The 288,358-nt window shown below is 35.1% G+C and overlaps 1 protein-coding gene across 3 annotated transcripts; it reads right to left on the reverse strand.

Moving 5' to 3' along the window:
- Window positions 1-86,290: 86,290 nt before the first annotated feature.
- On the reverse strand, window positions 86,291-219,295 carry PWD (chloroplastidic phosphoglucan, water dikinase (ATGWD3)). Of its 3 annotated transcripts, none has more exons than XM_089832033.1 (19): window positions 218,725-219,295; window positions 213,625-214,234; window positions 196,402-196,488; window positions 196,078-196,209; window positions 176,583-176,708; window positions 176,307-176,485; window positions 175,405-175,489; window positions 137,716-137,883; window positions 137,550-137,602; window positions 111,684-111,892; window positions 111,322-111,440; window positions 111,156-111,226; window positions 110,583-110,700; window positions 110,327-110,413; window positions 110,090-110,176; window positions 88,306-88,382; window positions 88,122-88,185; window positions 87,608-87,725; window positions 86,291-87,469 (listed from the first exon to the last, which is right to left on the reverse strand). In XM_089832033.1, exons 1-19 carry the CDS (start codon window positions 218,931-218,933, stop codon window positions 86,568-86,570), a joined length of 3,501 nt encoding a protein of 1,166 aa, XP_089688159.1. In that variant the 5' UTR covers window positions 218,934-219,295; the 3' UTR covers window positions 86,291-86,567. The 3 variants fall into 3 exon arrangements, with proteins under 3 accessions (XP_089688159.1, XP_089688158.1, XP_089688160.1); XM_089832032.1 differs by having other exon boundaries at window positions 88,044-88,185; XM_089832034.1 differs by lacking the exon at window positions 218,725-219,295 and adding an exon at window positions 218,490-218,590 and having other exon boundaries at window positions 88,044-88,185.
- Between the last annotated feature and the right edge of the window lie 69,063 nt (window positions 219,296-288,358).

Below are 288,358 nucleotides of genomic sequence, written 5' to 3' on the forward strand. Positions count from 1 at the left end.
TTTTCTCTGAGTGTTGATATGATATTGTGTGTCATAGGTTTACTATGATCAGACCCTAGCAAAGGGTAGAGCTACATTACAAGAGTTATTCCATGATGTTACCATCTTGGACAAGAAAATTTTGTGGGACTAGGTGATCACAGATTATGGAGATCAATATCCAGTGGAGTGCATAGTGTGCTCCCTCATTGTACAAGCATTGATCATAGATAGAAGCTAGAAAGGCATCCTATGCAGATTTGGTAGTCTAATAATGGATCTAATTATAATACCAAGGTGGATGACATGGGTTCTTTCCATACTAGATGACATGCACCATGAGTTACATGAGATTTCATACTAAGAGGTTAGGATATGGGCGTGCGGAGCCATATTAGCAAAAGTGTCAGCATGGGAAATGTGACCTGCTCAGAGTTTATAGCCTAGCCACACAGTGAAAATGTGACCTACTAGCGATGGGCATTTGATGAGTTAGCTAAGTTTGAGTGGAGGCCCAATGTGGGTTGTGAAGGATGGAAGGAGGTGCATTATGAGCTTGGGTATATGTTTTGGATATGGACTCTAGTAGGGAGGCATGTAGCAATAGTAGAGCAGTTTTTTATCAGCCATGTCAAGAGATAGTTTGGGCACATATAGAGGGTCCTTAATAGAGACCACAACTTATGTGCAATTTCAAGAGGAGGAGGACATGGATTGGCTTCCTATGTTGGATTATATTGCATACCTATAGGAGACACAAGGATTGTAGAGGTGGGTCTGGGATTATCTCCCAGCACAGATAGGTACAGGGGTTTCTCCCAATTGTGCCTGGGAGATGAGACAAACATTCCCTAGATTCATGATTCCTAATGCACTACCAAGGGATGATAGTCAAGGAGGGCATGATGGAAGAGATAGGGTAGATGGAGGGAGGGGTGGTAGAGGGAGAGAGGGGCTAGCATCTTTGGTGGTCTAACTAGTAGTCAGACAAGATCATGGAGAAGGGATCAAAGGGAAGAGGTAGAGACAATGGAGGAGGAGAGGATTTTTCAGATAGCCTTGAGTTGCAACATGTATGGACTACCATCACCATGCGTGACTAGTAGCTTATAGATGAGAGTTATCATGGTGAGGAGCTAATGTGTGTGTGTGTGTGTGTGTGTGTGTGTGTGTGTGTGTGTGTGTGTGTGTGTGTGTGTGTGTGTGTGTGTGAGAGAGAGAGAGAGAGAGAAGAGAGAGAGCATCATGGGGCTAGAGAAGCCTACTATTATGCAACATATAGATTTTTTGTACCTCTAGGACATCGATTGCTAGGCTACTCTAGGAGAGTAGGGAGATTAGAGGGAGCAATACAACCACCAAATGGGAAACATGCACCACCTACATAGCCACATCCCACATAAGAGGGGGAGTTAGTCCTAGGTTCTAGGGGTAGCATAGGCTAGATGTCCTTGTGACATTTTTTGATGTACCATTTTGAGAGACATTTGTCCATATTTTGATCTCACATTGTACTTGTACTAATTTATCATAATATAAATGAGATAATGGATTTGATTATAGCATTATGTGCCTTTCTCTTTCGTGCTCATTTGATGGATGTTTATATATATTTCAACATTTTAATTTATGTTTCCATATGATGTTGATATGTATTCTTATGTTTATGGTTGATCATCTTATCTTCATACGCTTATGGATGTATGGATATATCTCTCTCATATGTTTAGCTCTCATGTTATGATATAGACTCATGATTTGAAAATATAGCACTTGGATAGATTAGATACGATGATGAGATTGATCAATTCTAATGAAAGAAATTAAAGAAGCATTAAGTTAATAAGACTAACAATGAGAAGAATATATGATTGAGAGGAAGAAAAAGGAGGAAAACACAGTTAGCTAAGGCATCCATAAAATATACAGAGAGAGCTCTCTCATCATGCAAAATGAAGAAGGTAAACTAGAATGAGCCCTAAATTAGAAGCTAGTATGAAAAAGGTACAATTGCAAGAGTTGCATAAATAGGCCCTAGTTTTTATCATTGAGTCTTATTAGGGACATCAAAAGATCATACAATCATCACTAGTATAACTATGAGGATATGAATATCATCTATATTAGATTGGAATGTGGGAATCCAACCTATGCATCAAAGACATATGGGTCAAGATGACTAGTGTAGTTAGATTCCCTAAGTTTAATATAGCAATATTACACCTATATCAAGACATAAGTGCTAGGATAATCCTTGAGTGTGGTCTTATAGAAAATAGACAAGGATGATACATTGTAGATCCTAAATGTCAAGTAGAACTAGAATGAATTCTCATGACACTTAAGATCAAAAAAGTATACCCATAGGCAAAAATTAAGAGAAAACATGCCCTATGCCTCCAATCCTCTTGTCCATGACATCCTTGAGATACTATTAGAGAGGGAATGTTCAACAAAAAAATTTCCATAGACAACACACAATGAGAAATAAAGCCAACAAATCTCAGTTAAATTTAGTGTTTAAGTGTGTGTGTGGAAGTCACATGATTGTCTCTTTAGGACTCAAGTCTACAAGAAAGAAATGTCACAACATCCTAATCTATAGCTAAATTATCTGATAAGTGTTAAAAAACATGGGAAGTGTTGGAAAACATTGTTTAGTGTGCTACCAAAGAAACACCAATGCACAAGGATACCCTAATAAGAGAAGAAGTTTGTGCCCCTAGACCTAGATGAGAGTCAGTTCCAAGCTAGGCAAGGAAAATAAATGAGAGATGAGTGTTGTATGAGTGCAAACAAAGACTGATAGACATGGGTGCAAAGGTCTCAAGTAGTGCTTGTTTCCAGGTTTTCACCACTTAGTGGGATTAACTAGCTCTTAAGTAAGATCACATCATTTTGTTCCAGTATCTAGCAAGGTGTAGGGTATAATGGAGTAGCATGGTGTAGGGAAGGGGGAAGTAGTAAGATGGTGGATAATCTAAAATTCCTTATACCTCCTTTTCATAGCTTCCTTAGACTTATACTATGTATTCATCTTTGTAATGTGCTTCCTCACATCCTCATGGATATTATTTAAATGTTTAGTAAAATATTCTTCTTTAACACTACTTATTTCTCCTTTATCCAACTGTCTCAATTCATAAGCGATTTTGGGATTGCTCCCATATACAATCTTGAATGGTGATTTACTAGTACTCTTATTGACATGATTATTATATGTGAATTATGCCTATGGTAAAATAAAATCCCAACCTTTTGGCTTGTCTCTAACCAATCATCTTAGAAAATTACCCAAACTCTAGTTCATAATTTCTATTTGTCCATATGTCTATGGTGTTGGAATTACAATAGGAAAAGTAAATTAATGAGGGGGAGGGGGTGAATTAGTAGTTTAAAATTTGACCAATAAAAACATTCAGCACACATCCATCTCATACATTCACTAAGTAAACTAAAATACCATGTAAAGCATGTACACCTAAATCATGTAAATATATAAGCATTCACACAGATATGACACCAGATATGATTACCCAAAAACCCTCCAATGAGAAGGTAAAAGTAGGGTGCGGATGACACCCAAAAATATTCACTATTGCAGTAATAAAGTGTATCCAATCAAGGTTACAATTTTTTGATCATGAGACATGATCTACCCTATGAAAGGTCTATGTTGTTAAAGGCTTACAAATACTATTAGGTCTCACTCTTTTAAAGGATTTCAAAACCCTATTAGAAGTGTGCCTTGCTAAAGGACTTTAACTCATAATTAAGTAGGCACCTTGTTAGAGGATTTCAATATAACCTATTAGGACTACTTTGTTAAGAGATTTAACTGATTCACCTACTAGAATGACTCAATAATGATTCCATAGTTAGCACTTGGTTGCTTGATGACAGATCACCTCTAAACTGATGTATTCTTGATCCTTCTTGATCAGATGTCTCTTTCTTGTATGTTATTCCCTTTCCTCTATTCTCCTTTAACTGATTCTACAATGTAGTCTTAGAACATAACTCCTTAGCCACCATGAATGCTCTATTTGGACATGCAAAATTATCTCTTCACTCCTTCATATAACTTAGAAAGTTTAGGGTTTTTCCTCCTTAAGAAGACGTAGGTGACTTAGGGTTAGGTATGAATCAAAAGTTGTAATTCATCTATTTTGCCACTTAAACCTTCCCTTTACCTAATTGTCTACATGCAATTCATAGGGATTCCAACTTAAGATTCATCCTTATCTCCAAAATAATGTAAATCAATCTTTAAGTCAGCTCAAAAATGGTTTACATAGTTTTTTGTGCCATTATAAACAACTATGACAAAAACCATCTCACTCAACATCTAAATTTTCTAATGGTTGGCATATACTAATTTCTATTATATGACTTGGCATCTGTATCACACATCATGCATTGCTTACTCAGCTCTTGTGTCACTCAACATACACTATCTACTTGGCACTTAAGTGACTCAGCACATGAGTGGCTTGGCACTCACTACGAAATCAACATGCTCTATCATATAGATGTTGTGCTCAGCATGTACTACTTGTTTGACATGAACTAAGTAAATCTCTTAAGTGTGTAGACACTCACTAGTCAAAACCAATCTGAGATCAACAATCTCCCCCTTTGACATGAGTGTCAAAAACACTTGGTCATGCTTTTAATATCCTTATCCTAACAAGCATAACATATCTCTTATTCCTCTTATGTACAAAACTTCAAAATTTTTTAATAAGTGATATACCTTAAAATTTGATAACTCCCCCTAAGTTGATAGGCCTTATTCTATATCCAAAAAAAAATTACTCCTGCTAAGTAAATATATCTCAACTCATACTCTTTGACTTCATGTTGTTTGTGCTTGCTCCCCCTTAGCTTATTCTATCTTTTTCTTTTTCCCTTTTCTTACTCTATCTCCTCTTTATCTCCCCAAAATTCTATATCTCCCCCTTTTTCTTACTCTCCCTCTTTACACTAATGTCAATGGGCTATACATTAATAGTGTGTTTGTCTGAAAAAGATTTATGGACCCCTAGTATAATTTTGAGAGTTTCATCCCAATTTTAACATGCTACATCCAAAGACTTGATTTGGATGGCCATCTTAGCAACAAGGTGGACTAGGCCATCTAATGTTGAAACATTGGGGTCTTTCTCCATAAATGTTTCAGCATAGCCTAATTCCTTGTGAAAAATCTCCATGTGTGGGGTCAATTTTATTTGGATGCTAATTATTTTGGCCCTTATATTATCCTCATCTACAGATAATGCTACTAATTGACTCTAGTTTTGTAGCAAAGTTCTAAAGTGCTTCTCACTTTGATCTGGTGTCATAGGCATCTGTGCATTTATTACATTAATTTGACTTTCCGAACTCAAAATGTGACTTATTTTCTCTTGTGTGAAGAGTGTTGTTTTGCACAATTTAGTGTATAGTGAGAAAATGTTCTCAAGTACCTTCTTCACACTTTCTACTTTAGTTGCCAATCCAACTTGTGTGAGTGCTATATCACCTGATATCTTCTCATTCACTTTGCTTTGAAATTTCTTTTTTAACCATTCTAATAATTTTGCATTTTTGTCAAGGTTTGCATCACTAACCTTTTCCACTATAGTTGTCATTTTTTCAATGAGTGGCTTTGTCTCATCCGGAGTAGGAAGATTGAATGCATCTAACAAGATTTCTTTAATGTCCAGCAATGCTTGCTTTTGCCTATGCTCCCTTTTGAGCAGTTCCTAATGCTTCTTTCTTGCTAGCGCTTCTTTTAATATGTCCATCTACTCAATTTTCATTGTGTCATAATCTTACTTTGGTAACACAATCTCTTCATCAAGGCTTACATCTCCATATTGTATCACTTCTTCATCCTTAGATGCACTTGGACTCAGCACTGAGATCTACAATGGTGTTGCATCTATGCTCAGCTTCTGAAGAGTATAATTGGAAGGAGTGCTAGATGCTAGTAAGGTTACAAAGATTTGAATGGCTTCTTTCTCCTTCAGCTTTGGTGTCAATTCAATCTCTTCAGGCTTTTCCTTCTCTTCCACAATGCCTTGTGATGCACCTTGGACTTGTGCTAGAGGTGCAAATAAGTCTATCTAGCCTATTTCATTGTGTATTTCAATAGTGGCCTAAGTTTTCACTGTGTCCTTTATCAACCTTTTTAGATGTAGCTTTAGGTACTTTATCCAAAGGTTGTACATTAGTGACTTGAGGGGTGATGGTAGGTGGTTCTTGTATATTCACCTCCTCTCTTGTAGTTTCAGTCACTATTTTCTGTAGTTCATCTATACTCACGAATATAAGATTATCACATGATTTTGCCTATAGTGTAGACTGATCAAGTATCTTTTTGAGATCTTCCTCTATAAGGGGATAGATGTTCTAAGAAATTTGATTAGAAACATCCTTAACTATTACTATTTTATTATTCTTACTTGGTGTTTGTTGAGGGCTAACATTAGGAAATTGTGTATCCAGTACACTTTTTTCTTCTTGCTGCTTTGCCTCGGCTGTTGTCTTGTTATCGATGTTCATTTTTGTCCCTCCCTCAACAATATCTTCATTTTTATCATCTTCCTCATCATCTTTTACCTCAATGGGTTCCTATTCACTTGCCTTTACTATTGCTAGTCCATATGTAACTTTCCACATCTATGTAGACTTCTTTACAACATCTTCAATATTATTTTGCAATATTCTAAATGCTCTTTATTTAGGTACAAAAATAACTATATATTTGTTCATAGCCTTTAGAAATTTGTGCCTTACTGAGTTTAGGCATGACTTGTGTAAGTGAAGTCTCCCTTATTTTTCTTTCCAAGTTCAAACAATAGTGCCATTTCTCCTCAACTCTCTCATATAAACTCTTAGGAATTGAGTTGAAAATTTCTAGTGGGGTTTTCTTAAAATTTTCCATCATAGCATATATGGCCTCCTCCACTTGATTCTTTTCTACTTTACCAAGATTATCAAAATCTACATGAGTAAATCTTGACAAACTTGCACTATTCTTAACATTTTCACAAAGATTATCTAGGTCTGAGGATGGGTTGTGACTCACCACTTTGAATTGGCCATTGTCATCTATTTATGTTCTTTCCTCATCCAATTCAACTTTTTCAATGTATTTCCTTCTTGGTATTTTCTATACTTCTCCTCCTTCCTCTATAAGTTTGGTCTTCTCTTTTGCCTTTAGTGTAGTGACACGTGCACTAGCCCTTGTAGTAGGTGCAGTTGGTTTGGGTTGGCTTGGTTTTGTAATCTTCTTAGCCCTTATCACTAGTTGTGCTTTGGCCTTCCTCTTAGTTTGATCAGTAGGTGTAGGTGCCTCCTCAACTTCTTTTTCCTTAGCACCTTTAGCAACTTTTATTTCCTCCTCTGGTTGATCTTCACCTTGACCTTGTGTAAGTGCAAGTGGTGCTTGTGTCTGAATGTCTTCTTCCTCTTCATCCTCTTCCTCTTCATCCTCATCCTACTCTGCACCTTCACCAAAATTGGCTTTCAACTTCTTCACCAACTTTTCCTTCTTCTTTTTAATAGAGGTAGTTTTCAATTCCATTGTAATCTTGGATTTTTCCATTTCATAATTGCCAAATGCTTTTGCATCTTTGTCAATATATTTTACAAGTAAAGATATAATAGTTACAAAGGCTTCATCTACATTTATTTCATATCCTAAGGGTTTCAGCCATCTTACCCTTGGAGTTGTTGCTTAAATAAATGTGTAGTCAGCATCCACTAGGAAATAAGCATCATTGTTATGTTTCTCCATTAGTGACACTGGATTTCTTAGTCTTTACTTTATAGATTGCTTAAAGTCTTCAAAATAGATGGTCATAACTGATTCAAAATTCTCACCTAATTGTTGAATGAACTCACCAATCTATACTACCACTGACTTGTTTGTTTTCCATGCAATTGTGCGAAATGTGGGAAATGTGTTTTGAACATAAAAGAATATACATATTAGAATAGAAGAAAATTTTCATTGAGCACTCTTAGTATTTCTAATTGCTCCTAGATTCTCAACCAATTGTAGTAATTGTAGCTCTACAAGATCATATGTGTGATCTTTCTTAACAATCTTATAACCAACATCCACTGCAACACAGGGTACATTGTTTAATCTACTGGATTGGTAAAACTTGTGTGAAATAACCCCTACTACAAATTCTATCAATGGATCAATATTGGTGTCAATATTCATTCCTCTTTTATTCAACATGGCTCCTGTATTCTTTTCAATGACCTCTTTTGAATCACTCCTTAGAGTCTTAGGCGGATCTAGGGTTGGATACCCTGTTACCCTATGGATTATTCTTTTGGTTATCGTGATAGGCCCATTGTCTAACCATAATGAACTATTATGTATCCTACTCAATACTATCTTAATTCATTTAGTCTTGAACACATTCAAGAAATCTATGGTTTGTGTTAACCCTTTCTTCTCTACTATTTTTTATTCTTCCCTCAATACACTATTCTCAAATAATATTTCATATGCTTTCCTAATATCCATATCATCAATACTACCAATTTTGCAGTTGCAACATTTCCTAACATCTTGAACCATTAAAATTTTTGGTAGTATCATGGATAATGTACCAGAAGGGTCTTGCATGTAAGAAATGCCTAGAATGGATTTGAAAATTAGTTGCTTAACCTCATTACTAACTAGTTGAACATTCAAAACCTCCTTTACCTCTACATTCTTTGAACTAGATGTCATTGTGCAAAAGTAGGGTTTACAAAAATATAAATAGCATGACTCGACACTTGATAAATACCTTGCAAGATCTAACAAAATGGTGTTGAATCATTGCTTAAATCTTCTACAATCAGTTATGATGGATTTCTTGATCACCTCTTGCTCTCCTTGCTCTTTCTTGATTTTGAAATGATGAAAAATGAGTTAAAATCAATCAAATACCCTTTTGAAATCCTACAATAAATGTTGAGTGCTTACACAGTTGTAAGCTTGGCATTAACCAATTTCAAGCTCACTTGACATCCATTAACATTTCACTCACTCGGCATCCATTATGATCTTGAGATCAACTAGCAAGTCTATTAGCTTGCCATCCTCTAGCATTTTAATCATCAATCATAGGAAACTTTTCATGCTAGGTAGTAACATGAAAAACTTAAAGATTTTTCTTTGATTCCCAATAACATCTCGTATATTTGTTCATGCTTATGTAATCTGTTTGTACTAAATCCTTTTGAAACTAATGTATGATATAACTTTTAAATACCAGTCCCACATACCTCTTGATTGCTTAGTTTGGTGAGGTGTGATCACCTGACTCATTGGGTGAAGCGATCCCTTCTCCATTTGATGTGCTAAAATCATCCTTTTTCTTCCATGTCTTTCTCATTTCACTTCTAACATTTTCAACAACTTTATTTCTTTTTCCTTTATCAAGCTCACAACTTGGTGCCTTTGCCCTTGTTTGACAATATCGATTGATGTGGCTAGTCTTCAAATAGCTAAAACATCTGGTTTGACTCAACTACCTCTTGTAGTCACTTCTGAAGTGTGTTCTAATATAATTCTCAGGAAGATGTCCATACTCATGACAATAATGATAGTCATACCTTATATTATAATCCCAGTTATAAGATTTTCCATTGTTCCTTAGCTTTGTTTGCCTATTTGATGACCACATGGATTTGGTTCTACACTCAAAAGCTCTATGTTCGTACTTGTAATAGTTGTAGCAATATCCTTCAAATCTTTGAGTGTTCATGATCTTATTTCTGCATTCATGTGCCTAATGACCTTGTTTGTTGCACTTATGGAAGCAAAACCATGCTCTTATGCTTGACATTCTGATTTACAATCTTGCTCCTACACACATTAGTAGTATGTCCTTTATTACCATAATTATGACAAGTAGGTTTGGAGTTCTTATATTTGTTGCTCCTTTCTTCAACACTTTTGGATGATTCTATGTCTTCAGCACTTGTGTATCCCAATCCAGATGTATCATTATTGGATCTAGGGGATCTCAATAATTGCTCAAAGTATTTGATGGCTTCACTTGGTTTGTTGAAACTTTTAACAAATTGCTTTTCCCTTTTAGGTCACTTTGTAATTGTTCATTCTACAACTTAAATGTTGTTATCTCAATGTCCTTGACATTCAATTCATAGTCGACATTCATCATTTGACTCAAAGTATCCAATTGCATGTTGGAAATCTTGGTTAACTCTATTGACTTTTCTTCCAGTCTATTAGCCAAAATTATTTTGTCTTCTTTAGTCATGACTTTTTCTTCCATAGCTTTCTTCTTCTATTCAGTTACCACACATAGTAGTATGGCTTGTGATTCTTACTCTAACTTGAGATTTTTTATTTCTTCTACTTGGGATATGTTCTTTTCCATTAGATTTGTAATTGCTACATCAAATTCATTTGAGTCTCCATTTGAAAATATCTTAGTAGTGTCCATCTCTCTATTGTGTGTCATTCTCCTCAATAGCAATTTCCTTCCTTCTCTTTAAATATTTCTTTAGGTATTCTCTAGCTTGATTTAGTTGATGTAGAATTAGATGTATTTCAATCTCTTGGTTCTCAAAAATCTTTCCCAACTTGTAAACTTCCTCTGTAGGTTCTTTCCTCAAAGCTACAAAGCTTCTCTTTTAGAGAACAAAGCTTTGATACCAATTGTTGGAATTACAATAGGAAAGGTAAAATTTTGAGAGGGCGGTAGTGAATCAATAGTTTAAACTTCGACTAATAAAAACTTTCACCACACATCCATATCATACATTCACTAAGTAAACTAAAATACCATGTAAAGAATTTACATCTAAATAATGTAAACATATAAGCATTCAGACACATATGACACCAGATACGATTACCCAGAAACCCTCCAATGAGAAGGTAAAACTAGGGTGAGGATGACACCCACAAATCTTCACTACTATAGTAATAAGGTGTATCTAATGAAGGTTACAATGTTTTGATCATGAGACATGATCTACCTTATGAAAGTTTCCCTGTTAAAGGCTTACAAAGACTATTAGGTCTCACCTTGTTAAAGGACTTTAACTCACAATTAAGTAAGCACCTTGTTAGAGGATTTCAATATAGCCTATTAGGACTACTCCATTAAGAGATTTAACTGATTCACCTACTAGAATGACTCAACAATGACCCTATGGTTAGCACTTGGTTTCTTGATGACAAATCACCTCTAAACTAATTTATTCTCTATCCTTCTTGATCAAATGTCTCTTTGTTGTATGTTATTCCCTTTCCTCTATTCTCCTTTAACTAATTCTACAATGTAGTCTCAGATCATAACTCCTTAGCCATAATGAATGTTCTATTTGTGCATGAAAAATTCTCTCTTCTCTCCTTCATACACCTTAGAAAGTTTAAGGTTTTTCCTCCTTAAGAAGACATAGGTGACTTAGGGTTAGGTATAAATAAATGATTGTGATTCATCCATTTTTCCACTTAAACCTTCCCTTTACCTGATTGGCTACATGCAATTCATAGGGATTCCAACTTAAGATTCATCCTTATCTCCACAATATTGTAAATCAATCTTTAATTGAGCTCAAGAATGGTTTACATAGTTGTTTGTGCCATTACAAACAACTATGACAAAACTATCTCACTCAGCATCTATATCACTCGGCATGCACTACTTGCTCAGCTCCTATGTCACTCGGCATACACTATTTGCTCAACACTTAGTGACTCAGCACATGAGTAGCTCAACACTCACTATGTACTAAGCATGCTCTATCATATACATGTTGTGCTTGGAATTTACTACTTGTTCGACATGAACTAAGTAAATCACTTAAGTGTGTAGACACTCACTGGTCAAAACCAATTTGAGATCAACATATGGATGATGGGATGAACTAAACTTCAAATTTATCTTCAATTTCTTCCACAATGTACACCAAAAATGCCCAAAAAACTTGGTATCTCAACTGGAACCTATACTCTTTGGCAAACCATGTAGTTTCACCACTTCTCTTAAAAATAACTATACCACATGAACAACATCACTAGTCTTTTTGTAGGAAATGAAATGTGCCATCTTAATTTGAAAATTTGTCAACCATCACAAATATCAAATCATGTCCTCATTATGTCCTTGGTAAACCACGAACAAAATCCATGCTGATATCTTCTCATGGATTCTCAAGTATAGGTAATGGATGATATAACCTCATGTTTTCTCTTCACTCCTTTTGCCATCTGGCATACTCTACAACACTACACAAAATTCTTTACATGTTGTTGTAAGTGTGGCCAATAATAATTCTTAGCAACCAAAGAAATGGTTTTATCTCTACCAAAGTATCCAACCAATCCTCCACTATGCTTCTTCTTAATGATATTCTCCCTCATAGAACTTCTCGAAATGCACAAATAACTTCCCTTGAACAACGTACTATCTTGGATTATGAAATCTAACCAATTTATCCTATCAAGTGTAATAGGTTCTATACAAGCTTTCTAAGCTTCACCAAAATTGAGATCCTCCTAATACAAATTCTCAAGTTCCTTGAAACCAACCACCTCAATCTACAGTTATGTTGGCAAAACTTTTCTTCTACTAAGATCATCTATAACTCTATTAGACTTCCCACTCCTATGTTTCAAAAAAAAGGTATAACTCTGCAAAAACTCAACTCACTTCAAATGTCTTTGATTCATTTTTTCTTGACTATTCAAATATTGTAAAGCTTGATGATCAGTACACAAGAAAAAATCCTTAGGAAGAAGATAGTGTATTCACTTCTTCAATTCGTGAACTATAGCATAAAATTATTGATCATAAATAGAATAGTTTCTTTTGGCATCATCCAATTTATCACTGGAATAAGCCACAGATCTACCTTATTTTCTTAAAATAGCTCCTATTGCAATAACAATAGCATCATAGTCTACTTGAAACACCTTATTAAAATTTGGAAAAGGTAAAATAGGATTCTATATAACTTTATGTTTCAATAGATAAAAATTCCTATCTGCTCCTACATTCCTCTTAATTTATTTCCCATCTCCTCTCATTATTTTAGTCAAAGGTCCAAAAATACTACTAAAACCTCTGATAAACTTTCTATAAAAACTATCCAATCCATGAAAGATATTACCTTTTTCTCACTCCTTAGAGTAGGCCATTTGAGGATAGCCTTCACTTTCTTAGGATCTATTTTCAGACCTTTAGTTGATACTACAAATCTCAAGTACACCAACTCCTTCACAAAACTACACTTCTTCAAATTTATTATCAACTTTCCCTCCCTCAACTTGTCAAAAACCTTATGAATGTGCATCAAATGCTCCTCTAATGTATTAGTAAAGATCAAAATATCATCTAGATAAACAATGACAAACATACCTAGAAACTCCTTCATTGCCTCATTCATGAGCCTTGTGAAAGTTCTCATGCATTGATTGGAAAAAAAGGCATGACTAACCACTTTTACAATCATTCTCTTGTCTTGAAGGTATTCTTCCACTCATCTCCTTCTCTAATGAGAATCTAATGGTACTGACCCTTTAGATCTATCTTTGTGAAACACATAGCTTCGCTCAAACATTCCATAGTATCATATATTCATAGAAACAAAATTATTTACTTGATCATGATATTGCTGATAGCTCAAGAATTTTTACACATCCTCCATGTTTAATCCTCTTTGGTACTAATACTATTGGCACAACACATGGACTCAGACTCTCTTGAATCAACCCCTTCTACAACAACTCATGAACTTGTCTATTCAACCCTTCACTTTATGTTGGTGTCATTTTTTGTGCTTCCTTGTTTGGAAAACTAGCTCCTGGGATTAAATCCATAGATAGTGAGTGATCTTTCTCACTAAGAGTAATCCACTAGGTACATTATCTGACACAATATCTAGAAACTCTTCCAATAAATCTAGAACCTCTAAAGGTGCCTCTTCTACTTCTTCTTTTCGATCTTTTGGAATTACAAAAAAATACATATGTTCATGCCTCATATCCTTGAAAAAATTATTTCCATCAACAAAACATATTCTAGATGCACTACATTCATTTTCTTCTTTCTCCTTCAATGAATTTAGCTTATGTTTCACTCCATCCTTTTTTAGAGTGTAGGTATTTGCATGCTCATCATGTACAACATGCCTATCAAGTTGCTACAACCTAAAAAACAATATATGACATATATCCATAGGTATTATATCAAAACACACCTCATTCTAGTAGCTTCCAATCTTGAAGTTCACTAGGCATTGCTCATCAACCATGACCTTATGGTCATCCTGCACCCAAACAATTTGGTATGGATGCATGTGTTTTTGCCACTTCATCTTAATCTTCATGACCAAAATTTTCTAACACCACATTTTCAATAATTCTATCATAAGTGATCACATCATAGCTCTTATCTTCACATTTTCACCTTGTGTGAAACAAACTCCTCCTTTGATTAGGTTCATTGTCACCACTCGGTAAGACTCTTCACTTAACTAAAAATTATCCTCTTTCAGCATCATTAGAATATGATAATTTGGCATCTTCATCAACATGTGCTACTCTGGCTTGGCCTTGAGTTCTTTTATCAATCATTCCTTAGCACTGCAAACAATCAAATGCTTTAGGCCGTTCTACTCTACAATGAAAGCATTTTCTATGGAAACCTCCTCTTCTAGATCCTTTCCCTCTTCATTGTCCTCTCTAATCTCTATTATTTTTATCATGGAAATTATTGGAGTTGTTTCCCCTCTTGTTATGACTTCCACTATTGGCCTCATCCTTATTCTTTTGATTATCATTTCGGCCTCCATAAGACCATCCACCAGATCTTCCATTGCAACCTCTATCACTATTTTTGTTATTAAACATTTTGTTCAAATTTTCCTCAACTCTTAGGGAAAACTAGTAGACATCCTCAATGATAGTCATTCAAACCAAACTCAACTCCTTCTAAATACTTGGCCTCAACCTATTAAGGTAATATAAAACCTTCTCCATATTAGCTTTTGCATGGCTAGTTCTAATGAGAACTCGATAGAACTCTTTGGTATACTCTTGAATAGATATTCTCACTTACTTCAACACTTGCATCTTCTTTAGTAGGTCAAGCTCATAATCCATGGGAATGAATTGGTGTTTCAATTTAGCTATCACTCAATCCCATCTTGTGATTTTTTTCGTTCCTCTTCTATTTTTCTCCAATTGAATCTCCTGACACTGGATCTTTACATGACACTTCAGTTTGGCCTTCGCAAATTTGACCCTACTTGGATCTTAAATATCTTCATAGTTAAAGTATTCCTCCAATTCATTGATCCAATTGATCAATTCCTCTAAGTTAATATTTTCCAAAAATGTGGGAACCTCAAACTTAGGTCTTTTTCCAATATTGGAAATGGCCTAAAAAATCATGTCTTCTTCTAGGTTCAAAACTACCTCTTCTTCAATATTTTCTTCTTCTTCTTCTCCTTCATCCTTATTATTTATTCCTCTATGCATTTTATCTTCCAATGCTTGTATCTATCTCTCAAAGGCTCTAAAACCCTCATGCATAATGCCTATGGATCTTCCACCACACTCTCTTTATGGAGGCATTTTTCCATTTCCTCTGAAACCCTAGTGCAAACTACCTCACAATCAAAAATATGTCCACATGCTAACCCAAAACCATGGCCCTCATGCAAACTGTAGCCCTATCAGTGATTTTTTTATATACTTGAGAACTCCCTCTTTGATACCACTTGATGAAGGGTGATCCCCTTAATACCACAACAAAAAAAGAAACAAAGAACAACACAAATTGAGAAAACAAAATATGGGTTTCTTACAATCACCACAAATATGGAATTACAATATGCAAACAAGATAGAGCTACAATAATCACCCAAAATTGTCCTAGACAACCTACAAGCCTTCCTTATATATGCACTTTTAACCACCCAAGAAGGTTCTAGACACTAATCCCTAACCCTTGAGGCTAACCAACCTCATATTATATCACTTCATTACACTTTATTACGTATGATTGACTCAAGACAATTTACAAATTACATTGTTGGGTGGGTCCATTTCTATATACCATAACTAGCGAATCATTGACCTAATGGAATATTATAAACCCATTCTAAAATCATTGGATAGCAATTTATAGTAGTTGATTGTGCAAGTGTCCATTAGCCAAGGTTTTTCATTTTTTTAGAGCCATTTAGGCCTTTGTTGTTGGAATTGAATTATGGATAGCCAAATTCATATCAAAAATCTATAATAACAACACCAATACATATTTGTAATAATTTGGTATAGCTCTAATACCATGTAAGAATTTTCCTTAGGGAAAAATCACCCAAGATCAAGTAACTCAAGCACAAGCACAACAGTAGACCAACAAGGTATGATCAGAATAACAATATCTAAAATTGATTTATTGTCATTCCATGTTTAGTCATATCATGTACATAGACACTAGGAGTGCCTTTATATAAAGGCCTCTGGAATGGTTCTAAAATGCCTAGGAGTCAACACACTGATAAGTCTTACAACCAGGCACATGTCCACCAAGTGTGGATTATCCTCCATTAAGCACAAGAGTAAGTGTGATGATGAGATGATAAGCCTACAAAGATGTACCACATAAAATTATGTTGTAGAAACCATGTGCTAAAATAACAGTGCGAATAATTGTGCTAAGTACTAAGTTTTCTGGATTTGATTGTGTGTGTTTATTTCATCAACATTTCGGATCACACTACATGATCCATCATCAAGATAAGAAAGTGCAGGATTGTGTGTGTTTATCTCTTACTATCCTGCACTTTCTTATCCTGATGATGGATCATGTAGTGTGATCCGAAACGTTGATGAAATAAACACACACAATCGAATCCAGAAAACTTAGTACTTTACAAATGGATTGTGGAAATCTGTTACTGTTAAATAATTGTGTTGTCTACATAAAAACTTAGTTAATTATGCAAACTCCAGTGTTGTAGACACCATGTGTTGAATTAGAGTTTCTGGTGTTGTCAACATGACAATTGATAAGAGTACGCAAACTCCTAAGTGTCAACCTAATAAATAATAAAATAATTCATTGACCTAAGTAAACTTAAGTAAAGTGTAAATAATGAATACTTATTTACACCAACACTATCATATGACAATAAAACTCATCCAACAAGCTAATATTTCAAAGATGAACCTCCATAGATGATATTAGAATAATCTGAGCACATAATACCAACTTACTAAAACTAGAAAGCTCCCACAAATAGAAACTCTATACAAGAATTGAAAACACAAAAACTAGAAAATTGGAAATAGAAATATTTTTAAGTGATGCAAGATTTCCCTTACACCTAGAATACTCCTGCATCAAAATCACAATTTGAAATTGAGTAGCTAAATTAAAGAGTAAAACTAGTATTTCAATATAGTTTACCCCTTTAATATAGATGTCATAATTTCAAATAGTTCGACCAAATTTCAAATTGTTCAACCAAATCCCATGCATATTTCAATAAAATATGCAATATATATTATTAATTATTTCTATATTGTATCAAGTGGGTCAGCTCATTATTGGATGACATGTAATATTCTCTCGTGATCATCAATATTAAGCCTCCACCTATGTATTCCAAAACCCTTTTGACTGGATGAAGAGATAGATTGGTGACAATTACATGGCTACTATAGTGATAAACCTTTTTGTTAGGTTGATAATCAATGAAATGAATCTCATTTTCAATTACTCTTTTTTGCTTCAAATATGTTCCCTATACTACAACAGTGCCTGTATATACATTTAAAAAAATCATAGACTAATTACTTGTTGAATATATGTACACATATTATCCATGTACATCAATCATATAAGTCAGTAAATTTGAATTCATAAGAAATATAGATGTATGTTCAAGTATACTAACCTATGGGAAACATAATTCCATAACTTATTTCAGTCTTTGTTAGCTTCTCTCTTTCCATGGTGCAACACAATAAACAATAGCAAACACCTTCTACATTCTTGAATTTTTCCATGACTGCAAAAACCTTGCCTACACAAAGTATATGTATAAATTTCATGTACATGAGTATTTATGTACACATGAATATACATGATCACTAATTTAAATTATAAATTAAGAAAATTTATGACACAAAAATTTATATGTACATACCAACTCTAATAAATCCTGAAATATGGTCATAATTAGTAGAAATCAATGGAATATCATCAAATTTTTCATCCTCAAGTACATTCATATTAACAACATTTGGTGGCACCAAAATTCCATTCACCTACATATCCACATTCTTGATTAATGCAATCACCATAGTTTTGATCAATGCAATCAAGACAAAAACATGAGTGATCTCTAGTGTACAATGACCACATATTACTATCCATACTCATAACTAAATAAAAGGATTGTGTCTTAACCACTCTCTTGCATTCATGCATTGATCTTCCATTGACACCTAAATGTAATGTCCACATGTATAAAAAAATGAGTTTAACACACATAATATATATGGATATTCAAAATAATTTATTCACCTACCATATTACACACAAATTTGATTCAATTTTATTTCAAATCGATTTAACATGTGCTACATCTATACATAATACCTCCCTAAATACTCTGAATGGTGTGAGTGATTATCTTGTGATGACATGATATATGTATTTGTCACTGTAAAGTGCATTTTGCACCTCTCAACTACATCATGGGTATTATTAATGTGATATCCTTAAGAGTCCATTTGATACTTTCTTAAAGCGCATTTGAAATAGACCCATGCAATATCATGCTCACCCTTTCCATGTCCACTCTAAAAAAAGACTCCAAATGTGTAGAATATTTTGGTATCAATGATACCTACATAATGCATAAAATGATCTAGCTAGTTTAAATTGTGATGCATATCCATTTGACCATACAAAATATTTTTCTATTCATATGTTTTTGTTTTCCAAATATTCAAAAAAAGTGTCTTAAAAAAATGTTCCACAAAATGTGTCATGTTCTTTATCATCACTAATATAAAAGTGATACTCTTTTTTAGTGACTTGTGTTCCATATCTACTATCAACAACATCCAAACCAAATTTTGCATGGTGATAAGACACCTAGACCATAATAGTGACCTTCTTTATAGAGTAGTATTCCACTTGTTTTTAAGAAATAAAAGAGTAATTATCTACATAGTCAACAACTAATAAAATTATTCCAAGTGGGAAAGTTTCTCTTAGAGTAGGAAACTGTTTTGCTTGTCACTTAGAAAAAAATGTATGACATATATATGGTTTAATCAATTTACAAAAATTTGACATAAACTCTCCAACATGTATCTCATCCTCTACATATTCCAACCTTACTAATTATTTCCCAACTTTTGTTTCAAAATATATGTACTTATATCTCTTACATTTGACCTTCCTCATCATATTAGTATGTTCATCTCTCGAAGGAAATTTAGTTAGATTACCACATATTTCACAAGTTCCTCTTATACAATCTATTTCACCTATTGCACAATCATTTAATTTTTCAAATAAGATTTGATGTTATGAATTATCTTGGTTGTTTAAGAAAATAATTTTGAGAACCACCAATTTCTTCTATCATATTTAAAAACCTTGCATAGTAAAGATCAAATTCAAACATGATATCAATAACAACAAGTTGCAAAATGTTTATTTATCTTCACAATATAGGGCTTCAATCTTTCAAACATTGTTTGTCCAACCTTTATGTGAGGATTAAATTATAAAATAAGAGATACAATTCATGTTGTGTGACATCCAACCAATGTTTTATGTGTTGCAAACATTCCATAGGCAGAGTCTTTTTCTTGATGATATCTCTTATATTTGGTGAAGGATGGGTATTATAAATCCAAAATTGAACAACCAACTTCTTAATTGTTTCCCCAATCCTATCAGATCAAGGAGCTCTATGCATTAGCACCTAATCACCTTCTAATGTACTACCATCCAAATTATTTCTCCTTTTCAAATAATGTGATACCATCTTTGGACTATACCTTATATGAGATGAAAGTTAAGAGATCTATCTTTTTAGAGATATTTCTTTATTTAAAATAGATTTTAGTATCACTCTTTGTCAAATGGATCTATCTATAGATCTAGTTGTTTTCCCAATGGAATGCAATCCTTCCTTAAAACTTTCAGCAATATCTATTTGTTGGTTATAAGCCCTCCTCTTTTTCATACTTGTATTTATACCCAACAATTTTAGTGGCTCTTTTAATTCATCTCTAAGAAGTGGAATTGATAATAATTGAGATTTCTCTAGTATACCAACATTCTCAAATTGTGCAATTATTTCCTTAGAATTTTTATTCAATGTCCTCTTCATAGTATGTGTAGGTTTACTAGCATAATACCTCAATTTTTTAACATCCATTTCAATTAAATAATATATATTTCTATGATTATTTTTTCTTTTCAATCTTTCAGCTAGATTATGATTCTCATTTGTTGCTTGCCCTTGGGTTGCAATAATTTTTTTTAAAGTATTAAGATATAGTTCTAAGGGGACATATAGACATGTAACTTTAAATTATATAATTTTATAGACCCCAACATGTAAATATTATAAATTTAACTTTTAATGAACTAAAATTTCAATGCACATACTTCTTTGACCCTGTTATGAACCTTCTTCAATATTTATTGCTTTAACTTCAATTTCCTCCTATCCAATATTTCGATCATCGACTATTGCACACACAATAACAAATAAAATCAAGCACTTGTAAGGAAAAAGGTCTCTAAAATATGTTTCAAGGTTAAAAAAAAGCCTAAATCTAGAGAGATTACTTACAAGAGATGTGTGTACTTGTTTGATCTTGGTGTGACCCTTCTCCTACCTTGGGAATTTTTCCTTCTTGAGTACATTCTAAACATGTTCATGTATAAGTATTTTAGTCATTGAACCATTTTGAATCTTAACTCTATTTACTAAATTGAACCCTAAACCTAATACTTTTAACCAAATTAGACCCTCACATAAATTAAATCGATCCCTAACCATAACTCTAAAGTAGGTCAAACTTAACATAAAATTAAATTTATATTTAATGTTAAAACCTATCAACTAACCCTAATTGATTCCCCAATTCCTAATGTTAAGACCTATTCTTAATGCTAAGTGTAATACAAACCCCTAGAACATAAAAACAACTTTGAAATTTTGCTCTATACTAAATTGAACCCTTCTAGAGACAATAAACCAAACTAAAGGTCCTTATGCATATATAAACGTATTTAAACCATAACTCTTACTTTATATTTGTCCAACTTGACATATATAAAGTTAATCCAAACATAGAAATAAAATTATACCTCCAAAATGGTAAACATTATTGCTAACCCATATTGATGCCCTTATCTTAAATATTTATACTCAATCATAAAATATTAATGCTAAATTATGATGCTTATTTACACCCATAAACCTAACCTTAATTTCTAATTCTCATTGTAATTGTGAACCATCATCAGGTAATTATAAATACAAGACCCTAACTCCAAATGTTGATACTATTAATAGTAACCCTAATTGCTAAACCATAATCCTAATAATAAACCACATATTAGTATAAATCATAAGCCCTAGAGCCAAGATAGATTAAGTTAAATGATAATACTAATTTTAAGCCCTAATTGTAAATGGTACACACATTCTAAATTATAAATCCTAATCCTAACCTTAATTTCTTTATGTGACCATAAATGATAAACCCTAATCCTAAATATAAAACTCTAAATAGATTGTACCATAAAAAATATATGTACTACAAAAAAGATTGAACATGTGTACCTTGCATCCTTATATAGTATCCTACTAAAAAAAAATTAACAATTTTCTTCTTCTTGTTCCTCCTTTCTATTTTGTGTGGACTTACTTTCTCTTTTATTTTTATGTCCCATCACAAATTCTTTTGCAAAATTTGGAAAAGGGCATGCTGGAAATATTTCCTCCCAATTGAAGTGTCAATTATCTACTTAATTGTGATTGTAAAATGAAATAATTCATTATTTATTTATATATGAACCAAAAAATTGAGAAAAAAATTGAAATGGGCTGATGTATGTTTTGATCAAAAGTTCATAAGTACTTTCAATCAAAATTATCTAGGTACTTTCAATCAAAAGTACTTGCATAACTTTTTACCCATGGTTAATTGGGTTGTCTAGGTTTGATCAAAACTAGCTAAAAGAGGTTTAGATTGAAACTAGAAATATAGTTTCAATAGAAAGTAGGTTTCTATTTAATGTGTCAAAATAGAGATGTTTTGCATAGGCCATAAAATTTTAGGTATTTTCATGGCTTCCAGGCTCAATTACTATATTCAAATGGAACACTGAAGACAAGCCATTTTGCATGACACAAGTACTCATAATGAAATTTTTAATGACTATAAATTTGATATATTTTAAATTTTGTAGGTATACATTTTTTGATGTGAATTGAATAGAGATCCATTATCCAAAATAAACCTCTATATTGGACGCTTATGGAAAAATAGTAACTAAGAGAATAAAAAATCTAAAAAATAACCAAATGCTTTGTATTTGAGTTCTCTTTTAAAATAATTTGTCTCTCATGAGATTAAATGGAATACTTAACTCATTGCATCTACGTGTTTCTCACAAAGGTGAAGCATTGAGATTTCTCGAGAGGTCATTGATCCTGGTACTACTCTAGCTCAAGTGCACTTAACCACAAAGATTTGTACAAGGTTATGCCCACATTTTCTTTCAACCTCATTTAAAAAACTTTTAGCAATTTTTTTGCCTAATGAAAAATTCATTATAAATCCCATTAATCTCATCAATACATAAGTATGCAGGAGATATTTTCCACCACACATGAAATTGTGATCATTCTATCCATATTCAACTGTGTAGTTTTTAAGTCAAATTATGGGGTTAAGAATGCTTAAGTTGTAGTTTTACTAGGATGGATAACTTCCCAAGAAGTATTAGTTATTCTTCCTTCTAGACTTTGTAAGTGCTGAAGGATTAAAATTGACCATTTCAAAGTTTTTCCTAATACTTGGCTCATTTTTGCTCCATTACTTGTTTTCTTTGACAACCAAAAAGTTTTTACAATTAATTCCATTGTTTTCACACAAATGCCCCAGTATTTGGACTTTTACACAAATTCCTCAATATATATGAATTATAATTACCAATAAATTTGCACAATTGTTCTAATTTCTAACTTTTTAAAATTAAAATTGGTGCTTATTAGTTCATCAACTATTTTCTAGTAAGATTTTAATTTTTGAAATGCAGTGCATGGGTATCAAAACACACTCAATTATTGGTGCTCTTCTCTTAATCACATCACAAAGTGACACAATTCATTTTATTAGAGTGGACTAACTCACCAATTTTCTATGGTCTATCTTTGCAAACTATAAACTTTGAAAATATTCTAGAACTCATATTTTATAGCTCTCCCACAATCTTTCTCTATGCCAAAATTGAGATTTTCTTGAGTTTTCCATGACTATTCTTTAGTAGAAAAAACTTCCATATGCTTCAAGGTTGTACCAAAGAATATGATCACACACGCGCGCGCGCGCGCACACACACACACACACACACACATTTAGAAAGAGACTATTTTCTATATTAGATATTGATTATAAAAACTCTTAAACAATTAATAATTCAGTGGAACTAACAAGTAGTAAAAATAAAAAAGTTATTAATAAATCACATAGGCAACAAAAAATAACAAACCAAACAATGGACACAAGAAGACAAATATGTCATATCCCACCAAGATTTTCATGTTATTTTTGGTTGCATATCTATACATCCATAGCTGAACAAATGTTAATTTAAAATATGATTAGATTGCATATCAACAAAGAATTTTTACATTCAATTAAAATAATACAAGATATCCTCCATTATTTAATAAATTTTAAATAAAGAAGAGTTTGATGAGAATCTGTTTCCTAAATTTTTAACAAAAGTTCAGTCTATTGATATAAATGGATATAATTGAAGAGAGAGAAAGAGAGCCAACATACAAATTAACTAACTTGAGAAAAGATAATTTCTAAGAATCTTGAATGAACCTAATATAATTGTCAACATAAAATTGTGTATATTAGGACAATGTTGTATTATCTACCTCATTATAGTCATTTATATTTCTCCATATTTCTAGTCACTTAGTTTTGTATATTTCTATTTCAATTCTTAGTTAACAATTGAAGAGAACACATTATAGTTGATATTGAAATATCCACACCTCTTCGTGTGTATTTTTTTCTCATCTTTGGGGATATCTCATAGATTCAATCATTTGATTAGCGAGGCCTCTTATTTTATGTCGTTAGTGCTTCTCAATTGGTCCCCTCAAAATAAATTATTTTCTCTTGCATCATAATGGTACCTTAACTTGGTGAAAGGATGCTACAAATGATTGTCTAACTATTTAGACTTCTAATTATTCTTCTAACTACTTTTCATAATTTTTTGATGATTCCCCTCAAGATAATGCTCCTATTAAAGATTTTACCATCTTAAACCTAGAGTACTCTACTCCGTTTCCTATTATCGATGTGACCCCCTTTGGATATGTGGAACCTTGTCATTTTATCTTACTATTGATAGTTTCTCAAAGTAGGTTTCACCAATTTCTCCCCCTAGTTGTGAAGATTCTAGTTATAAGATTGCCTTGACAAGGGTTTGACAGTGTAGAAAATTTATCTTTTAGTCTTTTATTCCCCTCCTCATGTCATGAATTAGATGTCTTCCCACCCTTGAAGTGTGTTACTATATATTTGGATAGTGTGTTGTTAATGGCCTATTCTTGTTAATTTTTTATAAAGAAAAGGCATCTCAGGTTTGAAGAAATCTTGTATCAACCAAAAATATTTTATTTTTAGTTTTTCTAGTTTGTTATTTTATTTTAATCTATTGATTGATCCTTGTTATATTCAAGTTAGCATTTATGATTTGTAGATAGTGATCTAGACCTATTCTTGCTTTTTGTTTTTGTTTTCATAGCTCATTTGGTTACATGTTTCTCTAGTTGTAATTCATTCTGTCTTGGTAGCATGTTCTTGCAATTTTTCATGAACATGTGATGGAAATCTATGATAATAGATCTTTGGTGGCACTTTTAGATATATTATTGGATCATGTGAGGACCTAAATCTCAAACCACAAGCTTTCATGTAGTTTGTATCTATTTTTTCATATGATTTGGGAGTAGACCTATTTGTTGTAATATGTTTCTTGTTCTTGGAGATGTTATAGATCTTGAGGTTGACCTACATGTCATGATTCCTATATATTGTAATGCAATGTATCTCTTTAAGAATTGGTTCTTTAATATTAAGATATGAGTCATTAGAATTAGATCTAAGGTGTTTGATCAAAAATTATTAGCAAGTAGGCATGTGTGAGCAAAGCGTGTAAAAAGGCATATTGTTGAACATCGGTATTGTTGAAAATAATTGTTCAATTGTATGTTGTCTTTGATATTACATAAAATGTCAAGTCTTTACCAAGGAGTCAATATCTATCAAGGTCACTAGAGAAATGAAGATAGTTTCTAGTGTATGCCAAGCATTGTAGAGATAACCAAGTTCAGAGTTAGTATCTATCGAGCTCATTCAAGCATTGAAGGAAATCCAATGTTAATTGATCTCACTCAGTTAACAAAGGAAAGTTCACATGGAACCAATGTTAACCGATATCACTCTGTTAAAAAAGGAAAGTTGGCATGGAACCAGTGTTAAACAAGCTCACTTGGTTAACAAAGGAAAGTTGACATGAAACTAGTGTTAACCGAGCTCACTCAATCACCAGAGGGAAGCTGGCAAAGTTTAATGTTAACTGAGTTCACTTGGTTAACAAAGGAAAGTCTTTTTTGAGTTAGTGTTGACCGATTTGCATTGTCTAATGAAGGATTCTCCTCTTACAGCATATTGAGTCTGTTGGATTATCCTGTTAGTTCTAGCTAACTTAAGGGTTGATTATTGATTGTTTGAAAGTGTATTCAAGTTGACTTGACAAGTTAATTAATGTAAGTATAAGGTCAAGTTGAGGATTTAAAGTGTGATTGTATGGAAGAGAATAATATGAATAAAGGAAGTGAATTAGAAGGATAGAAAAGTATGTGAATTAACTAAGCTACAAAGAACATTTTGATCAAGGGGGATCAAGTAATCAAGCCAGAATAGAGATATGAAATTAGAAAGATAGTTACATCATCAATCAAGTCAAGTCGTTATTACTCTCTAGTAATTGTAGCAATAAATCAAATCTCCTAGAAAATTTAGCTTAACAGTTATTTTCCAAATCCTCTACCAAGGTAGCATTTCTAGATTGAAGTGTTTGAAGACCTCTAACAAGGCCACTCCTCATAGGGTGATCTAAATCCTTTAACAAGATCACACCTAATAGTGTGTTTTGTAACCTTTAATAGGGTTGGCTCTTAATAGGGCTAACTTTAGAAGAGTGAAAAATAGTAACTAGTTGCAACTGGTGGCTTTCCCAAGTTGGGTTTTCACATTAAATCTTGGTTTCTCATGTATTCATGTTATTTTCTTTATGTTTTTGCAATTGATTTTATTAAGGTTAATCACACTTAATAACCTAAGATCTACATGTTTAGTGTTAACCAAGTAACAATGCATATATTTTGTATTAACTAAGTTACTGTGTTAATTGAATGATTATGTATTAACCGAGTTATAGTAGTTTTAGCAAAGTTTTTGTTTTGTATTATTGACATTTTAAGGGACTTGGATTTGTTTTTGTGGTAATTGATTCACCCCTTCCCTCTCAGATACTTCTCTTATATTTCTAAAAATTGGTATCAGATTATGTGGTGCTTGCAGATAAGGTTTCAAGGACCTAAACTAAAGGTCAAGATGTTTTACAAAAGGGAAATTCCTAAGTTGAATAGAGATAACTTCAAAGCATGGCAGGAACTCATGAGACTACAATTGGAAACCATTGGAGACTCAAGCTAAAAACACCTAGATAGAAATTATGTGGCACCTAATGGAACTTTGAGTGTAGAACAAATTACAGAAAAGAAGAATCACAACATAAAGATGATTATCATTTCCTATACTCTCAAATATGTTGAATTTGATGAATTTAAAGATTATTTGACTACTCATGAGATGTGGATCAAGTTGGAAAATATCTATGTAGGAGATAAAAATATGAGGAGAGCTAAGGCAAAAAGTTTAAGAGGTCAATTTGATCAAATAAATATGAGAGAAGATTTTAAAAAATTACAAAATATAATGAAAGAATCAAAGAAAGTGTAAGTGCAATCAGAACCTCGGGAGGAAAGATAGATGATGTGACAGTGGTAAGCATGGTACTCAAAACTCTTCTTCACTTTTATGCAATTAGAGTTTCAACTATTCAAGAAATGAGACATGATCCCAAAAATGATATAACTTTGGATGCACTAGTGGGAAGGTTGATCGCATTTGAGTTAAATAACTTTGATAACTATGTTCCTAACTCTAGTAGCATTGATTCTACATTTCAAGCTAAGCTATCACTCAAAAAGAAAGGTGGAAAATCTAAAAGCTACAAATAGTTTGAAAGTGAAGGTGAAGAAGATTCTGATGATGATCTTAAAACCATTGAAGCACTACTTGCAAGAATATTTCCTAAAGGCAAAGGAAATTACAAAGGTAAAATATCTCTAATATGTTTTTCTTGTGAAGGAGTTGGTCACAGTGATGCAAGGTGTCCAAAAAAAGAAGGCAAAGAAGAAAAGAAGTATAGAAAGTACAAAGGCAAGAAATATTTCAAAAGCTACAAAGAGAAAAAGGATAAAGGTAAGAAATCATGTTACATGGCTAAAGACTCTAGCAGTAGTGATGATGATGAAATGGTTTACATTGCTATTAAAATTGAATTAGATGATGAAAATGATAAGATGGCCCTCATTTCTCATATTAGAAAGAATGGCACATGGATCATAGATAGTGGTTGTTCTCACCACATGATTGGTGATAAATCAGAGTTTGAGAACTTGGTACACTATTATGGAGGAAGTGTAAAATTTGACAATGATGAACCTTGTTATGTAAAAGGAAAAGATGCATTTCATTGACCAATGAACTCAGATGTGATAATTATTAGCTTGAAGGACTTAAACATAATCAACCTAGTGTGGTGCAATTGAACAACATTGGATTCAAGGTAGAATTCATGAATGGAAAGGCTAAGTTAATGGATGGGAAAGGAAATCTAGTTGGGAATGGAAATCAAACAAAAGGGAATCTATTATTTCTAGATCTAACTGAAAGTTCATGTTTCCTAGCTCAAGTAGAAGAAAATTGGTTATTGCATAAAAGGTTGTGTCATGTGAATTTTGATAACCTGGTCAACATAAGAAAGAACAGAAGAGTGAGAGGCATTCCAAGCCTCAAAAAACCTAACATGGGCATGTACAAGAATATTCAAATTGATAATATGGGAAAAACAAGCTTCAAAAGAAAGAATTATCATTATGAAGATTTTCTAGAGCTAGTTCATACAAACCTTTGTGGATCTATTGGCATAGAAAGCTACTTTGGAGATAAGTACTTTATTTTATTTATTGATTGGGAAGGAAGTATTGATGATAGGAAAAGCACTAGTGGTGAAGCATTGTTTCTTGGAAAGAGGCTAGTATCTTGGACAAGCAAGAAGCAAAATTGCATCTCTCAGTCTACAATAGAAGCAGAATACATTGCAGCAATAGTCAATTATTCAAACATTATTTAGTTCAAACAACTGTTGTCAAGAATGAAGGAAGAAATCGAGGATTCAATAGTTTTTTTCTGTGATAACACCAGTGCAATTAACATTTCCAAGAATCTTGTGATGCATACCAAGACTAAACACATTGTAATTTAATATAATTTTCTAAGAGAATTAGTGCAAGACAAAGAGGTGAGATTGGAATATGTGAATAGAAAGGAACAAATTTAAGACATATTCACCAAGCCATTTCCTAAGGATGTATTCTTGTATCTAAGAGGTGAGCTAGGGGTCAGGGTTGATGTAGTATTGTCAAAGTAGATTGTATATGAATTGGTACATTGATTACATAAAACATCCATTCAATGTTGTCTTTGGCATAAGATGTCAAAGAGGGAGAGTTTATGATTTCATATCAAATAAATTTTGTGAATGATTGAAATCTTAAAGAGGGAGAGTTGTCGAGAGAAGGAGAAATTATTGGAATTCTTTAGAACAACTAAGAGGGGGGTGAATCAATTATCCAAGGTCTAGATGTATAAATAAAAACTTTCACAACTTAGTGAATCCATATCCATAAAAACTTAATATGCATGCATCCATTAGATAATATAATTCATAAACTTTGTAGGTTACTATCCTAGGTCAAAAAATCTTTGCAGAAATGTAAACATGAAACATAACAGATTCAATAACACATTTGACACATAGATTTTATGTGGAAACCCAGTTTGAGAAAAATCACAAGTAACATGCTACTAATTTTCACTCTTTTGAAGTGATGCCCTTGAAAGGCCAACCATGTTAAAGGTTACAATACACAGTGTTAAATGTGACCTAGTTAGAGGATTTCAAACACCCTATTAGGAGTGAACTTTGTTAGATGACTTTAGATCATTCACTTGGAATGTCACCTGGTTAAAGGATTTACAAATGACTATTAGGTCAACCTTGATCCAAAGGATTTACCCTAAACTAATACAATGATTATATAGTAACAGTAAGGCTTGATTTGATAGCAATTTAAAACTCACTTTCAAATTACAAATCTTTGTTTTATTCTTCCATTCTACTTGACTTTCACACACTTTAGCTCTCATAGCTTGTTCACCCTTCAAGCATTCATATTCTTAAGCCTTCTTTCTTTACTTGCCAATAGCAATCTCTTTTATTTGGCCATTGAATGAAGCAATAGCCTAGACTCCTTGTCTTCCTTAGGTTCTCACACATGAAAACTTTTTCTTCTGACCAACTCTCTCTATAAATAGAGATTTAAGATCTTTTGTCATTTAACCTCAATCATCTATTTTAGCATTAGGTAGGATTAGGTAGGATATAATGAATCTATCCACTTTTCCATTTGGTTCCTCTAGAAACTTCTCCTCAATCCTCTTTGAATTCTCCTCAAAATGGTTTACCTTGAATTTTATGCCACCAGCTCATAATATTTATCTTCCACACACTTCACATAATTCAAGGAAAAAAATAGTCATCTAAGATTCGTCAAATCTATGATTTAACATGAATATTGGCTCTTGACATCAATATGTTGTTACTCGACTTCCATATTGTTCTTCCACTTGTCATCCACTAGATAACTTGGCAAACACTAAAGTTTACTAGTGCTTGACATCAACTAAACTTTACTCGGCTTATACTAAGTTCACTTGGCATACACTAAAACTTCACTTTTCTCGACTCCAACTGATTTTTTTCTTGGCTTGCACTAACTTTTCTTAGTACCTACTGTCCACTCGGTCAAGCTTGGCAAACTCAATTCTTCTTACTTGTTCTTCTATACTTAATTAGTATATCCATTCTTTGTGGACTTAAGTAGATAATCAATACACTATGTCATCACTATCTTAACTAATCTATGCACTACTTTTACATTTCATAACTCAACCTTTCCTCTAGGTTTTCTTGTTATCTTATTTGATTAAAACCTCCTCATCAATTAAATAAATGATAATACTCAAATCAACTAGCTAGTTGTCTTACGAACAAGTAGCAGGTTTGACATCAATGATAAAATAATGATTGAAAAATTATAATCTCATACTTATATCAATCTAGTTTCAACAATCTCCCTCTTTGGAATTGATGGAAAACTATACCAACAACAATGCCAAAAAGAAAATAATTCCTTGTATTGAAATCTCTCCCTCTATCATCAGCTTTCATGTTTTGTATAGGCTACAAAATTATGTTCTAATAAATAGACAATCAACTCATCCTTATGACTCCCTCTTGATCACTCCCTCTTTCTAGGTAAATGTATTCCTTTTTGTCATTTCTCCCTCTGTAGTAAACTTTAGGTACATTATCACCCTCTGAGTAGATATTCCATGTTTCTCTTTTATTGGTACACTATCTCCCTCTTTGACAACAATGCCAAAGACTTGTCATATCAACATGCAGATATTAACAATTTCAATTTCTTCCTCGGTTACCTTACTTGTAACTGATCTTCAGTTCAATTCCTTCATTACTTTAGGTAGCTCCTAAAGTAAGTTCCACTGCATCAATATGTTAGATACAACATTTAGCTCCAGTTGATGCAGGAACAACTTAGCCTTTTAATCATCTTTGGATAGCGATATCACCCCTAGTTTACCTCTTAAATACTCATGAGCATCATTAGGTAATGCTTTTGTGAAGATGTCAGCTATCTTCTCTTTTGTACTCACATATTCCATCTGTACCTCTTTGTCTTGAACTAACTCTCTCAAGAAATGATACTTGATTGCAATGTGCTTAGTCTTTGTGTGCATCACAAGGTTTTTTGATATATTTATAGCACTTCAATTATCACAATAAAGTATCATAGGTGTAGTGATTTATTCTTTCATACTTTTTGAGTAGCTATTTGATCCATACAATGTGTGTACAATTTATTGTAGCAACAAAATATTGATCAGCCTCAGGAATAGATTGAGATATGCAATTTTGTTTCTTGTTGGTCCAGGTAACCAGCATCTTTCCTAAGAAAAATGCTCATCTACTAGTGCTCTTTCTATCATCAATGTTTCCAATCCAATCAACATCAGTGTAGGCTCTCAACTCAAACTTTTCATTTTTCTTGTAGTATAGATCATAATCTTCTGTTCCTTTTAGATACCGCATTATTCTCTTAATAGCCATCAAATGATTCTCCTCAGGATTAGCAAAGAATATTGCAACTATCCCAATAGATAATGCAATTTTTAGGTCTATTGTGTACTACATATTACAAATTGTCAATCACAAACTTGTATAATGTTTGATTCACATCAATTGAATCATCATTCTTTGACAACTTGTTTCTTGTCATCATAAGTGTGCTAACTAGTTTTGAATCTTTTAGTCCAAAAGTTTTTAATCTCCTTCAAATATTTATACCACATTTCATCTGAGATACTTGCAAACCAACAAACAACTTGATCTCTTCAAACATAGAAACCTCAAATTCTTTATTCATTTCATTAGCAAATGCTTTACATAGTCCATCTTGACCTCCAAATATGATATTATCATCAAAACATTTAGCTATTAAAATACCTTTACCTCCTTTTTTCTTCAAGTATAGATTATTTTTATCATCAGTCCTCTCAAATCCAATTTTCACAAGAAATTGTGAAGCCTTTCATACCATGCTCTTAGTGCTTTCTTTCAACCATATAAATCTTTGTGTAGTCTATATACCATGTTCTTATTGTTAACATCAAAAAATCCTTCTGGTTGTTCAATATAGACCTCTTCTTCTAATATGTCATTCAAAAATGCAGATTTCACATCCATTTGATAAAATTTAAAACCTTTGTATGCAGAGTAGGCAAGAAGAGTTCTTACTACTTCCAATCTTGCAATAGGGGAAAATTTTTCTCCATACTCTATCCCTTCTTCTTGTGCATACCCTTTGCAAACTAATCTTGCCTTCTTCCTTGTGACTTCACCATTCTCATCTAACTTGTTTCTATAAACCCACTTGGTTCCAATCACATTCTTATATTTTGGTCTAGGAACTAGAGTCTATGCCTTGTTCTTCTCAATCTATTCAATCTCTTTTTTTTTATGGATTTACTCTAGTCCACATTGTCCAAGGCATTTTTTACTAACTTAGTTTCATGCATGCTTAGCAAGCATGTATCATTTCTTAGCTTGTTCCTTGTCATGGGTCTAGCATTTCTATCTCCAATAATTTGTTTAGTAGTGTGATGTTTCTTGACATACTTTGACAATCTTGGTTCTACTCTATTCTCCTCATTAGGTCTGTCAAATTCTGAATCACTATGTACTTTTATATTAGGTAATTCAACATCTCTTTCATGTACACTAATCTCAGAATCAAAATGTGTCTCAGCTTTAGTCTACAACTTGACACTTGATTGCAACTCAGTTTCTGAATGCAGTTTGACATTCATTATATGTAACTCAAAAGTCATTAAAACTTTTTGTTGATTTGCAACTTGAATTATAGCATCTTCATCAATAGGCATACCTTCATAAAAGTATACAAAAGATTTTTATCCCTCTAGTTCCTTCATAGGTTCAACCTCGTGTACCTCTGTATATTCATCAACATTCACATTTTCACTTTCCACAACTTTTTTAGTTTTAGTATTTAAACACTTATAAGCTTTACTTCTCATGGAATAACCAAGGAATATACCTTCTTCACTTTTAGCATCTAATTTTTCATTCCTAAAATCTTTAAGAATATAACACTTGCTTCTAAATTTCTTAAAATATTTTACATTGGGTGAGTATCCATACCATAATTCAAAAGGTGTTGAATGAGTACCTTTCTTGACTTGTACATGGTTCAAGGTATAGACAGACATGTTCCTCCTTTCCACAATTCAATTTTGTGGAGGGGTCCTAGGTGCAAATGTTTGTGTTTTGATTCCTCTGTCATTACAGAACATCTCAAACTCATTTGATGTAAATTCTCCTCCCCTATTAGATCTCAAACATTTTAGGCTTTTACCTATTATCTTCTCAACTCTTGCTAAGTACCACTTAAACATTTGGAAAGCATCAAATTTCTATCTTAGAATCATAACTATCATCATCCTAGAATAATCATCAACAAATAGCATAATGTAGTTGTCACCTTTGTAGCTTTTCACATTAATTGGTCCACACAAGTTAGTATGAAAAATCTCCAAGATTCCTTTAGATGTGTCAGTCTTACTCTTCAAGGTAAATTTTGTCATCTTTCCTAACTGCCATTTTTTGTAAATTATATTGTCAAGTTTCTTCAACTTAGGTAGACCTCTGACTCTTCTCATGTTACTGATACTAACCAAGTTATCAAAATTAACATGACATAACCTCTTGTTCCATAACCACACATCATTGAATTATACAACAAGACAAGTAGCATCATCCATATCAAGATAAAATAAATTACCTCTAGTTGGCCAACTTTCCCAATTAGTTTCACATTAGTGTCATATATCTTAGCTATCTTGTTCTCAAACTCAACCTTGTAACCTGAACTATTCAATTGTGACACAATCAAAAAATTATAGTTAAGTCCTTCAACATAATAATCATTTTCACATAAAATATTTTCTATGGGTTTGATAGAACCTTTTCCTTTTATTAGATAGGGTGCATCATTACCAAACCTAACACTATTTACATCATAATAATTTAAGGTAATGAACTTACTTTTATCTCTAGTCATGTGATGTAGATGCTCACTATCAATAATCCATCTATCATTCTTGTTCACTCAAGACACCAGTATAGTCGCCTCATCCTCATTAGATTCATCCTTCATTGCAACATACACCACTTCAACATCATGATCATCATATCCATCTTTGGTTTCCTCTTCTACAATGTGGCAAGACTCCTTGCCTTTATCTTTGTAATCTTCTATTATTCTAGCCACACCAAATAATAGAAAAGAATAATTTTTTTGTCTTTGTCTCTTCTACTTTTGTATTTGTCAGCACTTCTATTGTCCTCCTTCTCTAGACATCTAGCAACAATATGACCAACCTCATTGCAATTAAAACACCTAATAGGTAACTTACCTTTAAATTTTCCTTTTCCTCTATGAAATCTCCTTGCTAGTAGTGCTTCAAGTTGTTCTACACCCTCCTCATCTATGTCACTATCACTAGAAACATATTTGACCTTTTTCTTCGTCTCTTTAGGTTCCTTCAATGACAACTTAGCTTTGAAAGAATATTCAACACTATCAGGTTTGAAATTATCAAAATTAGAGAGCTCAAAGGCAGTAATCCTACCTACCAAACCTTCCAGAGTCATATTAGAATCTAGTATGCATCTCAGTTCTCGTATGGTAGAAACTCTAATAGCATAGATGGGCAGCAATGTCTTAGGACTTTACTCAATGTAGTATCATCATCTATCTTACCATTAGCTCTTCTTATAGCATTAACAACATCTTTTATTCTAGAGCAATATTGAGCAACATTCTCACCTTCCTCCACTCTCATATCATCAAACTTACCTCTAAGACTTTTAGATTTGGCTCTCAAAAAATTTATGTCTCCTCCATAAATGGTGTGAAGAGCATCCCATCTCTTCTTTGCATTATCACAACCCTTGATATCATTGAACTTAGAATGACATAGGGCAAAGGAAATATCTAACATTCCTTGGTTGTGTTCTTTCTTCTTTTTCAGATCTTTAGTAGACTTACAGCTCCAATAGGATTGACATGCTTAGTGATAATGGTATATTGTGCATGATCTCCAAGATCTCGTAGGTGTAGCTTTATCAAACTTTTCCATGCAAATAATTTTTCCCTGATAAGCTTGGGTACCTCTCTTTTCGACATCTTGATATTTTTGTTTCTAGTACCTTCCAACTAGTCCTCTTAAGTAGATGGCTCTGATACCAATTGTTAGAATTATTTAGAATAAGTGAGAGAGGGGTGAATTAGTTATCCAAGGTCTAGATGTAAAAATAAAACTTTTCACATCTTAGTTAACCCATATCCATAAAAAGTTAATATGCATGCGTCCATTAGATCATATAATGCACAAACTTTTTAGGTTATTATCCTAGGTCAAAATATCTTTGTAGAAATGTAAACATGAAACATAATAGATTCAATAACATATTTGATACATGGATTTTACATGGAAACCCAATTTGGGAAAAACCACCAGTAACTTGTTGTTGGAAATATAGATTGAGTAACTAAGAAGGGGGGTGAATCAGTTACCACAAAAATAAATCCACAAATCCTTAGATGTCTTATAAACTTAGTTACTATTGTCACTCAGTCGCTAGAAAGAAAAATGTTGTAACTTAGTAGATGTATGTTAACTTATTATTGATCTTTAAGCATTCACAAAGATTTAACATGCATGCATAAGAGAAATAACATCAACACAAGAGACACTAGATTTAACATGGAAATCCAATATGGGAAAAACCACCAAGTAACTAGCTACCAATTTTCACTCTTCTATAGTGAGCCTTATTAAGAGTCAACCCTATTAAAGGTTACAAAACACACTATGAGGTGTGACCTTGTTAAAAGATTTAATCACCCTGCTAGGAGTGGCCTTGCTAGAGGACTTAAGAACAATTCAATAGAACTGTCCACCTTGTTAGAGGGTTTACAAAAATGGTTGTTAAACCAAATCTGTTAAGAGATTTAAAAATCACTGCTACAATTATGAGAAAGTAACAATGAAGTGATCTGGGAAACTAAATAGTGTTGGACAGTTTCTTTGAGATAGGATGATCAAGGGCACGAGAAAAAGCAAGGGTCTTGAGGGCATGAGCAGAGGTACAGGTTTTGAGGGCAAGGGCAAGGGCCATGAGAAGCATCTCCATAGGAATGAGGGGAATTCTCATGGTGGTCTCGTTTATTATCAAAAGCCTCTGGGTTTGGATTAGTTTAAACATAGTTACGGGAACAAACTGAGTGATTTGGAGCAGCATCAAAAAACTAGTTCTAATCCCGCTCTCCATGAATCTTCTTCCATTTTTTCATCCATTCCTTTTGTTCAACCGGCTCAGGAATATGATTTCAGACAAATTTTCTCTAATACACCAATCGTATAGCCAATTGATTCCATGTCAAACCCTTTTCTACTTTAGAGATGCCCTTTTAGAGATATTAATTCAAAAAGGGTTTCAAGCACTACTCATAAATCAATCTTCAAAGGGAAAGCAATTGTCTAACCTGTAAAACCTTTTTTCCTTAACCTCGGTTTCATGATCATCGGTCACAATTGACATCTAAATACCCATATTTTGAAAAGGGTGAATCATCACATCATCGTCAGCCCTCAAAATTTTAGCGGCCTAATTATTCAGATTCAGATTTATTACTACCTGCCAAGGCGAATGTACGACACAAATCTACCTTTTCTTAGAGGAGTCAAAATAGAAAGATGTTCAAAAAACAACCAGTTTTGATATATGTCAAGGTGCTCCTCTTGATCTCCCTGTTCAAATGCAACCTGTTCAGACCCAAAATGGTCTGGTTCGACTACAGTGAGACTCCACAACTAATAGAGCCAACTTCATACCAAAAAAAACTTGGAGAAAAAAAGATCATGGTAAGGTAGTTCAAGGCTCTCAGCATATGTCACATGGTCCAAAATTATAGATTAATAGTCAAGATAAATCCCAATTTAATGCAGATCAAAATTTGGATCAGGAGCCTCTAAATTCTTCACAACAACAGTTGCATGTTACTTTTCCAAATCAAATGTTAGAAAATTTGGTCTCTACTCTTCAGTAGAAAGCTCTCATAGGTAAGTTTTTCTTTGCTTCATTATCTTTTTTAGATATCAAGAAATGGGCTTTCAACTTCTGGTCTAGACTATTAGATATTTTTTATCATGATCCCGAATCCAAATTTTTTATTGCCATCTTTAATTCGAAAGAAGAAAGAGATGTTGCAAACAAGAAAAAGGGATGGTTTTGTCAAGGTGTGGGATTATTTACCATGTTGTGGATACCCAATTTTAATCCTAAAGATATTAATATCCAATTTTTTCCATATTGGATTTCTTTTCCTTCGTTGCCTTTGGAGTATCATGATCTTGAGATATTGGAAATCATAGCTAACAAGTTGGGTATTTTTCTGAAGCATGACTTTATTCCATATGAATGCCCTCATCTGGAAGTTAGGGTGTGTTTATTAAGTAATATGCATAAATCATTTCCTTAATCTATAGCTCTCATATCAAAATGGGGAAAATGGATACAATCAATTAAGGTGCAGGATTCCTTTGTGATTTTGAAATTCCAAGATAATCTTGGTCATTTCAGCTCTATGTGCCAAACTAGTCAACAAAATGTATTACAAGTTTGTCCCGATCACTGTTCAAATCCTAATGTCTGTTCTCAAAAAATTACAATGATGAGCACTAATACTTCTGAGGTCAATAATATGATGCAAGAGGATCAAGATTTTTCTACAGAGAGCTGTGTATATGAAGAGATTTTGACATTCTGCTCAACTTATGTCAGACTCATTCATGGTCTTTCTCCAACAATTTTTTTGGTTATTTGCTTTCTGCAAGATTGTGTGTTGCAATAGTAAACTTCTTATGTTGGATTATGCCCCTCTGTCTCTAATGGATTCCTTGATAATTGTGAGCTCAATTTTTTCTCCTCTGTTAGAACTTCAACATTGTGTTTCTTCAAAGCCATTAAGTTTGATCACTTTTCAGAATAGAAGTTTTCCATCTTCAATATCAAGGCAGCCCATATGGTTCCTTTCTATTTATCTGCCTCCTATCATTTTGACTTTTATTTGTGATCAAGTTTTATCTAAGATTACTACCTCTATCATTTTTTATATTGCAAAAGAGGAAGGTTTGTAGGATGAGGATTACAAGTCACCTGTGATTGACAGTTTGCTTCGAGAATTTTAGTTTTGGAATAAATTGATTCCTTGTTAAGAACTTGATAAGCAAATAGCTCTTAACCAATTTGACAATCAAATAGTTAGTAACAACTTTCCCCAAGATTCTGGTGTTGGAATTGTTAACTCAGTGGTAGGAGATTCCATGAGATTAGAGACAAATATATATCAATTAGTGCAAAAGTCTACGGTTTTCTCTCATCTAGAATCTTAGTCTCAAGATTCTTAGATGCAAGATAGCTTTAAAATTCAGCCTTTATCTATCTTGTAAACACCGTCTACAATAGCTCCTCTTGCAAAAACACCAAAGGCTAGAGGTAGACGGAAGGGCTCCAAAATTAAGTCAAAAATTGTTGCAGGTATTCAAACTACATTGGAAGATAGTTTCACTATTATCAGAAGATTGACAAGGAGAACTAGGTGTTTTCCTTGTCATCAATGAAAATTATCTCATGGACCATCAGAGGTTTAAATGCCTCTGACAAGAGACAAAGAACCAGACAAGTCATTGATTCTTTGTGGGCAGATATTATTTTATTACAGGAAACCAAATTGACCCAAAATAAGTTTGATAAAATCATTGCATCTTGGAAAAAATGGAAAGCATATCATATGCAAGGTTTGGGTGCTTCTGGAGGTTTAGTAGTTTTTTGGAATCCTCTCACAGTTAACTCTCAGCTCCTTCGCTAAGAAAGTAATTGGTAGCTGATCCGTATAACTGCATTTGATATTTCTTTTATCCTGATTAATGTATATGGACCTGCTTCAACCTTGTATAAAGCTTGTTTATGGGAGGCTATCACACATTCTCTTCAACTGCAAGATCGGCAACAAGTAGTTATTGGAGGTGATTTCAATGCTCTATTAGATCAATCAAAAAAAATTGGTGGAATTATCCCCCCATCTAAAATTCTACAAGATTTTAATGCTTTCATGGATAATAACAATCTGATGGATGTTCACCCAAATAATGGAGTATTTACCTGGTCTAATAAGAGATCTAGATTTGCAAATATTGCTGCTTGTCTAGACAAATTTCTTCTATCTAAAGATTGGAAGTTGAGTTGTTCAGATATTTCTTCTAAAATTCTTACCTTGCCAGGATCTGATCATTTTCCTATTTCGTTAAATCTCAATTGCAATAGCAATTGTATTGATCAATGCTTTCACTCTGCTTTCAAATTTGAAAGCATGTGGCTAAGACATCCAAGTTTTTTACACAATATTCAACAATGGTGGAATGGAGTTCCATTAGAAGGTCAAAAAATGCATCAGTTTGCAATAAAATTGAAATATATCAAGTCTCAAATTTGAATTTGGAACCAAAAAGTTTTCAAATATGTGTTTCATCAAAAGGTCATAGTCAAAGATCAGCTTGAAGAAGTATATAAGTAGATCATCCAAGAGGGCATGAATGAAGAAACATATGCTTCTCAAAAAAATCTGCAGGAACAATGGGAGGAATTGTGTTCTAGAGAAGAGATGTACTGGAGACAAAAATCTCGAGAATTATGGCTTCAAGATGGGGATAGAAATACTAAGTATTTTCACAACTCAGCCAAGCAAAAAAGAACTAATAGTATAATTTTTCATATCAAAGATGCCTCTGGTACCCTTCTAACTAATGAAAATCTTATCAGAAATGAAGGCGTCAAATTTTTCAAGAATCTTCTTGCTCCTGATGTTTTCCCTTCCCCTACTGCATCACAGGTTGATGAACTCCTTGATTCCATTCCAAAATTGGTTATAGAACAAGATAATGATATTATGTTGGCTCCCTTTACTATTCAAGAAATACGTAAAGTTGTCTTTCTTTTTTGCCTGACAAAGCTCTTGGGCCAGATGGTTTTTCTGCTTTGTTTTATCAAAGTTGTTGGAATATAATTGGTTGGGATTTATGGGAGGTTGTGGAAGAATCTAGAAGGTCTAAATCCATGCTAAAATATTTTAACACTAAAAATATTTCTATCATTCCAAAAGTGAGGGATCCCCAAACTTTTGCAAATTTTAGACCAATATCTTTACGCAATTTATCCCATAAGATTATTACCAAAGCCATATATCTTAGGATTCAACATTTTATTCCATGTATTATTTTCCCAGAGCAAGGTGGATTTGTCCTGGGCAAGGAAACCATGGAAGGGGCTCTTGTGGCTCATGAAGTTCTCCATTCTATTAATTCAAACAAGACTTCAAATTTTGTCATCAAACTGGACATGATGAAAGCATATGATAGAGTTTGTTGGAAATTCTTACTACAAGTACTTGACAAAATGGGTTTTTCAAAAAGTTGGTGCAAATGGATTAAGGCTTTTATTTTGGGGGCTTGGTTTTCATTGATCATTAATGGGAAGCTTGAGGGTTTTTTTCCTTCTACACAAGGGATTCGACAAGGGGATCCTTTATCTCCAGAATTGTTTATCATTATGGCTGAAGCTTTTAGTAGGGCCATCTCACATCAACACTTGCTTAATAAATAGAAAGGAGCTCTCATTTCAGGTACAAACATATCCATCACACATTCTCTTTTTTTAGATGATACTCTTTTGTTTCATTTTTCAAATGTATAGGAAGCTCACCAAATTCTATATACACTTGATCTTTATTCAGTAGTGTCTAGTCAAATTGTCAATGCTCAAAAATCCAAGATCTACTTTTTCAACACTGTCAAATTGGTTTCTGATAAAGTTAAACAGGTCTTGGGTTTTTCAAAAGATTTCTTACCCTTAGTCTATTTGGGTATTCCTTTTTTTATGGGCTCAAATAAATCTTTGTATTGGTCTTATGTTATTCAGCGTATTCAGAGTCGAATTGCATCTTGGAAAGTGAGATGGTTGTCACTGGCGGGAAGAATTTTTTTGATTAAATTAGTGTTAGCTGCTATACCTAACTATTTTATTGTTGTCCTTAAGATCCCACTAAAGTACTAGTTACAATTCAAAAATTGATCAAAGGTTTCCTCTAGTCGGGTAACATGGATGATTCTTGAAAGATTCGTCTTATTTCTTTGCAAGATATGTCACACACTCCTAATGTTGGAGGGGTAGGAATCCATGACCTTTCATTCAGAAATGAGGTATTTGGTGAGAAATTGATTTGGCACATGTATTCTAAGTTTCAATCCATGTGGTGCAAGATTATGCAGCAAAAATACCTGGATAACAATGATCCTGCTAGAGTCTTAACGATTTCTAACCCCACAAAAGGTTCTGTTGTTTGGGACTTCATGATAGCTTCATGCAAAATCATAGTTGATTATATTTCCTGGCAATTCAATAATGGACTAAGTATTAATTTTTGGAATGATTCCTAGAATGGTCAAATTCCCCTTTCTAAAAGTGGGATTTCTTTGAACATTATTCAAGTTGCCGAAACCCATTAGGGGATCCAATTGAATCAATATGTCGAATTTATTTCTGAATTTTCAAAGAAAATTATTTGGAAAGACCCAAATTTGTTGCCCCTTTCATTTTAGGAAATTAATCAATTTCAATCTATTCTAAGCTCCAGAACAGTCTGCTTCTCTGACGTCCAAGATTGGATTTTTTGGGCTCCAGCTAAGGATGGTAACTATTCAGTGAAAGAGGGGTACAAAATTTTAGTATAGAATGATTTTAATAAACCTACGTCCAAATCTTTTTCTTTTTCTTGGAATCTGGTTATTCTTCCTAAAGCAAGTTGTTTCTCATGGCTGGCGTTAAAACACAGGATTTTAACTAGTGGCAGATTACATAGATTACAAATTGTGAAGCCATTTAAATGTGTTTTCTGTGTGGAATAGGATGAGACTATGGATCATTTGTTTGTTACATGTTCATTTTCTTATCAATGCTGGTGTTTTATTTTGAGCAAGTTGAAGTATTGTACTCCCTTGCCAAACAATCTCTAGAATCTTTTTCAAGCCTGGTCACTTCTTTATCAAAAAGCATTGTTTGCAAATCTTTGGAAATGTATTCCAGCCCTGGTAGTTTGGGCTATTTGGTGGGAAAGAAATAAGTGCATTTTCAGAAAGGAATCCCTTCCATTAGAAATTGTTTTGAAGGGTATTGAAAGATCTATTTCAGAAGTGACTAATTCCAGCTTGAAAATGATTAAGTTTAATCCGATTGTGACTCATTGGGACTCCCAAGTTGTTCAAGAATGGAAACTATTATTTATTCCTAATGGGTGGAAAATAAGTCCATCACTAACTCATATTTTACTCAGGAAGAACACTTGGAGACCCCCATCATTTGGTTTTTGGAAGCTGAATTTTGATGGTGCATCTAGAGGAAATCCAGGTTCTTTGGGTTTTGGGGTATGTATTAGAAATTCTTTTGGAGAGTTAGAAGCAATCATAGTATCTCCTTTGCCTATTGGCACAAATAACATTTTTGAGGCTCATGCATTGTTGGCTAGACTTTTATTAGCTAAACAAGGCTGTTTTAATAGGCTACATATAGAAGGGGATTCATCAGTTATTATTGATGCTTTTTTTCATAGGCGTATCATTTCTTGGAAACTTAAATATGTTCTTAATCAAATTTGGAGACTCCTTGATGAATGTTTGGTTGCTTTCTTTTCACATATTTATCGAGAAGGGAATAAAGTTGCAAACTATTTATCAAATTTGGGTTGTGATGGGGTTAATGTTTCTACTTTTCACTTTTTGCCTTTTATTGAGCAACATAAGTTTTTAAAAACTCTTATTCATGATGACATGGAAGCAACTAATAGTTGTCATGTTTGAGGTGAGTGAATTAAGCTAAGATGTTGAGTAAATATGCTTCAAGTGTCGAGCTATTCAGGTTTCAATTGTCGAGTTTCTCAGTGTTATCTTTCAAGTGCTGAGCTAGTGTTTAGTAGGTAAATTTCAAGTGTTGAGTTGAAATAATTGTTAAGATGCCGCGTAAAATTATCTCGATGCTGAGTTTTTTAGGTTGACTTCTTCAGGCAATAGGTGTCAAGCTGAGCTAGCCGTAAGTGTTGGGCTGTTTAGGTTTCAACTGTCGAGTTTCCTAGTGTTATCCTTCAGGTCCTGAGCTAGTGTTTAGTAGGCTAAGTTCTTCAGGCAACAGATGTCGATTTGAGCCATCAAGCAATAGGTGCTGAGTTGACCCTGTTGTAAGTGCCAAGCTATTCAGGTTTCATCTGACGAGTCTTTATGTGTCATCCTTCAGGTGTCGAGCTAGTGTTTAGTAGGTCGAGTTTTGGTGTCGAATTTTTCAGAATGCAGTTTGCAAGTTTTTTTGGAAATAGGTGCCAAGTTTTTCAAAACTGATGAGTGAATAGGAATTTTTTAGGTGTTGAGTTAGCATAAAGGTAATTGATGTCGAGTTACTCTATTTTCTACTGAGTGCTGAATAAGTGAGTCTTAGATGCTGAGTTATTAGTTAGATGGGTCAAGTGTCGAGTTATCCTATATTTACAGTTGGTGTCGTATGAAAGTGTATTTAATGTTGCATTCTTTTCTTCAGAGCATTTATAATGTCTCAATTTCTAAAGTACAATTAGCATGATCCAAATTTTTTTATTTCTTGACGTTACCCAAATTTGATGTCATGTTGTTGGATTCCCTCATGCGAACAAATTTGAGCCATTAAGGAGTTATGTTGTTAGTCCCTCTTCCAGGCTGGGTAAGGACAAAATTGGTGAGAATCTACATGGAAAATGACATGTTGTGTTATGATTATTTATTTAAATTCCTTGCACATTTTTGCAAACATCTTGCAAATTCTTAATTAGGAAAAATGAGTCCGAGGAGCTGTGATTGTGTCCCAAGATGAATTATGGGTGGGATATAGATTTGGCTTGTGAAATGTGTCATCAACAACATTGTCTTGTCATGCCAAAAAAAATTCGTATTTGGTTGATGCCGGTGTCAAATGAAGCTGTGTTACCTAGGCACATTATGAATGAGGTGATAAACCAAATGTTTATAATACATTCTCACTCAGTCAGAATAGCTATTCGGCACATCATTGGTGAAGAGCTTCTCTGTCCTTTGGCACTTATTTTTCTTTATCCCTCTCAGGTCATTTCTATTTTCCTATCCAATGCTATGGATCTTTTGCAATCTTCATATATGCTTCAAGTTTTAGCTCGCAAGGTAATTCTGCCACATTTCCTCGTGGACAATAAATTGGATACGGCTATGATGAAGTATGATCTATGGAATGGTATGGCTTTAGTAGGGGGTCTGTTCTCACATTTTCAACTTTTGCAAAAACATGAATATTATGCTATCTTTGAGGTGATGAAGAAAGCCATAGATACTTGCAGTATCATTTATCTAAAACATGCTTTGCCTCCTAATCCATGCTTAATGGGTGTGAATATGGTGGATAGAATTATGTTAGTAGGCCTGGCCATGATTGAATTGCAAAAGAATCCTAATATTTCAAATTTTGTATAGTCGAATACACCAATAGTAAATCTGCAACCAATTGAACAGAGTTTTTGGGATTCAATTGAGGCGGTCAACTTTGACCTAGATTGGCTTGTAGACAGTTCAGCAGTGTAACTTGGCTACAAAATTCCTCTCGTTGATTTTGGTTTTGGATCCTCTATTTGTGCTCGTATTTTTTTCTGAGCAGAATTGAAAGGTTGTGTTCCTTGTTTTTTTGCAGCTCCATGTCTAGGTACTTTATGCCAAAAAATTTGTAGCTGTATTTTGCAAAAGTTTAGAGTGGGTTATCGTCAGATTTTGGCATTTTGATGGGTGATAACCTTATGTAATTATTTGCTCAAAATATACAAATTTATGTAATCATTAGGGATGATGCTAGGTTTTCTTCACTGATTCTTTCCCAATTGACCTTTTTGAATCAGATTAATAAATATTATAGTGGCTTGCCACTTTTGCCTAAAAAAAAAAAAAAAAATGAAGTGACTTGAATGAGATGCAACTAAACTTTTTTGTTACAGATATTTGTTCTGCTTCACTAGATCCTCTCTGATCGAATACACCTTTTCTGCTCCTCAAGGATATTTGATCCTTCTTCAAAATTCACTCACATTTTCCTCTTCACACAATTAACTCACTTGCATGCTTGCTCATTCATTCATCCATTCATTTGAATTCACAACTTGACCTTTTATTTATACCATAGAAATTATCTAGTTGGCTCATTTACAAGTTACAATTACCAATAATAATTATATTAGTCAGCTACATTCATTACATGAAACAATTAAACTTTATTTCCCAAAATAATGAAATCCTTCATTGGTCGACCCTGCTCAGTAAACACTGCTCCAAAAATGATTTCCAGTGTTAACCAACTGAAGCTCGGTAAACACTATGAACTTTGCAAAATCCTTTGGAGAGCGAGTTAACTCGATAAACACTAACTTTCCTTCGCTAACCTTGTGAGCTCAGTAGAAACTGACTTCTACCACAAAAACCTTCAACGCCTAAGTGAGCTCGGTAGAAACTGACTTCTATCACAAAAACCTTTGATGCCCAAGTGAGCTCAGTAGAAACTGTTTCTGTAGAGTAACATTCAAGAACACTCTATACACTCTATAATTCACTTTTCTGACCATCTAAGCTCAGTAGACTCTATCTAATAATTGATATGACATTTGTGTAACATCAAAGACAACACACAATTGAACAATTGTATCCAACAATCTCCCTCTTTGGCATTGATGGAAACACAACATGTCATAGCAGAATGAAATTTGAAAACAAGTCTTTTTCTGACAGAATATTTCTCCCTCTTAGATTTTATGCCACAAACTTCTCAAATACAACAATCTCCCTCTATGAAGGAATTACATAGCTTCTTTTCAAATAGATAACTCTTCACAAACAAATTTAAATTTCAAAAAGATATGACAGTATACTCTCCCTCTTTGACAACACATGCCAAAGACAACACAAACCAAATGAGTAGTAATGTACCTTAAGTACTAATTCATATGCAATGTTCCCTTGATTATGCTACATCAACTGATAGATCTTCAACTTGATACCTATTGATGCATCACTAAAACTTCATTTTAGTGAGCCTCAGATAGGGGAATGACCTCTAACTTACCTCATAGATACAAGAATGCATTCTTAGGTAATGGCTTGGTGAATATGTCAGTAGTTTGTTCTTTTGTATGGAAATATTCCAATCTAATCTCCTTACTCTACACCAATTCTCTGACAAAGTGATACTTTATTGCAATGTGCTTGGTTTTTTAATGCATCATTGGATTTTTAGATATGTTAATTGCACTTGTATTGTCACAAAAAATAACAATAGGTTCTTTGATTTCCACCTTCATGCCTTCCAATAACTATTTGAACCATAAAATATTGGAATAGTTTACTGTTGCTGCAACATACTCTACTTCTGTTGTAGATTGGGATGTGCAATTTTTCTTTTTACTTGTCCAAGAAACCAACCTCTTTCCAAGAAATAATGCTCCTCCACTTGTACTCTTTTTGTCATCAATGTTTCCTACCCAATTAGGATCAATAAACACTTTCAAGTCTAGATTACCTCCAAATTTATATCACAATCCATAATCTTCAATGCCTTTCAAGTATCTCATGATCCTTTTGATTGCCATCATGTGATTTTCTCTTGGTTTTGCTGAAAATCTTTCAACAATACCAAGTACAAGAGCAATGTTTGACCTTGTATGAACTACATATAGCAACTTTCCCATCATTGATCTATGTAATGTCTGATCTACCTCCTTTGATTCATCATCCTTGATAATCTTTAGTCCAATGCACATAGGAGTTCCAACTGGTTTACAATCTTCCATACCAAACTTTTGCAGTATCTCCTTGATGTATTTAGATTGAGTGATGTAGATACCATTCTTACTCTACTAAATTTGAAGACCAACAAAGAATTTAATCTCACCAAACATTGACATCTCAAATTCCTTGTTCATTTGCTCTAAAAATTCTTTGCATAGATCATCATTTCCTATAAAAAAAAGTGTCATCCACAAATATTTCTACCAAAACAATCTTGTTATTTGGTCCTTCTTTGATATACAACGAACTGTTATCATTAGTTCTCTAAAAATCAATCTAAATAAGATAGTTATGTAATCTTTCATACCATGCTCTAGTGGCTTGTTTTAGACCATAAAATGCTTTGTGTAATTTGTAAACCATGTCTTTCTTGTCTGGATCAACAAAACCTTGAGGCTACTCAATGTAGACTTCTTCATCAAGAATACCATTGAGAAATGCAGATTTGACATCCATCTGATAAAATTTAAATCCTTTGTATACAGCATATGCAAGTAAGGTCCTGACACCTTCCAATCTTGCAATAAGAGCAAAAGTCTCTCCATAATCTATTCCTTCTTCTTGAGAGTATCCTTTACATACCAGTCTAGCTTTGTTCCTTGATACCTTACCATCTTCATTCAACTTATTTCTGAATACCCACTTAGTTTCAATCACATTTTTATCTTTAGGCCTAAGTACAAGAGTCCATGTTTTTTTCTTCTCTATTTTTTCTATCTCTTCATTCATAGCCTCAATCCAAATTTTATTTTCTAATGCATCTTTGACATTTCTAGGTTCAAAATCAGCAAGTAAACAAGTACCTTTTAGCTTACTTCTTGTCATAGTACCTTCATATTTGTGTCCAATAATCTGATCTAGTGCATGATGACTCCTGACATACTTTCCTAATACAGGTTCCTTTTCCTTTGAACAAATTGTATTGTCATCCACTTGCATTTTTGCATTGTCATCCTCTTGCATTTCAACTTCAGGTTCTGTTTGCTATGTCTACTACTCGGGTCCTTCAGACTTGGTAGGCATTGGCTTAGTAGCATCTGAATGTGACTCGGGTTCCTATAGCTTGGTTTGAACTTCTTGCAATTCGGTTACTTAAGACTCAGGAGTAGAAGATTCCTGATTGACAGGTGTATCTAGCACTGTATGAGGTTCAATGAAAAAAAATCTCATGTAATCTTCTAGTTCCTTTTTTCTTTCTTCTTCGATCCTTTCTACAAACTCATCAACCTACACATGTACACTTTCTATGACTTTGTGAGTAGACAAATTCAAACATCTATATGCTTTACTCTTGCAAGAATATCCCAAAAATATTCCTTCATCACCCTTCACATCAAATTGACCTTTTCTAGATTCTTTCAAAATATAACATTTACTTCCAAATACTATTAGATAACTTAAATTGGGTTTACAGCCATACCATAACTCATAGGGGGTTTTGAATGAGTCCTTCTTTAGCTATACTCAATTCAAGGTATGAACTACAGTGTTGATAGCTTCCTTCTAGTATTTGATAGCAATGTTCTTTTCAATCATTAGAGTTCTTGCACATTCCATGATAGATCTATTCCTCCTTTCAGCTATTTCATTTTGCTCGTAAGTTCCAAGTGTTGATACATGTCTTTTGATTCCCCTTTTAATGCAAAAGTTATTGAACTCATGGGAGATGAATTCACCACCTCTATCTAACCTCAAGCATTTTAGTCTTTTCATTATTTCCTTCTCTACTCTGGCCAAATACCATTTGAACTTCTCAAATGCTTCTCATTTCTCTCTTAGATACATGACAATCATCATTCTAGAGTAATCATCAACAAAAAAAATGAAGAACTTTTTTCCAATATAGCTTTCAATTCCAATAGGTCCACACAAATTAGTATGCACAATTTCCAAAATTCTTCAGATTGATAGTTCTTACTTTTAAAGCTAGTCTTTCCCATCTTACCAATCTAACAATTCTTGCATAGACCAACATCAGGTTTCTTTATACTAGGAATGCCTCTTACTTTCCTGAATTTTCTTATTTTCACTAGATTATCAAAGTTCACATGACATAACCTTCTGTGCCATAACCAACTTTCTTCAACTTGAGCAATAAAGCATGAACATTCACCAAGTTCAAGATAGAACAAGTTACCTTTTGTTTGTATGCCTAATCCAATCAGCTTTCCTTTGTCATCCACCAGTCTTTCTTTTCCATGCATGAATTCAACTTTGAATCCAATATTAAGTAGTTGTGCCACACTCAACAGATTGTGTTTTAGTCCTTCAACCCAATAGGCATTATCAAACACAAGCTCCTTGGTTAGTGAGATTCTTCCTCTTCCTTTTATGTAACAAGGTTCATTATTACCAAATCTCACACTACCACCATCATAGTCTTCAAAATGTTCAAACTTTGTTTTGTCACCAATCATATGATGAGAGCAACCACTATCTATGATCCATGTATCATTTTTGCTCACATGAGAAATAAGTGCCATTTTATCTTCCTCATCATTATCAGATTCATCTTTCACAGCAATGTAAACAATTTTATCTTCACCATCATTAGAATCATTAGAATCCTTAGCCATGAAACATGTTTTCTTACCTTTTTCCTTGAATGATTTGAAACCTTTCTTGCTATTGCATTTGTGACCTTTCTTCTCATCCTTATTTTTCTTGTTTGGACACCTAGTAGCAATATGTCCAATTTCCTCACATGAAAAATAGATTAGAGGAACCTTACCTTTGTATTTTCCTTTGCCTCCAGAATATTTCCTTGCTAGCAGAGCTTCAACCACCTCAAGATTATTGTCAGAAGTTTGTTTTGATTCTTCTTCACTTTCTAACTAAGATTCTTTTATCTTCTTACCCTTTTCTTTGAGTGAAAGCTTGGCTTCAAATGCTGATTCAATGTTCTTGGAAGCTAGAACATAGTTGTCTAATTATCTAGCTCAAATGCAGTCAATCTTCCTACTATTGCTTCTAAATTTATCTTATGATTTGCCTCACATATTCTTTCTTGAATTGTAGAAACTCTAATTGCATAAATGAGAAGTAATTTTGTAAGAACTTTACTTACACTTTTTTCTCCTCAATGTCTCCTCCAAAAGCCTTGATTTCACTGATGACTACTTTAACTCTTTCAATATATTTGGCAATGTTTTCATCCTCTCTCATCCTCATTTGATCAAATTGTCCTCTTAGACTTTCTACTTTGGCTCTTCTCACATTATCATCACCTCCATAGATATCTTTCAGCTTGTTCCACATTTCAAAGGTAGTTTGCAGTCCTTGACATCATCAAATTCTTCATAGCTTAGGGTAGATGCAATGTCTATCATCATGGTGTTATGATTCTTCTTTTCAGAAATGTCATTGATAGATAGTGTACCAGAAGGAGTCACATATTCTTCATCAAGCTATTTCAATCCTGTATCTCCAATGGAATCCAAATGGAGTCTCATGAGACCTTGCCATGCTAAAAAGGTATCCCTGTTAAGCCTTGGAATTTCCCTCTTGTAAGACATCTTGATATTTAGCTTAGATCCTTGAAATCCTTCCTGCAAGCACCAAAATCTCAGATACCAATTGTTGGAAATATAGATGGAGTAACAAAGAGGTGGGGAGGTGGGGGGTGGGGGGGTGAATCAGTTACCACAAAAAAAAATCCACATATCCTTAGATGTCTTATAAACTTAGTTATTGTTTTCACTAGGTAGCCATACAAAAAAATGCTATAACTTGGTAGATGTATGTTAACTTATTAATGATCTTTAAGCATTCACAAAGATTTAACATGCATGCATAAATGAAATAACATTAACATAAGAGACACCAAATTTAATGTGGAAACCCAATACGAGAAAAACCACCAAGTAATTAGGTACCAATTTTCACTCTTCTGAAGTGAGCCCTGTTAGGAGCCAACCTTGTTAAAGGTTACAAAAAACATTGTGAGGTGTGACATTGTTAAAGGATTTAATCACCCTACTAGGAGTGGCCTTGCTAGAGGACTTAAGAATAATTCAATAGAACTGTTCACCTTGTTAGAGGTTTTACAAAAATGGTTGTTAAACCAACTCTATTAAGAGATTTAGAAATCACTGCTACAATCATGAGAAAGTAACAATGAAGTGACCTAAATGAGATGCAACTAAAATTTGTTGTTACATATCTTTGTTTTGCTTCACTAGATCCTCTCTGATCAAATAAACATGTGCTTCTCCTCAAGGATATATGATCCTTCTTCAAAATTCACTCACATTTTCCTCTTCAAACAATTAACTCACTTGCATGCTCGCTCATTCATTCATCCATTCATTTGAATTCACAACTTGACCTTTTATTTATACCATAGAAATTATCTAGTTGGCTCATTTACAAGTTACAATTACCAATAATCATTACATTAGTCAGCTACATTCATTACATGAAACAATTCAACTTTATTTCCCAAAACAATGAAATCCTTCACTGGCCGACCCTGCTCAGTAAACACTGCTCCAGAAATGATTTCCAATGTTAACTAACTAAAGCTCAATAAACACTACAAACTCTACAAAATCCTTTGGAGACCAAGTTAACTCGATAAACACTAACTTTCCTTCACTAATCTTGTGAGCTTGGTAGAAATTGACTTCTACCACAAAAACCTTTGATGCCTAAGTGAGCTCGGTAGAAACTGACTTCTGCTACAAAAACCTTTGATGCTCGAGTGAGCTCGGTAGAAACTATTTCCATAGAGTAACATTTAGGAATGCTTGATAGACTTTGTAATTCAATTTTCTAACCATCTGAGCTTAGTAGACTCTATCTGATAACTAATATGACATGTGTGTAACATCAAAGACAACACACAATTAAAGAATTGTATCCAACACTTGCTACTATTTTTCACTATTCTAAAGTGATGCCATGTGAAAGGTCAACCCTATTAAAGGTTACAATACACATTGTTTAATATGACCTAGTTAGAGGATTTGAATCACCTTATTAGGAGTGAGCCTTGTTAGAGGGCTTTAGATCATTCATTTGGAATGTCACTTAGTTAAATTATTTACAAATGACTATTAGGTCAGCCTTGATCCAAAGGATTTACCCTAGATTGATACAATGATTAGATAGTAATGGTAAGGCTTGATCTGATAACAATTTACAACTCACTTTTAGATTGCAGATCTTTGTTTTAGTCTCCATTCTACTTGGATTTCACACACTTGAGATTTGATAGCTTGTTCACCCTTCAAGAATTCATTTTCTTAAGCCTTCTTTCTTTTCTTTCCAATAGAAGTGTCTTCTATTTGGCCATTGAATGAAGCAAAACCCTAGACTCCTTGTCTTCCTCAAGGTCTCACACATGACAACCTTTTCTTCTGGCCAACTCTCTCTATAAATAGAGATTTAAGATCTTTTGTCATTCAACCTTAATCCTCCATTTTAGAGTTAGGTAGGATTAGGTAGGATACAATGAATCTACCCACTTTTTCATTTGGTTTCTCTAGAAACTTCTCCCTCAATCCTCTTTGAATTCACCTCAAAATGGTTTGCCTTGATTTCTATGCCACCAACTCATAATAGTTATCTTCCACACACTTCACACAATTCAAGAAAACAAATTAGTCAACTTAGATTCATCAAATCTATGATTTAACATGAATACTGGTACTCAACATCAATATGTTGTTACTCAGATTCCATATTGTTCCTCCACTCATCATCCACTAGATAACTCAACAAACACTAAATTTTACTGGTGCTCAGAATCAACTAAACTTTACTTGGTTTACACTAAATTCACTTGGCATACATTGAAACTTCACTTTTCCCAGCTCCAACTAATTTTCTTCTCAACTTGCACTAACTTTTCTTAGCACCTATTGTCCACTCATTTAAGCTTGGCAGACTCAATTCTTCTTACTTGTTCTTCTAGACTTAATCAATGCATCTGTCCTTTGTAGCCTTAAGTAGATAATGAATACACTATGTCATCACTATCTTAACTGGTCTTTGTACTCCTTTTACATATCATAGCTCAACCTTTCCTCTAGGTGTTCTTATTATCTTATTTGATCAAAACCTTCTCATCAATTAAACAAATAATAGTGCTCAAATAAACTAAGCACTTATCTTATGAACAGATAGCATGTTTGACATTAGCAACAAAATAATGATTGAAACATTATAATCTCATACTTATATTAATCTAGTTTCAACAAAAATTGTAGTTAGAGTAATTAGAGAATCATTCTAGAGGTAGAGATTGATGTCAGAGGGAGCTCACACTAATAGAGGGAGTTCTCATGGATGTAACTTAGAATCAAACTATAGAAATTATGATCCTTACTTTTATATTTCACTAAAAATTTCTTGTATTATGACATGTTGTGTTGTCATCAATGCCAAAGAGAGAGATTGTTGAAAATAATTGTATGTTGTCTTTGATGTTACACAAAATGTCAAGTCTTAGTGGCTCATTTCTCATTAGTGGCTCAATCTTGGGATTTACTAGTCTTTATTTTTTTCTAATAGGCTTGACGTTATCCACTAGATCTATAGTATGTTGAAACATACTAGGGTCAAAACCCTTTAAATCATCATATGTCCAAGAAAATATATCATTAGATTCTTGACATAGATGGACCAAACTTTCTTGCTCAGTTTTAGAACATACCTTCCCCATGTTTAACATCCTTCCATCAGCAACTATAACTGGCATATGATCTTTTTTTGTAGAAAGATTCATGCCTCTATCCCTTTCTTGGTCATTAGGATTGAAGACACTTTCTAAGGTAATGAGACCCTTAGGTACCTTATTAGAGCTAAGGGTGATGATTTGATCACCATATTGGTCATGCAATCTCAATTGATTTTTATCTGAGAACTTTGCTTCATTCTAAAAGAAACTCACAATTTGTGCATTAGATTCAAAGACCTCCCAATTGATATTATTATTAGGGACAGTGGGTCTAACCACCACTTTAATCTTCTACTTCTTCTCATTTTTGAGGCTCCTTGGGACATTATAAAACGCACCCACTACTGCAAGTCTATCAGCATATCTATTTCCTCTTCTAGGGATGCTCTAAATATTAAATGCATTAAAACCTTCAAGAAAATCCCATACTCTACGTTTGTAAGACTTGAGAAAAATATTCTTAGTAACATTTTAATTCCTCACCTGATTGACCACCAACTCACTATCTCCATATACATTTAATGCTTGAATTTTTCTTTTTTGAGCAAGTAAGAGACCTTGAATCAATGCCTCATACTCAGCCACATTATTGGTACAACTGAATTGAAGCCTAAATGATAAGTAGTATCCTTCTAGTGTAGGAGAAACCAACATCACACTAGCCCCTGATTCATTTTTATTTCTTTATCCATCAAAATAAATACTCCATATCCCACTTGTTTCTTCTTTGGTTTTCATTAAGTTGGGGACAAGAGAATCTTTTTCTGATATACAATAAGTGCCAAGGCCTGTCTCCAAGGTTTCTAATATAGGATCGAATTGATATGCATTATCCCACTCATCCAAGAGGAAATTAGGTATTTCAGCTAAAGAAGTGGTAGATTCATTTTTTGTGTCATTTTCATCTATTTCTAGGATGGTGTAATTCATGAGTGTAGGACTCAATATGGAGGGCTAATGGTTCTGCTCTAATTGAAGCTTTAGCTCCATATCTAGTTCTAAAAAACATATATGACCAATCAAAAGATATATAACAGCCTATTTGGACAATGAAATCTCTTGAAATAAGAATGGCAAAGTGTGGCTTAACCTCAGCAATTGATATATCATGAACTATAGTACAACATGTCCATGCATGTAAGGCTATTTCAACATTTCTAAGGACTCCCATATCTTGATAGTACTATCATCTAACTATAGTACATCCTTAATAATAGCTTCATATTTCACTTCTAAAATATCAACAACACATTTGGGCATTACTGAACTACTAGCCCCTAAATCAATCATGTAGTTGTGGACTAGCTTATCTCCTATAATTAGAGAAACATAAAATGGAAGAGGTCTAACCTTTTTATTTTTTTCTACCTCCTTTGATGGTTGTACCAAACTCACAACATTCTCCATGCTAGGTGGCTAATCTCTAAGTTCAATGTGTTCCACCACCTATTGCAGTAGCCTCTTTTGTGATGGTATAGTAGCAACAACATCCCACATAGAAATGTTCACATTGGTCTTCCTCATTTGATCTACCACATTAAATGATGCATTAGAGGTTCTGGTAGAAGCCATATAAGTAGAAGCTTAAGGTGGAACATCCTCAGGGTTATTCACATCTCCTTTGCTTTCATTTGGCCTTTGCTACTGAGGAGTATCAATAGGCTAACTAGCATTTTGTTGCTAGGCAATTGCTTGTACATGTAGCACTACACTTGATGTTGAAGCCTAAGTAGGAGGAGGAGGAGTAACCTCTTCTATAGCTCTTCTCTTACTCCTAGCATTGTAAGTACAGCAATCCTAGTTTGCATTACAATGCTCTTCCACCAAGCAATTCATAAAAGAACAATCATCTTGCTACAAAGTATTAGTAGGTTGAACAGCACTGTGTTGTTGGGCAACAGCTCACTCTGGTATAGTTAAAGCCAACTAAGATTCTGTCTTCTAACATATGCAATATCCATAGGAATAGTTACAAGAGGGGTAGAAATCTTGATCTTGGGCAAGGTTTTTTTGAGGGACTAAAGCCCTATTTTGGTTGGTATTTGAAGACTAGGGTGGTCAATAGGTCTATTCTAATTGTGAGGGTGGCCGATAGGTCTATTTTGATTGTAGGGGACATGACTCTGGTTTGGGGTTCTACCATGAATGGGACCTTGACTCTAGACTTGGAGAGGCTTATTATTTTGAGCTTGCTACCTCTTCATAGTCACCAACTCATTTCCCATCTTTTGTACTACTGCACTATTTTTCTCCATCTTCTTTTCTTGATCTAGCATCCTCCTATCTACATTTTTCATTAGTGTCTGCATCATGGCCTCAATCATATCAACTCCATTAAATGATGTAGAGGGTATTGGGACCATAACTAGAGGTTGACTTACAAAGGAAACATGAATAGGGTCTACAATAGGCTAATGATTGGGCATGTCAGAGAAGACTGGCACTAGGGGCCTTGGAGCTAACTCCCCTCCTTGTATCAAAATATTTTCTATTCTTATGGAAACCTCATAAGCATTTTGTAGAGTGTCCCCTCCCATAAATTGCAAAGTGATAGCAATATCACTATTGAAGGCTTTGAGATAATACAAGAATACATTACCAGGAGAGGGCTTCACTATAGTAGATATTATGTCCCATGTCTTCTAAAATCTATAATTGAAATTATTCATACATTCACGGGGGGGGGGGGGGGCTCTTTATAGTTGTGAAATGTTCTAAAAGTGATAGGTGATCACTCTTGTCCTTATAATACTTGCATAGGGCTTCCCCTAACACATCCCAATCAATAATAGAGTTATGAGGCAAACCTCTATACCATTCTAGTGCTTTCCCTTTCAAGGATGAGGCTAGAAGCCTGACTGCTACATCATCCTCAGTGATGCTATGAATATTGCAGATGTTAGACACCTCCAAAATATGCTCAATAGGGGAGATGGAGGTTCAACCAATAAACCCAGGTATACTTTTAAGAGCTAATACTGGTATGTCATGCCTTTGGGCTAATAGGAGGGGGCTCCCACCATTAAAGGTGGCAAAAGCATGAGCTCTAGCCATGTAAGCAAGTGATCTATTGATATGAGCATATGGTATTCTAGGTTGAGACCTAACAATAGGGGGTGGAGATAGATCTTGCAGGGGTATGTGTTACTACTACACTCCTAACTAGTGATAGAGATACCCTAGCCTTTCTTCTTGGATTAGAAAAAGAAAACTCTTAGTATTGGAAATTACCTCTGGAAGAAGCCCTTGTGTGTGTCTTGGGTATGAATCACAGCAACTTTGGTCTAGAAACCAGAGTGTGCTTAAAGCTTAGAGTTGCCAAGTACTTTTGAACAATAAGCCTTTTGAAGGCTTTATACTAAAGGCAGTACTATCTCCTCAGCATGAACATCAAATATTTCTTCGATTCCAGTGAACTTTAAATGTTTTAATATATTGTCCCACCGGGCATGCCAAAAATTGCTGTTGCAAAAGCTTGCACCCTTGTCCAAAGTTTTTACCTAAGGATAGCCTTGTGAAATATGGAAACAACCTCTAAGCTATGGGACTTGAACTATGAGGTTGAGTCTTTAGAGAAGGATGACTTCCTTTACTATAAGGATGCACTTAAACTATTCTTAAAGAGAAAAGGGAGAATGAATAAATGAAAGTAACTACCAAATGTATTCTAAAGAGGTGATGCACCAAAATAGGGTGTTTAGACCAATCTCTACCCATACATGCACACTACCATTATTATGACAGTCCAAAGATATATGGATTCAAACTTGCTTTAATCTATTAACTACATATATATCAGACAACCACATGAGTGACATAAGGAAAAAATACTTCACTTCTTATCATTCACAGGCCAATAGAGATATAATAATGTAGATCATAGATATCCACAATACATCAAAGAAAGGTAGATAAAGCTTGCATAGTACATCGATGGCTAAAGGAGATAAGACAGAATGTCATATAATACATAAGCAAAGAGGGAATTTACAATAGCATGTCTAGGCAATACAAGAGAAATAGAGAAGATTTGTTGCTAAGAAAGAGTACAAAATCTACTTTTATAGTGTAAGCATAACTCAGATAGATTCCACCCTAAGATAGAATTCAACCACTACAATCAACTTTACAGAGAATAATTACTACAAAATTGGAAAAGATCTGATCATAGTGCAAATCCAAACATGAGAAGATCTCTTATCTACCAAACAATCTCTAAGAGGACAAGAGCAATGATCATTAACCATCTAACTGAGTAGATGGATTAATCGGCAATGATGGAGTGTTTAGTTACATTTATTAGGCTTAGGGAACAATGAAAGTGGTTACAAGAGATCTGAGATCAAATCTATCATCAAAGAGTTGTTTCCCCTGTTATCAACCTACCAAATCAGGTGGAAAGGAAAGGTCAACCATATTCAACTGTCGCTTTGTACCTTTCCTGCTACTTGATTGGTTGGGAGTTCCTCTTCATCCAGCTTGGTGGGTAAAATTTTTTATAGGTTTTGTTCAACACTAGACTCATGACCCTATGAGCATCAATTGTGGTCAAAACCATTTATATCACCTTTTATTCATAACCCTGACTTCTACGATCTTATGATTGCCAATACCTTATAGCATCTAGCCCATCCTCCATTCTCTTTATGATCCTTTGATAGCAACAAGATCATATGATCTCATGATAGAAAGGCAACCCTTAACACCCTTGGTATAAGGTCATGGTACCATTATCTTTTCCTTGTGATGTCACAACACGGTCAATTTGACCTTTACAATATTATGATCGTAGTCCATCATGATATCGACAGTCGTGGTAATAGCCCTTGCAATCCTATGATCATGGTTTGGCTATCCTTTGTCATGACCTTGGGAGGTGTCCTCACTTGTGCCTACAACCTTATGGCTTACGATCATATGATCAACATAGCATCGATAACCTAGGAAGTCAACTCCATGATCCTACAATCATTGACCCTTGTGGCATCAAAACATATCCTCATGGCACTTGCAACACTACTATCGCTTACTGCCATAACATCGAGAAAGACTTTTCTTTGGCTTACAATCTCTTGACCATCTATGATTTCACAAAAACTTGACCACTTGATCAATAATAGCCTCATAACATCTTATCACTGCTTGATTCGCCTAAAGATTTTTTGATACATGAGCTATCATTAGATCGGGACCATACTATCTTGTCATGGCTCTGGATTTTAAAATATAGAATTGAGTCTTGTGACCATTGGGTGTGTTCAAATATTTTAAATTAATCCTTGGTAGGAAGTAAATTTTGGTCAATAGTAACCTTTAACAAATTTGGCTTCTAATAGGGCTCACTTCAAAAGAGTGAAAAACAGTAATTAGTTGCAATTGGTGGTTTTTCCAAATTGGGTTTCCACATTAAATCTTGGTGTCTCATGTGTTCATGTTGTTTGGTTTACATTTCTATAGCTAATTTAATTAAGGTTAATCACACTTAATATCTTAAGATCTACATTTTCAGTGTTAACCAAGTAATAGTGCATATATTCAGTATTAACTGAGTTACTATGTTAATCGAGTGATTCTGTGTTAACCAAGTTACAACAGTTTCAATAAAGTTTGGGTTTTGTATTATTGACATCTTAAGGGACTTGGATTATTTTTTGTGGTAACTAATTCACCCCTACCCTCTCAGTTACTCCTCTTATATTTCCAAAAAGTACATCTTGTTTTCTATGAATAAATGTTGATCTCACTTGGTTCTCTCTAAATACTTGTTTTTTTTGTTTTGTTCAATTTTTTTTGTACAATTGGACTGATTTCTTTGAGGTGTCTAGTGGTGTTAGAGAAATATTGTGTTCCTTGTGAATTTTTGTTGTGAATCCAAGGTTGTAAAGCCCTATTTGAGTTTGGTTGTAGGGTGGAAGAATTGAGCTCTTACCTACAATTGCAAAGGGTCACAAGGATGGTTTAGGGAATGAAAGATGTGGATCTAATAGTGATGGATATGTTAAGACAAATATAAAATAGACGTGAAGTAATATAAAATAAATAAAGAAGAGGAAGACCTATTGAAGATGTGAATGATGAATAAAATTAGAAATAAATCACAAGAGATGTTAAATATGTACTTGAACAAGGGGATGGAAGATTCTTGAGAGATTTCACTAAAGCTAATGCTAGACCATATTTATATTTACTAGAGTATGATAGAAAGATAGAGCTAGTTAAATTGTTTGATTATATTAATGATATGGAAAATTATTTTTAATATGAAGGTACAAATGTAGATAGTAAAGATAAAATTAGCCATGGAAGAAACTTCGTAGTTAAGTGCGCTCAAGTTGGAGTAGTACTGGGATGGGTGACCTCCTGGGAAGTTTCAGTGCCTCACTTTTGTGAGAATCAGCTAGATCCAATGAGTTATAAGTGTTCTATTTATTCTCATGAGAGATGGATTCATGTATGAATCTCTACTCATGAAACATGGGTCAATGTGTTTGACTCAAAAACTACACAGGTTAAATCTTGATAGCAATCTCAAATTTGACTTGCTGTGGAAATATCTCCTACTTATCATTTGATGAACTTAAGGGGATTCATAACTAATGGTTCATAAGGTACAACACTTTGTGAAAGTTTTGAAAATGGAGTTGCAAGAAGAGTGGGTTTAACCATGGAGGAAACTCTGCAGTTAAACGTGCTCGAGCTAGAGTAGTACTGGGATGGGTGAACTCCTAGGAAGTCTCGGTGTTTCACCTCTGTGAGCATCATCTAGATCCAATGAGTGATAAATGTTCCATTTATTCTCATGATAAATGAATTAATGTATGAATCATTACTCGTGAAACATGGGTCAATGAGTTTGACTCAAAAACTACACAGTTAAATCTTGATAGAAATATCACAATTTGATTTGTTGTGGAAATATCTCCTACTTATGAGCTTAAGGGCATTTCTAATGAGTGGTTCATAAGTCAAAAAAAATTGTGAAGGTTTTTCAAATGGTATTTCAAGCATAGTTGGTTAGCCATAGAGGGAACTCCATAGTTAAGTGTGCTTGTGTTGGAGTAGTACTAGGATGGGTAGCCTCCCAAGAAGTCTCGGTGCTTCACCTTTGTGAACATCACCTAGATCCAAAAAGTTCTAATTTTTCCATTTACTCTCATGAGATATGGATTCATGTATGAATCACTACTCATGAAACATGGGTCAATGATTTTGACTCAAAATACACAGTTAAATCTTGATAGCAATATCACAAACTAAAAATTGCTAGCACTAAGTTGAAAAGACATGCATCATTATTGTGGTAACATTCAAAAATTGATAGATAAAGAGGAGGAAAGGAAACTATCAAATCATGGAATAAAATGGTAAAAAAATTAAAGGTCAAATTCTTTCCTAGTGATTATCAAGCCAATTTGTTGAGGAAAATGTAGAATTTAAAGAAAAAAGAATCTATTGTGAAGGAGTATAGAAAATAATTTTAGAGATTGGATATCAGGTCCAAACATATGAATAATAAGTTTGAAATAATTATAATATACCTTAAATTTTGTAGGACATCTATTAAGGAAGAGACTGGATTGGTTAAGATGGAAAGAATTAAGGAAGCTTATCAATTTACCCTAAAGGTTGTGGATAAATTTGACAAGAAACAACAGCATAAAAAAGAGGAAGAGGTGGAAGATTTCAAAGACGTAGAACATTCATTGGAGGAGGAGGATCTTATTCAGATCCAAATAATGGAAAATAAAAATAAAAAGAAAACACTCCATATTGAGAAAGAGGTTACCCTAGAGGTAATAATAACTATAGAAGCAAGGATAGAAGTTTTTTTAAAGGAACTTGTTTCAAATATTGAGGTCATAGGATTGGACTAAGTTACATCAACTAGACAACATGGTGAGTTAAGAACCCAAGCATTGAGTTAGTAGGATGTGTTTTTATTGATTGGAAAAATAAGATGTAATAAATGGTTGCATGTGCAACCACTAGTAGACTAGCATATTGGTCACAAAAAAAGAGTGAAGTTGATGCAGAGAGCACAACATAAGTGTGTTATATGGGCCTTTCACAAAAATTTGAGATATATGTATGGATTCACATTTATAATTTTTTCCAACCATTAAAATGAATGCAAGAATGTTGCATCTTTTAAGAACAATTTCTCAACTAGGGCAGAATTTAAAACCCTTAATCAATCATTAATAACTTATATAAATGAAAGAATTAATCTAATCCTTTTTGTGAGACTTAATAAAAATTATTTATCAACATTTTCTCCAAGTTATAGCCAAATCCAAGGAAGGAAATAAAAGTTATTGCAATTTCCTCAAAGTTGTTCATATAATGACAGAATATGACTAGTCTTCACCAAAGCAACCATAACTTCTTCAAAATGTAATAAAAATAAGCCAAAACAAAAGAAAATGAAAGCTAACTCATATAAATTTATGGAAATATAAGTTTTAGGTCTGTATATTTTTCAATGAGTTCACACCAACCAAAATATCAGAGAAATTGCAGGAAAAATAACCAAAAAACTAAAATATACAACATCAAAATAAGTTTTCTTCCATTCCAAACCCTTCCTCCAACTTCTCCAACTTAAAATTTAGTGTTTTGGAGAAAAAATATATATAATTTTTAAGCACATCAAACTCTCCAACCAACCTACAACAATCCATTAACATATTTAACCCAACTTTTAAAAAGTTGTCACCAAGTTGTAAAAGTTGTCATTACAAATTTGGCAACTTTTGAACAACTTTTACAATTATTATACAAGTGACTTAAAACTTTCCCTAAACCCTTAAAATATGATAAATATAAATTTAAGACTCTAATTAAACTATTTCCACTCGATTTTTATACATTTGAGTGGTTTTACCATACTTGACATTTTCCAGGACCTTGTAGGTCACTATGATTTTAATGGCTTTTATAGCCTTACATAATAATTTGAATGAACTCCAATAGGTCCTTACATAAAATTGAAACCATATTAAAGATAATCTGAAATATGAATTTTTCCATGAGACAAAAAATGAATAGATTCTCTTGCACCATAGTCCCCAACTCTGAAATTTTTCCAAGTCCTCTTGGAAATAGGGTTTCAAAGATCTCTTCATCTTCACTTTGGGTCTTTCAGTTCTTTTGCTTGATAATATGAACCTGTTAAGAACAAATTTATATCCTCTCTAATCTAATTTCTTCATCACCTACATTGAAATGAGTATAACAAAAAAATCATGGGAAAAAAATTAATTGATTAATATCAAAATCAATCCCAAAATTTGCATCTTTCTTCTCAAATCTTCTTGGAAAATTTTCCCTTCTAGCACCATTCTCATCATAGATCTGATCACTCTATGCAATTTTTTCATTATTGTCCTTTATATCTGAAAATACTTCAACATAATCATTTTCAAAAATGTCCATATTTATGGAGTCTTCAATTGGTTCAACTTCCATATTAGATTCAATCAACTCTTCCGCTTTTGTTTCTTCTATACTTGTTTCTCTTTGCTCTTCCTAAGTTTATTCGCTTTTCCCACATCTTTTTCAACTTCTTGAACCTCTAAAAAATTAAATTCTTCATCTCCCTTACCATTTGCAATTCACTGCTCTAGGATTTTAAGAAGTGCCTCCAACTTCTTTGTATGCTCCTTTACTTCTTTTTCCAATCTTTTAATCTCCTCTTGTCTTTTCTTTTTTTCTTCCTTCTTCTTCTTTTGTGAATCTTTACCCTAAAATTTATGATACATCAATTTCATAAACAAATCTATTTTCAAGAAAGTCTCTTTCACCTTATTCCTCTTGTCTTTGATACCTCTCCTTAGGCCTTTCTCCTCTTTTCTCTCTTGGCCTAGTCTCTTGGTATCCAAGTCCTCTCTCTTCAACCTATAAAAAAAAACACACACACAACCACAAAATACCTTTTGCCTAAACCTTTTGGGCTCTAATACCACTTGATGCAGAGAGCACAACAGAAGTATGCTATATGGTCCTTCCACAAAACATTGAAATTAAATGTATGGATTCACATCTATAATCTTTTCCAACCATTGAAATGAATGCAATAATGTTGCATCTTTTAAGAACAATTTCTCAACTAGGGCAGAATTTAAAACCCTTAATCAATCATTAATAACTTATATAAATGAAAGAATGAATCCAATCCTTTTTATGAGACTTAATCAAATTAGTTACCAATATTTTGTCCAAGTTATAGCCAAATCCAAGGAAGGAAATAAAATTTATTGCAATTTCCTCAAATTTGTTCATATTATGACAGAATCTTACCAACCTTCACCAAAACAACCATAACTTCTTCAAAATGTAATGAAAATAAGCCAAACCAAAATAAAATCAAAGATAACTCATATAGATTTATGAAAATATAAGTTTTAGGTCTATATCTTTCACATTGAGCTTTCACCAACCAAAATATCAAAGAAATTGCAGGAAAAAATAACCAAAAAACTAAAATATACAATATCAAAATAAGTTTTCTTCTATTCCAAACCGTTCCTCCAACTTCTCCAACTTAAAATTTTGTGTTTTGGAGACAAAATATATATAATTTGTAAGAACATTAAACTCTCCAACCAACCTACAACTAACCATTAACACATTTAACCCAACTTTTAAAAAGTTGTCACCAAGTTGTAAAAGTTGTCATTACAATTTTGGCAACTTTTGAACAACTTTTACAATTATTATCCAAATGAATTAAAACTTTCCCTAAACCCTTAAAATATGATAAATATGAATTTAAGACTAAAATTAATCTATTTCCACTCTATTTTTATACATTTGAGTGGTTTTACTATACTTGACATTTTCTAGGACCGTGTAGGTCACTATGATTTTAATGGCTTTTATAGCCTTACAAAATAATTTAAATGAACTCAAATAGGTCCTTACATAACATTGAAACTATATTAAAGATAATTTGAAATATGAATTTATCCATGATACAAATGAATAGGTTCTCTTGCACTAGAATTAAGGCATGGAAGCATAATGGTCATAGCTCAATCACCATTTATGTGATGATACAAAAGAAGGTTAGAATGTGAAAAGGCAAGAAATAGAGAAAAGTGGTAGAATGTGGTTGAAGTACACAAGGTTCTAGGTCTAGTTATAGACTTGAAGATGAACAAGTTGGCCTATATAAATAGGCATCTAAAAATAGATAGTCATGGGTGTCTTGTGACGATGCTCACTATGCAATTAAAATTTAAAATTATAGTTTGAGTGCTATAAATTTTAGATTTTCCAGCTGTAATCAAAGGAAGTGATTTAAATATCACTTGTAACTCATATTAGTGAAGTTTTTTGGCAAGGGAAAAAGAAGATTTTTATCTAAAGAAAGAGGCAAGACTATCATTTTTGTTGCAACTATGTGAACTTGAGATTTACATAAATAAACATGGAAATTTTTGAATAATGTGTAACAATACACAAGTGTGAAGCATAAGATAAGGAAAACGATAGTGAATAGAGGAATCTTGTCAAGCCACAATAATAGTGGAATATCAGAGCATCTTCAGGAAGCCATAGTAGAGGATCTACCAAGCAAGGTGTGTCAAATATTTAGATCTAATATTTTAGTTTTGTTTCTAACTATACCGTCTTTTGTAAGCCTTTAACATGGTAGACTTGTAATAAGTCTTTGAAATACTTTAACAATGTATCTCTCAAAAAGAGATCTAAATCCTTTAACAAGGTAACCTTAATAGTTTATTGTAATCCTAACAAGTTACTAGCATTCCTAATAGGATGTGTTCTCAGAAGGAACCAATGTAAGCCTTTAACAAGCAACCTTTTTTTCTTGGAAGGAAAGGCTAGTGAATATATTACTCCCATGTGAAATTCACCCTCACACATAGGGTTTCCACATAAAAAAATATTTGTTTCATTAATGTGTTATTTTGTGTGGTATATTGTGTGGTTTTATTGCATAGCATTTATCATTCCCATAATAGTTAAAGAAGTTGTAACTAAGTGTGTAATAAAGCTTGCTATATAAACTGGTAGATTTGGTAAAAGTCAGTGTGTTGATCCCCTCCTTCTCTTAATAATTGGTATTAGAGCATAGACCCTGATAACTACAAGCCTAACAACTTGGGGAAAGATCCAATAGCATCACTTTAGAGATAGTTGGAAGAAGCATTAGACGCTATCAAAGATGCAAAGGAAAAACTGAGAGAATCCCTAGCTACATGAAAGAAGCTAATGAGAAAGTTGGAAGATAGTCAACTCCTAATAGAGAAAATCAAAGAACAAATTTGTCTTGAAGATTTAGAAGAAGCAATATCAAAACTCATGGTTGAGAATGATAAGCTAAAGAAAAATATCAAGGTCCTAAAGAAGGATTGAGAACATTCTACAATAAGATTAGGTGAAGCTATGGATGAGAAAGGGAGTGCCATCCTAGAAAGAGATCAAGCTTATCAAGAACTAAGAGTAGCTTAGGAAGTAAGGCAGAAAGCTCAAGATCTTTTGAAATAAAAGGAAGATGAGATAGCTCTCATGGAGGAAAAGCATAGGTACATACTACAAGAAAATAGCATACTACTTGAGCATGATCATGATAAGACAGAAATTTTGAATTCTTTGATAAAGGAAACTAGACAAATGGAAGACCAATCTTGTTATTTGATGGAATAACTCAAGATAGTAAAGGAAGAGTCTAAAATTTTTGAAAAACCAAGTGAAAACACCCAGAACGTGGAAGAGGTGTCAAACACTCAAGAAGAGAGAACAAGCTCAATTAGTCAAGGATTCCAAGGAAACTACATATCTAAAAGAGGAGATTCTTCAAAGACAAAAGACTTATAGACCACAAAGAGAAAAGGGACAAAAAAGAGAGGTATGTCATCAAAAAAACCAACTTTCCTTTACTTTGGTAAAATAGGACACAAGATAAATGAGTGTTGGCATAGGTGATTCACAACTGATAGACATGATACATATAGAGAACTTTGTTATAGTTGTTATCGGTATTGACATAACACACATGAATGTAGAGATCTTGCAAATGAACCTAGAGAATAGAAATATTATTATTACTATGACATGTATGGTCACAATGAAAAAGACACATCAATCCTCTCCTAGGAGCAAGATACAAGTCTACTTCACCTATGGAAATGGTGGAAATATTGAATCATAGTGAAAGTGGTGGATAGGATAGTAGAACCATGAAAGACAATAGGATAGTAGGATAGTAGAACCATTTGTCTCCAAAATGTTATTGTTGGATGAACTATCATATGAAATGTATTGCACAAAGGTAGAGGTATGTAAGAGGTAAGGTTATTGTTTGGACCTCAACCTTACTTTTTCTTTTAGATCTATGAATAGAAATATTGCCAAGAAAAATAACTGTTTGCAATCTTGAGATCTAATAGAGCTCTTATTTGTGAAACCCTAACTACCAAAAGAGCTATTCTTTATGAAAACTTGAGAAAGAAGCTACAAGATTCTTTCAAACCCTAGGATTTACTCAAAGAAATAGATTGAAAGATAGAACCAAAGCTACAACTCACAATGGCACAATACAATGGTTTTTTCAAAGTCAAACTAGTCAATGGATGGGATCTTGAGTTGTCTATCTATGAGTCAATCTTGTTGAGTGCCAACAAGAAGGACATAAAGGGATCCCTACCCTAACTTCCAAGAAGTGTATTACTAATAAAATATGCTCATGACTATCTCAACATTAAGATACTGGAGTTGGGAGATACATAAATCATAGAAACATAGGAGAAGATCTGTACAAAAGAAAAAAGGGATGAAGATCTCAAAGACTCAAAGAGATAGAATAGACTACCCTAGATTGTGCAATGCATATCCCAAATTTATTTGGAGACAAATGGGTGAGATTCATTCTTAGCTAGGTGCATGACAAATACATGTAGTTGGACAAGCCATACAAGATTAAAAAATTATGTGATCGAGAGGGTAACAAGGTTCAATGGAACTAAGCACTCAAAAGCACATAACATTGGAACTAGAAAAATTGACTTGATATCATTGTGATGGAAGGATATACACCCTAAAGTATTTTCTAGACCAAAAAGTGTAGTTTGCAGCAAGGGTAATTGCACACAAACTTTACTAGTAAAAAGTTTGCATATTGGACCAATATATGGTGCATACTAGATAATAGAGAGGAAAACAAAGCTAGATCTTAGTGTCCAATTACATGGGTAGGTGGTGGAGATTCTTAAGAAGAATAAGATAGATAGTAGTGTACACATATTCAAATTTGGCACAAAACTAGTAAGTATTTTTTCCTATTTCAAGGGAGAGTTACCTAGTTACAAGAATTTCCATTGGAGGTTGAGGAACAGTGCCATAGCTCAAATAATGAGCATGCACATCAAGTCAGATGGTAAAATCCTAGAGAAGCTTGAAAAACACTTCAAGAAATTCCAAGTTGATATGCAAAGAAGGAGAAGAATAGTTGTCAATCTAATAAATGACTATACAAGGAACATTTGCTTCTTATCTAGCACAAATAATTGCATAGTATAGGAAGTCAAACCAAGAACTCACTAGTTGATTGAATTTACATATGAGGTTGAAGAAGGCCCTACTAGAAAATTCATCACATAATTTCTAGAGAAACCTAATGATAAAGATCAAGAAAGGTTTGGAATGATCAAGGAGAAGAAGAAAAGATAAAGGAGCAAGAAATAGAAGCCTCCAAAGAAAAGAAGAAGAAAGGCACAAGATAGGTTGTGCAACAAGCTGATGAAGAGACAACCCAAGGAAGTGTAGAAAGATGACAATCTAATACATGAGATAGCTCTTCACCTAAACCTGAGTCAAAGGAGGAAGAAGAGGCAGCGAGAAAGAAAAAATTCATTGAATCCAAGTCTCCAGTAGTTAAGACATACAAAAGAAAGTCCATGATGAAAGGAAAGAAGAAACCTCCTACCCCGCTAGAGGAAGAACAAGAAGAGGAATTGGAGACAGAAAGCCCCAAGTCCAGAAAGGAATGTAAGAAAATTACACTTCAAAAAATTATTGATGATATTGAAAATAATGAAAATTATAATACAATTAGAGATAGATTTTCAAATTTTATCAAGCCAAATAACAATAAGATTGTACAGGTTGTACTAGTATGTCTGAGAGCATTCAATAAAATGCATGTAATGTTGTAGTCACAAGTTCTAAAGGAACTTTATGAGATAGTTAAGTGAAAATGGCCTAAATCCATAGTGGAATAGAAGGATATGTTGCATGAAACTCTTACGAACTTAAGACCTTGTCTGAGTAGAAAAATATCATGGATCTTGTATATTCATGCAGGAAAAACACCAAACCCACCAAAAAATGTAGCACCAATAACTGCAAGGTTAAAGAAAGATGTGTTTGAAAATGCAAGGAAATTTTGGTCTCAATTGTATGAATAGGAGAAATAAATAATTGATAAATGAAAATTCCAAGGAGAGGAGGCAAAAGGAAAAGAAAAAAAGAAAGAAGCAACCTAGGACAACTAGTCCCAGAAGTGCAAAGAAAAAGACAATAGAACAATCTACTGCACAAGTCAAACAAAAGACACAAATTGGTCAAGACTTGAAAAAGAAACCCAAGGAGAATGGATAAACTTAATATGCATCAAAAAAAACATCTGCTAAAATAGAGAAACAAAAGGATGAGAATTAGATAGGTGTAGAAAAGTCTAGAGTTATTAATGTGACCAAGGGAAGAGAAGAAGTGAAACAAGGAACAATCGATCACAAGAAATAAATCACAAAAGGAAAAAAGGGAGAAGAAAAAAAGGAGAAAGATATAGGTAATGAGATGTATGACACTTAATTACATGCAATGCAGGTTCACAATGAAGCAGAAGTATGGGTAGAGGACATAGAAGCAATGGAAAGACAAAAACCCTATAATCAACTCAACCACAGGATCTCATTGTTGTTGTGACTATGTGAACCAAAGATTTACATAAATAGATGGGGATATTTGTGAATATTTTTTAATAGAATATAGGTGTGAAGTGCATGAGAAAGAGAGAGGTGGTGAGTAGAGGAAGTTCATCAGGCCACAATAGTAGTGGAAGATCATAACATCTTCAAGAATCCATAGCAAAGGATCTACTAGGCAAGGTGTGCTAGATATTTAAATCTAATGCATTAGTTTTCTTTCTAAAAATTTCATCTATTGTAAGCCTTTAACAAGGAATACTTATTAAGCCTTTGAAATCCTCTAACAATGTATCTCTCAAAAAAAGATCTAAATCCTTTAACAATGTAGCTTTAACAGGTTGTAATCCTAACAGGTTACTAGCATTCATAATAGGATGTGTTCTTAGAAGGAAGATATGTAAACCTTTAACAGGGCACCCTATTTTCTAGAAAGGAAAGGCTATTGGATATATTTCTCTCACTATGGTTTTCACCCTCACACTGGGTGTTTCCACATGAAAATGTCTATGTCATTAATGTATGCTTTTGTGTGGGATATTGTGTCATTTTATTCCATAACATTTATGGTTTCATTAATAGTTAAATAATTTGTAACTAAGTGTGTAATAAACCTTTCTACATGAATTGATATATTTTGTAAAAATAATCAAACTAATTCACCCCCCCTCTCAGTACCGGTTGGATCCAACAATTGGTATCAAAGCACAAACCCTGGTAGCTACAAGTCTAATGACTTGGGAGAAGATACAATAGTATCACTCAGGAGATAGTCAAAAGAAACATTACACTATTCAAGACCTAAAGGAAAAATTGAGAGAATCCCTACTTAAGAGAAAGAAGTTGATGAGAAATCTACGAGAAAACCAAGATCTAATAGAGGAACTTGACAAAGTTGAGTAAGAAGAAGAAATATCAAAACTCATGGCCAAGAATGATAAGATAAGGAAAAAGATCAAAGAAGGAACAAGAACATTCTGGAGTAAGATTAGGTGAAGCTATGGATGAGAAATGGAGTGTTGTCTTAGCAAGAGATAAAACCTATTAAGAACTAAAAGTATTTAGGAAGCAAGGCCGTGAACCGAACTAAGGATTTGGTGAAAGAAAAGGAAGATGAGATAGCGCTCATGGAGGAAGAGAACAAGTATGTAGTGCAATAAAATAGCATACTACTTAAGCATGATCATGAAAAGATAGAACAACAGAATGCTCTGATAGAGGAAGCTAGACAAATGAAAGACAAAGTTCATTAGCCAATGGATGAACTCAAGACATTAAAGGAAGAGTGTGATAAACTTGAAAATTCAATTGAAAACACCCAGAAGGTGGAAGATTTGTCAAACACACAAGGAGAGACAACAAGCTCAACCAGTCTAGGATTCAAAGGAATTTTTGCATCTAAAAGAGGAGAGTCTTCAAATACAAAAGAATCATAGACCACAAAAAACAAAAGAACATAAAAAAGAGGTATGTCATCAAACAAACCTACTTTTCTTTATTGTGGTAAAATAGGGCACAAGATAAATGAGTGCTTGCATAGGCAAGCCACAACTAGTAGACATGATACATATAGAGAACTATGTTATTTTTGTTACCAATTTGGATATAGCACATATGAATGCAGAGATATTGCAAATGAATGTAGAGAACAGAAATATTGCTACTACTATAACACATATGGTCACAATAAATAAAAAATTGGATCGAATACTAGATCACATCAATCCTCTCCTAGGAGCAGGAGGTAAGTCTACTTCTATGGGAATGATGGCCACATTACATCACAGTGAAAGTGATGGATATGACAATGGAACCATGCAAGACCATGGAACAACATAAGGAAAACATGCTATAGATGTCACAAGAAAGTTCATGTAGCCTTGAACTATTGGGTAAAGCAAAAACCCAAACCCAAACAGTACCTTAATTATTTGAGAACATCTATTATGGAAGAGATTAGATTGGTTAAGATGGAAAGAATTGAGGAAGCTTATTAGTTTACCCTAAAGTTTGAGGATAAATTGAACAAGAAAGAGGAACATTAAAAAAGAGGAAGAGGTGGAATATTTCAAAGAGGTAGAGAATTCATTGGAGGAGGAGGATCTTATTCATATCCAAATAAAGGAAAAAAAGAATAGAAAGAAGACAATTCATACTGAGAAAGAGGTTACCCTAGAGGTAATAATAACTATAGAAGGGAGGATAGAAATTTTTTTTTAAAAACTTGTTTTAAATATGGAGGTCATAGAAAATTTGAGTGCATACAAGGAATTCAAGCAATAAGACTCGTATCAAAAATAGGAATATATTTGTGGATAAAGAGACACCTGAATCTATGAATTAACTAGAAGATGGAGAAGCCCTACTTTCAATGACAAGAGAACTATGCAGTGAAGATCCTAATCAAGAATTGGTATTGAGGAAAATTATGTTCAAGACTAGATGTAAAGTTGCAGGAAAGTGTTGCAGAGTCCTCATTGATACTTGGAAGTTCAAATAAACTAGCATTAGAGGAATTGGTTACCAAGTCAAATTACTAGGAATAAAGCATCTAAAGCCATATCATAGTACTTGGATAAAATATGATCATAAGGTACTTTTAAGTGAACAATGTGCAGTGAATGCGGAAATTTGGTCTTATCATGATGAAGTTATTTGTGATATTATATTGATGGATTTTTGTCATATCATGTTGGGGAGATCTTGGTAGTATAATATATAATCAATACATAATGGTAGATTAAATAGATACACCATAGAAGAAAATGGGATTAAGAAATTATTGTTTCCTCTGGTAGAACATCCTAAAGATTAGAATTGCACCACAGTAAGGATTTGCTTGGTTGAAGGAAGGAAATTCCTAGATGGTATGAAGAAAGGAAGTGTGTGTTATGCTTTGATTCTTCAGAAACCTGATTTGAAAATACTAGATTAACATCCTAAGGAAATAGCCAAGTTACTGTAAAAATTGAATACATCATTTTAGATTATGTACCGAGTTACCAATTGTTAGAAGTATCAAACATTGTATGGATCTAGTTGTGGGGGAAAGTTTACCAAACAAAGCAACACACCAAATGACACTTGCAAAGAATGAATAATTGTACTAGAAAGTGTGAGAGTTGTTGAGGAAAGGATTTGTTAAAGAAAGTTTGAGTCCAAGTGTAGTACCTACAATATTGGCATCTAAGAAGAATGGAAAATAGAGAATGTGTACTAGTTCCAAAACTATCAACAAGATCATAGTAAGGTATAGATTTCATTTGTCTAAGACAAATGAAAATGGATTGTTTGAGTGTAGAAAATTATTTTACCAAGATTGATTTTAAAGAGTTGTAATCATCAAATCAAAATTGAAGAGGGTGATGAATGGAAGACTACATTTAAGAATTATAAAGGTTTGTATGGATAGTTGGTAGTGTGCCATTTGGTTTAATTAATACGTCGAGTACTTTCATGAGGCTAAAAAATGAGGTATTGAAGGAATTTTTGGATAAATCTATGATTCCATATATGAAAAATATTTTGATTTTCAATAAGAATAAAAATGAACATTTGTTGCATCTATGGAAAGTACTGCAGAGATCAAAGAAAGAGAATATGTTGATCAATATCAAATGGTTATTTCATTAAGGAAGAGATAGTTTATCTTGGATTTGTGATTTAAGTCAAACATTTAAAGATGGATACTTAAAAGGTTAATACAATTTTGGAATGCCCTACACTGGAGAGTGTTGGGAAAGTTAAATAATTTCATTGATTCGCTAGTTTTACTAGAATTTTATAAGGAATTTCAATTTAGCTTGTAATCCTATGACAGAGACTATGAAGGGTGATCAGAAGGACTTCAAAAGGACACGTGGAGAAAATTGGGATTTTAAACTATTGAAGCAGAAATTTTATGTTCAACTAGTATTAACTTTATTTAATTTCAGTAAGGTATATCAAGTGGGGTTTAATGCAAGTAGGAATGCATTTCGAGTTGTGTTAATTCAAGAAGGTAGACCTTGTTGTAAACTTACAATTGGAACAATTGTTGTTTTATCATTGATGTCAAATGTATTGATAAGACATATTGCTACCTAGTCTAAATGTCATATCTATTTGATTGATGAAGAGGATTTGAGAAATTTCTCATAAGAAATTGCTCATAAAAATAGTACCTGAAGGAAAGGTTGAGTTAAGGAAAGGAAGTCACAATGGAGATTTGATTAAATAGACTTCGATAATAATAATTGATTTTTTATATCAATAAAGTAAAGCTAAGTTGAGCAATATAGTAAAAGGTTTACAAATGTTGAGTGATGCTAGTGTCAACCGAGCCACAGTAAGTGTCAAGCAAATCAAGTGTCGATTGAGCATCAATAACGACCGAGCAAGATAGTTGATGTTGAGCCAGAAGTTTTATAGTGACCCAATGATTAAGTGATGACCAAGTGTCAAAACTTAGTGATTGTTGAGTAACAATGTCGAGAAAGAATTTGAGGAAATCATGAATTATAACCGACTTAGTTGATTTCTCGAGAGATGCAAACTGTGTTGAATATAAGATTGATGGTTTGGATCATTAAATTCAAGGTGAGGATTAGGTATGATACCTATGATCTAATTCAATGTATAAGAAGATTTTAGAAAAGAAGGAAGATGAATAGATATAATGAATCTAATGAACCTGATCATAAATCCTAAGATCTACGGTGATCATGAAAGATAGAAAGAAAGAATTACATATTTAAAGAGGTATAGAGACCAACTTAAGAGAGGCACATAGAGAAAGGTGGATCAGAGACACACAAGGGTGAGCACAAGTGTGTAAGAGTGAAAGTGAAGAACAAGGAGATTACTTCCGCAGATGTTGCTAATATTGATAAGTGAATCTAAGCAGATGGCTTAAGTTTTGTTGAAAGGAGAAGGTTGATTTCTTGAAGAGTTGCCAAGTGAATCAAGAACAGAGATAACAATGGGGAGCTTATTAGTGAATCAACACATGAAATGAATCAAAACTCTACTATTTTCTTTCTAATAATTGTAAACAGTTTGTATTGAAATCCTTCTAACAAAGGCTGACCTAATAGTCATTTGAAGGATTTAACAATCTATGTAAATCCTTTAACAAGGTGACATTCTAAATGGAATGATCAAAGTCCTCTGACAAGGCCACTCCTAACAAGGTGATTAAATCCTCTAACTAGGTCACACTTAACATTGTGTATTGTAAACCTTTAATAGGGTTGGCTCCTAACAAACCTCACTTCAAAAGAAAAAAAGTGGCGACATGTTGTTGGTGGTTTTTCCCAAATTGGGTTTCCACGTAAAAATTCTAGTGTCAAATTTTTGTTGAATGCGTTATATGTTTTACATTTGATAAATTTTATATTCAACAAACTATGTTATGTTTGGGACAGTGATTTTATCAATTTAGTACAGACTGAGCAAGAATAGGATAAACAAAACATTGAATGTTTTATGTTTAATTGTTCAAATGGTACTTATGGACCTTGAGTAACTGATTCACACCCCCCGCCCCCACACCTCTCAATTATTGTAAACATTTCCAACAATTTGTATCAAAGTTGAGTGCTTATAGAGAAAAGTTTGAAGGTACTTAAAGCTAAAGATCATGATTCACAAAAGAGAGGTACCAAAGCTAAACAAGGAGAGATTTCCTACATGGAAAACCTTGATGAGGTTACATTTATCCAGTATTAGTGATGTTGCTATCAACTTTGTGGATAATGAGTATGTGAAGGTAACAAGTACTCCTTTGACAACTGAACAACTGAAGCAAAAGAAAGAACACAATCGAGCAATGTTGAACATTGTCTTAGCCCTAAGCTATGTTGAGTTTCATGATTTAAAAGAATGTGATGGTGCAAAGAAGATGTGGGACAAATTGAAAACCATATATGGAGGTGATGACAATGTCTTGAGAGCCAAATCTGAGAGCCTAAGAGGTAAATTTGCTGACATGAGAATGATGGAAGGTGAGAATATAGTGCAATATTGTACAAGAGTCAAAGAAGTTGTTAATGCTATCTGTGGTGCAAATGGAGAAATAAAAATTAAAATAGTAATAATCAAGGTATTGAGGACTCTACCTCCTATACATGCCATTAGATTGTCTGCAATTCAAGAATTGAGATGCACACCAGGTAACACTTTGATCTTGGAAGATTTAATTGTTAAACTAATTTCTTTTGAGATGTCTAACTTTGATAACTACACACCTGATACTATTGAATCTGACTTTAAGTCACAACTGGTTCTTAGCAAAAGGAAAGTAAAACTTGTGAAGAGTGACAATGACAGTTATGATGATGAACTTGATGAACTTAAAGACCTTATTGCAAAACAATTTTGAAGAGGAAGAGGTAAATATAAAGATAAACTACCTATTATGTGTTTCTCATGCAACAAAGTTGGCCATATTACTACTAGGTGTCCTAACAAAGAGGATGAGGATGAAAGGAAAGAAAGCAAGTACAAAGGAAGAAGAGATGACAAAAAAATACAAGAGAAACAAAGATAACAAAGGTAAGAATTTTTTTTATATTGTTGAAGAAGAAAATGACAATGAATCTTAAAGTAATGACGATGAAGTTGCCTATATTGCTATGAAAGAAGATTTAATGAAGATGAGAAAACTACATTAATCTCATATGTAAACAAAAGTGACAGATAGATGAGTAGAGGCAAGAAGTTGGATCTCAATTTCACGAATGTTTGTGGATTGAGATCATGCTCTTTTAGAAATGGGTACCATTTTAAGCTCGAGCGCTCGATCTAAAATTTTAAAAATAGACATTTGAAAATCGGGTACCTATTTTTAATTTTCAAAAAATGGGTACTCGTTTTTGAAAACATAAAAAAATTGTATTTTTAAGAAATGGGTACCCATTTCTAAAAATTTAAAATTTCATTTTTTGAGGGGATTTTGTATGTCGATTTGACTTTTTCAAAACAGGTACCCATTTTTTGAATTTAAATAACGGGTAGTCATTTCTTATAACATTAGATAGGATTTTTTTCTCCTAACTCAGATTTTGGTTTGGGATAGCTCTCAAGATTTAGCTAAGGCATTGAACTAACAAATTTACACCTTGCTGTAATTTTTAGAGGGTCTTTCCGATCAAATTTTTTTATGAAACAAAAACCCATTAGAGCTCTCACTGCCCTGATTTCAAAAATATTAATTTTATAGTACTATGATTTTATTTACTATTTTTGCATTATTTTTTAATGAAAAGTGGTACCTACATGTAAAATAGTGAAGTTCACTAAAACTTTAATAACTTTTTTATTTTATAATTTTTCTTAAATTAATTTATATGTCATCAATCTACATACAATTCTTTTAAGGTTAAAAAATAAATAAAAATTTGAAAACTGTGAAATTTTGATCAAATTATGGTGTAATTAATAATTTAAAAATTAAGGGAAAATATTGTCATCAATCTTATGTGTATTAGATAACTCCCTTTAAAAGGATTTATAAAAATTCATTTATTTGTGTCAAATTATGGTGTCCATACACGAGTGTGGTATGGTCCTGAGACAGGTATTTTGAAAAAGTGGTTTTTAAAGATCCATACCAAAAACAAAATCTATCATATGGGTATACAAATAAATTACATATTCAAAAACTAGATTCCAAACACAATTTTTTTTATTTCTAAAGTTTTTTTATATTCAATCTCTAAATGCCTCAAATTTTGACATCAATTGACAAGAAATTTCAAAATTAGGAAAAACACTTCCACTTTTTGTCCAAAAGTGAGACCCAACTTCTTGCACTTACCCAGATAATTGATAGTGGATGCTTCAATCATATGACTAGTGATAAAGATAAATTTGAGAATATTGGTCCATACAAAGGTGGATGTGTTATAATGATATCCCATGTGTTGTAAAAGGTAAAGGCACTATTCAACTGTTTGACAAGATAAATGTGAAAATGTTTAGTAGGTTGAAGGACTTAACTATAATTTGTTAGGTGTTTCACAGTTGGACAAATTAGGTTACAGAGTTGAATTCCATAATAGGAAGGCTAAGATATATGATGTTGACAGTAAGTAGATTGGAAGTGGTGATTAGACAAGAGGTAACTTGTTCTATCTAGATTTATCTAATGAGACATATTTGTTTGCACAACAAGAAGATGTTTGGTTATAGCACAAGAGGTTATGTCATGTAAGTTTTAACAATTTGGTGAATATCACTAAAATGAAGAAAGTAAGAGGGTTGCCTAAACTAAAGAAGCTTGATAATGTTATGTGTAAATAATGTCAATTAGAAAAAATGACCAAATTTAGTTTTAAGAGCAAAACATTAACTTCATTATATTTTGGAATTGGTTCATACTGACCTATGTAGACCTATTGATGTTTAAAGCTATTGTAAAGATAAGTATTTCATTCAATTTGTTGATGAGTACTCTAGGATGATGATTGTGATGTTCTTTATAGCTAAATCTGATGATATTCAGTTATTTAAGTGGTATTTAACCAGAGTTGAAAAAGAAATAGGGAAGAATCTGAAGTGATTGAGATCGGATAGAGGTGGTGAATTCATTTCAAATGTGTTCAATACATTCTACAATGATAGAGGAATTAAAAGACATATGTTAGCACCAAGGACCCCTACTTGAAATGGGATAGTTGAAAGAAGAAATAAATTAATAATGGATTGTGCAAGAACATTGATGATAGAGACAAGTGTATCAAAGGAGTATTGGAGAGAAGTTATTATTGTTGTCTATACCTTGAATAGAGTACAAGTCAAGAAAGGTACAAATGCTACACCTTTTGAATTATAGTATGGATATACTCTGAATGTGAAATATTTCAAAACCTTTGGAAGTAAATCCCATTTACTTAAAGATAATAGGAATGGAAAACTTGATGCAAAGAGTAATGAAAGTATATTCCTAGAAAATTCCACCAAGAGTAAAGCTTACAAGTGTTTGAACTCTTACACTAACAAAGTTGTGGAAAGTGCAAATGTGAAAATTATTGAGTTTACAAAAAAAAGTGACATTACATGCAATGAGGAACCTAAAGATTGTAGTACATTCATCTATATGGATCATGGTTCTCCCAGGACTCCAAATGAACAAGAAAATGAAGCTGCAGTTTCCCAATAGACAAGAAATGATGTAGTGTAACAACAAATTGTCGAGTAGCAGATAGTGGATGTCGAGCAACGGACTAAAGATGTCAAGTCACAGACAAGCAATGTCGATCATTAGATAGAGAATGTCAAGCATGCAGAAACTGGACCATAATCTGAATAACAAAGAGCATATGAGCTTGAGACTATTTTCCAAGATGAACCTATAGAAGAATAGAGAAGGAAACCACCTGTACTAGAAAAGTTTGTAAGAAGACATCACAAACTTGAACAAATCATTGGTAATGTTGAATCAAGTGTTATGACAAGGAAAAGATTCAAAGATGGTACATACTTACTTTGTGAATTTGTGCCCAAATCAATAAAAGATGCTTTAGACAATAAAGATTAGATTCAGGCAATGAACTAGAAAATTGAACAAATTGAGAAGAACAATACTTGGACGCTAGTGCCAAGACCTAAAGATTAAAAAAAAATTGGAACAAACTGGGTTCTTATAAACAAATTCAATGAAAATGGTGAAGTAACAAGAAACAAAGCAAGACTAGTATGCAAAGGATAGGCTCAAGAAGGAGTTGATTATGGAGAAACTTTTTCTCCTATGGAAAGACTTGAAGGAGTTAGAATCCTACTTGCATAATCAGCCTACAAGAATTTCAAGGTATATCAAATGGATGTCAAATCTGCATTTTTTAATGATATACTTGAGGAAGAAGTGCACAATGAACAACTTGAAGGATTTGTCGATCCAGACAAGAAGAATATGGTTTGTAAACTAAACAAAGCCCTTTATGGATTGAAACAAGCCCCAAGAGCATGGTATGAAAGACTACATAATTATTTGGTGAAGATTGATTTTGAAAGGACAAATGATAACAATAATATATATTTGAAGAATGGTAAGAACAATGAAGCACTGCTTTTTGAAATATTTGGATGACATTATGTAATGTCCCCATTAGTTGCTAGCATCAAAATTTTAGGGATAAGCCTAATATTGGATCCTCGTAGGCTAATGAGGATGGTTAGAGGGTCTTCTGAGGATTGATTCATCTCCAATATTTAGTGACTTATGGATTTGGCCTTCATTCGATGTCATTTGGACTTCATTTTCCATACTTACTATGTATAGTAAGTTAGGGGTAATAGAGATGGGCTCTTTCTATTTTTAGAGAGTGTATTTGGTCACATGAGGAATTATGAGGAGAGATTCCTATTTCAAACGGCACAGCAATCAGACCAGTATTTCAAGAGATGTTAAAGTTCAAGTGAATTAAGTGATTAATTAAAACTTTTAAATGTTATTAAGTTATAAAATTATGTAAGTGACTAAAAGATGAAATAGTCTTTTATCCCATATTGCTAAGTTGTTCGAGCCTCTCCTTATTTTGAAGTTATAAAAGAAAGCATTTGCATTGGGATTGTTACCATGAGATATTATGTTATTCAAAATCCCAAAAAGGTTGCTTTATTGTGACTTGGCTTTTCCTTGAGGATGAAATTCCTTGAGAAAAGAGTGAGACTGGATGCAAACCCAACCACTCACACTTCATTCTAGATTAAGTGATCAGATAGATACATTCTACATTCGAAGTAAGATGTGGAGTTACTAAACAAGAAGAAGAAAGTTGGTTATTGAAGAGAGCAGTTGTGATAATAAAGTATAGGTCATAGCAATAGTAGACATGAGTTTGGCAGATAGGAGCATGATCAACTTATAGATGAAACAAGTTAAACTTGGTGTGAACGTAGTTATTCATTCTCACGGGTTATTCTATCACAATCGGGTCTTCCCTAGCAATATTCATAGTAGAGGTTGATATGGAGACTGGGAATAGTAGTGGCATCATACTCACGTCCCATAATAGTTGCACAATACGAAACTCCCTTAGAGAAGAGGTGATAGGTAGTAGGAAGTAACAAGAAAGTCTTATATGAACTGGTGGTAGCAGTAGGAAAGTCCAAAGGGATAGCAAGGGTCCTTCACAAAAACTTTCAGGCCAACACCTCCCCAACTATCGGTAGCATTCAGTGAGTGAGCAGTCTGAACATAATCACGTCATATAGTAGACACATATGTATTTGCAATCTCCTAACGTGTAGTTGTTCCTTGGCTAGTATATATGTAATGTTTGATAGTATTCCTTTGTTTGTGTTGCAATCATTGTATTCATTTGCAATAGTAAAAGTGAACTTTCAAAATGATAGAAATCCATTATTGAGCAGCCATTATATGTTGTGAAACACTAGTTAAATATGTACTGTAGTATTGCCTTTAACTTACAGCAGTCGGTGCCTACCAACTATTTGTTAAATTTTTTTATTAATGGATCCAATGTTGTAATGAAGTATAAGGAGAACATTGCAGTGGTATGACCCAGTAGTAACTTTGCTTACTGTCTTCATTTGTATGACAACTGTTTGACAAAATTACTGCTAGTTGAAGTTCAATCTAGCTGATCAAACTAGCAAGATTTATTACACAATATATTTGAGGAAGAGAAGCATTGTGCAAATCATTTGCTGATGAAATGAAGAAGGAATTTGAAATGTCTATGTCTGGTGAAATCAAATTCTTTGTTGGATTACAATTATGTCAAATAAAATTTGTCATTTTCATTACTCAATCCAAATACATTAAGGAGATACTAAAGACTTTTGGAATAGAAGATTCAAGACTAGTGAGCACACCTATGTCTACAAGACATAAGCCATCTAAGAATGATGAATCTGTTGATGTAAACCAGACATTATACATATCCATGATTGGAAAATTGCAATATGTTGTTCATAGTAGACCTGATATTGCATTATTAGTTGGGATAGTTGCTAGATTTTCAGAAAATCCTAAGGAGAACCACATGATGGTAGCAAAAAGGATAATGAGATATCTGAAAGGTATAAAAGACTCTGGATTGTATTACAAGAAAAGTGATAGATTTGAACTAGAGGTATTCACTGACTCTGATTGATAAGGAAATATTGATGACAAAAAAAAGCACTAGTGGAGGTGCATTCTTTCTAGGAAAGATATTTGTGTCATGGACAAGCAAGAAACAAAATTGTATTTCCCAATCAATAGCTGAGGCCAAGTATATGGTAGCTGCAGTGAACTATTCAAACATTATGTGGATAAACCAATTACTAAAATATGTGAAAGAAGAAATTGCAAATGTAGTAGTTAATATGATAACACAAGTGCTATTAACATTTCAAAGAATCCAATTATGCACACTAAGACAAAGCACATTGCTATCAAATATTACTACTTGAGGGAACTAGTTCAAGACAAAAAAGTGAAGTTAGAATATGTGCACACCAAAGAACAAATTGTTGACATATTTACTAAAGCATTACCTAAAGATGTTCATGAATGTCTTAGAGGTGAATTAGGAGTGATTCCCCTAAACAAAGAAACTTAAGGACAAACAGTGTATTGCATCAAATGTGCTAACCAAAATATCTTACACATTGATGCAAAAATAGTTCTAATTTGGGAAATGCCTAAGGTAGAAAGTCAAGTACATCATAACAAATCAATCATAGACAGATGACAAAAATCAATTAGACCTGCAAATATCTACATAATTTAGATGTATGGAGTCTTTGAAGCTAATAAAGCTATGTGTCTTTGACATTGTTGTCAAAGAGGGAGAGATATACACAGAGGAAGAGATATACAAAAGAGAGAGAGAGATATGTAGAGAACAAGAGAGGGAGATATACAAATGAGGGAGATCCATTACCTCAGAGGGAGAAAATCAGTAAAGAGAATCAGAATAAAACTAAGGATATTGATCACTCATGATAGTGAAATCTTTTGGATTGTATGGTAATACATTAAGGGTTAGATATTGAGATGTTGTCATCAATGCCAAAGAGGGAGATTGTTGGAAGCTCACAATTAAAACAATTGTTATTTTGTCATTGATGTCAAATCTACTGATAAGACATATTGCTACCTAATCTAAATGTCATATCTATTTGATTGATGAAGAGGATTTGAGAAATTGCTCATAACAATAGCACCTAGAGGAAAGGTTGAGTTATGGAAAAGAAGTTACAATGGACATTTGATTAGTTAGAATTTGATAAGACAAAGTGATTGTTTATATCAAGAAAGTAAAGCTAAGTTGAACAATAGAGTAAAAACTTAAGGAATGTCAAGTGATGCTAGTGTCAACTGAGCCATGGTAAGTGCCAAGCAAATCTAGTGTTGACCAAGCATTAGTATCGACTGAGCAAGATAGTTGATGTCAAGCCAGAAGTTTTAAGTGATGACCAAATGTCAGAACTTAGTGATTGCCGAGTAACAATGTTGAGAATGAATTTGAGGAAATTGTGAGATCTAGCTAACTCAGTTGCTTTCTTGGGAGATGTAAACCGTAATGGACAAACAAAAGTTGCAAACATGAGTTTAAGGAATTCGCTAAGAAGTTTGGTTGGAGATATGCTTGAACTTAAGGTTTGGTTTTAGCACAAGTAGAGTTTGCATATAACAGTTCAATAAATAGAAGTATCAAGAACACACCTTTTGAAGCAATTACCATCAATCCTAAGGGATCTTAAGCATAAGGGTAAAATGAGTGTTGAAATAGAGGAATTTGTAAATTGCATGAGGAAGTCAAGCATCATTTGGAAAGTGTGAATCAGAAATATAAGGAGAAGATTGATAGGACTAGAAGACAAGGAATTCTCATCAGGAGAAGACATTACAATACATTTGAAGAAAGGAAGAGTTTCGATTGGGACTTTAACAAATTGAAGATAAGAAAGTTTGGACCTTGTAAGATCTTAAAGAGATTTGATTTTGGGAATGCTTATGAAGTGGAGTTACTAGAGGACATGGATATTCACCTATATTCAACATTGTAGATTTGCATTAGTATCATGAAATTGAAGGAAGTTCAAATGATGATTCAAATATGAAGCAGTAGTATCTTAAGGAGTTGGACATGATAGAGGAGATATTGAACAACAGAGATGGAAGGAGTACATGAAGTAAAGAGTATAAGGAATATCTGATCAAGTGGAAATATAGACCAGTCAAAGATTATTTTATTAATGGCATCTTTGTATTCCTTAATGAAGGAGCCTTTATTGTCTTCGCAATTACTCATTCAACCAATCAATTGGTATTTCGTGGTATCAGAGCTCATAGGTTAGTTTTTGTAATTTCATCTTTGAAATTAAATTCTCTTACTTTTTAACAATTTTTTATGATAAATGGTGTAGAATCCTCAAGAAGTTTACAATTTTTTCCTAATTGTTTAATCTGTAGTTTCAAAAATAGACATTTTATAAATTGCAAATCTCTAAAAATTTCAAAGGTTTTTCTATTGAGCTTGAGGTTTTTGGCATTAGAATTATGTTTATTTTTTGAGGTTTAATTTTCCATGTTTGCTCATGGATAGAGGGTTTACTGGTTTTTTCCCAAAAAAATCATGGATGTAATGTTTGGAGATTTATTACCACAATAGAACATGGACTAGAGTTGCTGATTTTTTTCCATAAACTTATGGATGACAGTTCATATATTTTTTGTCCATAAAAATACGGGTTTTTCCAATTTTTTTGTTGAAAATAAATCATGTAGGCTTATACATCTTTTCTAGGTTTGGCTCGAATTTTTTCACAAAAATTATGACATTTGGTTTAAAACAAAAATTACTCAAATTTCCCTAAAAAAAAAGACGTCGTTTTCCTTATCGTAGCACTGCAGATTTCTTTTTTTCTCCCAAAATGAAGGTTTCGTACGATTTCTTCACAAAATTGTGAGTTTTTCTCGTCAACAATATATTTGTTTTGACCATTTGTTTTTTTAAATCGTGGTGTCTTGCAATGTGATTTGAATTGTAGTTAGTGGTTCAAGGGCCAATGTTTTTCTTGCAAATGTATTGGGTGTATACTAGTGTTCGTGGGGGTTGTCACTTTTGACCTTTTTTGGCAAAATCATTGATTTTCAAAGTTAGTAGTTTTTTTGAAGCGAAGTCTTGGCATCTCTGGATAAAGGGAGGAATAGTTTTGTTACCCAACATTATGATAGAAGGATTGTGATAAACCCGGTCATATCCAAAAGTTCTAGAATACGGCAGGGGATCTCAGTAGAAGGCTCATGTCTGAGTGTTCAGAAAGTTAACTTTTATGTATTCATGGCCAAATGACCTACACATTCTATCAAGCTTTCTGTGGGGTAATTAGTTAACAATTCAACCATTAAACGAGGGTATTAGAATAATATTGTATTTTCTACCTCATAATAGTCATTTAAGTCACTTAATGTATCTCCATGTGTATCTAGACACTCAATGAATCTAGCCACTTAGTTCGGTATATTTCTATTTCAGTGCTCTGCTATCAGCTAACGTTTGTTTTTTTCTAAACATCACCTTTGTATTCCCTTATTTAAGGAGCCTTCGTCTCCTTTGTAATTACTCATTCAATCCATCAGTTATCGTTTAAAAATTCAAGTAATAGCTTAAATTCAAAGTTGAATAGGAAAATATACATTAGCTTCACACAAGATGATCCACCAAGCCTTGAGTATCAGTGCCAGCTTGTTTCAGATTCTGTTAAAAATTTAAAAACCAAAGACGTGTAAAGTAGCACGGCTCTAAATTGAAGTTTACAAAGAAAATATGAAGTGGCTTCATAAAAGATGACTCCTTAAGTTTCTTGGAGATTCTGCTAACAATAATTTTGAGCAACAGTTCGAAGATAATACAAGCTTTTAGATTGCCTCTTTAAAATACTCAGATTCCTCCCTTGAAGCACCTTACAATGAATCTGGTAAGATACTCAGTATGAAGGTGCTCGTAACACACAGGAAAATAGTAAATGCTACAGAGATTTCAACAGGATTACAGTTTCTTGGAGAAACATAAGCAAAGAGATTGATATAAGAAATCAATTTCACAAGGTATACCTTTGAGTAAAATGAACGAAAAATGGCATTCTGGTTTTGCAGAAGGGGTATATCAAATGGGTCTCTTGTCATTTAGTACAAACACATACTTTTCTTCATTTGAAGCATCCATTCTTTCTGACAACAATTCTACAAGAATATATATCCCAAATACCAAATATAAATTCCAGGCTTCAATCTGAAGTGTTATTTCTCTTCCACACAAAAATTGAAGATTTATAATAAGGTAAAGAAGCTTTTTCCCATTATTATAGAATATCTTTGAATAGTACAGAATAAAACCCTTTAAAGAGGTTTCATGGACTTTATCCCTACCATATTCATTATTGAATCACACATGAAACTTTCTTCTCTACCATTCTCTCATGTTGCGAACATCTCTGCATCGTCAAACTCAACAAAATATATAGTGCAAATATTGGCATGGAAATAATGCAATATCCTGTTCCAATTATTGTCAAAACAAGAAACCATATAAGGGCATGCAATTCCTCAGGGTTGGGGCCGTGTCTGAACAATATAGATATCATTACCTACTAAGCATCCTTCTACATCCTGAGGACAACCAAATTTCTGCTCTAGAAAGAATCCTGTTGTGGCCAACCGCTGTCCAAATTGATGGCGAAAAATTGGGTCCACTGAAAGAGGCTTTTTAGTGTAGTCTACAGTTAATCCCATAACTTTGCCATCAGCTGGACCACCAGCTATTACTACAAGTTCCTCACTGAAATTTGCAAAGGCTAATGTTTTTACCTTTCCATCAAATTTATTGCCAGCTAAACGCCAAGGTGTTCCTCTAGTACCAGATGCAAGTGTTTCACCTAATCCTGCAGCAATTTCTGCTTGCACTACTTTATCATCTCGATCAATAGGACTGACTGAGTGCAATACAAAGGAAAGTTGAGGAGAGAGCATTTCCTGGACCAAGACAGCCATAGATGCTTGTCTTTGTGGGACACCAGCAATTCTTCGACTAAGAACAGCCCTCCGGGTGTACAATGATGCCCAGACACGTGCAACTGCATTTGCAAACACCTCTGGGTTCGAAGCCCTTACATTTGGTATAGAATCATAAAGACCAGCTCCAGACATACCAGCCAAATCCTCAACATTAGCACTTGATCTAACAATAAGCCTTGCATTCAATGAGAAACATTTAGCAATGTTTTCTATGATAGACTTAGGTGGCTTTTGAGCTGCAACTAAAGTTTGCAATTCAGAGCATAAGTGATCCAACTCGCCCCCTTCTACTTTTGCATTCTCAACCTTTTCAAGTATCAATTGAAACTTTTCCAAAGATTTACTAGCTTCGAGGGAAGACTCCATGGCCCCAAAAGGTATAACTCTCCCTTCCGGCACACAGAATGATGCAGGAATGCCCTGGTCACTATATACTGCCAGGGAAAAGAGAATATTTCCAGATGTGTCAGAAACTGTCAAAAATTAGGTTGAAATTATTGAAAAAATATATAGGTACTAATCATATTGAAATATACTATAACAGAAGAAAGAGTTGCAACGGTCTATTATACCTTTCCTGCTGAGGTCGGCTAATGCTGCTAGCTTCCCACAAGAAGCAGCCTTTGCACCAGCTCTGTCAGTATCAGCTTTAGAGAGATCTAGCATGACGCCTCCAGGACTTGCAACTGCCTGTATCAAAATTTATACATACTGTTAGACACGAAGATTTTCAAATGCACAATTTAATAACAGGACTCTTTAGTACCTCAAAAAAAAGCATGAATCTGCAGCCTTGCTTATATGCATAGAAATATTAAGAATTTGGAAGGTACAGAAAATGAATAAGAGAAATAACATATGGAGGCAGAAATAACAGGAAGATTATCAACAGGTAAATGGAAAAATATGGAGGGTTTTTGAACAATGATTAAATAAAACCATGTCCGACAATTTATGTTGGAAATTCATTGAAATAAGTTTGACAGTTGACAACTTAAATCCACAAACCTGATTTTTAAAAAATGTATATGTTTTTGGTGATTTCAAAGAATGAAGTTCGGTGAATTTGTCACCCACTGATACTACCTCTTTCTGCCTGTCGGCAGAAGATGATGCCAATACATTCACAGCCTCGGCTGAGGCCTCCAACCTGAGACATTATACAAAGGACAACTCATCAGATTGTCTTGACTTAAAAAGCCATGCCAAAGCAAACATGCACATTGATCATCTGGTATTACAAACTACAGGAAAAGCTTTCAGGGATTACTTGACTGGTTTCCTGGTAAGTTTGCGAAGCTCAACAATTTTTTCTTCATCTTCACATGTCACAAAGACCACATTTTCCTGCACATTACATCCAAAAGGAGTCAACTTTAGAACTCATGAAGCATTAAATAAATAGAATAAAGTTGAGCCTTTCTTGAAATGGAGACTATGCAAACGATCATCTACCTAGCTTGCATAGAATAGTGATTCAGATAATCTGGAACCTAATTATGTTTCAAATTCAAACAAGAGAAGCAGATGAATACAAATGCCACAACTGAATTTGTATGACCAAAAGCTGTAGACTCTTTTCTGTTACAACAACTACAGTTCAAATACAAATATATAAATTAGTTTTAGAGGATTACTTTTGCATCAGGAAGATGGTTGTTTTTCTGTAAAGTCATCATTAATTTCCGACTTGATTAATGTACAAAAGTGATGGTAAAGTTTGGTCAGATTTAGATTTAGAAAATTTTAATTATAGTTTATGTTTCCTAAATGCATAAAGTAATGCTTTCTACTTGAGATGGTATGATATATCTCTGTTGTAACTTGTAATAGCACTAATTGATTTCTGTGTGTTTCAAGTTATTTTTTCAATGAATATGTATATGATATAAAGACACATGTCTCCCATAGAGACATGTCCCTTGTTAATATCTTAACTCGCATTAGTTAAGATATTTGCTTTAACATATATAAGAAATGATATTTGCTCAATATATTATCATGAAGAGTTACATTCAAAGGGGAGATGTCTCTCAAACAATCTGAGAGTGTGTTTGTTTACTTCACAAATAAAGGTTACCTTTGTAATGACAGATGGAGCACAAATGATGTACTCAAATCGTTTGGAAAATGTTTATGTGGAGGCATTTCTGATTTGATGCATATGGAAGGTCTATTGCTTCGTGAATATAGTCTGGAACAACATTTTTCCTTTGAACATCGATTTTCAATGACAGGACTTCCATTGGAGCAACTTGCATCAAGGATGTTGATGTGCAGTTACTGCATAATAACTAGATAAGTATTTTATTAAGCATTACATTTATTTGCCCACTGTAGTCTCTCTCTTATAGTTATGAACAATAAGAGCTATTTGCCTTGATCTTTGCCTTTGTCTTCAAGGATGTTTTCGTAGGAAAAGAAGAATGGTACAATAGGCATGCTACTGATGGAGACCAATAATTTTGTGCCTCCATTTATGAGATTATGTTGTGGGTTCAGATCTTTTGCTGGTGAAAATACAGTGGCAGAAGCCATGAAATGAAATTCAAATAGCAACCATGAAAAGCCAACATATCATTTGGCTAGCTGAGGAAATGGATTAATACAAAGCATAAGAGCAAGTGTGCACAAGCGGAAATATATTGTCATGAAGGTAGCAAGTTTTCATAACCATGTGCTTAATTATTTTTGAATCTGCAGATTACGGTCACACTGGGCAGATTCAGTCATGTATATGACCTATGAGTTATTTCTGGATTATATCAGGAAGTGTATGAATTTTAATTATCATTTCTGAACTGCCCAAGTAAAGAAGGGTTTTCCATTCAATGGCATTATGGACACCAATTGGAGCAATTCATTTAATGTTCTGCACTTGGTTATACATTGAGTTTCCATTTCTGAGCAGTAAATATGGTATGTCACACTGTATTGGACATAATTCAGATTGAAAGGGGTTATTTCTTGGCATAACTCTCTGTCTGGAAGGCTTTAAAAAGGAGGAGCAGTTATATCCATATGATATGAAGGGTAATGATTTGGAGTAGAACCTGATGATACCTCCGGTTGCGATCAAAGCCTGTAATGGGAGCTTTTGAAGGGGAGGCCTTTGAATGCAATCTTATCTAACAGCAAGATGGTATTAAGGAAGAAGGAAATACAATTACACAAGAAGGCAGAGTTTAAAGATAGCAAATTCAAAACCTGTACAGACAGCAACTATAACATAGCGATGAAATGTATTGCGTAATATTGATACTCTGAAGATATGCAATAAACTCTTGTTGGAGTTTAGCAAATACAAGAGAAATAATACAGAGGAAACGTCAGAAAACTGGGAGAACATTATGGCCGGAAGTTTTCGAGTGTAGTTTGAAGAGAGGATGATAACGATCTGGAAGGAGTTTACAAGGGAAGACGGCATTTTAGGGCAAGCACGTGTGTTTTCGAGCAAAGGATTCATGTCAGTTTTTAGACAGAGATTGGCAAAGGGATCTGCAAATCATATTTCGGCGTTTGAAATGATGGTTTCAATAATACAAAAACTAATCGTGTTCTGTATTGCAGGTTGAAGTGTCGACTTGGATATTCTTTGAGCCACCGAAATGCAGAGATATGGACGGATTTGCGGGTGTCAAAATATTGATGCATATGCGAGAAAAGGCAGGAGTTATGTACAAAGCTCGGCGGCCACAAAGGATATAAGCATCTGCCAATGAAGATATATAAGGCAAGAATGATTAAACTAGCGGTTGTATTTGGTTTTGATTAAAATTATATAAACATTAGTTACTTTTTTATGAAGGGTTGCACTGCATGGACAAAGCAACCGACACCCTTAGGTTGTTTATCAATATATGATGAGAAAATCAAACAAGACACTCATTTATATATTTTTAAAAATTATCTGCATTCCTGAAACACATATATTATCAAAACTTCTTTTGTGGAAAATATTGAAATTGATGTGAGCTCTTGGATAGCGAAATTATTGGGCGAATATTTCAATATTGTGTGATATGAAATTGTGTTGAGTGGAGCATCTACATTTGGGTGTCTTCAGCATGAATTTTTTCTGCAATAAAATCAGTGAGATTTTTATTTGTTCTTTGAGTTAAATATTATATAGTTTGTCCTTTATGATCATTTTTTATTTTTTGTATATTTACAATTTATTATCAGGATAAGTAGATCAAATTATTCGCTGCTATTTAGATTGGATAAATACAAATATCGTGAAATATTATTGTTTTCTTTATTTGTATCTATTTTGTCTATATAAGGGTTAAAACATCATAGACTGGTTTAAATACGCATAAAAGCAAAAACAATTTGATGCATCGTGATTATTGAATTGTTTATAGATACAATATACGTAATATCACAAAGTTGTATGTGAAAACATATAGTTTTGACTCTATTGCCCTTTTAAATTTCAGCACTGATCATTAACTCGCTCATACTTCTCAATCTTTTTGCTGGCAATATTCTAATCTTTTTCTTTTAAGGGTTTGATATTTATTTCTTTTAGTAATTTGTTTTTAATCTTATTTCAGCATTCCCAAACTTAAAGTAATCATAATTCAAAGCTTAATACTCATAGTTATCAATCCAGCAATTTCCTTAAAATCTTGCCATATCAGGAAATTGCCTTTGCATTGAATTTATTTGCTATAAACGTCTTGGATTCAAGTTTGTTGTCTAGGATCAGGTGTACAAGCCTTGGTTTTGCAGAACCAAAAGCGCAGAGGATCTAGATCGAATTGATCGATCCTGTCAAGTTGGCCTTAACCGGTTGGGTATCCTAGCGTCAAGCAGGGAAGGCTCGTAAGATTCCAATCTGCGGTTTTGGGACCCAACACTACCAAAATATTGTGCATGACTCAATCTTATGATAGTAGCTCCAAAGTGGTTTTGGATATAGGATTTATTACTCATTAAGCATTTTAGAATTTTAAATTATTTAAAGTTGTATTTTCAAAATATGTTTTTTTTAAATAGATTTAATTTTTATACAGAATTTTTTTTTTAGCATTTTCTATTTCTAAGTACCCATCTCCAACATTTTATGAAAATGGCATACTACTCCATGTCCATGTCTCTCATAACACCACCAATGTCTCATGGTAGCTATAAGATAAATATCAGACTGTGACACGCCTCATATAGCTTAATTGACATCTTGTAATAGCAGTGTGGTTAATGTTTTGTGAAAAGAATGATAATTGGCAACCTAGATTTTTAAAAATGCAAAAAGATTCTATATAATATCTACTAAACCAAAGATAGACATTCGTTGACATTTAACCTTGCAATAAATGACTAATATAAAGTTCCAACAAACCCGTTTCTATTGTCTACTCTCAACTAACAATAAAAAATAAAATCATTAGGCAATTCAAAACAATTTGGTATAGATCCTGGTCCATCTCCAACAAAGCAGTCAATCATTGACAAGAAATCTCAATAATAGGGCTATACCAACCCTTAGATCAAGACTCAATACTAGAGCTTTGCTGATCTCAGTAACAGAGTTCCACTTTTGCACAATAATGCATAAAACATTTTCAAAGAAGAAAATGTATCACAATTGGGTGCTTTCTTGTGTCAGGGATATTACAAAACCCAAGCCCCGTCAAAACAGAATATAAGAGATCTAGTCCCTATTTGGCACAGGTAATGGTAGCAGCACTCAACCATACAATATCTTAGTTGATCTCAAACAAAAAGTTCCATTTCAATCAGAAACACACAAACAAACATGGGTCTAATCTTAAAGCAGCAAATGTACAAAAACTAGACAAACTTCAATTCACATATCAAAACAAAAAATATAAAATAACTACAACATAAAATTGTATAGTACTTAGTTATAAACAAGATTATTCTAAGATTTAGGGACAAGGTCAACAAGGATGGAGATCTGATGTTTTAGGTTGGGTAGAGAATTCGTACAAATGGTAGGAGAGAGCATAGATGACAACATCAACAAGATGTACAAGAACCACCTACAAGATTTAGAAAACAATGTGTAGAAGAGCACGGAATTTCAAGCACTCTTCACTCAATATACAACAGTTCTAAGTTTGATCGAGGATTGCAATCTACATAAATATGTTAATACATCACAGAATTCAAAATATATGATAGTTTTATCAAGGATTGCAATTTTTATAAATACATTAAAATCAAAACATCATAGCATAATAGGCAAGAGCCTACAACACAACGGTAAATTGTGAGCCTCTAATCTGAGAGGTCTTGGGTTCGAGTCTACTCAAGCTTAATAAAAAATAATGATAATTAATCACAACATATAATAATCAATCTTGGCTTTGGCCTTTTACAGATAAAAAAAGAAAATACATCATAGCACAATGCCCAAGTTGATTATTTCATGAATTTGGAATTCCCCGTGAATGCCTTGTTAATCTGCTCAGCTAAAAGACCCTATCCCTAGCTTGCCAAAGGGTACAAAAAGACCCACCCTTCCAAACCTTCACCCACATGTGGGCCTAGACCCCATCTAGTATGCAAGTACTAACTAGAATTCAAAATTGATGAAATGGTCTATTTGCTCGACTATAGCTGAATCATATTTTTTGATGGACTGACAACCAATACCATGAATAACATTTGAATCTCTTAGGAAAATTCTTGAATGAATTTGTGAAATTATATGTACTTCTGAGTATATTTCTGGAGTTCTGCATTGAATTGATGAATTGAATTATAGATTGTTGCTTGATTGGTTAATTAATTTATTTCCTGCTGTTCTGAATTTATTTTCTAAATTGCAGCTCTAAACTGGGGATCTGAATTACTTTTTCTTAAAGCGGTGATTCTTTAATTTCTTCTCTAATTTATATAATCTCGAGTATTCTTCCTTCTTGACCTCCTCCAACATAAACCTGTTTCTCTTTTTATATCTCTTCATAGGAGGGGTAACACCTCTTCCTTGCTCTCTTTGCAAGGAACCACGCTGAATCATAAAGGAGCACTGCCTTTTTACATACTATAGTCACCACTGATTAATCTCATCAGCCCTTTTTCTGGGAATTTTAATTCTGTTAATTCTGGTCAGTCTCTTTATTTAATTGCTTTCCTTTTTACCCTGATTTGGCTTTATCATTCAATCTATTTTACAGCCTAAGTTTATTATCTAAACTTGTCTGCGATCTGCCTTTATAGATGCTGCAATCTGACTTTGTCTGGCAGGGCATGACACAACATAAACCTACAAAATAAATCAATATTTAAGACCACAGAATTGCATTCACTCGCAACTCAACTACTAAACAAATTAACTGTGTTCCTATGTTTTCTTAGTAAACATCCCAAAATGTGGATTGGTTTGGGTCCAACCCAAATTCACCCAAGACCCTGTCCAATCCCATTGGCTCCTTATAATGTCCCCAAATATTTATAAGGTGACAATTTAATTAATTAATTAATTTGTCTGAAATTCATCTTAATTCTCAAGGATGACTTTAATTAATTAATTTCTTTATCAAATAAAATGAAAAATAATAAAATAAGATCAGTCAATATTATTAATTAAAAAAAAAATCTCCAATTATTATGGTTGGCCAAATAATCTAGATGCTTCCTAGAGCTCTTTGTAGACGGATACTTGGACAAAGCAGCAAATCATTGAAAGTTTTGGAGTTCCATTATCTCTTTTGCTAGGTGCGTGCACGCTGGAGTGCTCAGTTTATTAAAGTAATATTGTGATAGCTTGTATATCGGCTATGTAAGTGACTTTCCTTTTCAGTCAGTCAACTTTTAGTTTTCAGTTACTTTCTGCTCTTTAAATAATTTACTTAGTTTAGTGACTTTCCATGCTATCTTTAGTTCTCGATTGTTTCCCTTACAGAAAGATCTTGTAATTGCCTATCTAAGAAGTATTCCTCTCCTTTGTTTAATATTGAATATCAATCGATGATCATTTCATGGTATCACAGCATAGGTTGTTTTTGGCGACTTCTTCAATAAAACTTGTGGTTTAGTTAGTTATAAGTTTTGAGGGAAGTTTTAGCAGTTTTCCAGACAAAATTTAAAAAACAAAAATTTAGGGATTTTTTGGCAAGTTTATCATAGAATAAAACTCATGCTTATTCCTAAACATTTTGTGAGGAAATTTCTAAAAGGTCTTTTTGCTTGATTTTTCAATTTTTGGTGATTTCTTTAAACAAAAATTGTAGTTTCTACAGATTTTTATACCATTTTTTCCCCAGCAAAAAGAAATTATTTAGATCTGGAAGGGTTCTCTATTCTTGTGACCAAAGGTTACTGGTTTTTCTGAACTCCTAGGATTTTTTCCTGATTTCTCCCAAAAATCATGATTTTACTAATGTAAAAGAGTCTTGCTCAATTTTTTTTCCAAAAATCATGGCATTCTTTGTCGTGGGTTTTCTGTGTTTGGATAATTTTTATTTATTTTTAATTGTCAGCTTTTATCAGTTTTCCTCAAAACAACGGGTTTTTGTTTTAAAAAATCACAAAATCACACCTTTCCCTGTTTGATAAAATGTTTTGATGATTTTCTATAAAAATGCAGTTTCTTGCAAATTATTGCATCGCACCTAAGGTTTCTAGCTAGGTTAACAGGTCCTATTGTTTAGGCTTGATTCCTGGTTCTAGAATGGTTCTGGTTCTGATTCTCATTCTTCTTGGATTCTTCCTCCGTTATTTGTGGTGCCTTCTGTGAAGAACCCACAACAAACTTGGGTATCAAGAAAGTACCTAAGGGCGGTACTGGGTATCCAGAGAGTACCTAAGGGCAGTATCCAAGAAAATATACCACAATATGTGCATGCATATAGAATAAAATATGCATTGTTTTTCAAATTCTCATCAAATCTCAAGATGAATATACCAAGCAAATTGTTATATTAAGCCTTAACATATTTAGAAGCAAAATATGAGGTACCCAAGACCTTGTATGATGCTATTGATGAAGAAAATATGATATTAAGTGTCAAATTTGAATTTTCATTGTGTACATACGTTTTGAGATTTATGTATTTTCATTTTGCAAGTAATGAATATGATATATGAGGTATTTTAACATTGATGTTTGAACATATATATGTACATATAAATTTCTAACATATCAATATGTATGTATATGTATATGTATATATATATATATATATATATATATATATACACACACTAAGTCACAAGGTTTGAGTTCGAGTTCGAGTTCAACGACTATGAAATTCAGATGAAGTTCAACAAGGTCAAAAAATTCGCTTTTTAGATTTTTTTTAGTATTTTAAATAATTTAAGTATGTCCAATAAATTATCAAGATAGTTTAACATTACAACATAGATTTGAAATCTTTATAAAAGAATATCACATTTTGAAAATAAATACAAATAAAAGTGGTTTATAATTTTAAAAACATTAAACTTATCGAACAAAATATAGTAATTTAACTTTATCATTTTATAACATAAATGCGAAATATATTGATATTTTATTTTTATTTTAAAAAATAAAATTTAGGGGCGGGGGTCCTAGCTTGGTTGGCTAAATCTTCCTTGTTGCAGGGGGTTGGTCACGGGTTCTAATCTCCCCCATCCTTGTGGTACCGATGGGTGTGTCACGCCAGCGCTACCGGTCACGTTAAAAAGTTTACCCGACGCACTGCAATTTATAGGGGGGCCGTGCTGCACCCGATTCCTGCAGGTCTAATAAATTTTTTTTTTTTTTTTTTTTTAAAAAAATTTAAAAATAATAATAATAATTTGATTTACTACATTTAAGATTACACATAAACAATAAATAACTATAATAAAATATCAATATTTTAATAAAATATTAATGTACTTGAAAAATAATAATTTTTCTTTCATATTACTAAAAAAAGTTTAAAAATTATAAGACACATTAAAAATAAAAACAAAACAAAATTATAAATTATAAATTAAACATTAAACAAAAATTTAAATGCCTGTTGAACACGAGAGTAGCAATAAGCAACAGCAATTTATCGTTATCAAAACAGAGCTCGACAGTCTCAAAAAAGCTAGCTATTGGTGAAGGATAGCATGGGCTCTATTCTCCAATTCCTCCAAGACCATGGCTCTCCTTTCATGGCCAACGTCTACCCCTATTTTAGCTACGACGACAAGAGATCCATCAATTTATTACGCGGTCTTTAAGCCCGTGAATCTTGTGCCAGACAACGATCTATGCTTTTCTACCCCAATGAGAAGCCTATTTACCATGTGGAGTTCTCGCTTAATTAGTCTCATGCATCTAAAGTGTTGTCACCACGAGACTGGATCATTTGCTGTGAATACTTTTCTATCGATGGACTACCCTAGCTACACTTTTTTTTAGAAACTATGGAACGATTAAAATGAAAAGCTAGTCAATGGTTCCATACGAATTAGAGGACGAATTTAAACGAATTTTTTAGATTATGCTGAAATTTGGGAAATTTTGAACTTCATGCATGAAGTTCGCCGAATCCTGTGACTGTGTGTGTGTGTGTTCGCCGATCCTGTGACTTAGTGTGTGTGTGTGTGTGTGTGTAAAAACCCAAAGAAAATAAAATTGTCGAACCCATGTACTTGATCCAGAACCAAAATCGGTCACTTGAGTTTTTGGGGAAGATCATAATAGATTAATGTCAGCAAAGAGTTGGCATGTTCATCTTAGAGTGTCACATATGTTTGTGCTCTTCAATATCAATACAAGGAAGATGCTCGCACATGGTGGTACCTCAATGTGCAAAATAATTTGTTCCTCTAACCTCTTGCAATGAAGATTCTATCACAAGCTCTTTTTTTCCACATTCGTAAACTTGAGTTTTTACCATTCTTTTAAAAAAATTGTTTTCAAGTCATGTTGATATTCACACCAATATCAAAAGGTTTCAAGTTCTTCAACTAAATGGAACTGAAAAACATACTCCTTTATCTAGTCAATGAAGCGTAACCAATTGGCTTCAAAAAAAGTAGAAGGCATGGTAGTTATTTATATCCATTTCAACTTTCATCTCCAATCACATAAGAAAATGACTACCACAAAAGGGCAATGGAGAATTGAGATAGCCCTTGAATGCGCCAACTTGGACACATCTGTTAAAAAGCTTGCTCGAGTCAATGTAGATGATGACAAGGCTTTTACACATAATGTGCCTAGAGTCGCAGACTAACGATAAATGGCACCAACCAGCATTAAGAGTAGTGTTCGCGTCCCACCAGTGTGCTAGTGCAAATCAGCCCCCTCATGGAGACATCATTGCCCAATTGTGGGTGGGTTCCAACCCTGGGCAAATGCTCAGTGGAAATCCGCACCACAACAACATTTAGGCCGGAACATCCTGGCCCACCACGGTCCACAAGGCTTTACCTAGAGAAATCAACTCTAATACCAACCAAGGAAACCACCACACCAAAAGCACAAACTAATGATGAATGACACCCACCAACATTAAGATTGGGGTTAGAGTGACAATGTAGGCCAGATCCCTAATGGACAGATGGCTGCCCAATCATGGGTGGGTCCCAAACCTAGGTACATGCCCAACGGGAACCTACACCACTGCAACATTTAGAATGGGACATCACAACCCACCACACTCCACAAGGCTCAACCTAAAGACCTTGGCTCCAATACTAAGCAAGGAAACCACTATGCTAAAAGCTCAAACTACTGGTGAAAGTGGCATTAAGAGTGGGGTTCTCATCCCACCAAAGTGCCACCGCAAGCTAGCCCTAGGTACACACACAACAGGAATCCGCACCACCCCAACATTTAGGTTGGGACATCACCCCATTCGCTTGTGATTCAAATGATATTTACTTTTGGAATCTTGTATCAATATTGATATAACAAAGAGAGGGAGAGCATCATTAGATTCTTTACCTCCCAACCATTAACCAGTGTCCTCTACCCAAGAAGTAGCCCTAATCTACTTGAGAGGTGCAGACATGGGGCTAGGTTTGATTGCCATCTAAGCCTAGCATTTGGATCCTACATAATCCATAGTCAGCCACACAATCTAGGTTCCTTCTTACTATCATGACCCTTCTAACTAGACCTATATTTCTAGTTTGTGCAAACTGAAAATCACATGCATCTTGTACACCACCACCTTGGCCAAGGTATATAAATATGCTAGCACTAACTCAAGTAGTTAGATGTTACAACCTCTACTCAACATGAATAACAATCAAGTCCAATTGACTCTTTCTTGTCCTCAATGACCAACATCAGGCTAATTCATTGTCTACTAACATTTCCAACCTTCTAACCTTCAAGGGATGGTAGCACCTAGCAAGCAACTACTAAGTAGTTATCTTTCCTTAACAGTCTTCTAACCTTCAAAGGATGGTGGACCCTAGCAAGAAACTATTAAGTAGTTATCTTAACATTCCTAATAACACACTAGTTTTATTGCATACAGTTTGCCATGCCTATGTAAAACCAAACTGACGTGTCACCCAATCTGCTTTGTACCACTCGACCATATAGTCTTAGCAATCGGCTATGCAGGTGGGGTTCATTGCCTATACAGCCTGAGTTGGCCTAGTGGTGGAGAATTTGTACCCTTGAAAGAGAGGTCACAAGTTCAAATCCCACTGGGGGGTAGGGTATATACGCCTCGTTTGTAGCGCCAAGCGCCTCTCGAAAAAGAGTACGAAGTAGTCCCATATCACTGTCACCATATGTAAACCCAAAAACTATGGCATAGTGTCATGGACTATAAAAACCACCTTTCCTTTGCAAAAGGTAGTTCTTGTTGATCCTTTGCCCATGGCCCAACTATCAAATATGGCCTCCAAGTGATGTTGTCCCTCAAACCGTCCAAGGTCTCTCTCCAAAAGTCTATATCATCCACATGATGATACTATGGAGGCTCTTCCCAGTTGTATACCACAAGCTCCTTTGCCTATCTAGCTCTCCTACCAACCAAGAAGAGCATTGTAATGTGCTCCCATTTCCATACTTGAAGAAGTGTCAGGAAGTCAATACTGCAACCCTATCCCTTCGGACCATGGTATGTAATCTGGTGAAGATCTCGGTACAACTCAACAAGGATCAGGGTACCCCATGCAGCTGGTAGCCTGGATCAATAATCCAACATATCACTAGAATCAACTACAGAGTCACTCCTTAACACGCAATAAAACTAGTGTATTAGTAGGAATGTAAAAACAAGTTAAACATTCCTAATAACACAATAGTTTTATTGCATATAGTGTATACATACACATAAACATACATACATACACATATGCTTAGGTAATCATGAGGTTGTTTCTTACAATATAAGTGGAATTAACTAGTTACTCAAATTATTAATTCAATTCTCATTTACACAAAGATGAATGATTTTATTGATATTAATTAGATTGATTTGATTAAAAAGATAAATTGGAGAAGGGTCTTCTATCCCCACCATGGACAACTAGTGAATAGTGAGCATAACGTGACCCTACTACTCTAGGTGACTAGACGACCAAGGGTCGATTATCTCTAGGTTCCAAGCTTAGATGGCAACTTCAACCTTTCCTTGTGTTTGCATCCCCCCTCTCCTGATAATACCAACTCTACAATTGAAATAGTGACTACCTCTAATCATTGACATTAAATGTCCAATTCTCTCTTCTGTCTTTGAGGATAACCTATCCTTTGGCACCCACTTGACACACGAGATAGTTACACATAATCTTCTTACCCTTCTAATTAAACATTTATTGCTCACATAATCCATCAATATTCTTCAATATACGATTATATGAAAGGTTTATTGATAAATTATCGCAAATATAAAAATCCACACAAAAATCAAGATTTTGAGCATATGGTTGATATAGAATGCCAAAAAATTATAAAGCTCCCAAATACGACTTGAGTTGACCTTGGGTTCAGCCACACAGTTTACCTTGGGTTTAGCCCCACAGTTTGTGGGTCTTTTTGGGTTAGACCCTATCCAAACCTAGTGGACCCCATCAAAACCCCAACCCAAGATGAATTGGACCAGGACCTGAGGGTCCCAAGTGTAAGTCTTAGTACCTTAGCTATTAAGACCTACAAATGATCAGCTAGAGTAATGCCAATAGGGGTTTCATCCTACCCACAATGTGTCTTTTAGGTATTTTGTCCCATTAGACACTTGTGTTGCTTAGAAAATTTTGTTTCCAAATTCATGATGCTTCTCCTTGACCAAACAGTCCTTTATGCACACACACACACATGCCCATCACACAAAACCTAAGTCAGTCTCAAGGAAGAAACTGAAAAAATATTTAAGATAGCCCAACACATTACACAGGTTGGCCAAGGGCAAAATTGTTTAATACTTTCATTTATTAATAATTTTTATTCAATTATTTAATTAAAATTGCTCCCAAATAGGTTGGCCAACCCAGCCTTAATTGAGGACATCACATGCTATTGGATTAATTAGAATCTTTTCTCAATAATAGCAGACCCTATTTTTTAGTCTGAAGTTTTAATGAGGTGTATTTAGGATAGGGCAAAAAATTATCCCACCAACTTAAGCTCCTTTCTACCACTTGTCGATCATCTAAAGTTATTAAGTTCCCACCATTTTTATTATTATTTGTGTTTATCAAATATTCACTTGGTTGAATTGTATATGCAAAATATTAAAACTCATGAGAGCAGCAGATTCCATAAACTTTGGAGCTTAAAATTTTTAAGCTTAAATTGCACTATAAAATTTATGGGACTGCTCACTTTGAATAATCCTAAAAAGTCTCAGCAACACCCACTGAAACATTTTACGAAATCCCCATCCATGGGATCCCACCTTTAATTATTTGAGATCTATGTAAGAGCAGGACCATGTGCTTCTTCATGTTTTTGCAACTTTTGGATTTGATAAATTGAATTCATCTTCCTCATAGCATAACTCTGCACATGATAACACATGGACTCAAAAGTACTTTGTGAGTTCATATGTTATCGTCGTGCGAACTAATCAATGCATCAAATCGTAATTTATTCATTTGACATTTTCACCTACACAATATGAATAATAAATTATTTGATAAAAGAGTTCATTCAGTATTCAAGGCATAGTGTCTATTCATGAAAACTGAGATAAGAGAAGCTCAAAATAAGATTAATATATGTTCAAGCTAAAGCATTTTAGTGAAAGAAGCAATAAAAGAATTGACTACGTGCCAGATTTATTTAAAGTACACTTGCCAAAGCACCAAATCATAGTTTCTAAATGACTTCTTTTATAGAGCTTTACAGCTGTAAAATCAAGAGTATCCTTCAATTCATTTTGTAACCTGCAAAAGCAGAGTTTTCATTGTAAAAGCATTCAAGCACTTGAAATAGGGCATCGATTCATGGTAAACAAAGGGTTATTTTAACACACTTGAAACCACAGTAACGAGAAACGCCATGATATCGCTGGTTTGGCGATTCGATTCTTGTTGCTTGATTTATTTTTTAACCAGAGAACCAAACCAGCGATTGCCATGAATCACATGAATCACCAATTCAGCGATTCACGCAAAAAAAAGCCCAAATCACCTTCCTAAATCACAAAAAATTGGCCACACGGGTAGACAAAAAGTCAAGTTAAATTTTAATAAAAACACATCTTTTCTTAATGTTTTTTTTGCACTTCCTCTTTGTTTTAAAAGGACCTTCTATTTGTTTAGCGTGAGTAGAAGAGAGGAAAAGTGAGAAAGAAGAAGAGAAAAAAAAGCCCATAGGTTTGCAACCAGCAAGAAGGAAGAGCACCAAAGAGATCAAAAACTCCATTTGGGGAGGCCACAAGATTGCATTGGCAGCATTAAGGAGTCAATAGCAACACTCTTCAACTAATTTGCAAGAGGTAAGTGTTGAGTTTTTTTGCATTATAGTGTATTATTCATGTTTTGTTTAAAAAAATTAGTTTTCATTTCCAAATCTTGAATGTTTTTCAGTTTCACTAAATTGCAAAGTAGGCTTTGCTGTTTTGTTTATTAGTTTGAAACTTTGAGGTTTTACTTGAATTTTCTTATTGCAGCAGCCTTAACTTTCATTTTCCACAATTGGTAAAATAGAGGAATATTGGAAATATACCATAGATTATCCTAGAAGAACAAAATTTCAAACGAGATGTATGTTTTGTAAAAATGTAAATTATGGCAGCATATATAAATTCAAATACCACATTTTTGCCATACTTCGACATCATATTACAATTTGCACTCAACAAACTGCTGAGGCAAAACGCACTTGTTTAGTGGCATTAGAAAAAAATGAACAAAAGAAATTAAATATGAAAAGGCAACTTGAAGGGTTAAGGGCTATTGACTCCCATGCTCCCATAGCCACATCGGCATATGCATCTGTAGGTTGTGTTGGAGAGGGTTCTTCTAGGCCTCCTTTTCGTCCTAGTGCTAGTGCTCGTACTACTGTTGATGCTAGTGCTAGTCATTCTTATACTAAGGTTGAGTCCAACCTATTGCAACCTAGAGTGCAAAAGAATAGATTGGATAGTTACTTTGTGCCCCACACTACTCTAGCTCACAATCCATGCTTGAGGGCATGGGTTTGAACAAAGAGATTCATGGTACTACCAGAAAAGAAATTTGCAAATTTTGGTAACTTTGCAACATTCCATTTATTGCAGCCACGTAATTGTTTCTATTTTATTTGCTTTCTTTAAGGTTAAAGTAGAATTTTAATTATATCTACTTGTTTAATTATTCATTGATTAATCATAGATTCACTTTAAATATAGATTTGTCATCTAAATTTCTAATCATAATCTATTTGTAACAGAGCTCCTCATTGGCAAAACATGATAGATGAGGTGGTTATTTGTGGTCCAGGGTTTAAAGCCCCATTGAGGCTGAGTTGAGTAGATACCTCTTAGATGAAATGGTAGAGGATATGAAGGTTGAGCTTGAGTACCACCGAAAGAAGTGGAACGAAAAGGGTTGCACCATCATGACTGATGGTTGGACGGATAGGAGGAATAGAACACTCAATTTTCTTGTTTTCTGTGAAGGTGATTCATCATTCTACTTTCCTACATGCATTGTGAATTGTGAATCGTGATTGAATAATTTAAATTTTGATTTGTTGATTGCTAATTTGTTGATGATCCATGATAATTCATTATTTTGTAGGATATACCATGTTCCTCAAATCCATTGATGCTTCCGCTCATATAAAAAACACCACATGCTTTTGTGAGGTTATTGAGGAGGTCATAGCAGAGATGGAGAAAAAAATGTGGTACAGGTGGTGATGGATAATGCAACAACATTATGTTGTTGCAAGTAAACTTTTAACTTTTCAAGTTTTAAAAATAAATTTATTTGAACTTTAAACTTTTTCTAATTCTAAGTTTCCTAACATGTTTAAATTTCTAACTTATTTAAAATTATTGTAGTTTAAAATTTGATGGAGAGGCACCCTACCATATTATGGTCTCCTTGTGCGGCACATTACCTTGACCTCATGTTGGAGGAATTTGGCAAGCTTGAGTGGGTCAAATCATGCATAGAAAACGCCAAAAATATATGCAAGTTCATCTACAATCATGCATTCGTTCTTAGCACAATGAGGGACTACACAGGAGCCAAGGAGTTAGCTCGTCCAAGCATCACGAAGTTTGCCTCGAATTTCATCACACTACAGTCCTTATTGACATCAAGGGCAGAATTGAGGAACATGTTTGTTGGGCAAGAGTGGACTACATCTTCCTATGCTATGACCATTGCAGAGGTAGATGTGGTGAATTTCATCTTTGATGAGGATGGTTTTTGGAAACCTGCTAAAGAAATCCTCGAGGTAAATTTCTTACAACTTAATATTTTATATTTATTATTAATTGTTTAACGATTTAGTTTTACTTTTACTTTTATATTTAAGTTTTGACTCAAATGTTTTTTTACATTATATGCAGGTCACTGAGCCCCTCATATCTCTCCTACGAATTGCTGATGGGGAGAAGCCCTCTATGGGCTACATATATGAGGGCATGGAGAGTGCCAAGGAGGCCATTAGAGCCCAGTATGCAAGAGTGTAGGAGAAGTATGCCCCTATTTGGGAGATCACTGATAGGAGATGGCAGAGTCAACTTCACTAACCCATTTATGCAGTAGCTTATTATTTGAATCCAACATTTTGTTTCCATCCTGACTTCAAGGCGAATGAGGAGGTTCTCACTGGCCTAGATATAGTGATCCAGAGGTTGGGTAGTGATGACGATTGAGCTAGACGAATTCAATAATAAAGAAAGGCCAATTTTCTCTAACAGGTTGGCCATAAATGCTTGGAGAACAATACAGCGAGGTAAAAATAATATAATCTTGAATATTACGCTTATGGCTTATAAGTTGTGCATTTTAATTTTTTATTTTGTAATTCTAAAGTTGTAAATGAGACTAGTTGTTTTTGCTTTCCCTTATTTCAGATAGATGGTGGGTAAATGTTTGGGCCCACAACCCCAAAACTTCATAAAATTGTCATTTGTATTCTGAGTCAGCCAAGCAACGCTTCTGGATGTGAGCGCAGTTGGTCCATGTTCTAGCATATCCACTCGAAGAGGAGAAATAGGTTGTTTATGCAGAGGTTGAAAGATCTTGTCTTTGTTCATTACAACCTTTGTCTTAGGATCAGACAAATTTTGAACGTTGACTCCTCTCTAATCATTCTGGAGGAGATTGATCCAAAATCAGAGTGGCTGACTAAGGTTGTGGATCTAGTCTTTGCTGAAGCAAACCATGAGTGAGTGAACCAAGTAGATAGAGAGGTTGAGGCTGTAACATGGCAAAGGAGGCGGCTAGAGCACGTTCAGGCACACACACACGCAAAGACATAGGCCCTAGTGATGTTGTTAGTGAGCCCATCTTACATGCGGGAGCTATGGCTTAGCAGACCTCCAGGACCTACCTTAGATGCCTTTGTAGAAGGCAAACAAGATACTTAGAGGTTGTGGCCGAGCTTGAGGATGATGATGAGGCTTGAGCTAGAGCCTTGTTTTTCCATTTTGTTTACAGATACTAATAAACATAAGTTTCATGGATCTTCATCTTACATACATTTATGATTTGATATCTTATGGATCTTCATCTCACATACATTCTATTATTTGACTCATTATGATTCTATGATTTCTATTTACTTCAGCTACAATTTACATTTTACGAGTAAACAAGTTATGTGATGGATTTATCATTTATGTTCCATGTTTATGAATGTTAGCTTCTATTTAATGATGTTATAGTGTGTTTAAGTGATATTCAATAAAGGGTGCATGAAATAAGCTTTAAATTGTTAAAATCTCTAAATTTCAAGGGTTTTTCAAATTTGTCGATTCGCGATTTGATTCGGCCTTGCCAAGTCCGATCCCATTCCGATTCTTGTTACTTTGCTTGAAACACATTTTATTGTCCCTCTCATCTACTTTGTTGCTATCAAAATCTCTAGCACTTGTTACCAATTCTAATGCCCTTTTTTGGGACATATTGAGGGATGGTTGAACAAGGTATTGATAAATCCCAAGATTTATAGAGATAGCAGCAAACTGTTACAAGATTCAAAAATAGGCAAATTAACGGATTTTCAGATGATTGATTGATTAACAGAGGAACAAATGTGTTCCTTATAAAGAATTTCAAGGACGTTATTTCTTTTTAGAAACAACGTAGATTGAAGACGAAATTAGAAACAAAATTGAAGACAGAATAGGAAACATTCCTATCTAGACTAAAAGACGAACTACAAACAAGTAGTTGACCATTATAAAAAGTATTTAACTAAGGAGATAATATCTTAATAAAGATATTAAAAATATTATCTTAATACCCTCCTTTAATGGTCAATGTACAGATGTCAGATTATTTTGTGATAACTGAGACCTTCCCTAGATCTACAGAATGTCGAAACCAAGAAGCTTTACTAGAAGAGTGTTATGACTCAAAAAAAATTGCAATTACAAAACTTTGTTTTTGTAGAAAAAATGATAAAACCCAAAAATCTCACGCAACCTTGTGTATTACAGACAACATGAAATGATTTTTATGGAGAAAATCAACAAACCCAAAAAAAAAAAACAGATTCAGAAGGCGAAAAATGCATCTTCGCCTTGATCAAGAAGCTCGACAACTTGTGTTGTTAGCTGGGAAGCATTTTGCCTTGCTTGGGCAGCCAAACATTTCCGGTACTCGCACTGCATATGGTCAAACTTGTGACAGTAATTACACTATACATTTTGCTTCATAGAGCCATCCAAAGATTGAGCAGAAGGTTGATGCTAGAAACGCTAAGAAGACTAATGGTTGTCGATGTTCTGTTGAAAGGATTTTGCAGCAAATGCCTGCTCTGAGGAGGCTGTAGAAGCATTGCTGCCAAACTATTGTTTCCAATGATCCTGCTGCAGAAGTTTGGTGCATAATTCTGAAAACTTTAGATCAACATTAGTTGACATAATGTTGAATGTTTCTATGAAGTGCTCATAGGACGATGATAGACTTTTCAGAGTGATGACTACCATATCCTCTTCCTCCATTTTCTGACCAATAGCTTTGAGCTGATCGCAGATGTCCTTAATCTTTGTCAAATACTCTTGCAAGGACATACATTCATCCATCATAATGGAGAACAGTTGATTCTTCAAAAAGAATGCCCGACTCTTGTCAAATGTTTCATGTAGCTCCTTCAGATATTTCCAGATTTATGCAGCTGACTTGCTGGAAGGAATCTGCAGTAGCTAATCATCGCTAACAAAGAGTTTGAAAAGCATAACAACCTCTCGATTGCGATCATCAAACTTGTCCTGTTCTGCTTGGTCGGAGGTCGCACGAGTCTTTGTGCCTAGAACAAGCTCATCTAGGCGATGATACTCGAAGATGGTTAATGTGCGCTACTTCCAATGGTTATAATTGCAACCATTGAATCATAGATTGCCCTCCAACATCAAATTAGTCAAAGATACCATTTCGAAGAATTCAAGTACAAACTTTGAGACTAAAATTCAATAGGCACGGATTTCAAGGCAAAAATACGAAAGACCCAAAAGAATCAGAGTGACCTAGAAGAGAGCTCAAATAACCCAGAAGGAATATGCTATCATTTTTTGGATCTGTTGGCTCAAAAATCGAGGCACGAACATCAAGGCACCTAGAAAAATCAGACGACAAACCAGTTGAGCTCTCGAAAAACCCACCAAGAATCTGCAAACAAAAAAAATTAGGACCCAAAAATTAGGGTTTCGGGCAAAAAATCAAGTGGCGGCCATTAGAGGTTGAATAAGCAAAGAAAATGGTTGATTTTGGTTTCAGAGTCGAACCAGAGATCTTGCAACTACAAAGATATCAAGATTGGGTGAAGGGCGCAACATTTTTGGTTGGAAAGAGAATAGAAAAACGTGGCATTTAGGGCTTTCAAAACTCCATGAAAAATGAACATCGGATCGCAAAAATGCGAGTTGAATACTAGATTGAATGTCGTAATTTGCAAGAAAAAAATGAGCCCCTAGCTTTGCGGACATGATTTGCTGACCAAACAAAAACTCCAGGCCAAATATCAGACGCAAGCAAAATAATATCAGATGCGAGTTGCAAATTAAGCCGTGAAAATGCAAGATTAGGATCACAATTTTTTCAAAGGGAAGGCACAGTTTTTACCAATCGCAAGCAAGTAAAAACGACCAAGGATATAAACAACTTTTGTTTTGTATGGACGCGATTTGTAGATCCATAAACCCTAGCCGAAACTCAGAGGTGCACAGATAAATTTCTCAAAAAAGGAGAAACCCTGGACGGGCTATAGAGAAATCCTTAGAAATAATTTCAAAAAATTAGCAGATAATTTCAAAAGAAATTATAAATTTTTCGAAAAAAAATTGAAGTATTGGTTTTGATACCATGTTACATGATTCAAGAATTGGCAGATTAACGGATTTCCGGATGAATGATTGATTAACAGAGGAACAAATGTGTTCCTTATAAAGAATTACAAGGGCATTGTTTCTAAAAGGAACAACGTAGATTGAAGACGAAATTAGAAACAAAACTGAAGACAGGATAGAAAACATTCCTATCTAGATTGAAGACAAAAGAGACAGGATAGGAAACATTCCTATCTAGACTGAAAGACAGACTACAGACAAGTAGTTGACCATTATAGAAAGTATTTAACTAAGGAGATAATATCTTAATAAATATATTAAAAATATTATCTTAATACAAGGAAATAGGAGATCACCAAGTAATATGGCAAAGATACAATAACAATATATAAAAGCATACAATATCACTCTCTTCCAACATATCCTTATCAAGTAAAATGAAGCAGTTTTCCCTTCTATATCAATTTCTGGTAACACTCTTATTTCTCCCTTCTGCTCCTGTTTTCTACTCTCCTTTAGCTGCCACTCTAAGAAGTCTGATTGAATTGAGCAGATAAGTACTTCTTATTATTTAGTCCATACTAGGTTGGGGCCCATAGTGAGGAAATATTCTGAACACAAACACAGGAGATTATTGCCTCCTTGTCGAACGTTTCTATCCAATAGAATTGATAACATTAAGCATGGAGAGATCTTTATAGCTTTCCTTGTGTCCAAAATTTAGCACTTCTACATTTCCCAGTGAACTTGATGATTCAGCCATAGTGATGCAACTAGTGGAGTACTTAAAAGTTTCATGGAAGAGACATCTCTTGAAAAGACTATATCAATGAAATACAGCTATAACAAAAATTTATTTATCCCTGCGAGCTAAAATGTTTTAATATGTTCTCTAAAGCAGTTATTTGTAGAAATAAGAAAAGTATCATCTAATTGAGAGGAAGGCCAGAGAAAATTAAATTCCAATCTAAAACAAAGAATCTTTTGCATATGGTAATATACAGGGGAAATGTCATAACAGTTTCAAGGAAAATTTTCAAATGTTAACATATAAGCTGTTTATACTAGTCCAGCAATGCTCATCTTTTGAGTCATTGTGCAAAATTTATTGTTAATCTAATCCGAGCCTAAACTTTCAAATATATTTTAGTTTTTTGTAATCAATTATTTCTTGCATCAAGAGTTCCTTACTTGCCGTGCCCTCACACCTAGATGTGATAAATGAGGCATTTCATGCAAAAGTACTACTCCTACGATGTTTTCTCCAGCTGCCTTTACCTGCATGGCAACCATTAGACATTAGAAAAGTCACTAGCATAAACTTCAGCTATTGAAGCAAACAAGCAGCATCTAAGTATCCTCAGAAAGTTGAATTTTAGATTATTCAAAAATAAACATGCAAATGATTGCGATAAATCTGAAGATCACCTCCTCATCACCATCAGCTTTCTTGACAAGCAGAATAACTGGGCCTGCCAATGCTCCAGGCAAAGAACCTGGAACAATTCTCTCTACCTGGCATACATAAAGAGTCAATTAGCAATCAACCATAGTGAAATATGCTAGACTTAGCTCATTTTGCAAAGCAGCATTCTACGTAATATATAGAAAATTGTACGAAACCATTTCACAATAAATACTACCAAAAGGGGCCAAAAATTGGTATAATTTTGAGCTGCAGTACCTCTACTAGAGTGCCAATAGCCTTTCCAGGAACTAATGTGTCCCAACCATGACTGCCTGATAAAGATCGCACTGCCTTCAATAGTAAAGAGCAAAGCTTGGAAACCTGAAAAACAACACTATTCATACAGTACAGAAACAGAGACAGTGAGAACAAAAGCAATTCTAACAGACACAAGTTGCATAGATGCATAAAGAAACTAAGCATGTTGAGAAGATCAGCAACTTGAGAAACAAAGATAAATCCAGTCCAGTATTGTACAGGAAGAAAAAATTTGAATTCGTTCAACCTGAAGAATGTTAAATTAGTTGGAAAGCAGATAGCCTCACAAAGGCACTTCAATATTAATGCTGCTCAATGGATAAATGTATGAGATAGCACAAATAAGAATTTCATCAGAGAAGTTCCACAAGAAAACTAAGCGGAACTACTGTGTTGGAAAGGCTAATAGTTCACATCCAATTAGAAGGCTTCATTTTGTCTTCAAAGTTAATAAACTTAACTTGATAATGCACAACACATGAACAATTAAGGAAACAAACTAATAAAAGAAGAATAAGGAAATATTTTCACCTTGCGCGAATTTCAGCTTCTGTGTATGTTCTCACAGTGTTATCTGGGATTCCGAATCCATTTCCTAGTTTCTGCAGAACCCATGAGAGAATGTACGCTATTCTGTTATTTTATCAAAGTTATTAGCGTTATAGTGAAGAGAAGTCAAATAAAAGCTGTGCGAGACCTGGACTCTTTCCGGGAAAAGTTGTAGAAGAGAATCTGAATAGGCTTCTGCAAGTCTTCGTGCTCTATCCAGTGTAGCCTTGAGTCTCAATGCCCAGATAGTGATACCATCCTCCTTTCCTGAGAAAGAATAGGAGTTTTACTAGCAGGATTTAACTCATTTTACATTCAAGCAATTTTACATTCATCTAGCAATTTTACATTCATCTACATGTAAAAGGAAGAATGGGGTGCATGAGAAAATTACCATTTCATATCTGCAATTAACTCATAAACCTACCAATTTTGATTGGAAGTGTAATCTACAGACACATCCAATATTGTTTTTAATTTTTACAGGTACACCAACATCTTGTCTCTCACCTTCTGTTTCAGTAATTCCCATCTTTTGCCAGGTTTGCAACTCATTTTCAATTGCTATACACTCCTTTTGCTGCCAACCAGAAAGCCCAAGTTGACGAATCCCAGTCACAAGTGCTCCTACAGGATGATCCCAGCTAGATGCATTTCTAAATCTCCCTTCTCGAGCCAGCCAAGATGGTCCTCCTCCACTTTCTAAAGCATTCACAAACCTACTCCAGCACACAATGCAGCATAAATGAAAATACTTGTTTACAAAATTTGAAGAAAGAAGAAATATTCTTTTCTAGATCACTTGAGAAACCAAATTAGAGATCCCAAACATATTTATTTTCTTAATTAATTCTAACATGGATCTTACATTGACTCATTGCAGCCATTTAGAAATTAATTTTCTTTTCTGGAACCGAATAAGAAAGGCTGGGAAAGCTAGCACAAAAAACAGTTTTCTGATGACTCCTGGGATTTATACAGAGGTTACAGTGAACATTCACGCAATCAACTAATCTTATTTTGCTAAAATAAACCAAATATAGAATCATATAGATCCTATAATTTATTATTATTTATTTATATTAGAAAGTTGGTGGATTTATAAGGGCCCCTACCTGAGCATATTTAAGGAGTACCATAAAGATAATGGCATTCAAGCTGAAAAGGAAGAACTTAGAAAAGAAAACGCCATAACACCAATAACAGCCATAACAAAATATCTCACATATGACTAAGCCCTATGCTTACCAACCAGCAAAAACCATGATACTAGCATTGCATCAACTAGGAACTCCAATCTTACTAGACACACAGAAACACATCAAATGACTTCCTCCGCCTTTCATTTTCTTCTTTGGTGTTCTTTAGTTCATTCATCAGTTCACAAACTTGTTCATCTAACTGCTTGGCTTCTTCATTTAGGACGTTTAGCTGTTCAGTTTTGTTATGACAGTGCTCTTGTAGGACACTATTTGCTTGTGTGATGTACCGGTGTTCTACTTCAATTAGGGCTATATCATCTTTTTTTCTTTTAGCAAGTCCTCAGCTCGTTGTTTTGCTTCCTGAGCCAATCTGAGTTCCTCATAGGTTTGATCTCTTGCTAGGATGGCATTTCCTTTCTCATCCTGTGCTTCACTCAATCTAACAGCTGAATGTTCTTGTTTCCTTTTCATTGCCTTTTTTTTTTACTCTTTTAATGCGCCGGGTAAACTTTTTAACGTGAACGGTAGCGCTGGCGCAACACACCCACCGGTACCACGGGGACGGGGGAGACTAGAACCCGTGACCAACCCCCTGCAACAGGGAAGATTTAGCCAACCGAGCTAGGGCCCCCGCCCATTTCCTTTTCATTGCCTTGACTCTTTTGGTTAGCTTTTCATTTTCAGTCATGAGATTTGATATTGCTTCTATTCAGATTCTTTAGAACCACTTTGCTCTTCAATTTTTTCTATCAGCTCTTGGCTTTCTCCCAACTTCTTCATCAGCTTCTTTCTTTTGGCTAAAGATTCTCTCAACTTGTCTTTTAGATCTTCAATAGTGTCAAGAGCTTCATCATGTTGTTTCTTATACTTCATCGCTGCCATCTGATCTTCCCTCAAGCTATCAGGCTTGTAGTTGATAGGGTCTGGGCTCTGATACCAATTGTTGGTCCCAATCCATACCAAGAGGGGGGGGGTGAATCGGTACGTTCTATTCTACATATTCTACCAGTCAATATAGCTAGTTTAAACACGCACCTTGTTACTAGCTCTTTTACAGTCAAGAAAATGACAAAAGCAATGCAGTAAAAGAATACAAGATTACACAAGGATGCATACATCAATGAAACGAATATTTTTACGTGGAAACACCCATTGTGAGGGTGAAAACCACGGTGGTAGTAATATACCCACTAGCCTTTCCTTACAAGTAAAAGGGTGCCCTGTTAAAGGCTTACAATTGTATCTTCTGAGAACTCATCCTATTAGGAATGAACATAATCTGTTAGGATTACAACAGCCTACTAAGGCTACCTTATTAAAGGATTTTGATATCTTTCTAAGAGATACCTGGTTAAAGGATTTCAAAGACTTATTACAAGTCTGCCCTATCAAAGGCTTACAATAGTTGCAATCGTAAGGAAGAAAACTAAAGATTAGATCTAGAGATGTGGCACAACTTGCCTTGTAGATCCTTTGAGATGCTCCACAAAGATGCTCTGATCTTCTTCCTCTGTTCTGGCTTAATCCAATGAACTCTCTCTGTTCACTATCACCTTTCACTCCTTGAGCACCGATCTATTGTTAGTATATTCAATATTGTTCCTATATTCAGGTATGCTTTCCACAAAACTCTTGTCAATCATAGCTACAACAACAACTTCAAAATGAAGTCTTAGTGAACTTATATCCCTCATCCATTCCATGGGTAGAAAACCCTAAAATCATTGCATTCAAAATTTGAAATACATAGCGAGCATAGTCACAAAATCCCTATGACTACCTAAGCATAGGTGCCTATTCATATAGGCTTGTCTATCCATTTGTAAGTCTACTTGTAGACCTAAGTCATTACGTACTTCTATCTTATCCACAACTTGTCTCTACATGCATGTCATGTCACTTTTAGACCCTATTCTGGTTTCCTCAAATCAATGGTGACTAGGCTGCAACCATCGAACTTCCATGTCTATCTACCTGTCATAGGTTTGTCATCTTCTTTTCCTTTGTTGAGACCAGTATGCTAGTCTACCGGTGGTTGCACTTGGAACACTTCAATCCTCTTGTTAACTAGTTGCCAATCAATGACAACACGTCAACACTTACTCAATGCTTGAGTTCTCTACTCACCATTTTGCCTGATCAATCATGTCAGTGTAGTTTACTCCAGCATTAACTCCTTATTGTAGTCAAGATTACTCCCCTCCAAGTGATACTTGAAATTTGGGCCAGTCCTACTAAGGATTAGAGAGCACAATCTTCCATAACAACTCCAACTTTGACCAAGAAAACCTCGAGTCATCTCCCTGTGCAGCAGAGCACTCACAGTGTTGCCACATGCACTTGTCTATAACTCTAGACACTCTCAACGCCACATCAAGAGTCGACGACAGATCCTCTTGCAGTTATACATTACAGTTTCTCATAAAAGCCACACGATTATCATAGTACTCCCAATGTTTAGTAAGACTCAATAAATTTTGAAAATAATGATAGACGATCACCACACAACCTTTGCCAGCAAGCACGGGAAACTCAACAGCACAAAGTACAAGAAGAGATCACCCAACTCCCCCTCCAAAGAAGAAATACATTGTAACCAAAATAGACTCTATCATATACACAATCTTTATCTTTCAAAAATGGGGCTTGAGAGTTACAAATTACTTCCAATAACCAAACAACGCTTCAGCACCAAGTAATATTATGAGGTGATGGTTATAGAGTGTCATTACCCCTTTAAGACCTCGCAATGAAGTGAAGAATATAGGTGACGTAAAATGCTGGCACATGAAACTCAAAGGCAAAAATACAAGAAGAGATCATCTGACTCCCCCTCTAAAGAAGAAATACATTGTAACCAAAATAGAGACTCCGATATTTACACAATCTTTTTGTCTTCTGAAAATGAGGCTTGAGAGTTACAAATTACTTCTAATAACCAAGCAATGCTTCAGCACCAAGTAATATTATAAGGTGATGGTTGCAGAGTGTCGTTATTGCAATGAAGTAAAGAATATAGGTGACGAAAATGTTGGCAACAACAATACAAGTTAGAATGAGGGTCAAGCAGATCAAGTACTAGGTCTTCTTGTTGGCATTTGATTTGATGAAAGACATTTAGAATCTTGTGAATCCTCCACAGACAAAGAGAATGCCAATCTCTTGAATCAAATCACAGCAATAGATACCCAGTGTTGTCTCCAAATCAATCCCATTCTTCCTCAGTGTAGACTTTTCAATTTACTCCTCTGTAATGTAGAATGTGTCAAAGGTTGTGAAGATCATTGCCAATTCTCTTCTCTTTTCTTCGGCCTTCAACTGCCCTAGTTTTCCTCTGTTTGATCTATACGATAACTAGATTGAATTGCACCCGATTCTCAAAGCTACAATTTTTTATTCTAGTGAAGTTAGCTAAAATATTAGAACAAAAGAAAATGGGTGCAAATTGAGCAAGCCTTCCAAAGCACAAAATGACTCCATTCATTCATAGATGATATTATTCTACCCAAATGATGATATCCAAACACAAAACAATATACATCATGATAAACAACACATATGAATATAAGCAAACTAAATATGAGAGAAACTCCCTTATTTGTTGTTATCGTTATCCAACCTACTCTAATATTGTGTTAATGTTTTGCCAAGAAATAAAGACAAACAACAATAAAGAAAATAAAGAAAACTAAGACATAGAAAGGGAACAATTATCATGGGAAAACCCTCCAACTTGAGGGGAAAACCCAACCACACCAAAAATATATGTATCTTTTATTAAATAATAGAGGTCTGAGTACAATACTTCCGAATGAATATACAAGTCATAACATAAAGCAATGATATATCTTGAATTGAGCGATGCTTCATATCATGATCGAAAGTCTCTTCATTTTCCAAATGTGTGCCTCTTCATATTTCCAAATACATGTCTCTTCATATCTCCAAATGCGAGTATATGAAAGAGCACCATGCAAGTAATTAGGATATCTCCTACAACTACAAACATCAACAAAACAAATGAACTAATACTGATAGTTGTTTCTAATCGACATCAATAATGGTAATAATAATTACCATTACATGATGTCACTGTCATGCATCAATATAATGTCTGTATTTTTTAGTTGCATCAAAGTTAAACTAAGTTGTCGATTTAAGTTTGGGAACAGGTACAGCTTCGTTAGTTTGGAAATTAAAAAATCCCCATTTGAGTTTGTGAGTACACACACACACACACACGAACTGTACCATTAAATTTAAATTATATCCAATTGCAGTTTACTAATGGTACTGTTATACGTTAGTTTGGAAATTAAAAAATCCCCATTTGAGTTTGTGAGTACACACACACACACACACGAACTGTACCATTAAATTTAAATTATATCCAATTGCAGTTTACTAATGGTACTGTTATACCATTTTGGCCGATTGCATCTTATATTATTTTCAAGTAGAATTGTTGTAGTTATCTTTCCTTGCTTATGGACTCATTAGCTTCTCATACCAAGTGTTTGGGTTGCAAGTTTCCTCGAAGGAGCCAATATATACTGGAAATATAACAACAATTCTACTTAAAAATAAACTGTTATTCTATGTAATTCAAATTAAATGGTACAACTCATACAAATATGTGTGTGTGAGTTGTACCATTATAAAATAATAATTAAATATAGTTTTTTATATTTTTAACATGCTTTTTGGCTTCATAGGTGGTGGGTCCTCGCAGGATCCTTAATGATCCTCCCAAGTCCCTGCGAGTCTGTGGTGGTCGGGCAGGGTCTTCCCACAGACTGTGGGTCCTCGTGGGTCTGCAGACCCTTCTCGGAACCAACATGAATCTACACTTGAGAAAGACCCCGACCCAGCTAGCAGCATCTGAATCCAATAACCTAGGAGTTAATGGATTAGCTTATAATTGGGTCCTTGTAGGCTAATACTGGTGATTAGAGGACCTTGTTGTGTAGTTGTTAAGCTCACCAATGGCCAATTGTGAGTTTTGGCTCCGTTTTGAGCAACTTTCTACATATAGTTAGTCAATAGATGATTCCAATGACCTTAGTGATTTACAGGAGATATATGATGCTTTCAGATGTTATTTCAAACTTTTGGTTTGAGCTCCAAGATTATTGGGGGTAGCGTCTATTTTTAGTAAGTCACCTAGTCAAGATCATTCATCATCTTTTATCATCAAGATCACTCCTATGCTATCAGATTTTCAATTCCAATGTCTTTAGGCCATTTTCGCAAGTTGGGTGCACTATTGGTTATAATTTTATTATATTTACTAAGGTTGTTATTCTAATTGAAATTGTTTAATGGGCACTTTAGTATTATAGCTCGTTAGAATTGGTATGAAAATTTTTAAATCATGGGCATATGAAATAGGAGCCTTGTGTGTCAAGATACCATTATATTGGTGCAAAGATTAATTTTGGAGCAATGGGAGAGTTTAATTAATAAAGTGACTTTATTAATTGTCAACTTTAAATTATAACATAAAGTTGCTTTATGAGAAATGAAATTAAAGTAAATTAAAGGAGATGAAGACAAATGGAAATTGAATATTATAAAAGGGGTTTTAGAATTCATTTCATTTGAACTGATGCATTTAATATTATTTGGCGATTTGGTGAAGGGTGGAATGGAGTGTTTCAGATTTATTTTTTTAATTTGAAAGAAATGAGAATTCTTATCAGCATTTGCACTTTGAATTGGTGTTCAGTTGGCCAGTGAGTTGTGTTGGAGGTGGTTTAATTCAGAACCATCATTTGAGCTTATATGGTGAACAATTTGAGAGGAAGTTCTTGTTTTTGCTTCAGCATTTAATAGAAAAGTCAGGAGGATGATTTGGATGCAGATCGCAGCCCTTAGAGGTCTGCATGTGGAATTATAGACAATCGCTAACCATCTAAAGGCTGCGGGCAAAGTTTAGATGGCATTGCAAATAGTTTAGAGATTTTACTTAGCAAATTCAAGGTGAAGCATTTTGATGCCAGGTTCAGAAGTAGCTGCAATTAAGTTTCAGAATTTAATAAATAATTTCCTATATTGTATATGATTTCTCTCAATAATAAAAGCATCTGGTTCAATGCTTCAGAAATTAGTTTCATAATTTCTTTTTTAAGAAAAGTTATTATCTTGCATGGCAAAATTTTTAAAACATTAAAGAAAATGCTTATTTATTCCAAAAATCAGTGATATCAGAGGGGTTTTCTACCATCCTGCGGGTTTGGAAATGTTAAGTTCCCACATTTGATATATGGGTGATCAGCTCTCTAGCTTTTTTTCAGTTATCGATAAATACAGGAAAATTAATAAACAAGTGATCCAATTGAATAGCGTGGCTAATCTCAAAAAACAAACAAATGTCAAGATGGAAAGAGTGAAAAAGCTTATAGACAAAATCAGGAAGTAAAAAATGCTTTGCTTTCAAATCCATCAACCATAGATAGTGTGGCAAGGTATATGGTTTCCATTTTTTTAAAGTCTCCCTCGCAGAGTACACAAGAAGAGAATTAGGAGAAGTATACAAGTGAAGCTTCAGCAGCCAGAAACCACAAGGTAGTGGAGCCTTTGCTCAGTGGTGCAGCTACTAGTCCTTCTTATACACATGATGTTGGAAGCTCTTCTTGGGAAAATGTGGTTATGATAGACTTGCTTGAGGACAGTTGCATCGAATCCCAACATTTACAAGAGACAAGAGCTAGTTACCAAGAAAATGCTGCTAATGACATTATAGCCAGCATTGATGACACCCTTACCAGTTGGTAGTAATGAAAATGTTAGTCATATAGGGTCTGATTTTTATAACAACAGTACTATTTTTGAGCTTGTTGATGGTGTTGATGATAGGGTGAGTGTGAAGAATGTTGTTGGTATCACTATGAGTTTTGACTCACATGATGAGAGTGTTAGTTTTGAGAATTGCATGGAAAATATGAGCTCTAATAGCTCTGATTTTTATGAAAGCAGTCATAATGGTGAGCCTATGCAGAAGATAACAGCTTTTCCATGTGTAGGAGATGGTTGCATGGAGTTCCCCATTGTTGACACTCAAAATTTGGTTGTCAGAAGTAAGTTATATGATGTAGAAACATGCCATATTGATTCTGATTTTCATGAAAGAAGTGAGTCTTGCTTACAGCAGCGTAAGACAGTAAAGATTCTACAGGGGAATGATATTGGCATTAGTGATGTAGACACCAAAGTAACAAGAATCGGAATCAGGTCAGAATCGGCAAGGCCGAATCGAATCGTGAATCGGCCATGAATCCGAATCGAATCACCCACAAACCGGAAAATTTAAAAAACTCTTGAAATTTAGTGAGCAACTTATTTCATAAACCCTTTATCACTGATTCGATTCACTGATTCACAAAAAATCGTTTGGCTTGAATCGAATTGCCGAATCGCATGAATTGTCGTGATTCTTGGAACTATGGTAGACACTACTGAAGTTATCTATGAGAATAACTCATGTTGTAGTGAGTCTAATTTGTCATATCAGACTTTAGAAAATGATTCAGAGGACTCATTGGTTGATGATATGTCCTAGGATCGTGACTTGCAGGGACTTACAGTTGCATTGGTAGTGGGAGCATGTCAAGAGATTGATGTAGTAATAGTTTCTAATGGTTCAGATGAGTCATTTGTTGAGGTGATTAGTAGCAGTACCTCGGTTGTTGATGTGTGCATAGATGATAGCACACATGATGCTACTTGTCATGTGATGAGCGATGTCAATACAGTTTCATTTCACAATGCATAATATGGATCAGAGAGCTTACATGGGAGCCAGCGTATTTAGAGACATCAGGTGATTGAGAAGTTGAAGGTGAGAGATAGTCAGATTGCTACAACCCTAGAGCATTATTACATTGTCTGGCAGATGTTAGCCATATTTGGTTGGGGTGTTCCTATGTCAGATGAGCACAATAGTAGCAACTTTTCCCAGACACATGAAAGAGTGGTTGTGTGAACCACGAGACATAATTACTTATAGTTATTAGCTAACAAGGACTACCTTCTCGAGTGGGATTGTACTTGTTATGATGAATTGTGGATCTCACTCATGAGCTTGAGCCAAGTTCTATAATATTAGAGAACACCCAATTGGCTCTTCAAGAGTTGTGGTTATAGTTAGAGGAGGTTATCATGGACCTAAGCCGAATACAGACTTCACCAGTTGCAGATTTAAATTTTTAATTCAGCTTTCTACTGTAGCAGTTGGTTATGAATTGATACCCATGGGTTGTGATGATGGTTTTAGTGAGGAGGTGGCTACATCCGTCGTGGATTTAGGTGCAATGGACTTAGTTGGGATGAGTACTTTGATTGGGAGTTACAGAAAGCCTTTCACTCATCAGGTCCTCCAATAGTTAGCATGATGTCAGATGGTATGGAACAGGTTATTGGGAGACTTTGTGTGGCAGTAGTGGAATCTTCAGAGTTGTCTGACAATAGACTGTGCCACTCTGTCATTTTTAAAAGACATAGGCAGAGTAACATCTAGTTTGGAGATAAGCTCACGTGTTGATTTGTTTCCTTCTTTCGGAAGCAAATCAGTTACTTCACCTTATGTAGCTGATGGCGACTGATGGTTGTATCACAGCATCAGAGTGATCAGTTGAGGGTTGAAAGAGAATGGGTTGATTCTGCCTCATTTTGTTTCTACTGCATAGATTCATTTATTGAGTACTTGCTTAAGAGTCTAGAGTTGTGGGAGGGACCATTTGAAGTCACTGAGGATACCCTCGTCCAAGGTTCTTGTGGAATCCACGACTTAGTGGGAGCAATGCTAGAAACTTTGACTACAATGCTTCCTCACAGAGATTTCGCAGTTGGGTTTGCAGAGAGGGTCACTAGAGACTCTACCCAACCAGCTGCTCAAGGTCAGTGATTGGAGCCACCTTCTAACCCACAAATTGTTAGTGATGAGCCACTGACAAAGATCACAGCATTTTACCGCAACTATATAGTGAGGAGTTCTCATGATTTCTCTCTCAATCCACATGTTATGCATCAATGTGGATGGGCTTCAGGATCATACCATCCTTTATGGGATGGGTTTACGTCGTCTTTAGGGGATGGAGTTTGTTGTTGCAAGTTAGCGGGAGCCTACTTGTAGACTCAGTACATCCATGACGGTTTTGTAGAGGATGGGTATCTTGGTTATAATACAGACACCCTTGGGAGTTCCTTTCCCTATAGTATAGTTGGATTTCACATTTATGGGAGATTGGTAGAGTGTACAAGGAGATTTGGTTTATCAAATGTTGTAAGATATCCTTTCTTTCTAGTGATGGATGGATGCAAGCCTCGTCAATACTGGGATCCAGATGGAGACAAGATTAGCACTACAGGTTGGATGGGTCTCAGCAGATTGCTTCACTTTACGCAGCATGATGATGTTGGGATCGTGTTGGTGCAGCTGATATCGTGGGTTAGTTACCTTGGTTGGCATGGATTCAAGATTTGGGATCCCAACATACTTTATCAAACACTCTCCAATGTGCTGTAGGATCCTTTATGTGCATTGGGATTCCATCTTGGAATTGCTGGGGAGTTTTGTAGTATGTACATGGTGTGGATTATTTGCAGTTTCATTTATGATTCTCATGCACAGAATTTGGTTTGATGCACATTTTTGGAACATGAGTTTGGACAGATGGATTGCTGTCACTTCTGCGCAATGCTGGTTATTCTGCTGCTTCAGCATTCGTGTTTCAGCATGGGACATTTCCCAGTTTTCTTTTGGATTTCTAGTTTAGTGGAAATTGTTTGGAGACGAGCAATTTCAAGGAGGGTGGATTGTAATGTCCCCATTTTTTTAGTTGTGTCAATGTTAATGGGTTAGCCTATCATTCAGCCCTTGTAGGCTGATACTAGTGATTAGAGGACCTTGTTGTGGAGTTATTCGGCATGTTGGAATCGGGATGAAAAGTTTTAAGTCATGGGCACGTGAAACAAGAACCTTGTGTGCCAATATATCATTATATCAATGAAAAGGTTGATTTTGGAGCAATGGGGAAGTTTAATTAATAAAGTGAATTTATTATTTGTCAACTAAAAAGTTATAACATAAAGTTGCTGTAAGAGAAACGAAATTAAAGTAAATTTAATGAGATGAAGATAAATGGAAATTGAATATTATAAAACGGGTTTCTGATTTCATTTCATTCAATCTGGATGCATTTTGATATTATTTGGTGATTTGGTGTTGAAATGTGGAACTGAGAGCTTCAGTTTTATTTTCAGTATGAACGAATTGAGAATTCTTATCAGCATTTACACTTTTAATTGGTGTTCAGTCAGCCAGTGAATTGTGTTGGAGGTGGTTTAATTCAAAACCATCACTTGAGCTTATATGGTGAACAATTTGAGAGGAAGTTCTTGCTTTTGTTTCAGCATTTAATATAAAAGATAGGAGGACGATTTGGATGCAGATCACAGACCTTGAGGTCTGTGTTTGGAATTATAGACAACCATCAATCATCTGCAGGCAGCAGGCAAGGTTTCGAGGGCTTTGCAAATAGTTCAAAGATGTTACTTAGCAAATTTAAGGTGGAGCGATTTGACCTCAGGTTCCTAATTAGCTGCAATTTAATTTCAGAATTAAATAATTTAATTTCCTCTTGCGTTGTATATGATTTCTCTCATTAATAAAAGCATCTGGTTCAATGCTCTTCCGAAATTAGTTTCATAATTTCCTTTTTATGCAAAGTTATTATCTCGCCTAGAAACAGTTTTAAAACATTAAAGGAAATACTTATCTATTTCAAAAATCAGTTATACATCTGTAGTCTAGCAAAGTTAGAACCAGGAGAGAGTTCTTACAATCAGTAATGGTAACTAAAATTCATTGGGTTTGATTGCTTATTGCCAGGGAAAAATGTCCAGCGGCACACGAGTCTGAGTGTGGGGTCACTAACATTCAATCTTCAGGCGCTTCTGGGTTGCGGTAGAAGAGGATTCATAATCAGTTTTGGTCATCATTATTTAATTATTGTGTCGAGTGAATTAAACTATGAATAATTAAAATTGAACAGAAGCTAAGGAGTCATTTATCCTACCAAAAACAAATGAACTGATACTGGCAGTTGTTTCCACTAGGCACCTATCTATTTCCTATCCAAGGCTGAAGGACAGAGAAAGAAAGTACAAAGTGAATACTTTGTTATTCATGCTATTGGCTGCTATTCATAGCACGAATTATATTTGCATAGTGATAAACCACAAGTTTGTCATCTCCCTAACTACTTATTGTGTCCTTGCTATTCCTGGAATGGTGAGCTGGATATATTTCTTGATTCATCATTGAATGGTTGGGCTGTATATGATGCTATGCTGAAAGTGGAGATTTGTTCATAACAGGTAAACGAGAAATTATCTGAAATGAATCTGAGAAGTCCATTGAGCCTGTAGATTGATTTAATAACAACATTATGTTGTTGTAGTGGAAGTTTGGGAATCATCTAAAACCCAGAGGAGAGCTGACAACTTGTGTAAGAAAAAAACAAATGCAAGAATCTCATCGATTCTCAGCCAAATTATTTCATTAAATTCTGGAACTTGTGGCAAGCAATCTTTGTGACTCTGAAGCAAATTCTAATCTTTTGTGACAAATGAAACCAAACTGTGAGAAGGCTATTTTCTGATGTAACTAAGTGTGATTGTTGCTGAACACTTTAGCTGCCTTCCTTCAATCTGAGCTTGAGCTTCGTATAGTTGTGGCCTCACTAAGCAATTTTTTATGTATCTTCCGCCAAAACAGACAAGACAGCTTTCTGGAAGTCTGGAATCCTCAGGTCAAATTAGTATTCATGTTCATTTGCTTGTAATGAACAAAACAAATGCATCATTTATGCCTTCTTTCATAGATATAAATTTTACTTGAGAATCCTATATTGAAGTATCTTAAGTGCTTTGAGTATTTAAGAACATATGTTCAAATTGCACTCTGAACTATATCTGCAAGTTCATGTTCAACTGTTTGACTAAATGTCTGTTCAAACATGTTGAGCGAAAACAGGAAAAAACAATTAGTGGGTTCATAGGGAAACAATCAATGAGAATGTCAAGTGTTTGACATTGTGCCTGGATACTGAACCCTCATGAAGAGAAAGAAGTGGAGAAAAAATGTTCTAAATAGGGTAGGTTATTACAGTGATATCAAAGCAAAGAATTTCCTGTCCACCTGCGTGATTATCAGATTTTAAAATGGAACCAGATGAAAGTTTGGCCAGAATGCTTTGTGAGCTATGTAGAAAACTTGATCTAGAATCACAAGCAAGGAAAGAATTTCTTTATCACATTAAACCAGTTAGAGGGATGTTTGACCATTGTAGACCAATTATCTCCTGTTTTATTGTAGATTACTTTTGTTGCTATAGTGACTACTTTGAGTCAACACATGTGGTTGAAGCATTTAGACAGAGAGATAAGAAAATTGGTTTCTAGTTTGATGGAGATCATAACAATCTTAGCTCCTGAAGAACCTTAAGAAGATAACATAATGAAAGACGTACTTCAGCTGATCATTGATAACTTCCAATATCTTAGGGACATCAGAAGTTACCATTTCTCTAAAAGGGTTGCCATGCTAAAAGCATTTAAAGAAACTAGATTGAATAATCTTATGCTTGACTTGGGATTACATGATTTAATACATACCATGCTTCAACATTTCTTGGCCACACTCAGAAAAAAAAACAACGTAGATGCTGTTGTAGCCATGAAAACTATTATGGTTATGACAATCAATTAGAGTGATGCTCATTTCCTACCCCTTCTACATATGTTGTTGCAATTTCAAAGCAAGAACAAGATATTTCTAAACCTGTTTTTGACTTAGTCAACAAGGTGCTTGAAAAATGTGAGCAGAAAATTGAGAAGTTCAAAAAACAATTGGATGTAGAAGAACTAATTCCATTAGGATTATAGGTTGCAGGACCTCCCAAAAGAGTAAGAATGAAATGAGGAAAGAGGAGTTGTTTCACATTAGAAGGCTTGTACACATGATCATATTTGTGGAATCAAGAAGGAAAAAGAGATATTGCAGCTAAGTGTTATTCGGGAACGCATCCCTGGTATATTTTCAGCTGTCCCTGTCCCGAAAACGTCTCGAAGACTTGGGAACACCTAGGGGACTTTGACTTTGACTTCTAGAAAAAATTACACTTTGACTCTCAAAGTAACACAAATTTAGCATATGAATTCCGTTGATTCTTATATTTTAAGGTTCTATTATGTATAATTACATGCGTTATCCATGTTTTCATATAAATGTTTTAAATTTCTCTATATATTTTAATATTCCATATTGTTATATAGCCTTCTGCATTTGGTATCCCTCCCCATCCCCAAAATCAGCAAACAAACTTGCCATCCTGGAAACCCGTCCCTCTATTCCTTGTCGTCCCCATCCCGGAAACTCGGGGAACATATGTACTAATAAGGGAAAAGATGCAGATGAGAATGATAATTATGAGGAGCAAGCTCAAACTACAGCTTTGAATACTCTTGTAGTGGGCATGATGAAAGTAAAAGGATAATGGCTTCTAATCAGCTAAGGTTGGTCATATGGAGGAAGAATCAATCACTAAAGGTGAGAGGTGTTCAAAATTCTTTATTGGTGATCGGCAGATCCATATTGACAAAACACATGAGGAGAAAAACTTCTTTGAGGAATCCCTAAATGAGCATAAGGTTGTCCCATTAATAGAGAACTGCATCCATGCAGATATATTGTAATAAAGAAAGAAAATGACAATAACATAGAGGAATTAAAAGGGGAGTTATCAACTTGACAAAGCAATGCTCAAATCGCAAGGCAATAGGGTTCTCAAAAAGGAGATCCAAGTTCAAATCCCCATGGTGACATCTAGAAATGGATTTCCAAGTGATAACTGTTAAATTTCTAACAGTGATATTCATACTGGTCTGAGTGTGCAGACTGCACATTAATCTTCTCTCCTTGTATACCATTCTAAGGCATTATATACATTACACTTGGCAAATAGGATGGGCGGCAATCCTTGGCAATAACCTTGTTATGCACTAACTATAACTATTTAGTTATGTTAATACATTTGTTATCTCCTATTGAGCGCCGATTTCTATAAGAAAAGTGTGGGCCGACCTAGAGAGGGTCATGTCCCTTTAAGGGACATGCCCTTTGGTCATGGTATAAGAGGTGGGTGTGATTGAAGTTTAAGGACACACAAAACATTGATGTCTGCTCCTTAAATCAATTCTGCCCTAAGACAAATTGCAGAAATTATAAGCATTTACAAAATTATATTATTTCATTCAAACAAGACTGTTTATTGAAGATTATCTACAGCAGACCTATAAAGGTACAATATAAGTTTGATTCACTTAAGAATTTGCAGAAACTTTGCATGGTATCAGAGCCAAGTTGTCAAACCTAGGCTCTACAAATTAACCAGACTTGATATATATCTAGCATCATTTTCCTATCTTCAATGGCATACACAATCAGACTCGAAGACACGTTTAATGGAAAAGAACATTTTGATGCTTGAAAATTCAGAATCATGATGATTCTTGAAGAAAATGATGTAAAACAATTTGTTGATTCGGCATCCAAACAACCTACTGTTGAACCTCATAAAACTATCCGGAGTAAAGGAAATAGAAAAGCCATCCAGATCATATTAGATGGAGTGAAAAATGATATTGTACCCATGCTAACGAAACATCAAACAGCATTTGATATGATGAATGCATTACTAAATGTATATGAGGTCAACAATGCAACTAGAGTTCTCGCATTGAAAAGGCAACTAAATCACATACAAATAAAAAAGGGAGAATCGATGAATTCTTACTTCCTAAGGGTTGCTAGACTAAGAGATGAACTTGCAAGTATAGAAACCATCATTAATGACACAGAACTAACACTGAAGGCTATAGATGGATTACCAAACTCATGGGCAACATTCGCACAAGGAGTAAGTACCCGAGACAAACATCCTAACTTCAATAGACTTAAAGGAGATTGTCTTCAGGAAGAATCCAAAAAACTTAAGGAGGAAATCTGAAAAATTGAAGATGAAGAACTTCATGTTCTTAATACAAACTCCTATAAAGGCAAAAAGAAGCACTTCAAGAAGAAAAAGGGTAATCAAAAGAATGACAAACCTAAGAAAACCTATCCAAAATAAAATGCTTCAGATGCGAAAAGTTTGGACACTACAGATCTAATTGCTCAGAAAATTCTAAACAGCAAGCAAACTGTACAAACCTAACTAGGGAAGAAGATAACTATAATCCTGAGAATCGTGTATTGTATTCGTCACTATCAAATGAAGTCTCAAATAAAGCATGAGTGATTGATAGTGGGTCATCTAGACATATTACAAGATACAAAGAAGCACTAGACTCTATATCAGAAAAGGCTAATGGCGAAGTCACCGTCAGTGATAACTAGGCACATTCTATCAAATGAATTGAAAATTGCACCTTGAAACTAAAGTCAGGAAATTCTCTTCTTCTCAAAGGAGTACTCTATGTATCAGGAACAAAAAGGAATCTAATATCAGCTACAACACTTGAAGATGATGGGCATAATGTTACATTCATGGACGGTAAAGTCATAACCTGGGCTAAGAACTCCTTAATTAGGAAAGCAAAATTGATTGGTCAAAGAAAAGGGTATTTGTATGAATTAAATTCAAAACCTAGTTGAGATATTCAAGCCTTAATTCATGAAGCTGCAGACATAAATGAAATATGGCACAGAAGGTTAGGACATCTAAATTTCAAAACATTATCAACTATAAAAAAGATGGTTACTGGTTTACCTAAACTAAATAAAGATCAATCAAGCATATGCAAAAGATGCGCTCTAGGTAAGAACACCAAAAGTCCATTTCATTATAGCACTAGAAAAACTAACAATATTTTGGAATTAATCCACTCAAATTTCTGTGGACCTATGTTTGTTCCTTCTCTCGGAGGATTTTAGCACTATATACTTTTTATAGATGACTTCTCTAGGAAAACTTGGCTTTACTTCTTAAAATGCAAAGAATTAGAAGAAATCCTGAAGAGATTTAAAGAATTTAAAACCTTAACTAAAAACTTGTCAGGACATAAAATTAAAATTCTTAGGACTGATAATGGGGGGGAATACACCTCAAATTTGTTTAAAAGGTTTTGTAAAGAAACAGGAATTAATAGGGAGTATACCGTTCCTTATTACCTGCAACAAAACGAGTTAGCAGAAAGAAAGAATAGAACAATAATAGAGGTTGCTAGAGCTATGATATTTGATCAAAATCTAGAATATTATCTTTGGGCAGAAGCCTCTTGTACTGTTGTCTATATTCAAAACAGAAGTCCTCACTCCTACCTTAGAGATAAAACTCCTAAAGAAGTCTTTACTAAGGTTAAACCCAATATAAGTCATCTTAGGATTTTTGGGTGCCCTGTATATATCCATGTTCCAAAAGAAAAGAGAACTAAGTTAGAACCCTACAGGAAAATAGGTATTTTTGTAGAGTACAGTGAAACATCTAAACCATAGAGGATTTTCATATTACGATGTAATTGGTAGAAACTTGCTTGTTATTAACAGAGACCGAAAGGTCAATTTTTACAAAAGAATGAGACAATGTTTCCTTAGGAAACGATCGTAAATAATAGAAACATTCTATTCTAGAGAAAGCAAAAAACTAAAGCTTAAGATATTTACAAGATAACCAACGATTTATCTATTATTGTAATACCCTCCCTTAATGGTTAATCTATCGAACACACCAAGCTGTCCTCTGAATTTGACAAATTTATCGGGACCAAGGGGCTTGGTGAGAATGTCTGCAATCTGATCTGTGGTAGGAACATACTACAAATCTATAGTCTTGTCTTCAACCAGCTATTGTATGTAATGACAATGAACATCTACATGCTTGGTTCGTTGATGGAAGACTAGGTTCCGTGCTAACTTAATAACGCCTTCATTATCAACAAACAGAGTAGTTGGTCCTGCTGGTGACATCTGCATATCCCCAAGCATCCGACGAAGCCAAACAGCTTCACATCTTGCCTTAACAATCCCTCTGTATTCAACCTCTATAGAAGAGAGAGAAACTGCCTACTGATTCTTGCTGGTCCATGTGACTGCACTGGATCCCAAACTGAACACATATCCAGATGTTGACTTTTTATCATCAACAAAGCCTGCCCAATCTAAATCTGTGAACCCACTGAGTTTAGGATTAGATCTCAAGAGTATAGAAGTTCATAATTTGAAGTGCCCTTCACGTAACGAAGCACAGACTTTGTTGTCATCCAATGATCACCCTTAGGAGCTGTCATAAAGCGTGAAATATTGCTAACTGCGAAGCTGATATCAAGCCTAGTAGCAGAGAGGTAGATGAGGCTGCCTACTAGTTGCCTTTATGTAGTATCATCAACGAAAGGAGAATCAAACTTTGCTGAAAACTTGAGACCTTTCTCCATAGGTGTAGATGCATGTTTGCAATCCTGCATTCGGTATTTGTCTAACAGGGCTCGGGCATATTTGGACTGAGAGATGAATATACCAGAAGATTGTTGCCAAACTTCAACACCTAAGCAATAATACATGAGTCCAAGGTCAGTCATATCAAAAGACTAGCATAAGTTCTTGTTTGGTTCCCTAAATCAAAGATGTCGAACTGTCAGTGATGATTAGATCATCCACATAGATAACCAAAAGGATGATGTCACTATCAGTAGTCTTGATGTACAGATTTGAGTCTGAAGAACTCCTCTTGAAGCCTTGATCACTGAGGCACCTATCAATCTTGATGTACCATGCCCGAGGGGCCTACTTCAAGCCATAGAGAGCCTTTACCAATCTGAGAACCTGATGGTTTTTACCAACAACCTTGAAACCAGGAGGCTATGTCATGTAGACCTCTTCATGGAGATCATCGTTCAGGAAAGCACTCTTTACGTCCATCTGATGGACTTCCAACCAAACTGTGTTGCCATGGCTAGGACTAATCTAATGGTGCTTGTCTTTGTAGTAGGAGCAAAGGTCTCCTCATAATTAATGCCCTAACGCTGAGAAAAGCCCTTTTCCACTAAACGAGCTTTGTACTTATCCAAAGTACCATCTGATTTGTATTTGATTTTGTAGACCCATTTGCAGCCAATGGGTTTCTTCCCTAATGGAAGATTAGAAAGGACCTAGGTGTTGATTTCTAGTAGGCCCTGATGTTCAGATGTCATGGCCTGTTCCCACTCTAGAATTCCTTTAGCCTCGAAATACATTTAAGGTTCAAACACACTATAAATGTTGGCCATAAGAACAAAGTTAACAGAATCTATAGTTTTGCTCTTTTTCTGGGCAGTTATCCCATCAATGAGCTCATCATCACGAAGATCAGCAAGTGTCTTAGCCCACCACTTAGGCCGGATAGGAGAATGACCAACAGTAGTACTAGGAAATGCTTGATCAGCAGGATCCTCATCAGAAGAAGTTGAATCAAACTCAAGTGAAGCATCTACAAAGCGAGGTGATCTTGCAGGAGAAGTTGGAGGAGTCTGTACAGGTATCACTGGAATAACTGAAGCTGTAGGAGCTACTAGAGCCCTCCCATCAAGTGGACCTAATGGAAGCTGAACTCCGAAATCATGAGCCTACATAGATTGGTCTATTGGATCAGGAATAGGAGAAATAGGCATGAACGGTCCTCGCTGCTCATCAAAAACTACATCACGGTTGTCTATGAAACGAGATGTCTCAACATCAATCAGGTGGTAGGCTTTGTGAAGATTGTTATATCCAACAAGCATCAGTTTCTGACTCTTAGCATCCAACTTGGTGTGTGAAGCATCAGGGATCCAAACAAAAGCAACAGAGCCAAAAACCTTCAGGTAACTGATTCTAGGCTTGTGACCTAACCAGGCCTCTTTCGGAGTTTTACCTTCAACCACCACTGTGGGTGACCGGTCTAACAGATAAACTACAGTGTTAACTACTTTTGCCCAAAACTGCTTCAGAACATGTCGGTGTTCAAGCATGGAACGAGCCATCTTGGTGATTGTCTTGTTCCGACATTCAACTACACTATTTTGTTATGGCGTGTGGGGTGTGGTTAACTAGCGTCTAATGCCATGTGTATCCAAGAAGCTGGAGAAAGCATTAGAACAAATTCCCCCCCACCGCCCCCCCCCCAATTGTCTGATCTAAGAGGAATAATAGATTTTCCAAACTCTTTTTCAACTAAGGGTTTAAACTTCTAAAATACAGGAAATGCATCTTATTTCTTTTTAAGCAAATAGACCCACATTTTTCTACTGAAATCATCAACAAACAACAGAAAATACCTAGACCCAAGAACATAAGGAGTGGCCATTGGGCCGCAGATATCGGCATGAAAAAGTTGAAGTACCTGAGAAGCTCGCCAAGAATCGCCACTGGTGAAAGGTGTGCGATGTTGCTTCCCAGCCTGACATGCGTCACAAACTCCAAGGTGTTGAGTCTGAATCTCTGGCAAACCAAGAACAAGCTCATCTCGAGCAAGCTGTGAGAGATAATGCATATTTAAGTGCCCATATCGCTGATGCCAAAGTGTGCTGACAGAAGATCATTGAGCAGCCATAGCTAAGTCTTGAGAATCACCAGAATCAGTAAGTCTGAAAAGACTATGATCCTCAAGACCTACTGCAACAATAGACTTTGTCGTTCAATCAGTGATTGTGCACTGATGTGAACTAAAAGTGACTGCCAAGTGTGGAGAATGTCGCAGCAACTGATTGAGAGTAGATTTAGTTCCATCCCTGGAACGTAGTACACATCAAGGAATATGAGATTCCTCCCAACAGACTGAATCTGAATGTTTCCTTTACCGACAACCGTGTACTCTTCTCCGCCACCAAAAATAACAGAGTCTGAATAAGGCTGGTAGTCAGTAAACTAGTCTCTGCAGTGAGTGAAATGACGAGAGGCACCTGAATCAATGTACTAGGCAGATGACTTCACATGATCTGCAAGTCTTTTAGCCATAAAGGCGTAAAAGGCAGATTCCGCCTGCTCAGTGTGCTTTGCACTGTTCACTTTGGGTTGTGAACCTAATTGCTTAGACTGGGCAGCTAAGCGTTTCCAACATTCAACCTTCATGTGACCAAACTTATGGCAGTAGTTGCATTGAATGTTCTTCTTTCTAGTACTATCAGATGCTGGAGCAAAAGACTTCTGCTAAGATGGTTGTTGAAACCTGCCCTTATCCTTCTAAAAGGATTTCGCAGCAAGGGCTTGCTCAATGGAGGTGGAACTGGAGCTACTACCGATTGTTGTTTCCACCGATCTTGCTGAAGCAACAGGGTGCAGAGATCAGTGAACTTCAGATCAACACTAGTAGATGTGATGTTGAGACTCTCAATAAAATGCTCATAGGATTTTGGTAAACTCCGAAGAGTGATTACCACAATATCCTCTTCCTCCATCTTGCGACCAATGGCAAGTAGCTGATCACGGATTTCTTGAATCCGATTTAGGTGCGCTCATCCATTACAATAGAAAACAGAGTGTTTTTCAGAAAGAAGGCTCTGCTCTTGTCGGAAGTCTCATGAAGACCTTTGAGGTGTGTCCAAATTTCAGCAGCTCTCTTGTCAGATGGAATCTGAGAAAGTTGATCAACAACTACAGATAATTTGAGAAGCATCACTGCCTCCCGATTATTCGAATCCCGTGTATCTTGATCAGGACCCGAAGAAATGAGATGCTTCGTAACACCCAGAACAAGTTGATCGATGTTCCGATATTTGAAGATTGCGATGATGCACTGCTTCCAAGTTCCATAATTGCAGCCATTGAATTTGGAATTATGCTCGAGCAGAATATTTGTCAAAGATGCCATGGCATGTTTTTCAATGAAAAACTGTGAAAATCTGTGAAGGCACGTTCTTCGAGGAAAAAATACGAAAGACCCACAAGAATCAGAGTGACCCAGAAGAAAGCTTGAAAAATCCAAAAGGAATATGCTATCATTTTTTGGATCCGCTAGCTTGAAAATCGAGGCATGAAAATTGAGACACTCAGAAAAACGGATAACAACCCAGTTGAGTCTCGGAAAACCCACCAAGAATCTGCAAACAAAAAAAAAATCTGAACCCAAAAAGTAGGGTTTCAAGCAGAAACCCTAGCCGTCGGTTTTGAAGGTTAATTTTGCAAAAAAATGGTGGTTTTACAATTGACAAGTGCTGAGAGGAGGTCACGGTAGGATGGAGGAAAGAACTCAGAGAAACTCAGAAAGACGACGCTTGGAGGTCACGTGAATGGGCAAAAAATGACCATTAGCCTGCGGACGTCGGAGATCCAAAATGTCACGGGTTTGCAAGCAAAATGCAAGGTGTTTGCAATCGGATTTGCAAGACTGGATGACGCCTTCTAAGTGCAGATGCAGGCCGACCAAGATTAAGCCGCGATTTGCAGAGTCCGGTCCCTAAAAAAATCGCGTGTTACAAAGCTCGACCACCATTTCCATGCGTTTTTAAGAAAAATCGCACGAGTCTCCCAAAAAAGAAATGCCAAGAATCTGCCCACGATTTGCACGTGAGAAACTCCAAAATTTACCCACAATTCTCAAAAGAAAAAACCTAGCTGAAACTGCGATTTTTCACAGATGAATTTCTCCACAAAAACAAAAACCCTAGATGGGCTTTTTGAGAAAAACCTCAGAAATTAGTTCAAAAATTTTTAGCAAATAATTTCAAATGAAATTATAAATTTTTCAAAAAAATTCAAGTATTGGCTCTAATACCATAGTACGAGATAATTGGTAAATACTTGCTTGTTATTAACAGAGACCGAAAGGTCAATTTATACAAAAGAATGAGACGATGTTTCCTTAGGAAACAATCGTACAGAATAAAAACATTCTATTCTAGAGAAAACAAAAAATGAAAGCAAACTAAAGCTTAAGATATTTACAAGATAACCATTAACTAATAATAGACAACTTATCTATTATTGCAATATTTCATACCTGGTCAGAAAAATATTGAACTTAGTAGAGATGTAATTTATGAAGAAGATTTAGCATTCAAAAGAGCCCTAAGTTTTGAAGAACCCTCTCCTTTACCGAGATCTGAAAGACATACTGAGTTTGAGTCTCAGAGGGAGAACACTGAAGAAATTGAAGATGAAATTCAAAATCTTAATCTTGAAGAAATTCAAAATTCTAAGAAAAGACCACTTTGGGCCATTAAAACAGTAGAGAAAGCACAAGACTTCGCTGCACCATCTAGAACAGTCAAAGAAAGCAAAAGACCCAAACGATTTTCTAGTTATACAGCAAACATGAATGAATTGTCTAAATCAGAATCAACCAATGTTTCAAATGCTATTAAACATACAACTTGGAAAGATGCTATGACAAAAGAAGACCAATCTATTATGAAAGATGATGTTTGGGAAATTGTTCCAAGACCCGAAGGAAAATCTGTTGTTTCTTCCAAGTGGATATTTAAAATAAAGCAGGTTGCTGACAGTAGCATTGAAAAATATAAAACCAAATTTGTAACCAGGGGATTCTCTTAAAAAGAAGGGATTGATTATGAAAAAACCTTTGCTCCTATTGCCAGATACACCTCTGTAAGACTAGTCCTAGCTATTGCAGCATCAAAGGGATGGAAAGTACATCAGATGAATGTAAAAACAACATTCCTGAATGGAAAAATTACAGAAGAGGTATATTTGGAACAACCTAAAGGATTTGAAACTCATGATCCTAAAGTTTTTGTTTGTAGGCTCAAGAAAGCTCTCTATGGGCTTAGACGGGCTCCAAGGGCTTGGTATGAAAGAATTGATAAGTATCTCATCGGCTTAAGATTCTCCAAATATGAAACCGATCCAAATCTATATTATAAAAGGGATAAAGATGGCATGGTAATTTTGATACTATATGTTGATGATTTACTAATAACAGGTGATGATCATCTGATAGATCAATGCAAGAGAGAGATCTAATTAGAGAATTCGAGATAAAAGATTTGGGACTCCTTCATTACTTCCTCGGACTAGAAATAAGGCAGAATTCTGACAGCATTATACTTATTCAAGGGAAGTATACATTAGATATGTTGAAGAGATTTGGAATGTGGAACTGCAAGTCTATGTCTTCTCCAATGGAGACTAATCTACATAAACTTAAAGAAGTTGCAGCAGAATCACCCTCCATAGATTCTACTCTCTTCAAACAGATGATTAGGTCTATTGTGTACTTGGTGAATACAAGACTTGATATATGCTATGTTGTTAACGTCTCAAGTCAGTTTATGTGTGAGCCAAAGGAGATTCACCTAGTTGCAGTCAAACACATTATGAGATACTTACAAGGCACTCTTAACCTTGGGCTCAAATATGATAAAGTTGACTTGTATTTACATGGATTCACTAACTCAAATTAGGGTGGAAGTGTTAAAAACAGGAAAGATACTTCAAGATGTTGTTTCAGTTTAGGATCAGCAATGATATCTTGGACATGCAAAAAACAGTCTTCAGTAGCACAAAGTTCCACAGAAGCCGAATATATTGCAGCAACGATGGCCTCTCGAGAAGCAGTTTGGCTTATAAAGTTACTTGTGGGATTATTTGGTCAAGCCATGAATCCTACGATTATTCATTGTGATAATCAGAGTTCCATCAAGCTTTAGGTGAATCTAGGTTTCTATGATAGGTCCAAACATATCGAAATTCCTTACCATTATGTAAGAGATATGGTAGACAGAAATACTGTAAAATTAGAATACATTTAGACTGCAGATTAGACAGCAGATATTCTCACCAAACCTCTCTCTCTAGAGTGAAGATAGATCACTTCAGGAAAACACTTGGTATGGTTGAATTGTAATTCATTTGTATTCTTTAAATTATTAATAAAATAATTTTATTGTCAGGTTATTGACTATTATGGACTCTACCATTTGTATTCATTATTTTAGAGGTGACATCTCTGAGATAATGAATACTTGTATAAAAGACATTATGAGAGATGACGATTTCTTAAATAATGTGTTGAACAGTAGAGAAGTATTGTTAGATCTAGGTGAGTTCAAGATCATTTGTGACATAAGCATTTCTGTGCCTATGAATCACAACTTGGATAAAGGAAGAACTTATTCTTCAGACTTATCCTATGTTCTAATAGATCTTAACTCAAGATCAAGTTGTGATATAGGATTGCCAGTACCTATGAGTCACAACCTAGATAAATGAGGAATTTAATCCTTCGTATTTTATCCCGTGTGTATTGCATTACATGCAATACTAACATCACTGGTATAAGTGATTAGTCATATCACAAGATGGTTATATGACTCAGTATCATGTGTTCCATGATACCACTTGCTCAGAAGATTCAAATAGATATAAAGTATCAATCTATGCTTATTCATTGTAATTGATGATGCTAGATATGTTATCTCTCAGTATGATTATCAAGTTAAGAGGAAGCGTTAAATTTCTAACAATAATATTCATACTAGTCTGAGCGTGCAGACTGCACATTAATCTTCTCTCCTTGTATACCATTCTAAGGCATTATATACATTACACTTGGCAAATAGGATGGGCGGCGATCCTTGGCAGTAACCTTGTTATGCACTAACTATAACTATTTAGTTATGTTAATACATTTGTTATCTCCTATTGAGCGTCAATATCTATAAGTGAAGTGTGGGCCGACCTAGAGAGGGTCATGTCCCTTCAAGGGACATGCCCTTTGGTCATGGTATAAGAGGTGGGTGTGATTGAAGTTAAGGACACACAACACATTGAAATCTGCTAAATCAATTCTGCCCTAAGACAAATTGCAGAAATTATAAGCATTTATAGAATTATATTATTTCATTCAAACAAGACTGTTTATTGAAGATTATCTACAGCAGACTTATAAAGGTACAATATAAGTTTGATTCACTTAAAAATTTGCAGAAACTTTACAATAACTCTTACATTTCCACTGTAGCTTTCTAAGTTAATTAAAAGTTGAATATATGACTTCTAAACTTGATGGATTCTTAGGTCTTGCTTTGTCTAACTAATTGTTTGCATTTTGCATTTCAAGCAGAACTATGATTGACATTCAGATAATTATTAATGGCAAGCTATATGTATTTTCTTGAGCATAAAATTAATGCACAGGCTTACCTGCTCAAAAGCACAAACGAGTAGTCTTCCAAGCCAATTTCAGAGAGCCGCCACTGGATAAAAGTTGTTCAGAAAATTTCAGCTCCAAAACTCAGAAAAGTCAATACCATTTGATGAATCTAAACATGAAGATTGAACCTTTATTCTCACACGTAAAAATACACACCTTTTGACGGGTAGCGATGGCAGTGTCAGATGCATCATTCCTCAGACCACTTTCAAGGCCTTTTACAAGCATTGCTCTCAATCCTGTTAGAGAATGTAAAGTCCTAATCAACTGTTCTGTGCCAATGCCTGGAGAGCCATTGGTTGACAGTTCTGCAACATCCATTCTCTGCAGCACATTAAAGAACATATTCACATCAGATAGACAAACGAAGTGCAAAACAAAATGACTAAGGACTTAAATAGAGGTATTTACCATTTGAATGAAGAAAAAAGTATAATCTCATAAGATTAACACTTTGGCTATATTGACAGATGTTTAAAATGTTTACAAAAACAAATTGTGCCCTTTTCTCACTAGTTGCTCATTTTGTAATGCCTCAGATTTCCAGAAATTTCAGAATAGTTTAGAAGTGGGGCATATTAGATTTATAAGTCAAAATGAAGATTCTGAGAAATATACTTATTGAGAAATTGGGCATCAGTTAAGTTCATTCACTATATCATGTTCAGGACATACTTCCCACTGTCCTAATTTATATTTTTATGCATATTCACTTAGACGATAATAGAAATCATAAGTATTCCAAGAACACTAATGCTTCTTTGGCACTTGGTAGAATATTGAGAAAAGAGCCAAGATATTTATTATTAAAAAATGTTAAAATTCATATTACTATTCTTCAGTGTAACATGAGCACTAGGGGGGCGTCGAGATGAGATCTTTGAACTAGGAAAAAAGGGCTTCAATTTGGTGACAATGGGGGAAGGTGGCAAGGGAGCCCGAGGTGTTGTAATATACTATCTCCTTTGCATAGTGTGAAAAGGCCGTCTAGTTCTACCAATTCTTTTGGTCATTCCAGGTCTGTCAGAACCTATACCAGATTCTTACATCAGCGGCACTCCTCTACGAGCTCATAGAGACAGATTAGAGTTCCTATCCATTCACAGTCGTATCCTTCTGTGACTGATTTTTTTTTGCCAAGAAAGGACTCCTAGTCTTTGTTTTGGCCTCTCTCTCTGCACCTCTTTTTGTCTCTCTTCTTCTTCTTTTCTTTTGTTGTACGCTTTTTTCGGACACCATTTGGTGTTCCTACTGTTGTCAGCTTTCTTGTTGTAATCTTTCAGTCCCATAGACATTTTGGTGGTATTTCGTTGGACATTAATGTTATTATCTTATCTTATCTTACCTTATACATACAGTACTTGAAATGCTAGTTATAAAATGGTGCGTAACAGTATAAGAACTAATAAATTATAATAACAAATACTTGAACATAGCAAATTGCACATGAATATCATAAAGATGATTACAATGAGTAGAATGATATCAAAAAAAGTTCTAAATCATCCACATACAATCATAAATGTGCATATGTTGTGTGTTAGTGTGTGTAAACCCCCTTTCTATCACAAGTGTTGCAGCTACAACTTTTGCTTCCGAAAACCCCAGGCGGCGAGATGGTGGTGGTGGGAGATGGCAAGTCTCCGACCAAGGTGCGTGGGTTTCTTTATTTAGTCTCTAAGTTATACTACTATTATTCAAAAAAAATTAAAATAACATGCATTGAGAGCACCACACTATACAACATATCCAAAATGGTAAATTTGTTGACAAAACAATTCTCCAAATTATACAGATAGTTGAGCAAATAGCTCATCAGTTTCCCTCATTTACTTTAACATAAATGAAACCACCTAGTGCAAGAAGACCCAATATGATCCATTTCAACAACAAGATACTCAAACTTATTTTTCATGTTTGGATTTGCTCAAGCAATAAATTCAACAATAACTATTACAAGAAATACTCCTTCCTTACAACTGCTTTGACTCAGAATATGCCTTCTTGTGATCATTCCAATGTAGCAAGGGTTCCACTTTTCCTTGTGCTAGAAGGCAGTTTGACATCCTTATTTGAATCATTGCTACCACTTTCAATTTCTCCATCATTATCTCCCATATTGCTAGGTCTTACTTTAATGTACTAGATTTATCCTATTCTCATGCACCGATGCCCTAGTGCCCAAGGTTCTTTACAAGTGAAGCATATCTCCTTTCTTTTCCATTCTTGCCTTATCTCCATATGTCATTTGAATTTTATTGGGTTCACCATTCTCTTTTTTGGAAACTACATTAGTTGGTTTCTTAGGGGTTGTTACTTAGGTGGGGTGTGCTCTTAATAGGCCATGGGTCTATGTCCCTTGCTTTCTTTATTGCTTCTTGTAACAAGCTTTTTTTCCATAACAACTTAAATATAAATAAACGATACATTACTTTTCATAATCACATGAAAGACAATTATAATAACTACTTCACATATTCAAATGAAAGAGATCAACGGTTATAAGAAATTAACTTAATCCTAATCAATTGAAAAGAGAGTACCTACTGAACAATATTAATCGTCTAAACATATCTTCAACTAAACTTACAAGAACATAAAAGTAAAGTGCTTGTTAAAAGAAGATAATTGAACGCAAACCATATCTTTGTCTTGGACAAGTCTTAGCATCTAGTAGAGAGAAGCATTGTCATGGGCTTAACCTCCTAACCACAGACCCATAAGTATCCCCACAAAATCTCAACTGAGAAAGGCCCTCCCTACCCAAGATTAGGCATGGGACACCTATGTCCTACCACTGAGCATCCTAGTGTTAGAGTGTCAACTCATAGTCGACTAGGCTATGAATACCCTTCATCAACCTATCCTTCTAAATGTAAATTATCTTGTCCTCTAGTGATCATAGCAGTAATCATGAGCCACCAATCCTATACTTGCCAGGGATTTACATTGATACTATGTGCCCAATCACCCACCGCTCGACTTGACGACAAGAATAGTACCATTTGATCACCATGAGTTGACTCAGTCTATATTCATTTGACTAAGTTCATCAATCATTTATTTTGTTTCTGATTTCTTTCTCTTGCAGGTATAACACACTGATTATTTGTTATCAGTCCACACTCTTCATCTTGACCTTGCTGGTCATCCTTGACAAAACCCAATGTGGCTTTCTATATCCTTGAATAATCTTTGTATATCACAATCAAAACATTTTGTCAAGCCTGGACTTATAACAAACTATTATAAAAGAGGTTCATGAAAATTTTCATAACAATTTCTTAATGCTTTGAGTGTGCCTTCTCTTATCTCAAAGGCATATGGATGATCCCATGTATAAGTTTTGCACAGAATTGGAAATCTTTTCAATTTAATTTAAGGTCTGAAAGAAATAATCATAACAAGTATAACAGATAGCTCAAACCCCTTTTTACATTTACATAAACAATTCAGACCTATGAAATCAATACATCCAATTCGGACCTAGTCCGTCTGACATTTCTCTTCTGATTTCATGCTAGAATTTATGATCCTTGTAAAAAAAACTGAAAGGTGAAGTGCAGAAAGAATGCATGACCTAGCTTTGTAATGCAAGGGTATTATTACCCTCAATTGCTAATAAGATCTGGAAGTGTCTGCAACAGTTTCTTAGGTGCGGAATATCAGTCCTCTAGCAGATGCAGGTATGATGACAACCTCCAATGAGCAAATAGTAGGTAGGAAATTGTTAAACATGATTGCTTGATATTATTGTATGGGGGATTTTTGCACTGTGTCAAAGAGATGATTTGAGTGCTTATGCATTGCATTCATGACAAAGTTTGTCCTTGATGTCAACACATCAGTTTTCTGGATAGTTCAGCCACAGCTGCAGAGGAAGTTTCGTTCAGCGAGGTTTGTGGTCGAAGAGTTATGTTTTGCACACTTAGAGGTTAATTCAAGAACGCGTTCTTGTTAATGTATAGCATCTGTAGAAGTAATAATGTTCATCAAACATGTGCGAATCTATATCAGGTTTATCTGATAAGTCATTGATGTTATTTACATATATACATATGTGTGTGTGTGTGTGTGTGTTTGTGTTTAGATAATCATCTTAACTTGAATTAGATGATTGATAATATCATTGGCAGGCAATATCATGTTTAGATTATCAGCGGACATCTTATGCCATCAGGATTCTTGTATTACTACTGATTATGTTGGTTTGGTTTAACTAACATTAGTTAGTTGTGCCTCCGTAGAGTCATGACACTACGGAGCATGACCCTTCTCATACCTATATAAACAAAGTGCAGACCGATGGGAATGTCATCAATCTAAGGCATCACAGATCCAGCGATCTGCATATTAGTCTTGCAGAATATATTCTCAACATTCTCCTCTGCGATCTGATTTGGAAGACTATCACCATTTTCATTATACAGTATGTGTTATCAGCGATATACATTGAAGGATATTCTGCATCTCAACATATTCGAGATCATCATTATTTGAAGAACAACTCTGCACTACAGTTATTCAAGAGTATCTATTGTTATTCATATCTATTGTAATAGTTTTATCTATCAGAGATCACTAAATTCTAACATGGTATCAAAACCATTCTGATAAGAAAATATATTACTCAAAGTTAAATCTAAAGTATCAGATTTACAAAAGTTAAATTATATTCTTAAATCAAAATGGTGAATCATGTAAGGCTAGAAGATAGGCTTGAGGGTGCATCAAATTTTTCAACATGGAAAATTAGAGTCATGATAATATTAAGAGAAATGGAATTAGAGGAGTATATTGAAACAAACATATCCATACCTGAATGATCCAAAGAAAGTAACATGGAAAAGACACAATAACAAATCAATGAAAATTATAATAGATTCCGTAAAAGATCATATTCTTCCATCCATATCCAATCTCAAAACTACATTTGAGATGTTCTGCACTATAAGAGATACATTTGAAATCAACAACACTAGCAGATTATTAACCCTAAAACAAGATCTACTATATATAGAGATGAAAAATGGAGAATCTATTACATCCTACTTTCTAAGAATTTCTAAATTAAAAGATCAACTTGCAACAGTGAAAAATCGAGTTGATGACAAAGAACTCAGCATGATAGCACTAAAAGGTCTTCCTCTATCTTGGGAAAGATTTACTTGAGGTTTAAGCTCTCGACCCGAACTCCCTAAATTTGATTTACTAAAGAATGAATGCACACAAGAAGAATCAAGATTAGTCTCAAGAGGAATAAGTATAAATCAAGAGGGAGACATTCAAGCACTTCATGTAAATTCAAACATGAAAAGAAAATTCAAACATAATAGAAGGGAATCTAACAAATCATAGAAAAAATGTGATTGGTCCAAAGTTAGATGTTTCAAATGTGATAAAATTGGTCACTTCCATAACTTCTGCTCTGAAAAGAAGAGAATTCAACCAGCCTTTGCAGAAATCGAAGGAGAGGAAGTAGAGAAAGAAGAAAGAGAAAACTATGTTTTTTACTTAGCCCTTTCAAGTGAATTAGACTCAAACCACAACACTTGGATCATAGACAGTAGAGCATCTCGGCACATCACCGGTTTTAAAGACAAATTTGATACTTTCTCAGAACAATCCTCAAAAGAAGTTACCATTGGAGATAACTCTACTCATCTTATAAAAGGAATTGGTTCCTATTCAATTTACCTGAATTCAAGAATTATTCTCCAATTCAAAAATGTTTTATATGTACCAAGAATAAAAAGAAACCTAGTCTCTATTTCTAGTCTTGCTAATCAAGGATTCAGAATCACTTTCCAAAAGGACAAAGTTCTATCTTGGCCAAAGAACTCTAATATCAAGAAAGCCATTGAAAGATCCCTGATGGATCTCTGCTGCTAATCTGCCGTAGCTTTATTATATTTTTTCTTTTTAATTTTCTTTTTCCTGTTTATTAAAGTTTTCTTGCAGAACTAGATGGAAATGCAGAAGAGTTTGTTTTCTTTTGCATTTTTGATGATTATTCAACATAGAAATGAGGAGCAAATGATATGAAAAGAGTCTGAAAATAAATAACAATATGCAGCAAAATCAGAATTAATACAAATCGTACCAAGCAGATCTCTGAATTATAGAGCCAAATAAAGGATCAAGTACATTTTCCCTAACAATGATGCCAAACTGGCTGATGGAAAAGGACTGTGAACATGCAAACATCTACTGCTGATTATCCGACTCTCTATATTTCAAAGTGCTGCAAATGGCGGCTACTGCTGCAAGGCTCACTTTCCCATGTACCAATAATCGTGCCCAGCTAAACAATACTGTAGACCCAAGCTGAAATAGCGTCCTTCCCTGATAACAGCTGATACCACTGAAAATTCCAAGACCAAATATTGCTGAGGGTTACCTCCCCGCCAGTAAATACCCTGGGGTTTGCGTCCCAGAATAAAATCGCCCAAGCAGAGCAAATTTGTAAACAAGTTTAAAATGCATAATATGAATGAGGAATGGCACCTCCATCTCCTTATAACCCCTTCCAAAGCAAATCGAACCCTAAAGTGACTCCAAAAGGCGTTGGGTTACAAAAGTGATTTAAGTCTTATTTTAAAGTGGCAATGTTACTAAAAATGACCCTTTTTCTCCATAGACATAAATCCGTTCACTGAATTGCCCTGAGACCAAAGAGAAAGATTTAGAAAAGTTCAAGACCTTTCCAACGAGCTATCACACTAAGGGGTACGCATCCAAATGAGGTCAAAATTCCCCTTATTACTTCAAAATGGCTATTAACTTAGCCTTATTTAATTATTAAATGCTAACTTAGGAAATATTAAAAATATAACCCAAATAGCTACAAAATGCCCAACTAACATCACAAACCATAAAATCATCCTGCCACCTGTCTGTGACTGAAGTCGGAAATCAAGGATCCACTGGCAGTCTCATCCCCAAAATCTAGGGATGCTCCTAAATTTTAGGAAACAAGCTCTATCCCTCTGAAACTGAACCCAAAGAGCAAACTCATGGAAACCCAACCCTGTGCATGATCATACCTCCTCAAAAGTAGGAATGAACCCCATAAATATAGGAACTGTCACCTAAAAACAAGGAACATCTCCCAACTGATCAATAACCGCCAGAACACCAAGTCCCCAACACTGAATAACCATACTAGGTCTCTATCCAACCCTGTCAACCTACAAGACCCCATAATAAGCTAACTCACATGTCTTTGCTAGACTGAGCTAGAGTGGGGACATGACGGTCCTCCCCTCTCAGAGATGCTTGCCCACAAGAAATTGTAATGCCGGATGTTGTAAAATGCTCTCACCCTCCCAGGTGGCATCCTCTATGGGAAGATCTCTCCATCGAACCAAATACTCTCGAATCACCCAGCTTCTCAACCGCCATTCCCTCACCTCAAAAATCTCATCAGGGACCAAAATCAATTTACCTTCCTCATCCATAGGAGGTAACTCGGGTGAAACCGTAATATGTTGTCCAAGGGCCTTTTTCAGGCAAGATACATGAAATACATTATGAACTCTGCTGCCAGGTGGTAACTCAACCTCATATGCAACCTCTCCCACTCGCTTGAGTATCCTGTATGGACCATAAAAACGTGGTTTGAGCTTCTTAGCTCCCCCCCTTTTTAGGGTGCTCTGCCAATATGGTTGTAAGCATAGAAAGACCATATCATCCACCTCAAATTCTCTCTCAATCCTGTGCCTGTCAGCGTACATCTTTTGTTGATTCTGGGCCTGTTGTAAATTCTCCCTAAGAGATCTCATGACATCCTGGTTTTCCTGTAACCAATCATGAGCCAAGGGTACTCTACTGTTACTAAATGCCAAATCAGTGAAAGATAATGCCTCATATCCATAGAGAGCTCTGAAAGGCGTCATGCCAATGGACATATGATGCGTAGTATTATAACAATACTCGCCCAAATGCAACCAACGCATCCATGCTTTTTGCTGTCCTGACACATAGTTACGCAAATATCCCTCAACCCACTTGTTGACTATTTCTGTCTGCCCATCAGTTTGAGGGTGGTAACTAGTACTAGGTGTCAACAAAGTACCTGCTAGCCTAAAAAGTTCCTGCCAGAAGGAACTCATGAATCTGCTGTCCCTATCACTCACAATGGTCTTGGGAAGACCATGAAGTCTAAACACCTCTTTGAAGAATAACTCAGCCACCTGAGATGCTGTAAAATCTAACGCAATCGGAAAGAAGTGGGCATACTTTGTTAGCCTATCCACAACAATGTAAATGCAATCTTTCCCCTGAACCCTAGGAAGACCTGTAATGAAATCCATTGAGATCCCCGTCCACTTCTGTTCCGATATAGGTAATGGCTGCAATAATCCTGTTGGGTAGGTATGCTTCGACTTGTTCTGTTGACAAATCATACACTCACGGACATGGCGTAAAACATCATCTTTGAGACCCTTCCAAGAGAATCTCTCACGAACCACCCTGTAAGTCTTACCATATCCTGGGTGTCCTGCTGTAGGAGTATCATGGAGAGCATGCAAAATTTGTTCCTTCAACTGAGAACCTGGAACAAGGTAAACCCTGCCTTTGTAGTAAATAATATCATCTACCACACTATATCTGTCATCCACTATCAACCCTTCCAAGATCTCACAAGCATACTGATCCTTGGAGTACTCAACTAAAAGTTGAGCCTTCCAATCCGCTGAAATCTCGCTCAATGAACATAGGGCAGCCAATGAAGGTTTCCTAGAGAGTGCATCAACCACAATATTATTCTTCCCCTTTATGAATTCGATGTCAAAGTCATAAGCCTGAATTTTGCTAACCCATTTTTGTTGTTGATCATTGAGCTCTGTTTGATTTAGGAAATACTTCAGACTGTTATGGTCTGTTCTCACCACAAATTTGCTGCCAACAAGATACTGTCTGAACTTAGCTAACGCATGCATAATAGCCAACATTTCTTTATCATAGGTAGAGTACAACTTTTCATTGTTTTGCAGCTTCCTACTCTCATAGGCAATGGGGTGTCTATTCTGCATCAACACTGCTCCTATACCCAAACCCGAAGCATCACACTCTAGGACAAATGGCTGCGAGAAATCAGGTAGTGCCAAAACAGGGCAAGTACTCATAACCTCCTTGAGTCTATCAAAGACCCCCTGTGCTTGTTCTGTCCATCTGAAAGCCCCTTTCTTAGTGAGATCTGTCAAAGGTGCTGCCAACTGCGAGAAACCCTTCACAAATCTTCTATAATAAGCACACAATCCAAGGAATCCTCGTAACTCAGTAATGTTCCAAGGAACAGGCCAATTCTGAATCATTTGAATCTTCTCTTCATGCACCTTCACCCCCTCAGCACTGATCACATGACCCAAATATAACACCTCCCTCAATCCAAACTCACATTTGGAGAGCTTAGCAAATAGAGACTGACTCTCCATTATGCTAAGTACCTCCTCGAGATGTTTGAGGTGGTCCTCCCAAGTACTGTTGTAAATCAATATGTCGTCAAAAAACACTAGAACCGATTTCCTCAACTGCTTGTTGAAGATATGCTTTATACAGGACTGGAAAGTAGCTGGTGCATTGGTAAGGCCAAAAGGCATTACCAGAAACTCATAGTGCCCGTAGTGACAACGGAAGGCAGTCTTGTGTACATCCTCTGCCCGTACCCGTATCTGATGATAGCCTGAACGAAGATCAATCTTAGAAAAGTAGACAGCCCCATGTAACTCATCTAACAACTCATCAATGCGCGGAATGGGATATCTGTTTTTTATTGTCTTCTTGTTCAAAGCTCTATAGTCTACACACATCCGTAGAGTCCCATCCTTCTTCTTAACCAACGCTATAGAAGAAGCAAAGGGGCTGGAACTAGGCCGAATGAAACCCATGTCCAATAGCTCATGAATAGTCTTCTCAATTTCATCCTTATAGGCTCTAGGATGACAGTATGGGGTAGTAATCACTCGCTTCGCTCCATCCTCCAACTCTATACCATGCTCAAACCCTCTATCTGGTGGTACTCCAGGAGGTATATCACCAAACACTCTACCGTGACAACCCATCACTGACTGAATGTCCACATGAAATACACGGTCATCCTGAGATATGGGTGTTTTGGATTTAACCAAACAGTGTGTAGCCCAAAGCACATCATTATGCCTAAGGATGGTCTCCATCCTGCGAGAAGTCACCTCTCTAGGTCCACCATCTGATGCTGCCCTCAAAATCACCTTCTGCCCACTAGAAAGAAACTCTAATTGCATACGGTGGTGATCAATAATGTAATGCCCAATACATTGTAACCACTGCATGCCCAAAACCACATCATAATCTTCTATGGGAAGCACATAGAAGTCATCAGTCAAAGTATAATCTCCCATCTGAATACTAAGTTTTGGAATCCGCTTGGTACAACCCAAGATAGCACCATCAGCCACCTTCACTCCAAAACCACCAAACTCCTCGTACTGTAAGCCACGCCTCTCAACTAATTTCTGATCAATAAAGTTATGTGTAGCACCTGTGTCTACCAAACTGGTGCTCTGCTTACCCTTAAGTGTACCTTTCAACCGAAAGGCATGAAACTTAGGATAACTGGAGAGGGTAGCCATAGCTACTTTAGCTGATGCCACAGGCTCAGGGGTGTCTAACTCCAACTGTGTCTGAGACTACTCAACATCCTCTGTATTATCCTCAATATCAGTATCAGGAACCTCCTCATCCCCTAACTCAGAAGTGACCTCAATCAAATGAACCTTTCCTTTACCCATACAACGGTGTCCTGGTTCCCATGGTTCTTTGCAAGAAAAACACAACTTTTTCCTCCTCAATTCATTCCTTGTCTCCTGATTCATCCAAGGAGGTTTAGATGAGGTCCCTCCTTTGTTCTGTGATGTATTGGCCTTCTGTGCAAGCCGTGAATCTCTAAATGGTTTCTTATCTGCCTAATAAGAAGTGGGAACAGTATCCAGTCTCAATGTCACATCAATAGCCTCCTTAAGAGTAGCTGGTTGGAAAGCACGTACCAACCCCTTTAGCCTATCCTGCAAACCCTCAATGAACAACATCACACTACGTTTCTGGGGCATATCAGGTACCATAACTGCAATATGCTGGAACTCATTAATATAGGCTTCTGCATGACCAGTTTGTTTAAGGTGAGCCAACTCTCTGTAATAAAGTTCTGTATCCTTACGGTCAAACCGTGCAATGAGTCGCTCGGTGAACTCAGCATAGGAGTGAACTAAGGCATGATCCTAGGTGACCAATCCATGGTGCCACCAATCATAGGCAATCCCCCCTAAATGCAACACAGCAAACTGAATAGCCTCACGCTCAGGCATGGGCCTTAATGAAAGATATATGTCTAGCTTGTGAACCCAAGCTCGTGCGCTAGTGTCTCTGAGCCATTAAATGGGGCCAATGTAATCTTCCCAGTAGCTCTGTTGAGGTCATAATTCTGCTGCTGCTGTGGTAGTCTATTACCACGATCTCCCTTGAACCTGTTTGTATCTCTACGCTGTGCACAATACTGGGGAAAAGGGAAGACGTCCCTAACCTCAGGAGGTAGAGCTCTCCACTCAGCTGTGGCCGCCAAAACTGACTTCTGAAACCCCACTTCTGGTGGTTCCACCTGTGCTGGCCGTTCACCTGGTATGAATTGAGGAAGCAATGGCCTATTTGTAGTAGCTGTATGATGGCGATGCCTCCTACTCGAATGAAGGGAGTTCCCAACTGAAGAATGGGACTGATGGCTGCGCTGACTACCAGCCACTGAAACTGATCTACCTTGCTTGCCTCTGTGTCCACCCATCTCCAGACGCTCCAAGGTATCCTGTAATCTGTCTAAAGCCTGAGCAATCCTGGGCTGAGTAGTGAGTATGGTCCGCACCATCTCTCTTTCTTCTGCCTCTGTAGGCATGTCGTCGCCAGTAGTACCCTGTGCCTCACCCATAGTTGGTATCTGTGTGTCTCTGGTGGCCTCTGCTTGCCACTGGTTTCTCTTGCGCTAGTAGAACCTGTGTATTTCTCCACCAGGATGCATAGATTTGTATTCAATCCACCAACTAGTGACTACCCAGATGCCAATATGAATTATCAAAACCTTTTAGCCAGTACCCAGATGCTGAAATGAATTATCAAAACTTTTTATCCAATACCTAGAAGCCAAAATGAATTATCAAAACTTTTTAGCCAGTACCCAGATGCTGAAATGAATTATCAAAACTTTTTATCCAATACCCAAATGCCAAAAACTGTTGTAACAATTTCTCACAAACCCTACAGGCTGGCAGGATGTAAGCTCTGATACCACTGAAAGATCCCTGATGGATCTCTGCCGCTAATTTGCTGTAGCTTTATTATATTTTTTCTCTTTAATTTTCTTTTTCCTGTTTATTAAAGTTTTCTTGCAGAACTAGACGGAAATGCAGAAGAGTTTGTTTATTTTTGCATTTTTGATGATTATTCAACATAGAAATGAGGAGCAAATGATATGAAAAGAGTCTGAAAATAAATAACAATATGTAGCAAAATCAGAATTAATACAAATCGTACCGGGCAGATCTCTGAATTATAGAGCCAAATAAAGGATCCAGTACATTTTCCCTAACAATGACGCCAAACTGGCTGATGGAAAAGGACTGTGAACATGCAAACGTCTGCTACTGATTATCCGACTCTATATTTCAAAGTGTTGCAAATGGCGGCTACTGCTGCAATGCTCACTTTCCCATGTACCAATAATCATGCCCAGCTAAACAATACTGTAGACCCAAGCTGAAATGGCGTCCTCCTTCCCTGATAACAGCTGATACCACTGAAAATTCCAAGACCAAATATTGCTGAGGGTTACGTCCCAGCCAGTAAATACCCTGGGGTTTGCATCCCAGAATAAAATCGCCCAAGCATAGCAAATTTGTAAACAAGTTTAAAATGCATAATATGAATGAGGAATGGCACCTCCATCTCCTTATAACCCCTTCCAAAGCAAATCGAACCCTAAAGTGACTCCAAAAGGCGTTGGATTACAAAAGTGATTTAAGTCTTATTTTAAAGTGGCAATGTTACTAAAAATGACCCTTTTTCTCCATAGACATAAATCCGTTCACTGAATTGCCCTGAGACCAAAGAGAAAGATTTAGAAAAGTTCAAGACCTTTCCAACGAGCTATCACACTAAGGGGTACGCATCCAAATGAGGTCAAAATTCCCCTTATTACTTCAAAATGCCTATTAACTTAGTCTTATTTAATTATTAAACGCTAACTTAGGAAATATTAAAAATATAACCCAAATAGCTACAAAATGCCCAACTGACATCACAAACCATAAAATCATCCTGCCACCTGTCTGTGACTGAAGTCGGAAATCAAGGATCCACTGGCAGTCTCATCCCTAAAATCTAGGGATGCTCCTAAATTTTAGGAAACAAGCGCTATCCCTCTGAAACTGAACCCAAAGAGCAAACTCATGGAAACCCAACCCTGTGCATGATCATACCTCCTCAAAAGTAGGAATGAACCCCATAAATATTGCTGAGGGTTACGTCCCAGCTAGTAAATACCCTGGGGTTTGCATCCCAGAATAAAATCGCCCAAGCAGAGCAAATTTGTAAACAAGTTTAAAATGCATAATATGAATGAGGAATGGCACCTCCATCTCCTTATAACCCCTTCCAAAGCAAATCGAACCCTAAAGTGACTCCAAAAGGCGTTGGATTACAAAAGTGATTTAAGTCTTATTTTAAAGTGGCAATGTTACTAAAAATGACCCTTTTTCTCCATAGACATAAATCCGTTCACTGAATTGCCCTAAGACCAAAGAGAAAGATTTAGAAAAGTTCAAGACCTTTCCAACGAGCTATCACACTAAGGGGTACGCATCCAAATGAGGTCAAAATTCCCCTTATTACTTCAAAATGGCTATTAACTTAGTCTTATTTAATTATTAAACGCTAACTTACGAAATATTAAAAATATAACCCAAATAGCTACAAAATGCCCAACTGACATCACAAACCATAAAATCATCTTGCCACCTGTCTGTGACTGAAGTCGGAAATCAAGGATCCACTGGCAGTCTCATCCCTAAAATCTAGGGATGCTCCTAAATTTTAGGAAACAAGCGCTATCCCTCTGAAATTGAACCCAAAGAGCAAACTCATGGAAACCCAACCCTGTGCATGATCATACCTCCTCAAAAGTAGGAATGAACCCCATAAATATAGGAACTGTCACCTAAAAACAAGGAAAGTCTCCCAACTGATCAATAACCGCCAGAACACCAAGTCTCCAACACTGAATAACCATACTAGGTCTCTATCCAACCCTGTCAACCTACAAGACCCCATAATAAGCTGACTCACATGTCTTTGCTAGACTGAGCTAGAGTGGGGACATGCCAACCATTTCCAACGGATTTAAAGATGGAAATCTATATAAACTTTGTAATAATCAAAACCTAGCTCTTAGTCATGAAACTTCAAATTCCATCAAATTTTGGCATAGGAGGCTAGGTCACCTTCACTATCATGCATTATCATCCATAGGAAAAATTGTAAAAGGTTTGCCTAGTCTCAAAACTGATCACTTAAGTATTTGCAAAGGATGTGCTTTAGGCAAAAATACTAAGCTATCATTTCCTAAAAGTGTTCACAAATTGAAATCCATTTTTGAACTGACTCACACTGACCTTTGCGTTCCTATGTCTGTACCTTCTCTTAACAGGTGTTTTTTTAATGTAATTTTTATTGATGATTACTCTAGAAAAACTTGGATCTACTTTCTGAAACAAAAAGAATCAACTGAAGATAACTCTGAAGCCATAAAGAAAAGAACACGATAAAAATATTTCTTTCACAATTTGTTCTGCTAGGTTCCATTTCTTGGTTTTGCACTCTAAAGATTTGTGTCCTTGTTTCTTGCAATTGTGACATTTTCCTAAGGACAGGCAATGGAGGTGAACACATCTCCAAAAAAATTTAAAACTTTTGCATCGCTGTTGGGATTAAGGAGGAGTTTTCTGTACCATATAATCCTCAACAGAATGGAGTTTCAGAATGTAAAAATAGATCAATTGTTGAATCAACCAGAGCAATGATGCACGATCAAAACCTTCATACTTCCTTCTAGGTTGAAGCATCTAACACTGTAGTCTACATTCAAAACAAATGTCCACACTCAGTATTAGAGAACACCACTCCTAAAGAAGTATTTACAGGCATTAAACCAAATCTAAGTCATCTAAGAATATTTGGATGTCCTATTTATATCCACATTCCTAAAGAGAAAAGAACAAAACTAGAACTATCCGGAAAGAAGGGGATACTCATTGGATATAGTGAAACAACAAAAGACACAGAGTCTTCATTCCAGGTCAAAGAACAATTGAGATTAGTAGAAATGTGAAATTTGAAGAAGATATCGCCTTTAATATTTCTAGAAATAGTGATGAATCTATTACTGAATCTATTACTGAATCTATTCCTAAAGTAGATGAAAATCACCAAACAGAAATTGAGAGGGAGAATGATATTGAACCATCCTCTACCACTACATCTAATCATGAAGATTCTAAAAATGTCAACAATAAAAAGAGGCCACTTTGGAATAGGAAAATGATAGAAGAAAATCAGGCTGAACCTAATGAAGTAATTCAAGAAAGTAAAAGAACGAGAAATCAATCATGTTATATTGCATTATTAACTTATAAAAAATGAACCTTCAAATGTTAAAGAAGCACTTTCAAATCAGTCTTGGAAAGACGCATTGATTGAAGAATATAACTCCATACTAAAAAATGATGTATGGGATGTTGTACCAAGACCTAAAAACAAATCAGTTGTTTCTTCAAAATGGTTGTTTAAAATTAAGCATGCATTTGGTGGCAGCATTGAAAAGTACAAAGTCAGATTTGTAGCACGGAGTTTCTCACAAAAAAGAGGCATTGATTATGAAGAAACATTTGCACCAATTGCTAGATATACTTCAATTAGAACCATCTCAACTATCACAACATCCAAGGGATGGAAAGTTCATCAAATGGATGTCAAAACAGCATTCCTAAATGGCAAAATTGAAGAAGTTTATATCGAGCAACTAGAAGGATTCAGCACTCATGACAGCGAAACTCACATTTGTAAATTAAAGAAAGCTCTATATGGTCTCAAACAAGCTCCCAGAGCGTAGTATGAAAAGATGGACAACTATCAAATAAAGTTAGGATATTCTAAAAATGAAGCTGATCCTAACTTATACTTCAAAATAGAGGGTGATGATATGATTATTCTTGTGTTATATGTTGATGATTTGTTAATAACAGGTGAAGAACATCACATAAAGAAATGCAAACAAGAACTCACAGCACAGTTTGAAATGAAAGATTTAGGTCTTCTTCACTACTTTCTTGGATTGGAAGTCTGGCAACAGGGTAACTATATTTTTCTGAATCAAGGAAAATATACAGTCCACATTTTAACAAAATTTGAAATGATGGAATGTAAACCAGCTTCTACTCCTATGGAAGTCAAACTACACAACTTGAAAGATGATATGATCAAATCAAAACCTACAGATTCTACTTACTACAGGCAAATCATTGGGTCTTTAACATATTTGATTAATACTCGTCCTGATATATGCTATGCTACTAACACTTTGAGCCAGTTTAAGTGTGCACCAAAGAAGATACATCTACATGCAACTAAATAAATTTTGAGATATCTGAAGGGTACTATTGGCATGGAAATCAAATATGATCAAGTCAACATCGAACTTCATGGATATTCTGATTCCGATTGGACAGGCAGTCCTACTGAACGTAAGAGTACTTCTGGATGTTGCTTCAATCTAGGATCTGGAATGGTTTCTTGGTTTAGCAGAAAACAGTCTTCAGTTGCATTAAGTTCTACCGAAGCTTAATACATAGCATCTTCCTTGGGTGCTAGAGAAGTGGTATGACTACGGAAGTTGTTAGCGGAATTTCTCAAAAGACCTTTCAAGCCCACTGTAATTCATTGTGATAATCAAAGTTGCATCAAGCTTTAAACTAATCTGGTTTTCCACAATCGTTCCAAACATATTGAAATTCCTTACCACTACATCCGAGATACGGTGAATCGAGGAATCATTCAACTAGAGTACGTCAGTACTAATGAGCAAACAGCAGATATCTTTACTAAGCCTCTTGCTAAAGTGAAGTTGAAATACTTTAGAGAAAAAATTGGTATGATTAATTTGTAATATTGAATATTGAATTTAAATTTTCAATTCATGTGAGTTTATGCTTCTATTGTTGTTTAGTCGCATCAGATATGTAATGAAAGGTGACGATCTTTCATGGACATATATATTCAGAAGGTAATCATTTGTAAGGTGATGATCTTGCAAATGATAGGCCGGTTATCATGGACATCTCTAGATATTGTTTCGGACAATTAGAGATCATAGATAACGAATCTATTATGTTATCATGGACATCTCTAGATATTGTTTCGGACAATTAGAGATCATAATTTATGTTATGATAGTATTCACAGCATGGTGATTTTAATTATTTGACCAGTCACTATTTTAGAGTGTTAAGATCAAATAAAGTATTCAGATATTCTATTCTGAAGGAGTATTACGTCTCCCTTGCTAAGAGGGAGTGTTGATGTATAGCATCTGTAGAAGTAATAATATTCATCAGACGTGCAAATCTATATCAGGTTTATCTGATAAGTCATTGATGTTATTTACATATATACACACATATATATCTATATGTGTATGTATGTATGTATGTATGTATGTTAGATAATTGTCTTAACTTGTATTAGATGATTGATAATATCATTGGCAGGCAATATCATATTTAGATTATCGGCGGACATCTTATGCCATCGGGACTCTTGTATTACTACCGATTATGTTGGTTTAGTTTAACTAACATTAGTTAAATGTGCCTCCGTAGAGTCATGACTCTACGGGGCATGACCCTTCTCATACCTATATAAACAAAGTGCAGACCGATGGGAATGTAATCAATCTAAGGCATCACAGACCCAATGATCTGCAAAATATATTCTCAGCATTCTCCTTTGCGATCTAATTTGGAAGACTATCACCATTTTCATTATACAGTCTGTGTTATCAACGATATACATTGAAGGATATTTTGCATCTCAACATATTCGAGATCATCATTATTTGAAGAACAACTTTGCACTACAATTATTCAAGTAAGAGTATCTATTGTTATTCATATCTATTGTAATAGTTTTACCTATCAAAGATCACTAAATTCTAACAGTTCTGATGCTAGTTTATGCTCGCAGAAAGAGATATGTAGATTTGCATGAGTTACAAATGTTTTTTTGGAGACTACTTTCAGAGTGAGTTTCTGGTAAGCGAGTACCGATAATTGTGTTATATATTTTTGGTGGGGTTGAAGATCCTTTAGCGAGCTTGAATTATGGTAGAAGACATGTTCAAGATGTTATGATTAACATGGCAAAATCAGATGTTCATTCTATGAAGATTTGTGAAGACTGTTCAGCGTGCTATTCCCAGAAGGCCAACTATTGTTAATATCATTATGAGAAAGCCTCAAGGCCAACTCAATACTTGTTTTAGTACTTGGTACAAAGGAAAGTTTGTTTCCTTGGTTGTAATCATCAGTGAGATCAATTATGTTGTAATCATAAGTGAATATAAAAAAAATATGACCACTAGAAAATATATAAAGGGTTACTAGCACAAAATAATAAAATTATAACATTGCCCAAAGGTGGAATCATAAATTGCTCTTAATGTGTTAATATAAGGATACCACCTTGTATCCACCTTTACTCGTATATGCATTTATACATATACATATATGTACGTAATATTCAAAATATACGTACTTGTGTATACGTCATATTTTAAGAAAGCAAAGATGTTCATGCACGTTATATTTGATTTGCGCTTATTTAGGTATATATCTATGTGCATGTAGGTATCATGGTATGATTATATTAAGACATGTCAGTCATAATAGGAAGCTTTGAGATAATCCCAAATTATAAATGTAACAATTTGTTTTTAATATTTTATTATCTTATTAGGTGTGTTGACCAATTAGCTCATGGTGATCACTTGGTAAACCTTTACTTGCATAGTCCAGTTCTCCCTTGACCAAGGTGGTTGGGGACCCATACCTATTAGCTCAATGGTAGGTCGTGCCATCATGCCCTTTTCTTTTCTAGCACTGCTTCCCTCCTTCGTCATGTTCTTACAAAAAAAGTTTATCAAGGTAATATCATATTTCCAAATCATTTAGTCAAATCAAATAATCATATTAGCTTATCCACTTGTCATTCATAGAACATCATAACAAAAGCCATTATTTCAATTTCTCGAGAAATATAACGATTAACCAACTCCTCAATTTCACATGAAACCATAACAAACAACTAACACTTCGTTTTCACATGAAATCAAAGTTAAATAACAATTTAACCAACCAACTAAATTTCGTTTGAAGTCTCAATGGCTATAACGAACATTTTAATTTAAACAAAAATTTGGGATGTAACATACCCTCCCCCTTGTGTTTCATTGTCCTCGAGGAACTTTGCAATTTAAAGCATTAAGGGAATATTCCACATTCATAACATGTATATATCAACATATTATATTTCAAATTTGAGTCAGAGTTTATTCATTCAATCCATCATTCAAGTTCTTGGGAAAAGATGTGAAAATTTCTGGAAGATTTCATCAAAATCTTCCCAAGTGGCATTCTCTTCAGTATATTGGTCCCGCTTGACCTTGCACTTAGTGATATCTCGATTTCGCAAGTGGAGCTTACGCACCTCATATATTCTAAATGGTTTTGTTTCCACCACCCCTGGATCTCGCACTTGTAAGAGATTCCAATGGATGATTATATATTTCTTAAGATAAAAAAATGAAACACATTATGCATTCTGGCAAGAGCTAGAGGTAGGGCCATTATCTAGGCTACAAGGTTTATGACTCCCAACACCTCAAAGAGTCCCATTTATCTCGGGGCTGATTTGGTGTTTCTACCAAACTTGATAATTTTTTTATGTGTTTTAACTTTCAAGAAAACCTTTTCTAACACTAAGAATTCTCTAGGAATCCTCTTTGCATCTACATAACACTTCTGTCAATCATTTGCCTCTTTCAGCCTCCGGCGGATTTGAACTACCTATTCCTTCATCTCTAGAAGCATCTTAGGTCCAACAATAATTCGATCCTGAATCATGTTCCAACTTACAGGGATTCTATATTTAAGCCCATACAAAGCTTCAAAAGGTGTCATCTTCATAGCAAACTGGTATGAGTTGTTATAAGAAAATTCAACCAAGGGAAGGTACGCCTCCCAACGATATTGTTGAACCATGCATTATACTCTCAAGAGATCTTCTAATACCTCATTTACTCTTTCTATCTGGCCATCTATTTCTAAATGGTAGACTGAATTGATATTTAGTTTCATTCCTAAGGCTGAAAATAGAGTTTGCCAAAATTTGGAAGTTATCCTAGCATCTCTATCTGATATGATCTTTTCTAGAACTCTGTGAAGTCTAAAAATCTCTCTCACAAACTTAAGGGCAATCTTTGGTGCCCCATCCGTCAAGTTCCCTATGTTAATTCCGTAACTCTGATATATCATACTGGTCTGATTACAGATCGTATGGATTTGCAAGGCATGAAATGGATGTCTATATATAATTTTAATTATCCTATTGGTGATTGGCATCTCCTAGAGGCATTATTGTTAAAGATTTATCTTTATCATTTTAGTTAGTTTGTTCACTAACTAAAGTCCTCTCCAATAGCCGCCGATTTCAAGGAATCAATTAGAGGCCAACCTAGGGAGATGTAGGTTATTATTGTGGATAAAGGACACACAATTACAAGAAGTCTGCTCCCTTAGCAATACTGCCCTATCCGAATTATTGCAGACATAAAACATTTCCATAATAGTATTTATACTATTGTTAACACTTCATACAAGTCTAATAAATAGAAGATCATCTTCCGCAAGTAGGTAAAAGACATTGAGAAGTTTGGTTGTTCAGAATTTGCGGAACCTTTACATAGTATTACAGCTCTGGTAGTCAAACCTAGGCTCTACAAATTGACAATCAAATTTAAAATCTCTAGCAACTCCTACCTTCAATGGTTAGCACAATCAGACCCAATGATAGGCTTGATGGAAAAGAACACTGTCTTGCTTGGAAATTCAGAATTATGATGATTCTTGAAGACAATGATGTAATACAGTTTGTTGATGAAGAATCCAAGCAACCTAATGCTGATCCTTATAAAACTGTCAGGAGTAAAGGAAACGGGATAGCCATGCAAATCATATTAGATGGAGTCAAAAATGATATAGTATATGTGCTCATGAAACATCAAACAGCATTTCATATGATGAATGCATTATTAAATGCATATAAGGTTAATAATGCAACTAGAACCCTTGCACTAAAGAGACAACTAAATCATATACAAATAAAGAAAGGAGAATCTATGAATTCATACTTCCTAAGGATGGCTAGTTTAAGAGATGAACTTGCAAGTACAGGGACCATAATTGAAGACAAAGAGCTAACATTTATGGCTATAGATGAGTTACCAGACTCATGGGAAACATTCTCACAAGGAGTAAGTGCTAGAGACAATCTCCCAGACTTCAATAGACTTAAAGGAGATTGCCTTCAAGAAGAATCTAAGAAACTTAAGAAAGGAGGAAAATTGAAAACTGAAGATGAAGAACTTCATGTTCTTAACACAAATTCCTATAAAGGTAAGAAGAAGCACTTCAAGAAGAAGAAGGGTAATCAAAGAAATGAAAAAACTAAGATTTATAAGAAATGAAAAACTATGATTTATCCAAAATAAAATGTTTCAAATGTGAAAAATTTGGACACTATAGATCTAATTGCCCTGAGAATAAAAAGCAGCAAGTAAATTGTACAAACGTTACCAGGAAAGAAGACAACTATGATCTTGAGAATCGTGTATTGTATTCCGCACTATCAAATGAAGTATCAAGCAAAGCATGGGTAATTGATAGTGAATCATCTCGACACATTACAGGATACAAATAAGTACTAGATTCTATATCAGAAGAAGTTGATGGTGAAGTTACCATCGGTGATAATTTCTCTCATTCAGTCAAAGGAATTGGGAATTGCACCTTGAAACTAAAGTCAAGTATTTCTCTACATCTCAAAAGAGTACTCTTTATACCAAGAATAAAGAGGAATCTAATCTTTGTTACAGCACTTGAAGATGATGGACACAATGTTGCATTCATGAACGGTAAAGTAATGACCTAGTCAAAGAACTCTTCATTTAAGAAATCAAAGTTCATTGGTCAAAGAAATGGATTCTTCTATGAATTAAATACAAAACCTAGTCAACCTATTCAAGCTTTAATTCATTAAGCTGCTGATATAAACGAAATATGGTACAAAAGGTTAGAACATCTAAATTTTAAAACCTAATCGACTATGGAAAAGATGGTTATTGGTTTGCCTAAGTTGAATAAAGATCATTCAAGCATATGCAAAGGATGTGCTCTAGGTAAGAACACCAAAAGTCCATTTCATGGTAGCACTAGAAACACTAAGAATGTTTTGGAATTAGTCCACTAAGATTTATGTGGACCTATGTCTGTTCCTTCTCATGGAGGATTCTAGTACTATATATTGTTTATAGATGACTTCTCTAGAAAAACATAGATTTATTTCTTAAAATGTAAAGAATCAGAAGAAATCCTTAAGAGATTTAAAGAATTCAAAACCTAAACTGAAAACTTATCAAGACACAAAATTAAAACTCTTAGGACTGATAATGAAGGGGAATATACTTCAGACTTGTTTAAACATTTTTGTAAAGAAGCAAGAATTAAGAGAGAGTATATTGTTCCTTATAACCCTCAACAAAATGGGGTAGCAGAAAGAAAGAACAAAACAATTATAGAAACAACACGAGCTATGATATTTGATCAAAATTTAGAATATTATCTTTCGACAAAAGCCTCTTGTACTGTTGTCTATATTAATAATAGAAGTCCTCACTCTCACCTTAGAGATAAAACCCCTAAAGAAGTCTTTACTAAGGTTAAACCTAATATAAGTCATCTTAGAATATTTGGGTGCCCAGTATATATACATGTTCCAAAAGAAAAGAGAACTAAGTTAGAACCCTCCAGGAGGAAAGGCATTTTTGTCAAGTATAGTGAAACATCTAAAGCATATAAAATTTTCATATCTAGTCAGAAAAACATTGAACTTAGTAGGGATGTAATATTTGAAGAAGATTTAGCATTCAAAAGGGCCCTAAGTTTTGAAGATCCCACACATTTACCTAGTTCTGAAGAAAATCATGAATCTGAGTTTTAGAGGGAGAACATTGAAGAAATTGAAGATGAAATTCAAAATCTTAATCTTGAGGAAACTCAAAATTCTAAGAAAAGACCACTTTGGGCCATTAAGACTATAGAGGAAGCACAAAACTTTGCTGCACCATCTGGAACCTTCAGAGAAAGCAAAAGACCCAAAAGATTTTCTAGTTATGTAGCAAACATGAGTGATTTATCTAAATCAGAACCTACCAATGTTTCAGATACTATTAAATATACAGCTTGGAAGGATGCTATGACGGAAGAATACCAATCCATTATTAAAAATGATGTTTCGGAAATTGTTCCAAGGCCTGAAGGAAAATCAATTGTTTCTTCTAAGTGGATATTAAAATTAAGCATGCTGTTGACGGTAGCATTGAAAAATAAAAAGTCAGATCCATATCCAGAGGTTTCTCTCAGAAGAAGGGAATTGATTATGAAGAAACTTTTGCTCCAGTTGCCAGATACAACCTTGTAAGAGCAACTCTAGCTACTACAGCATCGAAGAGATGGAAAGTACATCAAATGGATGTAAAAACAGCACTTCTGAATGGAAAGATTACAAAAGAGGTATATTTGGAACAACCTGAAGGATTTGAAACTCATAACCCTAAAACTTTTGTTTGCAAGCTCAAGAAAGCTCTTTATGGACTTAAAAAGGCTCCAAAGGCCTGGTATGAAAGAATTGATAAGTATCTCACCAGTTTAGGATTCTCCAAGAATGAAGCTGATCCAAATCTCTATTATAAAAAGGATAAAGATGATATGAAAATAGTGATACTATATTTTGATGATTTACCAATAATAGGTGATGATCATCTTATAGAGCAATGCAAAAAAAGATCTAATCAAAGAATTTTAAATGAAAGATTTAGGACTCCTTCATTACTTCCTAGGACTGGAAGTATGGCAGAATTCTGATAGCATCATACTTAATTAAGGGAAGTATACATTAGACATCTTGAGGAGATTTGGAATGTGGAACTGCAAACCTATGTCTTCTCCAATGGAGACTAATCTACATAAACTTAAGTAAGCAACAACAGAATCACCCTCCATAGATTCTACTCTTTGCATACAGATGATTGGGTCTCTTATGTACTTGATAAATAGAAGACCTGATATTTGCTATGATGTTAATGCCTTAAGTCAGTTTATGTGTGAGCTAAAAGAGATTCACCTAGTTGTAGTCAAACACATCATGAGATACTTACAAGGCACCCTTAACCTTGGGCTCAAGTATGAGAAAGTTGACTTGGACCTACATGGGTACATAGACTCAGATTGGGATGGAAGTGTTACTAAAAGGAAAAGCACTTCAAGATGTTGTTTCAGTTTAGGCTCAGCAATGATATCTTGGATATGTAGAAAGCAGGGATTGGTAGCACAAAGTTCCACAGAAGCTAAATTAATTGCCGCAGCAATAGCCTCTCGGGAAGCAGTTTGTCTTAGAAAGATATTTGTGCGATTATTTGGTCAATCCATGAATCCCACCATTATTCATTGTGATGATCAGGGTTCCATCAAGCTTTCTGTGAATCCAGTTTTTCATGACAAGTCCAAGCATATTGAAATTTCTTACTATTATGTAAGAGATATGATAGACAGGAATACTGTAAAATTAGAATACATTTACATTGCAGATCAGACAACAGGTATTCTTACCAAGCCTCTCTCTAAAGTGAAGATAGATCACTTCAGGAAAAGACTTGGTATCATCGAATTGTAATACATTTGTATTCTTTAATTATAAGTAATTTTTGAATTAAAATTATTATTGTCAGGTTATTGACTGTTATGGGCTTCACCATTTGTATTCATTATCTAAGAGGTGACGATCTCTGAGATAATAAACACTTGTATAAAAGACATTATGAGAAATGACGATGTCTTAGATAATGTATTGAACAGTAGAGAACTACTATCAGATCTAGATAAGTTCAAGATCACGTTGTGATGTAGACATTTCTATGCCTATGAGTCACAACTTGGATAAAGGACGAATTTCATCATTCTCCGTAATTTATCCTATGAACTGGTAGATCTTAACTCGAGATCATATTCTGCCATAGGACTGCCAATACCTTGAGTCACAACTTGGATAAAGGAAGAATTTAATCATTCTCTGGATTTTATCCTGTATGTTGCATTCCATGCAATACTGTTATCACTAATATAAGTGATAAGTCATATCACAGGTATAGTAATATGACACAGTATCATGTGTTCAACGATACCACATGCTTAGAAGATTTAGATAGATATAGAGTATCAATCTATGCTTATTCATCTTAATTGATGTTACTAGATATGTTATCTCTCAGTATGATTATCAAGTTAAGAGGGAGTGACAATTCCGTAACTCTAATATATCATATTGGTCTAATTACAGATCATATGGATTTGTTCTTGCATGAAATGGAGGCCTATATATAATTGTAATTATCCTAGTGGTGATCGACGTCTTCTAGAGGCATTATAGTTAAAGGTTAATCTTTATCATTTTAGTTAGCTTGTTCACTGACTAAAGTCCTCTCCAATAGCCGTCAATTTCAAGGAATCAATTAGAGGCCAACCTAGGGAGGGACATGTCCCTTCTAGGGACATGCCCCTTGGTTTCCATATTTATGTAGGTTATTATTGTGGATAAAGGACACACAATTACAAGAAGTCTGCTCCTGTAGCAATATTGCACTATCCTAATTATTGCAGAGATAAAACATTTCCAAAATAGTATTTATACTGTTGTTAACACTTCATACAAGTCTGATACATAGAAGATCATCTTCAGCAAGTAGAATAAAGGCACTGAGAAGTTTGGTTGTTCAGAATTTGCAGAAATTTTACACCCTGGAATATAATGTGCAACCTTTGTTAATCGACCCACTACTACAAGGATAGTTTTATGTCTATTTCAGGTCATAGGTAACCCTTGGATGAAATCCATAGTGATTATTTCCGATTTCCATTTTGGAGCCTCATTTGGGTGTGACAGCCCTGCTCGGTATTAGTGTTCAGCCTTGACCCTCTGACACTAGAGGCAACCTACCACATACTCAATTGTTTCCTTCTTCATGCCCTTCCAAAAATACAATGATTTCATGTCAGCCAACATTTTAGTTACTCCAGGGTGCCCTGAATAAGGAGTGACATGAATTTCTCTCAAAATCATTTTCCGAATCTCTAAGTCCTTGGGTATGTACATCCTACCTTTATATCTTAATAGTCCATCTCATTCTAGTTGATATCCTTCGTATCTAATCTCTTGAGGATCCCTTAGGAGTGCTCGACGTACCTCATTGTAGAATCCATCTCTTGATAAACATTGAAGTACTTGCTCCATAAGCCTGGTATTTATTGCTACCATAGCCGAAATATGTCTTCGCCTACTTAAGGTGTCAGCTACTCGATATTCTTTACCCTTTATATAACTAATCTCAAAATCATAATCCACTAAGAATTCCAACCACCTCTTTTGGCAAGCATTAAGATTAGGTTGGGTGAATATATACTTCAATCCATGATGGTCTAATCTGAGCTCAAATGGTTTCCCAATTAGATAATGTCTCCACATCTGTAGAGCATGGATGATGGCTGCTAGCTCTAGGTCATGTGGTGCATAATTATGTTCATAATTTTTCAACTTCCTGGATTCATAAGCAAAAACATGGTCTTCCTACATCAAAACACCCCCTACTCCTCCAATGCATCTATAATGACCACGAAGTGACCCTTGGGGTCTGGTACTATAAGTATTGGTGCAATAGTTAGCTTCTCCTTTAAGTATTCAATTGTTGCTTGACATTTTTCGAACCAGAGATATTTCTTCCACTTCCTTTGCAGTGTAGTGATGGGATGTGCTATCCTAGAAAAGTCTAACAAATTTTCTGTAAAAACCGGCTAAACCCATGAAACTTCTAACCTCTGACACATTCCTTAGTATTGGCCATTCTTTGATTGCCTCAATCTTGGCAAGGTCTACTATTATTCCTTTGGCAAAAATAATATGCCTCAAAAACTAGATCTCCTTCAAATAAAAGGAACACTTAGATAACTTCCCATACAACTTATACTCGTGCAGTCTCTGCAAAACTAACTCGAGTTGTTACTGGTGCTCTTCCTCATTTTGGGAGAAGATGAGAATATCATCGATAAAACCAATACAAACTTGTCTAAGCAATCCTAGAATATACTATTCATGAGATTCACAAAAGTAGGGGCAATAGTCAATCCAAAGGGTAGAACTATCAACTCATAGTGTCCATAGCGGGTTTTAAAAGCAATTTTGTGAATATCTTCTTCTTTAATCTGAAGCTAGTGGTAACCCAATGAAAATGGTGTTGCTCCTCTCGTTTGATCAAATAGATCGTTGATCCTAGAAAATGGATATTTGTTCTTGATGGTGACCTTGTTAAGTACTCTATAGTGTATGTGTAGCCTCATAGTTCTATCATTTTTCTTGATGAATAGCTCTGGGGTTCCCTAAGGCAAAACACTAGGTTGGATGATCTTTTTATCCAATGATTCTTGTAACTCCACTTGTAATTCCATTATTCGGCAGTGGTCATCCTATATGGCACTCTTGATATAGCTTCTGCTCTAGGTATCAAGTCTATGGTAAAATTAAATACCCTGGAAGGGGGTAAGCCAGGTAGTTCCTGTGCAAACACATCCTGATAATTCTTAAGATAAGGGTACTTTTCTTCGAAGGATTTTTTCATTCCTTCTCTAATCTCCCCATCTTCAAAAATGCAATCATCTTGGTATGTGATTTCCAGGGGTTCCCTTAGGTCTTCTATTATTACGGCAAAGATTTCACACCCTTTTCTTCTACACCTCTTAAGTTGCATGGTCGAAATCTAACGAGGTTTTACTTTGTGTAGTATTCCTTTTATGCTCAGAGGGTTTCCCTAGTCATCTAAGCATTCCACTATCTTTGCAAGACAATCTACCTTCGCTCTGTGCTCACGAAGCCAATTTATTCCCATGATAATATTAAAAGACCCTAGAGGTACTGCATACAAATTAACTTCAATAGAGAAATTTGAGAAGTCTACATGAAGCTCAAACAAACATTGATCTACACAATCCACTAGTTTGCATATCAGACAGTCTAGGGGTTGCCATATATCCAGTTTTTTGGAAAAATACTTAGCAATTTGGGGGATATAAAATATTTTGTGGCTCCAGTATCAATTAGTATAGAAAGAGAGTTTCTATAAATCTTACCCTGTGTTTCTATGGGGCCCAATTCTTGCTCTTCTTGGCGGTTATCCAAGGCTACATTAATCTTCTACTAGGAGATGGTTTGTTGAGGAGGTAAGCGTGTTTGCTGGTTGGATATGCCTTTGTTAGCACACTAATTGGCATAATGGTCACCACCACAACTGAAGTAGCCCTTGGTTGGTCCCTTCTTCTCCCTTACTATGTTACCATTGCTACCATTGAAGCTTCCTTTTGATTCCTTGTTATTATTCCCCTTGAAATCAGATTTGTTGTACTTGAAGGTTTTAAAGCTCTTTTTGTGAGCCCCCAATTTAGAACTGGAGATGCTTAGCCTTTCTTTTGTTGTCCCACATGGAATCGTCCTGCCTAACCTTGTGTTCCTGTCGAATGGCCCTTTCAAGGGCTTCTTCCATGGTTCATGGACGTAGCTGCTCCCCCAATTCTATTATTCAGTCCCATGACACATTTCCTAACCTTGAGGTTCCTATCCTACTGATAGGCAAGGGCATATTTCAGTAGTCGGGTGAAGTTTTCCCAGTATCCATGCACTATTAGATCCCCTTGCTTGACATTCCTAAAGTCTAAAAATGTCTAACCGTAAAAGGTTTGGTGTAGCCATCGATTCTTGAAAATAGTGACAAAACTATCCCAAGTGATATGAGTAGTTTTAATGTTTAGTTCTATTTTGGTATTTCCCCACTGAGTAGTTGTTTCCCCAGAAAGGTGATAGATTCCCAAACCGCCTTAGAGGATTCAAACAAACTTTTGATCTCAAAATATTGTTCCATTTCTATTAACCAAGCCTCGGCAGCTTCACCGGGTTCAAATCCTGAAAATCTAGGGGGTTTAATCTTTAGACAAATCACTAACTATCTCCTTTCTCTTTTTCTTTTTTGATGGAGTTATAGGAGGGGAGGAGTGAGTATCCTCCTATCCTTGCCCAAGTTGAGCTGCCAAAGCATTCATTCTTTTCTCCATATTTTCCATCCTGGTTTGTGTATCTTGCAAGACTTGGACTATCAGGTCCATGGAATTCTGAGGAATGGAATTCTGAGGGATGTTCCCACCAGACACCTCATTCTCTAAATTGTTTTCGTTGTTTTCAATAGTGTTTGTTTCCTGAAATTTACAGTTGATTCCTTTATCAATATTATGTTTGCATACACATTTTTATTTAAATGAAAGAGAGAAGATACAATTGTTTACTAAAAACGAAGTTAAATACAAAATGCCATTTGTTCTCATTATTTTTCAGTAAAAAAAAATAGAGATCTTTTGCTTGTTGCCACTGCAACAATGCTTTTTACAAACTTTCCCCTCTTCTGAGGGTACATAGAGATAATTTAACAAAATTTCTTAAGGAAATTGGACACACTACTCCCAGGTATCCTATTTGCTTCCTTCCTTGGGCTTTTCCTACCCTTTACAAGGCATATGATAGATCATAAGTGGATTTGTTTGTTTGGCATTCCAAGTTTGAATAAGTTTGTTTCTCATAATTGTCTTTCTCGTAGGAATCTGCCTAACTCTTTCTTTCTTGATCCAAAGGAAGGCATGAGCTAGACTCACATCATCTTTTGGTTCAGAACAATAGGAGCAATCATATTTTGGCATGTTCTTAATCAAAAAGAAGAATATGGGATGGTGGGGTTTCTTTTAAGGAGTAAATGGGTTTTCATCCTATTCCAATTAACATTACATTTTTAGTTTTCTTGAAAAGACAATGATGAGCCCAAGGTTCAATGTCAAACCCAGAGCTCTAATACTATATGTAACAAGCTATTTAAATATAAATTGTTTATGTAAATGCAAGACAGTTATAACAACTACTTCACATATTCAAATGAAAGAGATCTACAGTTATAATAGATTTAACTAAATCCTAATCAATTGAAAAGAAAGTAACTACTTAACAATATTAACCATCTAAACATATCTTCAACTAGACTTACAAGAACATAAAAATGAAATACCCATTAAAAGACGATAACTTGAACGCAGAACATATGTTTGTCTTGCACAAGTCTTGGCATCTAGTGGAGAGAAGCATTGTCAAGGGCCTAACCTCCCAACTGCAGACCCATAAGTATCCCCACACAATCTCAACTAAGAAAGGCCCTTCCTACTCGAGATTAGGCATGGGACACCTATGTCCTACCACTGAGCATCTTGGTGTTAAGAGTGTCAACTCATAGTCGGCTAGGCTATGAATACCCTTCATAAAACTACCCTTTTGATTGTAAGCAATCGAGACCTCTAGTGATCATAGCAGCAATCATGAGCCACTAATCCTACCCTTGCCAAGGATTTACATTGATACTATGTGCTCAATCACCCACTGCTCGACTTGACGTCAAGAACAGTACCATTTGATCACCATGAGCTGACTTGGTCTATATTTATTTGATTAAGTTCATCAACTATTTATTTTGTTTCTGATTTCTTTCTCTTGCAGGTATAACACACTTATCATTTGTTACCAATCCACACTCTTCATCTTGATCTTATTGATTCGGAAGTCAATGAGATCCTAGTGTAGCTGTCAATATCCTTGAATAATCTTTGTTTATCACAGTCAAAACTTGCTGCAAAGAGGTTCATGGAAATTTTCATAACAGTTTCTTGCCTCTTTGAGTGTGCCTTCTCTTATCTCAAGGGCATATGGATGATGCCCCTATATAAGTATTGCACAAAATTGGAAATCTTTTCAATTTACTTTTAGGTCTAAAAGGAATAATCATAACAGTTACAACAGATAGCTCAGACCCCTTTTTGCATTTACATAAACAATTTAGACTAATGAAATCAATACATCCAATTCGGACCTAGTCCGTCTAACATTTCCCTTCAGATTTCAAGCTAGAATTTCCGAGCCTCATAAAAAAAAAAATGAAAGGTGAAGTACAAAAAGAATGCACGACCTGACTTTGTAATGCAAGGGTACTATTACCCTCAACTACTCATAAGATTCGGAAGTGGTTGGCACAGTTCCTTAACTATGGAATATCAATCCTCTAGCAAACATAGGTATGATGACAACCTCTAGTGAGCAAATCGTAGGTAGGATATATAATCCTCAAAGGGACAATCAGCGTTATGAAACAATTCAACAGTATGAATGTCAGTCACAATTGTGAGTCCACAATACTTATGATTGCAATTAATCATATGATACAATTGCAAAGTGGATGCAATTGAAGGTGAGAATTAATGGCACTATTAATGCAACTTGCAAATGACAATGGAATCATAGATAGCAATTAAGAATGAAATCACCAATAAGTAGTGTGTTTGTTGGTTAGAATGCAATCGCAAGTATAGAGTTTGGCTCACTATTTCATACGCATGCTCGGTTATGAGCAAGATGAAGAAAGGTGGCTATAAAATGAGTTACGTTCAAGAGCCATTAATAGAGCCAATAATACATATGGCTAATACATGAACATCAAATAGGCCACTGGAAATTATAAAGGCCCGATGAAGAATATAAAAAAAATATGGCCGCTGAAAAATATATAAAGCATCATTGGCACAAAATAATAAAATTATAACATTGCCCAGATGTGGAGTCATAAATTGCTCTCAATGTGTTAATATAAGAATACCATCTTGTATGTACCTTTACTCGTATATGTACGTAATATTCTAAATATATGTACTCATGTATAAATCATATTTTAAGTATAGACGTTCATGAACGTTAGATTTGAATTTACACACATATACATATATATGTATGTACGTGTACATGTAGGTACCATGGATCATTATATTAAGTCATGTCAATCATTACAGAAAGCTCTAAGATCATCCCAAATTATAAAGGTAACAATTTGTTCTTAGCTTGATTATTTTATTATCTTATTAGGTGCATTGACCAGGTAACTTATGGTGATCACTTCGTAAACCCTTGCTTGTCTAGTCCAGTTTTCCCTTGACCAAGGTGGTTTAGGACCCATACCTGTTAGCTCAATGGTAGGTGGTGCCCTTATGCCCTTTTCTTTTCTAGCAATGTTCCCCTCTTCGTCGTGTTCTTGCAAAGGAAGTTTTATCAAGGTAATAACATATTTCCAAATTGTTAAATCAAATCAAATAATCATATTAGCTAATCCACTTGCCATTCATATAACATCATAACGAAAGCCATTATTTCAATTTCTCAAGAAACATAACAATTAAACAACTCACATGAAACCATAACGAACAACTAGCACTTCATTTTCACAAGAAATCAAAGATAAATAGCAATTACCAACCAACTAAATTTCATTTGAAGTTTCAATGGCTATAACGAACATTTTAATTTAAGCAAAAATTTGGGATGTGGCACTTCTTATGAGGAATTTGGGCCTTGTGCCTTGACCCAATCTTTTAACAAATACACTAAACTATCCACAAAAACCAAAAACTTTTCGGATATGTCGATGACTAGAACAGAAACTCTTTGAAACTCCATAATATATTCCCCAATCGATCCACTTTTCCTGACTTAGGTTAATTCTTTATAATGTAGTTATGGATCTTTATTATCAAACCTCTCTATCAACTTTTTTGTGAATTCTATAGAGGATGTAATTTTGGAATGTACCATAGTAGCTATCCCATGATGTCATTCACAAGCTACTCCATCCAAATGGAGTGCAGCATATTCTATGGCCTCCTCCCCTATCACCGGATTTAATTGATGATGGGTTTCTAGTTTTTGAGCCCATGTCCTTTCTATGGTCTTGTTTGTCCCATCAAAGTATGGAATATTCATCTTTCCCACCTTTCTTCTAAGTTTTGAATGTCTGTATTTTTAACCTTTTCAAGGTAGATGCTTCATCCTCAGTCCATGTATTCCATAAGGACATCTCAACTTGAAAAATGCTATAAATCCAATCTTGTCTGAATTGGTCTTGCAAATCTAATAGTGTTGGTTCAGCTTCCTCTAGTTGCTCACTCTTGAAAGGCAAATTAGGGATATCAAATCTGGAATATGTGGTGTTTTCACTCTTTGGACTCCCATTTTCCAATTGCCCATATTGTCTGCTTTTACCACCATTTTCATTGTTGGAGATGTTTATCATTGTGTGTGTTAACATATCCAATAATTGTGCTAATTTTTTCTGTCTCTTTGCTCCGCAAAAAGCTGGTCCATTTTTTTTGTTAAGGTCTCCTTTGCCCAAGTCTAAGTCTTGCTTACTCTTGGAGCTTTGTCCAAATCTTCTGCGGGAGCAAGTCCTAAGTTCTTTTTCACTCATCAACTTCATGGGATGGCAAGAATCTAAGCTCTGATTGTGATGCCCCCCATCTAGAACCTGATTAAGTAATGAATCACAATAGTACTACATAAACAAATGAAAATAATAATATAATATACTATTAGAATTATTTAGTATATTATTAATATAATCAACAATTAACCATATATATAACCATAATAAAAATACTACATTTATATATTATATATTATTTGCTATTATAATAAAGAATAAAGAATACAATAAATCAAGTATTAAATATTTTCTTGATATAAAAATAAAATATTATATAATGTATATTATACATTATATCAAACATTAAGATTGACACATCATAATAAATATTATTATAATGCCAAAGATAGTGAAAATTATAGTCATCAAAATAAATAATCAACTAAATGTAATAGTTGTGACCTTTGGAGAAAGACACATCCTTCTCCCTCGCTGCACAGATATAAAGGATAATTATCTGAGACTGAAAATGGAAGATATACACATCCAATCAGTTTTTTGAAAAATCAATGATTCCTAACATGGGATTCAGAGAATAAGTTACTCATTGAAAGAAACAAACATAGCATCAAAACTGTACTGCCGTCAAAGGCTAGGAGAGCACCATTGAATTGAACATCAATTACATGCACTTGCCTTTTACCTATTGTTAAAGACAAATTGATTGGAAGACGTGTTTACTACTGAGATACCTCATACAAATGGGTATTGACTAAGTAAAAGCATACGATAGCTGAGATTAAACAAACAGAATTGGAGAATCTACGATCTGCACATTGTAAACTCCTCTCTTATATATATTTTCGGTATTACCTTTGAGGAAAGCATTAAGACATACTCCATAAAAGTACAAAGAAGAGAAATACATCAAAACATGCTCCAGAGAGCATCAGTAATATAAGTTGACATGTATCTAAGTCAGCCAAGGGTGTACACAGTGAAACATATGCAGGAAGAAGACGAAATAGATCCAGGGAATCAGCATCAAATAAGAAATCCTTTCCAATAACAATAGATGGAGAACATTCAACATTTTATATTAAAAGATTTTCCTTGATTAGTAACAGCAATCACCAAATAACAAGCAAGGGATGGAGAATTCCAATGGAGAGGATTGGAAGTATACAGTGGAAGGAAGAGAACACAATAGAATACAGTGAATCAACACAGAGAGTATACAGCATTAAGCAGCCGTCAGTATCAAAGAATTACATGCTGAAGATCAGTTGATTGAGATCGACTACCTTATCATCTCATATTCAAGCTGGCATAAGATATATCGGATTAGATATAGATATATAAAATTTGCTTCCATTATTAAGAGGATTGCCTATAAACCATACAGAGGAATTGTTAGAAGTTTTAGAAACAAAAATAAGAGGAGATTCCTAACCATTATATTGGTACTGACTTGAAAATTATATCTAGATAAAATTGACATAACATTGGTCCAGCTTTCATTGTCTATTTTACTCAAAAAGGATATTAGAATATAAACAATTTGCAAATTATATTCTACACACTCATTATCACAAAATTAAAGAGCAAGTATAATAGATAAAAAGGAACGTTACAGTGGAACTGTAAGAATTTGGTGCAAAAATCTTAAGAAATATAGCACAGGACATTACCAAAAAAATTAAGAAATCTTAGGAAATCTAACATATCCAATTATTGTGCTAATTTTTTTTGTGTCTTTTTGCTCTGCAAAGAATTGGTCCATTTTTATTTTTGTTAAGGTCTCCTTTGCCCAAGTCTTGCTTGCCCTTGGAGCTTTGTCCACATCTTTTGCAGGGGCAAGTCCTAAGTTCTTTCTCACTCATCAACTTCATGGGATGGTAAGAATCTAAACTCGGATACCACTTGTAACATCCCCTTTCTAGCTATCTCTAACACTTGCTCTCTTAGATAATTGGACTTGGACTTAGTAAAGGAGAGATTTTATGAGATTATAACTGCTATTTCTAATGTAAACAATATATATATGTGCAAATGATATGGATATCAATATATTAATAGCAATGTCTGATATACTGGTATGAGATGCTATGTATAAGATGTTCTCTATCACTTATATCAACAGTCCACTTATGTTATATCTGATGTAAACAATAGGAATATGCAATCAATAGTGTTGCTTTCAGCAATGGCTGCAATATCTCATATGTCAATGTTATATATTAGTGCGAGAAGTGATGCGTGCTATCTCAGATTATCAATGTGATGTTTGCACTCAACAGTGAATGACGTGTTTGATGTATGATCCTTAATCTCTGAAATCCCGTATAGATGATGTCTCTGATCTGCTCTATATGCCTGTACCAAGCAATCCCGATTGGCAATTCGCTCTAAATAGAACAGATCTGATGAGGATAAATGAATAAGAGATAAGGTACTTGGTGATGTTAAATTGATCGTCCTCCACCAATCTATATATCCTCCTTGGCGATGCATGTGTCTCCATTTCAAGTCTCGTATTAGATCAGTAACTGTTAATTAATAATCGATCTCTTCATTGGATTAATAACTATTAATCATGATCAATCTCTTCATTAGATTGATAACTGTCGTATGGAAATCGCTGATGATGCCGTGCGTCTTCATAGCTGAGTTCAGCATTCTTGCCTTGATCAATACTTCAGTTATCTATTGATCTCTCAACCAACTTATTATTGATCAAGTCAAACATCCTTATTAACATTCAACCAATACCGGTCAATCATCCCTGATGCATATTGATAAGCTACAAATCAATCCGCTATCAATTCTTTGCCTTTCTTAACCCATCATGGATATTATTGTCTTATTGATGATCATTGCTGGGAATCTTATCCCAGGAAACCATCATATTTATAGGACTTCACTGTTTCCTCATTCTTTATTCTCTAAGTATACTAACTTCTAATGATTCTACTAACTGCTACTGATAATGGGGCTCAAGGACTGCCACTCTGTGTCAATGCTTGCATCCTATTATTCTAAATTGGAAGAGTTCAAGAATAAGGATATTACAGATGGCTATGTGCTATAGATGAATTCTTCATTTGGATTAAGTGGTGGTGCCAAATGTATCGAAAATACAAGATTTTCTTCCGAGTATCTAGAATGTTGCTTCTGCAATGGGACCACCGGGTGGGATTACTGAGTAGCTAACTTTAGCTGCCATTTTTTTGCAGAACGATTTTGTTGATGTTTCTCTTACTCTTGGAGTGGATATTGTGTTTTCAATTGCCTTCCATAAAATGTATTTCAATCATTGTTATCTTATCAAAATTTTATTTCTGATTTCATACTGTATTTTATTGGACGCCACGTATTTTGGGGTTTCTTTTTGTGCAAGTGAACTACTCTTAGCTTAAAAGTTTCAATTAACCTTTTTATTACTTTTCATGCAAAAGTTTCTTTTTGTTCACATTGTTGTTTGAAGAGATCTTTTGATTTACATGTTTACTTTGTAAATTATATCTAATAACTAGTCCAGACTATATATTAAAGTTTCTTAACCAACTGTTATAGCATTATATTTGACTCTTTGTATTTAAGTCATAATATTGGAGTGTGAGTTTCATTAAATCCAACCATGGTATATATGAATTTTTCAATTTGTGTTAATCTGAAAAGTGTGTGTTTTCATTAACTGGTATAGGTCGTTTTCTGTATTAGATGTCAAATTTATAAGGGTAAACCGCTTGTCTAGTGTGGAACTGTTAAATCATCATGGGCACTGGTCTAAGAGAAAAATGACAGGCTATTGGTGTTCCCCTCATAATTTGAGGAAGGGTTTCACTTCGCATGTTATTTCATTTTGTCCTGTGCTGAAAGATGCAAATTAAAATTCTAATAGTACAAGTGACAAAAAATGAAATATGGATTTATAAAACCTTTTGACTTTAACAAATAAAATGGAACTAAATAAAATTAAGAGATTTGTGAGCACTATAAAATACCTTTTTGGAATCAAGAAATTCCCTTAAAGTTGACAAACTTTGTTCATCCAACGATGCTTGGATTGATTCAAGCTGTTCAGTAAGACTGCATCACATAACATGGCCAGTTTATGTATTAAATATTACATTCGTACTGAACAAGACACAAAAGCTGCTTAAGAATAAATTGAAAAAGCAAAACTTGTGCATATTCAAACTGTTCAAGTCAAAGATGATCTACAATAGAATTAAGGTGATTAGCTCTGCTTGAAAAGAAGAAAGACACAACAGTGTAGAATCGCTAGTTTTAGTTTCAAAACCTAAGAAAAAATAAAAGAATTCTAAAGCCCTTTTTCTTAGTGCACAATGATTGGCATAGGATCATTTCAACATTCAAATGAACCTAGGATATTGCAGCCATTGCAAATTTTATCTAAATCATAAGTATGTAAACAAGTATAGGAAAACAGTTTTCCTAAGGATTGATAATACTAAAACAACAAACACCAGCAAAAATTCAACATCAAAAGTTGAAAATATGTGTAATGTCCCCTTTTAGGATATTTGTATATTTTGTCATTTTTATGTAATTTTCTTACTTTTAATACAAATGATAAAGTGGAACAGCAAACCAAAAATAAACATAAACTTGATAAAATTAATCACAGACTTGAACAAATCAAATTGAAGGTAAAGCTATGGAAATATAGCAATGATCAGAGGATAACCACTACCAAACCAAATTCAAAGTTTCAGACTAGAGGGGCTCCAAAGCAATTAAAAGTGTGCACTCCAGCAATTAACCAGGTACAGATTCCTATTAAAATGTATCATACGGCAGTACAGATATTATGCTTTTCATTCTCACAAGCAACATTATTCCATGCTCATATCATCTTAACATAGTGCAGGCAAGTAACAACCTTCCAGCATTAAAAAAATCTTTCAACTCGTTGAAGAATATCTTGAATTGCTCCACAAATGCTTCATTATACTCTCCTGGCTTCCGTGTTATTCTCTTAAGCATTGCCTCTGTTGCAATAAGATCCTCTGGACCAGCGTTACGATGAAGCTTGTTTTGTATTGTATGCTTGATTTCTTGCTGCCAAATATTAATGTCAGTAAAGTAATAGTATTGACAACTTATTGCATACACAGCTGGGAGAATTAAGATAGGGAAGAAACTGGCCAACACCTACCTTTAGGTCATGAGGAATATCATTCCGATGGGCAATATCTCTTATGCGTGTCAACGGAACAGATGCAGTAAATTCTGACTTGAAAGAAGGCAAGCAAGGATGCACCTTCCGAATGACAAGAATTTCCTGCGTGTCACCCAATTGTGTTAAAGTCTCTCTATATCAAATGGTGAAAGAAATACCATAGCAATCAAATTGACAAGATTTTGATTACTAAATAGCATATTAAATTTGAAAGAGAATCTTGAGCCTGCTGCAAAAGCACGCAATTTTTTTGAAGGAGGCAAACATCAAATTAATTTATCTCAAGATTTTTAAACTCCTAAGCTTGAGTGAGTATTTACAAGCAGGCTTAATTTTAATCACCTTTATCTGGTCTGTGAAACTATTTCACAAGAGGCTTTCAAACAAAAGAATTTTTTTAATATTATAGGGATTTGTAAACACTAGCCCATCTTATTTGATTCTACTTCTTCCTAGTTTTACCTTTTATTTTGGGAGTAAGTTCCTCCTGATAAACTTGATCAGGTACATGTACTTTTAATTCCCACTAATATTCCTTGGCCATTCATGACATAAATATAATTTCTTTCCTTCAAAAAGGTAAAAGGGGTTAGCTCATTTTCAACACTTCCATGTTAGAAATTTTGAATGGAGAATGCAGTTGCATAGTTAAAGATTTTTTGTGGATATTGATGCATTAGAATAGGATCGGGTCAAATATCTTGGTGGTCCATGTGATCATTTTGAGTTTTTGGAGATTTTCAACTTTTCATTTTGGTGCAAAATTGAGGTAGGAACCTCATATCTTTCTATTTTATCAATCTTTTCAATTCTAGTTGTTTCCAAATGATTCAATGGATTAAAACTAACCTTTTCTTTAAGCAAATCATTTCATTTCATTGTGTTTCAATTTGTTATGAGAGAAATTAGGAAAACGCCATTTTAATAATGTATGCCAAAATTTTAATTGAATGGACATTATGTGGAATTGACTGTGAAAACCTAGTTTTGAGTGGTTAGGAACCAAAAGGATATTTTCAGATTTTCGAGATTTGAACTTTGAAAATTGATTTCTTGAAGGTAATTTCATGGTTGAAAATACTATTACCTGGTTTTTGGGAAGATTGGAAAATCTGTTTAGAAGTGGATTTTTTGGTATTTCTTTATAAATTGTAATGTGGAAAGATGGAAATAGTACATGGAATTTCAAATTGGATAGTTTCGAGTCCCCTAGCATGTGATTATTGAGAAGTGAGAAAGGTGACTATATTGTGAATAATACCATTTTGCTTTGCCTTTTGCATTGTGGATTTTGGATTTATTTCCTTGTTCATGGAAAATGGGATGAGCCTTAGGGTAGGTACTAGAGTGGGTTGACGTAATGGCTCTCAATGTGTCCCCAGCCCAAAGTGCATGCTAACAATCATAGTGCTGAGAGCCGTTTAATAAAGTGATAACTAATTTAAACATGGGCAATAAACTAATCAAGATAATTGGATGCCCCTTGCATGCCTTGAGTGCTTGTATAGGCTAAGTATGACTTGGGAAGACCTGCCCACTCATGGAGTGTTGGATCAGGTACTATCAAGTACGTCTCATTCGTATGAGTGTTATGATCCCCCTAAAACCATCCCTTCGTGCTCACATGATGAAACTCCCTAACTAGCCCTCTAGCATTTAGATCCTAGTACTTTGAGTATTACCCATGAGATGTCTTCTTTATCATATAAGTGTTTCCTCTATGATCATGTATGGTGTGTAGAAGTATACTTTGTGATTGCTTTTATGCAAGTTTATCTCTCCCTTGTGTATTTTTGGCTTAAGTGTTTGGGTGTGCTATTATCTCCATGAGCCCGCTAAGGTGAACCTATGGGTTCCACATGGTATAGTGGCATGTGTAACCACCATTAGGGATCAGAGATGGATTGGTTCTTCTTTATTTCATATCATGTTTTCAAGTTCTTTTGAGTTCTTGTAACATATATCTTAAGGATGCTTGAGTCCTAAGCAATATAATTGTGTATGTCAAATATTGGACCTTCCTCATGAAGGATATTGTAGTTCAAATAATAATGAATTGGATAAATATAGTCTTTGTGGGTCAGTCTTCTTATTGAGAATGAGTTATCAAGCATTCTTTCCTTAGTCTTCAATGTTGCACTATGGTTAATGAGTAGGAATCTTTCTTTAGGCTTTAAAATGAACTTAAGTGTGTCTTTTGAATTGCAAATTTTCTATTATTAATTTTTTGTAGCCAAGTTGGATTTGAAGAAAGGCACTAGTTGTATGTAATCCAAACTTTCTTGTCGCTAGATAGATTTCTTCCTTTATGCAATCTACATAACGTTGGACTATGCTTTTTAAAAACAATCAAGATTGGCAAGTAAAAATTAAGCGTAGCTAATGTGTGTCTAGCAACTCAAGTTCATATGCAATGCACTTAGTAATTCAATATCATATTTGAGTTGATGGATATTTTTAGAAGTTGGACTTTCTTACCTACCTATGTACAGTGTCACATGTTTGAGTTGATAACAAGACACTTTTTAACACGGCTCTTCAAAAACAAGTAAATATTTAGGGCAAAATTAAAATTCTCTCTAAAGTCCATGGAACATGATTATTATGCTTTCTATTCAACACCAGTTTCCCAAAAATATTACAAATGATATCTTTGTAGCTTGGAAACCATGGGTGAAAAGGCGGATCCTAGTAGCTTCTTAGGTTCAAGCCAAATTCAGAAGAATTATTAATCAATATATGCAACACAGTGTGAGTTGGTTTAAGGCATTATAATACTATGTTTTCAAACAACGATAGTTGCATAATTTCATGTATAACAAGTGAATACTATCTAGAACAATAATTTTTGTGTAAAAAATGCATTTGCTATGTCCTAATACAAGTAAAAGCTAAAAATAGTAAATATATGCCATCCAAGAAAATCAAAGACTCTCAGACTATACAACAAAATACTTAGATGTATAGTAACTAGCAATTGCACCTTGGTGTACAATGGGTACACCAAAGAGGTGTGTAAAGTCAATTCAGAAAGTCTTTTTTGGTGTACAAATGATGTTATGTGGGGTGAAGGTCTCAATTGAGATGTTACAGTTTCAAATTAGCTACGCATCTAGTTACAAGGATCCAACCATGGCCTAAATGAAATCTATGAATTAACTATTATGTTTGCAAGACGAAGAGAGGGTGAGAGAGGGGGGATGGGGGGCTAAGGAGATAGAGATAGGGATAGACATGGAGATGGAGAGAACTATGGAGAGGAGAGGCAAAACAAAGTGAGCTAGGGAAAGGGATATGTAGATATGGAAGAAATAAATATTTAAAAAGGGAGGAAAGAAGAGGAGAAATGTAAAGGTAACGATATAGAAAGTGATATATACATATAGAGAGACAGGGAGAGTTATAGGGGTAGACAGATGGAGAGGTAAGAAGATAGAAAGAGAAATGGAAGAACAAAATATGGATAGGTAGAGATAGAGAGACATAATGATATACATATAGATGTCTATGAAGAGGGAAAGGGATATAGGGAAACATATAGATGGGAAGAGAGGAAATTGGGGGAGACAGAGCAAGAGAAGAAATGGGGGAAAATAGAGAGTGAAAGAGAGAAAGGGGGAGAGGTAAAGAGAGAGTGGGGGAGGAAAGGATAGATGAAGGGGTAGGGAGGAAGTGAGAGAGAACTAGTGACATATAGTGGTAGAGCAATACCAAGAAGATAATTAGGTTTCGTTACCAATTGGCTCATATCATTCTTGCAATAGGAAGAGAAGGAGAGAAAGAAGAGATAGGGTATAGAGAGGGGGGATAGAGGGGTGTAAGGAGATAGAGATAGAGATGGACATGGGCATGGACATAGACATGGACATGGGGATGGGGATGGGGATGGGGATGGCGATGGGGATGGGGAATGAGGGGGTAACGGATATGGAGAGGACAAAAGTGAGAGATAAAGAGAGTTGAGAGGGATAGGTAGAGACGAGTGATAAAATGTGCAAGGAAGAGATAAAGAGAAGAGAGAGTGTGTTTGTGCACGTACATGCATGCGTGCCTGTGTGTTCCACTACAACATGCAAAATCGAATACTTAGTATGTTCATGTTGATATGCTAAACAATGTATACAGATTGTGTCATCAAATGAGACAGTCCCAAGGTTCCTTCTTATCGTGGACTCCTACACAGTTTGATGATGTGATATGATGGTTATCATAAAGGGACTTACACTGTTTATTCAATGGATATCAACTACTTCAACTTCTTCCAACCCAACAAATTGTGAAGGGAAAGGGTTTAGAAAGCTAGTCTACTCCTAGAATGTGAGAAATTTTGAATGTCTTTGTGACTCTATCAGACTTAGTTTAGCCATCGACATCAACCAAGCTAATACAATCTCCTAGGGTAAATGTAAGATGTTCAAACTACCACCATTCTGTTAACACCATCCATCAATGCATATCAATGTGCAAGCAATAATCTAAGTTCATAAATATGTCATTCGACCACGTAAGGAAAACTTATAGCAAGCAACAAGTCATTTGGTCTAAGTGAGTTCCCCAAAGATGCATCTAAAATATCTCCATTCAACTAAACATTACTTGTAATCACAAATATACTTGAGTGAGGAAAGGCAGAAACCATGCAATACTCCAAAATGATACAAAGATTTCACCATGAAGACCAACAATGAATTAAGAACAATTTTGTATTATCATATCAACAATTTCAACAAGTCTCCTCTCCTAGTCTAATCTAATCTGATGAGTTACAAATTAGAAGGCCCTACACTTCTAGAGTTGTTCAATTACAATGAGGGGCCAACATCAATTTGAGATCAAGGGTCGAGATTAACCATTACAAACCCTAATTAGGTTTGCCACCACTATGATCCAATTACATGAAGGCACCGCCCCATGGGCCAATAAGAAAATTACATTGCTTTCATGGACCAATGAGAAAACAAATTAGGTAGAGACATTAGATGTCTTCCATACATACACTTGGCATAATATAACTAAATGTGCTTGAACATGAGTAACTAGAGCATTTTTATTGGTTGAAGGTGAGTGAGCGTCACCTCAACATCCTATCTCATAGACTTGATCAACTCCTTGGTGATATAAAAATATCTCTTGATACTCAAAATTATCAAGCCTTCAATTGCGATGACATATTCCCAAATTGCTTTATCGTCTCCATCTTCTAAAAATCTTCTCATTGCCATGATTTTGAAGTTGCTTGCACTAAAAAATTGATGTCTCTTTTGATGCCTTGACCTTGATCTTCTTGGAAGTGATGAAGTGTTTCATTTAGCTCATTTTTCAAAGTGAGCTAGGATTTCCAAAGGAAATTCAAGATTATGATTATTTCTTGTCCCCAAATTTGTTCTACGAAATCCACTTTGATAATCTGACCTTGGACCACCTTCTTGTTTGCCTTCTTTGCTAGATGGTTGGCTATTTGCATAATCTTGCTTGAAGACCTTGAGCTTTGTAATTGTTGTTCGGAAAAAGGGTAGTTAGACAATTACCGGTGCGGTGACAGTTGTGTTGTTTCATTGCACCATTTCCTACATTATAAATGTTGCGAACACTTTTGTATTTGGCATCATCATCATTATTAGTGTCATTGTCATTGTATGGAATACCATTGTTGTGTACGGAAACATTTTGATAATGAATTGTACTTTGCATGAGTATCTGTTTTCTTTCTTGTTCGCCATGGGCTGAACATTTGGCATCATTACTAGTTCAAATTCAAGATAGTATGGAAGGTCGAACATAAATGGGAAGAACAGTCCAAGACAACCAGAACACAGATGATGACGGTGAGACAAAAAATTTTGAAGGAGAGCACGAGGTAGTGAAGAATTTTCACATTATGTATTGCATAGGCCTGGAAACCTTCGTATGGAGGGAAGCCACCGAGAACGATGTTACGCCAGATAGTATCTGGGATGATATGCACGCGAGCCCCACCACGAATAAATTTCTAGACCAACTTCCCCATCTGATGGCACAAGCCTACGTGGCACAGAAGAGACGCCGAGAGGAAGAACCGTGAGGAATGTCGTCAGGAGACTTTGAAGAAATTCTATGAGGAATGAGCTGCACGGCGACAGAAAACTGAACCATGAGCCGTTGGGCCGTGGTGTGAAGGGCACTCATAAATCTGTAATTGCATAAGTCAACACATGATGTATGCAGAATAAATAAATAAAAGAGTATTTTGTTTGATTTTCTTTTACAATGGTACTATATGCCAAATGCCCAATCTTTTGAATAAGAATAGGAATTTGAGGGAAGAAATCAATGAAAGACAAATTGTACGTAGGGAAGCCGAATGTCGATGGAGGATAAGACAACTCACCGGGGAACGGACTGAGGGGCAGCTGGAGGAATCACCTAGTGTGGTGGTTGTAGCAGGGTTCACAGGAACCAACGAAGGGTGCCTCAGTTCGTTGGAACGGCGTGAACGGAGCAACGAGGAGTTGCTCGAGGAAACACGGGATCAATTAGCAATGCTTGAGGAGACAAAGGAGCAATTTCTACATTTATCACACACACCACTACAAGAGCAAAGCTGTGAAAAAGTGGGAGAAGAGGCGAGGCCGATAGAGGATACCGGGGCGAAAGGAAGTACCGGAGCGACACTGCACGGTGGTTAGAGTAACCTGCCAGGATCAACTTCTAATAGTTCAATGACACAATCTAGTGGGAATCAACGAACAAGAAGCACAATGTCTAAAAAACAAAAACTCCTGAAGTTCACAGGCGACGGGAAGGAGGATCCCATGCGGCATTGCCATACATGCGAAACAATATGGACGGCCAATTCAGTCACAGATGCGGATGAATGGTTGAATCAATTTTCCGCCAGCCTATGGGGAGTGGCAGTGGATTGGTTCTCCGACATGGACAAAGCAAAGACCTCCATGTGGGATGATTCGAAGAAAGAGTTCCAAGCCGAATTCCGACTGCTCCATGATGATAACGAGGTTGTAGCAAAAATTTGCAACTGCAAACAAGGGAAGAAGGATACGGTTTGAGCCTACAATCGAAGGCTTAAAGATCTTCTTAGCTGAATGGGAACTCAACCGGAAAATGAGTTAAAGAAACATTGGTTTGTAGAATGCCTCCGTGAGGCATTAAGAAGGAAAATGAACATAGTTCCACCCACATCATACACTGACGCATATGATCGTGCCCTAAATCTAGAAAGCGAAAGCAAAACGGCAAAGAAAAAGAAGAGAAGTAAATCGTCATCATTCTCTGAAAGTGATGAATCATCCAACGAGGGAAGCAGTGCCGATAGCGAGGAGGAGCCCAGCAGGAAAGTGCAAGCACTCCAGAAAGACTTGGAGCGGATGCGCAAGGAATTCAAATCAATGATGGGAACGAGTGTGGCCGCATGGAGGAAGGAGAAATTTGGTGCACGGATTGCAAAGAAAAAGGCCATTCAAAGGGAGCGTGCCCGAAGAAGGTAATGTGTGATATCTGTTAGGTCCCAGGGCATTCTACAGAAGAATGTTCGTTCAACATGAGGACTAGAAGCCAACAGATATTATTCACACAAGAATAACCATCCACGTCTAGCACAAACAATGAGACTTGGGGCAATACTAATGCCACATCCGGCGGCTACCAGAACAACCGCCAAGGAGGACGAGGTGGAAATGACAGTAGAAATCAATTTCAATATGACTCGAAAGGGAGCCCATAATCCAATGTCAGGCATGTAACCAGTGGGGCCACTTCGCCAGAGAGTGTCCAAAGAATGACACTCCACAAAAGTTATGTCGATGGTGTGGTCCAAGGGACCACAAAGATGCGAACTGCCCAAAACAAGTAAATCTCATTAACATCGACAAAGAAATGGTTCTAGTCGTTACCCACAACCAGGCTAAACAAGCCACCTATCCTGACCCCCGCACAAAGAAGCAAAGGCTACAGGAGGCACGGGAGGACGTAGAGAAAGCAATGAACGCTGCAAAGGATACGAAAGAGGTTGTTCCCCAACAATCGGAGGGAGAAAATAACTTAGTCAATCGGATTCTACAAATGGAAGTGCCTGTCAGAGTCCAAGATCTATTACAAGTAGTATCGCAACAGAACGGCATTGTTGAATACCCATGCAACCATGGCGGAGACGAAAGGACAACCAACAGCGGAGACGAAAGGACACCCAACGGTACCAGGAGGGTCAACGACAGACCCCATGTTGCTCACAGTAAGCAGCAGCCGACATCCGACAGTGGTCAAGATGGGAATCCTGAGAACTATCCTGACAGACACCATCGTGGATGGTGGGTCCAGGTGAACGTTCTCCCAGAGGAGACGTGGAGGAAATTGGGGAAGCCGCCCCTGTGGCCGTCTATGTTCAACCTACTCGGTGCTGACCAGCAAGGGATAAAACCCCTCAGGACCCTAGTGGCCCAACAAGTAACTATCGGGACGCAGCCATTTGTGCTGGACTTCATAGTAATCCCATTGAAAAAAAAGGGATATGATGCCATTCTGGGAAGAGGATGGTTGGTGGCCGCCAAAGTAAATCATAACTAGAAGAAGACTACCCTGACAACAGAAAGTGGAGGGTGGAAGTTTGCAATTGATCTCTGAACCCAAGTGGTAAGTGAAGAAATGGCCTCGTCGTCGAAGTCTAGATCAGATGAAGAGCACCAAAGAGATGAAGGCAGAATGAATCCGAACAATGAAGGCATCTTAGAATTGGAGAAGTGTTCAGAAAATGAGACAAGTTCACTAAATGGGCTTTTTCATTGGCAGATGGAAGACTATGAACTCTTCCATACGTACATGCTTGGCGTCGAAGAACCCGAAGATGAGGAGGTATTTCCACTACAGTTTGTGGAGTGCAAAGAGGGAGATGTGGAGATCAATGAGAGTCTCGCCCATTGCTTCGAAGGGAAGGAGATAAGATACAAAGAGCCATCCGTAGCAATTACTAATCTTGGAGACGCAAAGAATCCAAGGAACATACTCGTGGGGGACGATTGGAACCCAGTACTAAAGGTCGTGGCATTCAAAAAATTTCTCGAGTACAAAGATGTATTCGCATGGATGTACAAAGATTTAAAGGGAATCCTACCAAAGATGTGTGTCCACCGCATACAGCTGGTACTCAGAGCCATGCCTGTGTGGAAACACCCGTACCAAATGAACAAAAACTACGCAACCCGCGTAGATCAGGAGATACAATGCATGTTGGAGGCCGGCATAATATTCAAGGTTCAAACAAGCGGGTGGGTGTCACCTATTGTGATATCGATGAAGGACGGGATCCAAATCCGAATATGCATGGACTTTTGGTACCTCAATGTGGTCACAATAAAGGATCCCTTTCCGATTCCATTCACCGACACGATTCTGGAGGAAGTGGCTGGACACGAAATGTATTTCTTCATGGATGGATTTTCTAGCTATAACCAAATTTCCATCGCGGAGGAAGACAAACTGAAGACTACTTTTGTGGTGGAGGATGGGGTGTATGCATACAACTGAATGCCCTTTGGATTGTGTAACGCACCCGCCATGTTCCAGAGAATCATTTTGCATATATTTGACAAAATGTCGGTCTGCAACTTCCGCGCCTTTTTGGATGATTGGTCCATTTTCAGTGGACAAGACAACCATTTAAAGGCACTTCAAGAATGTATGGAGAGGTGTCAACGGGCGAGGCTGGCATTAAATCCAAAGAAATGCCGGTTCATGGTTCCTCAGGGAAGACTACTTGGACATATCGTCTGCAAGACAGGACTAAAGACTAACCCAGATAAAGTAAGGGTCATAGTAGAAATGGAAGCCCCAATGGACGTATCTGGAGTCAAGTCCTTTCTTGGGCACATTGGGTATTACAAACGATTTATAAAGAACTATGCCAAAATTGCTCTACCTCTAGACAAGCTGACACAAAAGGGAGAACCATACATTTGGACATCCGAGCAGGAAACCGCCTTCTCAAAACTGAAGAACAGATTGTTGGGAGCGCCCATACTAGCATATCCTAACTGGGACAAGGAGTTCCACGTCCACGTGGACGCATCAAACTTCGCTATTAGTGCGATGTTGGCGCAAACTAGTGATCATGGTCTCAATCACCTAGTGTATTTGCAAGTCGACTATTGTCAAAAGCTGAGAGAAATTATAGTACCACTGAAAGGGAGGCTCTTGGCATGGTGTACTCGATGCAAAAGTTCAGACATTACTTGTTGGCTACACCATTTACCTTTTACGTGGATCACTAGGCGTTGATGTACCTAGTAAACAAACCAATCATCCAAGGCAGAATCAGCAAATGGTTGTTGTTGCTCCAAGAATTTACCTTCACCATCATCGTGCAACCCGGGAAGAGTCATGTCATTGCCGACCAGCCCTCCTGGCTCAAGTCCGAGGAACCACCGAAAGGGGTCAATGACGACTTTCTAGATGCACATCTATTCAAAATCACCATTCTTTCGGAATGGTACAAATCTATTGGAGAGTACCTGTCAACGTCTCAATTTCCAAGAGAGATGCCGCCAGGCGAACGGCAGAAGTTAGTTCTCAGAAGCCGAACGTTTCAATTAATAAATGGTCTTCTCTATAAGATGGGTCCTGATCAAATACTACAGCGATGTATAATGGAGGAAGAAGTGCAAAATGTTCTAAGGGAAGCACATGAAGGACCGGTAGGGGGCCACATGGGACCTGACACAACAGCACGAAAGATTCTGCTTGCCGAGTTATGGCGGCCCACTCTTTACAACGACGCACGGGAATGAGTGTTAAGTTGCGACACATGCCAGAGAGCTGGCAAACCGCTAAAGAGGGACTTCATGTCATTAAACCCATCCCACACCCAGGAGTTGTTTGAACGTTGGGGACTAGACTTCGTGGGTCCCCTGAAGGCGAGTAGGGCTCGGCACTGCCGATACATAGTGGTAGCCACAAAGTATCTAACAAAGTGGGTAGAAGCACGGGCACTACCTGATAATTCTGCAATCAACACAGCCAAGTTCTTGTACAAACAAATCATCACTGGGTACGGCATACCTATTCAGTTGACGAGTGACAGAGGAGGGCACTTCGTCAACCACGTGATTAGATTATTGACAACAGAATTCAAAAAAATTCATTCACTATCAAGTCCCTATTATCCACGGGCCAATGGTCAGGCGGAGGCCACAAATAAAATTCTGGTGGACATCATATACAAATCATATGGCATCAAGCAGGCCGCTTGGGAGAAGCTACCTTTGGTGTTGTGGGCCTACTATACCACATTTAAAGTCACAATGGGACAGACGCTGTTCCAGTTGAGGTTTGGTCAAGAAGCGGTGCTACCGGTAGAATTTATGGTTCCGAGCCTAAGAATTGCAATCGACAATAGACTAGGAGATATGGAGAGTTTGAGAGAATGCCTCTACTAGTTGAACAAACTAGATGAACATAGATTAACAACGCAATGAGTGACAGAAGTGGCACAGACCCATCAAAAAGCGTGGCACGATAAACATTTGAAAAGGACGAGGTTCCAACCAGGCCAACTCGTGCTTCAGTACAACAGCCATAATGAGATAAAACTAGGTAAGTTCAAGGTTAAGTGGCTGGGATCATATAAAGTAAGAGAAGTTGGCGACAACGGATCCATCAAACGATGGACCTTGGATGGGCGCGAGATTCTCGAGGCGATCAATGGATCGAAGATAAAAATCTATCAGGAATGACAAGGAGGTGAAGTAATAATCGCCTAGTTAGACCGAGTTAAAAAATAATAATAAATAAATAATTTTTTAAAAAAAGAAAAAGAAAAGTCTCGCGGATGCAAGGGTGTCCCACGAACGTGTGACCGTGGACAACTATGTCCCATGGCAAGGGTTCCGCGGGCAATGTTTTAACTTCTGCAGGCAGCGTGTGTAAGTCCCGCGGACAAACTTGTAACTCGCACAGACCATGTTATAAGCCCCCGCAAATAGAATGTAATCAATAAATTACTCAGCCGCAACCACGTCAGGTAACAAACCAAGGTTGTAAAGGGAGATCGCAGCCGCGAAGAAGGTAGAGAAGAGAACAAGGGAAAGAGATAGCCACCAAGTGTAGAGCTGCAAGCATAGAGCATTTACTGTGGAGAAGGGCAGTCTGTGGTAATCACTATTAATGCCGGTAAGAAAGCAAAAAGAAGAAGCCAAAAGAAGAATAAGTGTTGGAGGAAAAGAAAGAAGCTACGGAGAGAAATATATTGCAGGCACATTATCTGTGAGAAGACAGACAAGTAGAGGACAGCAACAGCAATCCATGTGGGAATCATTGCCGCCAGAGAATCTTTGTTGCGGGAAACAAAAGAGGAAAAGAGGAGAAACCCTAACCCTTTTTTTGGTACATTAAAAAGACAAAATAAGAAATTGTTACTATGGAATCCACAGGAAAAAGAAAGCAGTGGAAAAACTAGTTAAAAACAAATATGGAAAAAAATGTGAGAGTGTTGGCTTCTGGAATACGAGTTGCAGGGCCAACAACATCCAACAGTAAGAAGCAAAAAGTGCAGGTTGACCTCTCACACCTCACGGTCCAGTTTGAAGGACTAAATGGCAGTGAGTGTCAAAAATGGTGGCAAGAAACTCCAAACACAGAGGTAATTAAACAAATTTTGGTACAAGCGCATGTACATTGGGCAATACAACTTCCAATATTTTCCATTCGGCTGTTTGAATCAATTTTACAAACTATGATAATTAACATTATCAGATTTCCACAATCCATTTGTAAATAATTTGTCTTCTGGATTTGATTGTGTGCGCTTTTTTACCATCAACGTTTCAGATCATACTACATGATCCATCATCAAGATGAGAAAGTACAGGAATAGAGATGTTCAATAAGAACAGCAGAACAAGTACATTTGTTTACAAGCAACACCGTATGACACTTTCCTTCAAATAGAGGGATTTCAGTAGGGTCTTTGGCATTCCTGACCAAGGAGGACCAAAAGTGGAGACCAAGACTCACAAGTTGTCATAGGAACGAAAAGAGTATTGGGTGAAATTAGTAGGCCGCAACCTCACACCAGAGGAAATGGAGTTTGTGGTGAAGGATGGCAAGAGCCGAGGACTGCAGAAAGATTTTATTCAAGAGGGCCACTGGAGGTGTATCACGGATGTAATTAAAAGAAGGTTGACAGGGGCAAGTCGGGCCTCGAATATAGCTTTGCTGCAAATTACATTCATGAAGGGCATCATGAATGGTATCGTGTATGATTGGGCCACGGTCCTCGCCGACAGGATGGAGGAGTTTATGACACTCCAGCACCAGACATTCTTCATGCTGCCAGCAAGTCCACATTTTTTGCCCCTCCCCAGTTGCCAACTTCAGCACACTTGACTGCAACCACTTCGCTCATTCCTCCGTTTGGCCAAAGACATGCGTCGATCGTCATGACTCCACCGCCAACCACAACAGATTTGACTCCATCAACAGCCATGACAGATGTTATTCCACGGACAAGGACAAATGTGATTCCATCAACAGCCACAACAGAGGTTATGCCTTAACAGAGTTTTCACCAGACTCAGTTGCACCAGCAGAGCGAGCCGCAGAGACAGTAGAGTTGCCAGCACCAAAGTCTGAACCTCAAGTTCGATTAGATGTCATTGGCCCTAACGTTGTGGTCACCATCTCTTCCTCTTTGTTGGCCGACACCCAGCCAACCCAGCCAATTTTGCCAACCCAACCAGTTGTGCCAATACAGCCAATTTCACCGGTATAGCCTTCACAGCCCGATGAGAGCATGCAGCCGATGCAAGCAGATCAACCTGAGAAGATTGAGGTGATGGACAGAGCTAGTGCATTCCTACGATAGCAGTTCTGACTCATTCCTGCAGAGGTTGGTCCTTCCATTCAATCCCCGAGGCATGGAGGGGTATCCCCAAGACCAGCTGTCGTTTTAGAGCCACAGCAGGTGGGAGTACCACAGTCTGAAGATGCACTCGGAGAGGAGGCGGCACCGGATGTGGCAGTGGCTACGGCAGGAGAGCCAGAGATGGATAGTGATGGGGACTGGACGCTCGACAGTGTGGCGAAGGAGGACTATGGGTCAAATGAGGATAGATGCAGGGAATACCTCAATGCTATGCGGGTTACAATGGAGAAAAGACGCGTCGTTGCATGCCAGGCTTTGACTCGTAGGAAAGAGTTGCATATAATCCAAGCTTATATTCGGGGAGTTTGTCCTGACTGGTTTCACTCCTGCTTTGAGGACAGGGGATGGCTAGCGGTTGAGACACCAGAGATGTTGGTTGATTGGGCTACAAAGCCTGAGATGGGAACGTGCAACACTCCAACGGAGAAGCTGGAGCACAAGATAGTGGGGTTATATAAAGGCGTCTATTATGCTCAAAGGCGTGCGGAGGCGGACAGGGCATCAAAAAGGATTGCAGCTGAGAAATCTGTGACGGTTGAGAAGGAGACTAGAGAGAAGCTAGCCGCTGACTTGGTTAGCTAGCAGGCAGCATGGGCAGCCGAGCACACAGCGCTTTTGCGAGACAAGGAGATGGCCGAACAAAGACTACAGACGGCCGAGCATGAATTGCAAACAGCTAAGGCCCAGGCTATGGACGTAGCACTTCTTCTGAAGGAAGCAGTAGAGATTAATACGCAGACTCAAAAGGATTTACGTATCCAGACGGATCAAGTGTACGAGTTGCGCTGACAACAGAGCTCTTCAAGGACACAACCTCCTCCCTAGTCTATATTATTTCTATGTTGTATGTTGTTGTCTCCTATTTTGTTAGTTTTTGAAATCGCCAGGAGACAACTTTTCTTTTTTGAGGGGAATGATGTTGTACAAAAAAGGGTAGTTAGATAGTTACCGGTGCAGCGACGGTTGTGTTGTTTCATTGCACCGTTTCGTACATTGTAAATGTTGCGAAAACTTTTGTATTTGGCATCATCATCATTATCAGCGTCATTGTCATTGTATGAAATACCATTGCTGTGTACGAAAACATTTTGATAATAAATAGTAATTTGCATTAAGTATCTGTTTTCTTTCTTGTTTGCCACGGGCTGAACAGTAACATCCACTTTTGTTGGCTTGATCATTGAGGGTTTACATAGCATCCATGAACCCCGATCTTCAAAATTGCTTCGAGTGAGTCTCTATTTAGCCCTTCCACCTTCACAACTAGCTTGCAAAAATTAAAATTAAATTGCTTTAAGTCATCAAAATGAATATGAAACTTTTAGATTCTCATCCTCAAATTATAAGATCAAATAGTTGGAATCAACTTGAAAATGACTACTTTTAGCCTAGTTATAAACCACTTGACATGCATTTATTTGTAAATATTGAATTTGGAGAAGGATGCATTAGTTTCAAGATTGCATTGGACCTCTACAACTTGGCGAAGATTGGAGGTGTATCTTGGACACAAGCTGTCCAAGGCAACTTCATTTCAAACTTTCATTCCTTCTTCAATTAAACAAACTCCTTCCCTCATTCTTTGATACTTGCAATAATTTTATATTCAATTTTCAAGTTTTGGTCATGGATTTTCACTTTTATTAATCTAATATTTATGCTCTCATATCCAAATCAGAATCATGTAGGGGGGATAACACTGGTTTTTACCTTGAAATACTTATCTTTCAATGCCACAATGCCAAAGGAGGTGAAATCTTTCCAAGAAAGGAGGGCAGAAATTTAGGATTCTCAAGATGGAAAATCTCGACAATAGGCAGATTCGCCCTTATGTCAAGATTTGAGACTTTTGCTTGCCTCTCCATGTTATTCGATTTGCAAATTCAATTTTGTGTCAATCATTCCCAACTTATTATATCAATATGTCAAGGCTGAGATCAAGGGGTTTCGAGATTCATTTTTCACACCAAAGACTTATCACCTCATATGCTAACGTGGAAATTTTGCATTGTTGATATTAGCAATCCTAACTATGGGCGGATTTTGCCCTATGTCAGGACTCAAGATTATTCTTTATTTTCTCACAACTTTCAAACTGCCCTTTACTCTCCCAAGTTTAATTTCATGCATTCGAATTCATTTCAAGGACTGATTATGGTGAATTTTGGTTGTGATTTCATATTTGCAGCTGATTGGAGGTTATTCCAATTCAATTGAAATCGATTTTTGCACAAAAGATTTGATTTTTTCCTTCAAACTTAATCAACCTTCACCTCAAACATGTTTATCTCTGCATAGCTCAGTAAACACTATCATTCTGAGTTCAGTATAAACTAAGTCACCTGGTTACCATTTTTAACCATATTAACCAACTTGGCGTAGAGAATTTTTAATGTAAAGGCATTATGCTTGGGTGGAGATTTTTAATTGTTGAGAGATTCACAAAGAAAGGGGGTGGAATTCTGAGAGTCTTGAGATTGAGAATCTTAAGACTGTCCCCCTATACTTCATTGATTGCATTTGGACTTCTATTTTGCCCTTTTGTTTTGATGTTTTAACCTTGTTTTGATCTGATTTTCATTGGATTTTTTATGAATCTGCATTTGTGAAATCAATATTTTCACCTCGTTCCATTACCTTTTCTCCGTTCCATCATCTTTTTCACTGATTTTGCATTAGAGTTTTGCCCTCTGTCCACTTAGAATCTCACCTTGACTAAGGCAGAAATATGGAGATGTCAATATTTCCCCTCTTTGGCATGTTTTATCTTATCAATACAAGCTTCAAGATTGCTCTAAAGGCTTAATCTTCAAGGTTTTCAATCTGATTTGCATCAAAGCTCATCAAACATTTGTTTTTCAATCCACATTCATCTCCACAACTTGACCACTAATCTCTAGGATTTTGGCGGATTTCTATCTTTCATCCAGAATTTTGATGATCCACATCAACTTGGCACTAACATTTTGCCTGAATCCCTTCTAGACTTGGGCTGAAATTCGGGATTCTCAGGATTTTGGCCAAAAAAGAGGGCTGGAATTCAAAGTTGTCGAGATCTTTTCTTAGGAAGACAAAATTCTGAGATTCCTGAGATTGAGAATCTTGAGAATGGTCGGATTTTGACCTACTCTCAGGATTACTTGATTCATTTTCTCACTCATTCTCTTAGTTCATTTCATCAATTTGCAATTGAAAATCGCCTTTTAGTCACTTGGAAATCATCTAGATTTGTCTCGAATTTTGAGGTTGTCGAGATTGGGAATCCTGAGACGGGTCAGAACTTGACTTATGAGATTTTTCATTGTCCAAGTTAACTCCCAATTGTTCACTTCAATTTCTTCAACAAGTATATTGGTAATTGCTGCCTGATGCATTGACATTGGCAGGAACTTTTAATTGTGATAGGATCGTAGTGGTGATATGGGACGGATCACACGAAAATGAGAAAATAGTGGTTGAATGGGACGAGCCACACAAGAACAAGAAGATACATAGATGTTGATAACAATGGTAATGGCAAGGGTGATGTGAACAGGGTGAGTAGAAGCCCATTGCGTGGAGACGAGACAGTGGTAGTGGTACCTCAATAATGGTATAAAAATCACATCGGTGGATTAAATAATGAAAAACAGATTGCCAAAAAATTCCATCTCTTGCATTGGTTTTCCCCAACTCATACCCATTGATTACAAAAAGCAGGTTGTTTCTTCCAATTAGTGAGCACATTGGTTGCATTATGCATTTCATAGTCAATAAGGAATACAATCTCAATGCTTCCTATTTAACATTAGGTTCACAAAAATGTTACAAATGAAATCCAAGTGGCTCAGCAGCCATGTGTAAAACAATAGATACAGATAGTTTCTAAGTTTATGCCAAATTTTGCAAGAATAAATGCAAAGTCAATCCAAGTAGTTTCAAGGCATTTGATAATATTTTTGAAACAGTAACATTCACCTAACCTCATTTATGGCAACTGAAACACTACTCAAAGCACCAAAACCATAAATCTTACATAAAAAAAGCTAAGTTGCACAGGTAACTCCCCCCCCCCCTCCCCCAGACCTGCAGAAATCTGGATCTGGTTCAAACTTGGCTCAACTAGGGTTCAAATTTTTGCCTGCTGGTTCGATCTGGTTGAACCAGGCCAAAAAAATTGAAGTAATTTCAAACCCAATTCGAACCACATGCTTTCTAGAGCCCATGGATAGCAAAAAAATGTTTTTTTTGCAAAATTTATTAAGTTGTTGGCATCCACAGCCCTAAAAGGTTGTTACGAAATGCTTTTGGTGGTCTCTCATTGTCATATTTTGTGGCCTCTCATTCTCATTTTTTGAAGAATTTGATGCCAACAGCATTGTTGCTGCTGCTGATCCCATTGGCCTTAGCTCTATTGCCGAGTCAACTAATGTCAGACAAGAAGAAAATGAAGGAGAAGAAGATGAATATGAAGAAGATAAAGATTGAAGAACTTAGAATATTAATAGATTTTTATTCCATTAGTTGAACAATGAATATGGAAAAATGATACTTGATGCTACAATTTATTTTTAATGTTTTGAATCTTTGATGTTGAACTATATGATGGTATGAGCACTATGACTATATGATGGTTAGATAACTATGATTACAAGTTTATGGTGTTTTGTTATTTAAATGTCTTTTTCCTACTATGCTACATTCTAATTTTAACTCATACTTCATAAATATGTATATATACATATATTTTTAATAATTTTTATATGTTTTGTACTAACGAACCCCAACGAAACCAAACTCCTTTCCAAAATTTTGACGAACTCGCAAAACGGTTCTCGAACTTCGAACTTCGAACCAAACCCGAACCAATAACTTAGAAAATAAGCAATCAACATGGCATAACATAAATGGTGAATTCTAGATAAACCATCAGAGACCAGAAATAGTAACATTCACCTAACCTCATTTATGGCAACTGAAACACTCCTCAAATCACCAAAACCATAAATCTTAAATTGAAAAAAGCAATCATGGTATAACATTATGGTGAAATGCAGATGAACCATCAAGACCAGACAAAGGCATCCATACATACAAGAATACAAACACAGAAACACACATAATTATTAGTATGTACTTATGTCTACATATAATAATATATGTATATACATACCTACATATATAGAAAAGATGTATGCACATACATACATGAATACATAAGTATATTTACATACACACATGTATGCATGCATCCATGTATGTATGTACATTGTATATACACATATGTATACATTATATGTGTGTGTGTATACTTCTGTCCCTAATTTGAATACATATGAACATATACATATACGTACGTGTGTGTGTGTAAATGACATATTCAAATAAGAGACACAACTCTGAAGGTTCTGCCCACAATCTACAAGCATCATGTTGTATCATTCAATCTTTGGCAAGCTTGATGTGTAACTGTACTTTGCATTTTACAATTCCCTCTTAATTATTTAAAGACCAAATTGTTAACACAAAAGATGTAAGTGGCAAAAATGTATACATCCCATATCACAGAATAAACAAAACAACCTTAGCTGTTGTACTTGACTCTGTCGAAATCCTTTCCAGCTCACGAAAAATATGTCTAGATATTTCAGCATGTCTGTTTGGCCTGTGATGACCTCCATCTTCATAGCAAGGAATTTGACCTGTGTTAATCCACTGATAACAGAATTTTGTTAAAATGGATAACCACTTCTATAGTACAGTACTTTCAAACAAACAAAACATGATGTTCCTATTTTAACTTGTCATTTGACTTCTGATGAAATTATATATGCAATACCTAATGAAAGAATCAAGTTAAAATGTGAACTTGTAAAATAAAATAAAATTCAAGATGAATTGGAGCACCTTTAGGTAGATTGCAACATTAATAAGTGTCTCCAAGCGAGTTGTCTTTCCTATTTCATCTGTCAAAAGGTCACGCACAACTTCTAGCTGCAAAGAAAATGCAGCCAAAACCTAAATTAGTACAGATATTGATATATTATCTGTTTCTCATGAAGAATAAATATAATCACATTCTAAAATCCCACTTGTGCATAACCATGGAAGCCTTGGTAGAAGTGATTATAAAAAGTGGCGGAAATTGGGAAAATGCAATTTCTCTCTTGGGACGAATACAATTTGCAATTGGATATCATTATTCAATGGAATACAATTTCGTTCACAGCGATTCTGAATGATGATTTGATAGTCACTAACCATATTTGCAAATTCGTAATCATGAAAATAGATACCTAAATAATTTTCCTTACCATGTCTTCTGCATGACCTAGTCAAAGCATAGTATACAAAGAGCACAATATCACAACTAAAATAATCAATAACAATTTTATTATTCCCCAGAGGTCTTCAGATAAGATGCATAGACAGAAACTTCTACACATGGGTTAATTAGAAGAGCTTTAGCAAATGTCTTGCAAAAATATTTATCTGAAAACATAACATTGCCTATCCAATATCAGTCAACACAAACCCAATGAGTACCAAACTACTGAGAAAATCTGCAAGAAGAGCCATGCATTAAACAGAGTAGCTTTGTAAACTAATCTGACTTGTCACCGAAGTCACAAGAAAATAACAAGTAATCAATCAAGACCCCAGGCAATGCTGCAGAAGCATGGATAAGAATGTCCTCAAGTGAACCAGTCATTTTTCGAAAGTTCTGTGCGCAGCTTACCAGTCTACCACAAATGTACACAACAGTAGCATAATCATTTTGTCATTCTTCTCCAAAATCACCTTGACGAAGAAGCATGTTAGGCAGGACTTATACTGTACCAATATCTTGATTGTGTGCTCATTCTCATCCAAAAATGTTCATCCCTTATTACTGATTATAATCTCTCTGTATCCTCTTCACTGAATTTATATCTCTCAGAATAACCACAGCAGATTGAAAGAGGATATAAGCAATAGCAAAGAGAGTAGACAAGGAATGCCACAAAATCTGATACTTTTCATTCTTCCTCTCCATGGATTCACAAGATGTATGAAGGAAGAGATGTGCATGAATTGGTTAGGGCCAAGAACGTGCAAAAAGCATTACTTTAACTTTTTAAGATGAACACTTAAAACTGAAATATCTACAGGAGTCGAATTCATTATTTCCTCACTGGTGAGAGGAAGTTGTCCAAACTTACATGCATAAATTATCAAAACTTATGACAAAAGCATTGTTGGAGACCCCCTACACTATGTATGAGAGAAAACTTCTGTAGCCAAGCCAACCTTGGCCAGGAACATGCAAAAAGAAAAAACTTCAACTTTTAAAGATGAAAACTTATAACAGAAATATCTACAGGAGTCAATCCGCATTGCTGGGAGGAAGTTGTCACAACTTATATGTATAAATTATCAAACCTCTCACAAAAGCAATATTGGAGAACCCCTTAATCATGTGTGATATATTTTTTTTTTACCAAGCCAATCTTGGCTACAAATAATGAACAGTCAAGTTTATTGCTTTCTAAATAAGGGAAAAAAAATTAAAATGCAAACATCTTTGCTTGCATATACGTAGCTTAGAATTCTTTGAAATTCAAGGCAAATCGAAGAAAAAACAAGAAAAAATTATTCAAGAAAGTTCTTTGATATTAAGCACGAGAGAAACAAATAAATTCATAAAAAAACCAGAAAAAATGAGCAACAAACTTCCTACAGTTTATATTATTCTGTGTGCAATGTGGTAACCTTGTGATTTATCAGTGTTCCTCAGCAATGCCTCCCAGGGATTTTCCCATGTTTCTTCAAAGTGGGGCATCCTGGGCAACGGTACAGGAATACATGGTCATCAACACGAAGCCCTACCACAATTATGGACAAAGTGCAAGCAATGGATGTTGCAGATGAGGTCGTCACTAATTTCTTTTTTGATGCTAGTGTTCCTTTCCATTTTGTTTGATCTCCTTTGTCAAAGGAAATGCTCAACAAAGTAAACAAGGCTAGTCTTAGTTATGTGGGTTATAGCGGATCAAGATTGAGAACCACTCTCTGGAGAAAAATAATTCTAAGATTAGCCGTTTGCAGGAGGAGAGGAAAGCCAAATGGATAACACATGACTACAGCATAGTTATGGATGGATAGACAGGTATTAGACATGGCTACAACATACTTATTGACATCATAATTTATAGTTCCATGCATTGATGAACATTATTTCATGAGGGCCACTCATTTCTTAGTAATAAATATAAATATGTCAGGTTTTATTTCAGACTATGAGAAGCCATTGAGGACATCAAATCTCAAAATATAGACCAAGTGATTAGCGATGCAGAATAGTGCAACAAGCATATGGATGCAGTTTTCATAGAAACACATCTATTGGGCACCTTGTGTGATTGTTTTGAACAATGCACCCAAAGAAAATAGAAAATTAGAATGGGTGAAGCAAGTAGTGGTGGATGCGTGGAAGGTGCAAATGTGCATTTGGAACCACCATACTGCATTGGCAATGTTTTTTATCCTTTGCAAAGAAATAATTCCTCGCTAAATTTGCTTCCTATTTAACTCTATAAAGACAAAATGGATGACACAAGTGTGGTGGATGGAAGGGAGGTGCAAATGTTTATTTGCATCCCACCACAATACAGTACCATTGTTTCAGAACTTTGCAACAAAGGGGTTCCTCAAACTAGTTGATACTCAATTTGCTTCCTACTTCATTATGCTAGATAGAATGCTTAAATTGCAAGGGCCATTTCAACTTATAAATATAATATTAGAATAGGGGGAAGAAGTCAGCAACTAAACAAGGGACGAGGGTGAAGGAGACGATGATCAATGACATTTTTGTTGAATGTAAAATACACATTATTTATTTATCCCTTTTTCAATCACCAAATGTGCTGATTATGATAGGAATGATTTATGAGCGCGTTGATAGCATGAAAACATATTGTTCATGAAAGAGACTCTAATAAGTATACTCAACCAATTATCCAAGAATTTTATGTTATTTTTAATATGTTCTGAATATTTTTCTGAAAGTTAATGCATATTAAGGGCTTGAAATACATAATTGAAGTATTGTTAATTTATAATATCTTTAGTTTTAGGTTTATACAAAATGGTTGGAAGTTCTAGTTTGGTTGCCCAAAACGTAGAATTCTTTTGAGTCTGACACATCGTCATCTATTTGGTGATATAAAACAATGATCAACAACTTGTCAGTGGTGAGGGTTATCTTTGTGGTTGTCACCAATCTTCAAAGAGAGTATAAGAGCTCATATTTTCAAGTGAAAGCTCGCTTTTGCACCATTCCTTTACAAGAACTTAAAAATTGGGTTGTGTCAAATAAAAAATGGTTACCAAAGGTGCAAATATTGTCTTATATTAAAAATACAAGAGGATGCCAACATGGCAAGTAACAGATCAAAGGCTCATGCACATCCTCTTGCCAAGAGAAACTTTTAGAAACCTCCAAGTGGCTTCTCAAAACTAAATGTTCCATATCCTTTCATGCCAACACCGCCATCATCTGAAGAAGGGAATGTTTCAGTTTCATGTAAAAGATTTGTTAATGATATTGTAGCAATGATCAGATTCCTTCAGGACGACCTGGATAAAATAAATGTCAAATTGGCCTATCAGCCTTAGACATTTGTATGAACTGATTTATAAGGAAGGGATTATTGATTGAACCGTTAGTGATCGATTAACATCCATAATCAATATCATAAATAGTGATCAATAACGATCATAAGAACTATATTATCGATAATAAGATAGTCTATGTTCAGATTAACATTAAGTTGTTAACAAACTAATACTTTTATGAAAAGACACAAAGATAAACCAGTCTCAGCAATTACTCATGAATCCATGATGAATGGGTATGTTGACAAATGTAATCAAACCCAATATAGATTAAGACGATGATAGAAGAATTATGGAATGGTTCAATGAGGGCAGGACTCTGAAAGATTGTGTCCATTCATCTAAAGGTTGGCAACTTCCAAAAGATGCATCCCCTCTTGGAGAGGAGAAGATAGATATGAGGAGGATCTCAATGGAAGGAGATTTAAGATAACATCGAGCACACATACTATCAAGTATCAACAGATCTATATTCATACATGCAGGCTGATCGATATTCCTTCAGACAAATATATATTGCCAGATCGATAACATATTAAAGATTGATTCATATTGGTAGATCGATTTTGGCAAATTTGAAATCAGATCTCTGTCATTTGATAAATAAAATTGAATACTCTTGTTGCTGGGTTTTTCACCTTCGAATTGGAATGTTTTCCTAGGCTAGGTGCCATGCAATTTTGTGTGAATTACTTTACATCTGCATTTCATTAATCTGATCATATAACTAACAAGAGGCCCATTGGAGAAGGCCTACAAAAATGAAATGAGACAGATTGCAATTAACAGCATTGCTCATTTCATTTATTGCAATGGGATTCCTTTCAACAATGTTATATCACCTTAGTGGCAGGGTATTGTGACAACACTTTGCAATCTGCCTCATAATTATGTTAGTCCTTGGTATTAAAGCTGGAAACCACTTTATTGGCGAAGAAGAAACTTTTAGTGGAGACATCATTAAGAGTAAACATAGAATACACGGCTGAGAATAGTTGTATCCATCATTTCTAATGGATGGAAAATTACAAAAAAGACCATTTATCAATTTTAAATTTTTATGATTTATAGCAATGTCCTCAAAAGGGGTGCTCTTTTAGAAGGTGATGGATTGTGAGGGGCAAGCAAGAGATCCAAGTTCCATTGCCAATATTCTCATAGAATCCATTGAAATGGCGGGCTTTAAAAATGTTGTCCAAGTCATAAATATCGATACAAAGAATTATAGGGTAACAAAGTCTACAGTGGAGGGCACATATACATGTTTTGGATATCATGTGCAGTCCACTTAATTTAATATTGCAAAAGATTGGCACAAAATTAAGTAGATCAAACAAATCTTCATGGAGGGCAAACAGATCCAAATGTTTGTGGCTATTCATTCTATGTCACAAATCATCATCAAGAGCTACAAGTTCAAAGTGTTCAAGGTAATTTAAATATTATTTTTTGTTTTTTTAATATATATACGTGACATTTTTTTTTGTACCATATTAGGTTGACAAAACTTGATTACATCTCACATAATCATTTTAAGATGACTCGTGAAATTAAAAGAGCCTTGAGTTCCATGGCCATCAATAGCTTGTGGAGTGTATGGAAGCAGTCAAGCACAAAAAGAGCTGGAATATAAAATCATTGATCCAAGATGATGACTGGTGGGCTCATATGAAATATATGTGAATTTTACCAAACCCATCACTATCATGATTAGATCTAGGTTGATACCGATCGCCCATGTTTCAGTGATATTTATGATGACATGGATTCTGTGATGGAGAAAACAAGAGGAGAATAAAAGCCAAGGAACATGACCAAACACAAACATTTTTCAAAATCATGCAAACGATTATCATTGACCATTGGAAAAAGATGATCGCCCCCTTCAGTCTCTTAGTATTTTTCTTTCTCACCAAAATATTATAAAAAGAGATACTTTCATTGCTAAGGAGGCTACGACCCTACAAGGAGGAGGTTGCTGTTAGCTACAAGGCTGCAATTAGGAAGATATTCTCAAATGAAGATATCCAAAGTATTGTCTTAAGCAGGTTTGGAAACTTCATATATTCAAAGAATCATGGTGTTTCCACCCTGTGAGCCAAATATAGAAAAGATAATCATGATTTGTGACACCTAAATGGTCAATTCTCTATTCATTTGCAACCTCTTGCAGTTGAAATTTCTCTCCCATGTATGTCTCTTTTTATATTTTATTTTTCTTGGTTTTCATTTGATGTTATGCTATGTATTATCTTTTATAATAACATAATTATATAATTTATGTTCTGTTTTTATAATATTAAACACAGAATGTTGTATGCAAACTCAACAGGCTCCAAGTTCTTCAGCTGAGCAAAATCAGAGTACATACTCCTGCATTCACTCAGTCAAGCGGAGTTATTTGGGAGCCAAAAAGAAAAGGATTTGATCTATTTACACTCCACCTTTATCTCTTGTCACATAAGACACTTGACTACAATAAGGGTGTGATAAAGAACTAAGATCCAACCGCTAAGTGTGCTGATTCAGATACTACAGTGGTACAACCTGCCAAAGTCTCTCTACATGACACAATTTCTATATGTGATGCAGCTAGTGGGTGTGGCACTCCAAATGATTGTGGTTCAAATGAAATTGAACAAAATGTTGACCTTGATACTTTTGATAAAGATTTGAAGACTATTAAAATTTTATTGTAATTTTGAAATTTTTAGTGTAATGACATTTGGAGACTTGAGTATTATTGGCAATTATTAGTATTATTGTTCTTAACATATGTGTGAGTGAATGTGTAAATATATAGGTGAATATATATTCCCATGGTGCCATATTAGGTTCCAATACCCATACTTGAACTAGTAGCTTAGACAATAAGGTCTAAGCCAATATGCACAAGAGTTAGATCCCAATTCCATGTCACCCACTCAATGTCATCAAATTTCTTACATGACAAGAAATCCTAATAACTAGAGGGAGTCTAGGAATGGAGACTCCAATTGGGTTGAGCGGCAGCACCCCTCATGAGTGTTTAGGGGCAATGCTCCCAATCAGGTTAAGGGACAATGATGCTCATGGAGATCTGGGGGCAACGCCATTCATAGGGATCTGAATTCTATTATTCATTGAGTTATCTCTTTCACCATTAGTGTTATAATTGTTGTTGTTGTTGCCCCTAAATGTTCAACCATCATATCAATTAACTTAATGGTGCACTGATTTGTTTTCTACTGGATGCCAATTTGCTTCTTGTGCATATTAATTTGCCTCCTACTGTTCCCTAACCAGAGTATTCAGAATGTTCATCACGTGTTACGCCCCTTTGTCCTCTCAATCACCCATGTTTATTTCTCTCTCTTCACCTTCCATTAATAAATTTGGGTTGTAATTGTTTCTTTTAGTGTTAAAATGATGTGTTTGAGACTTCATTACTTGCACTGCAGTCATGTCATTGTTTATTTACACCAAACCCTTTGGGATGGCAGGATACACCACTTTGATACTACGGTCATATGCATTGTTTTCTGAATTCTGACAATGATGTTTTAAAAGATAACCCATAACATAGAAATAGATAATAAAATTACAATTTCTGCAATACTGGCATATAAAAAGCATAACACCCAAATGCACAATATTTGAAATACCTACGACTGGAAATGTTTATTAGGTTTGCTACAGAGTGTGGGCACGATAAATGACCAATATTATCAATACTCAAATGACCGAATGGTATTGAAATGTGCTACCCCAGTTTATTTACTGATTTGAAGATTCAAGACATGTTTCATTCCTTTCATTTCTTTTACAGAATGATGAAAATTTCAATAATAGTTTCATCTCTAAATCTAAGAATACACAGAATACACAGAATACTTCTCTAAGTATTAACCATACAACAGTAAAATCAGACCTCCTAATGTTACATCCCTATTTTTGCTTGATTATAAAATATTCATAATAGCCGTTGAGACTTCATGCGGAGTTGAATTGATTGGTTAAATTATTTAATTGTTATGGTTTCATGTGAAATGGAAGTGTTGGTTATTCTTTATAATTTCATGGGAACTTGGAATAGTGCTTAAATGTTATGTTGTTATATGTGTTGAAACAAATAGCTTCGGTTCAGAAAATTGCACTGATCACATGAGACTATACTCATGTATATATACATGTCAATACACTGAATACCGATATATATATGTACATGAATATAATCTGAATTTCATTATGGAGATCACAGCATTCAGAACTGCCAATGCATATTATATTGAAGTAATATCTCCAAATTGAATTCAATAAACAATCGTATTTATAATTGTTACTGATTACAATAGACTTAGTTAAAGTCTTAAATGGCATTAGTTTTTATTATGACTAATCACATCGGGTGTGACCATTCCACCAATCGGGTACATTGGTGAATGGTCATGTCTCCATTTGGAGACATGCCCATTCACCCATGTACCCGTCCAGAACTGTATACATAGTATATGCTGCCCGATATTGCAACACAGAAATTGATTAATGTGTGCAAATCGAAGGCAATATAGACATCGATCTTGAAAAAATAATTTATCATTTGCATTTAGTTTATATATACTGTGCAACACTTGTATTCTTCATTAGCATTGACTGTACCTACAGGAAATATACATACTTCAGCATTGCAAAAAGAAATCTGTAAGTAAACTTTACATGGTATCAAAGCTTGGCTAAGGAAAGATCACACTAAGTTTATTGAGTCAGATTTTTACTTTAAGACAAACAATCCTCTCCCTACAAAATGACAAACACAATGAGATTCGAACATCACCTTTGAAGTGCTAATAACTTCGAATCTTGGAAACTTTGAGTAATGGTGTTGTTAAAAAAAACAAATTGGAATCATTTGTAAAAGAGGACAAAGAGGAACCTAAAGATGATTCTGAGAAATCAGAATGGATCGAGAAAAATGAAAAGGCAATGAAGATAATTGTAGATGTTGTTCGAGACCACAAAGAGGAGGATTCTTGTACTATTTAATTTTTGTTGATGATTTTTCAAGGAAGACATGGATATACTTCCTTAAATGCAAAGAATCTAAAGAGGTTCTCTCTAAATTTAAAGAATTCAAAACTATCACTGAGAACTCTTCCGGTAAGAACATTAAAATTCTGAGAACAGATAATGGGAAGGAGTATACTTCTGAAATATTTAAAGAGTTCTACAAACTCACTGGGATTAAAAAGGAGTTCACAGTCCCTTACAATCCTCAACAAAATGGGGTTGCTGAAAGGAAGAACAGCACTATTGTAGAAGCTGCTTGGGCCATATTTTGATCAAAACTTGAGTATGTCCTTCTGGGCTGAAGCATCCAACACAGCAATCTATATTCAAAATAGATGTCCTCACTCACATTTGGACAATAAGACTCCTGAAGAAGCATTTTCTGGAAAGAAACTTGACATCAGTCACCTAAGGATATTTGGATGTCCTGTATATGTTCATGTACCAAAGGAGAAGAGGACTAAGTTAGAACCTTTTGGAAGAAAGGGTATTCTCATTGATTTTAGTGAAACAGTAAAAGGATACAGAGTCGACATTCCTAGACAGAAACAAATAAAACTAAGCAGAGATGTCATCTTTGAGGAAGACATTGCTTTCAAAAGAGCCAAAACCTCCGATGAATTAGATACATTTGATGTATCTCCAGAAGAGACTCCTGCTCCTGAGATTCAAAGGGAGTTTCCTGAAGAGACTTCAACTGAAATTGAAATCCTTCCAGAGACTCAAGAAGAGAGTCTTGATCACTCTAAAAGGCCACCTTGGGCAAGGAAAATAATACAGGAAGGAGATGGATTCGCAACCCCTTCAGGAACCTTCTGAGAAAGCAAAAGACCTAGAAAATTGACATATAATGCTTCCATATGTGAGAGCTTGAATCCTGAACCTTCTAGCACTTTTGAAGCACTTAAACATCAAGCTTGGAAAGACGCCATGGTGGAAGAATACCAGTCTATACTAAAAAATGATGTTTGGGACATAGTTCCAAGACCTAAGGAAAAATTTGTTGTGTCTTCAAAATGGCTCTTCAAAGTTACGTATGTTGCAGATGGCAGCATTGAAAAACATAAAGCTCGTTTTGTGGCTAGAGGTTTTTCTCAAAAGGAAGGAATTGATTTTGAAGAAACTTTTGCACTAGTTGCCAGGTACACTTCTGTTAGAGTTGTAATAGCCATTGCAACAGCCAAAGGTTGGAAAATCCATCAAATGGATGTAAAAACTGCTTTTCTTAATGGAAAGATAGAGGAAGAAGTATAACTAGAACAACCAAAAGGATTTGTAACTCATGATGTTGCTTCTTATGTTTGCACATTGAAGAAGGCTCTATATGGACTTAAACAAGCTCCCCGAGCCTGGTATGAAAGGATTGACAAATACCTTTTAAGTCTTGGATTCACCAAGAACGTGGCTGATCCAAATCTCTACTTCAAAGTAACTAAAGGTGATATGTTAATTCTTATTCTTTATGTTGATGATCTTCTGATTACAGGGGAAGAACATCTTATTAATCAGTGTAAGAAAGATTTGGTTTTTGAATTCGAAATGAAGGATTTAGGAATTCTCCATTACTTTCTTGGTTTGGAAGTACATCAGAAGTCTGGTAATATCTTTATACATCAAAAGAAGTACACTATTGATATTTTGAAAAGATTTGGAATGTGGGACTGTCGACCTATGTCTACACCTATGGAAACCAACCTTCACAAGCTAGAGGAAGAAAGAGTTGACTCCAGACTAGTTGATCCCACCTTATACAGACAAATAATTGGGACCTTGATGTATCTCGTAAATACTCGACCTGATATCTGCTATGCAATGAATGCATTAAGTCAGTTCATGTGTGAACCTCATGAGATTCATCTTGTTGCTTTGAAGCACATATTGAGGTATCTTCAAGGTACTATTGGGTATGAACTTAAATATGAGAATACCAACTTGGAGTTACATGGATATACTGTTTCCGATTGGGCCAGAAGTGTAAAAGACTAGAAAAGCACATCAGGATGCTGCTTCAGTTTAGGATCAGCCATGAACACTTGGATATGCAAAAAGCAAGCTTCTGTTGCTCAAAGTTCTACTAAGGCAGAGTATATTGCAGCAGCTATGAGAGCTCAAGAAGCAGTGTGGCTTCAGAAGTTGCTTTCAAACTTGTTTGGTGAACCTTTGAAACCTACCACGATTCTTTGTGATAATCAAAGTTGTATCAAGTTATATATGAATCCGGTATTTCATGATAGATCCAAGCATATAAAGATTCCTTACCACTACGAAAGAAGAGTTATTCAATTAGAATATATTAATACAGGTGATCAAACTGCTGCCATTCTCACCAAGGCTCTCCCTAAAGTGAAAGTTGATCATTTCAGAAAGAAACTTGGCTTGATTGAAATGTAAGTTTATGAGATTGAGTCTCAACTTTGTAAAATTTGTATTAATTAAATAAAGATGTTTAAAGTGTAAACTCTTTTGTCATATGTGTGATTTTGACTCATGGGCGTACCCTATGTTCATTATTTAAGGAGATAATCTTTTAAAATGGAATATTGATTCTGATAATATGAAGTGACAACTTTATTATTATTAGATTACTATCATGATGAATATCATGTGACTTGATATTCAAGGAATGATCATGTTAGTTAAAAGAGCATGTTGATGGATATCATGTGACTTGATATCTGTTGAAGATCAATATGTTCAAATTCATGGTAGATATTACGTGACTTAATATCTATGGATGTACCATGATCTAGTATGGTGTATATCATGTGACTTGATATCTATATACACACCATTACTGAAAAGAATATCATGAGACTTGATTTTCTTATTTATATCTTGAGGATATTACTTCTTACAATGAGAAACAAATAAAATTTCATATGCACTTTGTATTCCCTAGCTAAGAGGGAGTGTTGAAACAAATAGCTTTGGTTCAAAAAATTGCACTGATCACATGAGACTATACTCATGTATATATACATGTCGGTATGTTGAATACCGATATGTACGCACACATGAATATAATCTGAATTTCATTATGGAGATCGCAGCATTTAGAACTGCCACTGCATATTATTATTGAAGTAATATCTCAGAATTGAATTCAGTAAACAATCATATTTATACTGATTGTTACCGATAGCAATAGACTTAGTTAAAGTCTTAAATGGCATTAGTTTTATTATGACTAATCACATTGGGTGTGACCATACCACTGGTTGGGTTCATTGGTGAATGGTCATGTCTCCATTTGGAGACATGCCCATTTACCCGTCCAGAATTGTATACATAGTATATGCCACCTGATATTGCAACATAGAAATTGACTAATGTGTGCAGATCGAAGGCAATACAAACGTCGATCTTGAAGAAATATTTTATCATTTGCATTTAGTTTATATATTGTGCAGCACTTGTATTCTTCATTGGCATTGACTGTACCTGCAGGAAATATACATACTTCAGCATTGCAGAAAGAAATTTGTAAGTAAACTTTACAGTATGAAATAGCTAATATGATTACTTGTTATAGTACTTTTGATTTTACTACAATGATGGGAAATATGTTATTACCATGGTAAATTTCTTTTTTGCAGGAATGCGACGAAGGGGGGGAGAACATTGTTGGAGAGGGAATTGGGCATGAAAGCACCACCTACCACTGAGTTAACAGGGTAGGAGTCCTAAACTGCCATGATCAAGGGAAATTGGACTAGGCAATCAAAGGTATACCAAGAAATCACCATGAGCCAACCGGGTCGACACCTTTAATGAAATAATAAAAATGATTGAACTAAGAATAATTGTTACCTTAAGGGAGCGAGTAAATCCTTCTTGCATATGAGACATGTTCTGGTATATTGGTACCCATGCTACTTACATTCATATGTGTACACACACACACACACACACACATATATATTTATATACGTGTATAATTAAATATGATGCACATGTAGGTATACTTCAACTTAAAATATAACATATACACAAGATACGCATATTTGGAATATTACGTATACATATGTATGTGTACATACACATGAATATATGTAAATATAACAAATACCATTATAATAAAACATTGAAGAGTAAAGTCATTAATGTTATTCCATTTTTTGTCATGCTCTATTATGTTTTCCAGCAGCCTATATTTCTATCTCTTCCATCAGGCCTTTTATTTTCCCAACAACTTATAATGTTATTGCTTCATCGGCCATGTATTAATACCGGCCTTCTTGTTGTGACTCTTGAATGTAACTCGCATTTCCCCCACCTTCCTCTATCTTGCTCGTAATACTCTTCGAGACAACATATGTGTTCTATCGTGCATGCATTTGGGCAGAAGTTTTTCTTATGATACCTGCATAGCAGTGAGCGCCTTGATTTCTATGATTGGATTCTATGTAGCCATTGTTCATATCAGTGAATTGCATTCATAAGAAATTTCACCTCGAAATCATCCCTCATAAAGAAGAAATTATTAATCAAATATCAATATATTGTTCTTTTCATCCAACATTGCTTGTGATAAACTATCAGACTCCCTTTGAATCTAATATCAATCTTTTGAGCTCCTCGTCTAAAGTTACCTCTAATGAAGTGTCAAACCCCCTCTAAATCTGATATCAATCTTCTTTTTCCTTTTACTATGATTGGCACCCCAAGCCTTAATCACTCTTCCCGTTATGACTTTATTTACTTAATAATGGATTATTGTAATATGTTGTTCAGTCTATGCCCAACGCATTAGTCTCTATCGTGTGGGTGGGTGACTAGCTGAAAACTTGTTTATTCTTCCCTTAATACTTGTTGACCAAGCATTCACTCGGTACCACAAAACAATACGAATGTACGACTCTTTGTAAGTCCTTCCCCGTGGATAGCTTAATTTATTTTCTATATGTAATCTTGATCGTACTTAATGTGGCTTAAACAATATCGGGTTGGTCTTGTTGACGTCGCTCTCAGTCCTTATTTTGATCACCTTGTTGGAGAACCGTAAACCAATAAAAGTGATCTATGTCCTTTCTTTTACCTTGGACCAAGGTTTGCCCTTTTGCCATGTGGTGTTCATAACGTGTGAGTTCAGTTAAAAGAAATGTTTGTCTATGTTTGAAACTTCTTTTTAATATTCCCTTCAATTGATGCGACAATGATTTTCCTTATTATTGGCAGGTGTTCATTCACATTCAACTTTTGGGTATTGGTCGCATTTCCTTCACATTTTTTTGATGCTTCCGTTTCCATAGGGTTGACCAATTGACTTAAGACTCTTGTATTGTGATTATTTGTCCTAGACTCTAGTTGAATCTTGACACCATATTCCTGGGGTTTGCACTAATTTGAAGTAATCAGGTTTGATTGGAGTAGTCTGGATGATATATGTTTGGTTAATAAGTTGTTCCTTCTCATGTTACATATTTATGATCTTCTCTGAATATCTCTTTCCTTTTCTATTATTTCTTATATTTGCAACCTGGCTCTGATACCTTGTTGAAATTATGATCGTTGCAAATGTAATAGCATTGCCTATTATTTTTGTGTTTTCCAAATGCAGCGATCTCTCTTGCATTTATATTGAGAATGAGACAAGGAGAGATATGTCCCATGAAGGGATATGTCAATTCATTATTATGACATTAATATAATGACAATTGATTATGTATATATATATATATATAGATATACGTATATAATATCTTTGAATCTTTATTATATTGATGTCCTAATAGTATTTTAGATCTCTCTCTGTATATATATCTTTGAATCATTATTATATTAATGTCCTAATAGTAATCTCTCTCTCTCTCTCTCTCTCTCTCTCTCTCTCTCTCTCTCTCTCTCTATATATATATATATAGATATATATCTCCCATAATAAAATATATATATCTTCAATAATTTAGTCTCATAGGATTTATCTGTTAGAAGCTACAAAACATCAACAATTATTTTATATATAATATCTATTTTGGCTGTTCGTAGAAGTGGAAATATCAAAATGGGGGTCTACCTTTGGCAGGCCTCTAAATCATATCCCCAACATTTTACCTTGCCCAACTTTTGTGCAAGGTTTGAAAGGAAGAAAGGCGCAGCCTACTAGAGGCTTCAAGCATTGGTCACTTGTGAGAATATTTCCTCTCTTATCTATGCTTAATCATATTTTAGCTTGTTTTGAAATTTACATTCTATGTTGACTATTCTCATTTCATTTTACATTCTATATTAGTGTTTGGCTGACCTTTTACCTTTCTAGTATAGACTCTATATCTTGTCCCTACAAGACGTGTGTGTCACGTTGCCATACTAATTCTACATTGTCATCGTAGGCTTGTGTGTGATTGTAGATAGTGCGCAGAGCTTCCAAGTTTGTCTTGGTGACCTGCTCTTTCAATGTTTGTAACCAAAACATTTTTATCATTTAGTATCTCTTAGTTTACTATTTTCCGTTTGTCAACAGACTCAATTGTTCCTTTCATTTTAATCATCCTAGCTCACCAGAGCACTAGCTAATAGAGGTAGCATTGGATCGATCATTCCTTAGGATTCTATCATCTTGAGGGTGATGAATCCCCTTCTCTAAACTTGGAAGGGGATATTATATATAAAGAAGGAAAAGTGGAATATAAGGGTGTGGAATAGTGTGGAAACATGTGTGGAATAAAATGAACTAAATATACGTGAGAACAAAGAAGTGTGAAAGAATTGTATGTTGGGTGTGCGTGGGGGGATGAAACATGGCCATGAATAATGAATTGTAAGACGTGTAAGCCATGAAAGTAACTAATCAATATTTGATATCATTAGTGTGTATATATGAATTAGTAATTAATTATAGTTTGTGTTATACGTGTGGCATATATAAACTCTCCCTTTTTCCTGTACTACACCAAGCTTTACAGCATAGAACAGAATATTAAACCTTAGACTAAAATCAAGGTTTTTTTTGTCAACAATCGCTAATAATAAAAGCAATCTCGTCAATAATTGTTTATGTACCCACATGATTGAACAATATTGCTATGCTTTATTTCAATGTGTGGGTTGACCAACATTAGGGCAAGACTCAAAGTTGGACCTTGAAAAGGTCCAATGTGCATGGATAATCTTGGAGCAATCCAATTCAAATTGGAGATAGCTATGGTATTCATGACATTCCTGCATGCATGACAACATACAAAATGGGTGGTTTTTGCTCGTGGTTAACTGGTAGGACATGCCAAACACCAATAATCTCAATTGAACCTTGAACCACATCGTTGCCACCAAAAATCTGTCCTCTTTAGTTTCATTGAGATATTCAATACAGGGAATCTGACCTATATGATCATTGGGCTCAGCTTATGCTGATTCCTATATTGAGCTTTCATTTTATTACAATTGTATGGTTATACACTACTTTAGACCATTAAAATGTCATATGAATGTCTAAAGCAAGCAACAAGCTAGGATGCATATGTTAATCCTTAGAACTAGAAATAACAAAGAGGGGATTATTGATACAAATAAGTTAAAAATCATTGTAAAACTATGTTACATAAATGGAAATAGGATTTATATCTAAAATGTTAACGATAAGCTGCAATTAATATTGCATTTCAGTCATGCCCAGGGGAATGTCAAATTCATCAGATTTTTGGTGGCAATGATGTGGTTTAAGGTTCAACTAGATTATTGGTATTTGGCATGTCCTTAGCTGGTAGGACATCCCAAACACCAATAATGTCAATTGAACCATGAACCACATCATTGCCACTAGTTTCATGGAGACATTCAATATAGGGAATCTGACCCATATGATCAATGGGTTCAGCTTATGCTGGTTCCTATATTGAGCTTTCATTTTATTACAATTTTATAGTTATACACTATTTCAGACCATTAAAATGACATATGAATGTCTAAAGCAAGTGACAAGCTAAAATGCTATGTTAATCCTTTGAACTAGAAATAACAAAGAGGAGATTATTGAAATAAATGAGCTAAAAGTTATTGTAAAACCATGTTACATAAATAGAAATAGGATTTATAAGAAAAAATTTACAATGAGCTGCAACTAATATTGTGTTTCAGAAATGCCCAGGGCAACGTCAAATTCATCACTTCTTCTTGGGTAAAGATCTTGTCCTGACAATTAAATCTACTTTTTTTCCTTTCTTGGTACAACAAACTCAAGTACACACAATATCAGTGTGAACTGGCGTGGCTTAGTAAAGCATTTCATTTAAATTGTACTAAATAAAGAAATTGTAAATAAGGAATCAATAAGCTTACATAGTAATTTGGGAGCACTAAAATTATATTGTATCTGAAAATCCTAAGAATGATGATGAACTAAAGGTATACAAATTGGAGAAAAGAATAATATGCATGGTCTCCAAACTTTTCAAAGAAAAAACTAAAAAATGCATAAAATTTTACCTTGCGCCACCAATTCCTTGCATTCTGGTCGCCTTCCACGAGCTTTATAGCTGATCCCTCCAAGCCTGAGGTATTCCAACTTCTTTCCCTTTCTCTATTGGCATGCTCATTAGACCTCATAAAACTGATATCCTTACCTTGCCATCCTTGAACGAAGGGACTGGCCTCGGCATGTTTCTTAGAGGTATCAACTTCAGGTCTACCATTTCCAAAATTTACTTCCTTTTTTAGATCCAAAGTCTTTGATGCTCCTACTACACGATCAGCTCTTTGCAAATTCAGGGTTTCTTGTGTCTTATCCCAGTGACACACAATTTCAAAATTTCCTTCCTTAGGAAATTCTAAAACCCGATTATGGCCTCCTTCCCATTTTACTTTTCCATCTTTTCCAACAATCACAAATTTGAACTCCACTCTCTCCCCACCTCTAGTTTCTAGATTCAGAATCCATCCAGACTCAGTCCATGACATCATCACCTTCTTCTTCCACGATCCCAAGGTTGGTGTTGATCCTAAAATAGCATGATGTTCACCAAAACGAACTTGATGATCCAACCTGATATGAAGCACTATATTGCCCTCTCCATGCTGTGATCCCATTTTCTCCACTCTATAGCCAATTCACAAGGTAGAATAAATTACGAAGTAAGATTCCTTTCTAAAATGCTGCACTGCAAAACCCTGCCTGTGTTTATTAAAAACTGAAAAAGATAATAAATTTGCAAACTTAAATTACAGTTGGAACTAAAATAACCTATGGAAGGAAGGGGAAAAAACATTAAGTATTTTAAACATCACCCAAAAATATGTGCCAAAAAAATTTCATACAGATTTTTTGTTAAGGGCAAACAAAATTTAAAATTTGAGGTGTATTATGGTTAGAGAGAGTAGATCAATTTGATTTCCATGAAGAGTGAGGACAATTTATTCCTATGGCCAAATAAAAAAGCATGATTTTGTTTTCAACTTGGTGGTCTTTTGCTAATGAAAGTCATTTTCCTCCCCATAATCTCACAATAGACACAAACAGAAAACTATTAAGCTTGTTGTATCATTGTAATACAAATAATAGCAGCAGTTTCCTCAACAACTATAACTATGCGAGAAATAACAGTGCTTCAAAGTGTAGTCAAAATGATTTCAGATGGCAAGGGCTGGAAGGGATGCTTCAAGGGAGACCATGGTGGCTGGTGCATGGATGGACATGTCGCTAGAAGCAGAGGATTGCACAACTTCAACAAGCAGGAAGCGCCTTCGAGGACCAGAACGCAAGGGTATGGCGCACTCTGTGGAGGATGACCGTGCAATTCCGAATTTCACCAAGGAGGATGCAGATAAGTGGTTTAAGTGAAAGAAACCAGAGCCTTTTGGCTTCTGTTCTGGGTTTCTGATTTTACTATGTTTATGTTCTTCATGAAATATGTTTAATTACTCTGGAAGGGACTGGTCTTTTGATGGGTGTTAATATCCTTTTTGTAAATTGTCAATTATCAAATGGCATGGGGATCGGGAGCAAAGGAGTGAATGCTTGTATAAGGCCACTTAACACTGTGGCAAACCTGAAAACTTTAATCTCTGTAATCTTTATCTTTACTTAATAGAAATAAAAAATGTTACCTATCAAAGTATATATATATATATTGACAGATAAACTATTCCCTAGTGCCAAAATATCTGTCAAATGCCCTTTAAGCATGAGAGGTAAAAAAGGGAAAAAAAATGACATTTTCTTGGCAGCTTGTTTACGGTACAGAATTTTCAGTACATTTAATTCAAACACATTTTGGAATTTATCAAGATTGCTAAATACTCAATAACAACTAAACTTTTTATACACAAAGTTGACCAACATTCAGAGAAAACCAATAATTTTTACAGATATGCAGAAAAACTATCAATTCCATTTTATATATAATTTTGAAAAATAAAATGAAAAGATATGAGCAATTGGTAAGTATAAGATGATAAATTAACAAAACCACCCTATTATTAGAATATTTTATGACAGGAATGTGGAATATATAGAGATATATGAACGAAAAAAATTGAAAGATCTATTTGAAATTGCTTCATAAGCATGCCAGTTTACAGAATTTATTGCCTAGAATTATTTGTATAACTGTGAGTTCGGAATATGGGGAGCTCAGAAACTGTTTTTCTACATTATAAAATATATAGCAAGGATAGGGATTTGAAATATATTCTAATAGTAATTTTCTGTAATTCTGTTGATATAAATCTTTGGTAACCCCATAAAGTGGAACCACAAACCTGGTCTGTCTTGGCTAAGTTACCGATTCGGATGCGGATTCCGAAGCGGATTCCGGAAGCGGATACGGGATGCGGGGATTTTTATTTTTTTTGGATGCGGATGCGGGAGGAAACGTGTATGTATATATATATATATATATGCAAGAAATATCAAATATACTAATATATGTCTATATATATTAATATATAACAACTGAGATGAGTGTTTAGTATTGAAGACCCAGTAAAGACATACAGTCTGCATGAATACTTTTGGTCAAAGATTTTGATTAGCAGCAAATATTAAGAATCATACATCATAAACAAAGTTGTATCTACATATTGTTTAATAATCAAATATTCTAGGCACTAGCAATATCAAAGTTTGGCATTTAAAGAAAACATATATGTATATATATAACAAAGATAAGCAGCGTGTAAATAACATGAATGCTGGAAAGATAAATAACATGAATGAGTTTTACACTTTTCATGCAGCTGGGCCCGTGGATGCTCCCAGATGCTTCTGGAAGCTCTGTGGATGCTGGCCGGAAGCCACCCGCAGGCTCCCGGATGCGTCTGGAAGCTGGATACTGGCTTCCAAACGCATCCGGGAGCCTACAAGTGGCTTCCGGCCAGCATCCACAAGGCTTCCAGAAGCATCCCGCATCCGTCCGCATCCGATGCGGAAGCCTCTGCATTTCCAGACGAATCGGTATCCTAGTCTCTTGGTATGAGATTCTTGCAGGTTTAAAATATATAGCAAGGATAGGGATTTGAAATATATCAATAGTAATTTTCTGCAATTCTGTTGATATAAATATTTGGTAACCCCATAAAGTGGAACCACAATCCTGATCTGTCTTGGCATGAGATTCTTGCAGGCTTTATGGAGGTGTTTGATTTAAAGATGAATGCTTTTTGGTTTGCTCTCATTAATGAAATACTGTGGTTCATCTGGAAGCAAAGGTATGAAGAAGTCTTTCAAAATAAACAGCAGGACCTTACTGGATTTTCATTGAAACTCACCCAATCTTATACCATGTCACAAGTTACACCATTATAGAAGTGCCAAGGGAGAGGTTCCCAACATTGCTCAAAGAAGGAAATATGATGTTTTTCCAGGAAGACATTCAGATCTCCAACTTTGTGTTGGAGGAACAAGACAAGAAGTGGATCAGTGATGGTAGTCCTTATCTCTTGTCACAGAGAGACCAGACCTGTTGAAGACAAACAATTGAATCAAGAGAACAACCAGGACTGGGACAGAAACATATACAGGGATAGAAACAGAGGAAATCAGGATGAATATGCTTTCTATGGAGATAGCTGGGGTGATCCTAATATTAGAAACAGTAATAATGATGGATGGGACTAGGCTAAACAGTTGGAAGCCACTTTTTGTTCAAGGGTCCTTACTGTTATATTCTATGCTGTTGTAATGTAAAGTTATTAAGCTTAGTCTCTAGTTCTAAGGCCTTTGATAGCTGTATGCTGAACCTGATCGACAGCATAAAGCTGTTTTTGCTGTCATTGTGATAAAATTTTGCTTCTGTAGTCAGTTGATAAACTATCTCTAATAGAAAAAAAAAATCTGTTGATATAAATTGTGGATTAACAACCCTTTGAAAATCAAAAGGAGACAAATCGAAAGGATTCAAAGATGAATAAAACAAATTCAATCTGACACTTAGTTCTTCTAACAGGAGGAGAGAAACTCTCTACTGATGCAATTGTTATAGTTCATCTCTTAAGATATCTGTAATAAACTGAATGGATGAGGGCAAACAGAAAACTGAATAGATGAAGGCAATTAGATAGCCGAGGGTTAATATAAAGAAGCTCCGAATCAAAATATCATATGGATGAACAAATGAAACATCAATTCGACAGAAAAAATACAGATATTTGAAAACTGTCTCGGATCTTTATTAGTATGAAACAAGTAAATGAAAGAGGCCAAACGAAAAATAAGAGGAAAGGATATGAAAGGATATATAGCTTTGCACTCTTGGAACAATTTAAGAGAATCACTTTATTTTAGAAGGCAAAAAAATTGCATTGAGATTCAGAACAATTATGCAAATATTCTAACAACAATTTCTTTGCAAGACATATCCTCAATAAAAGAGGAGGTTGGGAAGATAAAAAAGTCATCATCAAAACAAACAACATAATACAGAAAGCTCGAACGACTAAATCTGCTGTCCCTCAAATCATATTTAATCTCGTGATCATTAAAAGTTTCTGGTTTATTCTATTATTTCATTAATATTTGCTATATATTTCTTTTTAAAACACATCCAACTTTCGAAGGAAGAAAATTTATCCGGTAAAAAGTGTTGGAATTTTTTATAGAAACATTCATAGGAGATATCAGCTACTAGGTTATTCCTGGTGCTGAAGACTTGCGTCAAAATTCTACATAAGCATGAAGAAACACTAAAATTAAAATCTATTTAATGAAATAATCTACGAGCGTGAGAATTATAACAAGGTAACGTATGCTCAACTAAAGCATGACAGATATCTAAACTTGTAAAAATCCGTGGAATGGATGAGGAAAAATGTATGTTGAAAAGTATTTTATTTTTTAAAAGGCAATATCTTGGTACCTCGCAAATGACAGTTTGGCACAAACTCAAAACCAATGCTACAGTTTCTTCACACAAGCAAGGAAAACAAATTAAACTGTTTGAACTACTAAATAAACAACAAACTCAGCAGACAATTCTGCATAACCACAGGGCAGCATTTCATGCACTTAAATATCTCCTTTAAATGCTAAAGGAACCTATTCCATTCTGTTAAAAGGATTTATCAGATTCCCAATAGGATAAGAAGCAAAACCTTTCGGAAGGCAAAACGCCCGCACTCAAAGAACGAATCGAACCGCGGCTGAAAGAGACGCTGCCATTTAGCGATCCAAAACCCTCGTATGGCAAAAAGCATAACCGACTTTTGCCTCGGCATACTCTGAAAGAGCCAAATTGCAATTCCTCATAGTTGTACTGAACTGGCAGACGATTCCAACTCTGAAATAGTCTTACGGATGCCATGAAAAAAGACAATTAACTCAATTCGGCATACTTCTGATGTCTCTTATGTTTTCCAATTCAACTTCACAGTCAGTGAAGTGAGATCTCAGCCCCGCGATTACAATATTTGGAGTATTTGGCGTTTTCTCACGAGTTTATTTTATTTTCATGTTTCTGTGCGTGATTAAAGAAATCATAAAAAAATTTATTTTATTTTCACGTTTCTGCGTGATTAAAGAAATCATTAAATTGATTTTCCTTGGTGTGTGATTTATGCTGGCTCGAAGTTTCAAGATTGTAACGTGAGATCAGGAGATTTTTTGAACACTGTGGACCGCTTCAACATGTGATGTTAAAATATCAGGCTCTGCGTGGATGGTGACAAAGCATTAATAGCTACGTTTAGGGACGAATTTAACTGTAATGGCAATGCCCATGCGCTTCTTCGAATTTTTTTTTTGATTAGGTTGTCATTTCTATAGTGGCATTCTAGAAGAAAGATGCTTGAAAGAGTTAATTTGTAATATTTCTATCAGAATTCAAGTGTGTAGTTTTTGAGTCTAATTCATTGATTCATGAGTAGTGATTCACACAAAACCATCTCTCATGAGAATAAATAGAACATTCAACACTTGGCTCTAGGTGATGCTCATAGAGGTGAAGCATGAGACTTCCTGAGAGGTCACCCATCCTAGTACTACTCCAACTTGAGCATCCTAGTACTATTTTGACTTGAATGAGCTTAATTGTTTAGGATTTCTAATGAGATAGGGACAAGTTATCCTCGAGATAAAATGCACCTTTGACCAAAACTTAAAAAATCATAAACACAATGGATTTTTCTAAAATTTTCAGCATTTGTTTTATAATAAAAAACAACAACAAAAAAGGAGGAAAAATCATTGTATTTTTGCAGATTTGAAAAAAAAACAGATGTTTGACTTTTAGTGCATTTTCTCTGGAGGATAGTCGGTACCACAAGAAAGTATATATGCATTTCAAGTTCTTTGAGATGTTCCTCAACATAATGAATGGAGGAATAACATTAGGAAAATGGATGGTTTAAGAGATCAAGAAGCACATTTTAACATATTTTCAAATGACATTGAGAGGCATAAAGTTTTTCATGTATTAACTTATACAAATCTTAATGTGAATTATAAATAATAAACTATAATCTTGAATAATAAATAAGAGATCAAGAAGTACATTTTTAACATATTTTCAAGTGACATCGAGAGTTCATAATTTTTTTCATATCTTAAATTATACAAGCCTCAATCCGAATTATAAATAATAAACCATATCTTGAATAGTAAATAATAAAGCATAATCTTGAATAGTAAACCCTGGTAGTAAATGCTAAAACCTTATCATAAATGTTAAACATAATCCTAATCATGTACTTCTAGTATATTTTTTAAAGCCTAATACTAGTACTAATCCTAATCCTATCACATACTTATGGTGTAGTATCTCTCTCGTTTACTTTGTGCATGATATCCTAACAAATGTGTCTTGAACATTCATGTTGGAATTGTGAGAGCTTGTTACCTTTGGGTTGATTTGATTTGTGTTGTTGCGTCAGCAAGCTATTTATGTTTTTATGTGTTTATGTGAACTAAGGTGCTTTGGTTGGTTTTGTACCTTATTATTATTGCTCATATGTGATTGGTTGAGTTGATCTTGTGAGGCGATGATTATTCCCATGTTATCCTTCTATGTTGGCATTGTGAAATTGATGGAGCATCCTAGGTTGTCTTGTAATCCCGCTCATTTGTTCATTCTGACAGTTATCACCAAGTTCCAACAGTGTTAACCAAGTTCCAATGTTGATCGAGTGTTCTTTCATGTGCCGAGTGAACATGATATTTGTTGATGCTCGGTTCCTTCTTTGATTGAGTTTTTCTGTGATTGGTTCTTAGTGCAAGCCAACTTATGTATTTAATTTGGATCATAAATTTAAATCTTGTCTTGGGATGAGTGCTGACCATTTTGAGGTTGGCCTTTCTATTGTGTAATGATCTAGAATCTTCTGTAAGTCATTTTGGCAAGTATAAGTAGAGGTAATTGGTTTGCATTATAGGTGTAATGCCCCGCCCAGAGATTCTTGGAACAAGGATAAATATAAGTCAAGATAATAAAAAATTGAAAACAAAAAGTATGGATACACACAACAATCAACATACAAGATCACAAAGATCACAATGGAAGACTAAACAAACATCCAACACCAACAAAGCTCCAAATGTCACTACTAACAAAAAATGACAAACAACGGAAGTCACAAAATGCATTTGAATATGAAACATCCCGAATTCAAAAGGTCAAACACTAGGGTTCAAGAGCTTCGTAAAGGGTATCCCAATCACCTCTCAAAACCTTTCAGTCAAGTCAAAAAATGCTCGTTGGTTGCCCGAGCAGGTTTTCACACTGACCCAAGCGATATTTCCAAACAACCATAAGCGATACTTAGCCAGTATCATATGATATTTCTACAATGGTTGGGTGATACTTTTAGGGTTTGGGTGATAAAGTGTCTAAGGTCATGCGACACTCTTCTAGTGTCGTACGATAGTTCTTCAAAAGGCATGCGATACTTTTTAGTATTGCACGATAAACTTCCCTTGGGTGTGTGATACTTTATAGTATCACATGACGTTTCTTCTTTTGGCATGTTATAGTACCCACCCATAGTTTATTTTTCTATTATATTTATTAAACTATTTTATGCCTATTTCATGAACGTATTTGTTTCAAGGGTATTTGATTTATAATTATGAAATTATTTCATGACTTGGATTACACGTATATCAATAAAGAATTACTTAGTTGATTATATTTCACATATTTATTGATGATATTATTATTGGTGCACTAATGATGCTTTAATGATGATTACTTCATATTCGTAACAATGCATTATTTTATTTGAGCATTTGATGTTTGACTTATAATTATTATGGTACTTACCCCATACTTGCATGTGTATGGTGCATGTGTCTATTTTATCTTTCTGTTAATCGTGTTTGATGTGGTTAAGGGAAGGAGTCGTAGTCACCTGCTAGTTGGGATCAATATAATGTACCACTCTTTGACATTGCCTGCTTAGTTTAAATATATTTATATACATGTACATGCTTGTCTTTTATGCAGGATGTAGGTATCGGGTATCGACTTCTCTAAATTGCCAGGATGAGTGTGCCCTATCACAATAACTCAATGGTAAGAATGGGGAGATAATGTTCAGGTCTAATCCTAGCCATAGCCTAAATACTTGTCTTGCAAGGAGGACTCGTAACTAACTTTCCACCCTTTTTAAAACCTGTGAGTTTATCTTTGTCTATGTTGTTTGATTTTGAGTTTTGATAATGTTGTTTTTATGTGGATTTCACTATGTGATTTATTTGGTAAATGATTTAATTATAATATTTAAGTTGATCATATAATATTAAGGATTATTAAATATTATTTGATTAAAAAAGAAATTACTAAAGCATGAGAATATTTAATTAATTAAAAATTAATTAAATATGTGTTTTAATCTAGTAGTCTAAATTTAGAAAATTGGTTAAAGAGAATAAAATATTATGATATTCAATTAATTATTAATTAATTAAATATGTGCTTCAGTTTAAAAGATTTAATTTAAAAGTTTAATTTAAGAAGTTCGACAAAAAGATATAATTAAAATATTAAAATATTAAAGATTTAATATTGCTTTATTATAATTGCTTATTTAATAATAATTAAATTAGAGCTACATGAGCTTTGATTATTATTAATAATTTAAATAATAAACTACACTTTAATTAATACTTGCACTAATTAATAAGTGGAGGAAAAGAAAATATAAAAGAATATTTTAATTAAAAAGTTTTTTAAATGTGCATGAAAGAATTAAATTTAAAAGATTTGATTAAAGTTATAATTTAGGAGTATTTATATTTATTTAATTTAATAATAATTTATTTAGGAGTTTTATTTTTAATAAACTCTAAATAATATTATTAGTTAAATTAATAAATATTAAATTAAAAATGTTGCATGATTTAATAAGGGAGAGAAAGTTTTAATTTAACAAAGTTTATTTTAATTAAATTGCATAAAGTGTGTGCATGAAAATTAAAATATAATAATTTTAAAAAAAAGGATTTTCACATGATTGCATGATCAAAGCCTTGATTTGGGAGAAAAAACTCTTTCTTAAGAAAATTAAAGATTATTTCTAGATACATAGGTTTTGGGGAGCAAAATTCAGAATTGGATCAAAAGAATTGTTGAAAGTTTCAAAGGGTTTGGATTTGCATGCATTCATAGATTGTCTCAAATTTTAGCTATAATTTTGAAGTAGGGTTTGAAAACTCATTGCAGAATTTTATTGAAAGATCTGTCTACTTTGTGTCTTGCTAGGTGTTTGCTTATTGCTTATTAATTTACTATAGTGATTGTTGAATAAGAAATTATGTTGTAGAGTTTGAAAAAAGAAAACTTATTAATCAAGAAAACTTGACTGCGAAAAATTATAAAAAAATGTAGAGAATTATTATGACTGTATTCTTTTAAGACCCCTTTAGATAATATAGGGAATATTTGATTATGAAAATTTAGAAGAAAATAATAAATTGAATAGTTAGGGTTTCAACTATAAGTTTGTCATCAAAACCATGAGATTATCATGAAATTTTTAAATATAGATAAATATTATTCTTATATCTAAAATAATTTAATTACAAAATTTATTGGAAAAAGAAAAAAGATTAATTAAGAGAAAAACATGTTATAACTAAACTTGTGCATGCATGCGAAAACAAACATGCTAAAACTAAAAATTAAGTATAGTAAGGTTACATGCATGTAAAAACAAATATGCTAAAAATAGAAAATCAAGTATAATATGGTAATATGCATGTGAAAATAAGTATGCTAAAAATAGAAAGTTAAGTATAGTATGGTTACATGTATGTGCAAATAAATATGTTAAAAATAGAAAGCTAAGTATAGTAGGGTTGCATATGAAAACAAATATGCTAAAAATAGAAAATCAAGTATAGTATGGTTGCATGATTTGAGAGATCAAGACATGCAAAAATGTTAATTGCATGTGTATTTTTATTTTATATAATTTAATTTTCAGATTTATTTATTTAAAAATTAATTAATTAATTAATTAAAAATAAATAAATAATTTATTAATTACTTTTTTTTTCCTTTTTTTTTGAAAAAAGAGGGTAAAAATTTATTCAGAAAAGACCAATTACAAAGGCCTCAGGCCCAATCAACCAAACCACACCCAAAAGCCATTAAGATCTATCCTTCTCACTAAAAGCTCGAAAATCCCCACATAATCAGCAGGAAGATCATCTCTATCGAAAATATCCCAACCTGCTCCCTTCTCCGAAGCCCATTTTGCTAAGATGTCAGCAACTCCATTCCATTCCCTAGGAATATGACAAAAGGAGATCTCATCCACAAAGCTACTCAAGTGAATAATCTCTCTAACAAGAGAGGCAGTATGCCAGTTACAGTCATCTATTCTCTGGTTACTAATCATGTCCACAACAATTTGAGAGTCTGATTCGCACACAATTCTCCTCCATCCAAGAGAACAAGCCCGCACCAAAGCCACCTTAATGGCCAAGGCTTCCATCACGTTATTGGAATGAACTCCTTTGTGAACAGAGAAAATGAAAGCAACCTTGCCATCCACATCTCTCCCAATTCCTCCTACACCCGCTTGTCCAGGATTACCCCGGGAGGAGCCATCAGTGTTAATCTTTAGGACATTATCAAGTGGAGGTCTCCATCTACCCATCCTGCACACTTTTCTTTTTAGTGGCTGAGGTTTCTTACTGCTTCTACTTCCCAAACCTTTGTCCACCAATCCCAAATTCCTAACTATCCTGGAATCAAAAAGATCCACTGGCTCTGTCATATCACATTTAGCATAGATGGTCTCCTGAAGCCTGCTTAAGATCAACTGCCATAGTTTAGTGACTCCCAAGCTAGAGTTACAGAAGATTCGACACTTACGCTCCAGCCAAAGATTCCAAAGAATAAAAGAAGGTCCAACAGCCCAAGCCACCTGGAGGAATGAAGTTCTCGCAGGGGGTCTACCAAGACTATCCCAAAACTCAATAAGAGATTCAGCATGAATGCATCCATGACCCCATGCCTCCCACCACTTATGCCAAATTTCTCTAGAGAGAGGGCATAAGAAAAATAAATGAGAAACATCCTCTCCATGCAACCTACAGAGGGGACAGAAAGGACCTTGAAACCCTCTTTTCTGGAGGTTATCCCAAGTAAGATATTTTTTTTGAGCAACCAGCCATAGAAAAAAATTACATTTAGGCCATGAGAACCTATTCCAAACTTTCCTCCACCAGGGAATTTCCTGAAATTCATTGCATTGACTATCCAATTGAGCATATCCTTGGGCCACACTGAAAGTACCTTTAGGGCTAGGATCCCAAGCCAAGATGTCTTTGTCCATAGAAGAGCTACACAGCCTAACTGAGAGAAGATTGGCCAGTTCCGCCCAAATCTCTGAAGAGCCCCCTGGGGGCCAATCCTGAGGATCCTTCCAATTAGCCACAACCATCAAGCCACACCTCCTCAAAGTTTTGAAGTGAACTACTTTGGTCCATCCTGCACTTGAAAAAATCTGATATAGAGGCTAAAGGTGTGGATAGCTGGAGAGAATGGGAGGATAGCCATCCCAGGAGTCTAGCCAGAAAAGCACACATGATCCTTTATTACATATCCAGAAGAGGCCGTCTTTGATGAGAGGAGCTCCTCTTTTAAGAGTGTCCCAAATAAAGGATCCCTTACCATCCAGCTCCAGTCTACGAATATCCTGAAGTTCCACTCCTGGGAAGTACTTATGAGCCAGAATCTTTGCCCAATCTCAATCTTGATTCTTGCACCACTGCCAATATAACTTTTCTACCAAAGCCTTGACGCCAAGAGACATACATTTAAGGCCTAATCCTCCAGCAAATTTAGGCAGGCAAACAGTGTCCCAGTTGACCAAGCACCATTTAGAAGAGAGGAGATTTCCTGACCAAAGGAATTGTTGCGACAGAGCATCAAAATCTTTCATAACTCCAATGGGAGGAGTTTGTACTAGACACCTATAAATAGGAAGAGCCTGAATCACAGTCTTGAGAAGGATGAACCTACTAGTAGAAGAGAGCCATCTATGAGTCCAGTGACTCACCTTGCTACGAAATTTGTCCAACAGACCTTGCCAATACTCTTTCAGCTGAGCCCCAAGGGTTAGAGGAACTCCTAGATAAATCAATGGAAGGGATCCAACCTAAAACTTGAGAATTCTAGCAATCTTGACCTGAATCACCTGAGGAATATTAAAAAAATAAATAGATGATTTACCTTCGTTAATCTGTTGTCTAGAGGCTTTCAAATAAGTATCCAAAATCATTTTGAAATTCCTTGCTTCATTAATGGTAGCCAAACCCATCAATCCAGTATCATCCACAAACTGGAGGTGCGTATATGCTGGAATATTATTGTGCCACTTCCACCCCTGGACAAGTCCTTGCTCAGCTTGAGATTTTATAAATCTGCTCAAAGCCTCCACCATAATGATAAATAGATATGGAGAGATAGGATCTCCCTATCGAAGCCCCCGAGAAGCAGAGAATAGATCAGTCGGTTCTCCATTAATAAGAACAGAAAAGGATTTGGAAGTCACGCAGCTGAGAACCCAATCCACCCATTCCCTATCAAATCCAAAAGCGAGAAGTACATGTCTTAGGAACTCCCAACTAACTCGGTCGTAAGCTTTAGCTAAATCTAGCTTAATAAACATAGCTTTTTCCTTGGACGTAGCCATAGAATGAATAGCCTCTGAAGCAATAACCACTCCATCCAGAATCTATCTACCACTAACATAACCTCCCTGCTCCTCGGATATCAAAGAGGCCAAGAAAGGCTTAAGCCTTTCAGCAATTAATTTAGTGATAATTGTGTATGTAACATTACATAAAGCAATAGGTCTGAATTGATCCAACCTGTTAGCCCCATCAATCTTGGGGATGAGAGTCAGGAAAGTAGCATTCAAAGACTTGAGCATTTGTTTATTTTGATATGATTCCTGAATAACATCTAGAAGATCAAATTTAATAATTTCCCAAAACTCTTGGAAAAATTCAATGGGAAATCCATCTGGGCCCGGGGCTTTACCTTTCTTCATAGCAAATACCACCTTTTCCAGCTCTTCAAGCGTAACAGTTTTAAACAGATCTCTGTTCATACTGCTAGACACAAGATGGGGAACACAATCTAAAATAGTCCTTCTCTCAACCAAGGAAACAGGTTCCTCCTTTGAGAAGAGTTGAGAGAAGTAATTAGTGGCTTCTAAAGAAATTGCCTCCTTGGAAAAGAGATGATCTTCGGAAGAAGAAACAAGAGAAGTAATGGAGTTTCCAAACCTGCGAGCTTTAACAGTGTTGTGAAAGAAAGCAGTGTTTCTATCTCCCTCCTGCAGCCAATCCACCCGAGATTTTTGCTTCCAAAATATTTCCTCTCAAAGCTCCCATTCTTCAACCTCTTTTAAAGCTGAGGATTCTTTAGATACTAAATCTAGAGTCATTCCATGGTCCTTGATCTGACGAGTGATACCATCTAGCCTGGCCTGGGCATCTTTTAAATGCTCTTGAAGGTTTCCAAAGCACTAATTATTCCACTGTTTCAGCCTGAATTTCACATGTTGAAGGCGCTTCTCAAAGGTGAACATGGAAGTACCATGAGGAGGCCTGCCCTTATGCCACCAAGCTATCATAAGATTCTGAAGGGAAGGATCTCTCAACCACATCAGCTGAAACTTGAAGGAGGGATTCTTAGCAGTCTTGAAAGGAGTGACAAAGAGCTTGATAGGCTAGTGGTCAGAGCCTCTCTAGTCAAGAATATCTGAATTGGTAGACCATCTAATATTCATCCAAAAACAAGATACCAAGAACCTATCAAGCCTTTCCGAGATAGCCTCCATCCCACTCCTTCTGTTATTCCAAGTGAATATGCCAGAACCAGGCTTAACATCAATAAGATTCAAAGAGCTAATATTATCTCTAAGCATACTAGAAGAAGGACCCAATCGAGAAGACCCGCCTCTTTTTTCCTCAAAACTAGTAACAACATTAAAATCTTCGGCAACAATCCAAGGAAGGAAAGGATCTAAAGATCGAACAAATATAATATGTGACCACAAAAGAGATTTGCCTACCAAATCACTAGGAGCATAAATATTGGAGAACAAGCACCTTTCACCTGTCTCAAAGTGAGAAGCCATAAAAGAGATGGAAGACCTGCTCGCAATCCACCACAAGGGAGTCACCTTCTTGGGATTCCAGAGACAAGCAAGACCACCTGAGTTTCCTTGAGCACCTACTACCTGCCTGCTACCATAGGGCCATAACTTCGGCCCGCAACTATTCAATTCATCAACTGAGAGTTTAGTTTCTTGAATGAAAATAATATCTAGAGAGTGAGAATCTATCAATCTACAAAGATCCTTTTGTCTAGGGATGCTGTTCAACCCCCTAACATTCCAAGAGATAACAATCATTTAGAAGATTGCGAGAAATGGGAGTCAATGGGCTTCACAAGCCCCACCTCAACTAAAGTCTCACCCATCATCTTAACTTTCTCCTGATCTGTCTTCCTTCCACTCTTAGCAGACTTCTCTAAAATCCCCTTTTTAAAGGGCTTTTTTTGTAAGCCCAATGTGGATGCAGCTTTAGAGCCTTTTGTGTTGTCGGTCACTCCTTTCTTGCTAGGATGGGTGGAGGCTATGATATTTGGACCGTCACAAGGATGTGACTCACCAGAAATGTCATAACATAACTCCTGAACCAATTCATTTGGACCAATTGGCTGGCCTTGTACTTCTTCAGGAATCTAGACTAGATTCCCAACTTCCTCTAGCTAGGGTTCCAAAAGAGAACCCTCACCCGGGGATATCTCAACAGGTATACCTTCCTCCTGTATCAAGTTCTCCAGCACATTAAACCTGAAATAATTTATTAATTTCAAAAATTAAATAAATATTATTTATTTACTTTAAGTGGATGTTATCATTATTGATTCTTTAAGTCTAATTAAACTCTTAGTTCCATATAGATGATTTTATATTTATTAATGCAAGAGGGAAGTTAATAAATAAATATTTATAATTTTATTATATTTTAAGAAAAGTTGTGGTGGATTTCACTTTGTAATCATTTAGTTAATAGCTATTTGACTTTATGAGAGCAATTAAAAATAATTAAATTAAATTTATAATTTCATCTCTAGTTGCATTATGAATCAAAGAAAAAGTAAATATTAATATTGGACTTAAATAGAAGTCAAATTAATATTTTATAAATGAAATTGATATTAATATTTAATCTAATAATATACATTTATGTTATTAATTAAATCATTTATGGTTTAAGATTGTTTAAATTAATAACATGATAATATTATATGATATTTTATATGTACAAAAAGATTGGATATTTAAATACTTATTAGTTTAAATAAGTATATCATCATAACAATTTATATTAACATATATATTCTTAAATTATTTTTAAACACATCCTTATGATCCAAACTAAACAAGAGAAATTGGTGGAATTGAATCATGTGGTTGAAAACTATTTATTTTCTAATATTTAATTTATAGTCTTGTGATTTTTTTTTATGATAGTTTTTCTTTGTGAGTTGTTTAGTTGGTCAAGTTAGGATGTGAACTAGAGGCAGTTTTTGAGATTTCTTTTATGATTATTTAATTAGATGTCATGATGAACTTTATTATTTGAATTGATATTTATATTTTATGAGCTTTATGTTACTGAACATTTATGAAAATTTGGGTTTCAAGAACCAATGTTATTTTTTGGGTTGCTTGTTAAGGAACCAAATTCAATCAATGTTACTTTTTGTGGTATGGGACACTATTGCGGTTTATGATTTTTGGGAAGGTAGTCTAGGTGCATGTGTATGGGAGTGGCTTGCAATGGGGGTCGGGGCCCAAAGTGGCTGCCAGGCTAACTCATTGTAAGTTGTGTAACAAGTGATAACATAGTAATTAAAATATCTTGCCTAACCCCTTTCCTTGAAATACACTAAAAAGATAAGTTAGAGATCTTTCTTCGTCCATGCCTTGATTGCTTGTATAGAGTAAGGATGAGACATAGATGATACCTTGAGAGGTATGACTAGTTTCCTCATCATCACGAGAGGTTATTTTGGTTTCACATAGAGTCACTAGGGGGCTGGGGTCCTAAGAGACTGCTAGGGTAATTCTAGAGTTGACTCATGTGATAGCACTCCATAGTATGTAGCCTGAGTCTCCTTCATGGTTCTTTTTATATTTGCCTCTAGTGGTGTACTTATTAGATATTACTTTTGATGGTGCATTTATTATGAGTTGTTACTCATTGATTGGATGTCATTTATTGTTGAAAATTGACTTTTATTAATGAATGATCATTTATTCATTAGTGGTTCTTTTTATTGTTGGAGTTAGTGATTGGTGGTTTACTTTTATTGACAATAGTTGTTATCTATTGGTTATTGTGCTTGTGAGACTTGACATTGTTTTGGAGGTGGTTATGTCTTTTTGAATTTTGATACTTGATTTATATTTGGTATTTGGATGTTGACTTAGTATGTGTTGTTGGTATTGGATGAGTGTTATTTCAAATTTGGTTATATTTTCCTCTTGAGTAGTTTGTGTTACCCTTGAGGTGGTTTTGGCTATCAGGATTCCTTGCCTAGGATTATTTTATGATTTGATTATCGGTGTGTGGATCGTACATTATATGTCTTGCACAGTGAGAGTGGAATCCTTATTAGGCGACCACTTGGTCAGGGGGTAGTGTATTCTTACCACTTGGGTCCCCCTTAGATTGACAGATGTTGGATGCTCCTTGATACAATGGTACCATTATCATTCTTCCTCTTATGTTGAAGACTTCTATTCATTTGATTAATCTATGTATCATGTGTTTTGAGATCCTACGGGATGTACTTGTATCTATTTTCACATACCCTATGACATGTGTAATGGATGTTATTCATTAGATGTGCTTTCGTATTATTAGTTGTACTTATGCATTTGCTTATATCACTATGTATGTGTTTATTTATTTTATAATTATGGACATTGTAATTGAGACTTAAACTTATTAATATTTTTTTATTAAATGTGACTCAACGTGAAGAGACCCTTAAGGAATTGAAATTGTATTTGTAATTGATTATGTGTTCTTGAATGTGTATGTATATGTTGCTTCCACATTATTGTTACTTTGATGTTATTTATACTTTAAAAAATAGTTCAGTAAACTTTGTAACATATTAGGTTAATTACTTTTGGGTTCCTGAGTGGGGCATTACATGTGCAGTACTTTATAAGTATCGCCCAGTGCTGGAACATTGTCACCCAAGAAATGCACAAAATATTTCAAGAACATTCAAAGGGATAAAATAGTGAGTTAGAACCTCCACACTAAGGAGTGCTAGATCCAAAAGTTGAGGCTTAGACACTCAAACACATGACCAACAATACAGAATTACAACTAACCATTTAAACTATAGTAGCATAAGAAAATGTACTATAAGCAACATCACAATGTACAAAAATAACGATACTCTTGCATGGTTCCTCCCAATTGTAATAGCATCATGAGGCCTCGAAAGCCCTAGCCATCCTCGTGCGTAACATCCTAAACTGTTGACTAGATAGTCAAAGCTATCTTATGAGGGTGTCACTACTAAACGTAATAACATCATAAGAACAAGAACATCTAATCATGCTACAACAATAAAATGATAGATATTCCAACTAAGTAAATCTCATCATCTAACCATATGTTAAACATCATAATATAGGATGTGTCAATAAAACTAACATCATCTAAATACGATATCCAAGCATTCCAATTAAAGCATAAATCACAAGGAAGCATACTCATGAGACAATGCAAGTGGATCAAGTCCTAGTCAGACACTCTATAGGCCACTATGTAGGGGCTCACTCAAGGGTAAGTAGCTTGGCATTAGGTAGCCCAAGCTAGTGTTGGCAGCTCACACTCCCCTAGGGAGGAGCACAATCCTATGTCTTCGAACTTAATTGGATGCTCACATAATATTTTATTATCTTAAATTTATTACCCAATTAATTTATTTAGTTATCACTTGTTTAGAACTTCTTCACACCAACTCTCTGGGAAATAGTCACCAAGGTTGCAAGAGAAGCCCCTCCATGCTACCCTACATGCCCATGCTCATTACAATGATGAGTGCCTATACGCATACATATTCCCAACCCAACCCCAATGAACATAACTCAATCAAAATACAACAAGGAGATCAAGCCTCACAAGTCACCCAACAAATGCACATGCACGTGCTTGTGTGTGATGCACCACCACCACAACGATCATAAAATAATAGTTGAATGAGAACATAAGAAAAAATAACACTCAACCAAATACAAGCAAGGGAGAATGGATGTGACACACATCCCAATGCAACATAAAAGTGCAATAGTGGTTTGACTAACATTCTATGGATAATCCAAGTCCACAACCAACATCATGCCAAGAAAACTCAAGAGAACTAGGTGGCACACAAATCGAGGTAAAAACTTCAAAACTCAAAAACTTTGAAATTAAAACTCATTTGGTCTTAGGGCGCAAAAGCCATGAAAATCCAATAAAATTCAAGTTTAGACATTGCATACAAAAATGGCCAACATAATGTGTGAAACCCCAAACCTTCATCCCAAAAATTGGGAAAACATTCATACTCGACCAACTGGACAGAACTAGCAATCATAAATGGAGGAGAACACTAGTTCTCAACCTCCTAACATACAACTACCAGAAATAGAAGTAGAAACAAAGTTAAAACATAAAAATAGGAGAGCCTTACCTGATAGCCAAAAGGGTCAAAATGAGAATCAACCAAATAACATAAATATCTCGCGAAAGCTAACAAAAGTCATGGTAAATCAGGGTCTCCCCGAGCAAGATCCAATGAGACTGATCTTGTGAAGATCTCACACCTGTAGCTCCTACAATGAGCATAAACACAATCCTCTCTAGAAGAATATTTTGGAAAAAGCTCTCAATTTTCTAATTTCCAAAAGTAAGAAATGAGGAATAAATTTCCTCTTTGGATACTTATTCACTTTTCGAGTGAATAATCAATTAAATAACCAGTAAACATAGTTAAACCCCGAATCAATCCAAATGAAAATAGGTTAATCCAAGTAATTGGAATTCATCTATGACAAAGCTACGGGGAATTAAAATTAATTAAAATCAAACTTGAAAACCCTTAAACCAAAATCATAGAATTTCTTAAAAACTTTCGCGACAATGCGAACAAACATGCTCATGGGTCTAATCACATAATGCAAATGAGTTCAAATTTATTAGATCATCAAAAGGTTTAATTTAAACAATCAAATATGATATGTCAACCATACAGGGATGACATTGGTAAAATATGAACAATTGAATCACTAACTCCATGTGCCACTATCAGGGATATAAATCCTGCACACTAAAACACATGATCAAGTGCAATTATATATAATAACATAGTCGAAGTAATAAATGCATTAAATAACCTAATTTAACCATTTATTTAATCATACTAAAATAATCCACTAACATCACTCATGTTCGCATAAAGAATAACAAAGCAAGAATGAAGTAAATAACCATAGCATTAAATCCAACACAAAACATAATCCGAGAAAATGTCCAAATATCGGATAATCGGATATCATCATAAAACACACTGTCATCTCAAAAGGCATCATCATGCAGGTATGGTCAACCGAACAACATAGTAATCTAACAACTATGATACTGGAAATCAAAGTATAACATCTAACCCTCAGGTCATCTCAAATGTAAAAATAACATGAGTAGCAAGTATCTCTCGGATTAAAATATAACAAGGTACAGATTGCAAACAAGAGAGGCACTACATCCTCCCCCACTAGGCATAGGCTTACTTCTAGAAGTCTTATCTCCCAAAGAGACTACAAAAAGATAGGGGTGCAAATCTCTCAACCGTGTAGCATCTTCCCAAGTAACATATGTCTCATTGCTCGAGTCCCACTAGACCCTTACCTACTCTATGTTTCGACCTCTCAAAATTAGTCTCTGATGTTGAAGGATATGAATGGGCTCCAAAGAAAGCTACCCATCCTCCACCTGTAAAGCATCCCAATCAAGAACATGGGTCACATCAGGAATATATTGTCTCAAAACAGAAATATGGAAAACATCATGGATGTGCGATAGGCTAGGTGGCAATGCTAGTTGATAAGCAACATGACCAATCCTCTTGAGGATCTCAAATGGTCTAACAAAATGTGGCACCAACTTAGAACCTTTCCCATAATAGATGGGGCTCTTCCTCGGAAGCACTCTCAAAAACACCTTATCGCCAATAGAAAAGTGGCGATCCAACCTATGGGCATCTGCATACTTCTTCTTCCTATGTTGGACAGTAACCAAATGCTCTCTAATGTGAAAACAATGCTGCTCCATATTATGAAGCATCTTTGGACCTAGAAGTACTCAGTCTTCCAAATGATCCCAACTCAAAGGGGTACAACATGCTCTACTGTGCAAGGCCTGAAAAAGGTGACTATTAGCATGAATATTGATGCTATGGGGGAGAATTGCAGAACATTGTTATGATGTATTTATAACTATGTTTGTCATTGATGACAACATAGTAATAAGTTTGTAAAAGACTGACAGAGCAACAAACTATAATTTCTGTATTGAGGACATTATATTACTTAATTGCTTATGTGCAGTTACCAACACATACTACATTGTGTATTTGCTACATGGGCAAGTGCGCAGAACCTAAATTGACAGTGTACAAAAGATATGATTAATTTACAGAGAACTGTATAGAAACAAAGTATCAAAAAAGAAGTTCCTATTGTATGATTGCTATAGCTTGTTACAATTGTAGTAAAGGGTTGTGCAGTGAAATGGAGATAGCTTACTAATTGTGGATGACATCAGAGAGTGCGCATGTATGAAAGTCACATGTGTGAAATTTTGTGTATAACTATGAGCCAACAACATTAATTAAATGTGTTTCATTTAATTAACATATGATAATGAAGTATGAGGCTGACTCAAGGATTTATTAATTGTGGTATAAAGGAAAGATGTTTTCTATATTTTAGAGATATGGAAGCAAAGATGACTTGTGAATTACTAAGCAGCATAGCAGAGTGACATACTGATGCGTGTAAGTAACCTTAAGGTTTACTATTGCTAATCATAGAGTTCTAGATTTGATTGCATGATTTGAAGGTGAAGAAGTCTGACGTACTAGACAGAGGAAGAAGTAAAATTCTATATATATAAAATATTGAAAGGAATAATACTGAGTTCAATTGGACAGTGGGTTTGTTGATCTGATCCTGAGGTTGTTTGGATAGTGGGTTCAACTACCTTCCACAACTCCTAACAAGGTTGGCACAACTCCTAACTTAGTTGGAATTTCCTAATAGGGATTCAAAGTCTCTTAACAAGGACTCTTTGTACTAAATGTTGTAATAGACTCCTAACAGGGTCCATCCTCTAACAAGGAATATTCATATTAATACATCATTTTGTGGGCATCATTCCCACCAGGGTTTTCCTCTGATCAAGGGTTTTCCTAGTCAACATATCTGGGGTAATTGTGTATGAGCATCTCTTTATGGTTATTACATTGGTTGATTGATCAAAATTGTTTAAAGAGGATTATTGTTTTAATTATCACATAAATGATTCACCCCCACCTCTCAGTTATATTGGTGGACTATTATTTATAACAATCGGTGTCAGAGCCTTAGGTCCTTGAACAAAAAAAGTCTAACAACTTTGGGAGATCCATGGCAAACATGTTCATAAAAGAAAGTATGAGATTCGATGACACAAATTACGACAACTGGAAGGATAAAATGAAGACTCATCTTTTGTGCATGGGTCCAAGATATTGGCTTGTAACCAAGGCATCTAAAAATATTGCAGAAGAAGACAATCTTGAAAGTTGTACCGAGGAACGAAGAGAAGTATTCATGTGCAACATAAGGGCAAGAGAAGCAATATTGTCAGCACTACTTGAAAGTGAGTATAGCTAGGTAAAACAAATCAAAACATCTCGTGAAATTTGGAAAACCTTAGAAGTTAATTATGAGGGTAATACACATGCAAAAAGAGTTGGATTACAAAATATGTATTTCACATTCCAAGATGCTAAAATGATGGAAGATGAATCTGTAAGAAGCTATATTGACAGAATATTTGAGATTGTTGCAAGAATCACATCTCTTGGTGGAAAGAAATTTGATGATGAATTAATATGGAAGATCTTAAAAAGTCTAACACCACCTTCCAAGACAATAACATAGATGATTCGGGTAATGTTACCTTGTACCACTAATTTCACCAAAGAGACATTGCTTGGTAGATTAGAAGCTGAAGAATTTGATTTGAAACAATCTGGAGAGTTAACAAAAGTTGAGATAGCATTTAACATTAAACTTGGTATAGCATGGAACACAAAAGTGCAAGGAGACATTGCTAGCAACAACAAGTCTATTGGGGAAAAGATCTAGGAAGGAGTGGCTCTTCTTGTGGAAAGAGAAAAAGATGGTAAGAATATCTTTAAATGTTGGACATGTAATGAATATGGTCATTATGCATCTAAGTGTCCCAAAAGAGAGAGAAAATATAAGGGAAGATTTAAATCTAGAAAACCTATAAGTTTTTTATATGCTAATGAAGAAGAAGAGGAAGAAGAATCTAATCAAAACAAAAGTGAAGATGAATTAGGATTCGTAGCTATAAAAGAAGATGATCTTGACAGAGAAATCAAAGAAGAAAGTGTGTTGATCTCACAAGTCGAAAGGAAAGATTGGATTGTTGATAGTGGTTGTTCACATCAAATGACTGGTGATATGAGAAAATTTGTCAAATTCAGAAGCCATGATGGAGGAATTGTTAGAGTGGGGAACAATGCAACCTACCACATCATAGGAATTGGATCCATCACAATAGATGGTAAAACAAATACTGATGATGTTTATTTTGTTGATGGACTGAAACATAACTTGTTAAGTGTTGGATAGCTTATGGACAAAGGTTACCAATTACAATTTGGTAATGACACATGCATTATCAAGAACAAGGAAGGAAAACTACTTAGTATTGGCACAAGAACTAGAGGTAATGTATTTTAGTTAAACTCCACTGAAACAACATGTTTGGTAGCTAAAGTTGACAATAGTTGGTTATGGCACAAAAGATTTTGTCACATTAACTTTGATAACACTGTGAAATATAAGATCACTAAGCCCATTCACATTATTTGTAAGGAATGTATCTTGGCTAAGAAAAAAGAAAGTCTCATTTCCTAGCAAGTAGTTTGGTACTACACAAAAGCTGGAATTGGTTCATACAGATCTAAGTGGTCCTACAAGAACAAGAGGATTCTATGGAGAAAGTTATTTTATGATTTTTGTTGATGATTTTACCAGAATGATGTAGGTAGCTTTTATTAAGGAAAAATCAAAAGCATTTGAGAAATTCAATATATTCAAGAACAAAGTAGAGAATGAATCTGTAGTTAAAATCAAAAGCTTAAGATCATATAGAGGAGGAGAATTCACTTCTAGAGAATTCAATATCTACTATGAAGAGCATAGTATTAGAAGACAACTATCCTCACCCCATACACCTGAGCAGAATGGGATTGCTAAAAGAAGAAACAAATCAATTGTTGAAGTAGCAAGAGCTATGTTATTCAAGAATGATGTACCAAAAACCTTTTGGAGAAAGGCAGTCAATACAACAATATATACACTAAATAGAGTATAGATTAGAAAAGGTATGGAGAAAACACCTTATGATTTTTGGTTTGGTCACTCACCATCAGTCAAATATTTCAGGATATTTGGAAGCAAATGCTACATCAAAAGAGATGATCATACTGGTAAGTTTGATCCAGGGAGAAATGAAGGTATGTTTGTTGGCTATTCATTAAAAAGTAAAGCTTACATATGTTTCAACTATAGAACAAAAACTATAGTAGAGTGCACAAATGTGAAAATAGATGAAAAGTTTGGCACTAAGGAAAAGTTGATGGATTATAACTTTGATGGAGATGATTATTCTGGGATGTCCAATGATGCAATGAACTATTTCTCAAGACTAACAATGACTTACAGAATAATGTGCAAATAAAAGAAGTAAGAGAAGAACATAGCACAATACCTGAGATAAGAGTTGAAGTAACAAATCCTACCCCAAATAAGAATGTAATGAGAATCATCCTACTGATTAGATAATAGGAAGTAAAGAAAAAGGAGTAATGACAAGAAGCAGAAACAATGAAGAACTATGCCTAATATCTCAAGTAGAACCAAAAAGTACAGATGAAGCAATCAAGGATGATCATTAGCTGAAAGCAATGGAAGAAGAACTTCAGAAGATAATAACAAATGACACATGGGAATCAGTTCCTAGACCCAAGGAAAAAAATGTGATTGGTAGAAAATGGGTATTCAAATATAAATGAATGAATAAAGAGAAGTAATAAGAAACAAAACAAGACTAGTATGCAAAGGCTACTCTCAACAAGAAGGAATTGACTATGAGGAAATATATGCACCTGTAGCAAGAATGGAAGTAGTTACAATATTCCTATCATATGTAGCAAATAAAAATTTCAATGTATATCGGATGGATGTTAAGTCAGCATTCTTGAATGGAGAACTTGAAGAAGAAGTCTATATTGAGCAGCTAGAAGGATTTCCTTTGACAAAAGAGAAGGATATAGTTTGCATATTAAAGAAAGCCTTGTATGGATTAAATCAAACACCTAGAACCTGGTATGCAAGGTTAGATAAATACTTAACAAAGCTTAGATTTGCTAAAGGAACAATAGATAGTAACTTGTACTTGAAAGAAATAGAAGATGGTTTGCTAATAATTATTGTATTTTTTGATGATATCATTTTTGGAGGAAATGATGAAGCCAATAACAAATTCTTAGAAGGATATGAAGAATAAGTTTGAGATGAGCATGATAGGGGAAATACAAATTTTCTTAGGATTGCAAATTGTTCAAAGCAAAGAAGGAATCTTTATTTCTTAGACAAAGTATTTAAAAAGATTTGCTAAAAAGATTTGGTCTAGAAAACTATAAACCTATTGGAACTCCTATGGTAACTAGTCACAAATTATCAAGCAAGGATGAAATACCTATTGTTGAACAAAAGAAGTACATATCTATGATTGGAAGATTGTAGTATCTAATTCATAGTAGACCTAATATAGCAAATGCAGTTGGAATTGTGGCAAAATTTCAGGTCGATCCTAAAGAATATCACTACGTAACAGTAAAAAGGATATACAGATATCTAAAAGGGACATTTCATTATGGCATTTGGTATAACAGAAGTAATGACTTTACTTTATGCACATATACTGATGTTGATTGGGCTAGAGATAGGGATGATAGAAAAAGCACCAGTGGAGAAACATTCTTTCTTGGTGGAAGATTGATTTCTTGGCTCAGCAAGAAGCAAGATTGCACCTCACAAAGCACTGTAGAGGTAGAATATGTTGTAGTAGCGAACAATTGTAATAAAGTCATATGGATGAAGCAGATGATGAAGGATATTAAAATTACATTCAAAAAACCTGTTACGATTTACTGTGATAATACAAGCAAAGTTAAGATGTCTAAGAATCCTATTTTGCATTCTAAGACTAATCACATCTCTATAAAGTATAATGTGTTGAAAGAAAAAGTTGTAGAGAAAGAAATTAGACTGGAGTACATTAACACTAAGGAACAAATTGTAAACATTTTCAAAAAGGCCTTACCAAAGGATACGCTTGAGTACCCAAGAGGTATGCATGGGGTTATGCCCCTGTCTATTTTAGAATAAAAGATGCAAAAGTGCATTAGTCTGGGGTATATAGCATCATTATTAGACTAGAATAAATACTAATGCTTCCTCTATGGGGGAGTGTCTATAGCAAACAGAGTCAGCAAAGGACTCTTGGTAATTGGTAAGTGGATACAACAGTGTCTTTAGACACTTGAGTTGTTTATGGATTTATATACAAAATTGTAAAGCAACCGACTGGCTTGTGGTCATGTTGATTAGATGTTCAAGAAAATTGAACCATTTGTGTACTATCTTTGACATTGATGTCAATGGCAGAGAAGTATGGCATAAAAACCATTATACTATGGGGAGAAGTGTTGTAATAAAGGATTTGCATGAAGCAAGATTTGATTGATGAAGAGACTTGTTGGTATTCTTGCAACTAGATGTTTTTCATGTATGTTTCCATCAATGCCAAAGGGAGAGATTGTTAGCATGAATATTGATGCTATGGGGGAGCATTGCAGAACATTGTTATGATGTATTTATAACTGTGTTTGTCATTGATGACAACATAGTAATAAGTTTGTAAAAGATTAATAGAGCAGCAGACTATGATTTCTGTATTGAGGATGTTATATTACTTATCTACTTATGCACAATTACCAACACATACTACATTGTGTATTTGCTACATGGGAGTGCACAAAACCTGAACTGACTGTTAGGATAAACCACAGACAGAAATAAAAAACTACATGCAAATATAACCAATAACAGAAAATAATAGAACACACAGAAATGAACACAAGGCACCAAGATTTAACGTGGTTCACCCAATCCCTGGGCTATGTCCACCAAACAGCAAGTCCGATCTTATTACAATCCAGTGATTACAACCTGATTACAATCCGTAATCCCTTACAGCTCAATACCGCCGCAAGAACCAATTTCGTATCACCACACACAAAAATACCCAACCTTAAGCCCTTTTTATACAAGTATTAAACCGCTTTAGGGTTATAACATGTCGGCCATATGTCGGCCATAATATGTTGGCTACCATGTCGGCTACTTCCCAAAAAAAAAATTTCCCACTATTTATGAAGTATGTACAGTACTTTCCTGATCAGTCACCACAATCTAACACTGACAGTGTACAAAAGATATGATTGATTTATAGAAAACTGTATAGAAATAGAGTATTCGGAAAGCAGTTCTTAGTGCATGATTGCTATAGCTCGTTACAATTGTAGTAAAGGGTTGTGTAGTGAAATGGAGATAGCTTACTAATTATGGATGACATCAAAGAGTGCACATGTATGGAAGTCACACATGTGAAAGTTTGTGTATAACTATGAACCAACAACATTAATTAAATGTGTATTTCATTTAATTAAGATATGATAATGAAGTATGAGGCCGACTCAAGGATTTATTAATTAAGTGTGGTATAGAGGAAAGATGTTTTCCATATTTTAGAGATATGGAAGTGAAAAAGACTTGAAAATTACTAAGCAACAGAGTAGAGTGACATACTAATGTGTGTAAATGTCCTTAAGGGTTACTGTTACTAATCACAAAGTTCCAAATTTGATTGCATGATCTAAAGGTCAAGAAGTATGACGTACTAGACAAAGGAAGAAGTAAAAACCTGTTACACATCTATTATTTTGAAAGGAATTGTATTGAGGTCAATTGGACAGTGGGTTTGTTGATCTAATCCTAAAGTTGTTTGGACAGTGGGTTCAACTACCTTCCACAACTCCTAACAGGGTTGGCACAACTCCTAACAGAGTTGGAATTTCCTAATACAGATTCAAAGTCTCCCAACAAGGACTCTTTGTACTAAATGTTGTAATAGGCTCCTAATAGGGTCCATCCTCTAACAAGGAATATTCATATTAGTACATCATTTTGTGGGCATCATTCCCACTAGGGTTTTCCCTCTGATCAAGGGTTTTCGTAGTCAACATATCTGGTGTAATTGTGTATGATCATCTCTTTATGGTTATTACATTGATTGATTGATCAAGATTGTTTAAAGAGGATAATTGTTTTAATTATCACATAACTAATTCATACCCCCCCTAGTTATGTTAGTGGACTATTGTTTCTAATAGTGACATGCCAAGAGAACTATGATACCCATTATTATATCCAAATTCAACAAGGTATAAATAATCCTCCCACTTCACCTACCTATCCATCACATACATGCGAAGCATGTCTTCTAGAACCTGGTTCACTCTTTCTATCTGAGCATCAGTCTCTAGGTGATAAGCCAAACTAAAATTGAGCTACACACCCAAAGCATGCTGGAGAAACATCCACATTGTTGAAGTAAACACCGGATCTCTATCTAAAATAATCTGATGAGGGATCCCATGCAATTGAACAACATCTTCCAAAAAAAAATGCACTACAAAAGAAGTTGTGTAGGATGTCCTCATGGCTGAAAAATGTACTACGTTGGACAACTTGTCCACTGTCACCATAATACAATCATGTCATCATGATGACATAGGAAACCTTGTGATGAAACCAATACATATTGTATCCCATTTCCACTCTAGAATGGCATGCGGATGCAAAAGACCCACTACATGTTTATGCTCTACCTTCACTCTTTGACACTCAAGACATCGAGCAACAAAATCAACAACATCTCACCTCATCCCCACCCAAAAGTACAACTATTTAAGATTGGCATGCATCTTCTTGATGTCGAGATGTGGAGAATACAATACACAATGTGCTTCCAACAAAACTAGGGTACAAAGATCACCGGACATTGGAACATAGATACACCCCAAGTGTTATAGTAGTCCATAAAACTCAAGAAAATAACCTTAAAACCTCCCCTTACGGTTACGTCCAGACTCAATCTTCGCCCTCACCTCCTAATGCCAAGTGTCACAAGGAAAAGCCTCCAAGATACAACCTCACAAATCCACTCCCAATGAAAACATTGATATCTCATGTTGCCTCCTACTCAAGGCATCCATCATGACATTTTCTTTCCCTTTAATGTAGTGAACATCAAAGTCATATTCACACAGGAACTCCATCTAGCGATGTTATCATGCATTCAAGTTTGGCTGAGTAAAGATATACTGCAAGCTCCTATGATTGCTATGCAACTCAAACCTGTGTCCCAAAAGGAAATGCCTCCAAAAAACAATAGCATGCACTATGGTCACAAGTTCCAAATCATGAGTGGGGTATTTAAGCTCATGGTCCTTGAGTTTTCTAGACTCATATATATTCACTCGACCATCCTACATCAATACCACACCCACACCTTCCAATAAAGCATCTGTGTAAACCACAAAATCGCCTATAGGATTAAGCACTGCAAGGATAGGTGCATTGGTCAAACACTCCTTAAGAGAAATGAATGTTGCCTCACATTGGTCTAACCAAACATAATTCTTCCCTTTCGACTGAAGAGAAGTGATGTGATGAGCTACACGTGAATAATTCTTCACGAAGCGACAGTAATAACCTGCCAATCCCATGGAACTACGAACTTCAAAAACATTAGTGGGTACTAACCAATCCATGATAGTTTGAATTTTCTCTAGATCCACCACCATACCATTTCTAGTGATGATATGCCCCAAATACTTCACCTCTAATTGGAAGAATCCAAATTTACCAAAGTTGTCATACAACTGATGATCTCGCAAGCATTGCAACACTTGGAGTAAATGGACCTCATCTTCCTTTATAGTCTTCAAATAGATTAATATGTCACCCAAGAATACAATGACACACTGATCAAGGTATATGCAAAATACTCCATTCATCAGACTCATGAACACTGATGGCGCATTAGTTAACCTAAAGGGTACAACCGTGAACTCGTAATGCCCATATCATGTACAAAACATTGTTTAATGAATGTCAGCTTTGTGAATACAAAATTGATGGTATCTTGATTTAAGATCAATCTTCAAGAATACTCGTGCTCCCTTCATCTAATTGAATAGGTCATCTATCATCGATAAAGGATATCAATTCTTCATCATCACCTTATTCAACTATTGGTAGTCAATGCATAAGTGGAATGATCCATATTTCTTCTTCACAAAGATGACTGGTGCACCCCATGAGTATACACTAGGATGAATATAGCCCTTGGCTAACAATTCCTCCAACTAAAATCTAATCTCACTCAACTCCTAAATAGTCATGCGGTAAGGAGCTTGTGAAATCGACTCTGCTTGTGGTATGAGATCGATCTGAAAATCAATGTCATGTTGCGATGGCATACCTGGTATCTCATCAAGAAATATGTCTACATACTCATGAAGGAGTGGGTGATCATCAAGTGTCATTGTACAACTCTCAGCCTCCTCAATATCACTGATAGAAACTAAAAACATTTGACATCCCTTCCGCACACTCCACTTTAGTTGATTAACTAAAATCTTCTAAAGTGAGACTTGTCTTTGAACCCCTAAAAGCTCCACCTGCCCATGTGTGTCATCAACACAAAGCACCAACTTATGATGACAATCTATATTCGCCTGATGGGTGGCTAACCAATCCATGCCCAACACAATGTCATATGATCCTAAAGATAGGATGTGAGGATCCATTATGGTGGTGAAGGTACCCAAGTTTAACGTACAACTATTGACCAAGGAGTCTACAACTACTTTGGATCCTGTGGCTAACTCAACTTGCCACCTATCAACTTGACATGATGCCACTAGCCCACATCATTGAACAAGAGATGGTGAAATAAAAAAAATTGAAGCACCTGAGTCAAATAATATTGAAGATGAAATACCATGTAATGTACCTGTAGCCTCAACTAGGGTACCCTAGTGCTCAACTTGATGGTTATCAACCATCGCAAAGGCTCAATGGCTTCTACCTGCATCTCCCATAGTAGGCTCAGATCTAGTTACACCTCTACGAAGTCATGAGGAAGGCTTAATAAAATACCTCACTAATTTATGGCCAAGCTGGCCACAAGAATAACATTCTCTTGCAAAGCTAGAACCGGGTCCAAGTCCACCCTAAGCAGTACTAGAATATGGTGCACTACCCCTATTAGAGTTTTGCTGACTACTTTGAGGAGGGCATTCCTTCTGAGACTTTTGGCCATGACTTTGGTCATCCCCTTTCTTCCTTGAGGCACTTAAGTTTTGTCCACCCTTAGACCAATACCCATTTTGTTGATTCTTATGATGATGACCACCTTGAAAGGGTTTTGATTGGGTTTGGCCCTTTCCTAAGGACTGAGTAAACTATGCATCTTGTCCTAAAGTTCTTGCACTATGGCTTTAAGAACTCAATTTACCAATGAACCCATTAGCCAAATTATTCTCAACAATCTGTGTCTTGTTTGCAGCAAGAATAAGTGTCTTAGGTTGATGCATCTGAACCTCTCCAATAAGGGAGTCCTTCAGACCTCAGACAATTTGTTAAGTAAGGAGTATCTCATCATGATTATAGCATGAGTACCACCTAAGCTTAAAGAATCTAATCTTGTACTGGTCCACTAACATGTTCCCTTATTTAATCTCATGGAAATTATTAGCATGAGACTCCCTGAATTGAGGGGATAAAAATCTCTCTCTGAATCTCTCCTCAAATATCTCCCAGGTGAGATCTTTGATGCTAATCTAGAGTTTATGCCCCTTTATATTTCACCAAATGGATGAGTGTTCTCTCAGCTACATAATTGCACAATGGACCCTTAGATTGGTTGCATATGGGTATATGGAAAGGTAATGTTCCATATTTAATAACCAATTCTTCACCTTGAGGTCACCTCCCCTGCCATCATAAAATGGTGGTTTGGACTGCTGAAGAGATTTCATAATGTCCAAATAGATGGAATCCTCACCATCATGGTCCTACCACCCTGATGATGACTTCTGCCACCAGGTGGTGTGCAAAAATGTTCATACTCACGCTCCTCCTCTCTATGCTGAAACATGTAGAAATCTCCATGATGAGATCTCTCTTCTTGACCACGGTCATGTTGGTTTTCCTCTACACAAGGTCCCAACTGAGTGATCATTTCCTGAAGCAAAGACAATAGTGCCCCAATGCCACCTTGATCATTATTACCCTACTCTTCTCCACCAACCTAATGTTCTTCCTCTTGGTTTTCTTCTTCATGGTTATTTCATGTTTACTACCTTGACTACCAGGTCTATGTGCAAGAGGCATCACTATGGAAGCAACAAGATAAGATTTAACTCATACGTAGCAATCATAAGAGTCACAAGCATGAACCGCAACAAGATATCAAAATAACAAACATAAGATAACAATATACGCACTGAAAACAATAACATAGTGGAAGCATAACATAGAGATCTCAATGTTGCAACATGGGCTTTGATAACAAATGTAATGCCCTACTTAGAGATCCTTGGAACAAGGATAAATATAAGCCAAGGTTACTTTTTTTTAAACAACAAGTATAGATGCACACAACAATGAACATACAAAGATAACAAAGATTGCAATAGGAGACTAAACAAACATGCAATACCAACGGATCTCCAAATGCCACTATTGACCAAAAATGACAAACTATGGAAGTCACAAAATGCATTTGAATCTAAAACATCTTGAATTTGAAAGGTCAAACCCTAGGGTTCAAGAAATTTGTAAAGGGTATCCCAGTCACCTATCAAAACCTTTTGGTCAAGTTGAAAAGTGCCTACTGGTCACCTAAGCAAGTTTTCACACTGACCTAGGTGATATTTCCAAACAGCCATGGGCGATACTTAACTAGTATCATATGACATTTCTATAATGGTCATGCGATACTTTCAAGGTTCAAGTGATAAAGTTTCTAAGGTCGTACAACACTCTTCTAGTGCCATACAACATTTCTTCAAAAGGCATATGATACTTTCTAGTATCACACGATAAATTTCCCTTGGGTGTGTGATACTTTCTAGTATCATATAATGTTTCTTCTTTGGGCATATGATACTTTATAAGTATCATCCAATGCTAGCACATTGTCACCTAGGAAATGCAAGAAACATTCCAAGAACATTCAAAGGGATAAAATAATGAGTTAGAACCTCCACACTGGGGAGTACCAGATCCACAACTTGAGGCTTGGACACTCGAACATATGAGAAACAATATGAAATTATAGCTAACCATCTAAACCATAACAACATAAGAAAAAGTATTGAAAGTAACATCGCAATGTACAAAAACAACTATACTCTTGCATAGTTCCTCCCAACTGTAATAGCATCATGAGGCCTCAAAGGCCCTAACCATCCCCCATGCATAACATCCCAAACTGCTGATTGGATAGTTAGAGTTATCTTATGAGGTTGTCACTACTAAAGGTAATAACATCATAACAACAAGAACATTTAATCAATGTACAACAATAAAGCAGTAGATATTCCAAGTAAGTAAATCTCATCATCTAACTATGTGTTAAACATCATAATATAGGAATGTGTCAATGAAACTAATATCATCTAAACATGATATCCAAGCATTCCAATTAAGGCATAAATCACAAGGAAGCATACTCTAGAATCCTGAATATACCAAGTGAACATCACGCATTGGCCACAACTAGAATTAGATCATCTCTATACACCGATCCCTAGTAGTGGTATAGGTAGCTATGCCTCCCAACTATGTGAAACCCATAGGTCCACTCTCACCGTGCTGATGAAGATAATGATCCAAACAAAAACACACATAAAGAAAATGTCCATGGCTAATATTCATGCCAAATAGTAAAGAGGATTGTAACCAAGATCATGAGATAATGCAAGTGGATTAGGTACTAGTCAAACACTCTATGGGCCACTATGTAGGGGCTTGCTAGAGGGTAAGTAGCTTGGCATTGAGTAATTTTATTATTTTTTAATTACTTAAAATATCATACTCAATATTATTTAATTTATAATATAGATTAAATTATTATTTCCTATTATTTATTTATTTTAGTATTAGTTTTAATATGACTTTGTTATTATTATTTATTTTGTTGGTGTAATTAAATATTCACTGATTACACTTACTTAAGCTTACTTAGGATAATGCATTGCATAGTAGTTTGTGATTGAGACACTTAGAAGTTTGCACCTTAATTAAACACATGGTGTAGGAGAATTCCACTCTAGGTGGTCATAGTTGTTATCTCATTCCACCTTTAGTGCACATATCACATTATCATCCTCATCATCACACATACTTCATTGCATAATGTAGGATTATCCACCTTTGGTGGGCATGTGATTCCACCTTGTGTGGGTGATAGCTTATCTTCTCCTTATCTTTGTCTCTTATCACCTCTCCTATATAAGGAGGCCTATTATGTACAGTTTAAGTCAATCTATTGGATGTCAATCAAGTTTGTTATCAATAATAGCATTCTTGCATCTCCATGCAATTGTCTTGCCAATCTCTTGTGGAGGTTTTCTTGGTCTTTCATTTGATTCTAGGGGTGTTGTAGAGTCACCTAAAACTTTGAGATGGTATCAAAGATCTCATGGTGTGAAGACCTCTTCTCAAAAAGTGAAATCTTCTCATTGTTGGTGCAGTGTTTGGCAATTCAGACATCTCAATTTGGAGGAGATTTCAGGATTTCTATTTTGTGACCTTCTATTGCAGGTGAAAATTGGAGCATGTTGGTGCAAATTAGAGGTTGGCATCATATAGAGGAGGTCCAAAAACCCCTAAATAGATTTTTATTATATCCAAATCGGACATCAGAGGCCAAATCGAGAGACATTCGATTTTTGAAGGTGCGACGACGATGATTTAGAAAAAATAATTTCAGAGGCAATTTTCAAACAACGATATCTCCCTCATACAGACTCCTTTTTTCGAGATTTTTTTTAAAATTTGTTTTGGGGTAGAATTTCACAATCTACACAATGGTGTAGGTGATTGTGGATCTCTATCTCTAATTTTTTTGAAAATCACAAAACCCATTTTTTGCAACTTTCAAGGCTTTGTTTGGTTACATCCTATAGCATTTTAAGGTGTAATTTTTTTTGAAAGTGCATGATTTTTCCTCTACTTTCTAGATATGTAATCATATTTTAGTGATTTGGAGTGGACATATCACTTTAAAAAATAAGTCTATTTTGGTTATATTTGTATTTGGTGAATACTTGGGTTTCAATTTTCTTAATTGAATTAGTAATTTGAAGGAGTTATCAATTAATTTCAATCATCATTTGATTTCATTATGGATTTTTCAAAAGTTCCATTGCTTACTCCACATAACTATCATGAATGGAAACAAGTAGTTTTTGATCAATTGATGAGTATTGGATTTCTTAGAATGATTCTTGGACAGGATCTAGAACTAGCTACAGGTGTTGCAAAAAGAAGGAAATAGTTTGATAGAATGGATAAAGCACTTGGATCTCTTAGATCTACCATATCTCATAATTTTCTATATCATATTGCATCTTGCACACATCCTCATGATGCCTGGACAACACCGGAGGGGATCTTTGGTAAACCTGATAGAATAAGAAAATTCAAATTGGAGAATGAACTTATAGGTCTAAGTCCATGTGACTTTGATAATATTCAAGACTTTTTCTCTAAGTTCAATTTCATTAGATTGGAGCTTTCTAATTGTGGCATTATTAAAGATGATAAGCAATTGATAATATCTATTCTTTCCAAGCTAGGTCTTGAACATTCAATCTTTGTTTCCATATTCTATGCTACTATGGATGCCCTTGGTAGTGCATACAAAATTCCTTCTCTTGATGAATTTGCAACTTAGCTAATAAGGAAACAAGAAAAGTTAGCACACATGGATCTATTGAAGTCTTCAAAACATCAAGAATTGGTTACATATGACTCCACTCCAAAAGCCTCCAAAGATAAGAAGCAACACAAAGATGCTAAGAAACATGATAAATGTGATGAATCTCCTTCAGAACAAAATATTGAATCCAAGTCCTCTTTAAGAGAGGAAACTCTTATTGCAAAAAGTTAGGACATGATGAGCATAAATGTTTCCATAAGAAGATTGATGAGCTCACTCAAATTCTTCAAAAGAACAATATCTAGTTGCCCTCATTAGTGTCTTCTCCTTCTTCTCAATATCAGGCAATTGCTACATTGACATCATCATCCAAAGATAAAGGAAAAGCACTCATTGCTTCCACACATCCTGAGAAAGGTAAATGGCTTCTTGATTCAGGTGCATCACATCAAATGACATCTTTGATGGATATGTTTTCTTCTATCGAGCCTTGTATTTCTCCACCTATATTGATGGGTAATAATACATACATGAAGGTTTGTGGTAAAGGTTCTATTCCTATGGGAGAGGGTACATCTAATGATGTTCTTTGTGTACCATCCTTGACCACTAATCTCCTTTACATTTACCAAATTACTCACGGGACACAAGTTAAAATTGATGAGTTCACTCTTGATTAAGTCTATATTAGGGACACGAAGACTAGAGATGTCATACCTATGAGAGTTGTTGATCATACATGACGCTCATATTTTTTTGCACTTTTGTTGATAATGATGATCATATTCATGATGTACCTAACCCTTTATCAAGGGTGAATTATTCATGTGAGGAGAACATTGGACACTTGAATCATTTTGTTCTTGAGACAAGTGTTGAACTTCCTACTCCTCCACCTCCTACTTCTTCAGACATGATTTCTACTATTTAGTAGGATGACCTTTTTTCTTTAGATCTTGCAGTGTGGGATGAATCCCTCGATGCTCTTTCAGATGAGTCTCATAATGTAGATTTGGTTAATACATCTAAGGGAGTTTCTCTTCGAGATACTTCTTCACCTTCTTTGGAGATTGGATTTCCCAACTCTTCATGTTCTCTTATTTTTTCACATCTCATAGGTTAGCTTGATGGTGTACAGAATCTTTGAGCTTGGAGACAATTATTCAATCTTCAGAGTTGCATACATGGAGACCTTCTTCCTCCTTCCTCACTTTTTACATGGAGTGGCTTCTTTATCATTTCATGTATTTATCTCTTCCTAAGGGGAGACATATTTCTTGTAGGCATTGGATTATCTTTTGTTTGTAGGTACTCTTCATCTACATTGGAGCTTGTTCATTATGGGGGAGATATCATGTCTCTTTATTTCCTTCCTATGTGGGAATCATTATTTGTCTATACATGATGTATGCAATTTTTGGGGGTTCTTGAGTACTCCATCCATTCATGCATCTTGTTTTCATCTCTCTTTTTGGAAGAGGGTTTTTCCTATGAGGTTTTATCTCTTTCTCTACTTGATGAGAGATTGCATTTCATGTATTGCATTGCATATTGTACATGAGTAACTAAAATGGCCTACTAGCGAGGACCCATCTTACATTACAAGTTTAAGTGAATTACCCTAAGTTGCACTTAAGGGGGGGTGTTGGTGTAATTAAATATTCACTAATTTCATTTACTTAAGCTTATTTAGGATAATGCATTGCATAGTAGTTTGTGATTGAGACACGTAGGAGTTTGCACCTCAATTAAACACATGGTGTAGGAGAATTCCACTCTAGGTGGTCATAATTGTTATCTCATTCCACCTTTAGTGCACATATCACATTATCATCCTCATCATCATACATACTTCATTGCATAATGGAGTATGATCCACCTTTGGTGGACATGTGATTCAACCTCATGTGGGTGATAGCTTATCTTCTCCTTATCTTTGTCTCTTATCGCCTCTCCTATATAAGGAGGCTTATTATGTACATTTTAAATCAATCCATTGGATGTCAATCAAGTTCATTATCAATAATAGAATTTTTGCATCTTCATGCAATTGTCTTGCCAATCTCTTGTGGAAGTTTTATTAGTTTTTCATTTGATCCTGGGGGTGTTGTACAATCACCTAAAACTCTAACATATTTAACAACATTGTATTATCTAATTATTATTAAAATCTATCTTAAAATGGGGTTATGATAGTCCATCCTTCTTCAAATTGCTTGTCCTCAAGTAATTAGATAATTTATTCTATTGAATTGAAATATATATATCTTTTAGTCCAAATTCTTAGGTTGCTATCATGTATATTTTTGAATCCTTTCTAATAGTCATTAACTCTCTACATTACCCTTTCATATAAATTATTTTTTAAGATCCTTTTTAACCCTAAAAGATTGTAAGATCATGCTCTGATACCACTGTAATATCTCCACTATGGTTAGTTTGGAACAAGTAATACCTACAAAATAATAGTTAGAATCACAACAATAAGAAATCTAACTATTTTATTCTACCCTCTAATTTAACCCCAATCTTAAGGACATCTGCAGATCAGGCTTCCTAGTTCATAACTACCTCATCACCTTTCTAGGAGGCCACCCCTTAAGATTCTTCTTGGATGTGCAACCTCTATCCAAGACCAATCACATATGCATATGCTGACATCATCAAAATATTTTGGCATGTTGACTCTCGACCATGGTGGACAATGGAGTTCTTCATATCTCACATGCTCCTTTCTTTGAGTCTCATTAATCTCCATGGTGTTAACCCCATGAGCTAACACAATATTATCCACAAGTATGATTCCTTAATATAAATAAATTTATAAACATTTATAAACAAATATAATCCATAAATATACATTTCTTACCTTCTTCTTTTCCAAAAGTCACAACCTTTCATAATACAAATCCTTTGAAAAGTCACAACACTTCATAGTTATAATCCTTTCGAAAAGTCACAACACTTCATAACTAGAATCTTTTGGAAAAATCCCAATACTTTATAACTAGTTTATTTTTGAAGAGTCACAACTATGCATAATTATGACTCTTTTGAAGATTCATATCCTTTCAATATCATTGATTCCTTTTCAGAAAGTCACTTCCTTATTTTCTTCATATTACTTTCCTCTTCCATTTTTGCTTTTTGAGCTCCTATCTTCTCTTCTTCATTTTTCCCTCTCTCTAAAATAAACTCTCCTCTCTTTTATATCTTAATTTTAAGGAGTCATGTCTATTTGTTCAACATCTCTGGACTTTTCATTAGATTTAGTTAATTTAAATTATCCTATGTTATATTATTTATTTACTTATTTGTGTTTATTGTTATTTATTATTAAATTTTGTTTAGAAAATTAACATACTTTCTACAATAGTCTCTTGTATTTAATTTTATTTCTTTATTTACTCATTGGAATTTAATTATTTAAAATGTTACACTAAATATTATTTGATAATATAGATTAAATCATTATTATTTCCTATTTTTGTAATTTTAGTATTAGTTTTAATATGACTTTATTATCATTATTTATTTAAAAACATCGTATTATCTAATTATTATAAACATTATATTTTAAAGGGATATGCTAGTCCACCCTTCCTCAAATTGCTTGTCCTAAAGCAATTTGATAATTTCTTCTGTTGAGTTGAAATCAATATTTCATTTAGTCCAAATTCTTAGGTTGCTATCATGTATATACTTGAATCCTTTCTAATAGTCATTAACTTTCTACATTACTCTTTCATATAAATTATTTTTCTAGATCATCTTTAACTTACAGGATGGCAAGATCATGATCTAATACTACTATAATGTCCCCACTATTAGGGTTAGTTTGGGACAAGTAATATTTGTAAAATAATAGTTAGAATCACAATAATAACAAAATTAACTATATTATTCTACCCTCTAATTTAACCCTAATCTTAAGGATATCTCTAGATTAGACTTCCTAGCTTATAGCTACCCCATCATCTTCTCAGGAGGGCACCCCTTAAGATTCTTTTTGGATGGACATTCTCTATTCAAGGCCAATCACATATGCATATGTTGACATCATCATAATATTGTATCACTTTAATTCTTGACCATGGTGGATAATGAAGATCTTAATATCTCACACACTTCATGCTTTAAGTCTCATTAGTCTCCATGTTGTTAACTCCATGAACTAACTCAATATTATCCACAAGTATGATTCATGAATATAAATAAATTTATAAACATAATTAAATTAATTTAATCCATAAACATACCTTTCTTACCTTCTTTTCCAAGAGTCACAACCTTTCATAACACAAATCCTTTGAAAAGTCAGAACACTTCATAGTTATAATCCTTTTGAAAAGTCACAACACTTCATAACTAAAATATTTTAGAAGAGTTCCAATAATTTATAATCACAATATTTTTGAAGAGTCGCAACAATTCATAATTATGAACATTTCTAAAGTTCGCATCTTTTCAATATGATTGATACCTTTTCAAAAAGTCATTTCCTTATTTTCTTGATTACTTTCCTCTTCCATTTTTCCTTTTTAAAATCCTATCTTCTCCTCTTCTTTTCTCCCTCTCTCTGAAATAAACTCTCCTCCCTTTTATATCGCAATTTTAAGGAGTCATGTCTATTTGTTAAACATCTCTGGACTTTTCATTAGATTTAGCTAATTTATATTATTCTATGCTATACTATTTATTTACTTACTTATTTTTGTTTATTATTATTTGTTATTAAATTTTATTTAGAAAGTTAACATACTTTCTACAATATTATCTCTTGTACTTAATTTTATTTCTTTATTTACTCATTGAGATTTTATTATTTTTTAATTATTTAAAATATCACACTAAATATTATTTAATTGATAACATAGGTTAAATAATAATAATTTCTTATTTTTAAATTTTATTATTAGTTTTAAAATGACTTGTTTATCATTATTTATTTAACAACATTGTATTATCTAATTATTGTTAAAATTCTATCTTAAAAAAGGGATATGACAAACCACCCTTCCTCAAATTTGTTGTCCTCAAGTAATTAGATAATGTTTTCTATTGAGTTGAAATATATATTTCTTTCAGTCCAAATTCTTAGGTTGCTATCATGTATATGTTTGAATCCTTTCTAATAGTCGTTAACTTTATACATTACTCTTTCACATAAATTATTTTTCTAGATCCTCTTTAACCCAACAGGATGGCAAGATCATTCTTTGATAGCACTATAATGTCCCCACTATTAGGGTTAGTTTGGGACAAATAATACCTACAAAATAATAGTTAGAATCATAAAAATAACAAAACTAACTATATTACTTTACTCTCTAATTTAACCCCAATCTTAAGGATGTCTTCATATCAGGATTCCTAGCTCATAGCTACCTCATCATCTTCTCAGGAGGGCACCCCTAAGATTCTTCTTGGATGGGCATTCTCTTTTCAAGACCAATCACATATTGCATATGTTGACATCATCAAAATATTCTAGCACACTGATTGTTGGCCATGGTGGACAATGGAGATCTTAATATCTCACATGCTTCATACTTTGAGTCCCATTAATCTCCATGGTGTTAACCCCATGAGCTAACACAATATCATCCACAAGCATGATTCATTAATATAAATAAATTTATAAACAGAATTAAATAAATATATTCCATAAACATACCTTTCTTACCTTGTTCTTTTCCAAGACTCACAACCTTTCATAATATGAATCCTTTGAAAAGTCACAACACTTCATAGTTCTAATCTTTTTCAAAAATTCACAACACTTCATAACTAAAGTTCTTTGGAAAATTCCCAATACTTTATAATCGCACTATTTTTTAAGAGTCACAACTATTCATAATTATAACCCTTTCAAAGGTTCACATCCTTTCAATATTATTGATACCTTTTCAGAAAGTCACTTCCTTATTTTCTTCATATTACTTTTCTCTTTTTTTTCTTTTTCTTTTTTAACCCTTTTTGAACTCCTATCTTCTCCTCTTATTTTTCCCCTCTCTCTAAAATAAACTCTCTTCCCTTTTATATCTTAATTTAAGGAGTCATGTCTATTTGTTAAACATCTCTTGACTTTTCATTAGATTTAGTTAATTTATATTATTCTATGTTATATTATTTATTTACTTATCTATATTTATTATTATTTGTTATTAAATTTTATTAAGAAAGTTAACATACTTTCTACAATATTGCCTCTTGTATTTAATTTAATTTCTTTATTTACTTAGTGAAATTTTATTATTATTTAATTATTTAAAATATCACACTAAATATTATTTAATTGATAATATAGATTAGATAATTATTATTTCCTTTTTTAGTATTGGTTTTAATATGATTTGGTTATCATTATGTATTTAAGAATATTGTATTATCTAATTATTACTAAAATTCTATCTTAAACTAGGGATATGATAGTCCACCCTTTCTCAAATTGCTTGTCCTTAAGCAAATAGATAATTTATTTTGTTGAGTTAAAATATATATTTCTTTTTTTCCAAATTATTAGGTTGCTATCATGCATATGTTTGAATCTTTCTAATAGTCTTTAACTTTCTACATTACTCTTTTATATAAATTATTTTTCTAGATCCTCTTTAACCCTATAGGATGGCAAGATCATGCTCTGATACCATTGTAATGTCCCCACTATTAGGGTTGTTTGGGGACAAGTAATACTAGCAAAATAATAGTTAGAATCAAACCAATAACAAAACTAACTATATTATTCTACCCTCTACTTTAACCCCAATCTTAAGGACATCTCTACATCAAGCTTCCTAGCTCTTAGCTACCTCATTGTCTTCCTAAGAGTGCACCCCTTAAGATTCTTCTTGGACGGGCATCCTCTATCCAAGTCTAATAACAAATGCATATGTTGACACCATAAGAATATTCTAGCACATTGATTCTCGGTCATGAGGGACAATGAACATCTTAATACCTCACATGCTCCATGCCTCAAGTCTCATTAATCTCCATGATGTTAACCTCATGAGCTAACACAATATTATCTACAAGTATGGTTTATTAATGTAAATAAATTCATAAACATAATAAAACAAATATAATCCATAAACATACATTTCTTACCTTCTTCTTTTCTAAGAGTCACAACCTTTCATAATATAAATCCTTTGAAAAGTCACAATGCTTCATAGTTATAATCCTTTCAAAAAGTCACAAAACTTCATAACTAAAATCCTTTGGAAAAGCCTCAATACTTCATAACCAATATATTTTTGAAGAGTTACAACTATGCATAATTATGACTCTTTCAAAGATTCACAACTTTTCAATATCATCAATACCTTTTCAGAAAGTCACTTCCTTATTTTTTTCATATTACTTTCCTCTTCCATTTTTTCTTTTTGAACTCCTATCTTCTCCTCTTCTTTTCTCCTTCTCTCTAAAATAAACTCTCCATTTTATATCTTAATTTTAAGGAGTCATGTCTATTTGTTCAACATCTCTTAACCTTTCATTAGATTTAGATAATTTATATTGTTCTATGTTATATTATTTATCTACTTACTTATTTGTGTTTATTATTATTTGTTATTAAATTTTATTTAGAAAGTTAACATACTTGCTACAATATTGTTTCTTGTATTTCATTTATTTCTTTATTTACTCATTGCAATTTAATTAGTTTTTGATTATTTAAAATGTCACACAAAATATTATTTAATTGATAATATAGATTAAATAATTATTATTTCCCTATTTTATATGTTAGCATTAGTTTTAATATGACTTTATTATCATTATTTATTTAACAACATTTTATTATCTAATGGGTTTCAAGTTTTTATTCTAGACCCTTTAGTTGATTTTGCCATGTCTTCCATGGATTTCACCTTAGTGGGCAAATTTTTAGGTGCTAGACTAGATCTTGAATCTCTTAGAAAAATGGTGAAAAAGAAATGGGTTATTAGAGGAGAGGTAGATATTGCTCCCATGTTGAATGACTTCTTTTCGTTTATCTTCCACTGTAAAGAAGACATGGATAGAGTTCTTTGTGGAGGCTCGTGGTCTTTTGGTAAAAGTTCTCTCACCATTAAAAAATGGGAACCCAACATGGATCTTTCAGACTCTTTTTTTCTTAACCACTCCCATTTGGGCAAGACTTCTAGGACTCCCTTTAGAATTCTGGCATGAAGACATCTTTAAAGGTATTGCCAATTCTTTTGGAGAACTTGTGGCTTTGGATAATGCAACAGCTTCTAGAACCAAACTTCAATGTGCCAAAATTTTTGTTAAGGTAGCAGACCTGAATCACCTCCCAACAAAGGTGGATCTGATTTCCAAGTTGGGTAAAAGAACTCAAGAAATCCTTTTTGAAGATCTACCTAACTCCTGCTATGCTTGTAAGAAGCAGGGGCATTTGGTTAAAAATTGTTTGTCCAAAAGTAAAATTTAGGCTAGCAGTGGTTTGGAAGGGAAAAAGAACAAGGTTTAGTAAAAGAAAGTATGGAAACCCAAAGAAGGCCATTGCCAAGAACAAAAGAGTAATGAATTTTTTTAGGTTCCACAGGCTGAGGTGGATAAAGAGAACGCTTCTGAGGAAGCTAACTTTGAGAAAGAAGGTCCTGGTTTACAGTCTAAAACCAGTTTACCTGAACAAGAATTAGAAAATCAGGTAGATTCATCAAAACAAATCGTTATTTATCAGAGGATAGAAGAACAATGGAGAGATTTTGATGACAAAATTGTGCTTGAGGATGGTGAAATCTTGGCTGAGATTGAAAATTTACTCGAAGAAGGATTTCCTCCTTTTTCTCAATCCAGGGAGATTCAGGGGCAACCCCAAGTTGAAAATGACCTTTCTATGGTGGAGCCTCCTCCCCTAGATGATGTGAAAGAAAATGGCTCAATTCATAAACCAAACCAAAGGAAAAGGGCTAAAAAAAAGAGCATTACTAAGGGGGTAGAGACTAGAAGCAACAAAATAGATCAGCATATGATCAAGGTGAAACCTCTTGCTTCTAATCCGAAAAAAACTAGGAAAAGAATAGAACAACACTCTAAGGTGAAACCAGATGTTGGTTCACTGGACAAACCTGGAAGAAGATCTACTAAGAAAACTAGAGAGTTAGAAAATATGCATAATATTGCTGATGGTAGGCAGGCAACAATTCTGGATTTTACTCCTAAAAATTAGATATGAAGATCATAACCTGGAATATTAGGGGGTTGAATAGTACTCATAAACTGGACATTGTTAGAAATTTTGTTAGAGAACAAAAGCATGATTTTCTCCTGCTTCAAGAGACTAAGATGAATAAAGAGAAAGTGGAATAGATTAAAGCTTTTAAAAACTATTTAATAAATGCTAGCAGTTCAGAAGGGGCATCAGGGGGAACTCTGATGTTATGGAAGAAGAACTGTTTCTTTGGAATAATTTTGATTGCTAGTAAACATCTTATGATAGCCAAAATTAGTAGTTTAGACTAGAAGGAAGGTTGGTATATTGTGAATATTTATGCTCCAAACATAAAGCATCTAAGGAAAAAGGTCTGGGATTTTGTTTCTAATTTTAAAAGTAAAGACTATTCTAGATGATGGATCATTATGGGAGATTTTAATGTCCCTCTTTATGACCATGAGAAAATGGGAGGTAATGCTACTCAGTTGGAAGGAAGATTGGATTTAATGGATTTCATAAATAAAAGGGCTTAATGGATTTGGACCTTTTAGACCTCTATGGAATCCAGTTCACGTGGAGCAACAAGAGAGTTGGTAATGAATGTATTCAAGCTAGGCTTGACTATGCTCTTATTTCCCCTGATTCGACTAAAGACTTCATCTATAAGCTGGAAGCTTTTCAGAAAATCGGATCCGATCATTTCCCTCTTATCTTCACTGCTGAGAAGATTAACCTTAAGAAGAATTTTCCTTTTAGATTTGAGAAGATGTGGATGCAGCACCCACAGTTTGAAAGTAAATTGAAAGAATGGTGGAATATTGATTTTGAAGGCACTGCCCTCTTTAGAGTTGCTTCCAAGCTTAAAAATGTTAAAAGGGAAGTCAAAAAATGGAACAAGAACAGCTTTGGGAACATTTTTGAGAACAAAACTGTTATTAAGGAGGAAATTCTAAATATACAGGAAAAAATCCAGAAGGAAGGCTATACTTCTGATCTCCTCCTTGAAGAAAATGAAAGGCTTGCCCAATACCATGACATCATCACTAAAGAAGAAATCTATTGGAGACAAAGATCATGGTTGATATGGTTGAGGGAAGGAGATAAAAATAATTTTTTTTTCCATCTCTCCACTCTGAAGCATAGGGCCAAAACTCGCATATCATACCTAAAAGAGGGAGATGTGAAAATTGTTGAAGACAAGGCTATCATGGATGAGATGGTGACTTTTTTCTCCTCTCTTATGACGGCTAATCCTAGCATCAATGTGGATAGTCATGCTAAATTCCTCAAAGTGATTCCTCCACTGATTTCAAAGGAACATAATAAAATGTTATGTTCAATTCCTAAGGATAATGAAATTCTCAAAGCTGTTAGCTCTCTAGGAGGAGATAAAGCTCTTGGTCCTGATGGTTTCCCCAAAAGCTTTGGAAAGTTGTTGGTAAAGATGTTTGTGATGCTGTTAAGGAATTCTATGGGGCAAAACAGATGCTTAAGGAAGTCAATTCCACCTTTCTGTGCCTTATTCCTAAGAAAGTTGGGGCTAACTCTTTGAATCAGTTTAGATTGATCAGCCTATGTAATTCTTTCTATAAAATTATTTTTGAAGTTCTCACCTCTAGACTTGTTCAGGTGATCCCATTGATTATTGCTGATCAACAGAATGGTTTCATCCGAGGTAGACAAATCCTTAACTCTATCATCTCTGCTCATGAGAATATTAATTCCTTGTGTTGTTCTAACAATCAGCGTTTCATTATGAAAGTGGACATTGCTAAGGCCTATGATAGAGTGGATTGGTCTTTCCTCTGTAATATTTTGCTTGCTTTTGGCTTTGACCATAAGGTTGTTGGTCTGATCCATCAATTGATTTCTACCATCTCTATTGCTGTCTTGGTTAATGGTAGCTCCTCTCCTTTCTTTTTTCCCACTCGAGGGTTGAGACAAGGTGATCCTTTATCCCCTATCCTTTTTGTTATTATGGCTGATTACTTGGGGAGATTTATTGGGGACTTGGTCTAAAGAGGTTTGATTAAGGGCTTACAACCATCTTCCCATCCTTTAATTTGTTCTCATGGACAATTTGTTGATGATACCATCTTCATGGGTAAGGTTGAAGTGAAGGAAGCCAAGATTTTAAAGCAAGCTATTAACTTATATTCTACCGCATCTAGACAATGGGTTAACTGGATTAAAAGTGTTGTGTTCTTCATTAACAACCCTATCCATAGACAATTCAAAATTGCTAAAATCTTGGGATGTTCTATAAGATCTCTCCCATCCTCTTACTTGGGGCTTCCCCTAGGCTTGAAGGTCCCTGATGCTTTCTGGGAAGATCTTATAAACAAATTCAGCAAAAAGATGGTGGGATGGAAAGGAAATCTTTTAAGCTAGGTTGGTAAGTTAACTCTCCTCAAAGCCTATCTCCAAAGCATTCCTACTTATGATCTAAGTCTTTTCGGAATTCCTTTTAAATTTGCTGAGTCAATTGATAAAATTTAAAGAAATTTCCTTTGGATTGGCTCTAAGGAAAAAAAGAGAATGCATTTAATTGCTTGGGATCAAGTTTGTAAACCTTGCAGTGAAGGGGGATTGGGAATCCGAAAAATCAGAAGTATGAATAAAGCTCTTTTAGCCAAACAGGTGGAGAGTTTACCATGACAACAAAGAGTGGAGTACCATATGGAAACATAAGTATCTCTTCAATGCTAATTCACTTCCTAATTTCTTCGAGTCTCCTGATGTTATTCATTCTTCCTCCATATGGGGAGTTGTTCAGGGGACCAAGAAAACTTTAGAAAAAGGATGCTCCTAGAAAGTTGGTAATGGGCTAAAAGTGAAATTTTGGGAGGATACTTGGCTTATGGACCATCCCTTGATTGGAGATTTTCATGACAAGGCCTTAGTTGATCGATGCAAGCAGAGATTTGGCTTTCTTGTTAGTCATTATTGGCAGAATGACTCATGGGTGAATTTAACTGATGTAGATCAAGGTTTCAATAATATCCAATTATCCCTAAATGTTGTCTCTCTTTACCCTTATCTTGAGGATGAGATTATTTGGCATGCTAATCCTAGTGGTCAATTTAAAGTCTCTTCTATCTTTGCCTCTAAGGATAATGTTAGAATAAATAAATAATTATTAATGATTTATTCTATTACTTAAGCTTACTTAGGTAAATGCATTTATTTAATATTTTGAATTTAATGCATGTAGTGGTTAGTTGTTGACAACACGAGAGTTTGTTCCCTTCTAGCATGTTCCACCTTTTGTGGATATGTGTTGAGTTGTCATCCTTATCTTGTACGACCTTCCAGCTTGTTCTACAAGCTTCCTTGAGGTCTTTATAAGCGACCTCTCCCTCATTGTATTATTATAACATTACACCACTTCTCATTGTAAATACATTTTCATTGTGTTTGCATACTTGTGGTCTCTCATGTTCATTTAGGGTTTTTCCCTTGCTCCATGCTCTTCCTCTCCTTGGCTTCTCTTTGACAGGTTCTTACATGCAGGTGATCTTGGGCATCTTCGAAGTTGGCTTTCATCAACTCCAACATGGTATCAGAGCCTTCTTGTTGCAGCTTGATTGAAAGATTTTTTAAGCCGTGATTTGAAGTCACAAACCCTAGTTTGTTTGTGCATTTTTTCTTCAAATCAGGGGATCAACAATTTTTCAGAGCACTTTCAGCCCAAACAAACATCACCATTGGATTCAGAAGGTCATTTGCAGTCAGGATTCATATAAAGCTTGTCAATTTTGGAGGCAGAGCTCTGGAAGGCAAATTTTTTTAGTTGCAAGGCTGTACAGACCCGTACGAAGAATTTTACGCATTAAAAAATTAAAAAAAATAGTTTTCAGGTTGCACCATTAGACGACTGTCGCTGCACCACCCAGCGGCCGCTGTCGCGCCATCGCGGCCTCGCCAGCGCACAGCCTGTAGCGGCTGCATCATCGTAGCACCACCATTGCCGGTGGGCCACCCATCGGCCACCGTAGTTGGACGGCAGCCCCAACCTCCTGCACCTTCGCCGGTGTCTCTGTAATTTCTCGTTGCCTCTGCCACAACTCATCTCTTGTGCCACCCTCTGCTTTGGAGTACAGTTAGCACCCGCGTGGGTTTTTGTTGCCTAGTCAGCAGCGAATTAGCGCTTGACACGTGTCAGGTCTGCCATGTAGCACATTGCCACGTGGCCTCTGCCACATCCTCTGATCTGCCACATGGCTGCCATGTGGCACTTTTTTTTGCCGCGACGACCTAGAAACTGTCAAATTTAATCGCCTAACTTGCTGATGTCAGCGCTTGCATCATCAAGCCTCTTGCACATCTCCTAGGGTCATTTTGGACCTACTTGTGGTTTTTTGGCCATAAATTTTGCATACAGAGGTATTTTTCCAATCCGAAAGAAGCACCGGAAAGCTGGATTTGAGATGGAGACATTGGTGTAGGTATTTTTAAGTTTTGATTTTTTTTATTACCCATTTTTTCTGTTGAAGTCTAAAGTCCTATTTTTGACTCTGAAAAGCATATCTTTTGTGTCCCATGCCTATTTTTTGAAAACTTTATATTTTTGGAAAGCTGGTTCTATCACCTTTTCGGAAATGTAGTCCTTTTTCTTAGTTTTTGGCCCATGATCTTTCTATCATAGTTTTGGCATTTTTACTATATGGTGGATATTTTGAGTATTTTAAGCCCGAGGATCATTTTCCTAGCATGGTTTCCTTTGTTTTAGGCTGTACTTTATTTTTTTTGCAGCTCTTTTTCAGTTTTGATCATTGTAGCTATCATTTTGAAGCACTTTTTTGTATCGCACTAAGATAAAGTGTCACTTTTGCATTCTAAGGATCATGAATGTTGTTTTTGAGTCAGTTGTACATGCACTATTTTCATAAAGCACCATGGGGGGGATAGTTGTTTGCTGTTTTAGGCATTCTCCCTTTGTCAAGTGAGTGTCCCTTCCATGACATTAGCCCCATGTAGAATTAGTTTGACTGTGTCTTTATAGGTGTCTGTACCTCTTTCCCTCTCTCATCGTTCTTGGTTTGTCTGCAGGAGACTTTGGCCCACCTTCTCAGTTGCCTATCATCACACCCCGTCTGCATTAAGGGGGGGTTATGCTATTGTTCTAATGCATCTATGGTTTGATGGTTCATTAGTGTGAACTATGTATTCAATGGTTGGTCCTATGTACAAGGTGATTGCAGTGGTCGGCTACCTATGCATTTCGGTGAGATGGATCATCTACCATATAGACATGCTCAGTTCATGCCATCTTCTTCCATGGAGGTTCTTCAGATCAGCAGTTTGGTAGATTTACAGCTTCTTCATGCTTCAGTGATGCTCTTCATTATCACTCCTTGTTCCTATTTTAGGGGACATTTCCCTAGTTGGAGGCTTCTTCCGTTCTTCACTAGGTTCTTACCTCTTTTTGGGGGAGGGTTTTTCCCACGTGGTTTTCTCTTTTTCCTCGTTTACAGAGGTTGCATTTTCTTGCATTGTACTTGGGTACCTAACATGGCCTCGTTTCTAGGACCCATTCTGCATTCATCTTAGTTTTGTGAGCTTAAGGCATTTCCCTAAGTTGCACTTAAGAAGGGGTGTTAGAGTAAATAATTAATTATTAATGATTTATTCTATTACTTAAGCTTACTTAGGTAAATGCATTTATTTAATATTTTGTATTTAATGCATGTAGTGGTTATTTGTTGACAACACGGGAGTTTCTTCCCTTCTATCATGTTCCACCTTTTGTGGATATGTGTTGAGTTGTCATCCTTATCTTGTACCACCTTCCAGCTTGTTCTACAAGCTTCCTTAAGGTCTTTATACGCGACCTCTCCCTCATTGTATTATTATAACATCACATCACTTCTCATTATAAATACATTTTTATTGTGTTTGCATACTTGTGGTCTCTCATGTCCATTTAGGGTTTTTCCCTTGCTCCATACTCTTCCTCTCCTTGGCTTCTCTTTGATAGGTTCTTGCATGCAGGTGATCTTTGGCGTCTTCGAAGTTGGCTTTCATCAACTCCAACAGATAAGAGTAATCAACCTCTCTGGTCACAAGCTTGGATTAAGGGTCTCATACCTAAAATTAACTTATTCTTTTGGATTCTTCTCCAAAACAAAATTTTGACCCTTGACAACTTGCAAAAAAGAGGTATAAATTTGGTAAATAGGTGTTCTTTATGCAGAAAGGGACTTGAAGATAGAGATCATATGTTTTTGAGGTGCTCTTATACCCAGGAAGTCTGGACTGAGATTTTAAATTTTTGGGGTATGACATGGGTCCATCAAAACAATGTGGATCTTTCTTTCAAGAGTTGGAGATGCCCCTCAAAGGATCCTGATGCTCAATTTCTTTGGAAACTAACCATCCCCCACCTTTGGTGGGGCATATGGAAAGAAAGAAATAATAGGATATTTAGAAACAAAGATCTTCTAAGATGGGTGCTTGGTCAAAATATCATCAGAGCCTTCAAGGAGAATTTTAAATCCCAGAGGGAGCCTTCTCAAACCTTCCAACTTGATAACCCTTTAAGATCTCAAGGATCTAAGTTGAAAATTGATAATCCTAGATCGATCATAAAATGGTTTGTTCCTCCTAATGGATGGATCAAAGGGAACTTTGATGGAGCTGCTAAGGGTAACTCGGGAAGAGCAGGATGTGGAGGTGTCCTAAGAGATCATATGGGAAATGTTATTGATGCTATTGCTATCCCTACTAGTCACTCGAATAGCCATATTGCTGAAGCTACTACTGCCCTCTATACCACTAATTTAGCTGTTGAATTGGGGTATTCCAAATTATGGTTGGAGGGAGATTCTCTGAATATTATTAATATCCTAAATAAGAAAAATTCTATCTCATGGTCTATAGAGGCTACGGTTATGGAAATCAAAACCTTATTTCAAAAATTTGAAAAAGTTGTTATTTCCCATACTTATAGAGAAGCCAATGGGGCCGTTGATTGGATAGAAAATCATGTAGTTCAAATGGGGAAAAAGATGAGGTGGCTTGATGAATTAAACAAGCATGTGGATCTTAAAGCAATTATTAATTATGATGTTATTCATTCCAAAGTGGGAAATATTTGCTTGGATTAGAAATTTAATGACTTTTGGGAGTGGCCTTACGACTGTCAGATTACCATCCTTGAGGAGGTACATTCATGTGAAGGTACTGTGTTCTCTGCACGTATCATCAAAAAGGTGACTTCAATCTCGAGTCACAAAAAATTGGTCTCACTTCAACCTCTCTGCAATCGGTATCTGGGTGTCTCTAGTTTTTTGTTCACTTTGTAATATGGGGGGTGAACTGAGGAAGCAAGAGCCCAAAAAATGTGATGATTGGAAGGCTAGGCAGGATGTTTGGAAGATTCTCCAGAAAGGGAAGGTGGTTAGCTACCTAGAGCGGTTGCATGGATTCAAACCCCATGTCACCACTGCCTTCTTCAAAAACTAGGTTGATGACAAAGTTCCTTTACACAAAGTCTCTGTGAAGCTTACTAAGGAATTCATTGCTGAGGTCACTTGCCTCCCCATGAAAGGTATTAAATTCTTGAAACAGACTAGTATTTCCAATGTGGCCTACAAAAAATTCCTGAAGACGGATGAAGAGGAGATGCAATTGGAGAAGAATGGAGACTTCTTTGATGTGCAACAGATTAAAGGTATTTGGCGTGATGTGCTTGGCTATATTCATGAGTACTTTATCCTTGATGGTAGGAATAAAAGGATGCACAAATTCCACTTTGTCTTTCTTAACCATTTTAGGTACAAGGACATAATTTCCTTCCCTTTCTATTTGTAGTTTTCTTTGCTCCAAAGCTTGAATGCCCATAGAAAGAAACAATCACGACCCATCTTACATGAAGGTCTAATTTTTCTCATTGAGGGTTTTTGTAAAAATAAATCCATTGCTTCATCTGCCTCCACTGGCAAACATAAGGATCCTAAACCCTTAAAAGGTAAAATTGATGAGAATGTTAAAGAGAAAAATAAGGCTAAACTGAAACCCTCTAGCTCTCGAAGATAAATTGTGGAAGAGGATACAGAGGTGGAGAGTATTGAAGGCTCATATAAGGATGTCCCTGAGGAAGAGGAAGGGATAGATGCTAGGGAGTTTAGCTCTAACCTGGAAGGTTATCTGGAAACAAAAGGCAAAAATGAGGAAGGGAGAGAGGAAGAAACAATTGAGGATAACTTGAAATAGAGCAAGTCTGATAATGAGGGTACTCATACTATATCTGAGGGTGGTGATAAAGAGAAAGATAATTTAATTGATGATCCAACCATTTTGAGTGAGGAGGAAAACATGGGGAAGGCATCCACTCATGTAAAGGAGACTGAGGGACAAGATAAGGAGGTCCCTAGTCAACATGTCCCTGTGGAGTTTGGTGAGGAGGAGCTGTTGGATGGGGAGGAACAAATTGATAAAGTTGGCCCCTTGCCACACACCACTACTAAAGACGTGGGTGACTCCCCAAAGAGGGAAACCAAGTTATCCTTCTTGCACTCTACCAAACAAAAAGCTAACTCTTTCCTTCAAGTCGACTCTTATATTTATAATGAAATAATGGTGCTGAAGAAGAAAGTGGAAACCTTGCAACATAACCAAGAGGCTGACCTAGCTATTATACAACACATGGAGGTGTAAATGGGAGATATCCCCAAAAAACTTAAGGATTATGAGCAGAATCTTAGAATGCTTATCAAGGAAAGTGTAACAAAAATGGAGCAGGTAACTTCAAGCATCTGTGCTGCTACGACGACATTGGGCAAATGAGAAAATGAAGGAACCATATCTTTAGAGGGCCCTAGCAAGAGGACAAGACAGAGTTCGAGGAAGAAAGCTTTGATTGTTGCTGCTTCTTCAACTGCTAACTCCATCCAGGATATGGCTAAGATTGGTAAGAAGGCAGTTAAGATGATTACAAAACTGCAATAGTTTCTTGGGTCTTCTTCTTTGGTTGGGTTCTTGTTTAGATCCTATTTGCTGGTTGTTACTTTTGGTTCCTGTATTTGGTCCTATTTTTTGGCTTTTAGTTTTAAAAATGCATGGAAGGTTCCAGGTCCTTATAAAACCTAGGTACTTTATTTGGACTTTGTTAGTGGTTTCAGGTCCCTATAAAACCTAATTTTGGTGCTGCTTCTAGTAGGTTTAAGGACTCTTTCTTGATGGATGGCTTGTTTTTTCCTATTTTGAGGATGTGAAAGGGTTTTGGGGTCCCTTCAAAACCTATTTTTACCGTAATCTAAAACATTCTATTATCTAATTATTATTAAAATTCTATCTTAAAATGAGGGTATGAAATAGACGCTAAAAAATGGCAAGTGCCTGCTCTTTCATCACCTTTACATCCTACTCGTCCCATTTCCTCAATTCATTAACTTTGATCTCTTGGCCAACTTGATCATCCTTCTATTTGTTTCACAATGTTCTCTAAATATCTTTTGCCATATTTTTCATTATTTGTAACCCTTCTGAGTCAAATCTAGATAATCTCCAAATCGGTTCATATCTAATCTAAACCTTTTAAAACTTATTTGAAACCATTTCAACGTCATCAAAATCACTTGAAATTAACCTTAATCAATCATCATCATCGATCCTTTAGGCATTGTTACGTCCTTCATTGCCTTATCAAGAATCATCAATTCATGTCATGCATCCTTGACATGTCATCATTTTATAATTTATATCCTTGATAATGTCATGTCTCTCAGTGCATTGTCATCATTTGTCATCAATGTGATCATCGATATTATTGATTCCTTCAATATCTGGTTGTGTCCTTATTTAATCGATTCAATAGCATTGAGTGTGTTTGTTGATGTTATTATGATCTACCCTATTAATAAATTCTAATCAACCTATGACATTTATAGTGTTGTTAAATGTCATATGTCATCTATCCTTGTCATGTGTCCTTGACAAGTCATCCATTTTTTTTGTTCATTTAGGGTCATTTATTTCATTAATTCCATCATTGGTTTGGTCTAATCTAGCATCATCACATTTAGTCTGCATTTTCATCAGGATCCTTCAATAGGGTTATTCCTTGTATTTATTTTATCATTTTGGCCAATCATTTTACTAATTTTCCTTATAGGAACAAATAACCCATGCTTTATTCCTATGTCTTTAATCATTTATTTCATCTCATCTTCTTAATTCATCATCTTTTATTAATTATTCCCAATTAATTAATATTTATTAGTTAATTATTCAATTTCTCATGAATTCTAGAAGTTCTATTTTCCTAAACTCTAAATTCTAATTTTTGAGGGATTTATGAGTTTCTAAATTCAAAAATCCTAACTATTACTCATTCTTACTATTTGTGCTTCCACTTCCTATTTTTTAACTTCCACTCTTACACCTTCCATTTTCCAACTCTTACACTTTGCATTCCTTTTCTTACACCTTCCCTTTCATTTTCCACTTCTTCTACAAATGTTTTACATGTTTCTATGCATGTCTCTTACAATTTGTCAAAATATGCCATTTTATGACACATTTTCTAATTAAATCTCTTAATAATAGCAATTTTCTAATTTGTGCAATTTAACTTTGACAATTTCTAATAGTACATATTTCTTTCCAATTTTGCATTTTGGCTCTCAAATCCTATAAATTAAGCCTCTTTTCACTTGTTTTGCTAACCATATTCCCCTAGTATTCTCACTATCTTGTCATTTTGGCATTACTGTATCATTATCATCTTGCTATCATTTTGTATATACATATTGTCAAGATCAAGAACTACATAAACTTCTACTATGGAGTAGAAAGGAGGGCATAGGAGCTCAACTTGGAGGGGGTTAGTTGCTTAATTCATTTTGTTCAAGTTTCTTTTATGTTCGGAATATATTGGTTTGCATATTATTTTATGATATTTTTGGTTCTTTCTTATTGTGTATTCTCACCCTTTTTCTAGTCATACATTTGGTGAACCCAACGTGAACATGTTTTACTAGTGTGTTTTCTCTTCTTATGTATTTGTAGGTACAAGGAGCATTCTTGGAGACTAACTTTATTGTTATATATTTTCGTATTTTTGAGAATTAAAATGAACAGCAAAATAATCTAGATCTAATTAGGAGGTGAATGAACATCATATCATCTCATCTAGCTTAAGTAAGAAGGAGAAAGAACAACAATTTGTTTTATGATTACAAATTTTCCTTTCTTAATGGATCAAATGAACAACAAATTTCAAGTAGTTTAAGTAGGAGGATCAACAAACCCAATAATTCTCACTTAGATTTAATTAGGAAGAAAATGAATAATAAAGTCGTGTTTTTTTATTAGAATTCCTTTCTAATTGGATGAAGAACCATGTCTTATGTGCTTAAAATGAACTTTTTAAAAGTGTTTATTATGTCTTATTATTTGTAATCCCAAAGGGCTATATAGATGTATCCTCTCCCCTCGCCTTTGTATAACTTGGGTGAAGAGAAATTTGTGTAGTTCTTTTAGAGTAGCATTTTTGTGTTACTAATGATTTATTTGCAGCTTGCGGAAATTGTGGGGTGAAGACCATATCATGCTAAAAACTACTAATGCATTTGATGCAGGACATATGACGAAGACCGTGTGTGTTTATCATAACATTATGTGTGGTTTTTAGTAGATTCAAAAACACTTAGTTTTGGTTCTCTAAAATTAACTTTTATATTCTTCTTGGTGTGTGTGAATTATCTAGAACTGAAAGGGTTATATTGATGTATACTCTCATCTTTCCTTCATGGATCTTGGGTGTAAGAGAAATTTGTCTAATTCTTTTAGAGAAGCCTACTTTGGACCAAGGTATCCAATATTGGGTACACCAAGGGACAATTTTGCAGTGATAATAGGCCAAAGTTAGGTCTCCACTTTAACCTCTATAAAGGTTCGATTGTGGGTAATGTCCAATCAATGATATGGTTGGGTGATAGCTCTCCCCTAGTACACTTAGAGGTGCATAAAACCATGGCTTTTAGAGCTGGGAGACCTCTTGCAGGAGTTTATCATCTATGTACTAAATAGAGTGCCCCATACAAAACACCATGTTTTAGTGGCCAAAATCCTTCTGTCTACTGGCTAAGGGGGTCACTTGTTGAAAGTTATATTGGGAAGTGAGATATTGAGAGGGGTGAATAAGGACCTACAAAACTTTTAACTTCTTCAAACAAAATGAATGCATTCACCATTTAACCATCTTATATCTAGATTACTAAGTATGCATCACATTCATAAACATGAAAGTAAATGTACACACACAACACAAGAAATTTGGTTACCCAGAAACCCTCCAAGGTGAAGGTAAAACTAGGGTGGGGATGACACCCACAAATCTTCCCAACAACTGTAATAAAGTGTGCACATTAAGGCTACAATGTTTGATCACTTCTAGTGATCTACCCTATGGGGGTCTATCCTCTTAGGAGCTTACAACACTTATTTAGTCTACCTTGATCAAAGGATTTAAACCTAAAACTAACTAAGAACTATGTTAGTAGATTTGAATAAGATTGTTAAGACCACTATGTTAAGATATTTACCGTGATACACTAGTTAGAATGTCTTAGTGCATGATCCTTTGGTTAGCACACTATTTCTAGATTACAAATCTTCTCTTTCAAATCTTGATTTGATCTCCATATCAGATATATTATGTTTCATCCTTCACTTCTCTATTCATCTTCTCTGTTTGATCTCTTTTTTTCTAACAAACATAGCCTTCCTTCACTATCACTGTGCATCATACACACTGCTTGCATCCTTATGATTTAGGGTTTGGATTCCTCTTTAAATAACCAATTGGTGAACCTTTTAGATCAAGATCAACGATCTAGATTCATCCCTTTTGTTGTTTAGTCCTTCCATTTTTCTGATTGGTTACACTACCTTCATAGGGATTGATGTCCTCTAAATAAATGCATAATTACATCCTTAGTTGTCTCCACAATCCATAAATTAAGTGTAGAATTTGGACAAAAATGGTTTACATAAGTATTTGTGCCATCACAAACGCATATGTCAAAACTAGTTTACTCGACACTTTAATATCTTGACGCTCGGTCCATATTGATATACATGTTGTCCCTCAACTTTTGAATGCTTGGCAATAAATCTCTCACTTGACATAAACTGTCTTTTCTTCATTCGACATTTACTAACTTTTGACATGCTTGGCATACACTATCACTTGGTCCAAACTAGAGTACTCAACAACCAAAGGCCTGCTCAGCTCAGACTGAAATGTGAACAAGTATTTATACATTGCCCGACCTTTATTAGATGGCTCAGTCATAGTGATGGTCGACCAAATTTTCCTAGGAAATGACTAAGTTTTTAATAGTAATAGGAAACATGGCTTAACGATCCACAATCTCCCCCTTTGAAATTAGTGGAAAAAATGCTTTGTCATGACTTTCATTACATCCAAAATTACAAAATAAGTACTTCCCCTATGACTGTGACTTGGTCTATATACATCATATAAACATATCTCCAAAAATTTTTATCCCAAAAAAAATGAATATTACATTTGTAATTTATTTCCCCCTTGTTTTGATCTATGATCTGTGATCTTTTCAATTTTGCCCTTTCAATTTTCCCTTTTTGCTTTACTATTTATTTCCTCCTTGCTTTTGACTCTTATGGCTACTGGGGTGCTGGGGTCATATTATATTTGTCCAAAAATGTCTTATGAGTATGCAAAATCATTGCAAATGCATGATCCCAACTAGATTTGACTGATTCCAAAAGTTGTATCTTTATTTCTTGCTGAGTAGCCAGATCAACCAAATTGTCTTCTGTAGAGAGATGATGATCTCTCTTAACCAATACACGTGTAGCTAAAAGTTTCTTTTTCATCCCCTCTACATGAGGTAGAAACATGGATTGAATGGAGAGAAATTTGGCTCTTATGTTATAATCTTTAGCTTGTAACTCAACTAATCTTCCTTGGGCGAGAGTGAGCCTATTGAAATGTAAAGAGCTTGAACTTACGTCTATGCTCAAAGAATGTCTTGAAGACTTTAAATTTGCTTGAAGTTTATCAATAGACTATTGATTCTCCAATGTGAATAACTCATTGTCACAAAGCTTGTTATACAAAGAATAAATACTATGCGAAACTCCTTCTAAATTATTAACAAGTATTGAAAGTTTAACATGTTTTACTTCTATTTCTGTTGAACTTTTTCCAAAATTTTGTGCTCAAATTTCTTTTCAGACCATCTCATAAATTTCTCATTGGTCTTAATGTCCTAATTATTAACTCTCTCAAAAATATGAATTAATTGATCAATTATTGACTTTTTCTCACTAATAGTATGAATGTCAAATACATCAACAAAAATGTCTTTTATATCATGCAATACCTATTTTTGTTGTTTCCCTTCATAGTTTCTCTTGTGTGGTTTTCCTCTATTATAGTTCTTATAGAATTTTCATTTGTTCAAAAGTGATTATGTCTATGTCATACTTTGGAATCACAATGACCTTGTCTAATATCACTGGCTTCCCAGGTGACTTAACCTTTATTTCTTCATTTTCTTAGACCATGGTGTGCTTGTTGGAAATATAAGAGGAGTAACTAAGAGGGGACGGGTGAATCAGTTACTACAAAAACTAAATCCTAGATCCCTTTGATAGCACAAAATAATTCTACTGATGCTCGACAATCAAAGAAATGTTGTAACTCAGTACACACTAATAATGCTTGATAACTACTTAACATGTCGATCTTAAGATGTTATCTGTGATTTTTTATTACTTTAATTTTGTTGCAAGCATAAAAAGGAAATAGCATGAATACAATTGATACCAAGATTTAATGTGGAAACCCAATTTGGGAAAAACCACCAATTGCAACTAGTTACTATTTTCACTCTTCTGAATTGAGCCCTATTAGGAGCCAACCCTGTTAAAGGTTACAAAACACACTATTAGGTGTGACCCTATTAGAGGATTTAATCACCTTGTTAGGAGTGGCCTTGTTAGAGGCCTTTAGACAATTCACTATAATTGCCACCTTGTTAGAGGATTTACAAATACCTATTAAGCCAACTCTGTTAAGAGATTTAGATCATTGCTACAATGGTTAGAGAGTAATAATGAGATGACTTGATTTCTTATGCAATTGAATTGGTGATTACAGATCTCAATTCTAGCTTGTATACTTGATCCTTTCTACTTGAATATATCTTTTTAGCTCCACAAGGATATTCTACTTTATCCTTTTGATTCACTTCCTCTTTCCATCATCAAATATTTAATATATTCATACTCTTGCACACATTCTAAACCACAACTTGAACTTATACTTATATCTTTCATATTGTCAAGTCAACTAGAATACAACTTAGAATAACTAATATTTTTCTTCTTAGTTGGCTAGAACCATCAAATAAATCATTTGAACTCAATATGCTAAAATAAGAAAATCCTTCATTAGTTGATCCTACTCGGTAGTTACTAACTCATAAATGATTTCCCATGTTAGCCAACTGAACTTGGTTAACACTGCATACTTGCAAAGTTCCTTTGGTAATTGAGTGAGCTCAGTTAGCATTGGTTTCATCCAACATTTCTTTCATTAACTAAGTGAGCTCAGTTAACACTCATCTTCTGCATACTTCCTTTGACGCTTGAGTGAACTTAGTAGACACTACCTTCTCAACTAGGCAAACTCTGGATTTCTTGGTAGCCATAGAAAACTATCTTCAATGCCCGAGTGAACTCGACATATACTGACTGATAGTGATATGACATTTTGTGTGACATCAAAGACAATATATAATTAATCAATTGTTTCAACAATCTCCCTCTTTGGCATTGATGGAAACACAACATGCCATAGTAAAATGAAATTTTGGAGCAAGAATAATTCATTCTGATTCTCATCCACAAGAACTCCCTTTGTCAGTGTGAACTCTTTCTACCTCCATTTTTTCCCTCTATCAAAAAACTTTTGTCTGCTAGATCTTTTCTTCTAATCTCCCTCTTTAACATTTCTTCACTATTTATAACTAAAATTTCTATGAGATATGATAGTATACTTCTCCCTATTTGACAACAAATGCCAAAGATAATGTTCGGTGAATATCAAAGTACCTTAAGTACTAATGCATTTGCAATATGCCTTTGTCAATACTACACCAATTGATTGATCTTCAACATGCTTTGGTTGATGCATCACTAAACTTCATTTAGTGAGCTTTGGATAGGGAAATGACCCCTAGCTTACCTCTTAGATACATAAATGCATCCTTAGTTAATGACTTGGTGAATATGTCTACAATTTGTTCTTTTGTATTTACATATTCTAATCTAACTTCTTTATCTTGCACTAGTTCTCTTAAGAAATGATATTTTATAGAAATGTGCTTTGTTTTGGTATGCATCACTAGATTCTTTGATATATTGATTGCATCGGTGTTATCATAGTATATGACTACTAGATCCTTGATCTCTATCTTCATGCCTATCATCAGTTGTTTGAACCAAACAATGTTGGAGCAATTAACTATTGTTGCCACATATTTTGCCTCTATTGTGGATTAAGAGATACAATTTTGTTTCTTGCTTGTCCAAGACACTATTCTTTTACCAAGAAAGAATGCTCCACCACTAGTGCTTTTTCTATCATCTATACTTCTTACCCAATCAGCATTAGTGAATACATTTAAGTCCAAATTGCCTCTTGTTTTGTACCATAAGCCATATTCTTTAGTACCTTTTAGATATCTCATGATTCTTTTGACTACCATCAAATGGTTTTATTTGGAATTTTCTGAGAATCTTGCCACCATACCAACTGCTAATGTAATATCAGGCCTTATATGCACTACATACTGCAAATTTCCAATCATTGATCTATATGTGGTCTGATCTACTTCTTTGGAATCATCATTTTTGGAAAGGTTATATTTGGTAGACATAGGGGTTCCAATAGGTCTTGAGCCTTCCATTCCAAATTTCTTTAGTATCTCCTTGATATATTTAGATTGAGTAATGTATATACCCTCTTTCTTCTACTAAATCTATAATCCAACAAAGAATTCTATTTCTCCAAACATTGACATCTCAAATTCCTTGCTCATTTCTTCTAAAAATTCTTTGCACAAGTCATCATTTCCTATGAATAATGTGTCATCAACAAATATTTTTGCCAACACAATCTTCTTGTCTAGTCCTTCTTTGATATATAGACTGTTGTTATCATTTGTTCTTTGTAAACTAATTTGTACCAAGTAATTATGAAGTCTTTCATACCAAGCTCTGGGAGCTTGCTTGAGACCATATAATGCTTTGTGTAATTTGCAGACCATGTCTCTGTTGCTAGGATCTACAAAACCTTCTGGTTGTTCAATGTAGACTTCCTTATCAAGAATTCTATTCAAGAATGTAGATTTAACATCCATTTGATAAACTTAAAAACCTCTATGTGTTGCATATTCTAGTAAAGTTCTAACACCTTCTAATCTTGCAACAGGAGCAAAAGTTTAACCATAATCAATACCTTATTCTTGATAATAGCCTTTACAGACCAATCTTGCTTTGTTTTTGAAAACTTTTTGATCTTCATTTAGGTTGTTTCTAAACATCCACTTTGTGCCAATTACATTTTTATCCTTGGGTCTAGGAACAAGAGTCCAAGTTTTGTTCTTCTCTATATGTTCTATTTCTTCATTCATTGCTTCAATCCAACTTTCATTTCCCAATGCATCTTTAACATTTCTAGGTTCAAATTCAAAAAGTAAACATGTACCTTTAAATTTATTTCTTTTCATTGTTCCATTAGATTTGTCTCCAATGATTTGATCTGATGCATGACGCCTTCTGACATATCTTGCTAACATAGGTTCTTTGGATTTGGAGTGAATTTCATTGAGTTCATCATGAACTTTAGTATGAAGCTCAGGTCCCATATTCTGTGACTTAGGTTCTTTAGACATGGTTTGAACTAGCTTGGTAGCCTTAGATTGCGACTCAAATCCTTCAGAGTGTGACTCACATTGCACTATCTGCAACTCAGTAACTATTGGAGATTTTGGGGACTCGGGAGGTGAAGCCTCCTTTCTTTTAGATAGGTTTGGTAGGGTATCAGGTTCATAGTAAACAAATCTTTTGTAATCCTCAAGCTCTTTACTTCTTTCTTCTTCACTCTTTTCTACAAACTAATCAATTCTCACATGTGCACTTTCTATGATTTTATGCATAGACAAATTAAAAAATTTGTATGCTTTACTTTTGTAGGAGTATCCTAGAAATATACCTTCATCACCTTTGACATCAAATTTGCCTTTTCTAGATTCTTTCAATATGTAACATTTTCTACCAAATACTTTCAAGTAACTTAAATTAGGTTTGTAGCCATACCATAGTTCATAAAGAGTTTGATTTGAGTCTTTCTTCAGTTGTACTCTATTCAAGATATGAACTATAGTTCTGATAGCTCCTTTCTAGTATTTGATTGCAACATTCTTTTCTATCATCAATGTTCTTGCACAATCCATGATGGATATGTTTCTTCCTTCAGCTATACCATTATGCTCTGGTGTACTAGTGGCTAATACTTATCTTTTAATTCCTTTTTTAATGCAAAATTCATTGAATTCATTGGAGATGAATTCACCACCTCTGTCTGATCTTAAGCATTTTAACTTTTTTCCAGTTTCTTTCTCTACTCTTTCCAAGTACCACTTAAATTTTTGAAAAGCTTCAGATTTTTCTTTTAGATACATTACAATCATCATTCTAGAATAATCATCAACAAAAAGAATGAAAAGCTTTTCTCCACTATAACTCTATATTCCAATAGGTCCACATAAATTAGTATGCATAAGCTCTAATATTTCTTCAGAATGATAGTTCTTACTTTTGAAACTAGTCTTTCCCATCTTACCAATTTGGCAATTTTTGGATAGACCCATATCAGGTTTCTTCAAACTAGGAATACCTCTTACTCTTTTGTGTTTGCTTATCTTAACTAGATTATCAAAGTTTACATGACATAATCTTTTGTGCCATAACCAACTTTCTTCTAGTTGAGCAATAAAACATGAACTTTCACTGAGATCAAGATAAAATAGATTACCTTTTGTTTGTTTGTTAGATCCAACCAAATTTCCTTTACCATCCAACAGTTTGGCCTTTCCATCCATGAATTCTACCTTGAATCCAATGTTATTCAACTATGCCAACACTTAGTAGATTATAATTTAATCCATCAACCCAATAAGCATTATCACATACAAGCTCATTGGTTAATGAGATATGACCTTTTCCTTTTATGTAACAAGGTTCATTGTTTCCAAATCTTACACTACCTCCATCATAATGTTCCATGTGTTCAAATTTTTGTTTTATCTCCAGTCATATGGTGTGAACAACCACTATCAATAATCCATGTATCATTTTTTATAACATGAGAGATGAGTGCCATATTATCTTCTTCATCATCAGATTCATCTTTAACAACAATATATACCATTTCATCTTCACTATCATCAGAATCTTTAGCCATAAAACAAGATTTCTTACCTTTGTCCTTGTAGTTTTTGTAGTTTTTGAACTCCTTCTTGCTTTTCTACTTATTACTTTTCTTCTCATCCTTGTTTTCTCTATTTGGATACCTAGAAGCAATATGTCCAACTTCTTCACAAGAAAAATAGATTAGAGGAATCTTGCCTTTGTACTTTCCTCTGCCTTTGGAGTATTTCTTTGCAAGTAGGGCTTCAACAATTTCAAGATCACTATCAGGATTTTCTTCTATTTCTTCTTCACTTCCTAATTGATTGGCCTTTGATTTCTTACTCTTTTCTATGAGTGAGAGTTGGCTTCAAATGCATACTCAACATTCTTAGAACTAGGAACATAGTTATCATAATTATCTAACTCAAAAGTTGTCAATCTTTCAACTAGAGTGTCCAAGGTTATTTTATTATTTGGATCACATCTCATCTCTTGAATAGATGATACTCTAATTGCATAAATAAGAAGAATTCTGAGAACCTTTCTTATAACTATTTTGTCATCAATGTCTCCTCCAAATGCTTTGATTGTGCTCACACTTGCTTTGATTCTTTCCACATATTTTGCAATGTTTTCATCTTTTGTCATTTTCATTTGATCAAAATGACCTCTGAGATTTTTTACTTTGGCTCTTCTTACATTGTCATATCCTTCATAAATGTCTTTCAATTTAGTTCATATTTCATGCACTATTTTATAGTCTTTTACTTCATCAAATTCAGTATAACTAAGAGCATATGCAATATCAATCATCATAATGTTATGATTCTTCTTTTTAGCAATATCTTCAATTGATGATGTTCTAGTAGGAGTCTTGTATTTGACATCAAGATATTTGTAGCCTAAATCATTGATAGTTGCCAAATGTAATCTCATAAGTCCTTGCCATGCTGCAAAATTATCTCTATTCAACTTGGGAATCTCTCTTCTATAAGACATCCTAATCTTTAGCTTAGGTACTTGAAACCTTCTCTATAAGGACCAAAAGCTTTTATACCAATTGTTGGAAATATAAGAGGAGTAACTAAGAGGGGAGGGGTGAATAAGTTACTACAAAAACTAAATCCTAGATCCTTTAGATGTTAGTACAAAATAATTTTGTTGATGCTCAACAATCAAAGAAATGATGCAACTCAGTAAACACTAAGAATGCTTGTTAACTACTTAACATGTAGATCTTGAGTGTTATCCGTGATTACTTATTTCTTTAATTTAGTTGCAAGAATAAAAAAGAAATAGCATGAATACAATTGACAAGATTTAACATGAAAACCCAATTTGGGAAAAACCACCAATTGCAAGTAGTTACTATTTTCACTCTTTTGAAGTGAGCCCTATTAGGAGCCAACCCTATTAAAGGTTACAAAACACACTATTAGGTGTGACCTTGTTAGAGGATTTAATCACCCTATTAGGAGTGGCCTTGTTAGAGGTCTTTAGAAAATTCAATAGAACTGCCACCTTGTTAGAGGATTTACAAATAACTGTTAAACCAATTCTGTTAAGAGATCTAGATCACTGCTACAATGGTTAGAAAGTAACAATGAGATGACCTGATTTCTTATGCAACTAAATTGGTGATTACAGATCTCAATTCTAGCTTTTATACTTGATCCTTTATGATTGAATATATCTTTTTAGCTCCACAAGGATATCCTACTTTATCCTTTTGATTCACTTCCTCTTATCATCATCAAATATTTAATATATTCATACTCTTACACACACATTCTAACCCACAACTTGACCTTATACTTATATCTTTCATATTGTCAAGTCGGCTAGAATACAACTTAGAATAACTAATATTTTTCTTCTTAGTTGTCTAGAACCATCAGATAAATCATTTGGGCTCAATATTCCAAAATAAGAAAATCCTTTGTTAGCTAACCCTGCTCAGAAGATACTAACTCAGAATGATTTCCAGTGTTAACCAACTGAACTTGGTTAACACTGTATACTTGCAAAGTTCCTTTGGTAACTGAGTGAGCTTAGTTAGCACTGATTCCATCCAAAATTTCCTTCATTAACCAAGTGAGCTCAATTAACACTCATCTTCTATAGTTTTCCTTTGACACCCGAGTGAACTCAGTAGACACTGCCTTCTAAACTAGGCAAACTCTGGATTTCTCGATAGCCACAAAAAACTATCTTCAATGCCCGAGTCAGCTAGACATATACTGACTGATAATGATATGATATTTTGTATGACATCAAAGACAATACACAACAATTGTTTCAATAGTGCTGACACTCAGCAATGCAATCTATAATGGTGTAGATTCAACACTCGGTCCCTGTATATGTTGACTAGTTGTATTACTTGATGGTTCAATAGATATTGTCACAATGCTTAGAAATTGTATTAGAGCTTGGATTTCCTCTTTCTACTTCTAAGACTCTTCAGTATACTATTGCTACTCAACCTCCTTTGTTCGATCAAGTTGAGGTCCTAAGGCAACATGTGCAAATGTATCTACTTGTTCTTTCTCTTCTTATTCTTCCTTGTTAATAATAGGAGTGACCATAGGGGTTGGATAGTGAATCACAATGAAATCTTTTCCCTATTCCTCAAAACTTATATCTTGTTGACCTTTCTCCTTAATTATGACTGATGTAACTTGAAAAAATATCAGTTTTAGTGTTCATGATTGGGGCACTCTCAATCCTTGGGTAATCCTTAATTTTTATCAGCATGGGATTGGTGCATGGCAGAGGAGTATTTGAGGTTGCACTCATCAATGCTATATTTTTAATTTCTTTCTCAGTTGAGACATTTAGATAATGTTGTGTTCCATCATGAATGTTTTGAATGTTGACAACATCTTGTTGTCCACTCTCCTCTTCCTTTCTTCTTGTTAGTTCTTTCAGAATGATTGGCTCAACTATTTTTGTTTCTTTTTCTTCCTCTTCTCCTGGTTCTGGAAGAGCCAACAATCTAAATGCCTTTTTCTACACTAATGTGATTTCTTGCACAACTCTTATTTGATTTTTCAAAATCTTGTAAGCCCTTATCTTGGGTACAAATTTCTTTGCAAACTCTTTTAGGGCAATAGACATGTGAATCTTCCTCAAATCTAACATTATTTGGGCTAGAGTTGTCTCTCTTATTTGTCTTTCTATAGACAATGCCCATTTCTATTTTGCATCTAATTTATTATACAGTTCTTCTAGTATACCTTTGCCTAGCTCTATAGGCATGTATTTGAACTTTTCCATCATATACAACATTGCTTGTTCAATATTTTCTTTATCTAAAGAATCATAATTAATATCTTTAAAACCTAAAATTCTTGTTAAATTTCTTATACTTTCACATACCTAATCAACATTCTTAGGAGGGAGCTTGGGAAGAATTTGTAATTTTCTTAGAACATCATACTCAATTTTCTCCATTGTCAAGCATGACAACTAACTTCCTTCTCAGTTTCTTTTGTTGACCCTACTTGATCTCTTTGGTAACTTGTTTTATTTTTAGTGTGCCTTTCTTTAGTACAACTATAGGGGATGCTACTTTAGATCCTTGTCTTGTTATCCTTCTCTGAGGTATAGGGGTAGGAGGTGTAACATTTTTCTTCAAATTTCTCTTGACTTTAGGATTCACTATCACAATTTTCTTTAATTTTGTTGCCTTATGCTCTACAACCACTAATTCTTTTCCTTTTGATTCTTCTTCTTCTTCAGATTCCTCATCTTACCATTTACATTTAGTAATCTACAAGGGTCCTTCACCAAGTTTGCCTTCAAGATCAACAATCATCTTCTTCCTCTTTCTGGCCATCTTGGGCACTTTGGTTTGCATCATCATTTTTTTTTTGGTTGCATATGTTCCGAATGGCTCTACATTCTTGTCAATCTCTTCAAAAAGAAAGGTTTCCATAGTTGCAATCATTTCACCTACATTTACCTCATATTGCATATGCCTTAGCCATGCAACCCTTGGTAGTATAACTTGTGCGTATCTATAGTTAGTTTCCACCTTGAAGAAAATATCATCATAATACTAATCAATGACTGGCAGGGGAATTCTTAATCTATTGTCATTTTTCCTTTAAACTCATCAAAATATTCATCCAAAATTGTCTTAAAGTTTTCTCTCAATTGTTCAATACAATAATTAATTTTCTAGGTCACTAGTCTTGTCTTATCCCACACTATAGTACCTACATTTGGAAATGAATTTTGCACATAGAAAAATATGCACATCGAGTGATCCAAAATTAAACAATGTATTCTTTTCTTTCTTTATTTCTCCAAGACTCTCGAATAATTATTGCAGTTGTAGCTCGGCAAGATCAATCCTATGATCTTTCTTAACAATTTTGTGCTCTAAGTCCACTGCAATACATGCCACATTATTCAGTCATCTCAATTGATAGAACTTACGTGCAATCACACATACTGTGAATTCAATAAAAAGATCTTCAATGCCATCTATTGACATGCCTCAGTCATTCCACTTGGCCTTTGTTTATTCTTCAAAAACATTCCTTGCTGAGCAACACAAGGTCTTCACTCAATCTAGGGTAGGATGCCCTATCACATGATGAAATATCGCCTTACTGGTTTTCACTAGTCCACTTTCCAACCATAATTTCATATCATGAACCCTTCTTAAAACGATTTTGATCCATTCAACTTTAAAGACTATAGGGAAAGCTAGGGCATGAGCAAGCCCCTTTTCAAAAAAAATCTTATTGTTATCCTTCAACATTCCATTTTCACACAATTTGTTGTATGCATTTGTAAGTTTATATTCTCCAATCTACCCTATCTTGCACATGTAGCATGAGTGAACTTCATGCACCATAATTATTTTGGGAGGAATCGATGATAAAATGCCTCATGCATCACTAGTCAATGCAATATCAGGGTATGCCTTAAGTTTTGGTGGGGGCATTTATCATTCCTTACAATCTACGCATTGCTATCTTTCAACATTTCCTTGCCACTACTAGATGCAAATGATGCTATTTTTGAGCTAAGGTTATAAAAAATTCAATAATTTTGCAAAACAACTCAACTCAGTTCACAAGCTTTACTTCACTTTGCAATTTTCCGATGGCACGCTATATAATCACATAATATTTCACACAAATTGGTCTTTTATAGCTTTTAAATTGCACCAAGAGTTCAAAATTGCCTAGTGAATGAAAATAAACTACACAATTTAATATATACCTTTAATTAGTTGAAATAGGATTTCAATAAATGCTTCATACATGGGTATGTGCATTACAATTGTCCTTAGTCTCAATACAAGATCATCCTTTCATTGCTCAGTTAAGACCATCACTTGGTCACCATTTCCATTTTCATGTATGGCTTGGTCTCTATATCAACTCGGTCTGTATAGGATCTTGGTCATTATAGACACTAATATTGATACTCAACATCTATTATGTATGTGATTTCTTTTGCTCAATTCTTGCCTCAAATCTGTCTTAGTGCATCTTGATTCATGCAAATATGGACTTTAACATATCTTTATGTTAGGAATTTATGTAAAATATAACATTTCAAATATACAACCCCTTACATACCTTATTTTATTAGTTTGAGGTAGTGTGATCACTTGATCCATTGGATTGGGTGGCCTCAACTTCACTAGTTCCACTACTTGCACCTTCTTCCTTCTTTCTCCAAGTTTTATTCATCTCCTTGCTTTTTTTTTTTTTTTTCTTTTCTACATCAACCTTTCTTTTTCCTTTGATGTCTTCATTACTTGGTGTTGGTGCTCGAGTCTTGTAGTTCTTACTTACATGTCCAATTTTGTGAAAATTAAAGAAAACTAAGCTTCCATTTAACCAACTCTTGTATTTGCCTCTGAAATGTGTCTAAATATTTTTTTCTTGAATATGACCATATTTACCACAATAATAACAACTATATCACACGTATGAAGTTTTTTATAGATTGTGAGCTGATAGTGCTATTCTAATTGTAATTAATTAATTATCTTATTATAATTAATTGGGAAAGCCTCAATGCCAACTCAAGGAATTATTTTGAAGATATGGTGTAAAGGAAAGATTTTTTCCTTGTTTTTAATGTGAGTATGAGTGTGTGATCATTGTATAAGTGTGAAGTGAAAAATGAGCAGAGTGTTTATTGAATGTGAGTAAGTGATCCAAGGAATTATTGGATGCGAGTTTTGTGATTTGGTTACACGATTAGAAGGAGCATAGGTCTAGTTGATAGGAAAAAGGAAGGAAGTACTATTCAATTATATTATTCTACAAGGAATAATAAAGAGATCATTTGGACAATGGGTTCATTGGTCTTAAACTTGAAGCTATTTAGGTAGTGGGTCTAGCTGTCTTTTGCAACGCCAAACAAGGTTGGCACAACTCCTAGCAGGGATGGAATCTCCTAACAGGGATTTAAAGTCTCCTAACAGGGATTGATATGTACTAAATGTTGTTATAGATTCCTAATGGGGTCCATCCTCTAATAAGGAATATTTATATTAGTACATCATCTTGTGGGTACCATCTCCACTAGGGTTTTCCCTCTGATCAAGGGTTTCCCTAGTTAACATATCTGGTGTTATTATGTATGAGTATCTTGTTGTGGTTTTTCAATTATAATACTCATATGGTTAAGTTTATTTAAAGTTGATAATTATGATATTAGTTGGATAGCTAATTCACCCCCCTCTCAGTTGTATTGGTGGACTATATATTCTAATAATTGGTATTAGAGCTTTAAGTCCTTGAAGAGAAAGCTTAACAACTTTGCAGATTAGTGTCGAGTCATTTCAAAAAGGATAGTTCTAAGTTTGATGGAGAAAATTTTAACATGCAGAAGATAGACCTTCTTGGTGAGCTATCAGAAGTTTGTATAGAATTGAGCACTAAGTTTCTTGATCCAGAATCCTTTTGTTACATACAAAAGAATAGAGGCACAAGTAAAGACAAATCTTTATCTGAAGAAGACAAGAAGATCAAAGAAGGTATTGATCTACTCATGGAAAGAGAACCAGAAGAATGGGAATCAAATTGAAGAGCAGAGATCTAAGACTAGAGAAGAAAAAAGAGTTGAGATGTCAACTCCTACCCATAACATGAATCTAACAATTACTCAACCTCCAAAGAAGATAATTGGAAGCAAAGACAAAGGTGTGATGACAAGAAATATAGTTAATGAAGAGATATGTTTTATTTATTAAGTTGAACCTAGGAGTGTAGATGAAACATGTAAAGATGATCATTGGATTTAGGCAATGGAGGAAGAATTAGATTAGATTGTGAAGAATGAAACATGGGAGTTAGTTCCTAGACCTAAAGATAAGAATGTGATAGGAACTTAACAGGTATTCAGAAACAAGATGAATGAGCAAGGAAAAGTTGTGAGGAACAAGGCTAGACTTGTATGTAAGGGATATTCATAGCAAGAAGGCATAGACTATGAGGAAACATATGCATCTATAGCTATAATGAAAGTAGTAAGAATGTTCTTGGCTTATGTAGCTAATAAGAAGTTCAAGGTATTTTAGATGGATATTAAATCAATCTTCCTAAATGGAGAACTTGAAGAAGAGGTATATATTGAGAAGCCTAAAGGTTTTCCTTTGACAAAAGACAAAGACATGGTATGAAAACTAAAGAAAGCTCTATATGGTCTGAAGCAAGCACCTAGAACTTGGTATGCAAGGTTGGACAACTATTTGGCAAGGCTTGGATTTTCTAAAGGTATGACATATAGTAACTTGTATATGAAAGAAATAGAGAATAGTTTGTTGATAATAGTAATGTTTTTTGATGAGATCATATTTGGAGGAAATGATAAAGCAAGTGATAAGTTTGCTGAAGGAATGAAGAATGAGTTTAAAATGAGCATGATAGGAGAAATGAAGTTTTTCCTAGGATTATAGATTATGTAGAAGAATGATAGAATTTACATTTCAAAAGCTAAGTACTTGAAGGATTTGTTGAAAATATTTGGATTGGAAAGTTGTAAGCATGTTGGTACACCTATGATAATTGGTCACAAGCTATCTAGCAAGGATGAGACACCTTCAATTAAGCAGACTCACACCAGACCAAATATAAAAAATGTAGTCGGGATTGTAGCTAGATTTCAAGCTGATCCTATGGAATATCATTATGCAGCAGTAAAGAGGATATTTAGATATTTGAAAGGAACATTTGACTAAGGAATTTGGTATGATAGATCAAGTGATTTTACTCTATGTGCATATACTAATGTGGATTGGGTAGGAAGTATGGATGACAGAAAGAGCACCAGTGGTGGAGCATTTTTTCTTAGAGGACGATTGGTTTCTTGGCTAAGCAAGAAACAAGATTATATTTCTTAGAGTACAACTGAGGCAAAGTATGTTGCAACAACAAATAACTATAACCAAGTAATGTGGATGAAATAGGTGCTAAAGGATATCAGAATTGAGTTTATAGAACCTATTATTATTTATTGTGATAACACAAGCACAATGAGCATGTCTAAGAATCTTGTATTGCATTTTAAGACTAATCATATCTATTAAATATCATGTGTTGATAGAAAAAGCAATAGAAAAAGAGATCAGATTAGAGTATGTGAGTACTAAAGATCAGATTTCAGATATAGTTATGAAGCCCTTTCCTAAAGATACATTTGAGTACTTGAGAGTGTTATGCCCCTACCTACTTCTGAGTAGATGATGCAGTAAGTGCATCAGTCCAATGGTACAGAGCACGATTCTTAGATTGGACTAAATGCTGATGCTTCTCGTATGAGGGATCATCTATGATGAGTTGAGTCATTGAGGACTCTTGGTATTTGGCCTTGAACAAGTGTCTTTGAACACTTGATATCATTGAATACTTGGAGTAGTAAATTGACTTAATGAGGAGTTTTCGATTAATGTTAATGGGGGTGAGAATACACATGAAAAACACTCTCTAGTTGTATGGGGGAGAGAATGCAAAGATAAGTAAGAATGGGAGAGAAATATCTATTAGGGAGATTTAGAAAGATTCATGTAAAGAAGAAGGAGGAATATATCTATGGGGGAGATATGTATTATGAGTTGTTTACTATGAACAACTATTGCCAATCCTAAAGAAGAAGAAGAAAAATGCAATGTTCTAGAGGATTTTAGATTTGATTAATGAAGAGGATTTGAGAAAATGAGAACAACAACAATAGAGTACTATTTTTGTATTCTTGGAACTTAGGTGTTTTTCATATATGTTTCCATTAATTCCAAATGGGGAGATTGTTAGCATGAATGCTAATGATACTACTTTGGGGGAGTATCCTAAGCATTGGAGAGTATTGACATGTTGCATTCAAGACTGTGTTTATCATTGATGTCAACATAGTAGTAAGTCTATGAAGACTGGTATAGTAACAAAGAAATATTGTAGTTGTACTGGCAAGGTGTTGCTTGTTTGGTGATGAAAAATCATGGACATGTTCAACACTATGTCCTGATGATGCTGTTCAATGTGCAACACATAAGTCAAAGACGTACATAAGTTGTACCTAATTTATAAGGAGCAGTATAGAAACAAAGTATTAGGAAAGCAATTCCTAACGTTTGTTCACTATCTTACATCTAAGATGCAATTAATAGATGCATGGTTAGCTGGTGACAAAGGACAGTCTGTTGGTGATGTCAAAAAAGTGCACAAGCCTTAGTATCATACATATGAAGTTTTGTATAGATTGTGATCCAACATTGCTATTGTAATTGTAATTAATTAATTATCTTATTATAATTAATTGAGAAAGCCTCAAGGCTGACTCAAGGAATTATTTTGAAGATATGGTATAAAGGAAAGTTGTTTTTCTTGTTTGTAATGTAAGTATGAGTGTGTGATCATTGTATGAAGTGCAAAGTGTGAAAAAAAGTAAAGTGTTTATTGAATATGAGTAAGTGATCCAAGGAATTATTGGATACAAGTTTTATGATCTCATTACAAGATCAAAAGGAGTAGAGGTTCAGTTGACAGGACAAAAGAAGAGGAAGGAAGTACATTTCATTTCTATTATTATACAAGAAATAACACATAGATCATTTGGATAGTGGGTTCATT

This window comes from Cupressus sempervirens, chromosome 5, assembly GCF_028749045.1.
Source record: "Cupressus sempervirens isolate cs-2001-9-10 chromosome 5, ASM2874904v1, whole genome shotgun sequence".
Taxonomy (NCBI): Eukaryota; Viridiplantae; Streptophyta; class Pinopsida; order Cupressales; family Cupressaceae; genus Cupressus; species Cupressus sempervirens.

Excerpts from the sequence above, each read along its gene's own strand:
- PWD (XM_089832032.1), bottom strand. The coding sequence starts at position 218,933 with ATGGCATCCGTAAGACTATTTCAGAGTTGGAATCGTCTGCCAGTTCAG. Across the intron at positions 176,709-196,077 it reads AGTCAAGTACAACAGCTAAG|GAAATTCTTGTCATTCGGAA; the intron begins GTTGTTTTGTTT and ends GGTGACACGCAG. Across the intron at positions 137,884-175,404 it reads AATTTCTTGATTCCAAAAAG|AGAATGGATGTTGCAGAACT; the intron begins GTATTTTATAGT and ends AATGTGCTGCAG.